The sequence below is a fragment of the Nelumbo nucifera genome, chromosome 4 (assembly GCF_055504915.1).
Source record: "Nelumbo nucifera cultivar China Antique chromosome 4, China Antique-T2T, whole genome shotgun sequence".
Lineage (NCBI taxonomy): Eukaryota > Viridiplantae > Streptophyta > Magnoliopsida > Proteales > Nelumbonaceae > Nelumbo > Nelumbo nucifera.
In genome coordinates this window covers 14,094,794-14,326,843 of record NC_142652.1, presented here as the reverse complement: position 1 = coordinate 14,326,843, position 232,050 = coordinate 14,094,794, and the positions used below count along the sequence as shown (strand labels likewise).

At 38.5% G+C, this 232,050-nt stretch overlaps 7 protein-coding genes and 1 pseudogene across 13 annotated transcripts; 5 read left to right on the top strand and 3 right to left on the bottom strand.

Moving 5' to 3' along the window:
* Positions 1-2,874: 2,874 nt before the first annotated feature.
* On the top strand, positions 2,875-134,298 carry LOC104608019 (phospholipid-transporting ATPase 3-like). 5 transcript variants are annotated; one of them, XM_088904343.1, is made up of 28 exons: positions 4,039-4,161; positions 20,470-20,521; positions 32,368-32,433; positions 32,580-32,636; positions 33,139-33,220; positions 33,440-33,550; positions 83,508-83,585; positions 83,716-83,812; positions 85,142-85,248; positions 85,427-85,492; positions 101,493-101,614; positions 101,741-101,825; positions 101,927-102,004; positions 102,126-102,242; positions 102,415-102,561; positions 102,643-102,747; positions 122,987-123,129; positions 123,365-123,466; positions 123,565-123,628; positions 123,716-123,928; positions 129,741-129,906; positions 130,001-130,080; positions 130,159-130,398; positions 131,503-131,724; positions 131,811-131,978; positions 132,178-132,540; positions 132,651-132,757; positions 133,923-134,298. In XM_088904343.1, the coding sequence occupies exons 2-28, from the start codon at positions 20,484-20,486 to the stop codon at positions 134,227-134,229; spliced, it is 3,531 nt and encodes a 1,176-aa protein (XP_088760469.1). In that variant the 5' UTR covers positions 4,039-4,161; positions 20,470-20,483; the 3' UTR covers positions 134,230-134,298. The 5 variants fall into 5 exon arrangements, 4 of the variants coding, with proteins under 4 accessions (XP_088760471.1, XP_088760470.1, XP_010272160.1 ...); XM_088904345.1 differs by lacking the exons at positions 4,039-4,161; positions 20,470-20,521 and adding an exon at positions 2,875-3,248; XR_016085867.1 differs by lacking the exons at positions 20,470-20,521; positions 133,923-134,298 and having other exon boundaries at positions 3,723-4,161; positions 32,575-32,636; positions 132,178-132,349; positions 132,450-132,540.
* A 2,129-nt stretch (positions 134,299-136,427) lies between these two features.
* Positions 136,428-137,781, top strand: LOC148792033 (uncharacterized). The gene is made up of 3 exons (XM_088903710.1): positions 136,428-136,604; positions 137,175-137,510; positions 137,641-137,781. The coding sequence occupies exons 1-3, from the start codon at positions 136,428-136,430 to the stop codon at positions 137,779-137,781; spliced, it is 654 nt and encodes a 217-aa protein (XP_088759836.1).
* Positions 137,782-139,475: 1,694 nt separating this feature from the next.
* Positions 139,476-144,767, top strand: LOC104608018 (methyltransferase). 2 transcript variants are annotated; one of them, XM_010273855.3, is made up of 10 exons: positions 139,483-139,753; positions 139,840-139,934; positions 140,052-140,147; positions 140,677-140,781; positions 140,962-141,066; positions 141,762-141,900; positions 142,691-142,806; positions 142,906-142,962; positions 144,140-144,378; positions 144,475-144,767. In XM_010273855.3, the coding sequence occupies exons 1-9, from the start codon at positions 139,606-139,608 to the stop codon at positions 144,272-144,274; spliced, it is 996 nt and encodes a 331-aa protein (XP_010272157.1). In that variant the 5' UTR covers positions 139,483-139,605; the 3' UTR covers positions 144,275-144,378; positions 144,475-144,767. The 2 variants fall into 2 exon arrangements, with proteins under 2 accessions (XP_088758565.1, XP_010272157.1); XM_088902439.1 differs by lacking the exons at positions 142,691-142,806; positions 144,475-144,767 and having other exon boundaries at positions 139,476-139,753; positions 144,140-144,282.
* Positions 144,768-146,795: 2,028 nt separating this feature from the next.
* On the bottom strand, positions 146,796-147,800 carry LOC104608017 (germin-like protein subfamily T member 2 pseudogene; annotated as a pseudogene).
* A 3,435-nt stretch (positions 147,801-151,235) lies between these two features.
* LOC104608016 (5-formyltetrahydrofolate cyclo-ligase, mitochondrial-like) lies at positions 151,236-160,525 on the bottom strand. Of its 2 annotated transcripts, none has more exons than XM_010273853.3 (7): positions 159,920-160,525; positions 157,560-157,700; positions 156,363-156,518; positions 152,808-152,849; positions 152,634-152,679; positions 151,756-151,826; positions 151,236-151,625 (listed from the first exon to the last, which is right to left on the bottom strand). In XM_010273853.3, the coding sequence occupies exons 1-7, from the start codon at positions 160,191-160,193 to the stop codon at positions 151,492-151,494; spliced, it is 864 nt and encodes a 287-aa protein (XP_010272155.1). In that variant the 5' UTR covers positions 160,194-160,525; the 3' UTR covers positions 151,236-151,491. The 2 variants fall into 2 exon arrangements, with proteins under 2 accessions (XP_010272155.1, XP_010272154.1); XM_010273852.3 differs by having other exon boundaries at positions 156,354-156,518; positions 159,920-160,510.
* A 9,012-nt stretch (positions 160,526-169,537) lies between these two features.
* LOC104608014 (uncharacterized) lies at positions 169,538-171,527 on the top strand. Its single transcript, XM_010273851.3, has 2 exons — positions 169,538-170,233; positions 170,955-171,527. The coding sequence occupies exons 1-2, from the start codon at positions 169,968-169,970 to the stop codon at positions 170,992-170,994; spliced, it is 306 nt and encodes a 101-aa protein (XP_010272153.1). The 5' UTR covers positions 169,538-169,967; the 3' UTR covers positions 170,995-171,527.
* An 11,033-nt stretch (positions 171,528-182,560) lies between these two features.
* LOC104608013 (serine/threonine-protein phosphatase PP2A catalytic subunit) lies at positions 182,561-203,532 on the top strand. The gene is made up of 7 exons (XM_010273850.3): positions 182,561-182,854; positions 182,944-183,213; positions 195,210-195,324; positions 200,990-201,098; positions 201,182-201,259; positions 202,737-202,928; positions 203,065-203,532. Exons 2-7 carry the CDS (start codon positions 182,961-182,963, stop codon positions 203,236-203,238), a joined length of 921 nt encoding a protein of 306 aa, XP_010272152.1. The 5' UTR covers positions 182,561-182,854; positions 182,944-182,960; the 3' UTR covers positions 203,239-203,532.
* Positions 203,533-217,331: 13,799 nt separating this feature from the next.
* LOC104608071 (myosin-binding protein, putative (Protein of unknown function, DUF593)) lies at positions 217,332-221,250 on the bottom strand. The gene is given in 5 exon segments (XM_010273934.2): positions 217,332-217,695; positions 218,714-218,908; positions 218,910-218,941; positions 219,033-219,920; positions 220,008-221,250. Coding segments are annotated over 4 exon segments (1,848 nt in total). The 5' UTR covers positions 220,768-221,250; the 3' UTR covers positions 217,332-217,695; positions 218,714-218,740.
* Between the last annotated feature and the right edge of the window lie 10,800 nt (positions 221,251-232,050).

The following is a 232,050-nucleotide window of genomic DNA, read 5'->3' as shown; positions in this document are numbered from 1 at the left end:
ACTGTAATCATTTTTATAGTTGATTTGTTGATCTGAATTTGACCAGTTCATAGTTGGATCATATATAGATCCGCCACCCCTCAATCATTTTTATACTAGGGCTGTAATCGGAATGATTCCTTCACCCCTCAATCGTTTCTATGCAAGATGCCAACTGGCTGGTTGGATTTGGAGCTAAATTGTTCCTTCACCTATTAAACTCAAATTTCAATTCAATACAAGTTCTAACATCCAAATCTGGGATAATTGGATTCAAATCGGGTACTCAACTTCTTGAGTCCGTATATGTATATATTGATGCCAAAGGAGTTACCAATATTAAAGTCATTTTAAGTATAGTTTATTAATAACAATATATAATATTTTCATTGTAACAAGAATTTTATTATGGCTTTAGGTGGTATAGGAGGTACATTGAAGGATCTGGTGGTGGCTGAATTTAGAGCAATTTGGAAAGCTATTCTTATTGCAAAGGATAATCAATGGACATTCTAATCTTATGTGATGCAGAGATTGTTAGATTCTCTCAATTCACATCCCCTGAACTTTGGCCTGGTAATGACTTCAACTAGTTGTGTATAAATATATTCTAAGGAATTGTAATATGATTGCTTGTATTGAATAGTTTGTATTTGGGGGGTGGGCAGCCCTTTGCTTGTATTGAGTAGTTTGTAAATTACTTGTTATTGTAATGTTATATCACCTGTAAAAAATTATTAGTCAGGACCCGCGTGACACATGGGCTTTATTTATCAGCAAAATTGAAAGATGGATCTTTATGACATTTCCAATTAAATGGTGTCCATCTAAGTTCAATTAAATGTTTAGTTAATCCGACTGCAATCTAAGTTGTGCTTTGGTGAGAGTGGCCAATTTCCTATTCTCTAGATAAATTTGTATTATTATTATTGTGTCTTAATGTTAATTTTTATTGATTTATTATTATTTTTAGGTAAAATTATAAAAAAAACATCTTCTTATAACAATTCTGTAAACCACCTTTGTGTTTTGACCCTAACAAAGGCCTTTCATATAGTTTTGAGAAAAAAAGTGCAAAAACCTCCTTTTCCTTAGCTCTTCGGTAACAAAGACATTAAAGTTACCAAAATACCCTTACCACTATTAATGCATTATCATACATAATTTAAAGTTTCTACTCTACTTTCCACTAATCTATTTTGCTAGGCAACTTTCAAAGAATAATTCTCCTTACTCTTCTTGGACAAATGTAAGAAGGTTGAAGTGAAGTAAAATTAATGCATTACATCAATATTTTTTATTTGGAATGTTGACTAATGAAAGGTATCTGCACCTTTTTCAAAACAATAGGGGAGGTTTTTGTTAAGGTCAAAACACTAGGGAGTTTCATATGATTGTTAAAAAACCCAAAAAGGTTTTTATAATTTTCCTTATTTTTAAATGAGATTTAAATTGATTTTAAAATAATTAAACTATGTTTAAAACTAATATTTTTATTAATTTTTGAAATTAGTAACAATTGAATTTATTTAGTTATATTAATTTTTTATTAAATTTAAATTCCTTATGAAATTTAATTAACTATATAAATTTTTATTTTTTAGTGGAACTTAAGTTGGTTTTAAATTAATAAAATTTAATTATAAAACCAATAATTGTTAGATAATTTTCTATTAGTTTTTCTATTAATTTTTAATTTATCTTATTCCTTTTATTAATTAAATTATTTTATTATATTAATAAAAATATTTTATCAATAACAATAATTAATAGTTATTTTCATTTTATTTAAGTGACTTACTAAATTATTTTTATTATGGTTAATTAATTTTTAGTGCAATAATATATCCTTGATCTCAATTTTAATATAATTAATCTTTACTCTTAATTACATTTTAATTAGCGCAATAATATATCTAATGTAGGCGCATGTGGCCCACTCCAATAGGGGATTGGCACATGTTAGGCGGCGGCACCCAGAGCGGACCCAATCAGGGCATGCGTAGGGCAGAGCTAGGCAGGCTTTCCGGAACCAATGGCGTTGAGTCACTTGGCAGCCTCGGATGGCCACGCTCCCTGCGTACAGACCGCATCTAGGCTGTCCAAGCTCACCTACCTCTAGGCAGCGTCAAGTATAAATAGGAGGTGACCCCCTCAAGGTAAAGGACTGAAACTTGAACTCAAGAACAAACACTTGAGTGCTTATTCTCCTTTGTGACCTCGCTTGAGTGTTCCCACCTCAGGCCTCGTCCACCTTACACCCCTCCTAGTACTAACTTGAGAGTCAAAGTCTCGGCCTTGGGCACCAACCTGAGGCCCCTAATGTCTTCCTTCATCCCTTGCAGGACCGACCTATTAATCCTTAGCCACCTCAAACCTTGGCCCATTTAGTGACACCTCGGCTTGGGAGCGAATTCATAGTTTTGCCCTCGACCCATTTTGATTGGCAACAATATCCATCTTTGATTTTGAGAATAAATAAAGCTTGTGCATCTCACAGGTCCTAGTATATAGTTAAATTGAAATATATATATAAAGATGAGAAAAAAAGTAGTGCTATTGAAGGAGAGAGTTAATGACATAATAATGAGGAAAGATTATTAACAAAACAATGGAAAAGAAGAGAGAGAAAGAGAGAAATAGTTAATGGTGTTTTAATGAGGAGTGTTAAAACTCTTAGAGTTGATTGATCATTTGAGTTATTTTGTTTGTTTTTAGAATTAAAAAAATAAAAAAATAAGAAAAAAGATAAATAATTTTCATAAGAAACCAGAAAAGAGATAAGTGGTATGAGAATAATTGATAGAGCACTTTTATAATATTTTGGAGGATAAGATTAAATTCGCATCGGATCCTTCTGCATTAAAGGCAGGCCGGAAGGATCCGGTAAACTTACTGGACGTTTCGCCCGAATAGGAGCGTCAGGAGAAAGCGTGCCATCAACGTAAAAGAGCATGAAGCGCGCCATCAACGCTAGCAATAGCTTTTCCGTACGACTACGAGCGTTTCCTTCCGTTCCGATCATCACTCGACAAGAAATACGCTCATCCTGGTCCCCCCTGTTGCAAATTTGCGCCACTTGTATGGTTAATAATCGTTACGTCCTATTGGACACGCTGCACCCTGCGAAAAGGTCGAGAAAACATTGATAAAGATCAGACGGTTGAAGATGATCGATCCGATGGACGATAGATAACAAGATTCCCAAATCTGTGACAGCCGGCATCCCAATTTGTTTCGACGATGAACACTCAACAGTACCCAATCAGGTGGGTTTTCATCTAAATTCCTCGGAGGTTTTGATTGGTCAAAGTCTTTTCCCGATATCATGTATTTTCGCATCATAGATTTTTACTAGGGAGAATGACCAATCAGCCTAGATCAGAATTTTATAGTAGGGGGTTGGAATTCAAAATTCTGCATCGTGTGTATCCGTACTTGTCCGTTTTTCCTATAACGAACGTGTGCAGTTAGTTGGTCATTCGGAGTCCCGGTCCCAAACTCCCAATCTTTAGCGTTGCTTTATTGGGCGGGTAATTTAACCGCCAACAATCCTACGCGCATGTTATGGTGTGGGGACAAGACGACGACATGAATCGCAAAAAACGGCTTCCTCGTTTGTTTTGGTTAGTTACCCGCTACAGGATGGGGAAAAGGACAAGCGAGTGAGCGGCACGCGCATGAAAGATGTTGAACTTGGCACTAGAATAGAATTAATAGAATAAAAAAAGAAAAGATATAAAAGGGGGCAAAATCAAAATGCAGTTAGGGGGTGTGTTGAATGCACCATTACTGGTTATCGTTGGCGCTAGTCCGTACATAGAGAGGAGTTAGTGCACGAGGGAACGACGAGAAAATTTTGATGCGTTAACCGATCCAATCCTGGTTTTCATCCCCCTGCTCGTCGTTCTCTCTCGTTTTCTGAATTCTTTGTTTTTCTTTTCTTTTTCTTTTTATCTCGATACGTGTATCGAGCTATATTCTACAATGAGCGGATGGGAAAGAGTTAGGTCGTCGAGATCACGCATCGCTGGGTCCAGAACCATTTCCAGGACCTCATTTGGGAGCGAGAGTCGGTCTTCTTTGCAAACCGTTCGTCTTGGTCGGGTCCAGCCCCAGGCGCCCTGTTATCGCACGATCTACTGCAATGACAGAGAGGCCAATTTACCTGTTAAATTCAAGGTTGGTTTAGATCCATCCCTGATCTTCTGTGTTTATTCATCTTTGTTTTTTCTTTTTCATTTTATTTTTATCTTTCTTTTTTTTATGGATTTGACGATTCGGAAGCAGTAGCGAGTTTTTTTGTATATTTTGTAAACTTTCTGAATATATCACTATCTCTTTTTTTATTTTAATTCTTCTGGTTGCCTTTAGAATTATCGAGTTTGTTGGTGTTGTGATCGAAAACGGACTTGGCTGTAAAATTGCGTAAGAATTGGATTACTTCTGCCATTTTATCGTATAGTTGGAAGATTTTGATAACTGTAATTGAAATGTTATGCGAGTTTTATGCACTTTGCACCGTGGATTTCGTGAACAACGATGTTAGCAAGGAATTTGATATTAACATGTTGACATCGTTATAATGTTCTGCTGATGCTCCAGCAGTGCTGCAACAGAACTTTAATTTGTAGCTCAAGTTTATTGCAGCCAAGGGTTAAATGACTTACCTCTCTGAGAAAAAGTTTGGTCAAAATGTTTTGTCTGAAGAGCAGGTGCGACTCTTTCTTCTGTTATTCTAATCTATCTTTCCACCATTCCCAATGCCTGAACAACGCTAAAATGTAACAGCAATCTGGATCTCTCTCTCTCTCTCTTTGATACATTGCCTAAGCATTGGTGAAACAAAATATCAACATGCCCTTTTTGTGAGGTTATATGAAATGTTCCTCTGCAAAAAAAAAAAAAAGCCTTTCTCTAGTTTTCTGAGGTTTATGGTGACAATTCTTCCAATTCCATATGTATATGGAATATTTAGGCCCTTTTTATGAGCATGTATGTGGCAGTATGATAATTCTTCAAACTTCCATTTTTTTGAATCGTGCTGCCAATTGTTTCCAGATGGAGCAAATACTATGCACTTTTTGGTTAAGGTAGCATGCATATGGAACACTTAAGTTGAACTGAAGGGGTACACCAATGATTCCTGCTGTATGGAGTAGAGTTTTTTTTTTTTTTTTTAATGAACGCGATTATCTATCATTGTGTTTTTTCAATCATTTTTTGTATGGAGTAGTGTTTGGCAATCAAGAAACAACATGCCCAAAAAATGAGTATGGCAGAAATGCATATGCTGAGGTGAATGAGTGGACAAACTAGAAAGGATAAGATAAAAAATGAAGTCATTTGGATGGACCCAAGAGTATCTCCAATAGGTGAGATAACATGTTAAGCCTAACTCAACTTCAGGTATAGATAAGGCCTCTGCAACACTTTTGGGAATGGAGACACAATCAATGGCAGTCAAAAAGGCACGAAATGAGGGTGCAATCTTTCCATAGGACAAATGTTGCATAAAAACCCAAGAAAACAGATTCGAATGCCACTCAAAATGAAAGTAAAACAAAGATAAAGAGAAACAAGCACAGAGAACACACACAGATTTACGTGGTTTGGCTTATGGCCTACACCCACGGGTGAAAGAGGAACAGAAATCCACTATGAAGTTGGTAATGGAGAAGAAATATAGAGTTGTGCTTTCACATAAAACCCTAAGCCCCAAATACACCCAATGTCTCACTCGTCCCTCACAAGACTCAAACACTGTGTACAAGAGAGAAAACCCCCGAAAATACATAACTCTTCATATTCAGTTCGGACCTATAAGATGAATATGGGTCGGGTCCATACCGCCGCGGAGGCTGCGCCCCCGCACCAAATTTGCCTTCGGGTTTTCAAATTAATTCAGAGTGGATTCTTGAAGCGGGTCACCACAAAGAATTCAAGGCACAAACATAACAATAAGAATTGGGCAATAGGATGCTTAGTAGTACATGATCTAACTCTTTTCCTATGAGCAATTGGGACATCAAGGTCATTAATAGAATCATCAACAACAATAGGTTCGGTAATGTCAAAGGGAAGAAGGGTACCTGGATTTTCCTTCAAGGAGTTAGATGGTGCTGGATGTATAGTCTCAAGCTGCTCCACAGCCTTTGAATTCAGCTGTCCCTTACGGTGCCTCAAGAAGATACGAAATGGAGAGGAGTCAGGAATAAAGGGAAGAGGAATTTGAGGAGCTTGCCTCTCCTCCTTCACACTGTTCTCCCCTTGAGGAAAGGCTTGGAAGAAGGATTCAAATTCATAAAAGGACACATCCATCGATACAAAGTACTAATGTGTGACAGGATTGAAGCATTTGTATCCCTTCTAGGAAAATGGATAACCCAAGGAAACACATGGAACATATTTAGGATCCAATTTACCCTAGTTTGGAGGTAGATCATGAATAAAACACTTACAACCAAACACACGTAGGGGAATAGAGAATAAAGGGGATTGAGGGAAAATAAGTTGATGTGGGGCCTTGTATTGCAAGAGGCGTGATGGCATATGATTGATAACATAAGCTGCGACCATCACAACATCAACCCAAAAACGTTTTGGAACATGCATGTGAAGAATCATACTGCAGGCAACTTCAAGAAGATGTTGGTTCTTCCTTTCGGTAACGCCATTCTGTTGTGGTGTTCTGGCACATGAGCTTCTATGAAGAGATCCATGAGAGGAGAAAAACTCAGCTAAGTCATGATGGAAATATTCCTTCACATTATCTGATTGGAAAATTTGGACTTCAACATGAAATTGAGTAAAAACCATGCAGTGGAAATCTTGCACAATCTTGGGTACTTCTTCTCTGGAATGCATAGAATATATCCAAGTGTATCTCGAATAATCATCAATAAAGCTGATAAAATACTTGTACCCACCCTCAGTAGGTATGTTTACAGGGCCCCAAACATCAAAAAAGACAACATGGAAAGGCAAAGTAGATCTTTTATTATTTGATGGAAAAGTTGTTCTATAATGCCTACTCAATTGACACATTTGACAATGTAAACTAGTGATAGACACAAACTTGAACAACTCAGGGAACATGACTTTCAAAGACTCAAAGGACAAATGACCAAGGCGATTATGCTACAACCATAGTTGACTTTTTTTTAGACTAACTCATAAGACTCACAAAAGCCAATGCCGCAGGACCAGCTTTATTCTCCAAGATGTAGAGGCTATCAACCATATCTCCTTTACCAATCATCCTCCCTGAGGTTAAATCCTAGAAAACACAAGAATGAGGAAAAAATGTTACACAACAGTTCAAGGATTGAGTAATACTGCTTATTGATAACAAATTAATAGGAAGTTTGGGAACATGAAGGGCATGGGCAAAACAAGGCCATCAGGACTAGCAATAGTGGATAGAGACCCATCAGCAAGTCTAACTTTATCTGTTCTAGAGAGAAGAGTGTAGGTCTGAAATAAATTTGACTTACTAGTCATATGGTATGATGCCCCTGAGTCAATGATCCAAGATGACTCAGGAGCAGAGGTACACGCATGAAATGCATAAGCACCTTTACCTGATGTAGAAGCAAATGAAGTAGAAGGGGTAGGAACCTACCTATCCATCTGCCCGAGAATCCTACCATACAAATCCAAATAATCTTTGAAGGAGTTAATGATGTCTTCCTTGGGATCAGAACCACTAGGATGCTCTTGGGAAAATCCAGTAGCCAAATTATCTGGTTGGTAATCTTATGTAGCCAGATTTGCAGAAGTAAATTTCTTCTGAGAAGGCTTCTTTGAAGTGTCTTGATTCTTGGTTGCTCACTTGGGCTTCCCCACTAACTCCCAACAAGTTTCTCGGGTGTGTCTAGGCTTTTGGCAGCGCGTGCACCACAATTTGTTCTTGTCCTCACTTTTCCTTGATTCTCCCTTTTTCATTCCAATGTTACCCCCTCTTGCAGCCAAGGCAATAGGTTGCTCCCCCTCAGAAACATTCATTAGATTCTTTTTTCTCTCTTCAAATTGGACTAGGGCATATACTTCCTGAACTGAAGGAAGTTCCCTGCTTTCTAAAATCTGCACCTGAAGAGGTTCATAAGTAGGATTCAACCCATGCAAGAAAGCAAGTACTCGCTGTTGGGAGACAAGTTTTTTGTATGCTTGTGCATCCTCATCATTCTTCCACTCAATAGTCTGATAATAGTCCAGCTCCTTCCAGACAGATGTAAGGGTTGAACAATATGTAGATAGGCTACGGTCCCCTTGCTTACAAGTAGATGATTCTGCTTGAAGCTGATAAATCTTGGCAAAGTGCCTCTGTTCAGAATAGGTTGCCTTGGCTTGTTCCCAAATTTCACAAGCTGTGCCAGCTCATATGAAAATTTTCTTTACATGAACAGCATGGAACCTAACAACCATGACATAACCATGCTGTTTTCTTGATCCCATCGATCATGTTCAGCAGTACCAGACTTTGGTTCTTTTATTTTTCCACTTATGTAACCAGCCTTCCCCCTACCTGTGATATACAGTTTGATGCCTTTGGACCATTCCAGATAATTTAGGCCATCAAAGGGGGTAATAGACATAGAGAAATTCATGCTGTCCATTCCTCCATTTAGGTTTCCTTGATGGGAAGTAATACCAGAGGTTGCTGAATCCTCAGTAGCCATTTTTCTCAAAAAACTTTACTGCTGATTTTTCAAAAAATAGACTGAGATAGAAGGTTTGTACTTCTATAGTTTAAGAAGGTTTCAAATATAGGTTTATCCGGACTGTAGGTCAATAAACCTTAGCCGAAACACTTCAGCTTATAAGAGGAGACAACCAGCCCCTACAACCTCAAAATTGTGACATTCATAGTGGTCAAACACTTAGATATGAATGTAACAGTACATACCTGCCTTCCACGACCTACAGTCCATAGAAAAAACTTAGGAGAAAACTCCTTACTGCATTTGGCTGCCACCACAAACCGAGGAAAACTCCTTACTGCATTCGGCTGCCACCACAAATCTAGAAAAAGCCTTTACTGCATTTGGTTGCCACCACAAACTTCTTGGTACAGCAACCAAGAGAGAAGAGAGAAAAAAACAAAGACTGAAGGTTGCTCCCAAACGAAGAACACAATGGGGTCTTCACCTCCTCTTCCAATTGAAAAAGATTTTTGTAGAGAAGATGGGTCGAATGGCCCATAGGCTGTTTATCCTTTTTATCTTTTATGTTCTTTGTTGTAATGGGCCTTAATCTGGGCCTATTCTTTCTTATGTTATGTCTTTTTAATTTTCTGCCCAACTAAGGGCTTCTCTGTAAATTACCAAAGTTCAACTTAATAAAATAGAATTAAGGGTGTAAGAGAAGAGATTATGTTCGAAAATCTCTCTCTCTGAACCCAAGTTGCCGCCACCTTCTTCTTCATCTTCTCCCCTCTTGAACTCTGATTTCTGCTACATTCTTTTGATTTTTGCATCTTTCTAAACAGTCCTTTCTTCTCAAAAGGTTTTTCTTCTTGGTATCAGAGCAGGCTCATTTTTCCCCTTTTTTCACTTTTTTTCCCATACACAGTGTATGGAGAACTGAATCGTATGAATAGTCAAAGACACCATTTTCAGCCCAGTTGTTAGTGGTTTCTAGAGAGAAGAGGACTGACTTTGTCGCCCCCTTGACAGATTCAAGTGTGTTGCTCGAAACCCTAATTTTCTAGAGAAATCTGATTGTGGGCCCCACAGGGAGTTTGACCTGGGCGCTCAGTGACTGAAGGCTTTCTCATTCTCCTTCTTGAAGATCGAATCAAGTGGATTGGTGTTCTATGAAGTCTACAAGGAGCGGCTGAATTTTCTCCGTTTCTCCCAGCTTCCGGGTGTGACGCAGATTATTGGTACGACTGAATAGAGGTTGGCTCACAACACAGTTTTGTTCTGTCTTCATTTGGTGTTTTTCGAAGTTGTTTGAAATCATTTTTTAGGTGTTTAAGAAGATGAACTCCTCAGACATTGAAAACAAGCATGTTGCTGAATCCAGACAGGTTCCGGGAGCCTCTGTAGACTCTATACTGGCTGTGACCACAGTCAAGCTGGATGAAACTAATTATCTGGCTTGGTCACAATCAGTAAAAATTCATATTTGTAGTAGAGGCAAGTGGGGTTTTATCTCCGGGAGCAAAAAGGCTCATTCGGAAGATGATCCATCATATGGAAAGTGGATGCAAGAAAATCATATTGTTATTGGGTGGCTTGTGAACTCAATGCAACCACAGATTAGTCAGCACTATTTGTTGATGAATTCAGCAAAGAAAATTTGGGATAGTATTGCTGAAACCTATTCCCAAAAATTAAATGTGACCAGAGCTTACAAGTTGAGAAGTGATGTGAAGAATTTAAGACAGGGGGAGAAACCATTAGCTATATACTTCTCAACACTGAAGTCTTTATGGCAAGAAATAGATTTGATAGAAGTTGTAACCTGGGACACCACTAATGATGCTGAGACCAACAAAAAACTGGTTGAGAGAAACAGGGTGTTTGAGTTCTTGCCAGGACTAAATCCAGAGTATGATATTACAAAACAAAATATTTTATCTAAGGATAGTGTCTCACTGTCTTAGGCATATGCCTTGGTAAGTAGTGAAGAAAGCAGGAGACTTGTCCAGGTTCAAGGGGCTGGTCTAAATGATCACTTTGCTAATATGTGAGTGAAACCCAAGGGGGTTGCCGGGACTCCAAGTAGCTCAGGGAAGAAATAGATTGTCTGTGAGTACTGTAAAAAGCCAAAACACACTAAAGAGAAGTGCTGGAAATTGCATTTTGAGCTCCTACCACTTCGGTTTCAGAAGAAGCATGATAATAAAAGGGCAAGGAGTGCTAATGTTGCTCTTGCTACAGATAGTGACAGATACCAAACTGAAGAGATGACGGCTAGTGTGCAATTAGCAGATATGAAGGCAGAATATGAGAAGTTTGGGAGGATGATCAGTCATCTAGAGGGTGCAACCTCTTCTTCCAACCCTTCAGAAAATTCAACCTCTTCTGCATTTGCTCATTCAGGTATACGGGCTTCTGCCAATCATGCAACCATTTCAGGTAATCGTAGGATCCCTTGGATTATTGATTCTGGTGCTTCTGATCATATGACCAGCCTTTCTACTTTGTTTGTTTCATATGATTTACTTCCTAGACGTAACAAAATCACCCTAGCCGATGGCTCTCTTGCCCCTATCTCCGGCAAGGGAACCATCAAGGCTACAGACTCCTTGGTTCTTCCTTCTGCTCTTTATGTACCTAGACTAAATACAAACTTGTTATCTGTAAGTAGCCTAACTAAGTCATTAAACTGTTGTGTAACCTTCTTCCCTTTCTACTGTGTTTTTCAGGATCTAGAGTCTCAAAAGGTAATTGGGAGTAGCCGTGAGGCGAATGGAATATACCTGCTAGATACTCCTGGACAGTGCCATGAACAACCTGGAAAAGCTGCTTTTGGGTCTACATCTACAGAGTCCATCAGTCGAGTCATGTTATGTCATTTTCGTTTGGGTCATCTTTCATTTTTTGCATTAAGTCATTTATTCCCAGAACTGTTTAAGGGAATTAGTTTGTCCAGTCTTCATTGTGAGTCTTGTGAACTGTCAAAACATTGTAGAAACAATTATCCTTTGAGTAATAAGAGATCTTCTCCTTTTAATATTGTGCACTCTGATGTGTGGGGGCCTAACCACTTACCCTCTACGGGTGACTACAAATATTTTATCTTGTTCATTGATGACTTTTCTCGGTTCACTTGGATATTTTTGATGAAGTCCCGTGATGAAGTTCCCAAACTTGTGAGGCAATTCCATGAATTTGTCCTAACCTAGTTTGATACCAGGATTAAAATTTTCAGATCCGACAATGCAAAAGAATATTTTGAGAAAAACTTGACCTACTATCTCACTGACTTAGGGGTTATTCATCAAAGCTCCTATGTTAGGACCCCAAAACAGAATGGAGTTGTTGAAAGAAAAAATAGACATATTGTTGAAGTTGCAAGAAGTATTCTATTTGCCTCACATGTCCCTACAAAATTTTAGGGTGATGCTGTTCTCACTGCTACCTACCTTATAAACCGTATGCCATCTAGGGTTTTAGGGTTTAAGTCTCCCTTCGGTCTCCTTCATCGGGACAAGGATCTTTTTCCTATTCATCTTCGTGTCTTTGGCTGCACCTGTTATGTACATATCCCAAGTGTCCAAAGACATAAATTTGAACCAAAAGCCCACAAGTGTATCTTCCTTGGTTATTCCCCCACACAGAAGGGTTACTGTTGTTTTGATCCGAAGACTGGCACTCGATATGTCTCAATGGATGTCACCTTTGATGAGCTTTCTTCCTTTTATCGTTCCTCTCTGGAGAGACATTGTCCAAAGGGGGACAATTTTTCATAGGTATTTGCTCTTCCTCTTCCTGTCCCAGTTGAGTCTTTTGCTGAGTCTCTTCCTCCTTCAAATGAATCAAGGAAGGATCAGTCACTTTACTCTCATTCCAGTGGTCCTATTCCTCCCCCTTTACCTCCTCGCCCTCTTTTTAATCCCAGGATGTATCAAAGGAAAATAACCAGAAATGAGTAGGTTGTTTCCCCTACAACACATGAGCCTCATGCACTTCCACTTACAGATGAGACAACAGGTACTGTTACAGCCCCTTGGAGCCATCCTTCCCAAACCTTGATATCCCCATTGCTATTAGGAAAGGAAAAAGGAAGTGTACTGCACATTGCATTTCTAAACACCTTTCTTATAGTTTGCTCTCTCCTTCATATTTTTCCTACCTTTTTTCTATTGCTTCTAACCCAATTCCCAGGTCTGTGTCAAAAGCTCTTAATATTCCAGAATGGAAGGATGCTATGAGAACAGAAATTGATGCCCTACACAAGAATGACACTTGGGAAGTGGTTGATTTGCCTGAAGGGAAGGATCCAGTAGGCTGTAAGTTGGTCTTTACTATCAAATATCATGCTGATGGCACCATTGAAAGGTACAAGGCTAGGATGGTTGCAAAAGGATATACACATACATATGGGATTGATTATCTGGAGACCTTTGCCCCTGTTGCCATGATGACTTCTATGAGAGTTCTTCTATCTTTGGCTGCACACCCAGACTGACCACTTTATCAACTGGATGTAAAGAATGCATTTCTGAATGGAGAATTACATGAGGAGGTTTATATGTCTCTTCCTCTAGGGATGTATGAAACAAATATGAAAGGAAAGGTCTGCAGGCTGAAGAGATCTCTTTATGGACTCAAATAGTCCCCTAGAGCAAGGTTTGAAAGGTTTAGGGCTGCCCTTGTTATCTTTGGCTATGTACAGACACAGTCTGATCATACACTCTTTGTGAAGAGGATAGGATTCTTGGTTGTTTACCTGATTGTGTATGTTGATGATATTGTTGTAACTGGTAATGATGTCTCAGGAATTAATGATCTCAAATCTTTCCTTCATACAGAGTTTGAGATCAAAGATCTAGGGGAATTGAGATACTTTCTTGGCATAGAAGTTGCTAGATCCAAGGATGGGATTCTTATCTCTTAGAGGAAGTATGTTCTTGATTTGCTCTCTGAAACAGGGAAGATGGGTGCTAGACCAATTGCTACTCCTATTGATATGAGCCATAATCTCTCTGCTTCAGATGGAATATTGTTAGAAGACAAGGGAGTCTTCCAGAGACTACTTGGAAAACTTCTTTATCTGTGCATGACTCGGCCAGACATTGCATACGCTGTCAGGTACATCAGTCAGTTCATGCATGCTCCCAGGGATACTCATATGGCAGCAGAGCGGATTCTGTGTTTATTTGAAGGGCTCCCCTGGAAAGGGAATTCTATTTGCCAAGCATGGCCATATGAAACTTGAAGCCTACACAGATGCTGACTGGGCTGGAAACATTGATGATAGAACATCTACCTCTGGGTACTGTAGCTTGGTGGCAGGTAATATTGTCTCTTGGAGAAGCAAGAAACAATCATTTGTTGCTCGATCTTCAGCCAAAGCAGAATACAGAGCCATGGCACATGGAGTTTCTGAACTATTGTGGCTTAAATCATTGATGGAGGAACTGGGTATTGAGCATGATAAGCCAATGATGTTATACTGTGATAATCAAGCCGCCATCAACATTGCTCACAACCCAGTGCAACATGACAGAACTAATCATATTGAAGTTGACAGACACTTCATTCGAGAAGGAGTGGCTTCTGGTGAAGTGTGTCTACCTTTCATCACCTCTGAAGGACAATTAGCAGATTTCCTCACCAAGGGCATTCCCAAGGCTAAACTTCAGCATGATACTGGCAAGCTTGGTATGATTGACATCTATGCTCAGCTTGAGGGGAAGTGTAGAGAAGATGGGCCGAATGGCCCATAGGCTGTTTATCCTTTTTATCTTTTATGTTCTTTGCTGTAATGGGCCTTAATCTGGGCCTATTCTTTCTTATGTTATGTCTTTTTAATTTTCTACCAAACTAAGGGCTTCTCTGTAAATTACCAAAGTTTAACTTAATAAAATAGAATTAAGGGTGTAAGAGAAGAGATTATGTTCGAAAATCTCTCTCTCTGAACCCAAGTTGTCGCCACTTTCTTCTTCATCTTCTCCCCTCTTGAACTCTGATTTCTGCTACATTCTTTTGATTTTTGCATCTTTCTTAACAGTCCTTTCTTCTCAAAAGGCTGTTTTTCTTCTATTTTCAGATGAAGAGCACAATTTGAGAAGGTTGCACCCAGATCAGTGCTCTTGAGTTCACAGAACAGGGGTATTTTGGTCATTTACTTTTATCTATTTGAGAGTGAAATGTCTGTTTTATTCAAGTTTAAGTTGTGTGTCCTCTCACTTATAAGGGACAATATTGTCTTCTTGTAACTAAGTTTATTTGAGATAAATACAAGTGGGTCGACTAGAGAGGACTGATTTTTTTCCTCTACTGGCCGAACCCTTCTTCCTTTTCTTCCTCTTCTTCTCTTCTTCTCTTCTTCATCTTCCTCTTCTTCTTCTCTATTTTAACCTAGAACTGAATAGGGTTGTTTACATGGTATCAAAGCAATAAAACCCAGTTTCCTTTTCTTTCTTTTCTTCTTTCCTCATTGCCCTTTCTTCTTCCTGGGTTCACCGCTAGCCATATCAGATTTCTTCGATTTTTTTCTAGCCTGATTGGAAGCTTGAGAAGAGGCCAAAAAGGAGTGGTCGTTTTCTGGTTTTGGAGGTAAGTATGCCTCCAGTTGCTGTGGTGGTGGTCATTGAAGTGGTGTACTAGATGCCCTCTATTCTGTGATACGAAGAGGGCTGTTTGTGGACAGGTATGAACAGTTTTTTTTCGCCCAAGTAGTGGACTGCAAATGCTATGTTTTGGTCTAGAATATTTATCTGTGGTGGTGTGAAGTGATTAGTATGCATATCAGTATCGTTTTCCTCTCTTTATACCCGGGTATGTGCACTGAAAGTAGGGTTTTCAGTTGCTGAAGTTCACGACAGCAGTGGTGTGGTGGTGTTTGTACTGTGCTGAGTAGAGTGTGGTTGAAAGTAAAAACCTTGTGTCATGTGGTGGTATTCACACTGATTTCTGTGGTGGTGTTCATACTTCCTTGTGAGGTGAGCAGATTTGGTTGAAAATGATGTCATATGGAGATGGTAGTGACAACAAAACTGGAGTTATGATTTTTCCAGATTACCTAAATGTTCAAATGACATCTATTAAGCCGAATGGTGAGAACTATGTGCCATGTGCCAAGTCGGTGGAGGTGTTCTTAAAGGCCAAGAAGAAGGTAAATCATGTGAGAGAGGAAAAACCTTCCTTTGATTTTCTAGGGTTTAGTGATTGGGAGCAGGAGGATGCTCAAATTATGACATGGTTGTGGAATAGCATGGAACCGAAAATCAGTGTGAACTTTATGTTCGTAGATACAGCTAAAGAAATATGGGATCATGCTAAGAAAGTGTATTCCGGGCAAGACAATACAACTAGAGTGTATCAGTTGTACCAAGAGTACTTTAATTTGAAGCAAGGCAGTCAAAGCTTGGAGAAATACTATGCAAGTTTGATTTTGTGCTCTGACACCGGATGTTCAGGTTCAGCAACAACAGCGTGAGCAACTTGATTTTATGAGGTTTTTGGTGGGTTTGAAGGCTGAAAATGAACCTGTCCAAGCACAAATACTGGGGGGGGGGGGGTCTGCTCTTCCCTCACTTGAACAAGTGTTTGCCTGTCTTAGGAGGATATCTATTGAGTCTATAGAGCATTCTTCTCTCTCAGACAAATCTGGTTTAGTGGTGACTGAGGGGGAGGTCGTGGAAATAGAGGTGGTGGCCGTGGACTTCTAGGTAATCGTGGTGGTCCCATTTTTAATCGTGCTGGTGGCCGGAGTGGAGGTCAGGACTCAAGGGAGGTCGTGGTAAAGGAAGAAGTAATGCCCCTAGGAAGTGTGCATACTATGGATTAGAGGGGCACATGGTTAATTTCTGCTATGATTTACATGGTCCACCCAGCACTTAGGCTAACCATGCTGTGATTAGAGGCAGTGGTATAGCTAGTGAAAATCAGCAAACTGACCCGATCCCCTCTACATCTACTAGTGCTTCTGGGAAGGAGATGGTGAGTGTACCCCATGCAGTATATGAGTAGTTCCTTCAGACATCTTCTTAGCAGAACACAGCTACCCTTGCCCATTCAGGTATGGCTTGCTTGGCTTCCAATCCTTCACACTGTATCATTGATTTTGGAGCCTCGGACCATATGTCTGGGACTCCAAATGTATTTTCTTCACTTTCTCGGTCCTCCACATCTCAAACAGTTACTCTTGCTAATGGTTCTACATCTCCCATTTGTGGTGTTGGTGATGTTGATCTTTCCTCCTTATCTTTATCATTTGTTTTATATGTTCCAAAGTTTCCTTTTAACCTTATGTCTGTTAGTAGATTAACCAAGTCACTTAATTGTTCCATAACCTTTTATCCCTCTTCTTGTGTGTTTAGGATCTCAAGACGGGGATGAAGATTGGTGGAGGGCATGAGGCAAGTGGATTGTATTCCTTTGAAGGTGGTGGCCCTCCAGTAGCATTTCAGTCGTCTCTTACTCCTCTTCAATGACACTATAGAATTGGTCATCCTTCTCTCAAGGCCCTGAAGTTGTTGGTTCCTTCCTTAAATCATCTTTCGTCGTTGGATTGTGAGTCGTGTCAGCTTGGGAAATATCATAGAGTCTCTTTTAGCCCGAGAGTTGATAGTCGTGTCTTGAATCATTTTTCTTTAGTTCATTCTGATGTTTAGGGTCCAATTAAAGTAATGTCATACAATCGTTATAAGTATTTTGTAATTTTTGTTGATGACTTTTCAAGGATAATATGGATTTTTCTTATGAAAGATCATAGTGAATTGTTCTCTATTTTTCAAAAATTTTATACTGAAATACGTATCCAATACTTAGAGCTGTTTTCTCATTTCAGCAATATGAAAGATCACAATGCTCCGATAATGCAAAAGAGTACACCTCAACACCATTTCAGCAATTCTTAGAGCACCATGGGATAATTCATCAAACTTCTTGTTCCTACACTCCACAACAAAACAGTGTAGTTGAACGGAAAAATCGACATCTCCTTGAAACTGCTCGGTCTATAATGCTTAATATGAATGTCCCAAAGCGTTTTTGGAGTGATGCTATCCTCACATCCTGTTTTCTCATCAACTGGATGCCCATGTCCATCCTTGGAAGTCAATCCCCCTTCTCAGTGTTGTTTACCACTTTGTCTCCGCTTCCTCTCACTCTGAGAGTCTTTGGGTGTGTTTGTTTTGTTCAAAATTTGGGGCCTGGTTTAGACAAGTTAGATGCACGAGCTACTAAGTGCATCTTCCTTGGATACTCCAGGACTCAGAAAGGGTATAAGTGCTATAACCCTATAAGTCATTTGTGTGCTCTGATGTCACCTTCTTTGAATCGGTTCCTTTTTTCTCGGACACTGTGGTTCCTTCTCCTTCCCCCATAGTTCCATTTCCTATTCCTGTAGAGGATCCCCTTCCCGTGGTTCCTATTCTAGTTGCGGATTCCCCTCCCGTTCTAGTTCCTACTGAGAGGCCACAAATCAGACAAGTGTATACTCACAGAAGAGCACCGGCCCCTCCTCAAATTCAGCCCTCATCGACAGATCCTATGGTTGCATCTTCTCCCTCGGACCTTGATCTTCCTATTGCCCTACGGAAAGGTAAATGTACTTGTACTTCTCATCCTATTTCACAATATGTTTCAACTGCTTACCTTTCTGCTTCCCATCACAACTTTACATCATTACTATCATTTGTTTCCATTCCCAAGACTGTCCAGGAAGCCCTTACCTCCCCGGGGTGGTGGCAAGCAATGGAAGAGGAACTATCTGCTCTACAACACAATCACACGTGGGAACTCGCTACTCTTCCTCCTGGTAAGCATGTTGTTGGGTGTAAGTGGGTTTACATAGTGAAGTATCTTCCAGATGGCAGTGTGAAACGATTGAAGGCCAGATTAGTGGCCAAGGGCTATTCTTAGTTGTATGGTGTGGACTATATGGAGACATTTTCTCCTGTGGCTAAAATTAGTTCAGTTTGGGTGTTGATATCATTAGCTGCTATGTATGAATGGCCTCTATTGCAAGTTGACATAAAAAATGCCTTCCTGCATGGTGATCTCATTGAGGTGGTATATATGGAGCAACCACCAACGTTTGTTGCTCAGGGGGAGGATGGTAAGGTTTGTAGACTCAAAAAGGCAATTTATGGACTGAAACAATCTCCACGCGCATGGTTTGGCAGGTTTTGTGATGTAGTGAAAAACTTTGGGATGAAACGGTGTCAAGTAGACCATTCTGTGTTCAGTCATGACTCAAAAGATGGGAAAATCTTGCTAGTGGTGTATGTGGATGATATTGTCATAACTGGGAGTGACAGTAATGGGATTGATAGGTTGAAGAAATTTCTACAAGACCACTTCAATATGAAGGATTTGGGTAAGCTGAAGTACTTCCTGGGAATTGAAGTTGCAAGGTCAAGACATGGAATTAACTTATGTCAAAGAAAATATGTTCTTGATCTGCTTGAAGAAACGGGGTTGTTAGGTGCTAAACCAGTAAAGACTCCTATGGAACTGAGTGTCAAGTTGAGTGTTGATGCAGGTGAGGAGTTTGATGATCCTAGAAGATACAAGAGGTTGGTGGGAAAGTTGAATTATTTGACTATTACCCGACCAGATATATCATTTTCTGTGAGTATGGTGAGTTAGTTTATGCAACATCCTCGAATTCCTCATTGGGAAGCAGTTCTAAAGATTGTTAGGTACCTGAAAGGTGCTCCAGGTCGTGGTTTGCTATACAAAAGTGGAGGGACTCTTGAAATAGTAAGGTATACAAATGTTGATAGGGTTGGTTCTGTATTAGGCAGGAGATCAACTATAGGGTATTGTACCTTCCTTGGTGGCAATCTTGTAACTTGGAAGAGAAAGAAACAAACAGTTGTGGCAAGAAGTATTGCAGAAGCTGAGTACAGGGCTATGGTTCATATCACATGTGAACTAGTATGGTTGAAGAACTTGTTACAAGAGATGGGGTTCTCAGTTGACAAACCCATGAGACTATACTGTGATAATCAAGCAGCTGTTCACATCTCTTCTAATCCAGTATTCCATGAGAGAACCAAGCATATTGAGGCCAATTGTCACTTTGTAAGAGAGAAAGTGATCAGTGGAGTGATAACCACATCTCATGTGAGCTCAGGAAATTAGTGGGCAGATCTCTTTACAAAGGGATTGTCTCGGGGTAGAATATACTATATTTGTGACAAGCTGGGACTATATGACATATACTCTCCAGCTTGAGGGGGAGTGTTAGAGTTCACAGAACAAGGGGTATTTTGGTCATTTAGGTTTATATATTTGAGAATGAAAGGTCTGTTTTATTCAAGTTTAAGTTGTGTGTTCCATCACTTATAAGGGACAATATTGTCTTTCTTGTAACTAAGTTTATTTGAGATAAATACAAGTGGGTCGACTAGAGAGGACTGATTTTTTTCCTCTACTGGCCGAACCCTTCTTCCTCTTCTTCCTCTTCTTCTCTTCTTCTCTTCTTCTTCTTCCTCTTCTTCTTCTCTACTTTAACCTAGAACTGAATAGGGTTGTTTACAGCTTTGATACCATGTAGTTCGACAGTAATAAAAGAGAGGAAAAAAGGAGAAGGAAGAGAGTTCTATTCTGTGTAAGGCTAGCGGTGCCTAAGTTAATATTTATACTTAGGGCGACAACTTATAACAAATAACATAGGAAAAAAACCAAAAATGCCCTTACTATGCTGCCACATGTTACAACATTAAATATTAGTTTTTTGTTTGTGTAATAGATTAATAGATTATTTTGTTGATCTATTACAACCATTTACATTTTCTGAGTTGAAATTTTTCTTCAACTCATTCTATCATGAAGCTTTGAATCTTAAGGTTTACAGGGCAACTTCAAAACATGTTTAATGATTTGGAACAAGACAATAATTTTAAAAGGTGTGCCTCAGTGCCTATACTTCTTTTATCATTTCATAAAATATCGTTCTATATTTTGCATATTTTACAATGTTTCCACCATGTCTATAATTTTTATAATATTTCCATACAATATTTCCGACATTTCTGACATGTTTCTTATATTTGGATGGCCAACATTTCCATTAACGTTGACATTTTAAACCTTGGTTTGTATTAAAGTGTTTCATTCTAATAACGCAAAAGAGTACTTTCATAGTTCCTTTCAAGCATATTTTGACACATACAGTATTATACATCAGTCATCCTATTCCCACACTCCATAGCAAAATGGTGTAGCTAAATAAAAGAATCGACACATTAATGAGATAGCTTGTGCATTATTACTTCAGATGTTTGTTCCTAAAACCTACTGGGGTGATGTTGTTCTCACTTCATGCTTCTTGATCAATCGCGTGCCTACATCTGTCCTTGCTGGGCATTCTCCCTTCTCTATCATGTTCCCTTTAGGATCCTCCTTTTCTATCCCTCTTTGTGTGTTCCAGTATGCTTGTTTTGTCCATAGGTTGGGCCCTAGACACGATAAACTTGACTCCCAGGCAATCCAATGTGTCTTTCTTGACTTGTCCCGATCTATAATCCCCTGATGATGGACGAAATTTCTTATCTATAATCCCCTTGTTCTTGTCCTGATCCACATGATCACTTAAGTTATCACGTAGGTCAGGTTTTTTCTTACTTCGACCTATTGCTAGACCACCCCTGTTCCCAACCGGTTCGAACAATGTGACTTGGCCTAAAGAATCAACCCCACCCTCTTTCTTGCTTTTTAATTCAAAACATTCTGAATTAATTACCCTAATTAGATTACTTGTCGTTTGGTTTTCCCCAAATGACATTTCCACTTCTTACTTTAACCTCTCTTGCATGCTATTCTGCTCCCCCATTCCCCTACAGCCACATGTTCTCCATCCTGTCCAATCAACATTGTCCTCAGCCTCAGTTCTTCTTCCCCATAGTGATGCTTCAACTCTTGAAACCAGCCATACCCAATACCACACACCTTCTGTGCAGATTTCAAATGAATGAGGCATATTCTCTGGCTTGATTCCTGCAACTCGAAGCTCAACTGCACGCAAGTTTCATTGGTTTATCCCCAAAAGAACACCTCCCAACGTTTGTACAGTATTTCCAAGGACAGGTTCACTCCATAGGTTGAATGGAAGTCCTAGTAGCTTTATTAGGACACTTCCTTCTCCAAGTTCAACCTCATTGCACCAGACCTCAATCCACAATAACTGTGTTGAAGCTCAATTCCACATCTCCAACATCAAGAACTGTTTTTCTCTCTGCAAAAGGTAGCAGAGTTGCATCTACTTTGATTCCCACCTTCTGTGCAACTGCATCCAAGATTTTGTTCTAGTTCTTAACCCCCTTGTCAGCCGCCAAGATCATTCTCCTGTTCCACTTATCATGCCGAACTTCAACCTCTTTACTTTCTTCTGTACAAGATCTCTCTCTATACCTTTTTCCCTCCTTTTTTTATTAGCAAAGAAAATTCATTTAATAAATCATTAAATATTTGATATAGGGGAAATAAGATGGGGTTTTTATAGTTCAGTCCACCCCTAGGGTGGAGCTAAGATTTCTAGGGGTGGACTGAATCCTGCCCATGGATTGATGCCAAATTCATGGTTGGTTTATGGGGGGGGGTACTAGTAGACTTGGAGGGGGCTGCAATTTCAGATTTCTGAGGTGGATTACAGTCCACTTATCCCTAAGATATGTAGCCCAGGACACAATAGGTTACAACAAAGCCCAAAATAAGGAGGGTCTATCAACTTGAGAGACATTGTGAATTTTCCCACCAATTCCTCCACTCTTTACATTACATCCTTCTTCCAAAGCACCACTAATCCTCCGGAGGATCCCTAAGACAGGGACATTGCCTAGCTTATTATCCCTAGACCTTCAAATACTTCTAGCCCATCTATCATAAAGATTGACCATTTAGATCCTTGAAGCAAAACAACATCCAGTTTCTCCTTCTTAAGAGCATCCTTAATTAATGCTCTCTTCCTCGCATTCCCTAACCCTTGAACATTCCAGCTGATCAACTTCATTGCTAAACTTCAAATTTTATATCCCCTACACTAACAACCTTCTTACTTGCTCCCTCTTCTTCTACCCTTCCTCTCACTGAACTCTCTATCTCCCTCCACATCTAATTTTAACCTCTCGGCCTCACTTATCTTCCTTTTTCTCACCTTCCTTTCAGTTTTCTTAAACCTTATATAGGTTTTCAATTCATTAGAATCCTTCACCTTAAACTCCTTCCAGAGCTTTGTGGCTTGCCCCTTCCTAGAAACTCCTCACTAAACCACTGGTATTCCTTGATAACCTCCTTACAGACATCCTATATAGGAGTGGTTCTTCATTGTAGTAGTTGAATAGGACTACAATCTGTCCTAGGTTTAATGAGAAAATAGCAAACAAAGATTGAAAAGAAGAGGATAAGATAAGAGAAGAAGAGAAGAGGAGAAGAAGATCTCGAAGGTGAGAATTCAGAAAAGAGAGAGAGAGAGAGAGAGAGAGAGAGAGAGAGAGACTTACTACAGCCACCCCACTCTTATAATTTATATTAATATTCGAATGAGAGTAAAAGGGCTGAATTACCCTTACTGCTTATGTGGCAAAAAAATAAAAGAAAACTAATAACAATAAGCTGAAATAAACTACCAACTAACTGAAATAACTAACAAAACTAATTGCTAACTACAGTCATATGAACACAGTAGGGACCACATCAGTGTTCTCTACACTCCCCCTCAAGTTGGGAATAGATATTTGTCATTCCCAACTTGCATAGGTCTACCTCTAACTTCTTCCTTGAAACAGCCTTGGTGAGAAGATCTGCAAGCTGCATGTCGGAGATGATATATGGAAGACACACTTTTTGAGATGCAACCCTTTCTCTAATAAAATGCCGGTCCACTTCAATATGCTTAGTTCTGTCATGTTGTACCGGATTATGGGCTGTATTAATAGCAGCCTGATTATCACAGTACAACATTAAGGGCTTCTCATAAGCATTACCCAACTCCTTAAATAGTGATTTCAACCATAGAATTTCAGCCACACCATTTGCCATGGACCTATATTCAGCTTCAGCACTGGAATGAGAAACAATATTTTGTTTCTTACTCCTCCAAGAGACAAGATTACCTCCTACAAAAGCACAATATCCATTTATCTAGAGGTAGATCTTCTATCATCAATGTTAGAATGTTAGAATGAAGTTTCTTTGTATGAGTGTTCGGCTGATAAGAGTTCTTATTAGCCCATACTTAAGTTTAAGTTATCCCGTAACTGGGTCTGTGTTAATGGGCCTAAGCCTGTTTAATGTTTTAAGTTAACTGGGTGTCCCATCACTAATCAGAGGCATTCCAATAATTACTTGTATCATTGTACTACATTCAAATATAAATAATAACATGGTCAACTGGGCAGTTGAGTTCGACATTCACAGCATACCAGTGGTGTCCTTCTCCTCTCCTCTACTTCGAGTACAGCTCTCAAGCTCACATGGAATCAGAGCACTAGCTTCTCTTTGGTTTCAGCCGGCGCACTAGCTTCTACTCTCTCTTCTCTTGCTGTTCTTTCCATCTTCTTTCTTCTTTTCTGGGTTGCTAAAAAAAACTAGGGTTGTAAGAGAACAAAGCAGATTCGAACCTAGGGTTTCCCTTGGTTGTAGGGCTCAAGGGAGGTAAGGCCCAGAAGTGGATGTCCTACTAGGTTCCTTTTTCAGCAAATAGTAGCTATTTGGCTACTAAGAGAGGTCTGTATAAGACAGACCTAGTTGAGGACTGATTTCAGCAGTCCTAGCCCTAGCCGAAAGGGGGAGAGCTTCTCCACAACTGCATCTTCGAAGTACTTTGGGCTTCACGGTTAGTGAGGTAGAGATTCTTAGCCGGGCATTAGCCCGTCTGAAGAACAATTCTTTAGCTTCCACCTCTCTTGCCAGATCAGGTACAGTCTCTGCCTTTAGTGCAACTAGTTCCATTGATTCCACCTCTTGGGTGATTGATTCTGGAGCAACTGACCATATGACACATATGTCCTCCTTATTCTCTTCATATCATTTGTTGTCTGGCCAGGATAAGATGAGAGTGGCTGATGGGTCTCTCTCCACCATCTCTGGAAAGGGGGTGGTTGACCTAAGCAAGGACCTCTCTCTTAAATCAGTCCTACATGTTCCTAGTCTTACCTCAAATCTTTTGTCTGTTTCAAAGCTTACAAATAATTTGAACTGCAGTATAACTTTTTTTCCTACTCATTGTGTCTTCCAGGACAGATTGACGAGGAGAACGATTGGGAGTGGTCATGAGTATGGGGGCCTCTACTATTTTGATGTAGACATTGGCCCAGCCCTACAAGCTTCTGCTACTACTAATCAATAGCTAGGCTGCACCTGTGGCATGATGGGCTAGGTTATGTGTCTTTCTCTTCTTTAGCAATGTTGTTTCCCGAATTGTTTAAGGGAATTCCAAGTCAGAGTTTAATTTGTGATGTGTATCAAATGTCAAAACAATGTAGAACAGTGTATCCAACTTCTAGTAATGAAATTCGAGCTCCTTTTGATTTGGTTCATTCTGATGTTTGGGGACCTTCACCCATTGTTTCCATTGATGGCTTCCGTTACTTTATCAGTTTTATTGACCATTATTCTCGATGCACATGGATTTATCTGTTAAAAGGACGAGATGAAGTACCACGTATAACTATGGCTTTTTGCAAGATGATTGAAACACAATTTGATAAGAAGATTAAGCAATTTCGGTCAGACAATGCGGCTGAATACTTTGAAAGATCCCTGAACTCATTCATGGAAGATGCAGGCATGTTACACCAATCATCCTGTGCTAACACCCCTCAGCAAAATGGGGTTGCTGAGCGCAAGAACAGGCACCTATTGGAGATAGCTCAAGCCCTACTATTCCAGCACAAAGTGCCCAAGCAATATTGGTCTCAAGCTATACTCACTGCATCATACCTAATAAATCGGATGCCATCTAAGGTATTGGGTATGAAGACTCATTTCTCTGTTTTGTGTCCCACTCTTCCAGAATTTCCTCTTTCCCCATGGGTTTTTGGCTGTACATGCTTCATACATGTGAAGGATCCAAAGAAAACCAAGCTGGACCCCAAGGCTACAAAGGGAATATTTTTGGGGTACTCTCCTACACAAAAGGGGTACAAGTGTTATGATCCTGTCTCCAAAAAAAGTATGTCACCAGAGATGTAGTCTTTTTTGAATCTCAACCCTATTTCCAGTCTTCTCAGAATCCTCTTCAGGGGGAGACTAGTTGGTTGGAAGAGGATTCTCATTTTCCCTTCTTTTTTGTTCCCTTTCATCACCTTCCACTACTTCTAGCTGTGACATTCCGAGTCAACCTAGTGAAGCTCCCACTGTGCCAATTACTTCTCCTGATACAACAGATGCTCCTGAAGGTTCCAGTAGGCAAGAGAAAGAGATACTTACAAGAATCAATGGGTGAGGAATATTGTGATAAAGAGAGGTACCAAAAATTGGTAGGAAAGCTGATATACTTATCCCTTAATTGGACAGACATTGCCTATGCAGTGCATGTTGTCAGTCAATTCATGCACTCACCAAAGATCCCTCACATGAGAGCAGTGGATAGAATTCTCAAGTACTTAAAGACTTGCCTAGGGAAAGGAATTCTATTCAAGAAAAACAACAGACTTGAAATTGAAGCCTACACTGATGCAGATTGGGCTGGGTCTATTGGAGACAGAAAATCAACCTCAGGTTACTGTACATTCTTGGGAGGAAACCTGGTCACATGGCGCAGTAAGAAGCGGAATGTAGTGGCTAGATCAAGTGTAGAAGCAGAATACCGAGTTATGGCACACGGGGTTGCTGAACTCTTATGGCTCAGAACTCTTCTTAATGAGCTTGGTATTAAGGTTGAGGGTCCTCTCAGGCTGTATTGTGATAATAAAGCTGCTATCAACATTGCCAACAATCCCGTGCAACATGACAGGACAAAACATATTGAAATTGATCGACACTTTGTTAGAGAGAGAATTGTCTCGGGAGAACTCTGTGTGCCTTATACTCCATCTGAGATGCAAATTACAGATGTATTGACTAAAGGGCTGGCAACAACAAAGTTCAGGGACATACTTGGCAAGCTAAACATGATTGATATCTGTTTCTACTATTGCTGCAGTAGTCCGAACCAGTGAGGAGAAGAAGAAAGAGAAGGAGAAGAAGAAGAAGAGAAGAAGAAGAAGATGAAAGAACTGTCGAACCTGATAGCTAAACCCTATCAGTCGACCTCTTAATAGTGATTAGGCTCTAATTAAATGTACAAGGACTAAACTGCCCCTACTTAAGTATGTGACAGAGAACCTCTAATAAGACTGTCACATAAGCTCATAACTTAACCAAGGTGAGTTGACTAATCTACCCTTATTCGGCTAACTCTAACACTCCCCCTCAAGCTGGAGAATATATGTCATATAATCCCAGCTTGTTACATATATAGTTCACTCTCCCTGAGCTTAAGGCTTTTGTAAACAAATCTGCCCACTGATCACCTGAGCTTACATGTTTTGTGCTTATCTCTCCAGTAAGAACTTTCTCCCTCACAAAGTGGCAATCAATCTCTATGTGCTTTGTTCTCTCATGAAAAACAGGGTTGGATGAGATATGGAGCGCAGCTTGATTGTCACAGTACAACTTCATAAGTTTATCCATGTGGAACCCGATTTCTTGTAGGAGATTCCTCAACCACACTAATTCACATGTAGTGTGTGCCATGGCTCTGTACTCGGCTTCAACACTACTTCTAGCCACAACCGTCTACTTTTTACTCTTCCACGTCACAAAATTTCCTCCAAGAAATGTGCAATAACCTGTAGCAGATCTTCTATCAAACACAGAGCCCGCCCAGTCTACATTCGCGTACCCAACTACTTCAAGTTTTCCTCTTGGTTTATACAATAGCCCACGGCCCGGAGCTCCCTTCAAATATCTTACAATTCTAAGAATTGCATCCCAGTGAGATATACGAGGGTTTTGCATAAATTGGCTCACCACACTAACTGCAAAGGAGATGTCTGGTCTCGTGATAGTCAAATAGTTCAGCTTCCCCACTAGTCGTCTATACCTTCTAGGATCATCAAATATTTCCCCTGTATCACTGCTCAACTTAACATTTGGTTCCATAGGAGTCTCAGCCGGTTTTGCACCTAACAGTCCTGTTTCGTCCAATAGATCGAGAACATATTTTCTTTGGCACAGGTTTACACCTTGTCTTGATCTAACAACTTCTATACCCAAGAAATACTTCAATGTCCCAAGGTCTTTTGTTTGAAAATGATTTTGCAGAAAGACCTTGAGTTTGTCGATCCCCAATTTGTCACTGCCAGTTATGACAATATCATCCACATAGACCACTAATAAAATCTTTCCAGCTTCTGAGTCATAGTTGAACGTGATCAACCTGGCATTGTTTCATTCCAAAATTCTTCATCACTTCACTAAACTTCCCAAACCAAGCACGAGGCGATTGTTTCAACCCATAAATTGCCTTTTTCAGTCTGCACACCTTACCAGCCTCCCCCTGAGCAACAAACCCAGGTGGTTGCTCCATATATACCTCCTCTATAAGGTCACCATACAGCTCTGATACCATGTTTCTACTGTTGCTACAGTAGTCCGAACCAGTGAGGAGAAGAAGAAAGAGAAGGAGAAGAAGAAGAAGAAGAGAAGAAGAAGAAGATGAAAGAACTGTCAAACCTGATAGCTAAACCCTATCAGTCGACCTCTTAATAGTGATTAGGCTCTAATTAAATGTACAAGGACTAAACTGCCCCTACTTAAGTATGGGACAGAGAACCTGTAATAAGATTGCCATATAAGCTCATAACTTAACCAAGGTGAGTTGACTAATCTACCCTTATTCGGCTAACTCTAACAATATCCATGCTTAGCTTGAGGGGGAGTGTTAGAATGTTAGAATGAAGTCTCTTTGTATGAGTGTTCGACTGATAAGAGTTCTTATTAGCCCATACTTAAGTTTAAGTTATCCTGTAACTGGGCCTGTGTTAATGGGCCTAAGCCTGTTTAATGTTTTAAGTTAATTGGGTGTCTCATCACTAATCAGGGGCATTCCAGTAATTACTTGTATCATTGTACTACATTCAAATATAAATAATAACATGGTCGACTGGGCAGTTGAGTTCGACATTCACAGCATACCAGTGGTGTTCTTCTCCTCTCCTCTACTTCGAGTACAACTCTCAAGCTCACAATCAACACACCCAGCCCAATCAACATTTGTGTAAACTTCTATTTTCATGTGATCATTATCCTTGAATAGAACACCTCTGCGTGGACACCTCTTCAGATATGCCAATATCCTCTCAACTACAAGTAGGTGAGTAGTTCTAGGAGAGTGCATATACAGACTAACAACACTGACTACATAACTGATGTCCAGTTGAGTGAGACAAAGATAGAGGAGTTTTTTAACTAACCATTGGAACATAGCTTTATCTTCAAGGAGCTCTCCACCCTCTGCATTGATCTTGTGATTTTTTTCAATAGGTGTGTCAGCAGGCTTAACGCCCAACTTTTTAGTTTCTTCCAACAAATCAAGAACATTCTTTGAGAAACAAAAATCCCATGCTTGGACCTAGCTACCTCAATAAAAAAGAAGTATCATAGCTCTCCCAAATCTTTTACCTCAAACTCTTGATGAAGGAGTTGCTTAAGAGACTCAATCTCACTGTTATCACTCCCTGTCACTACAATATCGTCCACATATACAACAAGCAAGGTTAAGGAAGAATCCACTTTCTTAATAAATAAAGTGTGATCTGACTGGGCCTGCACATAACCGAACTTTTCAAGGGCTTGTCTGAATCTATCAAACCAAGCTCTGGGGGACTGTTTTAGTCCATACAAGGCTTTGTTCATCCGACATACCTTCTTTCCGGTTTCTGCACCATAAAATCTAGGAGGTAACTGCATGTAAGCTTCTTCCTGCAAGTCTCCGTTGAAGAATGCATTTTTAACATCCATCTGAAACAAAGGCCAAGAGTAACTGGCTACAAGAGATAATAAAACTCTGATAGTGGTCATCTTTGCTACTGGTGCAAAAGTCTCCAAGTAGTCGATACCATATGTTTGAGTAAATCCCTTTGCAACTAATTGGGCCTTATACCTTTCAGAGATAATAAAATTCTGATACTAAGTAGTCGAATAGGATTACAATCTGTCCTAGGTTTAATGAGAAAATAGAAAACAAAGATTGAAAAGAAGAGGATAAGAAGAACTCGAAGGTGAGAATTCAGAAGAGAGAGAGAGACTTACTACAGCCGCCCCACTCTTATAATTTATATTAATATTCAAATGAGAGTAAAAGGGCTGAATTACCCTTACTGCTTACATGGCAAAAAAAGAAAAGAAAACTAATAACAATAAGCTGAAATAAACTACCAACTAACTGAAATAACTAACAAACTAACTGCTAACTACAGTCATACGGACACAGTGGGGACTACATCAGTGTTCTCTACAATTGTTATGGATAAGGTTTGCTTGCCGCCCGACCAAACAGTCCTCGACCTCATTCAATCTACTACTGACCAGCGCTAAGCTTTGAATAGGGGTTGTTCCCAAATATTTTGTTTCACCATCGAACAACTTGTTGATATGATAGTCGCCTACCAATTCTTCAGTTTCTGCCTCTGTTCCCACACTACCTATTAAGAATGCTGCCTCAGATTCAGATTCTTCCTCATCTGACAAGTTGTAATCAACCCAGCTTCCGTCCACCAACTCTTTCCTTTGGCATGGTTCTGGTCTATCTTAGATTAGAGTGATCCTCCTTTGTTCTCCCACAGCCCTATTCTTTATCTCTTTGTAAGGGAACCCATTGCATGGAGGTTATCGATCCAGACTTGGCTTCAGAGTTATTGCTAGCCTGTGTTGAAGAAGATTGTAGACCTGAGTTAATGTCCTCCATCGAGTTATCATTCCTACCAGGGGCGGAGCCAGGGGTGGCAGAGGGGAGCAATGTCCTCCCTATGCTTAAAAATCCTCACAATCCCTACCGATGTTTTTCTTATAAAATTATTGCAAAGATACTTGTTTATAGGTTAGTGGTTGTTCTTCATAAGTTGATCTCGCCGCCTCAAGCAGCTTTCATTAAAGATAGAAATATTATAGATAACATTGATCTGGTCCATGAGCTTTTTCAGGAAATTGACCGACTGGTTAGAGGTGGCAATGTAGTCCTAAAGCTGGACATGTTAAAAGAATATGACTGCCTCGACTAGAAGTTTCTATTTATGGTCATTCAAAGGTTTGGTTTCTCAGATGATTGGATTTCTCTAATAGAAAAAAATCATTTGCAACTGTTGGTTCTCAGTTAAACTTGATGGCAGTGTACACGACTATTTCAAGTGTTCCAGAGGCCTAAGATAGGGGGATCCTCTCTCCCCTTATCTCTTCATCAATTTTTTGAAAAGAATGTGATATTTGAATTAGAAAGAATCATTGCTAGCAGGGAAGCTTCTTCAGTGATGGAGAAAATTCATAATGCAATAAGAAGATTTAGAAGACAGAAAAGCAATCAAACAATTCAAGTTTCAAAAGTATTTGCCAGATTAATGTTGGGAGTATTTGGGATGGGGCCAAAGAAGGGGAAGAAGATAAAGAAAGCCTCTCAGATAAGAAGCGAGAGTTCTGTCTTAGACACCGGATGCGCTTAGAAAATGGGTAAAGCTTGAGGTCAGCTTCTCGACGGAATTGGTTTTTTGGGTTTAGGGTGCTTCCATTGTATTAAGGTAGGGGATGGGAGGGTTGAGTGGGATTGCATATTAATGTCTGATTATTTATGTGTTTTGTGGATTTTTTTTTTTTTGTGAGAAGTGATTTGGGTTCATTGAAGTTGTAATTGGGGTGGGGGTTTTCAAGATGTCATTGATGTTCGTAGGGTTGATTATCTTAGGCCTAAGGGGTTAAGCTGAAAGTCTTGGTCTGTTTTTTTTTTTGATTTCTTTCGAAGGGCTACACGACAGGGGATAACCCATCCCCCAACCCAGGTGTAGGCAGGATTTGATCCCAAGTCTCCACTACGACCCGCAGGAGACCTTACCAACCAGCTGGTTGGCACCTTGCTCTTGGTCTGTCCTTTGTTGGATGATTTCTTATCACCCTGATGTATCCTCTTTAATCTGTTTCCTTAATAAATTTTATTTTTTATTTATCTTCAAAAAAAAAATTAAAGCACCCTTTCTCCCATGCATGCATATACAGTTTTTTTATCAATAACAGTAAATTTTATTAATAATTGAGAACTTAGGAAGTTACATAGAAAAGGAGCTAAAGAATCTTAACTCCCTACTATACCAATGTACACCCAAACCATGAAAAACTTACAACACAGCCCAAAAGAGAGAGTTTCTGTTCACCCCTTGTCTAGCTAGTCCATCTGCCAAGGAATTTGCATTTCTTTTTATCCATGTGCAACGAACTTCGATGTCCTTAGTCAGCCACTTAAACTTCCTCTTTTCATTGTTGTAAATCCAGAGCTTAGAGCTGTCCTATATACGAACTTCGATGGCCATGCATGCATATACATGGCCAGAGAGTTGGTTTGTTCTAGAAAGTAATTACTGTTCTAGTTATCATCCTATATTGTTATTTCTACCTGTAGAAGACACATTACTATCTTTATAGACTTTATTATCCAACATTTGATCTTCTTTTTGAATTTGTTTTTATATGGATGCCTTCTAATTGACCTTCGAATCAACATTTTCAGGGAAATTCCATATCAACCACAAAGTACAACATCTTTACCTTTTTACCAAAAGGTTTGTTTGAACAGGTAACATAGTGCTAATCTCTGGACACACATTAAGAATATAACATAATAAATTGATTTGAGTTTTTTATTGTAAATTCCTTCATGTTTTCTAAATTCATGTATCACTTATTTCCCTAAAAAGTTTCTATGTTACATTGACAGTTCAGACGGGTAGCTAATCTTTACTTCCTTATGATCTCTGTTCTATCTACGACACCAATCAGGTACTCCTAGGTCCAAATAATGGTTATATGCATTCTTCTTTAGAGTATAATTTGTTTTACATAGTATACATGTTTGGTTCTAGTGACTAGCTCCGTTGAGGACTATAATTATATTGGTTAAAATTGTAGCATGCACTGTTTAAGTCCATATCCTTTGTATATAGTATATACAACATTTCATGTCTTAAATCCAGTTGCTAGCTGCCAGCTCCACTGAACAAGGACTAAATTTATACTGATTATTTTTGTAGCCTGAATTTCCAAGATTTATATCTTCTGGTGTACATACATTTTCTATGCCTTAGATCTTGATGGTATTTGAACCACTTATGTACAATTCACTGTAATCCTGAGATTTTTTGGTTCATTTTGGATACATATTAAAGTGGATGACAGGGTTCTCTTAGTTTGTTGAGTTCTGGAATTTGGTTTCATGGAACTTGCCTTTGATATGCATGCACATAACATGTTTCTGCATTGAAATATTGCTCCTTTTTTGCAGTCCTGTCCATCCTATAACAAACGTTGTGCCACTGAGTTTGGTACTTTTTGTCTCTCTTGTTAAGGAGGCCTTTGAGGATTGGGTAAGTAATATATATTTTTTACATGCTAGAACACGACAATGATTTACTCTGAGGGCCATGTTGTATCGAGTGAAAGTTACTGTACTTTTTGTGCTGGTAGAGAAGTGCTTGGGTGTCATTCTTGCTAAACTCACATCCATCAGACATTTTTGTGCAGTACAATGTTGACTAGTCGTTTGACCATAATTTTTGCTTTTCTTTGTCTAATTCTATAAACAGAAACGCTTGCATAATGATAGGGTGATAAATCATTCACCTATAGATGTATTGCAAGACCAGAGGTGGGAAACTATCCCTTGGAAGAAGCTTCAAGTTGGGGATATTGTCAGGGTATGCTTTTCTTTTTCTTTTATGGACTTTTTTTCTTTCTACTTTTCTGTTTCATTTTTTAGAACAATAATGGAAACTATTCATTAAAGAACAAGACCATGAACAATATTGACACATCTAAGACAGAAACAATCTGTTCAACCTACCTTAAATTCAAGAGAAGCCCTCTTAATTCTTTGTCTTATCTGAAGGATCTGCTAGAGTGTTAGCCAATCTAGGGTACCTCCTGTACATTATGTTCACTCTAGAACCAAAAGATCTGGGTTTTCTAATGAAATGGAAAAGAAACAAGCATTCAGCCAACAATGGTCTGGGAGTCATCTTAACTTGATGACCCAAAGCAGCCATCAGCTTCAAACCATGAACAAGATAACATATATAGCATGAACCAAGTTTCTGTATCATATTAAATTTGAATATAAAGGAGAGCATTGTCATTGTTGTTTCTGAAGTTCTTCTCTCTCAAACAAGCAGGATGGCTGAATGAGTTATACCCATCAAAATTAAGTTTTACAAAGCCCAAAAGTGGAGGAGTACTTTATTTAGGGGCCATTTCTTGGTGCAATGGTAAAATTTCAGATTAACAAGTTTGAGAACTCTGGTTCGAGTCTAAGAGAGGGCACTTTGTGTTGGAAGGGTTAGGATCCATCATATGGATGGCCAAACCATGCTAGATGGATGGGCGAAATTTCAAAAATTTCCTAATCCTTCTGGTAATTGAATTCCCTATGTTTTGAAAAACTCATTTTTCAGGATTGGTCTTGTACTGAACCGGACCAGATTTGAAACCAATCAAAGAGGGAGATGTATACCTGATACAGATACTACAAATGCAGATCCCAAGGTGGAAGTTCATGCCCAAATCATTCCTAAAACCAGCCTCCATTGAAGATGGCACAGTGTGTAGGTGAAGCTGATTCAACAACACGGTTTTCAGCAAAACTGCAACCTAACTGCTTGGATCGAACTGGGGAAGGTGAGCCTGAAGTTCCTCTAAATTATTCTTGCAAAAATTAGAAGAAAACTGATCTCTATCAGTCCTTGAAAACCTAGACCATGAACTCGTTACAAGGTTTCTTGGAAGACAAAAGAGAACAAGAGAGAACAAGAAAGAGTGGTGTTCTAGTCCAGTTCGCGCTCTTCTTCTTTTATCTCTTTATGGAGCACTTCTCCTAATCAAATTAGGAGATTATCCAAATCTAATTTGGATATGGTCTCTATTAAGAGATAAGCCTTATCCTCTTAAGCAATGTTTTAAAACATGAAGGCGTGATGCGAGGCGTTCCACTACCTAGAGGCGTGAGGCATAGTTCAAAATGCAAGAGGTGTAAGCCTCCCGAACACAAGGAGGCGTTAAGCCTCCTTAAGAGGAGAGGGGTTAGGAGGAGGATGAAGAGGAAGGGGGGATCTCATTTTTCTTTATTTTTAATAAAAATCTTTTATATTAAGAAGAATAAAGATGCATAACATTAGTTGAAAGGGGGGGTCTTGTCGAAGGGGTAGGGGGCAAACCACTTTCTTTCCCCTTATCTTTTCTTCCCTCCCTTTCCTTTCCTTTTCTTTCCTTTTCTCTTTTTTTCTTCTCTTTCTTTTTCTTCTCCTTTCCTTTCCTTTCCTTTTTTTTCTTTATTCTTTTTTTTCTGTCTTTTTATATCAGGTGTGCATGAGGCGTACGCCTCTAGCACGCCTCATGAAAAAAGCTCAAGAGGTGTACGCCTCTTGCACTTGAGGCGTACACCTCAGAGGTGTCAGCGCCTCTGGCATATGCCTCAGGGTGTTTTGGGAGCGCCTCACCTAGAGGCACACCTCCAGGCATACGCCTCCCACGCCTTTTAAAACATTGCTCCTAAGATGATGGGTGCTCCATACCCATTTCCAAACCCAGATTCAATGCAAAGCACATAAGTTGTCATGTGACAGCTTATTTAATCTTATTAATTATGGGTCTTAGGCCCATCAGCTACAAGGCTCACGACCCAAGGTGTTGCGTGGACAACTTAGGCTTGAATTGTATGGTGTGGGACCCCACAATGACCTCACATAAGTCCACATGGGTTTGGCCCAGCCTCTGTGAAAAGGCTTGGCCGGATTCACTATTAAACACAGTAAACCCCTAAGCACATCACTATGGGCTCAATATGAGCCCAACATTTACATTTAAATGATCATTGAATTCAGCCATCCTATGAAGACCCAAGGATAATGGATTTAAGTAAGATAAAGCCCATTAGGTAATCAGCCCTTAATGGTCTCTTACACTTAACCTCTCGGCCCATAATGATCAAACATTGCCTGACAGGGAAGGACCTCTCCCCTGGCTGCAAGGTACAGTGTCATACTCTTTGCTCGGATGGATCCCGGGAATTAAAACCTTTTGCAAACATTTTTTTTATAAAACATAATATATATCATATAAGTATATTTTGCAAAACCAAATCTCAAACACAGTTGAAATCCAGTGCCGATAGTTTGGTTTCCATCAGAGAGAGTGTAAGCCCTATCATTCATTTTGTCCGACAAAGGGGCCAATCCTATCACTATGATCACCCACTTAAATGAATTCTCAAACTGCCCCAACATATCCAGGTTTTGACCCTCAATGGATCTCACTGATTGGCATATCAAAGACAACCCAATCCAACACCTAGTGCAGTACCATAATCAAGTCTGGGGGTTATGTGTAATTTTTCGGTTTTGCCCATCAATCTCCAAGGTCCTGGGCATAGCTGGAAAATGGTTCAAGTTCAGTGTTTCAACCAAACGCACACTGCATGTGCTTTGGGTCTAACCCTAGCAACTGAGACAAGCTGCCCCAACTTCTTTGGCAACACATCAGAGTCAGCCTTGGCAGAATAAACTCCCCAAGTCTATCCAATGGATGAGAACATTCTAAGCTAACATGAGTCTCATAAGTGTCTAGTTTAAGGGTTAATTTTACAAAATCATATCAATATCAACATGAAACAATAATGTACTTTTATTCATTTACAATAAATGTATCTGTACATCAATCAAATTGGAACAAAGGGCATATAGTGTCTAACACTGTGCAAAAAATGACAAAGCTATGTCTGTTTCTAGTCTATTCCCTAGATGTTGGATAGCCAGGGTCCTTATTTGGTAGTGACCCTTCCTAAAAAACTATATCATGTTTGAATAAGCCTTTTCTTGGGTCTATGATATTGATCATTGGTTATCCCTTTGTGGTTATTCTTAATGTAGGTTAATCCTTTGTAGTCATATTTGTCATTTAGGCAGTAGGTTTAAAGTTTTTAGTTTGCTTATATAACTAAAGTATTGAGATGGCCTAAGATTGAAATAAACTAATCTAGAGGTGGAAGGAGACTCAAAAATAATCATGGGATGGAAAAGGGGAAGAGGCATGGATGCTTGGAATATATGCTACCCTATAGATGCTTTCACTTTTTTCTTTTGATAGTCTTAATATATCCGGAACTGTCTTTGTATTTGGGGCTGGATACAAAAACCCTATTTCACCATCCATGTCCAGAACCATATATTCTATTAATGCATAAACCATATGTTCTACTTGGCAGTCTTGGCCAATCTCCATCATCGACCTTCGTTGTATATAGTTAATCCATTTTGATCTGCTCTCCTTTAGATGTGAATCAGTCCAATAAAATAACAGTATGTTCTGAAATTAGGAAGAAAAATAGTGAAGAAATAAAAGAAATCAGAAGAGGACGAAGAAAATGAGAGAAGAAGGGAGAAGGTGAAAAGAGTTCAGCCACTCCTATCTCCTTTCTCCTAATTAATTTTAATTATTTAATCTCAATGGAATAATTACAATGATGCCCTTAATGTGGCGGCCAGCTCATAAGCATAAGTTAAAAGAAACAAAAGATAGTTAACAGGCCCATATGGACAAGGCCCATTAACATAAACATAACAAATAAAAGAAGACAAAAGGTAATGAGACACTAGGGCCCATTCGGCCTAGTCTCTCTACACTCCCCCTCAAGCTAAGCATAGATGTCAGTCATGCCTAGCTTGCTTATATAATCATTATAATGTACTAGGTTAGTAGCTTTCCTTTTGGAACTCCCTTCAGCTGACTATTCTTCAGAAGCAATAAAAAGCAAACTTCCACCGAAGAAGGTTTCTCTCGTACAAAATTTCTATCAACCTTAATGTGCTTTGTTCTATCATGCTGGACATGATTATGTGTGTAGAGAAACTGATGTGGGCCCCACAGCTGTGGGGCCACTCTGTCCGTAGGGTAGAATGTACCTAGTCTATCTGTTATATTATTCTATTATTCTAGTTCTGTTATTTACGTTTCAGTTTTTATATTGTTGTGTTATGATGTAAACACCAAGGGCAGATATGTCCTTTCATGTAACTAGCATAACATATAAATATTAAATTGAAGTGGCGGTGGCAGATCATTGAGAATCTGTCCTTCCTTTCAAACCTGTGTTCTACTGCTCTCTCACTACTCTTTCTCCTCTTTCTTCTTCACTTTCTCTTTTGTTCGAACCTAAATTTTCTTAGTGCCCAAGACTGATAGCAGTCTTGAACATCTTCATGGTATCAGAACCAGGTTAGGGTTTCTCATGTGAGTCTAATACCAGCCGACCACATGAGAATCTCCTAGGACTGGAAGCTAAAAAGGTGGAGTTCGCAGACAAATTCTTGGAGATCGCCAGAAGTGCTAACAGTTGTTAGAAGCTTGTTATGGTTGCAGAGTGTTGGTGGTCAGGAAGGATCAGAGAAGACTAGGGTTTGGGTGACCTTGGAAGGCAGCGAACAACATCCTATTGTAAGTTTTTTTATTTTCTGAGAGAAGTACTATCAGAGAAGATAGGTTGGACCTATCTAGCAAGGGTGGCCGAACCACTCTAGGGTTTTATCTTTCTATTCTCTAGGGTTTTGTCTTAACCCTGCGGCAAACCCTAGTATAGGACTAAACCTTGTGATCTAATATTGCGGCAAACCCTAATAGTTCTCTCCTCAACATTGATCAGTTTTAGGGTTTCATATTAACCCTAATACAAGCCTTATCCGTACGGTACTGTCTGGAGTGTACGACTGAGAATTCACTTTAAGGATTGATTAAAACCCTAATTTTGCCAAGCATATCAGACCTATTTCTAAGTTGTTTTCAGAGTTTTTTGGGGTTTTCGAACTCCCTTAAGGGGTTCGAGTTCTACGGACAGCTACTGTTGTGGTTGCTAGTTGATTTCAGATCAGAGTTATCCCAGTTTTGTGCACATACACTGTGAATACAGATCAGGCCTATACTGTTTTTTTATTGTGATTTGTAGTCCAAGTGCGGTTTTAAGACTTGACCAAGATGGAGTTTAAAAATCAGGCAGAAGGCAGCTTTGGGAACATCAGTTATGGTAGTGTTCCTGAGATGGGTGGTCAGATTACAACCGTAAATTCAGGTACTCTAGCTTCAGCCTACCATGCCTCAGCTCCAGGTACTACTGAACCTTGTTGGGTAATAGATTCAGGTGCATCCGACCACATGACTAGCTTGCCTTCACTGTTTACCACTTACCATTTGTCGTCTGGTAGGGATAAAGTATCTATTGCTGATGGCTCCCTGGTTCCTATTTCTGGGAAGGGGGACATTAAGTTATCAGATACGATCTCCTTGTCTTCTGTCCTACATGTTCCTAAGCTTGATACTAACCTCCTTTCAGTCAGTAGTATTACCAAACACATGAACTGCTCAGTAACTTTCTTCCCTGACCGGTGTGTTTTTCAGGACCTGGAGACGAAGAGGTGATTGGGGCTGGCCATGAGACGAATGGGATCTATCTGCTCAGGGAGAGTTCTCGTCGGGAAGAGTCAGTGGGTAAGAGGTCACTTGTTTCACAGAGTGTACGCTCGGTTATGCTTTGGCATAACCGATTGGGTCATTTGTCTTTTCGGTCCTTAAAGAGTCCATTTCCTAATTTGTTTGAGTCTGTTGAGTTGACCCAGTTGCAATGTAAAAGCTGTGAGTTTGCTAAACATTGTAGAAACTCTTATTCATTGAGTAATAAAAGGAGTAATCGTCCTTTTGATCTTGTGCATACGGATGTTTGGGGGCCATATGACATTCCTTCTATGGGTGGGTACAGATATTTTTTGTTATTTGTTGATGACCATACCCGATTTTCTTGGGTTTATCTTATGCGTTCACTAGATGAGGTTCCCGCCTTAACCCAAAACTTTCACCAAATGATCCTAACCCAGTTTGATGCCAAGATCAAAGTTCTTAAATATGATAATGCAAAAGAATACTTTGCTAAGCCATTGGCATCTTACCTTCTTAATCATGGGGTTATCCATCAGAGCTCTTGCCCTCATACACCTCAGCAGAATGGGGTTGCCGAAAGGAAGAATAGGCACATCTTGGAGGTGGCTAGAAGTCTTATGTTTACCTCCAATGTCCCTATTCGCTTCTGGGGTGATGCTATCCTCACGGCGGTATATCTTTTTAATTGGATTCCGTCCCAGGTTCTTGATTTGAGATCTCCTTTTTCCCTTCTATACCCACATGAGGAGTTGTTTTCTATTCCCCTTAAAACATTCGGTTGTACCTGCTTTGTTCAGCTTCTCGGACCCCATCACTCCAAGTTTGAACCCAAGGCCTCCAAATGCATTTTCCTTGGTTATGCACAAACTCAAAAGGGATATTGCTGCTATGATCCTGTCTCAGGGAGGAAGTTCGTCTCCATGGATGTCACTTTCTTTGAGGAGACACCCTATTATCCTTGGGTTTCTCCTCAGGGGGAGAGCAGTGAGAGTAGGGGTTTAAGTCCTTGTCCTCAGGGGGAGAGCAGTGAGAGTAAGGGTTTAAGTCCTTGTCTTCAGGGGGAGATCAATGAGAGTGGGGTAGTTCCTTTACCTATTCCATTGGGTGATGGGAGTTGCAATGGTGAGGGCGGCCAGAGGGATCAGGAGTTGAGGGGGAGCTGCAATGGTGAGGGTGGTCAGAGGGATCAGGAGTTGAGGGTCTATCACAGGCAGTGCAGGCAGGTTGATCCCAATCATCAGCAGTCCAGGCCAGCTCCAATCTCATCTGCGGCTCCAGGTCCAGCCATTACAGTCCCAGGACCCACAGAGACTTCCTCTATTGTTGCCATTTCACCTCCTACAGATGACCTTGATCTTCCGATTGCAGTCCGTAAAGGGAAACGACATTGTACCACATCTACAGCCCACTGTATTTCCCATTTTTTATCCTATGATCGCTTATCTCCTACCTTCAGGTCCTACCTTAGTTCCATTTCCAATGTCCCTATTCCAAGAACAGTGCAAGAGGCTCTATCCATCCCGGAATGGAAAGATGTAATGCAGGTTGAGATGGATGCTCTGTTGAAAAATAATACCTGGGAGGTAGTTGATCTGCCTAAAGGAAAGAAACCAGTTGGATGCAGATGGGTATTTACTGTGAAGCATAATGCAGATGGATCCATTGAGAGGTATAAAGCTCGATTAGTTGCAAGAGGGTTTACACAGACTTATGGCATAGATTATTTGGAGACCTTTGCCCCGGTAGCCAAGATGACCACCATTCGAGTCCTATTATCCCTTGCAGCAAGTCACACTTGGCCTTTATACCAAATGGATGTGAAAAATGCTTTTTTGAATGGAGATCTGCAGGAAGAGGTTTACATGCATTTGCCTCCTAGATTCTATGATGCAGAAACAGGTAAGAAGGTTTGTCGGCTCAACAAGGCTTTGTATGGTTTGAAACAGTCACCTAGGGCTTGGTTCGATAGGTTCAGACTAGCCCTTGTGAAGTTTGGTTATGTATAGGCCCAGTTAGATCATACTCTATTCATCAAGAGGGTGGAGTCCTCCTTGACACTATTGGCAGTATATGTTGATGATATTGTGGTTATAGGGAATGATAGCCATGAGATTGAGTCCCTTAAACAACTCCTTCATTAAGAATTTGAGGTGAAAGACCTTGGTGTACTCCGGTATTTTTTGGGTATTGAGGTTGCTAGATCCAAACAGGGGATTTTTATCTCTCAGAGGAAATATGTCGTAGATCTGTTGGCAGAAACTTGAAAGTTAGGTGTCAAGCCTGCAGATACACCAATTGAACAGAACCACGGGATTAGTGCAGAGAGTGGGGAGCTTCTTGAAGACAAGGTTATGTTCCAGCGATTGGTAGGAAAGCTCCTATATCTCTGCCTCACTCGGCCGGATATTACTTATGCTATTAGTGTTGTCAGCCAGTACATGCATTCTCCTAGAACCACACATCTTCTTGCGGCAGAAAGAATTTTAGCCTATTTGAAGAGATGCCCGGGTAGGGGTATACTGTTCAAGAACAATAACCACATGAAGGTGGAGGTCTATACAGATGCCGATTGGGCTGGGAGTGTTGATGACAGACGGTCTACCTCAGGATATTGTGCCCTTGTGGGAGGGAACATTGTCTCCTGGAGAAATAAGAAACAAAGTGTTGTCTCCCGATCTAGTGCTGAAGCAGAATACAGGTCCATGGCCAACGGAGTGGCTGAAATCCTATGGCTAAGATCTCTACTTGAGGAGTTGGGTGTTGAGTATGAGAAGCCTCTGATGCTGTATTGTGATAATCAAGCAGCCATTAATATAGCACATAATCCAGTGCAGCATGTCAGAACCAAACACATTGAAGTTGACTGACATTTTGTACGAGAGAGGGTCTCATCTCAAGAAGTATGCCTCCCTTACATCACATCCAGTATGCAACTAGCAGATATCCTCACTAAAGTTGTATCAAGAAAGAAGCTAGAAGCGGATCTATCCAAGTTGGGAATGAAAAACATTTACTCCCAACTTGAGGGGGAGTTTAGAGAAACTGATGTGGGCCCCACAGCTGTAGGGCCACTCTGTCCGTAGGGTAGAATGTACCTAGTCTATCTGTTATGTTATTCTGTTATTTACGTTTCAGTTTTTATATTGTTAAGTGTTATGATGTAAACACCAAGGGCAGATATGTCCTTTCATGTAACTAGCATAACATATAAATATTAAATTGAAGTGGCGGCAGCAGATCATTGAGAATCTGTCCTTCCTTTCAAACTTGTGTTCTACTGCTCTCTCACTACTCTTTCTCCTCTTTCTTCTTCACTTTCTCTTCTGTTCGAACCTAAATTTTCTTAGTGCCCAAGACTGATAGCAGTCTTGAACATCTTCAATGTGTAATGTTGATGGCTACTTGGTTGTCACAATATAACATCGTTGGCTTCTCATAATGATCTATAAGCCACAATAACTTTGAAACTCCATGGGCCATTGCCTTATACTTTGCTTGAATAGAAGATCTAACCATCATAGACTATTTCTTACTCCTCCATTAAACAATATTCCCTACCACCATGGCACAGTAACCCAAGGTAGATCTTCTTCCATCAATACATCCAACCCAGCATGCATTCATATATGCCTCTAGTGTCATATGTCCATGTTTAGCAAAAAGAATGCCTTTCCTTGGAGTACCCTTTAGGTAACACAATACCCTCTCAATGGCTATATGACTCGACTAGATATTTCTCATGCAATGAGTGTCATTAGTCAATTCATGCATTCTCATAGAGACACCCAAGCTCTAAGAGACTATTTGAGACCATGAAGTCCCTGCCCCGCCCCGACCCGATTGTATGTGATATTATTTATATTATCAAAATATATTTAAAATATTATTCATGTTTTAAAAGTTTCCTTTATTTTAAGTAAATTTATTTCTCAAAAAAATGTTAATTAAAAATTTCAGGGATTTAGGTCCCTGCAGGGAACCTGTCTCCGTCGGGGATCGGGGATGGAGGACAACTTTTGCCCTCGGTGGGGATCGAGGTTGGGGATGAGGATTTATTTCGAAATCAGGGTCAGGGATGGGGAGTATGATCCTTGCCCTGTCACCATTCCTAGATGCAAGAGGAAGAGATGTAAAAAAAAGGAGTAGGAGGAGACTCAATCAAGGACTCAATAGGAATGGGAATAGTAATAGCTGGGGACTTGGAAAATAACTCTAGTGAATACTCCCTCTAGGAAGAAGTTCCAAAGAAAGGATTCAAAGGAACGGACTTTGCAAATGAGACATCTCTGGAAATAAAGCAGGTGCGACAAACCGAATTGTAACAACAATATCCCTTTTGTGTGGAGTCATATCATAGAAAAATACACTTACGAGGCTTAGGTTCAAACTTATGCCTTTGGTGGCTATGAATGTGAACATAGCAAGTACACCTAAAAACCCAAAGAGGAAGAGAGAGAAGGTCTTCATCAAGGAAAAGGAAGCTAAAGGGGGTCTTAAGACCCAAAACTCGGGAAGGCATACGGTTTATTACATATGTAGCAGTAAGAATATCATCCCCTTACAATTTCATAAGAACATGAGCTGCAGAAAGAAGGCTTCTGGCAACCTCAACCACATGATGATTCCTCCTTTCTGGCACTCTGTTTTGTTGTGGAGTATAGGAACAAGTACTCTTATGAATAACCCCAAAGGTATTAAGGTAGGATGAAAGATTCTTCTCAAAATATTCCTTAGCATTGTTAGAGCGGAATATTTTGATACAAATTTTTAACTAGGTAAGGATAAATTCATGGAAGTGTTGCATAATGGTTAGTACTTCATCCAAGAATGGAGGGGCTAAAAAATTAAAAAAATGCCAAACAAATTTTAAAAAATGCAAAATATTAAAAATATTAAACACATTATTAATTAAAAATATAAAATTAAGTTTTAGAACAAATGTTTAAAAAGACCTATTATCTCAAATTAAAATACATAAACATAACATGTAAAACATATTTAAAATGAAAATTTAAAAATAAGATTAAGTGTAACATATAGAACATATTCAAGCATGTAAACTCTTAATCTCTTTATTTTTCCCAGTTTCATTACTTCAAATAGTTGATATGATGTTAAACATTATAATTCCTAATTCTATGAGCCACATTTGTACCAAGCCCCTGGAGGCAAGCCCAAACAAGTCCATATCAGGGCCTTAAATTCTTAATCTCTATAAAAGAAGGTTTTATAACTATAAGTGTCTTTTAAAAATATCTTTTATTAGGACAAAAGAATGAGCGGTATTAGCAAATATGAGGTTTTTGGAGAACTGGCAGGCCTAGCTGCTAAGCATAGAAAAAAAAAAACAGAAAATATGCACAAAATTTAAAAAGGCATGCACTTAGGTTGAAGTGCTAGGCACACCAGACACACACCTTGGACCTTAAAATGCACCTCCTCGCCTATGTACCTAGGCATGCCTTTTAAATCACTAAGTCAATCCAAATAATCTCCCAACAACCTTGATAGAACGTCATTGTAAAATCATCAGGCCCCCGGGCTTTAGATTGCTCCATTGAGAAAACTACATTTTTCACCTATTGAACCTCAAACTTCCTTTCTAAAGTGTCCAACAATTCGTTACAGATGTTGAACACACTGCAGAAACGGAGAACTTAGAGTTCAATAGGGATGCTGCATTAGAGCGAGAAGAGCAACAAAGTGAACAAAGGCCGTTTCTCTTTGCTAGCTTGCATAATACGCCAAAGTTGTTGCTGGAGGTGGAAATTGGTAGCTGGGAGAAGAGGTACGTTGTTACTGTAAAGGAGGAAGTGAGAGATTGGAAACAGTTTTGAGATCAGTGGTGGAGGAACTGAAGATGAAAAACAACACTACCTATCTTCCTTTTAGCAACAATAAGGCCATTGTTGGCGTAGGAGACGAAGTTGTGGAAGATCCATCGGTTAAATCTGTTGCAAGGGTGGTTATGGTTGAAAAGTGGAAGATGTCTTGCAATGAGAAAAAGCTCTCAGAAACAAGCACTACTATTAAACTGATAGGATTGCCATTCAACTACTGGAGAAGGGATTCAATTGAAAGAATAGTGTCTACGTTAAGTAGATCTATGGAGGATTACTGTTTCGATGATCTGTTTGCAGTAAAGGCCAAATTGACTGGAGTGAAGCTGGATTTCATCCCTCGTTGCCATGACCTGTGGATTGAAGGAAGATGGAGAAAGGTTTGGATTACTACGGAAGGCAAAGTGGCTCTGTGGAACGGCTACTCCAATGTTGAAGAAGATGATGAGCTGGCTCAGTGGTTCACACGTGGCATAAGGGGAGTGGAAGGAAAGGGGGGCGAAGAGGAAATACCAGCCTTGGAAGGTGAACAGTTTGCTGCTCTAGTGCGAGAAAAGCGACTAACAAAAGAGGTAAAAATGCAGAAGGGACAAGTGTTGAACAGGTGCCTTTTTTGGTGAAAAGCGTGGGTCAGGTGGTCTCTGTTGCTTGAAAAGCCATGATGGGCCGAGAAAACATGATAGCTCAAAAGATGTTGGGCCCAAATCTGTCAATATCTTTGCAAGGCCTTTCACGTCCATCATTGTCTTTCTTAAGTCTTGAACAAGTTCCTATTTCGAACTGTTTGAAGCAGCGAAAAAGCTTTGCGGAAGCCGGTTCATCTATAAGGAGGAGGGGGAAGGTTTGGGAGATTAATCAATTGAAGGCCAAAAACCAGTAGGTTTTAAAAATTGAATTTCAAAACCACCCAGGATCTTATGAAAGAGGAAGAGAGAGATTTGGGAGTGGGTGACCACAAGATTCATCCGTTCTGAAGAGATGAGCTTGCCAAGATGTCTAAGAAATTCAAAGGCTGAAACATGACCAATTTCAGTTGCAGATGATCCTCCTTTACTTTAAACGGATTCATCTGAAGGCATTCTTCAATTTAGAGCTTTGGCAGAGAAGAACCATCAGAGTTTAACGACAATGAACACCACAGATTCAGTGGAGATCAAAAGGAATGGAGCAATTGATTGAGACTTAGTACAGAATAACAAGGTAAGCTTAGGAAAGTATGGAAGCAGGGAATTGGATCTGGATTGTGGGGGCGGGGGGAGCAAACAAAGTGGATTTGTAGTAGGTGTGCGAGGAGGAAGGCTCAAGGAAATTGGTGTTAGAAGGAACATTGGGGGTGGACCTAGGGAGGAGAAGGGTGAAAGAAGCTTCAGAAATTCTTGGTAACGACACCCTTAAAACAAGGGAGATTAGAAAACCCAAAGGGTCAGGAAACAGGCAGTTGGTTCATGTGACTAAAGTCTTTCATAGACTTACGGAAGGGCTAGTCAAGGATGGTCCTTGTTGCAAATTTGAAAAAAAATTACAAAAGGAAAAAAAACAAAATTAAAGGCTAAAGGTTAAACCTTACTGAAAGAAAGAGATAAGGTAATAGCTCTAGATTTTGACCTGACACACGACTTTTGAGTCCTCAAGGGAGAAGAGGGAAAGATTTGGGCTAGAGATTATAGAGGAAAAGGAGGGTGAAGAAAACTTAGTTGAGACTTGAGAAGGAGGTCATCGAAAAGGTGGCAAAGGAGGGAGTAAGGAAGGATGAAAGAACAAGAATGATGGAAAATAAGGCAGCCATTGAATCTCAGTTTAAGAAAGACGAGGAAAGAAGAGAGGGGGGTGGGAAGAAAGGTAGGGGGAATGGAAATGAAGAGTCTTCTAAGGATGGCAATCCTGAGAAGGACAGGGTGGATATAGATAGACTAGTAGACAGATAGGTGGAGATTGGGAAGTCTCTTATTATTCTTTTTTTTTTTGGGGGGGGGGGGGGGGGGGGGGGGGTTGGGGGAAACAACAGATAGAAAAGTAATTGAACAATTTGAAAGAAAAAGAAGGGAAGAGTCTAACAAATCGAGAGTTTTGGGGGAAGGATGGGAGGCTTAGGATGAAGGTGAAGAGGGAGAGGAAGGAATAGTGGATGAAGAATGATAGTGTGATGCATAGCAGCTGTCTAGTTGGGGGGGCTTTTGAGGCTTTGTAGTAGGCTTGAGTCTGACTTGGAAGTTCATTTTCTGTGGCATTCAAGGATGCACTTAAAGATTCTTATTTCTTGGTCTAAGAGGTTAATTTGCATTTTTTCTGTAGTGCATATTGCACAGTCGTTAAAGCTATGGGTCGAAGGTGTTGTTCTGGTATAGCTTTTATTTATCTTTGTTTTTTGTATTGAAGTTTTGGATGCATTCCTAGTTGTTGATTTTGAAGTCTTTGTGGCCTTGTTGTAGAAGTTGTGTGGTGATTTCTTATTGTAGGTTTTCAAGACTGCTATTCAGTCTTGATCACTAAGAGATTTCAGGTTCGATGGGAAGAGAAAGTGAAGAAGATGTAGAAGAAAGAGTGATGGAAGAGCAATAGAACACAGATTTTGAGGAGAAGAACATAATGTCAATATTCTGCCGCCGCCACTTTAAGTTAATATATATAGGTTATGCTAGTTACATGAAAGGACATATCTGCCCTTGGTGTTTACATCATAACTGCTAACAAATAACAAACAATATAAAACTGAAACTAGAAATAACAGAACAGAAAAATAACCACAGCTGTGACTAGATACATTCTACCCTACGGACAGAGTGGGACCATAGCTGTGGGGACCACAGCTGTGATTGTTGTTCTTGAAAAGTATACCCCTACCTGGGCATCTCTTCAAGTAAGCTAAGATTCTTTCTGCCGCAAGAAGATGTGTGTGGTTCTAGGAGAATGCATGTATTGGCTGACAACACTAACAACACAAGTAATATCTGGCCGAGTGAGGCAGAGATATAGGAGCTTTCCTACCAGTTGTTGGAACTAATCCTGTGATTCTGTTCAATTGGTGTATCTGCAGGCTTGACACCTAACTTTCCAGTTTCTACCAACAGGTCTAGGACATATTTCCTCTGAGATATAAAGATCCCCTGTTTGGATCTAGCAACCTCAATACCCAAAAAATACCGGAGTACACCAAGGTCCTTCACCTCAAATTCTTGGTGAAGAAGCTGTTTAAGAGACTCAATCTCATGGCTATCATTCCCTGTGACCACAATATCATCAACATATACTGCCAACAGTGTCAAAGAGGACTCCACCCTCTTGATGAATAGGGTATGATCTGACTGGGCCTGTACATATCCAAACTTCACAAGTGCTAGTATGAATCTATTGAACCAAGCCCTAGGTGACTGTTTCAAATCATACAAAGCCTTGTTGAGCCGGCAGACCTTCTTACCTACTTCTGCATCATAGAATCCAGGAGGCAAACGCATGTAAACTTCTTTCTGCAGATCTCCATTCAGAAAGGCATTTTTCACGTCCATTTGGTATGAAGGCCAGGTGTGACTTGCTGCAAGGGACAAGAGAACTCGAATAGTAGTCATCTTGGCTACCGGTGCAAATGTCTCCAAGTAATCTATAAGTCTGTGTAAACCCTCTTGCAACTAACTGAGCTTTATACCTCTCAATAGATCCATCTGCATTATGCTTCACCGTAAAAACCCATCTGCATCCAACTGGTTTTTTCCTTTTGGCAAATCAACTACCTCCCAGGTGTTGTTCTTCAACAGAGCATCCATCTCAACTTGCATTGCATCTTTCCATTCAGGGATGGATAGGGCTTCTTGCACTGTTCTTGGAATAGGGACATTGGAAATGGAACTAAGGTAGGACCTGTAGGTAGGAGATAGGTGATCATAGGATAAAAAATGGGAAATACAGTGGGCTGTGGATGTGGTACAATGTCGTTTCCCTTTACGGACTGCAATGGGAAGGTCAAGATCATCTATAGGGGAAGTCTCTATGGGCTCTGGGACTGAAGTATCTGGACCTAGAGCTACAGATGAGATTGGAGCTGGTCTGGACTGCTGATGATCAGGATCAACCTGCCTGCACCGCCTATGATAAACCCTCAACTCCTGATCCCTCTGACCACCCTCACCATTGTAGCTTTCCCTCAACTCCTGATCCCTTTGACCACCCTCACCATTGCAGTTCTCATCACCCAATGGAATAGGTAAAGGAACTGCCCCACTCTCACTGCTCTCTCCCTGAAGACAAGAACACAAACCCCCACTCTCACTACTCTCCCTCTGAGGGGCAACCCGAGGATAATAGGGTGTCCCCTCAAAGAAAGTGACATCCATGGAGACAAACTTCCTCCCAGAGACAGGATCATAACAGCAATAACCCTTTTGAGTTTGTGCATAACCAAGGAAGATGCATTTGGAGGCTTTGGGTTCGAACTTGGAGGGATGGGGTCCGAGAAGCTGAACAAAGCAAGTGCAACCGAATGTCTTAAGGGGAATAGAAAACAAGTTCTCACGTGGGTGTAGAAGCGAAAAAGGAGATCGCATATCAAGGACCCTGGAAGGGACCCAATTAATAAGGTATACCGTCGTGAGGATAGCATCCCCCCAGAAGTGAATAGGGACATTGGAAGTAAACATGAGGCTTCTAGACACTTCCAAAATGTGCCTATTCTTCCTCTCGGCAAGTCCATTCTCCTGAGGTGTATGAGGGCAAGAGCTCTAGTGGATAACCCCATGATGAAGAAGATAAGATGTCAATGATTTAGTAAAGTATTTCTTTGCGTTATCAAATCGGAGAACTTTGATCTTGGCATCAAACTGGGTTAGGATCATTTGGTGAAAATTTTGGGTCAGGGAAGGTACCTCATCTCGTGAACGCATGAGATAAACCCAAGAAAAGCGGGTATGGTCATCAAAAAATAACAAAAAATATCTGTACCCACCCATGGAAGGGATATGATAAGGCCCCCAAACGTCAGTATGCACAATATCAAAAGAATTATCACTCTTTTTATTACTCAATAAATAAGGCTTTCTACAATGCTTAGCAAACTCACAACTTTCACACTGTAGCTGAGACAACTCAATAGACTCAAATAAAGTAGGAAACAAACTCTGTAAAGATCGAAAATACAAATGACTTAATCGGTTATGCCAAAGCATAACCGGACTCACACTCTGAGAAACAAAAGACAACTTCTCTACTGACTCTCCCCAACGGAACCGCTCCCCGAGCAGATAGATCCCATTCGTCTCACGGCCAGTCCCAATCACCTTCTGCGTCTCCAAGTCCTGAAAAACACATTGGTCAGGGAAGAAGGTTACTGAGCAGTTCATATGCTTGGTAATACTACTGACTGAAAGAAGGTTAGTATCAAGCTTAGGCACATGCAAAACAGATGATAGGGACATAGTATCTGAAAGCTTGATGTCACCCTTCCCAGAAATAGGAACTAGGGAGCCATCAGCAATAGATACCTTATCTCTACCAGAAGACAAATGGTAAGTAGTAAACAGTGAAGGCAAGCTAGTCATGTGATCAGATGCACCTGAGTCTATTACCCAACAAGGTTCGATAGTATCTGGAGTTGAGGCATGATAGGCTGAAGCTCGAGTACCTGAATGGGCGAAGGCAGATGTGACAGGGGCTGATGGAGGCTGCGGTGGCTGAGCTGAATTTCCAACCTCCTTTTCTAGCTGTATTAGGGCAGCCCGAACTGCAGCTAAGGTCTCCAAAGATGTTTCTTTTGTGCCAGATGAGGATGCTGAATCAGTGTTCATGGCTACATGAGCAGTGCCCTTCTTGTTTCTTAACTTCGCAGGAACCAAGTGGGGATGCAGTTTCCAACATGTCTCTTTTGTATGTTTGGGTTTCTTGCAATGTTCACATACTACATCCTTCTTGTCTTCCTTCCTCCTGTCCTTCTCTGAATCACCCCCTGATTTGGGTGTATACAAAGGCTGATATGGGTTGCATCATAACCTTCCTTTTGGTTTCTTCACTGTGTACAAATGAGTAAGCCTGAGAGAGAGTCACACTGTCTCTAGTCTAAATCTGTTGCCTCACAATATCATATTCTGGGTTCAGTCCCACCAGGAACTCAAACAGTCTGTTTGTCTCGATGTGCTTTCTATGGGTCTAAGCATCTTTGGGACTCTCCCACTCAAGAGTCTCTAAGTGATCAATCTCATGCCACAGGGACTTCAAGGTAGAGAAGTAGACTGATACCGGTTTCTCTCCTTGTTTAAGGGTGTGCACTTCACATTTCAATTCACATGCTCTGGCAACATTAAGGGGTTGGGAGTAAGTTTCTTTCATAACATCCCATATCTCCTTAGCTGTCTTTGCCCACAAATAATTCCGGCTAATATGAGGCTGCATAGAATTACATAGCCATGTCATAACCAAGTAGTTTTCTTGCATCCAATTGGTATATGTCGGGTCTCCCTTGGAAGGTTCTTTCATATCTCCCAGGAGGTACCCTAATTTACCTCTTCCACCAATAGCCATCATGGCTGATTGGGCCCATTCCAAATAGTTTGATCCATCAAACTTTACAGTCGTAATCTGACCACCCATCTCAGAAATACCACCATAACTGATGTTCCCAAGACTGCCTTCTGCCTGAATTTTAGACTCCATTTCTGTCAAGTCTCAAAACAGTACTTGAATCACCAATCACAATCAAAACAGTATAGGCCTGATCTGTATTCTCAGTGTATGTGCACAAAACCGAAGTAATTCTGATCTGAAACCAACTAGCCAACACAGCAGTAGCTGTCCGTAGATCTCTAACCCCCTTAGAACTATGAGAACAGCTTTAAAACAAAACTGATATGCTAGGGAAAATTAGGGTTTTAATCAGTCCTGAAAGGAAGCAATTCAGTCGCACAGTCCAAACTGTATAGATGAGCTTGTAGTAGGGTTAATAAGAAACCCTAGAATCTGATCGGACCTACCAATCAACTTAAGAGTAGTTCTAGGTAGATCACAGGGTTCAGTCAACCACTAGGGCTTGCCGCAGATCACTTTCAAACCCTAGAGTAGAGCGAAACACAGTTCGGTCCAGGGTTTGCTGTAAAACCCTAGGAAATCGAAGAGAGAAAGAGCTAGAATGGTTCGGCCTTCCCCTCCAGATAGATCCAACCTATCTTCTCTGAAAGAACTTCTATTAAAAAAGTAACAACTTACAAGGAAAAAATAGTTCGCTGCCTTCTAGGGTTACCTGAACCCTAGTCTTCTCTGATCCTTCCTGACCACCAACACTCTGCAACCCTAGCAAGTTTCCAACAGCTGCTAGTACCTCTAGTGATCTCCAAGAATCAGTCTGCGAACTCCTCCTTTTCAGCTTTCAGTCCTAGGAGATTCTCATGTGGTCGGCTGGTATTAGACTCACATGAAAAACCCTAACTTGGCTCTGATACCATGTAAGTTTTCAAGACTGCTATTCAGTCTTGATCACTAAGAGATTTCAGGTTCGATGAGAAGAGAAAGTGAAGAAGATGTAGAAGAAAGAGTGATGGAAGAGCAATAGAACACAGATTTTGAGGAGAAGAACAGAATGTCAATATTCTGCCGCCGCCACTTTAAGTTAATATATATAGGTTATGCTAGTTACATGAAAGGACATATCTGCCCTTGGTGTTTACATCATAACTGCTAACAAATAAAAAACAATATAAAACTGAAACTAGAAATAACAGAACAGCAAAATAACCACAGCTGTGACAAGATACATTCTACCCTACGGACAGAGTGGGACCACATCTGTGGGGCCCACATCACTGTTCTCTACACTTATCACCCTCTTGGCTTGATGTATTTCTTTTTCTTTTAATAGAATTTTTATTTTATCTTAAAAAAGTCTTTATTCCCAACCTTCCATTCTAGATCCTCTAAACCTTCTCTTGAACTCCCCGGACACTCATAAAGTGTCTTGAAGTGGTTCACAAAGCTTGTGCTATCTCATCTCTTGTCAAAATTTGACCATTCCACACTAATTTCGAGACTGAATTTTTCCTTTTTATACCAATTGCCAACAGATGGAAGAAGTTGGTGTTGCCATCACCTTCCTTGAGCCACTTACGTCTAAATTTTTGTCTCCAACTAACCTCCTCTTTTCATGGAATCTCTTCCAAATCCCTTTTTAGTCTCCATGAATAATATTTTAAATATATTCTGTGTAAGGATGGCGGCGCCTAAGTTTATATTTATACTTAGGGCGACAACTTATAACAAATAAAAGGGAAAAACCAAAAACACCCCTATGCAAGTATGACACATGTTACAACACTCCCCCTCAAGTTGGAGCATATATGTCAATCATGCCCAACTTGTCACACAATTCATTATGTTGCAAATAGTGAAGACCCTTTGTAAGGACATCAGCTACTTGTTCCTTGGAACTGATGTAAGGAGTACAAACTTCCCCCTTTTCAAGTTTTTCCCTTATGAAATGCTTGTCAACTTCAATATGCTTGGTCCTGTCCTGAAGAACTGGATTGGCTGCAATATTAATGGCTGCCTTTTTGTCACAGTAGAGAGACATTGGACCATCAACAGAGAATACCAACTCTCCAATCAAATTTTTTACCCATAGTACTTCAGCAACTCCATGTGCCATGGCCCTATACTCGGCCTCAACACTAAATCTAGCCACTACACTTTGTTTTTTGCACCTCCAAGTGACCAAATTTCCACCAACAAAGGTACAATATCAACTACTTGATTTCCTATCATCAACTGCTCTGGCCTAATCTGCATCTGTGTAGATTTCCACTTTCATATGACCATGTTTCTTGAATAGTAACCCAGTTCTTGGATATTTCTTTAGATATTTGAGTACTCTCTCAGCTGCCTCTAAGTGGGAGGGTGTTGGTGCATGCATAAATAAGCTATATTTGGCTGAGCCATTGATAGGTAGAGAATTCTTCCTACCAACCTTTGAAACTTCTTGACATCTATCATGGGTTCTCCAGTACAATCACCAAGCCGATGGTGTTCATCAATAGGGGAATCTACAGGCTTTGCTCCTAACTTTCCTGTGTCTTGCAAGAGATCTAGGACATACTTCCTTTGAGAAATGAAGATGCCCTTTTTTGAGCGGGCAACCTCAATACCAAGGAAATAACATTAGCTATCCCAAATCTTTCACCTCAAGCTCCACATCAAGGGATTCTTTAACTTTTTGGATCTCAAAGTCCCAATTCCCTATAATCACAATGTCATCAACATAGACAATCAACACCACAACATTCTTCTTATTTCTTTTGACAAATAGAATATGGTTAGATTGGCACTGCTTGAACCCAATTTGTTGAAGAGACAAGTGAAATCTACTGAACCAGGCCCTTGGGGATTGTTTCAAACCATATAAAGATTTCTTTAGTTTGCAAACTTTCACTTCACACCCTTGTGCTACAAACCTAGGAGGTTGAGTCGTGTAAACATCTTCTTCCAGATCCCCATTCAAGAACGCATTTTTGATGTTCAGTTGGTGGAGTTCCCAATCAAAGTTAACAGTCAAGGATAGTTCCCAATCCCTAAAATTGTTTTTGGGAAATTTCTTTCTTCCCATGTTTTGCCACCAATACCTTTTTTTCCTAGTTTTTTAGCTGTAACTCGTGTCTAACCTTGTGGGAAAGGTGTTTGGGAGTTCAGCTGGTGTTGGAATATTGTGGTGCTGGTGGGAAAAATTTTTTTTGAAGGGCTGTGATCAATGGATTCACACAAGGTTGTCTACGTACCTACCTATGTTCTCCCGGGAAGCAATGACAATGTTGGAGGACAGATTAATACTATAAAACTTGATGGAACAAATTTTCTTGAATGGCCTCAATCAACCAAGCTTACAATCGGTGGAAGAGTAAGCTCGGATTTATTACCGGTAAGGAAGCTAAGCCGAAGCCTGAAGATCCAAACTATTCTAAATGGGAGCAAGATAATCTGCTAGTTATGTCATGGCTTGTATGCTTTATGCAGCCACACATTTCCCATAACTATATGTTCCTTCCAACAGCTAAAGATATTTGGGATAGACTAATTGCAACTTATTCTCAAGTGAAAAGCACTGCTAGAATCTATCAACTGCAAAGAGAAGCATGCAATATGTGACATAGGGAGACATCAGTGGCCATGTATTTCTCCTCCTTACAGTCAATTTGGGAAGAAATTGATCATCTTGAGGCTTTGGAGTGGAAGGATCTTGTTGCTGAACAGTACAGGCAACACATCCTTAGTTCTGATATTTTGTCACTCTCCACAACATACTCTCTTGTGCAGAATGAAGATAGTATGAGGAATGCTATAATGCATGAACCTGTAGGTGAGCACACTGCTCTTGTGTCCACAAAACCTAAGCAGAATTTTGGTAAACCCGAAGAGGTATTTTGTGAATACTGTAAGAAGCCGAAGCATACCAAGGAGAGATGATGGAAACTAAATCCCCACCTAAAACCTAAAAAGTTTAAAACTGGAAAGAAAGTAAATGCTCATGTTGCTACTACAAGTCATGATTCTCAGAATCACATGCTTGAGGGAAATCCTCTTGCTCCAACATCTACTCATGACACCTCTGATGTGATGGAAAAATTGAGAGGCATCTTACTCCCATCTTGAAAAGAGTGGGTTGCCTACATCTACTGGTTCAAATGCTTCTTCTAGTGCCTTAGCAAAATCATGTATTGCACTTGCGTGTCATGCCCCTCCCTCTAGCTCTTAGATAATTGACGCATGAGCCAATGATCATATGACTGGTATGCCTTCCTACTTTACCACTTATAGACTTTTTTTAGGGAAAGGTAAGATCACCATTGCCAATGGATCCCAAACCACAATATCAGGTTTGGGTGAAGTTAAACTTACCAATAACCTTTCTCTAAACTCTATATTCTATGTTCCACAATTGCATAGAATCTTTTATTTGTAGGTTCTCTTACAAAGTCTCATAATTGCTTTGTAACCTTCTTTCCATGTCATTGTGTCTTTCAGGACCTGAGTATGGGGAAGATGATGGGCAGTGGACATGAAGCCGATGGAGTTTATCTTCTTGATCAGTCTCCAATGTTAGGGTCTGAGTCTTTTCATGATGAGAAGCTAAGTCAATTGAAACTGTGGCATCACTGTCTTGGGCATGTGTCTTTTGGTTCCTTAAAGTTTTTGTTTCCTAGTTTGTTTAAGTCCTTGTCTAGTTCTGGTCTACAATGTGAAGTCTGTCAACTATCAAAGCAATGTAGGACCACCTTTTTTTGCAAGTAACAAAAGAAGTAATGTTGCTTTTCATTTAATACATACTGATGATTGGGGACCTTACTCTATTCCATGTATGGGTGGCTATAAATATTTCATTCTCTTTGTTGACAACTATTTGCGGTATACTTGGTTGTATTTGATGAAGAGCTGAGATGAAGTTCCTTCCATTGTGAATGGCTTCTTCAGTATGGTGGAGACACAGTTTGAGAAGAAGATCAAGATTATTAGATCTTACAACGCAAAGGAGTATTTGAGAAGCACTTAAAATCCTTCCTTGAAGAAAAAGGAGTGATTCACCAGAGTTCCTGCCCTCATACTCCCCAACAAAGCGAGGTTTCGGAGAGGAAAAACAAACATGTGATTGAAGTTTCCAGAGGCTCATTATTCCAGATGCATGTTCCAACTTGGTTTTGGGGGGATGCTGCTCAAACAGCTGTATATCTTATTAACCAGACTTCCTTCGTGGACTCTTCACCTCTAGTTCCTCATCAGCTTCTTTTTCCTGATGAGGATACATTCCTTCTTCCTCTCAAGGTTTTTGGGTGTGTCTACTTTGTCCATGACATGAGTCCTTCTAGACTGTAATTTGATCCAAAGTCTATCAAGTGTGTTTTCTTGGGGTATTCTTTAGTCCAAAAGGGGTATCGTTGTTATGACCCTTGTTTTAAAAAACGGTATGTGCCAAAGATGTCACATTCTTTGAGTCTACTCCCTTCTTCTTCGTCTCTCATCCTTCTCTTCAGGGGGAGAATGTTAGTGAAGATCAGACTTCTTTTAGTATGTCGATTCCTGCAATTGATGTTGTCAATCCTTCTTTTCCTCCACCTCCCTGTGGTGGCAGTAGTCCTCCTCCTGTGCCTCCTATTCCTCGGTTTTGGCATTAGTGATTATTAGAGGAAAAAATATGATGACTCCAAAGATCGAATGTCCATTACAATCTAACCTCCCAGACTCAGGTAATTTGGATTCCGAACCTCTTCCTATTTTCAATGCCTGTGTTGAATCTGTTGTTGAGCCTCCTCTTGTAGATTCTGACCTTAACCTTCCTATTACAATTCGTAAAGCAAGATGGACATGTATTAAGTATCCTATTTTAAACTATCTCTTATGATACTTAATCACTCTCTTATTGTGCCTATATCTCTTCTATTGCTTATGTTTTTATCCCTCACATTGTTACTGAGGCAGTGCAATTCCCTCATTGGAAGGATGCTACGAACCAGGAAATGAAGGCACTCGAAAAAAAACCAGACATGGGAAATTGTTTCTCTTCCAGAAGGAAAAGTTCCTGTTGGATGCAAGTGGGTTTACATAGTGAAGCATAAAGCTGATGGATTAATTGAAAGGTATAAAGCTCGACTTGTGGGAAAAGGGTACACAGTCTTACAACATTGATTACCAGGAAACATTTGCTCTTGTAGCCAAGATGAATTCAATCTGACTTATCATGTCTCTTGCTGCCCACTATTCTTGGCCCTTGTATCAAATGGATGTTAAAAACACCTTCCTTAATGGAGACCTTCAAGAAGTTTACATGGAACTTCCTCCAGGAGGGAACATCCTGTTTGAAGAAATCCCTTTATGGCCTTAAACAGTCCCCTAGAGATTGGTTTGACAGATTCAGGAAAGTTGTCTTAAAAATTGGCTTCTCACAATCACAAGTTGACCATACCCTATTTATTAGGAGAGCAAATGGAAAAATAACTATGTTGATAGTATATGTCAATAATATTGTTATCACAGAGGATGATATCTCTGGGATTGCTGAACTGAAGTCTTTCCTTGCTACTGAATTTGAAATTAAGGGTCTCGAAGATCTTCGGTATTTCCTAGGGATTGAGGTCGCAAGTTCAAAGAAGTACATTTATATTTCTCAGAGGAAATATGTCCTTGATTTTCTTTAGGAGGTAGGAAAATTGGAATGTAAATTGACTGAAACTCCAATTGATCACAATCATAAGTTGGGAGTTGATGATGGAGATGTCCTTCCTGACAAACGTGTGTATCAAAGACTTGTCGGTCACCTTCTCTACTTGTGTTTGACTAGACCAGATATATCATATGTTGTAAGTGTGGTCAGTCAATACATGCACAAGCCTAGATCATCTCATATGCAAGCAGTGAATAGAATACTTGCCAATTTGAAGGGATGTCCAGGAAAGGGAATGTTGTATTCTATTCATGGGCATCTAAAGGTAGAGGCCTATTCTGATGCTAACTGGGCAGGCTCTATTGATGATAGGTGGTCTACTTCTGGCTATTGTACCTTGGTGGGTGGTAATGTCATACCTTGGAGAAACAAGAAGCAATCATTTGTGGTTCGATCAAGTGTAGAGGTAGAGTATAAAGCTATGGCACATGGTGTCTCAGAATTGCTGTGGCTAAAGAAATTGTTGACAGAAATGAGAGTGTAGATGGATACTCCAATGATATTATATTGTGACAATCAAGCTGCCATAAATATAGTTCACAATCCTGTACAACATGATCGTACAAAACATATAGAGGTTGATCGACATTTCATTAGAGAAAGAGTTGCCAGTGGAGAGATTTGTCTACCTTATGTGAGGTCTGAAGACTAGTTGGTTGATTGTCTTACTAAAGGTGTTCCCAAATCAAAGCTCGACAACAATTTGAACAAGCTGGGCATGATAAATTTCTATGCTCAGCTTGAGGGGGAGTGTTAAGAGTATGAGGGCATTTCTATCCTCTATGAATATTTGTATTTGGGTGCCTATTCAAGGGCACTTTTGTAATTTTGCTTGTGAAGAAAAATGAAAAGTCTCTTGGTGTGAACAGTAACACACCAAGCATTCTCGACACTTCCTTCTTCTCTTCTCTTTCAACATCTCTAAACCTTCCAACTGTACCCAACAAAGGCACATATAACAAATTGAGCAGTTAGTTTAGTACGTTCATGAGAAGAAAGATGCACAAAGCACACACAACCAAAAGCATGCATATTAGACAAGTCAAGGACAACAAAAGAGCTTCTGAAACGGAGATGCACTAGCAAGGACAAAAGAAGGAAGATGGTTGATTGAATACATAGCTATACTGGCTACCTCCACCCAAAAGGAAGGTGGAGCATGTGATTCTTGTAGAAGTGTTCTCACAACAGTAAGGACATGGCCATTCTTGCGTTCTTCTACACCGTTCTGTTGAGGAGTGTCTGGACAACTATGTTGAGATTGAATGCCATAGCTTCTTAAATAAGCCTGGAAGTCTCCATCAGTATATTCTCCTCTTGATTCTAAGCAAAGAATACAAATATCAGCCTTGAATCGAACTCGTACCATAGCATGAAACAACTTGAATGTTACTAAAGCTTTTGATTTGTGCCGTAAGAAGTAAATCCATGTGTACCTGGTACAATCATCAATAAATAGTACACAAATATTTTTATCCTAATCGTGAGGCAACAAAAGCAGATCAAACATCAAGTTGAAAAACAGCCCTTCGAAGTATGGGATTGTATAGGATTAGATGGAAAAATCAAAAGGAGTCAAACAGCTGAAAAGATTGGTAGAAGATGAAGAGAGAGCTGGCGGCAAAGAGGGTTAGAGAATGAGAGGTTCGAACTAATCTCTCCCTCTAACACTCTAACACTATTTCATTAAGTTAATTTTTGAATAATTACAAGGGAGGCCCTTGGTTGGGCAAGAAATTACAAAAAACATAGCATAGAAGAGGATGGGCCCAGAATAAGGCCCATTACAGAAAAGAACATAAATATAACATAGAATATCAGCCTATGGGCCATTCGGCCCATCTTCTCTACACTCCCCCTCAAGCTGAGCATAGATGTTAATCATGCCCAGCTTGCCAATGTCATGCTGAAGCCTTGCCTTGGGAATGCCCTTGGTGAGAAAATCTACCAACTGTCCTTCAAAAGTGATGAAGGGAAGACACACTTCACCCGAAGAGACTCTTTCTCAAATAAAGTGTCTATCAACCTCAATATGCTTAGTTCTATCATGTTGTACTGGGTTGTGGTCAATGTTGATGGTGGCTTGATTATCACAGTACAACATCATTGGCTTGTCATGCTCAATCCCAAGTTCCTCCATCAATGATTTTAGCCACAACAGTTCAAAGACTCCATGTGCCATGGCCCTGTATTTTGCTTCTACTGAGGATCGATCCACAACTGATTGTTTCTTGCTCCTCCAAGAAACAACATTACCAGCCACCAAACTGCAATACCCTGAAGTAGATCTTTTGTCATCAATGTTTCCAGCCCAGTCAGCATCAGTATAGGCTTCAAGTTTCATATGACCATGCTTGGCAAACAGAATTTCCTTTCCCGGAGAGACTTTCAAATAACACAGAATTCGTTCTGCGGCTGCCATATGAGTATCTCTGGGAGCATGCATGAACTGGCTAATACAACTGACAGCATATGCAATATCTGGCCGAGTCATGCATAGGTACAGGAGTTTCCCAAGAAGTCTCTAAAAGACCCCTTTGTCTTCTAACAACGTCCCTTCTGAAGCGGAAAGTTTGTGACTCATATCAATAGGAGTAGCAGTTGGTCTAACACCCATCTTCCTAGTTTCAGAAAGCAAGTCAAGGACATACTTCCTTTGGGAGATAAGGATCCCATCCTTGGATCTAGCAACTTCTATGCCAAGGAAGTATCTCAACTCCCCCAGGTCCTTAATCTCAAATTCTGTACGGAGGAAAGACTTAAGAGCATGAATTCCTGAAGCATCATTACCAGTCACAACAATATCATCAACATACACAATGAGATATACTGCCAGAGATCCACTTCTCTTCACAAAGAGTATGATCAGACAGTGTCTGAACATAGCCGAAGTTAACAAGTGTTGTTCTAAATCTCTCAAACCATGCTCGAGGAGACTGTTTGAGACCATAAAGGGATTTCTTCAATCTGCATACTTTTCCTTGCATATCACTTCCATACATTCCTGGAGGGAGAGACATATAAACCTCCTCATGTAAGTCACCATTCAGAAATGTATTCTTTGCATCCAATTGATAAAGGGGCCATTCAAAGTGAGCTACCAGAGATAAGAGAACCCTCACAGATGTCATCTTAGCAACAGGTGCAAAGGTCTCCAGATAATCAATCCCATACGTCTGTGTGTAGCCTTTTGCAACTAGCCTGGCCTAGTACCTCTCAATGGTCCCATCAGCCCGGTATTTAATGGTAAACACCCACTTGCAACCAACCAGATCCTTCCCTTCAGGCAAATCCACCACTTCCCAAGTGTCATTCTTGTGTAGGGCATCCATTTCAGATTTCATGGCATCCCTCCATTCTGGAATCTCAAGAGCTTCTGACACAGACCTGGGAATAGGATTAGAAGCAATTGAAGAGAGATAAGAAAAGTATGAAGGAGAAAGCAGACCATAAGAAAGGTGTTTGGAAATGCAGTGTGCAGTGCACTTCCGTTTTCCTTTCCTAACAGCAATGGGAACATCAAGATCCGGGAAAGATGGCTCCAAAGGGGTTGAAATAGTACTTGTTGTTTCATCTATGACTGGAAGTGCATGAGGCTCATTTGTTGTAAGGGAAACAACCTGCTCATTCCTGGATCTTTGCCTTTGATACACCTTGGGATTGTGGGTAGGACGAGGAGGTAAAGAGAGAGGAACACTAGGACAAGGAGAATGGAGTGACTCCTCCCTTGATTCATTTGAAGAGGACGCAGGCTCATCAAGAGACTCAACTAGGACAGGGAGAGGAAAAGCAAACACTTGTGATAAACTCTTCCCCTGTGGACAATGTCCTTCTAGAGAGGAACCATAAAAGGGAGAAAGTTCATCAAAGGTGACATCCATTGAGACACATCGAGTGCCAATCTTTGGATCAAAACAACAGTAACCCTTCTCTGTGGGGGAATAACTAAGGAAGATACACTTGTGGGCTTTTGGTTCAAATTTATGTCTCTGGGCACTTGGAATGTGTACATAATAGATGTAGCCAAACACACGAAGAGGAATAGGAAAAAGGTCCTTGTCCGGATGAAGAAGATTGAAGGGGGGATTTAAACCCTAAAACCCTGGATGGCATACAGTTTATGAGGTAGGTAGCAGTGAGAACAACATCACCCCAAAATCTTGTAGGAACATGTGAGGCAAACAAAAGGCTCCTTGCAACTTCAACAATATGCCTATTTTTCCTTTCAGCAACTCCATTCTGTTCAGGGGTTCTAACACAGGAACTTTGATGAATAACCCCCATGTCAGAGAGATAGGAGGATAAGTTCTTCTCAAAACATTCTTTTGCATTGTCAAATCTGAAAATTTTAATCCTGGTATCAAACTGGGTTAAAACAAATTCATGAAATTGTCTCACAAGTCTTGGAACTTCATCACGAGATTTCATCAGGAATATCCAAGTGAATCGAGAAAAATCATCAATAAACAAGATGAAGTATCTGTAGCCCCCCATAGAGGATAAGTGGTAAGGCCCCCACACATCAGAGTGCACAATATTGAAAGGAAAATATCTTTTATTGCTCAAAGGGTAATTGTTTCTATAATGCTTTGATAACTGACACGATTCACAATGAAGACTAGACACACTAATTCCCTTGAACAATTCAGGGAATAGATGACTTAAAACAGAAAAAGACAAATGACCCAAACGACAATGACACAACATAATTCGACTGGCAGACTCTGAAGAAATAGAACCAAAAGCAGCATTCCTAGGCTGATCATAGCATTGTCCCGGAGTATCAAGCAAGTATATTCCATTCACTTCATGGCCAATCCCAATCACCATCCGAGACTCCAGATCCTGAAAAACACAATGGGAAGGAAAGAAGGTTACACAACAATATAATGACTTGATTAAACTACTTACAGATAACAAATTTGTATTTAATCTAGGTACATGAAGGGTAGAAGGTAGGAGTAAGGAATCTGTAGCCTTGACGGTTCCCTTGCCAGAAATAGAGGCAAGAGAACCATCGTCTAAGGTGATTTTATCATGGCCAGGAAGCAAATCATATGAAACAAACAAAGTAGAAAGGTTGGCCATGTGATCAGAAGCACCTGAGTCGATAATCCAAGGGGTCTTAAGATTACCTGAAGTGGTTGCATGATTAGCAAAAGCTCTTATACCTGAGTGAGCAAATGCAGAAGTGGCTGAACTTCCTGAAGGATTGGAAGATGAAGTAACACCTTCGAGATGACTGATCATCTTTCCAAACTTTTCATACTCAACTTTCATGGCCGCCAACTGTGCACAGGCAGACTCAACTTCAGTATCTGGACCAGTGGCTACATTTGCACTCCCTGTCCTTCTACTATCATGTTTCTTCTGGAACCGAATAGGAACAAGACCGGGATGTAATTTCCAGCACTTGTCTTTTGTGTGCTTTGGCTTCTTGCAGTATTCACATGCAACTTCTTTCTTTCTAGAGCCACTAGGAGGCCCCACAACTCCTTTGGGTTTAACCCCCATATTTGCAAAGTGATCACTAGTGCCAACCCCTTGAACCTGTACCAGCCTTCTGCTTTCTTCACTACTGACCAAAGCATACGCATTCTGGGTTTAGTCCAGTTAGGAACTCAAACACCCTGTTTCTTTCAACTAATTTCCTGTAGGTTTATGCATCATTGGTAGTGTCCCAAGTTACAGCTTCTATTAGATCAATTTCTTGCCACAAAGACTTCAAGGTTGAGAAGTATACCGCAAGGGATTTCTCCCCCTGTCTTAAATTCTTCACATCACTTCTCAATTTATAGGCTCTGGCTACATTTAGTTTCTGGGAATAGGTTTCTGCAACACTGTCCCAGATTTCCTTTGCTGAGTTCATCCATAGATAATGTTGACTAATCTGTGGCTGCATTGACTTCACAAGCCACCCAATAACGGTGTAATTCTCTTGAATCCATTTCTCATAAGAGGGATCATCCTCTGGGGGAGCCTTCTTGCTCCTGGAGATAAACCCCCACTTTCCTCTACTACATATATAAATTTTCACAGATTGTGACCATGCCAGATAGTTGGATCCATCCAGTTTAACCGTGGTCACAGTCAACAAAGAATCAGCTGTGGTTCCCAAAGCATGTCCATATTCAGCAACATTCTTACTCTCAATATCTGAGGAGTCCATCATGTAAATGCTTCAAATAGGGTTTCAGTCAACTTCTACTAGTGTACTGAATGTGGATGAACTCAGATTGGGTTAAACCGGCCTCAAACACAGCAACTCACAAGGCCAACTCACACCCGACAGCCGTGAGAACCAAGCTCGGTAACAGCTATTCCCAACAATAAGTGCCCTAAAGAGAGCAAAACACAGTCCACAATAATTAAAGGGGCCTTTTTACGAACATTGTGTATGCAGCAGAGAATACCCCACTCAGGAGCAGTCCATATAGGTCCAAGAAGCAACTAAACTGAAGTAAGAACTTGCATCACCGAGTCCAAAGAGGTTTTGGCAACTTGATAGTCCAACAGGGTGAGAAAACAACCCAGAAATCTCTGAGTTAAATCAGGTTAACCACAGCCGAACAGCTGGACAAATTTAAAGGGGTTTTGAACACTTCAACAGTCCCCAAAACCAGAAATATAACCCAGGGATAACTGAATGCAACTTACAGTCTTATCAATCTCTGATTTGAGCTCCAAATCAGGCCGAACAGTCCTTCTCTCTGATTCTTCCTGGTCACCGAACCACTCTCCAAGTGATTAGAGTCTTGGGCACCCTCCAATGACCTCCAAGAAACAGGCGAACAAGTTGAAACTTCCAGCCCTAGAACACCCTCATGCAATCGACTGGACTATATCCACATGAGAGCCACACCAAGTTCAGGTCTGCTCTGATACCAAGTTGAAAAACAGCCCTTCGAAGTATGGGACTGTATAGGATTAGATGGAAAAATCAAAAGGAGTAAAACAGCTGAAAAGATTGGTAGAAGATGAAGAGAGAGCTGGCGGCAAAGAGGGTTAGAGAATGAGAGGTTCGAACTAATCTCTCCCTCTAACACTCTAACACTATTTCATTAAGTTAGTTTTTGAATAATTACAAGGGAGGCCCTTGGTTGGGCAATAAATTACAAAAAACATAGCATAGAAGAGGATGGGCCTAGAATAAGGCCCATTACAGAAAAGAACATAAATATAACATAGAATAACAGCCTATGGGTCATTCGGCCCATCTTCTCTACACATCACTGTGTATAATCTCAGAAGGTGAAGTAGCATGCTTAGATGTGTGAAAAAACGTAAAATATGACTTTTCAAAGGCAACAGTACATGAAGCATCAAAAGTATGAATAGGACGAATCTTGTTCATGATTAAACCCGGATCAAACAAAAACTTCAATTTTTCAAAACAAGGATGACCCAAACGTTTATGCTATAAACACTAGACATTGTTTCTTTAATTCAAAATAGAACTAGATTCAAAAGAACTAAAATAAGCTGAGGATGTTGCTGGTGTACATTTCTCAAATTCCAATGCAAATAGACAGCCCAGCCTATGCCCCTACCCTTTCGCCTTCCTAGTGTGCTAGTCCTGGATCAAACAACTATTATGAGAAAAAGTGAGAATATTTCCTTTATCAACAAGTTGGCCAACAGAAATTAAATTAGTAGTAATATTGAGAACAAGAAAGATCTTTGAAAAAGGGAAGGACATTGTGGGTGAAAGTTTCAGAGATAGGTCATTACTACCAATTAAAACTGTCATAATTCTGTACTTTAGTGTCATAGGGGCACATCTGTAATTTTCTCTTTATTTTTTATTAGTTTGGGTTGCCTTAATATAAACACAAAAGCTGGCACCGCCAGCCTAAGTTTTTTTACTCGAAATCTTTTTTCTCTCTTCTCTCTCCCCTCTTCTCTTCTCCAACTTTCTAACATACTTTTATTCCATCTTTACATGTAAGTTCTTCTGACCCTCCACCTGAACCCACTGCACCCACTTTACACCGTTTCCAAAATTTCCCGCCCTCTTGACCACTATGGTTATTCTCCAAACCATAGATCCTTTTTTGTTGTTTTATCCACCAAAGATATTCTCAAGACTTATCAACAGGCCATAGCAATTCCACATTGGAAAGATGCCATAGACTTTGATATCCAAGCCTTTCTTGAAAATGACACTTGAGATTTGGTTAAGACTCCTCCTAAAGCCTCCCTCATTGGGAGCTGTTGGGTTTACTCCGTAATGTTGAAGTCAGATGGAAGTCTAGATAGGTATATGATAAGACCACTTTGAATTTCTGAGAATCTGAGCTGGTCCGAGGGAGCTCACCCTCCCGAACACAGAGTAGAAGAGAGGAAGAAGAGAAAGGAAGGAGTAGAAGAGGAAGGAAGGAGGAGAATAGTAGGGTTTTCTTTTCATCCCATTAGCTGGGGGGGGGTTACAATTATTTATACTCTCCCTTAAGTCTCTCCTGCACATGCATCGACTGTGACTGCTAACTAACTGGAGGGATGTGGCCTCCTCATGTAAACAAACCTCAGTGGAGGTTGCACATGGGTGATTGGGTGTTTCTCTCGTGTCGAGCCTGGTTGCTGCGTGTCTTGGGCCTGGGTTTCCTGTTGTGGGCCTGAATGGTTAGTTGAGGGCCTATCAGTCCCACCCTCTTCAAGAAACACCTTGTCCTCAAGGTTGATGTGGGGATACTGATCTTGTAATTTGTCATAGTCCTCCCAAGTGGCATCTTCTGGTGGCAAATTTTTCCATATGGCTAAGGTCTGCTTGTGTAACTTCTTGCCTATCTTGACCCATCTCACATTTCTGATTTGTTGTGGTTCAATCAGTATGTCCCCGTCTTCTGTGAACTGCAGAAGGGTCGGGCTGACCTTAGTTGTAGGACTTAGGCAAGGCTTCAGCATACTGACATGGAAAATCGGATGTAATTTCGAGGAAGCAGGAAGCTCCAATTTGTAAGCCACCTGTCCAACTCGTTCAATCACCAAGAATGGGCCAAAATACTTAGGGGCTAGCTTCTGCCAAACTTGTCGGGCTACTGAAGCTTTCCGGTAGGGCTGGAGCTTCAAATAGACCCAATCGCCAACTGCAAATTCAAGTTCCCGGTGATTGCGGTCGTAAGCCAATTTCATGCACTGTTGTGCTCTTTGCAAATGAAGTTTAAGGGATCTCAATATCTCATCTCTGCTCAACAACTGATTTTCTACCTCTGCCACTGTAGAAGTCTCCTTTTCATATGGCAGCACTGCTGGAGGTTCTCTCCCATATACTATCTTAAACGGAGTGGTTCCTGCTGAAGCCTGATATGTGGTGTTGTACCAATATTCTGCCCATGGCAACCAGTAGGTCCACTGTTTGGGCTTCACCCCAATGAAGCAACGCAAATAAGTTTCAAGGCACCGGTTGACCACCTCAGACTGCCCATCAGTTTGCGGGTGGTAGCTGGTTGTGTGAAACATGTGTACCCCTTGAGTGGAAAAGTAAGAGTCCCAGAATTTGCTCATGAAGAGGGGGTCCCTGTCGGTCAAGATGGAATTCAGAGTGCCGTGTAATTTGGCTACCTCCTGTACATAGGCCCGAGCCACTGTGGAAGCTGTATATGGTTGTGGTAATGCTAAAAAATGAGCATATTTGCTCAAGCGGTCAACAATCACCAGAATCACAGACTTCCCTGCTGATTTGAGTAACCCGGTAATAAAATCCATTGTTGTGTGTTCCCACACTCGTTTTGGAATTGGTAAGGGCTGAAGTAGACCTGCAGGAGATTGGGTGCTATACTTATGTTGCTGGCATACATCACAACAGGCCACATAACTCTGAGTCATACGTCTCATCCCCCTCCAGTAATAATGACTCGCTATCCTCTTGTACATTCTGAGAAATCCAGAATGCCCCCCAACAACTGATTCGTGAAAGAGTTGGAGCAACTCCTTCTGATAATCTGATTTATTGGCCACCACCACACAACCCTTATAAAAGAGTGTAGTACCTGTTACAGAATAACCGGGAACCAAAGCTGGATCCCTGTTCCATTGGGCTCGGATCCAACTGAGTTCTGGATCGGATTGCACCTCTTTCTGGATGAGCTCATACAAGGGATAACTGGGCTTGGACAGACCCATCAGCTGAAATTCTTCTATCCTGGATAGTGCATCTTCAACAGCGTTTGAAGGCCCAGGTTTGTATTCAATATGGAAATCATAGCTCAAAAGTTTGTAAGCCCATTTCTGTTGTTCAGGACTGAGAATCCTTTGCTCCAATAAGTGCTCAATGCTTCGGTGATCAGTTCGCACCGTGAATCTCCGGCTCAGAAGGTACGCTCTCCACTTGTGTACTGCCAGTGTAATCGCCATTAATTCTTTCTCATATGTGGACTTTGCTTGGGCCTGGGCTGATAGAGCTCGGCTGAAGAAAGCTAGGGGTTGACCATTCTGCATTAGAACTGCCCCAATTCCCTTCCCAGAAGCATCAGTTTCAACTACAAATTCCTTATTGAAATCTGGGGGAGGCAAGGTGGGGGGTGTTGTGACTGCCCTCTTAAGAGATAGGAAGGCCTGTTTAGCAGACTCGTCCCACTCAAAAGCTTGTTTCTTCAACAACTTAGTGAGAGGTGTGGCCAACATGCCATAACCTGCTATGAAACGTCAGTAATACCTGGTCAGCCCAAGGAATCCTTTGAGAGACTTTTGATTCCGGGGTCTAGGCCAGTTCACCATGCTTGAAACATTGTCCGGGTCCGTACAAACCTTACCACCAGCTATTATGTGCCCAAGATAATTAACATAGGTTTTCCCAAATGAACATTTAGTGGGCTTGGAAAACAAGGAGTGTTGCCTAAGTAGGTCCAGAGTGCGACGCAAATGTGTCATGTGTGAGGCCCAGGTAGGACTGTAAATAAGTATATCATAAAAAAAACCAATATATAACACCACAAATAGGGTCTGAAAATTTCATTCATGAGCCACTGAAAGGTGGAGGGAGAGTTGGTTAAACCAAATGGCATAACCACAAACTCATAGTGTCCATCCATTGCCCGAAAGGCAGTCTTAGTTATATCTTCTGGGTTGACCCAGATCTGGTGGTAACCAGACCTAAGATCCAGTTTGGAGAAAAAGAGGGCCTGGCCCAACTCATCAAATAACTCCTCTACCAAGGGAATTGGATATCGGTCCTTCACCATGATGTTGTTGAGGGCTCGGTAGTCAACACAAAATCTCCATGACCCATCCTTTTTCTTTACTAGTAAGACAGGTGAGGAGAATGGGCTGTTACTGGGCTGAATGAACCCTTTATCCAGGAGTTCTTGGATCATCTTATCCACTTCTACCCGCTGATAGTGTGGGTACCTGTACGAGCGGACATTCGCGGGAGGAGCTCCCAGTTGGAGGACAATCCGGTAGTCCAGCTGTTTAGTGGGGGAAAGAGCAGATGGCTCTCGGAACACATCCCTGTATTTGCTCAGGAGCTGTTGGAGTTGGTCCTGCTGTTCTGGGTTCTGGGCTATGGAATCATCAACAGTTAATGTTGGCTCTAGAGGCATGGGGCCTATACTCATTAACAAGGGAGGTGTCTGAGTGTTGGCAGCTTTTGAGAATGAGATGGGGGGGTTCAGCTGTGTCCGAGACAGGTCTGATTCCCCTTAGTAAACAGGTGGTTCCATCATGTTGGAATTGCATTGTCAGTTCAGCCCAATTGCACATTACTGGGCCCAATTGCTGAAGCCATTCGACGCCTAGGACTATATCAGCCCCTGAAAATTCAAAGGGGTGCAGATCTATGGAGAAGATGTACCCCTGAATCTTAAGCCTAACAGATTTGCATCTTCCTTCACATTTGATCCCTTGCCCACTGGTCACGTTTACAGAAAAGGGAGCTATGGGTTCCACATCCAATCCGAGCCTCCGAATCAACCCGGGAGTGATGAAATTTAGGGAACTCCCACTATCAATTAGTATAGCCACCTTTTGGGCCTTAACCCATCCGTCAACCCTCATGGTACATGGGTTCTGGCATCCCGAAAGTGCTTGCAAGGAAATCACATAATATTCAATTTCTGTAGTTGGGCCTGTTTTGATGGGTCCAACTTCTGGTTCCCCTTCACTTGCGGCCTCCTCCTCTTCAACTTGCAATAGGTAGAGGTGTGGGGTCTTGCACCGATGTCCTTGGGTAAATTTTTCGTCACAATTGTAACACACTCGGTCCAGGATAACTTCTTGTAAGGTACAGTCATGGTTCTGGGGTTCTTGGGTGCTAGGATCTCTAGTTTAGTGCCAGGGGTGGGAAGTAATGGTCCTGGAGTGGAGTCCCCCCGATTGGGTGGGTTTTGTAACAAAGGTCCACCCGATCTAGTGGACTTCCTTAATCGGTTCAGCCTGTCTTCTTGGAGTTTAGCTAATCCGATAGCAGCAATAAGGGTTGAAGGTTGCAGTGATTTCACTTCAATCCTTGTGTCTTCCCGTAATCCCCCAATAAAATAGCCAACCAGAGCAGTTTCCGGCCAGATTGCACCCGGGTAGCTAACCTCTCGAACTCAGTATGGTATTCTCGTACGCTACCAGTTTGTTTGACGCGGGACAGGGATTCATAAAAATTTTCATACCTAGATGGTCCAAACCTTACACGTAAAGGGTGAAGTCCATCCAAGTAGTCTGGGGGTGGGTTTTCCGGTACCATTGGTACCACATAATGGCCTCCCCATCCAGGTGGATGGAGGCAATAGGCACTTGTTGATGCGTCGGGGTCTCATGGTATTCAAAATAATGTTCAGCTCGATAAATCCAGGGTACCGGGTCATCACCTGAGTAAACTGGGAATATGATTTTCGTCACCTTTCCTGGGGAAATCCTGCCGCATCTTCCTGCACTGCTACTGGATCCTCCAGCTTCTGGTTCCCTCGCCATGGGTGTTGACAATCGCTCGAAATGTCCCACCAGTGCCGATAGAGTCTCCTTGACGTCTCTCAGTTCTGATGTGGTTCGGTGAACTTCTACTTCAACACGATCGACCCGTTCATCTACAACAGTTGATCTCATGTTAGTCATCAGTGCTAGGCTCTGATACCAGTTGATAAGACCACTTTGAATTTCTGAGAATCTGAGCTGGTTCGAGGGAGCTCACCCTCTTAAAACAGAGTAGAAGAGAGGAATAAGAGGAAGGAAGGAGTAGAAGAGGAAGGAAGGAATAGAAGAGGAAGGAAGGAGGAGAATAGTAGGGTTTTCTTTTCATGCCGATAGCTGGGGGGGGGGGGAGGTTACAATTATTCATACTCTCCCTTCAGTCTCTCCTGCACATGCATCAATTGTGACTGCTAACTAACTGGAGGGACGTGGCCTCCTCACGTAAACAAACCTCAGTGGAGGTTGCACATGGGTGATCGAGTGTTTCTCTCGTGTCGGGCCTGGTTGCTGCATGTCTTGGTCCTGGGTCTCCTGTTGTGGGCCTGAATGGTTGGTTGAGGGCCTATCAGTATAGGACTCGACTTGTTGCCCAAGGCTATAAACAGGATTATGGGATAGACTATGAGGAGAATTTTGCCCATGTGGCAAAAATGACTACTGTTAGACTTCTGTTGTCCATCTCTGCAGCTAAACACTGGACAATTCATCAGATGGATGTGAAAAATGCATTCCTACATGGGGATTAGAAAGAAATTGTCTACATGAAGCCACCTCCTGTATATTGTACAGACTCACAACTTGTCTGTCATCTCAAGAAGTCCCTATATGGCCTAAAGCAAGCACCCATAGCCTGGTTTGACAGATTTAAATCTGTGATCATTGATGCTGGATTTATCCAATGTTCTTCAGATCATTCCCTTTTTACCTTACATTGGAATCAAGGTGTGACACTTCTTCTCCTATATGTTGATGATATAATCAATTACAGGGAATGATGTAGAAGGAATTGCTGATTTGAAACGACTTCTTAGTGATTCCTTTAAGATGAAGGATTTGGGTCCCTTAACTTCTTGGGACTTGAGGTCAGCCGTAATTCTCATGGTTACTTTGTTAATCAGCATATAAGTATGCGATGGACCTTGTCAAAATGGCAAACCTCGGTGATTCCAAGACTGTTGATACTCCCTTGGAGGTTAATCAAAAACTAAGGATGATGGCTGCCCTCTTGAAGATCCTACTCTTTATCGGCAGTTAGTAGGCAATCTAATATATCTCACGATGACTCAACCAGATATATCTTATGCAGTCCAAATAGTGAGCCAGTTTGTGTCATCTCTGCGGCAGCCACATTTGTCTGTAGTACATTGGATTATTAGGTATCTGAAAGGCACTTTATATCATGGCTTATACTTCTCCTCTTCTTCCATCAGTCTTGCTACATATGTAGATGCTGACTGGGCTGGTTGCCCAGACACTCAACATTCTACTACAGGCTGGTGTATCTTCCTTGGTAACTCTCTCATTTCCTGGAAGTACAAGAAACAATCTACAGTTTCAAAATCTTCCACTGAAGCTGAATACAGAGCTATGTCCTCAGTGTGTAGTGAAATTATATGGCTCCGCACTCTTCTACATGGCATACTACATAATCCACCACCATCTGTTCCTCTCTTTTGAACCTAGGTAAGTGGTTTGTGTATGTCTGAATGTCCTGTAACTGCTGTGAAGGTGTTTTTCTTAGTTTTTCTGTATCATGTGATCCTTTTGTACCCAAATAAGTGGGTTGTGTAGGTCTGAATGACCTGTGATTGCTGTATCAGCAGTTTTCTACTTTAATTTTGGAGATTAGAGTGGCCTAAAATATGATGAAGAGTTATTTGTAGGGGCTGTTCAGATGTGAAATTGACCTTTTTTTCTTTGCTTTTGGAATTGGTTAAGTAGTGTGGTAGTGTGTGTTCCTTGTGTGTGGACAAAAGGGAATGATCATATATTTCTGTTTGTGTGAAAACAAGTACCCATGTGGCTGAATTGTGGCTGAACTATGAAATCGGACCTTCTTTATCATGTCTTCTATGGATTCTAGTATATTTGGTGTGTCCTCCAGTCAAGGTGGAGTGAGTGGAGGATTTGACATGAATTTTCCTATGGCTGTGATTCCTTTTGATGGATTTAATTACTTAGAATGGTCAAGGGGAATTAAACTTTACATAACTGCAAGGGGAAAAGTGGGTTATATTAATGGTAAAATCAAATAACTGAAGTTTGGGGGTGTAGAACATGATAAGTGGGACCAAGAAAACAACATGGTAATGTCATGGATGTTACTATCTATGCTGCCACAAGGAACACCTTCATGTAGTTAGAAACAACTTATGAGATTTGGGAGTAAGCTAAATCTACCTATTCAAAACAATGACATTATGAAAAAACCTATCAACTGCAAGCTGCATCCTCAACTTGTAAGCAAGGGGATAGGAGTCTCTCTATATATTATTCAGATTTAACCTTAATTTAGAAAGAGCTGGACCACTACAGAACATGGATTGGAAATGTGATGACATGCTAAGGCCTACAAGTCTTTGGTTCCCAACAACAGGTTTTTGCCTTTCTCTTGGGGCTGAACCCTATACATGAGTCTATTAGGGTTCAGATATTGGGAAGTAAAGATCTCCTATTAGTACAAGAAGTGTATGCCCTAGTACAGTAAGAAGAAAGCAAACGGCATGTGATGAATAATTCTGAGGGGGAGCAAATTACCTTGGCAGCTAAGGGGAGTGTAGTTGCAAGAGATGGGAATTCTTTCAAGAAGGGTGACATCCAGAATGTTGATGACAAGGATAAGTTATGGTGCACTCATTGTCCAAAGTCTAGACATACTCGTAATATATGTTGGGGTCTTCATGGAAAGCCAAAGTGGGCCCAAGAGTTGAGTAAGAATCAGATTAGAAAAAGAAACCAGGACAACAAGGTCAAAAGAAGTTTAATGCAACAAAACAAACATGGCCTCTCAAGGGTCTCAAACATCTATCACTACCTTGAGCCAGGAACGCTCTTCCGTGATTGACCCTAAGGAAGATATCATTAATTCCTTCCATGACTATTTAGAGTTGTATGGTAGGGAAATCCATCAAATGGATTCTGCTCATCCTCCCTCAACTTTCTTTGTGTCTACATCAGGTAATGGTAATTCTACCATAACTTTCCATGTGTCCTATCATCCCTCAAACTCTCTTTGGATAATAGATTCTAAAGCCTCAAACCATATGACCGGTAAGTCAAATTGTTTCCAATCTTATCATCTCTTGTCTAGCTAAGACAAAATAAGACTAGCTAATGGCTCCTTTTCCACCATATCTAGTCAAGGAACCCTCTCCCTTCCCTTTGGACATACCCTTTCTAATGTGTTACATGTTCTGAAATTGCTATAAACTTGTTCTTTGTTAGTAGTATTACAAACTCTTTGAACTGCTCAGTAACCTTTTTTCCTTCTTGTGTGATACATGATTTGGCCTCGGGGAAGATGATTGGTAGAGGTTGTATGGTGTGTAATCTGAAGAGCTATACTCGAAGTAGCAAGGAGGAGAAGAGAACCACAGAACTGAAGAGAATGTCGAATTGTACTAGGCAGTCGACCAGTCTTTTATTTATAGATGAATATAGTACAAGGTACAAGAAATTACTGGGATGCCCCTGATTAGTGATGGGACACCCAAATGAATTAAATCACTAAACAGGATTAGGCCCATTAACACAGGCCCAGTTACAAGATAAGTTAAACATAAGACTGGGCTAATAAGAACTCTTATCAGCCGAACATCACTCTAACATTCTAACACTCCCCCTCAAGCTAACCATGGATATCAATCATGTTTAGCTTGCCAAGTATGTCCCTGAACTTTGTTGATGCCAGCCCTTTTGTTAATACATCTGCAATCTGCATCTCTGATGGAGTATAAGGTACACAGAGTTCTCCTGAAATAATTCTCTCTCTGACAAAGTGTCGATCAATTTCAATATGTTTTGTCCTGTCATGTTGTACGGGATTGTTGGCAATGTTGATAGCAGCTTTATTATCACAATACAGCTTGAGAGGACCCTCAGTCTTGATACCAAGCTCATTAAGGAGAGTTCTGAGCCATAAGAGTTCAGCAACCCCGTGTGCCATAGCCCGGTATTCTGCTTCTACACTTGATCTAGCCACAACATTCTGCTTCTTACTGCGCCATGTGACTAGGTTTCCTCCCAAGAATGTACAGTAACCTGAGGTTGATTTTCTGTCTCCAACAGACCCAGCCCAATCAGCATCAGTGTAGGCTTCAATTTCAAGTCTGTTGTTTTTTCTGAATAGAATTCCTTTCCCTGGGCAAGTCTTCAAGTATCTGAGGATTCTTTCCACTGCTCTCATATGAGAGGCCTTTGGTGAGTGCATGAATTGACTGACAACATGCACTGCATAGGCAATGTCTAGCCGAGTAAGGGATAAGTATATCAGTTTTCCTACCAATTTTTTGTACCTTTCCTTATCACAGTATTCCTCACCCATTGATTCTTGTAATCAATGGTTTGGTTCTATTGGAGTGTCTGCTGGCCTGCACCCCATCATGCCTGTTTCCTCTAGGAGATCTAGCACATACTTTCTTTGACACATGTAGATTCCTTCTCTTGATCTAGCAACTTCAATCCCAAGAAAGTATCTCAGATTTCCCAGGTCTTTGATCTCAAATTCTGAAGCTAAGAACTCCTTCAACCTCTTCATCTCTTTCACATCATTTCCAGTAATCACCATATCATCCACATACACAATGAGTGTTGTAAGTTTGTCATCCTGTCTCCTTGTAAACAATGTATGATCTGCACTGCTCTGAGTGTACCCTACTTTGTTCATGGCCAAACAAAGTCTCTCCAACCATGCCCAGGGAGATTGCTTCAAACCATATAATGCTTTCCTTATTTTACATACCTTCTTTCCAACATCATATCCAGGTGGGAGTTCCATGAATACCTCTTCATGAAGATCACCATTTAGGAAGGCATTCTTCACATCCAGCTGATGAAATCCCCAAGAGAATTTTGTTGCTAGTGACAGTAGAACCCTGATTGTGTTGAGCTTTGCTACTGGGGCAAAGGTTTCCTTGTAGTCAATTCCTTCCTTTTGTGTAAATCCCTTTTGCCACAAGTCTGGCCTTGTACCTCTCAATTGACCCATCTTCCTTGTGCTTTACTGTGAATACCCACTTGCACCCAACAGTGCCTTTCCCCTCTGGCAGTTCCACCAATTCCCACGTCCTTGCTTTCATTAGGGCTTTCATCTCCTCATTCATGGCTTCTTTCCACCTTGGATCAGATGCCGCCTCTGAATACCTAGAAGGGATACATACAGAGGAAAGAGCAGACACAAAGGAGTGATAGGCAGGGGTATAAGTGTTATGATCCTGTCTCCAAGAAAAAATATGTCACCAGAGATGTAGTCTTTTTTGAGTCTCAACCCTATTTCCAGTCTTCTCAGAATCCTCTTCAGGGGGAGAGTAGTGGGATGGAAGAGAATTCTCATTCTCCCTTCCTTTGTGTTCCCATTTCATCACCTTCCACTACTACTAGCTGTAACATTCCGGGTCAACCTAGTGAGACTCCCACTGTGCTAGTTACTTCTCCAGATTCAGTTGATCCTTCTGAAGGTTCCAGTGAACAAGAGAAAGAGATACTTACATACAGTAGAAGGAAGAAGGCCCCTCAACCTCATGATTGCAACCAGTTGAACTCAGATCAATCTGTCTCTGCAATCCAAGGTAATTCCGACTCACTCAATTCAGATTTGGATCCTCCTATTGCTCTCCGTAAGCCTGTTCGCTCTTGTACCACTCGGCATCCCATAGCTGATTATGTTTCTTACTCACACTTGTAATCTGCAAGCTGTGCAGATTAGGGTTTTCCAGGTTTGAGGACCTTGTGACAGGTCTGTTATCTCTAGAGGAAACTTCACCGGATAGTGAGGACGTCCTGACTTCAGTCCAAGAGTTGTTCACAGTACTATAGGTGATTCTGTTAAGGACTGGCCAAAGTGGTCACTGTGTTCACAGTACTGGTAGAAGTGTTCACAGTTCGGGTACAGTAGCAAGTAGAGGTCTGTAACTGAACCAGTTCACAGTGCTGGTAAAAGTTTAAGGCTGCAACTGTGTGGTGCAAAAGTTGCCGCAGTTCTGGTAAAAAGTAAAGGTCTGTAACTGAACCAGTTCAATCCAAGAGTAGGGCTGATAACCGACCTGAAGAAAATCTGTAACTGAAGTTGCCGCAGTTCTGTAAGAGTCTTGCTGATGCACCGAGACTGCAACTGTAGAAGCTGATGCACCGAAACTGCAACTGTAGAAGAAGCTAAGTCTTTACCACTTGTTCTGCACAAGTCTTGCTGGAGCACGAAGCTGCAACTGTAGAGGAAGTTCTCCCCCTCTCGGCTAGTGCTAGGACTTCTTAATCAGCCCTCAACCAGGTCTGTCCTATACAGACCTCTCTTAGTAGCCCAATAGCTACTACTTTCTGGAAATAATCTAGTAGGACATCTACTTCTGGGTCTTACTTCACTTGAGTCCTACAACCAAGAGAAACCCTAGGTTCGAACTTGCTTTACTCTCTTACACTCCTAGGTCTTTACTGCAGCAACCCAGAAAAGGAAGAGAGAAGATGAAAAGACAGCAAGAGAAGAGAGTGCACCTGCTGAAACCAGGAAGGAGCTAATGCTCTGATACCATGTAATCTGAAGAGCTATACTCGAAGTAGCAAGGAGGAGAAGAGAACCACAGAACTGAAGAGAATGTCGAACTATACTAGGCAGTCGACCAGTCTTTTATTTATAGATGAATATAGTACAAGGTACAAGAAATTACTGGGATGCCCCTGATTAGTGATGGGACACCCAAATGACTTAAATCACTAAACAGGATTAGGCCCATTAACACAGGCCCAGTTACCAGATAAGTTAAACATAAGACTGGGCTAATAAGAACTCTTATCAGCCGAACATCACTCTAACATTCTAACATGGTGGACGGTCTCTACATGTTAGAGAATAACGCTACTCTTGCGGTTACTAAGTCTAAGAGTCAATCTAGTAAGAGTTTAAGTCTATTTATGGCATAGTTGTTTGGGTCATTTATCTTTGAGTCGTTAAAGTTTTTGTTTCCAAAATTGTTCAAGTCATTGTCAGTATTTGAATTCACATGTCAAACTTGTCAATTGAGCAAACATTGTAGAAATCATTTTGCTCCAAGAAATAATAAATTTGTTTCCTTTTCATATTGTTTATTCTGATGTTTGGGGCCCCAATACTTTACCCTTTGAGACTGTCTATAAATATTTTATTACACTTATTGATGACTACTCTAGATATACATGGACGTATCTAATGCGATGCAAAGATGAAGTGCTAAAGATTATAAAAGATTTCCAACGCATGGTATTCACCCAATGTCAAACAGGGATCCAAATTTTCCAATCTGACAATATCAAAGAGTATTTCCATAGTGACCTCACGGAATTATTTTGCTTTGTGTGGGTCCATTCATTGTAGTTCTTGTGCTAATACACCCTAACAAAATGGTGTTGTAGAAAGGAAAAACTGCCATGTCCTTGAAGTTGCTCATGGGTTACTTGTACATATGAATGTTCCAAAACATTTTTAGTTGATGTTGTTTTATGTTTTGCCTACCTTATCAACCATATGCCATCTTGCTTGTTAGAGTGCAAGGCCCCTCATCAACTCTTGTTCCCTAAAGCTCCCTTATTTTCTATTCCTATTTGTGTGTTTGGCTGTTGTTTTGATTTGTCTCCTAGTTGTGGTAAACTTGATCCCCATACTATTCCTTATCTATTGTTAGGTTACCCTTCATCTCATAAGAGTTACTGGTGTTTTGACCCCATTTCTAGGAAATATTATGTTTCTATGGATGTGTCTTTCTTTGTGAGTGATCCCTTTTTTCATGTGTTTTGACCCCATTTCTAGGAAATATTATGTTTCTATGGATGTGTCTTTCTTTGTGAATGACCCCTTTTTTCATGTTTCTCCTCAAAGAGTAGGGTAGAGGAGCAATAGGTCCAAGTTCTCCTCCTCTACCTATCCCTCCTTCCTCATCGCAAGGGCTAACCAAGTTCAAGAGTTGTGGAGCAACTAGAAGTTGTACCACCAAAATTATCAAATTCATGGGGGTAGATCCTACCCAGCCCGGTACTCTTATTCTCATTGATGTTTTTGACCCTATTGCTATTGATTCTTCTATTGCTAATGACTTAGACATTCCTAATGAAAAAAGGGAGTTTGGTCTTGTACCACTAAGTATCCTATCTCCCATTTTGTTTCCTATGAGAACATCTCACCCTCTTTTCGCGCATTCTTATCTTCCATTAACAATGTCCTTATCCCTAAGAATGTGGCAAAGGCTCTCTTAGTACCTGAATGGACAGATGCAATGAAAGAAGAAACCAACGCCTTACATAAAAATGGTACGTGGAAGTTAGTAGATGTTCTTGAAGGTAAGGAACTGGTAGGGTGTAAGTGGGTGTTCATAGTGAATCATAGGGCTGAAGGCATAGTGGAAAAGTATAAAGCCCAGCTGGTGGAAAAAGGTTTTACTCAGATGTATGGAGTAGATTATACAAAGACATTTGCTCCAGTAGCTAAGTTGAATTCTATTAGAGCCATTTTCTCTCTAGATGTTAACCTTGATTGGGATCTTCATCATTTGATATCAAAAATGCCTTCTTGAATGGTGATCTTGAAGAAGAGACGTACATGGTACAACCCCTTGGCTTTTGTGCCCAAGGCAAAGAACAGAAAGTGTGCAGATTAAAGAAGTCCTTGTATGGATTAAAATAATCACCAAGAGCTTGGTTCAACAAGTTCCATCTATCTGTACAGAAGATTGGCTACAAATAATGCTATATTGATCATACATTATTCGTAAAAAAAAAAGGAGAAGGAAAGATTGCAGCCTTGATAGTGTATGTTGATGACATAGTAACCACGGGTGATTGGAAAGTTGAAATTCAAAAGCTAAAGGAGTTCTTAACTACTCAATTTGAGGTGAAGGTTCTAGGCCCCTTGCGGTATCTCCTTGGAATTGAAGTGGCCTACTCACAAAAGGGGATCTTCATTTCACAAAGGAAATGCATCCTAGATTTGTTACAGGATTCAGGAAAACTAGGGGTGAAGTCAGCCGACTCTCACATTGATCCAAATCACAGATTGGGTGATTGTTGTAGTGAGACTATTAAAGATGTAAAGCAATTCCAAAATCTTGTAGGAATGCTCTTGTACTTGTCCATGACCCGGCCAAACATTGTTTATGTCGTGGATGTTCTTAGTCAATTCATGCATGCCCTTAAGGTAGAAATATTCACAAAGAAAAGCCTTTAGTAGTTCCAATAGGTCAATTGGAACACCTAAATCACAGTCTTGACAACCAAGAATGAAACCTTGCTTTGATACCATGTCAATTAGATAGTTCGAACAAGAAGAAGATAAACAGTTTCAGGGTGTCAATGTAACAGTCGACTCCACCCCGAAGAGCCTCTATTAGATTAATAAAGTATGTACAATTACAAAAATGCCCATAAAGGGCTAAAAGAGAAAAGGAACGAATACAAAGGCTATAATTCATCATTCTTAGATTCTCCACAATTTGAGTGGTAGGTCTCCAAGAAAATTCTTCTTTCCTCAACAACTCTTCTAGTCCACTTTCAAACTCCATCTTTTTGATATTTCCTTTTGACTACACTCTCTTTGGGCTTCCTTTTGGTCTAACTCCTTAATTATCTTTACAATTTTGTCTTTTGAGTATTCTAATCTCTCAAATTCTTCCTTGTTCTAATCTTCTAACCTCACTTTCAACTTTAGTTTTCTAATGAATCTCACCTGCTTTTTTTCTCGCATTAATTCCACTTCCCCTTGATTTTTTTATCTTTTCCTTGAACTTATGGACTTCCGGCCACATGTTTTTAAATATAAGGGGTGTAGGTCCCCCAAGGATGGTTTCCTAATTATGACACAAAGGGCAAAGATCGGAGGTTACCCTGGGTGCTTTCAGGTCTGAATTTCCCCACAACTCCTCCCGATCTACAAAGAAAAGGAACCTATCAAACTTGGAGCACACTGGAGCTTCCTAAAAATTTGACCTGGTAAAGGATTACTCTGGGGAGTGCTTTTAGGACTAAAGAGAAAAGGAACATATCCAACTTGGAGTACACTGGAACTTCCTAATGGACCCAGGTTGCCTATACTGCAGCCATAAAATGTTGCTGGCAGTTCCTTGAGGCACCTACCAGTTTGTGGGGAATGGTAGTTAAATTTAAACTAAAATTTGTTGTAAGAGAGTTGGATTGGGTGACTTGTCAAGGTGTTCATTCTTATGGAACATCCATCTGGAAAGGTATTGAGAAAAGATATATCCTGCATTCTTTAGGTGATGGGAATAGAATCAAATTTTGAGTGGACAAATGGTGTGGTCGGCAGGCTTTTATCTATCAATTTCCAGCCCTTTATTTGGTGGCTCGGATTAGGGAGGCTTTAGTCTATGATACTCTGTTTCAAATGGTGTAACCAGCTGGAGTCCAATGTTTATGAGAATGCTGAATGACTGAGAAGTTGACCAGTTACTGGATCTTTTGCAATCTCTGCAGCTTCACTTGCCAGTGGGACATCCTGATTTTTAGTCGGTTGTGGGAGAATAATGGTAGGTCCTCTGTAAAAATCTATGCCAAGAAAACCTTGATGATTTCCCAGCAAACAGAATCTGGCATTTTGGGGTTCCGTTCAAAATCAAGTTTTCTTTTTCCAGGACTGCAGCTATGGAGAAATGTTTAACCTAAGACAAATTACTGCATAGGGGAATGACGTTGGACCAGCATGGGTGTGTTTTTTGTTCAGAAGAGTTGGAGACTGCCAATTATCTGTTCTTGCACTGCCCAAATGCTGTCAAAATTTGGATTGTGCTTCTAAATATATTTTTGGCTGGGTTGGCTGCTTTCCACGGTCCATTAAAGCTTTTTTATGGATCTGGCAGATAAGTGGTGTCATTAGTAGGGGTAAAATTGTCTGGAGAATGCTTCCAATGGCTGCTTTTTTGTATATATGGGAGGAAAAGACCTCTCAAATTTTTGGAAACATCTATTCTGATAGTGATGTCTTGCTGAACAGAATTAAAGGAACGCTTCGTTCTTGGTTAACTGTTCATAAAGATTTCAGGGGGTTGGGCTATGACAGATATTTTGAGAGATATTGTTCTTAAGGCCTACAGATGTATGATATTTTGTTTATACTATTAATACAATACCTTACGTTTCCAAAAAAAAAAGTTGGCTTTATATATAGCGGTTGCAGAGGAAACCATTCAGCTTGTGTAGTTAACCTACTTGGGGCAGAATCCGCCACTAGTCTCCAATTTCTCATAATGTTGTTAGTTGTATAAACTGCAAGCAGCTCCATAGTTCTGCTCCAATGTGCCACCTTAATGGATATATTGTCAACGATGTTTTTCTTAGGGCTGGCCTAAATTCTCCAAGTGGTTAGGCATACATTATTTGTACTCATCATTTTTAATAATTTAATAAATAAAAGTACTACGGTTACCTATCAAAAAACAAATTGGATGACAGTCCTGTAACAAATATTCTGCTTTCTTAAATTTGTTTTTTTATTAGTAATAAAAAAATCAATTATATGATAGTGATGTAGAAAAAGACTAATAAATGATGCTTCACTGTGTACTATCATTTACACTTGAAATATCTGATCAACTACATAGAAAGTTGCTCCTTTTAAAGGAGATGAAATCTTTATGGTCCAAAGGCCAGTCCATGAGGAAACTGATCTCTTCTGTGCACAACCCAGGGAATGATCTCTCCTTGCCTTTAAGATGGACTGAAGAAGGTTAAGATCATCTCTTACTTTTGTTTTATTGACTACCCACCTGGAAACATAGAGCAAAATAACAGGATGCCTTGTCTACTTGTCACATTCATTTCATATAATTTTTTACTGTGTTCCTTGTATATCAGTAGTACTTATTTTCTTTTGATCAGCAACAAAGAAATTAAGATTCATTACAAAAAACAGAAAAATGACATCAATTTATACAAAAATAAGAGCATTAGCAAGCTATCCCTCCCCATAAATTGTTACAAATTGCCCAAAATAGTTAGTTTCTATTAACCCCTTAGCTAAATTGTCAGCCTAGTATTGCAGTAGTACTTTATCATACTTCTAAGATTAATGTTGCATGATTGCAGGTTAAACAAGATGGCTTCTTTCCTGCAGATTTACTGTTCCTTGCAAGTACAAATCCTGATGGTGTCTGCTACATTGAGGTTTTTCTTTTCATCTTTTCTTTTCTTACTTTGAACAGTTCTTTTTTGTTTTTAATTAAATGTATTTACCTAATAAAACTCAAGAATATACCTGCCTCCACATCTCATTTCAAGTTTCTCCCCATCACAGACTGCAAATCTTGATGGTGAAACAAATTTGAAGATTAGAAAGGCGCTTGAAAGGACATGGGATTACTTGACTGCTGATAAGGCCTCTGAATTTAAAGGTTTAACCTTTGTTCTTTAGAATTCAACCAATGCTTTAGTTTCTATTGGGCCAAAGGTGTTGGGACTGAGTTCTTTGAATTGGTTTTGAAAGCATAGAGTGAAACTTATTACTCTGGCTGGTTACACTAAAGCAAATTATGGCAATCCACTATCAATTATTCATTTTGATGTTAATAAGGGCTTCGTCTGTCTTTATTGCATCTTTTGTTTGCACCATTACAAAATTGAGGAGTATAATTCTGGTTCATTTTTTTTCGATTTTTTTTGGGGGACAAGGTGCCCTTGGAGGGTAGCCTCTCCCAAGCGCCTACATATTTTTGTATATGGTGCTGCATAGTATTTTTATATTTATATTTTATGATATTATAATATTACACTAAATTATTCATTTTGTGGCTTTATAATTCTTATATTATTTACTTTTTATATATTTCTTATTTGTTTGGGTTCAATGGATACACAAGTTATTGAGATTTCAAAACCTGAACCAACAAGCAAAGAAGAACTTGAAGATTTTATCCAATCAGCACATGAGAGTAACCAAAGAATTGTTGTTGTTGTTGTTGTTACATTAATAATAATATATTATTATTACTGTTCCTCTTCCTCCTATAATAAAAACAAGGGCTCAGCCCCTATGTTTTCTTCTCTTTCTTCTTTTTCTTCTCATAAATATGTTGATTTTTTATGTTTTTGTATAAGTTTTATACTTATTTCATGAGGATTATGGTAATTATTAGTCAAGGATAGGATAATTGCTGATTACCATAAAATCTAGGGAACTACTCTGGGGCTTATATTATCTTATTACAAAAAACTCATTGCCTAGGTGACAAGACACCCTCCCTGTTGCCCTGGTTCTCCTTGGTGTCTTGAAAACTATGATTATATATAGAGACACGCACACAATGATATGCCAAATCTGGTTCAATTTTGCTTCAGATTTTGCTTCGCTTTGTTTGTTTGGAGGGAAGTAAAATAATGTGACACTCTATATGGAAGAGTATGAGGGGGAGGAAGAGGAATAAAATTTCTAATCACTTTCTGGGATGCATATTTTACACCATGGAGGTGCAAATTATGTGGTAAAAATGTAAATTTTACTCAAGCGGTATAAATGTGTTTGCAGAACAATATACTGATCTTTTCCCTCTTAATGATGTTTCATGCTGCCTTACGGTTGACATAAGCAAATGACACACAATGTAAAACTTCATTACTTTCTAGTCTTCTTTATAGTTGGTACTGTATTACTTGCAATTTCATCTATTTATTTTCTTGATTCTTATGTTTTTTTTTTCTTATAAAGATTTGTTTGTTGATTACAGGGGAAGTACAGTGTGAACAACCAAATAACTCATTGTACACTTTCACTGGCAACCTTATGGTCGAAAAACAAACACTGCCTCTTACACCAAATCAATTATTATTAAGAGTATGATTTATTTTTCTATTTGTGCCTCATTAATAACTTTGTTTTTTTAGCCTAATGCACGCATGTTATAAATCTTATGTTAGATGCCTTTCACTTTGACACAATTGTGAATATGATAAGAATCAATTTTAGAAATTCATGCTTATTGTTGATCATTATGCTTCTGCTTTTTTTTCAGGGATGCAGTCTAAGGAACACAGAATATATAGTTGGAGCTGTTATATTTACTGGGCATGAAACAAAGGTATGTGGCATTTGGGTATAGTTTGACTTGCTAACCCCTTGTCCCCTATTCCATGTTGGACCATCTATGTAACCCAGTAAGGGATCAATATGTCTGGCATGAGATCATAGTTAGCATTGGATTGACCAAAGTTCTTGCTATATTTGATTTTCATTGATCTAATGCATTGATCCTGGGAAGGAAGACAGAAAGAACAGTAGTGGGAAGTGTAGAGATAATATGGGCTGACAGGTTGGGAGTACCATTTTATCTTGTATATACCTTATTGTACAATATCTTTTATTCTTTCTTGTAAACTTATCTTATTTCTTATTTATTTTGGTGAAGGACACAATGATCCTTCCACTTTTATGTAAACTTCTGATATATAATGCAAATCCTTTGGGCGTGTAAACTGATTGACACACACCCCTTCAACTTCTACTGTCTCTTTTGAATGGTCTCTGTCATGTATCAGAGCAAGTTCTAACCTCGATCTGCTGAAAACTTCTCTCTTTCTGTTGTTTTGCTACGATTAAAGTACATTGAAGGACTGTTCTGTTGCTCTGTTGCTGAAGTTTTTGGTGGTCTTCTGGCAACTGTTCCGATCAGTCCCTTTTCTTGCTGTTTTCTATAGAAGACAACATAACAGGTTAGGGTTTCTAACCTGTTTTGGTGTTTGGATCATTGCTGGTAGGGTTTCTAATTGAATCTTCTTGGAATCGACTCTCAACTTTCCTTTTTAGGACTGTTACTTGATCTACTGCTTTTTGAGAGCATTTCCTTTAGGAAATCTGATTATTCTCCATTAAATCAAATCAGTTTTGAGTGATTTAAAGCCTGTTATGTCCTTTCTACTTGTTACAACATCTGTTCTTGGTGTTTTTTTAAATGATGTCAATCAAGTTTATTGGAAGAAACTATGCTCTATGGAAGTTTCACTTCAAGTTCTATGTTGAGGGGCAAGGCCTTTGGGGTTATGTGGATGGTTTGATGGCCAAGCCTAATGAATCTGACAGCAAAGGGCTGAAACAGTGAAAGATAGATAATGCAAGAATAGAATCATGGATTCTTGGCTCAGTCGAGACTGACATAGCCATTCTGATGAGGGGTTTTAAGACTATAAAGGAAATGTTTGAATTCATGGAGAAGGTCTATCAGTAGTCCAACCTCTCTCGACAATATCAAATTAAAACAGAGATCTTTTCCTACACTCAAGGGGAGATGATCCAATAGTACTATGCTGGTTTTATCAATTTATGGACTGAGTACGAATTAGTGCACATGGGAGACTCTTTGTTAGCTTGTTGTGTCAAGAGTATGAAGTAGAACTTTGATAGAAGGAAGATTATGCATTTTCTGATGCATTTGAGGCCTGAATATGAAGTTATTAGATCAAATATTTTGAGTAGGGATTCTACTCCAAATCTGGATACTATATTGGAGGAACTTCTTAGGGAAGAAACAAGGCTGGTTACTTAAGTCTACCATCAATGGGAAGCATGATTCTGGGGCTGAAGCTGTTTATTTTGCAAACAAATCAAAACCAATGGACCTTTCCAAGGTACGATGTTATGAGTGAAAAGAATATGGTCATATTGTTTCACATTGCCAAAAGAACACTTGCACCTATTGCAAGAAACATGGGCATATAATATCTGAATGCCCCACTCACCCATCTAAAGGAAACACTTCAGGTTATAAGAAAAATCAGCACGGCATATCAGACAATCATGGATAATTCAGACAGTGGTACTATCCCTTCCCCTCCAACACCTACTTCAGTCAAAGGTGAGTCTTCTGGAGTTATTTTTGAGGAAAAGACGCAATAGCTGGTCTCTTCAGCCATTTTTTTCTGCTTTCTCTGCTATTTGTCTATCTGGTGAGTCTTCACTTTATTGCTCTTCTCCAAATCACCTTTGAGTAATTGACTCTGGTGCCTCCAATCATATAATGAGGGCATACTTTGGTCAGTATCTTAAACCAAAATCCTTGAATAAGCATATCATTACGGCCAATGGTTAATGTTATCAGACCTGTATTTAATCCAATAAACAAAGAAAAACACCTGCAGCAGGCCCGAGAAGAGAGGTAATAGAGAGGAAGAAGAGAAGAAGAATATGAAGAGAATAGGGCAAACAATCTCAGTCGAATGAGACTAAACTGCCGCCCCCTATATGTTTATATTCATAATGAATATGAAAATTACAATATTACCCCTGATACTATGATTTAAGAACAGAGACAAAACAGAATTAAAAAGAAAGGGAAAAATACTAAAATAACCCTAGAAAAAAAACATTGTATTTTAGCACTCCCCCTCAAGTTGGAGCATATATATATCATACAACTCCAACTTGTTACAAATGTATTTCATCCGAGCACCACTCAATCCTTTGGTGAACAGATTAGCTAGTTGATCTTCAGACTTCACATATGGGGTAATGATTTCTCCACTAACCACCTTCTCTCTTACAAAGTGGCAATCCACCTCTATGTGTTTAGTCCTCTCATCATACACTAGATTGGAGGAGATATGAACGGTTGCCCGGTTGTCACAAAATAGCTTCATGGGAGTTGTGATTGATATTCCCATTTCCTGTAACAATTGTTTCAACCACACCAACTTGCATGTAGTGTGGGCCATGGCTCTATACTTGGCCTCAACACTACTCCTTGCCGCAACTTGTTACAAATATATTTCATCCGAGCACCACTCAATCCTTTGGTGAATAGATTAGCTAGTTGATCTTCAGACTTCACATATGGGGTAATGATTTCTCCACTAACCACCTTCTCTCTTACAAAGTGACAATCCACCTCTACGTGTTTAGTCCTCTCATGATACACTAGATTGGAGGAGATATAAATGGTTGCCTGGTTGTCACAAAGTAGCTTCATGGAAGTTGTGATTGATATTCCCATCTCCTGTAACAACTGTTTCAACCACACCAGCTTGCATGTAGTGTGGGCCATGGCTCTATACTCGGTCTCAACACTACTCCTCGCCGCCACATTCTGTTTCTTGCTCTTCCAAGAGATCAAATTGCCTGCCAAAAACATATAGTAACCAGTTGTTGGTTTCTTGTTAGTAATTGATCCTACCCAACCAGCATCTGTACATCCTTCAAATGAGAAGTCTCTCCCTTTCTTATACAACAACCCTTGACCCCGAGCACCCTCTAAATAGCGTAGAACTCTAGCAATACCTTCCAAATGGATTGTCCTTGGGTTTTGCATGAATTGACTCAATAGTCCAACACTGGAGGAAATGTTTGGTCTTGTGATGGTTAAATAAATCAATTTTCCAACTACTCTACTATATCGTCCAAGATCATTTAGGGGCTCCCCCTCACTATCAAACATCTTCACATTCGGTTCTATAAGAGTATCCACTGGTTTTTCCCCTAATAGACCAATCTCTTCCAACAACTCAAGCACATACTTTGCCACTTCTATGCCCAAAAAATATTTCAAGTGTCCCAAGTCCTTAGACTAGAATTGACTTTGTAGGAACTATTTGAGCTCTTCAATGCCATGCTCATCGCTTCCTATGGTAATAATATCAACAACATAGACTGACAATGCAATCTTTCCAAAGGTAGTATTTCTACTGAACACGAAGTGATCAACCCTACATTGTGTCATCCCAAACTGCTGTACTCCACTACTAAATCTCCCAAACCAGGCCCTCGAAGATTGCTTCAACCGACACACCTTTCCTTCCTCCCCCTAAGTAACATACCTTGGAGGTTGCTCTATATACACCTCTTCTGAAACAATGGCCAATCAAAGTGTGTATCCAGAGAGATAAGCACACGGACTAAACCCATTTTAGCTAACTTGAAAGAAGAAGAAAAACTGTTTACTGTATTACAGGTTTGAAGAGAAGAAAAGAGAAAGAGAGAGAGAGAGAGAGAGAGAGAGTAAAGAGAGGAGAAAACAAAGAAGGGGTTCAGTGGTGAATGATCTGCTGCCCCATCAACCCTTTATTTATAGCTTTTAGGATCCTTACAAGAATAGGAAATAAACAAAAAATAGAAACAATAAGGCCAGCCAGCCCAAATTAACAGAAAGTAGAAAATTCTAATAACAGAAACTAGAAACTAAAGAAATTAGAAACTACTAAAAAGAAATTAGAAACTACTAATAAAAGAAATTAGAAACAACTAGGTGTGGGTATGAAACCACACACACTAGAGCCTGAGTGTGTGTATGGAACCCCACACTCGTGTTTAACCAACTATTTCTTCACTCCCCCTCAAGTTGGGAGTAGATATTTGTCATGCCCAACTTGTGTAGATCTGTCTCCAATTTTCCTTTTGTGACTGCTTTGGTGAAGAGATTAGCTAACTGCATGTATAAGGCAATGTAAGGAAGGCATGCTTCTTGAGATGCGACTCGCTCTCGGATAAAATGTCTGTCAACCTCGATATGCTTAGTCCTATCATGCTGTATTGGGTTATGGGCAATATTTACTATAGCTTGATTATCACAATACAGCATCAGAGGCTTCTCATAATCAACCTCCAACTCATTAAGCAAGGATCTCAGCCATAACACTTCTGCAACACCAAATGGCCATGGATCTTATTATTTGTTGATGACTATTACCCGTTTTTCATGGGTCTATCTTATGCACTCTCGAGATGAGGTCCCCAAACAACTGTACCCCCTGTTGGGAGTATGGTAGGGCCCCCAAACATTGGTATGCACAATCTCAAAAGGAAGGTTGCTTCTTTTATTACTTAAAGGATAAGATGATCTACTATGTTTTGCAAGTTCACAACTTTCACATTTTAACCCAGACACTTCTACTGGCTCAAACAAGTTTGGAAAAAGACTCTTTAAAGACCCAAAAGATAAATGACTTAAGCGGTTGTGCCAAAGCATAATCTTACTACAAGACTGAGAAACAAACAATTTCCCTGCTTCACTCTACTCCCCCTGTGAATGTTCCAGCAGGTAGACTCCATTCATCTCATGGCCAATTCCAATCACCTTCTTTGTTTTCAGATCCTCAAAAATACATTGATCAGGGAAAAAAGTTACCAAATAGTTTTGATTTTTATTGATACTACTAATTGAAAGCAAGTTAGCACTAAGCTTGGGAACATGCAAAGCTGAGGATAGGGTGATGGTATCTGATAATCTGATGTCTCCCTTGCCAGAAATTGATACAAGAGAGCCATTAGCAATAGAAACTTTGTCTCTCCCAGAAGATAAACAATAGGTGCTAAATAGAGTATATATGTTAGTCATATGATCTGAAGCACCTGAATCTATTACCCAGGAAGGTCTAGTGTTACTTGGGACAGAAGCATGACAAGCAGTAGCTCTTGTACTTGTATGAGCAAGAGCTGAAGTAGGTTGTTGAGCTGATGTAGGCTGAGCTGAATTACTAAATTCATTTTCTAGCTGAGTCAGAGCAGCTCAGAATGCAACTAGGGTATCTAGAGGAGTGCCTCTTGTGCCTGATGAAGTTGTACTATCAGTGTTGACAGCCATATTAGCATTCCCTTTCTTATTTCTAAGCTTTGTTGGAACTAGATGAGGGTGCAACTTCCAATAGGTGTCCTTAGTATGTTTAGGTTTCTTGCAGTGTTCACATACCAAGTACTTCTTAGCTTCCTTCTTCTCCTTATCCCCCCAGATTTAGGTCTAACTACTACCAAGGCTGATTCGGAAGGCTGTTGTTGCAACATAACCTTTCTCCTAGTTTCTTCACTATGCACTAGGGAATAGGCTTGTGACGTCACACCATCTCTTGTCAACAACTGTTGTCTCACAATGTCATATTCAGAGTTCAGACCAGCTAGGAACTCAAAAAATCAGTTAGTTCAACCTGCTTTCTATATGTTTGTGCATCTTTCCAACTCTCCCACTCAATTGTTTCAAGATGGTCAATTTCATGCCACAGGGATTTTAAGGTTGAAAAGTAAACAGATACCTGCTTCTCTCCTTGCCTCAGATTTTTAACCTCACATTTTAACTCATAAGCCCTAGCAACATTCATTAAGAGGCTAAGAGTAAGTTTCCTTCATAACATCCCATATTTCCTTAGCTGTTTTGGCCCACAAGTAGTTTCTGCTGATGTGTGGCCGCATAGAGTTGCACAGCCATGTTATCACCAAAAAATTTTCTTGGACCCACCTAGCATAAGTAGGGTCCTCCTTGGAGGGTTCCTTCACATCCCCTAGCAAGAAGTTCAATTTTCCTTTACCCCCAATAGCCATCATGGCTGATTGGGCCCATTCCAAGTAGTTTGATCCATCAAACTTAACAGTTGTAATCTGAAAGGTGTTTTCAGTCATGTTACCTGAACCACCAGTCCCAAAAGCACCTTCCCCTTCGTTCTTATATTCCATTCTAAGTTAAGAAGAGGCTTTAAACTACTGTGACAAGAAAAAACTGTATTTCAAGGCTGATAACAGCCAACCTAGGACAATGATTTTGCAGTTAGATAACAATCAACTACTATCCTGGGATTGATATCAGTCCTGGACTGATTGATATCAGTCCTAAGATTTTCTATCTGTACCTCTCTGAATGAATAACAAAGTCCTTTTGAGTATCAATCTCAAGAAAAGGTACTTTATGAAGAAAAAAGCCCAGAAAACTGATTGCTACCTTTAGTCTTCAAACTTGATCAATCAATTACTGTCAGCACCTTGAATCTTGATCAAAGAACCAAGAAAAAAAAAACTGATCGGCACCTCCAATCTTGATCAAGAATCGATCTTGATCACTCAATTCCTGCCTGATTCTTCCTGATTACAAGAAGCTTTCTCCAATCTTAGGACAGCAGCTAAAGCCTTCTTGCAACCTCCAAGAATCAGACGAAATAAGGATCTTTCTGAACTTTCAGCCCTAAACAATTCTCATGTGGTCGGCTGAATTAAATCCACATGAGAAACCCTAGATCTAAGGCTCTGATATCAACTTGAAAGAAGAAGAAGAACTGTTTACTGTATTACAGGTTTGAAGAGAAGAAAAGAGAGGAAGAGAGAGAGAGAGAGAGAGAGAGAGTGAAGAGAGGAGAAAAGAAAGAAGGGGTTCAGTGGTGAATGATCTACTGCCCCATACACTCCTTTATTTATAGCTTTTAGGATCCTTACAAGAATAGGAAATAAACAAAAAATAGAAACAATAAGGTCAGCCAGCCCAACTTAACAGAAATTAGAAACTCTTAATAACAGAAATTAGAAACTACTAATAAAAGAAATTAGAAACAACTAGGTGTGGGTATAAAACCACACACACTAGAGCCTGAGTGTGGGTATGGAACCCCACACTCGTGGCTAACCAACTATTTCTTCAAGCTACAGGTGAAAATGTATTAGTGTAATCAACTCCATAGGTCTATGTGTACCCTTTGCCTACTAAGTGTGCTTTATATCTCTCCACACTACCATCTGCAAGATGCTTAACAGTGTAAACCCACCAACAACCAACTGCTTTCTTCCCTGGAGGAAGAGAAGTGAGGTTCCAAGTATGATTAGATTGAAGAGCATGAAATTCCTCATCCACCGACCTCTTCCATTCCGGAGAAAGGAGGACATTATGAAGAGATCTATGAACAAACATAGACGATAGAAGAGACAAAATTCCGATAGGATGGAGATAAATGTGTAAATGAAACATAACGAGATATAGGATGTTTAGTACAACCACTCTTACCTTTGCAAAAGATGTGATTTAGTTCAATAAAAATCAGTAAAATATTTTTAAATTATAACAAAGAGAAAAAAGGAGAAAATGGAGAAAGGAAGAAGAGTTCAATGGTGTCCTCTTCCACCTCTCTTATCTTTTATTAATCGTACTAAGATTGAACAAATTATAAGTCTACCCTTAAGTGGGCATCTAGCTCATCAACATACTTAAGAAAACATAAAAAAGAATTAAAGGCCCATTAGCAAACAAAACAACTAGGAAGAACTAACAATAAGACAGTAATGGGCTAGGGCCTATTCAGCCCAATCTTTCTACAATGAAGTGCAATGGGAAGATCCAAATGAGACTGATCCGTCGACAAAGAAGCCAATGATGGTTGAGGCAGAGTTGGAGTAGGCTGAAACACGATGCCATAGGGATAGTGAGCATACACTCTATGGATTGGTAATCGCGTTGTCTCTTAAACATCAGGAGTAGTAACAGACACCTCCATTGGTAAGGGAAGAGAGGTGTGGATAAGTTATCAAGAGAAGTAGGCTCCATAGATGAAAAGAAGGGAATTTTCTCAAAGGTCACATCAAGAAGAACAAAGGAGCAACTAAAAGAAGTGTTGTAGCACTTCTACCCTTTTTAGGTCCAAGAGTACCCCAGAAATACAAATTTAAGAGCACGAGCGTCCAACTTATCCAAACTGGGACCCAGACAATGAACATAACAGTTACAACCAAAGACACACAAGGCAAAGGGAATGAAGATTGAGAAGGAAAGACAATCAAGAAATGAGAACCACATAACACTAAAGATGGCATACAATTAATGAGGAAGCAAGAGGTGAGGACAGCATCACTCCAATATTTTTTTGGAACTGAACTTTGAATAAAAAATGCTTGAGAAGTGTCAAGTAGATGTCTGTTCTTCTGCTCAGCCACTCCATTTTGTTGTGGAGTAGAGGAGCAGGGTGATTGATGTATAATGCCATGAGGTTCAAAAAACTTATGGGCATTGAAAATATTCTTTTGCATTGTCTGAAAGAAAATATTTAATGGAGATACCAAATTGATTCTAGATTTCGGCATAAAAAGAGAGAAAAATATCAAACACTTTTGTACGAGATTTCATTAAATAAATCCAAGTCATCCTTGAAAAATCATCAACAAAGGAAACAAAATACTTAAAACCATTGTAAGACTCAACTAGACAAGGACCCCAAAAATCTTAATGAACCAATTCAAAAAGACTTAAGACTCTAGTAAATTCCCTTGGAAAAAAAGAGACATAATGATGTTTACTAAGCTAACGAACTTCACACTGTAACTCACGAACAAACACTACATCGGGAACAAGACTCTTGAGAGCTGAAAGAGAGGGATGACCCATCTGTCGATGCCAATGCAACAGTGTAACAGAAGAATGAAGAGTTGTTTGTGATCCACCACCATCGAGAAAATACAATCCTCCAACTTCATGCCCGCCACCAATCATCTTCCTCGTCTCGAGATCCTAAAAAACACAATAGGACAGAAAGAATGAGATGGAGTGATTCAAAGATTTTGTCAACTTACTAACAAACATAAGACTAAATGGAAATTTGGGAACATAGAGCACCAAAGGCAAAGTTAAATCAGAATATAAAGTTACACCACTGGTACCAGAAACAAGAGAGGTAGTACCATCAGCCAGAGTAACCGACTGGGTAGTGGAGGGAGGGGATAGAGATGTAAATTGATCTGAGGACCCAGTCAAGCGATCTGAAGCCCCAAAATCAATAATCCATGGTTTAGAAGAGGAAAGAAGACATGTTTTATCTGACTTTGCAAGAGTTGCAATATTACCGGGGAAGAAGAGGGCAAACGAAGATTTTCATACTCCTTCCAATTCCTAAAGCAGTAGACTCATCACCTGTAGTATCACTATTTCTTTCTACAGCAGCATGACTGGCCCAAGTAGATGGCAGTCATGCAAATCATAACAGTAGTTCACAATATGTCCTTCTCGTCCACAATAGTTGCATTCTTTGACCATTCCTTGACCACCAACACCGACACCACAACCTCTAATGTTCCCATCTCTACCACCACCACGACCTCCTTTCATGCCATGGTTACCCCCTCTGGGATAGTTGCTTCTACCACATGAGCCACCTTTACCATCTCTGGTTGCAGCTAGAGCCAACTTCTCTAATACTAGAGTACTATCTGTATGTGGGTTCGCAACCCTTCTGGCTCTAGAGAAAACTTCTGATAGTGTGGGTATATCACTACTACCTAAAATCTGGTCATGAACCGGTTCAAATTCACCCCTCGATCTAGAAGGAAACCTTGCTACGTCCAACTGATCTCTTTGTTGTTTTTGTACTTTGAGATCAATTGGACGGGGCTGGTACGAATCCAGCTCATTGCGCAAACTCTTTAAACTAGCATAGTACTCCTCCACACTCTTATCACCTTGTTGTAACTGAAAGTATTCCTGGTATAATTGATATATTCTAGTTACATTATTCTGTCCAGGATACAGTTGTTTGGCATGTTCCCAAATTTCTTTTGCAGTATCAAAGAACATCAAGTTCACACCAATATGAGGTTCCATATTGTTCCAAAGACATGTAATGATCTGTGCATTCTCCTGAGTCCAATCATTATACCCTACAGCCCCTGGGTCTGGTTTATTTTCCTTAATATACTTTAATTGACCATTAAGTTTGACAGGCATCATCTGTACAGCCATGAAATCTAGTTGTACCATAACACTTGTTTTGTTTTCATTACCAGAAGCTGCCATCAGTCACAAGTTATTTCTGAAACACTCTCTCAAGACATACACCTTTTAGAGACAACAAAAACACTCAACAGACTTCACTTTTGGCATGGAAACAACAACCACATAGCCACAACCCCTTATCGAACATCAACACAAGAAACCCTTCTACAAATCAACCAACCTCACCATTCACAAAGACCAACCCACCAAACACAAACAATAATCACCCAACCTACACATTTGCAGTCCCTTATCGAACTGCCAAATAGAGGGAGTCTAATACACCATCAAAACCAACCGACAATGCAACTTGAGGCATGGAAGCCTCCTAACCATAGTTGTCTAGCCGACAAGGCGCCCTTGGAGGCTCACCTCGCCCAGTCACCAAGCAGTTTTTCATATTGTGTAATAAAATACTTTTATATTGTTTTTTTTAGATTATAATTATAAAATAGACATTATTAAAGAAAAATATTCATTTTTTGTGTTTATAAACAAATTTCTTTTTATTATTTTCTTATTTGTTAGGGTTTAATCAACACAAACATTGCTAACTGCTGTATTGAACTGTCAATGACTTCAAAATCTGAACCAATAAGTAAAGGAAGAACTTAAAATTGTCTAATCAACACACTTCTTCTTCTAGTTATTAAAGAAAGTTGATTATGGAACCTAGGGAACTACCCTAGGATACGTGATTTTTACTTAAAAAATCCATTGCCTAGGTGACGCCTAGGCGCCCCTCTGTCGCCTAGCCTCGACTTGGCGCGTTGAAAACTATGCTCCTAACCTTCTGGGCAATCAGTCTCTTTTGGTCTTTCCCTTTCCTTTCACCTTTTATTAGCAGAAAACTTCAGATGATGCAGTCTCAGGCATCCTTTACTGATGCAGGCGAGTAGGTCGATCAACCAGGCTCTGATACCATGTTATCAGACCTGTATTTAATCCAATAAGCCAAGAAAAACACCTGCAGCAGGCCCTAGAAGAGAGGTAATAGAGAGGAAGAAGAAGAGAAGAAGAATATGAGGAGAATAGGGCAAACAGTTTTAGTCGAATGAGACTAAACTGCCACCCCTATATGTTTATATTCATATTGAAATGAAAATTACAATATTACCCCTGATACTATGATTTAAGAACAGAGACAAAACAGAATTAAAAAGAAAGGTAAAAAGACTAAAATAACCCTAGAACAAAACGTTGTATTTAAACAATGAAAAACTTGAAATTCTTGGTTATAATGACTTGACTTTACATACCTCTTCTTCTTCATAGTTTCATCTTCCTAAGACCCTTCTTGTTCCAAAACTTACTACTAATTTAATTTTTGTTGGTCAACTGGGAGAGGATGGTGACGTAGTTTCTTTTTCTCGTGATGGATGCTTGATACAGGGCTAGCCAACTTAGTGATTTAAAAAGCATGCCTAGGCGCACAAGTGAGGCACATTTTAGGGTATGCGCCTCACCTAGGTCTTAAGGGCAACACTTTCAAAAGGCACACGCCTAGTGCACCTAGTGCACCTTGTGCTTCAGCCCAGGTGCATGCCTTTTGAAAATCTGTGCATTTTTTCTGTTTGTTGTGTTTAGCATCTATGCCTACCTATGCTCCGAAACCCCATATTTTTTAATGTTGCTCATTAATCCATCGTAATAAAAGATAATTTCTAGACCCTAACATGGACTTGTTTGGGCTTGCCTCGAGAGGCTTCGTACAAAGGCGGCTCGTAGAATTAGGAATGCATAATGCTTAACATCACATTAACTATTTGGAGTAATGCAATTGGGAAAAAAATAAAGAGATTAAGAGTTTACATGCCTGAATATGTTTTATATGTTGTGCTTGATTTTATTTTTAAATTTTCATTTTAAATATGTTTTACATGTTATGTTTATGTATTTTAATTTGAGATAATAGGTTTCTTTAAAACATTTATTTTAATACTTAAGTTTATATTTTTAATTATAATGTGTTTAATATTTTGCATTTTTGTGACTTGCTTCAAAAAGGTGTGTGCCTCACCTTGTGCAAAAATGTCCCTTGCACTTTTTTGTGCCTTGCACTTTTTAAACGATTGAGTGAACTGGAACGGTGAAGGGGAAGGAGCGAAGACTGGGACAATTATTTGCTTTGGAGTTCAAGAAATTATAAACTTCACCTACTTCTTCATGTTTACTTTCTATTACTCCTAGTACTAAACTTGCCTACAAAAATAATTAATGACATCTTTGGCATAGATGCCTTTGGCCACCTTTATGTTAAGAAACTTGGAATTTTTATTTTGTTTTGCTTGTTTGTCTTTTGTAGCTACTTCTTTTGCTCATATTGATAGGATCTTTCATTTCATGTGGTTTGTTTGATTAAAGGACATGTTTTAGCTTTTCCATCTACTACTACACACGTCTATTCCTTTTAAGTTGATTCACAGTGATGTTTGGTCATCTCCCACCTCAAGGTTGGGATACCAATACTTTACTATTTTTGTTGATGACTATACTCACTACACCTAGATATATGTTTTAAGACAAAAGTCAGAAGTTTTCACTTCATTTAAACATTTCAGGCCCTTATTAGAAACCAATTTGATGCTACTATTGGTGTGTTTCACACAAACTTAGGGGGAAATACCTCGATGGAGACTTTCAAAGCTATCTGAAGGAACAGGGAATTTAACCACAAAGATCATGCCCTAGGACCCCCACAACAAAATGGGGGTGATAGAGCAAAAAAATGGGCACATTTTGAGTCTTATGAGGACTTTATGCAAGACTCTCATGTACCTACTTCCTTTTGGGCAGAGGCAGAAAGTATTGTTGTATGCCTTATAAACTTGCTTCTCTCTCCAGTTCTTCATGATACATCTCTTTGTTAATTCTTATTTCATCTCCCTCCAAAGTAATCTTTGCTTCATGTTTTTTACTGTGCTTGCTTTGTTCATCTCCCTCTTGAACACACAAAACTTACTCCTCAATCGGCTTTGTACCCTTTCATGGGATAGCTTGCATCATAAGGGGTTTCTTTGCTATGACCCTCAAGCTCAATAGATTTGGATTTCTATAAATGTTGTCTTTCTTGAGAATATTTCCTTCTTTGCTCGTATTGTTAAACTCCCTACTCCTATCTCTGTTTTGCCTTCCATTGATTCTATAGGTATTGTGAACTCCACCTCTACCTTCCTAGAGCCTCTTCGCCAGTATGTAAGGAAGCAATTGGTTGCCCCAGCACCTACACCTCTAACCCTTCTCCACCAACTCATGGTTCCACTCCTCCAAACACTATAAGTACTAATTCAAGACCTTCTTCCTTAGCATTCATTTCATCCTCTCCTCTACGTCATTCCTCTTGTATCTCTAGAACCCTTGACCATTATGGTTTTCCCACCAACCATAGCTCCTTCTTTGTTGTCTTATTATCTATAGATATTCCAAAAACTCATTAGTAGGCTATAGCAGTCCCACACTAAAAAGAAGTTGGATGTAGAAATTTAGGACCTTGCAGAGAATGAGACTTGGGACCTCATCTCTACACCCCTAGATGCCTTAATCATTGGCAGTAGTTGCAAAGATGACCACAAAAGTAGGGGATTGACTATGAGGAGACCTTTGCACCAGTTGCAAAGATGACTACAGTCCGCTTGGTGTTAGCTATCTCAGTAGTGAAACAATGGGATATTCATTAAGTGGATGTCAAGAATGCCTTCCTTAATGGTCACTTGAAGGAAACATTGTTATGAAACCCCCTCTTGGATACTATGATGATTCAACTATGGTTTGCCACCTCAAGAGATCTCTTTATGTTCTCAAGCAGGCACCTCGAGCTTGGTTTGAGAGGTTTCATTCTGTCAATACAGAGGTTGGATTTGTGCAAAGCCCCTCTGATTATTCTCTCTTTGTCTTAAAGTGAGCTAAGGGTATCACTCTTCTCCTTCTGTATGTTGATGATATACTAATTACTGGTGATGAAGGATGTTGGCTCTCTAACTTACTTCCTAGGTCTGGAGATAACTCGTTCCCCTCAAGGATACTTTGTAAATCATTTAAAGTATGTTATGGCTTTGCTTCAGCCAAGGTTCAAAATATCAATACAGGCTAATACGCCGGTAGGGGCGTATCGGCCTGTACCGAAGCTTGCTCTCCCTTTTTTTCTTTGAAACTGGTTCAAAGGGGTCAGTCTAAGGCTGGTCTACCCCCTGAACCAGTTCACACCCCGATATGACCCTTGTAGGGGCATATCATTAAGCCAACGATGTGATACAATACACCTGATACGGGGCATATCGTATCACAAATTTGAACCTTAGCTTCAGCTATCTTACCTCACTGATGAGAAACGGGTGGATACTCCTCTTGAGGTAAACCTCAATCTATCTAAGGATGATGGTGAACTCCTTCATGATTTTACATTGTATACAACTTGTTGGCAGCCTCATCTATCTCACCATGACAAGGCCCAGTATTTCCTATGCAGTTCAAGTTGTCAGCCAGTTTGTTTCTTCTCCCAGACAGCCCCATATGACAGCAGTTCCCAAGATCATTAGGTACATCAGGGGCACCGTCTCTTATGGACTATTTTTCTCATCATCAGCGTCTCTGAATCTGCTATCCTATGTAAATGTTGATTGGGCTTGCTTCCCTGACACTAGAAGATCTACCACAGACTGGTGTGTTTTCCTGGGTGATTCCCTTATTTCCTACAAGTGTAAGAAACAACAGACTGTCTCCAAGTCCTCCCACTAAGGCAGAATATCAAGTTATGTCCTCTGTCTGTAGTGAAATTGTGTGGTTTCAGTCTCTTCTCAATGATTCACCTCTAGACTCCTACTCCTATTCCCATCGTGCAGATGTCAGTGCTATTAAGGTTGCCTCTAATCATGTTTTCCACGAGTGCACCAAACACATAGAGGTTGATTTCCATTTCATCAAAGATCAGTTCATTGCTGGTCTCATCACTCTTCCCCATGTTTTGTGTGGCCTTCAACTAGCTAATATCTTCACTAAGGCTATGATGCATCCTTGCCACAAGTTCTTGGCTGACAAACTGATGCTTCTACCTCGACATCAATTTGAGGTGGGGTGTAGAGATACCATGAGCTAACCAATTGGGAGTACCATTTTATCTTGTACCTTATTGTACAATTTCTTTTATTATTTCTTGTAAATTTATCTTATTTCTTATTTATTTTAGTGAAGGGCACAATGGTCCTTTCACTTTTATGTAAACTTTTGATATATAATGCAAATCCTTTGGGCATATAAACTGATTGACACATCCATTGAACTTCTACTATCTCTTTTGAACGGTCTCTGTCAGGAAAGAAGACAGGAAGAAGTGAAATTCCTCTAACTAAGACCTCATTTCCCACCATAAATAAATCCAGACCTAACTACCAATGATGTCAACAACTCTTATGGCTCCTTAGAAGGACAAGGCCATACCTTAGAAATAACTCTGGGAAAGTTGTCCCTTACCACAATGAAGGAGACATCCTCAACATTTCATATAAAATGTTTGATGTATTACAAGCCATTTCTCCCCTTTCTCTTTCATTCTTTTATTTGATCAGTTTTTCTGGATTCATGGAATAATTTTCAGGTTATGATGAATGCCATGAATGTTCCTTCTAAAAGAAGTACTTTGGAGAGGAAACTTGACAAACTTATACTTGCTCTTTTTGGTGCTCTCTTCTGTATGTGTCTTATTGGAGCCATTGGCAGGTATAGATTTGTTCAGTTTGTTCTCAATTTCCTAAATCTTACTCATTGCTAAGTTTTTTCTGTGTACGTTGGCACATGTCTGAATTTCTGTGAAGTAGCTAACCTTTACTTGGTTTAATTCTGCAGTGGTCTGTTCATAAACCGCAAGTACTATTACTTGGGCCTTGGTGAAAGTGTTGAAGATCAATTTAACCCAAGCAACAGATTTGTGGTACAAATTACTCCTTCCACAGATGTTGCTAAAAGCTAGGATCTTGCTATTCATTGTTTTTTACCAAGACCTTTAGTATTAATTCTTTTTTCTCTTAACAGGTTGCCATTCTGACTATGTTTACGTTAATTACATTATACTCAACAATCATACCTATTTCTCTCTATGTTTCCATTGAGGTGGGTTTCATAACTTATTAGGTTGATGGCTTGGTGCAAGTTGGTTCAAGAAAATATGTCCTTCCTCAGATTTTTCTTGTAATTCTTTTTACATTGTATTTATTTGGTTATAACATTTCAGATGATCAAATTTATTCAATCCACTCAATTTATCAACAAGGATTTACATATGTATCATATTGAAACTGACACTCCCGCACTGGCACGTACATCTAATTTGAACGAGGAGCTTGGTCAGGTCAGTTGATACACTGTTTTCTGTTAATTATAAAAGCTAAAATATACTCCAGAAACTGGAGAAAATATTAAACTTTTGATGCTACCTCCCCCCCAGACATCTGTTATTTGTTCTTATATAATTCCAATTTAAGATTCAAGTAATTGTTCTTCGAGCTCACTTCTTTCGACAGGTTGAATACATATTTTCTGACAAAACGGGAACTTTAACAAGAAACCTGATGGAATTCTTCAAGTGCTCAATTGGAGGGGAGGTGTATGGAGCTGGTATAACTGAAATAGAAAGGGGAGGAGCTCAGCGTAATGGCACAAAAGTTGAGGTAGCTTTGGACATTATATGAAAAGTATAATAGTTTCCTTCTCTTCTTTTCTTAATGGTATTACACCTTTATCTTTTATAGGTACAAAAAACAGTTAGTGAAGAGCATGAGAAAGGCTTTAATTTTGATGATGCCAGACTTATGAGAGGTGCTTGGCGGAATGAACGTAATCCTGATTCTTGCAAGGTAGATTATTTATATTTCTGTCACTGTCTTATCAAGTCTTTGATATGTATGGTGTCAAAATGGTTTTGATGGAATGTGTTACCTACAATGTAGACATTAATTATTCCCATGTACTATCCTGATGATAGTTAATTTTATCATTTTCCTTAATTCATGTATGTTTTCTTAGAAATATAGTTTGTTCTCTTCATCTGTGGACCTTGTTGTGCTCATGTTGTAGGGGAGTTTTTCTAACATCTTTAATGGCACACTGATATAGTTAATTTAATGACCTGGATGTCTTCCGAAGGCTTTCTTTGAAGAAAGCCAAGAAACAACGTAACAAATGCTTTTTTTTTTATTGGAAATGGTAACTTCATTAAAACAATATGAAGATACAACTGTCAACCCCTAAAATAGGGTGTTGAGCCTAAAATAATCTTTATTACAACACTGCTCAGAACAAATTCTCCCTCACAGTCCCTTGTTTGGCTGAGGTACCAACTAGTCCATTAGCTGACTTTGTACACTTGAAACAAGCACCAAACAAGAAAAGGGCCGCAGAAAAGTAGACAAAGTAAATTATTATTATTGTTATTATTATTATTATTATTTGATGCTACTAATAAAAAAAAAGTATACAAGGTAAAAGCACTCCTGTCCATCATGAGAGGTGACAAAAAAAATCAGAAGATTGGTACCTAACAAGAAAGGGGCTGCAGCAAAATCAGCATGATTAGTTGACTTATAACTGTTGGTTTCTGCATTATTTTCTTTTCCTTTTTTCAATAGTTTAAATGGAACATCCTCTGCCATGCAAAATATTTCCTGCAAAAACACATTGTTTTCAAGCTGATTTTGCCCCCTAGTAAATCTCCATGGTGGAACTCATTGAATGGCAGGTTTCTATCTTATGAATATTGGACAGAGGAAAAGTTCTGGTCTCTGAACTGCTCTATGGATCCTGCAGCCCTAGACCCCAGTCTTTGCCATATGCAGTTGTCTTAAAGGAAATTTACAAAATTGAACTATAATTTAGCTAGAAATCGTAATGAAGATATAAGATGCAGGAAATGTAATTGTGTATAAACCTCTGAAGCTCTTAATATCTTCTTCTCCTCTCTTCTTTTTTTGATAATACAACACAGACTGCTCAAGGAGAGGCACGATCTGGTACCTCTCCTAAACAACAACATTGTATTACATCAGACTAGAAAACGAAAATTTACAGAGCTGCCCAGAATAAATGTTCCCTTGAGGCCCCTTGCGTAGCTAACCCATCCGCTATGGTATTAGCAGTTCTACCCACCCACTGAGAAGTAAAAGACATGTTCCTTGAAAACCAATTAACTTTCCTCAGAAGGTCCCTGTAGCACCAAATAACTGAATATGGATTTGTTAGCCAACCCGCAACAACTTTGGAATCTCCTTCAATAAGCAGATTCTGAACTCCTAACTGGTCTGCAATCTGAGTACCTTGTACTGCCACTAGAAGCTCAGCTCTAATAGGATCTCCTATACCCACTGGGCCTGAGAATAAGGCTAAAATATTGCTGTCTTTATCTCTCAGCACCCCTCCTATCCCTGAAGGACCTGGGTTGTTGGCTGCTACCATCAAAGTTCAACTTTGTCCAGCCTTCGGAAGGAGGCACCCACACAGATGGTGAAAGAATGGTAGGATCCATCTAATGGACGCCATAAAGGTTGCGGAATGGGTGGGGCGAATTTCAAAAATTTCCTACCTTCTCCCAACTGGGAATCATATTCCCTAAATTTAGAATACAATATTCAAGGATCCTACTTGAACCCTAATCAAACCAGATCTGTACCAAAAGACAAATGGGAGGAATATACCTGATCCGGAGAAGCACTATCTCCCAAAGTTGGTGTTCACGCCCAAAGAACGCTCCAAGATCCGTTCCTGCTGAAGATGACACAGCTGTGGATGGAACAGAACCAGCAGGGTGCGTCCTACACACAGGATCCTTCACAAGAATCCTCAGGAAGTTCTAAACACTGAATCCTTTTCAGTCTTTCTTGCAAGACTGATGTCAAGAACAGATTTCTTGACTTTCTTTTTCTGCAAAGATCTAATCTTGCAATGGTAGATGGCGGCGGCAGGAGGAGATCTCCAAAACGAAAAAGCTGAACTATTTTTTCTCTTTTTCTGGAGAGTATGAAATCTGATCTCTATTCGCAGGAACCTTTCTTGCGAATTTTCTTGGTTCGAAAATCTGTTGTTTTTCTCCTCCTTTCTTCTTGATTAAGAAACCTCCTCAATCAGGAGTTATCCCAATCCAAATCAGTATTTGGATAGGGGATAATCTTAATCCTTTCTACAGATAGAGTTAGCTTACTCCTGATCTTATCAGGAGGTTACCAGATTCAAATCTAATTTGAATTTGGTCTCTAAGAGTGGATAAGGCTAAAGGCCCAATCCTTTTACTAACTTCAATCTCAAATTCGCCCCATGGATGGGTGATCATATCAGCCCACCTCGAAATGGGCTTTTGGCCCATTAAGTGTTCAGTGTCTAATTACTTTCCAATCTGCTGCCCAGTTGGGCTTCTTTGTATGGCGTGGGACCCAAGCATTGATCTACACACCAGCCACATGGGTTCGGCCCAGCCTTTAATACAAGGCCCAGCCGAATTCACTGAAAAACTCAATGAACCCCTTGAGTCCATCGTATGGACCCTATGGGCCCAACACTTACATTAAGTGGTCCCTGGGCCAAGCCATCTTATAAAAACCCAGGGACTGTGGGCAGGTGCAAGATTAGCCCATCAGGTATTATCCTAAATGGTCTTACACTTAACCTCTCAGCCCTTAATGATCAAGCACTGCCCGACAAGAGAGGACCTCTCCCTCGGCTGCAAGGAACAGTGCCGCACTCTCCTCTCACATGGATCCCGGGAATTAAAACCATTTGCAAACATTTTGAAACCGTACATATAATATAAGTATATTAATTTTGCAAAACAAAATTCCAACGATTGAAATCAACTGCCGGCAGTTTGGTTTCCATCAGAGAGAGTGCATTCCCGATCATTACCCTTTGTCCGACAAAGTGGCTGATTCTGTCACTATGACCACCCACTCAAATGAATTCTCAAACTGCCCCAACATACCCAGGTTTTGATTCCCGCTAAGGATCTCACTGATTGGTATATCAAAGACAGCCTGATCCGACACCTAGTGAAGTGTCATAATCGAGTCTAGGGGTCAGGTGTAACTTTCCAGTTTTGCCCATCTATCTCCAAGGTCCAGGGCAAGACTGGAAATCTGGTCCGGTTCAAGGATTCAAGTAATCCCATACTGCATGTGCCTCGGGTCTTACCCTGGTGGCTGAGACAGGCCATCCCAACACTTGGTGGCACACCAGCATCAGCCTTGGTAGGATAAATCTCCCCAGACTTATCCAACGGCTGTGAACATTTAAAACTAACATGAATCTCTATAAATGTCCAGTTTTAGGGTTTTGCACAGAATTAAACCAAACAACATGAATCTAACATGCACTTTATTTATTTCCACTAAATAACAAAAGTACATCAAATCAAATTGAAGCTAAGGGCATACATAAACTGTCTAACAAATGGTACCCTATTCTTCTAGTATTGCTACTAGCCACAGCCATCCAGTTTCTCCAAATGTCATCAAAAGAGAATGTGTGAAAGGAGTTCAAAGATCTCAGCTAGTGGATTTCCCTAGTCAAAATACAATCCTTTACAGTCTGAATATTTCCCTCCTCTTGGAATAGCCTCACATTTCTTTCTTCCCAAATTGTCCACAAAACAGCAGCTCTAATGCACCACATTGTTTTACCAGTTTTTGTGGGCCACACAAAGGAGGGGTCAGAGAGTTGATCTTCTTCTTGTTTTCTTCCCTCTCCAATATTTTTCTAGCCATCTCAGTCCCCAACAGGTGTACTTGGTCTGTTACTTCCAATGGGTTCTTTTCAGTTAAACTTTTTTCCAAAACCTCATGGAGGACTTTCCTCTCTCGGCTTTTCCTGATAGAAAGATATGACTCCACTAGGTCCTTCCTAGAGTTGCATTCTTCATTTAGTGCTTGTGAAAGTACAAATACTTTGTGACAGAATTCAAAAGAAAAGGAAAGGCTAGCTTTGCATCTCTCTGCATGTATGCATGATGTGTTTGAAGGATGGGGAATCGACTGGTCATCTGATCTTCAATTGTGAAGTGACTCAAAGATTATGGCAGCATTTCTTGAACCTCGCCAACTCTGGCAGATACCATTGGGTGCCTTCTAACTTGACTAAAGTCGGTGGTTGGGCGGTAAATGGAGCAATAGAGGAGAGATCTTTGGGAAGGTTGTTATTCATGCACAAATGTAGTGTATTTTGGAGGAGCATAACAGAAGATTATTTGAAAACATTTCTACCTCTCCTGAAGCCCTTAGAGAAAGGACCCTAGCTACAATCAACTCTTGGATGCTTGCTCATAAATTCTTTAGAGGAATTTCTTGAGATGATATGATCAAAAATCTCTTATTTATGTTGAAGTCTTCTAGTTCTAAATATGACCTGTATAAATCCAAAAATAAAGTAGAAAAGAACGGAAGCAGAGAAAGGAAGAAGAGAGTCAATTGAACCTCTGTCCAGTCCCCCATAATAATCTTTTATTGTTCTAATTCTAATGTGAATACAATTATATGAATGCCCTTAGTAGGGCGGGTTAGCACTAAAAGCAATTTATACTACTTTAAAAAGCATGAATGGCCTTAAAAATATTTCTGGAATTTTCTAAAGACAAAATTTACCCCTCTATATTTAAATTTATTGATAAAAATGAGGGCAAATAGGGTAATTGGTTCTTTATATTAAATGAGTTGAAATGAGGTAATTTAAAGATATTCAATTCATTCAATTCTCTCTCATTAAATCCAATATTTAAGTTATTAACTTGCATTCATGTTTATTGAATCATATATTTAAGTCATTTTTGTTTCTTCTCATCATTAAGTTCTATTAATTAAATCCATACTTAATAAACTAATAATTCCAAATTTTCAATAACATAAAAGCTTATACTTTTAAAATCTACCTAGCAAAAATAGTGTTTTCATCTAGGTGGGGGTAAGAAATTAAATCATTTTGGGTCAAATGGGTTAATCCATGTTGCCACGACTAAATAATAAAATTAAAAAATAAATAAAATGAAAAAAAAAATTAAAAAAATGGGAACATTTTTAACATACATATTAAACAATAATAAGTATGATAAATAAGAAATGTTTTTATTAATGGTAGAAATGGAATGTTAAATTTAAAACCAATTGGAAATAAAAATATTTTCCTATTGTCTCTCATTAAATCTTATATTTAAGATATATTTTTCTCATCATTAAATTCTTGTAATTAAATTCACAATATTAATTTAATAGTATAAAAATAAATATTTTGAAAAGTAATTTGAAAACAAAACCATTTTCTTCCCTCCCGGTGGTGGGCAAGCAATTCAACCATTTGGGGTCAAATTAAATAATAAAAAATTTAAATAAATAACTATGAAATATAAGAAGTATTTTTATTAATGATAAAAATGGAATGCCAAATTCAAAATCTACCTAGAAATTAAATGATGTCATAGTCAAATAATAAAATTTTTAATAATAGAAAATACAAAGAATCACAAAAATAAAAAAAAAAAGATAGAGAAAATTTTGGGCACATATCTAATGTTGTATATTTATAAAAAAAATAAAATATTGGGTACATCTCTAATATTGTGCATTCATTATATTAAACAAAAATTAAGTTTTATACATAAGAAATAATTTTATCAATGATGGAAAAGTAATACAAAATTTAAGGTCAACCTAGAAATCAAACAATTTTTATTTTTTGATGGTGGGTTAATGGTTTGAGTCAAATAATACCATAGCCAACATGGGACTTTTAGTCCATGTTGGACACAGCAAAAAAACTATACCGAAAATAGGTTTTCAATTTCTCTCCCACTCCCTTTGTCTCTCGATCTCCCTCCCTTTCTCTCTCACTCTCACAATCTTCTCTCGATCTCCTGCTCCCTCTATCTCTCCCACTCTCTCAGCTTCGGTCTGTAGGCAAATCAAAACCTCTCTCTATCTCTCTCCCTCTCTCTCTATTGTTCTCCCTCAATCTTTCTCATTCTTCACCCTCACTCTCCCCCTCGGTCAATATCTCCTCCCTCAATATCTATCGTTCTCCAGTTGGTGTAAATTTCATAGCCAAGAGTTTCTTGTGATTTTTTATCAAATTGGTATAATAATTTTTGAACCATACCAAGTTGGTCTCATGTTCTTTTATATGATCTGATTAATATCATATAAGTGTGTAAAAAAATAAAACAAACGAGAGAGGGAGCGGGAGAGAAACTAAGGAGAATGATTGAAATAAAGGGAAAAGGAGAGATCAACCAAGAAAGAGAATGAGAGAGATTGAGGGAGAACTATAGGTAGAGAGAGAGTGAAAGAAATTGATATAGAGAATGTAAACACAGAAACCACAAACCATTTTTATTTATTTTCAAATCACATAGTCGTTGAACAGATAAAGATAACTATGAGTGAGATGGTGTGAGGGAGTTTGAGAGAGACAAAGACTAAAAATCTTTTTTTTTTTTTTCCAATCACCCAACATTAAAGGGCAATTTTAGTATAAGCTTTTTGTTGTGTCCAACATGGATTAAGAGCCAGTTATCAGAGTTGTATTGGTTTATGTTCCAACTTGTACCCTAATTTTAAATGTACAGCCGACTCTGACTATAATTTTCCCTTATTTAAAACTAACCCAAAAGCAATGCTATTTTCTTATCTAGATGGTGGGTCAATGATCCAACTTTTCCAAGAAACCCATGATGTCATAATTGAATAACAAATATTTAAGTTTATTTTTAATCATATTGTTACTTTTGTTAATTTTCAATTTCTATCTTAACTATGATATATCTAAAGTTCAAGTAATTAATATGAAGAAAATTTCCTCTCATGCAACGCATGTGCTTAATTACTAGTAAGAATAAAAAGAAAGAATGCCCATAACTAAGGCCAACTAATCACAAATATAAATTACATAATGTTGTAACTTCACCTTATGGACACCTTTAGTCAAGACATCTGCTAGTGGTTATTCTGAGGTAATGAAAGGAAGACAAACTTCACCTGATGCCACTCTCTCTTATAAATTGTTTGTTTACTTCAAAGTGTTTTGTCCATCATGCTAAACTGGATTGTGAGCTATGTTAATTGCAGCTTGGATATCACAGTACAACCTCAAGGGCTTATCATATGCAATGCTCATCTCCTCTAAAAGTGACCCAAGCCATAACAACTTTGAAACTCCAAGGCCCATGTTCCTCTTTTCTGCCTCAACTAAAGATCTGGCTACTACAGATTGCTTCTTGGTTCTCCAAGAGACAATATTCCCTGCTACCAGAGCACAGTAACCAGATGTAGATTTTCAATCATCAATACTACCAACCCAATCAGCATCTATATAAGCCCCTAGATTCATGTGTCCCAGCCTAGAGAAGAGAATACCCTTTCTTGGAGTTCCCTTCAAGTAACAAAAAACTCGTTCTGCATCATCCATATGTGTTTCTAGGGCATGCATAAACTGACTAATCACATTGACAACATATGAAAATTTTGGCCATGTCAAACAAAGGTATAGTAACTTCCCCAAAAGTCTCTAGAACACTCCCATGTCTACCAAGAGCTCACCATCATCGGTTGAAAGCTTATGGTTGGCATCAATAGGTGTAGAGGCAAGTTTGGCACCTAATTTCCCTGTCTCAATAAGAAGATCTAACACATACTTCCACTAGGAAATGAAGATACCATCTTTAGTCCTGGCAACTTCAATTCCCAAGAAATATCTCAACTCCCCCAAATCATTAATTTCAAATTCTGAGTTAAGAAAGTTCTTAAGTGCCTAAACTTCACCTATATCACTGCCTGTAACCACTGTTAGTAAACTCAAGCAGATTCTAGGTTGAAGTAGAGAAGAAGAGAGAAAAGAGAAAGAAGAAGAAGAAGAAAGAAAGGTTCGGCCAGACTAGAAGAGAGTCAAAAATCACTCCCCTAGCTGACCCACTTGTATTTATTCAAAAACATAGAGTTACAGGAAAGACCATTTTGTCCCTCATAGAAGATGGGACACATAACTTAAACTCAGATACAATAGACCTTTCACTCTCAAGCAGATAATCCAGAATGACCAAAATACCCCTGACCCGAGCATTCTAACACTCCCCCTCAAGCTGGAGAGTATATATCATATAGTCCCAGCTTGTTACAAATGTAATCTATTCTTCCCCGAGACAATCCCTTTGTGAGGAGATCTGCCCACTGATTTCCTGAGCTCACATGAGATGTGGTTATCACCCCACTTATTACTTTATCTCTTACAAAGTGACAATCAACCTCGATATGCTTAGTTCTCTCATCAAAGACGGGATTGGAAGAGATGTGAACAGCAGCTTGGTTATCACAGTATAATTTCATGGGTTTGTCAATTGAGAATCCCATCTCTTGAAGCAAGTTCTTCAGCCATAATAGCTCACATGTGGTATGGGCCATAGCCCTGTACTCTGCTTCTGCACTACTTCTTGCCACCACTGTTTGTTTCTTGCTCTTCCAAGTTACAAGATTGCCACCAAGGAAGGTACAATACCCTGTAGTTGATCTCCTATCTGATATAGAACCAGCCCAGTCAGCATCTGTGTACCCTACTATCTCAAGAGTTCCTCCACTTTGGTATAACAAACCACGACCTGGAGCACCTTTTAGGTACCTGACAATTCTTAGAACAGCTTCCCAGTGAGGAACCCGAGGATGTTGCATAAACTGGCTCACCACACTCACAGCAAATGATATATCTGGTCGGGTAATGGTCAGGTAGTTCAATTTGCCCACCAACCTTCTGTATCTTCTAGGATCATCAAACTCTTCACCCGCATCAACACTTAGCTTGGCATTGAGTTCCATAGGAGTCTCTACTGGTTTAGCACCTAACAACCCTATTTCTTCAAGTAGATCAAGAACATATTTTCTCTGACATAGGTTGATCCCATGTTTTGACCTCGCAACCTCTATTCCCAGGAAATATTTCAGCTTCCCCAGATCTTTCGTATTGAAGTGATCCTGTAAGAATTTCTTCAACCTGTTGATTCCATTGCTATCACTCCCAGTTATGACAATATCATCCACGTACACGACTAGCAAGATTTTCCCATCCTTTGAGTTATAGCTGAACACAGAGTGATCAACCTGACATTGTTTCATCCCAAAGGCTTTCATCACTTCACTGAACCTGCCAAACCAAGCACGAGGAGATTGTTTCAGTCCATAAATTGCCTTTTTGAGCCTACACACTTTGCCAGACTCCCCCTGAGCAACAAACCCTGGTGGTTGCTCCATATACACCTCCTCAACTAGATCACCATGCAGGAAGGCATTTTTGATGTCAAGTTGTACAAGAGGCCAATCATACATAGCAACTAAGGAAATCAGCACCCGAACTGAACCAATCTTAGCCACAGGAGAAAATGTCTCCATATAGTCCACACCATACATCTGAGAATAACCCTTGGCCACCAACCTCGCTTTCAATCGCTCCACACTGCCATCAGGAAGATACTTCACTGTGTAGACCCATTTACACCCAACTGTGTGCTTACCGGAAGGAAGAGCGGTGAGTTCCCATGTGTGATTATGTTGTAGAGCAGAGAGTTCTTCTTCCATGGCTTGCCGCCACCCTGGGAAGGCAAGAGCTTCCTGGACAGTCTTGGGAATGGGAACAGATGAGAGTAATGATATAAATTTGCAATGAGAAGCAGAAAGGTGAGCAGTAGAAACATAGTGTGAAATGGGGTGAGAAGTACAAGTACGTTTACACTTTCGCAGAGCAATAGGAAGATCAGGATCTGAAGGAGAAGGAGTAGTAGCAGGATCTGTCGACAGAGGCTGAAGTGGAGGAGGGCCCGATGCACTTCTGCGGGTATACACTTGAGTGATTGGCGGCTTCTCAGTAGTAACAGGCATAGGATGTGCATCTGCAGTAGAAACAGGAGCTACTGGAAGGATGTCCTCAACAAGTACAGGAAGGGGAACCACAGAGGGAGAGGAAGAGACCCTAGCATCTGAGAAGAACGGAACTGACTCAAAGAAGGTGACATCAGAGCACACAAACGATTTATGGGATTTTGGGTTATAACACTTATACCCTTTCTGAGTCCTTGAATAGCCAAGAAAGATACACTTAGTAGCTCGAGCATCTAACTTGTCTAACCCAGGCCCCAAGTGTTGAACAAAACAAACACAGCCAAAGATTCTTGGGGTAAGAGGAAATGGAGATAAAGTGGGAAACAACACGGAGAAAGGGGATTGACTTCCAAGGATTGACATGGGCATCCGATTGATCAGAAAATAGGATGTAAGAACAGCATCACTCCAAAAATGTTTTGGGACATTCATATTAATCATCAAGGATCGAGCAGTTTCAAGAAGATGTCGATTTTTTCGTTTGGCTACACCGTTCTGTTGTGGGGTGTAGGCACAAGAAGTTTGATGAATGATCCCATGATGTTCTAGGTATTGCTGAAATGGTGAGGAGTTGTATTCTTTGGCATTATCGGAGCGAAGAATTTTAATATGAACACCAAATTGAGTGCGTATTTCAGCATAAAATTTTTGAAAAATAGGGAACAACTCACTACGATCTTTCATAAGATAAATCCCTGTCATCCTTGAAAAGTCATCAAAAAAGATTACAAAATACTTATACCCATTGTATGACACCACTTTAATTGGACCCCATACATCGGAATGAACTAAAGAGAAAGGACTTGAGACACGACTATCAACTCTTGGACTAAATGAGACTCTATGATGTTTACCCAATTGACATGACTCACAATCTAATGATGAAAGATGATTCAAGGAAGGAACCAATAACTTCAAGGCCTTGAGAGAAGGATGACCAAGTCTGCAGTGCCATTGAAGAGGAGTAAGAGATGGCTGAAAAGCAACTGGAGGACCACCACCATCAAGGTAATATAATCCACCTGCTTCATGCCCTCCACCAATCTTCCTCCCCGTCTTGAGATCCTGAAACACACAAGAAGAAGGGTAGAAGGTTACAGAACAATTAAGAGACTTGGTTAATCTGCTGACAGACATAAGGTTAAAAGGAAACTTAGGAACATATAAAACAGATGATAAAGGCAAGGAGGAGAGATTAACATCACCAACACCACAGATAGGAGATGTAGAACCATTAGCAAGTGTAACTGTTTGAGGTGTGGAGGAGTGGGAAAGGGAAGAAAATACATCATGAGTCCTAGACATATGGTCCGAGGCCCCGGAGTCAATGATCCAGTGTGAGTCTTTGGAAGCTAAGCAAGCCATACCTGAATGGGCAAGTGTAGCGGTGTTCTGCTGAGATGTTTGAATGAACTGCTCATATACTGCACGTGGTACACTCACCATTTCCTTCTCAGAAGCACAAGTAGATGTGGAGGGGATTGGGTCAGTTTGCTGACTTTCAGTAATTGTGTCACTACCCTTAGTCCTAGCATGGTTAGCCCAAGTGTTGGGTGTACCACGCAAATCATAGCAGAAATTAACTGTGTGCCCCTCTAAACCACAATGTGTACACTTTCTCTGAGTATAACTCCTTCCTCTTCCCCGACCTCCCCCTGAGTCTCGACCTCCAGTCCGACCACTAGCCCTGCTAAACATGTGACCACCACCACGGTTGCTTGGGAGTCCACTCCTGACACCACCACTTCTATTTCCATGACCACCACCTTTAGTCACTACCAAACCAGATCTGTCAGAGAGAGAAGAATGTTCTACCGACTCAATGGATATCCTCTTAAGACGAGCAAAAACTTCTTCAAGTGAGGGAAGAGCAGATCCTCCCAATATTTGTGCTCTGATAGGCTCATACTCAGCCTTCAACCCCACAAGAAACCTTGTCACATCAAGCTGCTCACGTTGCTATTGTTGGATCTAAACATCTGATGTTAGAGGATGATACACATTAAGCTCATTACGAATGTTCCTCAAACTTGCATAGTACTCTTCTATGCTTTGACTCCCTTGCTTCAAATTGAAATACTCTTGGTACAACTGATACACCCTAGCTGTATTGTCTTGTCCAGAGTACAACTTCTTAGCATGATCCCAGATTTCCTTAGCTGTATCTAGGAACATGAAGTTCACACTAATCTTTGGTTCCATACTGTTCCAGTGCCATGTCATTATCTGTGCATCTACTTGTTCCCAGTTACTGAATTCAGGGAAATCAGAGGGAGGTTTCTCCTCTCTTACATGTTTTACCTTTCTCTTGGCCTTCAAGAACACCTCCACAGATTTTGCCCATGGTACATAATTCTCACCATTCAACTTGATGGATGTCATTTGAACACTTAGATAGTCTGGAGAAAGCATGACACCTGTTTTGTTATCATTCCCATTTTCAAATGAAGCCATCTTAATTATTTTACCTTCAAATATACAACACAACCTCACACTCTTTCACAAGACTTATCTCACTTATAACACCACCAATTCCAGCTTCTTTAAATACACATTGCACACCACACACTAAGGCTGAAATCTCTCAGTCTTCACATCAAACACCTGGGCTGCACACTGCAGAACCATTCACCATCAACACATTAAGACTGAAATCACTCAGTCGTCACATCAAACACTTGGGCTGCACACTGCAGAACTGATTACACACAAGGTACAGGAGATCACTTTTAAATATTTTGAAACATAGATACACCAATCACCACGACACAACCACCACCAATCTACTGCTGTTGTGAACTTCAGCAGTCGATAACTCTTCTTTCAACATACATATGAAGAGAAATGCAGAGGAACACGACTGAGATGCATATCAGTCACACTGAGCACCACCACCACAACCAACTTTTGAAACAAAAAAGAAACATTCACAGTCCCTTGGACAAACAATAGTAGTGTCCATACCTGTCTACATTCAGCCCTCTTCGGTACTGAATAGAGGGTTTAGTATACCACTCCAACGACCACCACAGCAACGACCGGAGGCATCCTCACCTCCAAGCCCACAAAACGACAGCTCCTTTTCAGCCCCTTATCGAACCTCCACTCAGGTCAGTCGAAAAGGAAGAAGATGACTGTGAAAGTTGGCGGCGAACCCAGAAAGAGAACAGCAGCAAGAAAGAAATGAGGATACGACCTTACAGCTCTGATACCATGTTAGTAAACTCTAGCAGATTCTAGGTTGAAGTAGAGAAGAAGAGAGAAAAGAGAAAGAAGAAGAAGAAGAAGAAGAAGAAGAAAGAAAGGTTCGGCCAGACTAGAAGAGAGTCAAAAATCACACTCCCCTAGCTGACCCACTTGTATTTATTCAAAAACATAGAATTACAGGAAAGACCATTTTGTCCCTCATAGAAGATGGACACATAACTTAAACTCAGATACAATAGACCTTTCACTCTCAAGCAGATAATCCAGAATGACCAAAATACCCCTGACCCGAGCATTCTAACATATCATCAACATAAGCAATAACGAAGGTAATCTGACTACCTCTCTTCTTAACAAACAATGGTTATATTGTGTCTATGTAGCCAAACTCAACAAGTGCAGCTTGAATCTATCAAACCAGTTGCTTGTGGCCATAAAGGGATTTCTTCAATTTGCACACCTTGTCCTACATTTCTTTACCATATATGCCTAGAGGGAGTGACATATATACCTCTTCAATTAAAGTCCCCATTTAAGAAGGCACTCTTAACATCAAACTGATATAACGACCAGTCATAACTAACTTCCAAGGACAACAGAACTCTCGTTGAGATCATTTTGGCAACTGGAGAGAAAGTCTCCATATAGCCAGCTCCATACACCTATGAGTAGGAATCTGCTGAATTAAAAAAATATGAAAGAAAGTAGTTCCTTGAAGAGAGAAGGAAGAGAGAAGGAGAAGAAGAGAAGTTGAAAAGAAAAGAGAGCAATAATCTGGCCGCCCCCTTCACTTATTATTTATACTAAAATAATAGAACAGTACAAAGACAACTATGCCCCTATAGGGCAGCAAAACATAAAACAGCATATATAACACTCAAAAAAACATAATAAAATTTGGACTCACATAACTACTGTGGTCCCCACCTCCTACCTAACAACTAACATAAAACATCTACTCAAAAAAACATCATAAAACTAATTAATCTTCAACACTCCCCCTCAAGTTGGGAGTAAATGTCACACAATCCCAACTTGTGTAGATCATGTTCAAGCTTGTTCCTTGCCACCCCTTTAGTGAGAACATCAGCCAGCTACAACTCTAAAGAGACATAAGGCAAACAAACTTCTCCAGTTGTTACCCTTTCTCTTATAAAGTGTTTATCAACTTCAATGTGTTTTGTCCTATCATGCTGAATTGGATTGTGGGCAATATTGATTGCAGCTTGATTGTCACAATATAACATCATATGTTCTTCTGCTTTCACCCCAATCTCACTCAAAAGAGATCTAACCCAAAGAAGTTCTGAGACACCATGAGCCATGGATCTATACTCAGCCTCTGCACTTGACCTTGCCACAACCGCTTGCTTCTTACTCTTCCAGGAGATCAAGTTTCCACCTACGGAAGAAGAAACCAACCCTTCAAAAAATAATTTAATACCACACACACAGAAACCAACCCTTATGGAAGAAGAAAACCCTAGCTGGAGGGAAATCTCTCTCCTCCCCACGCCTCCCAACAGAGAGAAAAGTGAATCGATCACTCCGGGAGGCCTAGAAAATTTCAGAAACCAAATCGCCCTCTTCAAAAAATCAAAATAAAACTAACAATACCTGGGTGCCCAAGATCAAATCAAAAACAAAGAGTCCAACTTTTCTGGGACTCTTCCCCATACTCCAGTTCTTCCTGATTTTGATGCCAAACAATAGATCACCTTCCTGATGTCTAGATCCCACCAAAAACTCCAAGAACTGGGCAATCTATAGCAGATCAATCAGCCCTTTACTACTTCATGCAATCGGCTGATCTAGGGCTGCATGAGAATGCTTTAAGAAACCCTAGCCGATGCTCTGATACCAAGGGAATCTGCTGAATTAAAAAAATATGAAAGAAAGTAGTTTCTTGAAGAGAGAAGGAAGAGAGAAGGAGAAGAAGAGAAGTTGAAAAGAAAAGAGAGCAATAATCTGGCCGCCCCCTTCACTTATTATTTATACTAAAATAATAGAACAGTACAAAGACAACTATGCCCTTATAGGGTAGCAAAACATAAAACAGCATATATAACCCTCAAAAAACATAATAAAATTTGGACTAACATAACTATTGTGGTCCCCACCTCCTATCTAACAACTAAGATAAAACTTCTACTCATAAAAACATCATAAAGTTTGGACTCACATAACTACTGTGGTCCCCACCTCCTATCTAACAACTAACATAAAACTTCTACTCAGAAAAACATCATAAAACTAATTAATCTTCTACACTATGTATAACCCTTAGCAACTAGCTAGGCCTTATACCTCTCAATAGTCAACACCCACTTGCATCCCACTGGTTTCTTCCCATGAGGCAAATCTACAACATCTCAAGTATTATTTTTGTAAAGTGCTTCTATTTCAGTTCTCATATCCTTCCTCCATTCTGGCTTGGACAAGGCCTTTGTAACTAACTGGGGTATAGGCTGAGTGGAAATAAAGGATAGGAAAGAATAATATGAGGATGACAACAAGTTGTAAGAGGTGTTTAGAGAGACAATGTGTTGTACATTTTCTCTTGCCTTTTCTAACAATTATAGGTAAGTCTAGGTCTGGGAAGGAAGGTGCTAGAGAAGGTGGTAAAGGACTTGTCCAAATATTTCTAACAAAATATGAAGTAAGGTCCTTCTCCAAATATTCCTTAGCATTGTCTGGTTGGAATATTATGATGTGGGTATCAAACTAGGTAAGCACAAATCCATGGAACTGCTTCACAAACTTAGGCACTCCATCAATAAATAAAATAAAGTTTTTATAACAACCCATGCACGGTAAGTGGTATGGCCCCCACACACCAAAGTGAACAATATGAAAAAGGAATTGTAAGTCTTAGATCTTTTATTACTTGCAGGATAAGAATTTATGCAATGCTTTGAGAACTCACAATGTAGGCTTGACAACTTAGTTTATTTAAAGAAAGCTAGAAATAAAAGACTAAATGAAGAAAAAGAAAGATAACCCAAACGATAATGGCATAAAATAATATGATTGACTAACTCTGATACATTCGCCTCATGGCCACTCCCAATCACCTTTTGAGATTTCATGTCCTAAAAAACACAATAAGAAGAGAAAAAGGTTACACTGCAATTCAAGGATTTTGTTAAATTACTAATTGAAAGCAAGTTAGTGTTAAGCTTAGGAACATGAAGAAGTAAAGATAAGGTCAGGGTATCTGAGGCTCTGATGTTTCCCTTACTAGAGATAAGAGCAAGAGAGTCATTGGCAAGAGAGATCTTGTCTTGGCCAGATAAAATAAGTAGAAAATAAATGAGACACAATAGTCATATGGTTAGAGGCACCAAAGTCAATTATCCAAGGGATCCCATGATTACCTGAGATAGAAAAATGATTCATAGTGGCACAAATACCTGAATGAGAATAGGTAGAAGCAGAACCATTTCCTGAGGAGGTAGTAGCTGCAACGGTAGATTCTAAGTGGCTGATGAGTCAGTTATACTTCACATACTCTGCTCTAGCGACTACAAGCTCCCCCCCCCCCCCCACCCCACTAATTTTTCATCACTAAAACCTTTCTCAACCTCAAAAGAGGGAGCTATATAGGCATTGCCACCTTTCCCACTCCCATTCTTCTTACCATTATTATTGTCTTGAATCTAGGAGGTATAAGTTCTAGATGTAGCTTCTAGCAAGTATCCTTTGTGTACTTAGTTTCTTGCAATACTTATGCAGTACATCTTTGTTCTCAGTGGTAACCCTTGGCTTCATTCCAACATTGGCAAAGTGGTCAGCTGAGACTTCTGCTACTTGCACCTGCCTCTGACTTTCCTCACTACTAACCATCACATAAGCTTGGGATAAGGTCACTTCATCCTTTGCTAGAATGTTATGTCTGATAATATCGTATTCGAGGTTGAGTTCAATGAGAAACTCAAAAACTTGATTCCTCTCCACTAACTTCCTATGAGTTACAACATCCTTAGTACAACATCCCACACAATAGTATCCATCAGGTCAATCTCCTACTAGAGAGATTTCAGCATAGAGAAGTAAACAACTAAAGGCTTCTCCCCTTGTCTTAGATTATTCACATAATTCTTCAGCTTGTAAACCCTAGGCAATATTCAACTTTTGGGAATATAAGTCTCTATGACACTATCCCACACCTCTTTTGCAGTCTCCATGCATAGTTGCATGGAATTTGCTAACCAGCCTACAACTATTTAGTTTTCCTACATCCACCTCTCATAGGTAGGGTCGTCCTCCTTAAGTTGCTTCTTGCTCCCAGTGATGTACCCCAATTTCCCTCTACTATAGACATGGATCTTAATTAACTAAGACCATGCCAGAAAATTAGTCCTATCTAACTTTACTAAGGTTATTGCCCCCAACAGAGTCTCCACAAACCCTCCAAGGCCAAACCCATAGTCTGTAGGTTGTTTCATCTCACCTCTTGTTTGCTTCATTAGCTAAACAGAAACAAACAAAAATAAAAATGAGGTGTTACTAGTCAAGACTTACTACCCTAATGCAAAACTTCTTTTCAATTAGCCAAAATAGGGATTTCACCGGACCTAGCAAAATGGGAGAAAGGGAGAAAGTTTAGCCGCTCCTACCAAAGGCTCCAGAAACCTCTCCAACTTGGATCAATCTAAATGATAGTCAAAAAGGTTCTATTCTATCCCCAAGAGCCACTTCCAAACTCCCTTAATCCAAAAACTCTCCAGTTAGCTAGGGTTTTTAGGAGACTTTCCATGGACATGACTTGGGCCTCAAACAAGTGCTGAAGTCTTCTCCAAAAACCTCCTCTAACTAGGCTGGATCGTTTGTTAATTAGTCAGCCAATCAGCTCTCCATACAACCTGTGTATGGGACTAAAAAGGAAAAAAAGAAAAAAAAAATAGAGAGAGAGAAAGGTGGGAACACTACTCCAATACCAAGTTGTAAATTTGACCTGTATAAATCCAAAAGTAAGTACAAAAGAAGGGAAGATGGAAGAAGATGAAGAAGAGAAAGGAAGAGAAGGGAAGGAAGAAGAGAGTCAATTGAACCTCTCTCCAGTCCCCATGATGATCTTTATTCTAATTCTAATGTCGATACAATTACATGAAGGCTCATAACTAAAAAACAATAAGAATAAAAAGAAAGAAGGCTCATAACTAAGGCCCACTAATCACAAACATAAATATAAACATAACTAAATAAAAAGGAAAGGAACTAAGGCCCATTCTGCCCATCATCTCTACACTTCACTTATATCCTGGTATCCAAGTTGCACCTCCTAGGCCTCAATTATCACTTATCAAAGTTAGGGATGGCAATTTTCCCATCCCCGACGGGGACCCAACTTCCCCGACCCCATCGGGTTAGGGATGGGGATTGTTTTGGCAGGGCAGGGATGGGGATGGGGATTGAGGTCCCCACCCTGCCCCGACCCCAGTTATATATATGTATATATATCAAAACATTATTTATAATTTAAAATTTTTATTTATTTTAAGTAAATTTATTTTTCAAAAAATACTATTACCTAAAAAAATTTTGGGGATTCGGGTCCCCGCAAGGAACCCATCCTCATTGGGGATCGGGGATGGAGGACAAATTTTATCCCCAGTGGGGATCAGGGACGGGAACGGGGAATATGATCCCTGTCGTGCTGCCATTCCTAATCAGAGTTCATCCTCCAACTTGATGGCAGCTGTAGAAGCTGTGATGGTCACCCAAGGGTGGCTGGAATAGGGGAAGTCATTTTTAATGGCAACGGGGATCTGGATTGGTCTTTTAGTGGGCCAGTTGGAGACACCAATGCAGAAGAAGCTGAAGTGAGAGCCTTACTGACTGGGTTGAGAGCTCTTACTTCCCTCAACATTTCTTCAATCATGGTGGAATGAGATTCAAAGATTGTAATCAGCTGGGTGAAAGATTCATATGAAGGGCATGGAGGGTCAGCTTTTTCTTTAATGAAATCAGAGAGATCATAGACTCTATTAGATGCTTTTCAGATGGATGAGTTCTTAACTGTATAGCTGGTGGCTTGGCTAAATCTGGGGTGCAAAGGGATTATTTGTACAGTGGGAATACTCCACCATTGTAACTTCTGGAGGGTTTCTTTTTGGTGCTTTTTGGCTTCATTAATTGCACATCCCCTCGTGTACATCTTCCCCTCTCTTTTTGTTCATTGGAAGTTGCATTTTCTCAACACACGCACAGAGGGAGAGGGAGAGGGAGAGGGAGAGGGAGAGGGAGAGGGAGAGGGAGAGGGAGAGGGAGAGGGAGAGAGAGAGAGAGAGAGAGAGAGAGAGATCCACCCACACTTGCATATTTTAAGGTTAATTGCATTTTGTATTTGTTTAGTTGACTTCCATAACTAGGAGGACAAAATTGTAACACGAATTAGGGGACCTTCTGTAATTGATCTTTAGTTTCATAGGTAGCAAGAAAAATGTAATTTAAGGTATACTATAGGAAAGACAATGAAATTTGCCCAATTAAAAATAAAGTCACTTGTTTTCTACAATTAAGAATTGTTCTGCAATTAAATGAAATTGGTGTTTTATCTAAAGCTTCCTCTTTTGGGAGGATTTTCTAATTTCACATCCATCCAATATGCAGTTATCATGACAACCACATTCTGATTTTCTTTCATGAGATGCTTTGATGGCAGGGTGCAAAGTAGATAAATACAGTCACAAGAACTAGCAATATGAAACAAAACATATATTTTTTTAAGTGTCAATGGAAATACTATTGATTTTGCTAAAATGATATTGAAACGTTTAAACTACTATGGCAATTAAAGCAAAAAGTATTTAAAATTGTTCTCCATTTTCTTTTGCTATTGCCTTTTTATCTGTTTGTCTGATTGCAAGTTATATTGGCAGTAGATTGTTGGGTTTAGAAAATATACCAATATAGTTGTGTGTTTTTGTTTTCCATTTTATGGGTCCTTTTCACATGCTTTATGACATTCTGAGTTGTAAGTTTTTTATTGAATGAGTAGGAATTCTTCAGATGCCTTGCTATATGTCATACTGTGCTTCCAGAAGGCGATGAATCTCCAGAAAAAATTACTTATCAGGCTGCATCCCCAGATGAAGCTGCTTTAGTTATTGCAGCCAAGAACTTTGGTTTCTTCTTTTATAGGTTTCTCCTTCTCTTATGCCATTTTTTATTTCAGTTGGTATTGGAGAATGGTCATGTTTTCAGCTTCTATTATTTGGGATTCTTTAATTGTTTGTTTACTTAACATGAATGGGCAGTATCTCTAGAATAGTATGCAATTTTATATGGGCAGTTTCTCTAGAATGGTATGCAATTTTGTTTGGGTATATATTAAGTCCTTCATTGGTTACTTCCTGACCATTGGCCATTGTTTTAGGCGTACACCCACAATGATCATGGTCCGTGAGTCACACGTAGAGAAGATGGGTAATATTCAAGATGTCTCTTATGAGATTCTAAATGTTTTGGAGTTCAACAGGTGGGTCATATTGTCCTTCTACTCACTTCTTTGCATTTTGACTTGATACTTTCTTTCAGTATTGAAAATGATGTTTTTTTCTTTTGCCATGTAAATAGTGTAAGGAAGCGTCAATCCGTCATCTGCCGTTATCCAGATGGAAGGCTTGTTTTATACTGCAAGGTGGAACTTTGAGGATTTTATTAGGATTAACATGGTCATATTCAAAATTTGACATGAAATTTAAAAATACCAAATAATATATTGCAGGGTGCTGATTCTGTCATATATGAAAGATTGGCAAATGAAAATAATCAGATAAAGAACTTAACTAGGGAGCACTTAGAACAGTTTGGGGCAGCTGGTTTACGCACACTTTGCCTTGCCTATAGGCATTTGAGTAACGACCTGTATGAAAGCTGGAATGAGAAATTCATCCAAGCAAAATCTTCATTACGAGACCGTGAGAAGAAGTTGGATGAGGTATGTTCCCTTTGAAGATACATTACCAAGCTTTAAAAAAAATGTTCTTTGAAGGTATGTACTTGTAGAACTTCTCATCAAAATTATTTCAATTAGAAATTTGTATTAAAATTCTAGTTATTTACTTTTGTGCATTCTTTATCTGAACTTATCATGTTTCTAAACCTGTATGGCTATACTTTTCCCTGACATATTTTCTTTTTCCTTTTAGGAGGAAGGAAAAGTAACAAAATAATTTATTGAACATGAAGTTTATTGTGCAGATAAAAGGAAATACTGCAAAAAGTGTAGCTGGTAGAGTTGCAAACAGGCTTGACTGGCCCAGTGGGATTTAAGGCCTAGCCTGCCATGATATTGAGCTTGTTGACCTGGTCTGGCCCATTTATAGAAGCCTGCTTATTAGTTAGGTCGGACCTGGGATATGAGGATTGCTGCCTGCTGGCCCATTGGGATTACATGAACATCTCTATATTTTTTTGAAAGAGGGTAAAGTATGGTAATTGTATTAAAGAAATAACAAAAGTCATGTACAGCAAGTTTCAGTACCCCAGGCTTTACAAAAGCTGCTCCTGCAGCACTATATCTCCATCCCCTGTTTTACAAAAAGATTTCAATATACAAAAAAGGATTCACAATTCCACAGAAACATCTTCCTCAAAGCCTTGTGAAATGTAGAGTCGGCAGAATTGCTTTGGCCTTTAAAAATCCTTGCATTCCTCTTCTGCCATAGGCACCAAAAGACCACAGCAGGGACCAAGTTCCAGACTAACTTTCCCCTTTTTGACAGCCCTTCTACCCTCCGACTCTTCACAAATTCCACTACTGAACCCGGGAAGCACCCCTTCGCCCAACTAAAGTCATACATAATTAGTATATCATCATCATCCATGCCTTATCCCAACTATTTGGAGTTGGCTACATGAATCCTGTTTCGTCAATCTTTCCTATTTTAAGTGAGCATGGAAAGACAAATCAGGATCCATATCATGAGAGTTTGGCAAAAGTTTTAGTGCTCTCTGCCAACCCGTTACCTGTCACACCCTCCTCCTTTATCCGGGCTTGGGACTGGCAGTGTAAGGCAAGCTCACACTGGTGGAGTTATACATAATTAGTATATGCATTATATATTTATATGTATATAATACATGTAATATTAGTGGTACAGAGAATAACATAAGCATCAATGCTACTTAGACTATCTAGATAAGTTAGGAAACCAAAAGAAAAATGGCAATAGGTTCCTAATTTAGTAAGGAAATAAATCATAATAAAATAAAACTACCCAAATATAATGTTTTACAAGAGAACAGTATGTAAAAGAATTGTAATAAATAAAAAAGAAACAAATCAAATATTTCAATAAAAAATTAAACAGAAAAGAAAAAGAATCAATGTGCCAAAGGACTGAGCTCTACTTGGCCCCCCTATTCTTGGTCTGCCCTCAATTGGTCCTCTATTAATGGGCTGGCCTGCCGCCTGCCATAGGTCCAGGTCCATTTCATTATAAGTGGACTAGGTTGGGCTTGTGCTAAACCTTTAAGGTTGTTGGCCAAAGTGGGCCTGAGCTCTGTCCAGCCTGTTTGCAACCCTAATGACTAGGTACAGAAAGTGTAAGCTATTTAATGACACATACAACAGCTTCACCAAACCCCCTCCCCATGAGGACTAAGATCCAATCTAAACCAACAGATTGATATCCATATAGAACAAATGGGTTGGGTGACAATTCTTCCTTGAAAGGTTCTTCAGTTTCTCTCCTTGCAAATATCCCAACAGACTGCAAATGGGATCACTTTCAGCAAATTCAGGGCCGGTAGTTACCCACCAGCCCAATCCTATTTTCAAACAGATCATTAATGTTGCTTGGGTTAAACCATTCCTTTATGAATAAGGAGAAGAAAAATCCCCAAGTATTGGCACTACCACAAAAAGATTAAGTAGCTTTCTTGTTATGGGGAATTGGCACTTAGGTTACTGATTATTTTCTCCTTTTGGGGATGGGATGGGTAATCAAGTTAATTGAGTGGGTACATATGATAAATCAGAAAATACCAACTCCTGAAAAGTGGGTACATGTGCTAAATCAGAGGGGGACTTCATGTATGAAGGGGGTGAGAAGGTGAATGGTTTCATTTGGTTAACTAGGATATGGTATGCAGACCTAAGATGGGTACAATATTTATGGTAATGCTTTTCTAGTATATTTTCCTTAGGTCAAATGATGTCATGGTGGATTGTATTAGAAATGGATGGTATCTTCTTAGAAGGGTAAGCAGGTGGTGGCTACATCTCAAAATGATAAGCATGTGGTTCCATCTGAGAGTAGGAAGATGAAACACGTGGAGATGGCAAGATGGACAACCAGATTGAATTGATAGCAAAGCAGGTTAAGAAGGGAAACAGGACTACTACCATGTTTAACAAGTCTGGTTGGGTAGAAATCAAGGAGTTTTGTAATAGGACCAAAAATGAATATACAGACCTTCAATTCAAGAACAAGTTCAGCAAGTTGAGGACAATATATAGGGATTTCAAATCGTTACTGAACAAAACAGGATTTGTGTTTGATTATACAACAAGGATTATTCTGTAGATGATGAGTTCTGGGAGGCATACACAAGGGTAAGTTAATTATATACCGAGCGGTATCCATTTAGATATGCATATAAATAGTAAAGTTGTATAATGAAGGTGCCAACACAAAATTTTAATGTCTATAGAAGGTTAATGTAATTGACATGGTTCTATGTATTTCTCATTTGAAGAATTGGTCTAAGAAAATAGGGTGATGCCAAACATGATTCTGATTCTGATTTTCATTCTGATAAATAGGAATCAGACAAATGTGCCAAACACATCTACTCTAGATGAGAATTCTCAAAATCCATTCTTTTCTATGGGCTATCACCCACAGCCTATTCATTTGTTACATCTCTCTCTCCACAATATCTATTCCTAAGTTCATGCAGGAGACCTTATCTAATCCTGGTTGGAGGACATTATGGAAGAAGATATGTTAGCTTTACATCAGAATTGTACTTGGGAATTGGTTCCACTTCCAGGTGGTAAGAAAACTGTCAGTTGTAGGTGGGTCTTTACTATGAAGTTCATGCCTGATGGGACAATTGAGAAGCTCAAGGCCAAGGGTTTCACTCAAACCTATGGCATTGATTTTGATGAAACCTTTTCACCGGTTGCCAAGATTACATCAGTGTAGGTAATTACATCCTTGGTTATTCATCATTGACCATTGTATCAACTTGATTTTAAAAATGCCTTCCATCATGGTGACCTTGTTGAAGAAGTGTATATGGAGCAACCACTTGGGTTTGTTTCTAAAGGGGAGTGTTGGGGAATGGTTTGTAAGCTAATGGATTGAAACAATCACCTCAGGCTTGGTTTGGTAAGTTTAGTGATGTAGTTATTGAATTTGGTTTGCATAAATGTCAAGCTGATTATTCAGTGTTTAGTAAGACTTCAGATGCAAGTTGTATTATTCTTGTGGTTTATGTGGATGATATTGTGATAGAAGGGAATGACTCATAAGGGATTAACAAGTTGAAGATGTTTCTGCAAGAGAGATTCCACACCAAGGATCTGGGCAAACTTCAGTGTTTCCTTGGGACAGAGGTTATGAGAACAGCCACAAAGATCTCATTGTCACAATGTAAGTATACTTAGGATTTTCTTGAGGAGACAGGTATGTTGGAATGCAACATACCTATCAATATAGATCAAGGGGAATTTGTTGATGATCCTAGTCAATATAGAAGGCTAGTTGGGAAACTCAACTATTTGACCATCACACATCCAGATATCTCTTTTGTTGTTGGAATTGTCAATCAATTCATGAGCTCTCCTCGTATTCCTTACCTTGAGGTGGTTTTCAAAATTCTTTGGTAGTCTTGAGGCATCATTGGGCACGAGAGTAGATAGAGAGTAGAGATCAGGGACATTTGAGTATATCGGGTTTTATAGATGCAGATTCGGATGGATCACCTACGTATAGGAGATCTACCACAGGATATTTTACCTTCTTAGGTGGAAATCTGATTTCTTGGATAAGTAAGAAACATAGTGTGGTGGAAAGGTCTAGTGCTGAAGCTGAATACCGAGCTATGAGTCAAGCAACAAGGAAGTTAATGTGGCTCAAGAATCTTCTTAAAAAAATAGGGATTCCTAAAACTTGTCATGCACCTGCATTGTGATAACCAGACAGCCATTCATATTGCCTTGAATCTGGTATTTAATGAGAGGACAGACCACATTGAAGTAGAGTGTCATTTTGTAAGGGAGAAGGTTCAAGTTGGTGATATTGATACTCCATTTGTGAAGATTGGAGACCAACTAGCAGATTTGTGGACTAAAGCTTTACATTGCCCACAAATTGACTTGATCTCAAGCAAGTTGAGTCTATATGGCATATACACTCCAGCTTGAGGGGGAGTCTTGAGAGAGTTGTTTTATGTGAAGTCTTGAGAAGCAAGTTAATCTAGTAATTTCCAGAAGAAAATAAGGGTGATCCAGTCCTAAAATTATTATAAACAGGGGCGCTATTGTACTTCTACTTATTTTTCATTAATATATATATATTATATATATATATATGCTGGGCCGACTTTCTTAGAGAGATTAGACTCTAATCTTCTCTTTTAAGAGAGGTTTGGATGTTTCTCTTAACGCTAATCTATCTTTCTCTTCTCCCTCTCTTCTCTTTCTTCTTCCTAATTTGAATACTAATACAACTCTGTTACAAAATAACTAGACTCTTTAGTGAAGAGCAATGTTCTAAAAATCATAATTGTATCATAAATCGTACAGAAAATTGAATTGAATTGAATCGTGAATCATATTGTAAATCATAAAATTATTTCTATTTTTTACAAACTTATAAAAAAAATAAATATGGATATACTAAAATAATCAATATATTTAGGAAAGTGATTTTACCCTATTTTTAATCCATATCTACCATATATGTACCTAAAACAATAGAATTTTCCACTTGTGCAATAGAAGCCTAAGATGTTATAATTAAGTTTGACTTGTAAGTCAAGTAATTCACATACAATGGTTCTTTAACCTACATATGATAGAAAATAAACTCAATGTCTGGTCTTAAATAACATGAATAAATAATTTTCCAGTAAGGGCTTTAAAACAAGTCTCCTTTGATAAAACTAACTATAAACAATAACTACAAAGTAGAGAACTATTTTTTTTTGGTTAATCACCATTAATAACTTCCCCTTTACCCCTTTGCCCCAAAGTGCTGGTTGCGGGATTTGATTCCGCATCAATTCTGGAACAAACCAGCTAACACACCAAGCCCTCAGTTGGTTAAGTAGAGAACTAATTCTTAATTGAACTTTTTTTAATTGTAGTGAAACATTGGAATCATATAAATTGTAAGATTTATGAATCAAATCATAGGATCCAAACAAAAATTGTACAATTTTTATAGAAAAGGCTTGAGACATAAGATTCAAATCGAAACCCTTGGGATCGTAAATCATAAGATTTTGACAACATTGGCAAAGATACCCCCCATGGAAACTTTGTCATCTAGGTGTCCAACTAGGCGTCACTTTGACAATTATGGTTCATTACATGGTTCAAAATTCTAAATCCTACTTCAACTTTTCATTTCAGTAATACTCATCAAGTCTTTTTCATAAGAACTCTTAATTATAAGATGTCATCAAAGTGCCTTTAGAGTCTGCTAGTTTTGGTCTCATCTTCAGAATTACTCCCCTCCCCCTCCCTCCAGTTAGTAATACCTTAATTTCCATTTAACATAAGTCTGCTGCAGGTGGCTGAACTTATAGAGAAGGAGCTTATTTTGATTGGTTGTACTGCCATAGAAGACAAGCTCCAAGATGGAGTGCCATCTTGTATTGAGACACTTTCTAAAGCTGGAATCAAGATTTGGGTGCTAACAGGGGACAAGATGGAAACAGCAATAAATATAGCCTATGGTGAAATTTGAATACTTTATTTATTTCTTATGTTACTTCCCAATCCACTCTATCAAGTATTTGAAGCCTGGGCTCCATTTCTTTTATGCTGCAGCATGTAGTTTGATCAACAATGACATGAAGCAGTTCATCATCAGTTCAGAGACTGATGCAATTAGAGAAGTTGAAGACAAGGTAAGAAACATTTGTAAGTTGAGACTTGTTCTTGCATATGTTTGAATGAGATCCTTAACCTTTGTAAACTTATGCTAGAATGACCCAGTGGAGACAGCCCGCTTTATCAAAGAGACAGTCAAACAAGAGCTAGGAAAATGTCTTGAGGAAGCACAACAGTATCTACATGCAGTATCTGGACCCAAAATGGCACTTATAATTGACGGGAAGTGTCTAATGTTTGCATTGGATCCAACTTTACGTGGAAGTTTGCTTAACCTGAGCTTGAATTGTAGTTCAGTGGTGTGCTGCCGTGTTTCTCCATTGCAGAAAGCACAGGTATCTTCTTTTGGACTTTGACTCGCCTGAAATATTGTCTTCAAACAATTCCAAGAGCTGTTCATGACATTTAGATCAACTGGTAAGGAAACATTTGTCTATTCATTCCATGTTATATGAAGCCCATAGTTTCTTATTTTTCACAAGTGTGTTATTATAAACTTAATCCTGCTGGACTTCATTTAGGTGTGGAAGCTTTTCCAAGCAAATTCTCATGTGTCTGAAGTTGTACCATGATTTCCTTTAGTCAAATATTTGGAGTGGTTGCTTAATATTTCCACATTTTGTTGCTTTCCACATACACTTGTGTGCACACACAAATACACACAATCAACATAAAGTTAAAGCGTGACAATTTTTCAGCCATGTGGACTCATGGCTGAATCAACCTACCCGGTCTGGGTCTTCATTTTGAGTTACAGGGCCAGGACTGGTTCTACCTGTACCTGTTCTGGTCCAATTAAGACTCGGACCCATTATATAAATATATATTATTAGTACATGACAAGGATCCCAATATTTTATCATCTCACGACTCACCTCTACTAACTTCATATAAGATGTAAAATTATCATATTTAGGGGATATGCAAGACATTTTGAGAAGAGAGAGCAAGAGAGTTAGCAGACTTTATCAAGTATAATCAAGTCTTTTCATGTCTCAGGGGCTGGCTCTTTGTATTTTTTTTTATCAAGTCAGGGCAAAGACTACCCTAACCTGGTCCAGACCCAATCCATTGACAGCCTAATGGAGTGCTGACATGGTAGATCCACGGAACCCATTTGATTAGGGGCCCCTTGGTTTTCTTTACTTGTTATAAATAACTAGGATGAAAGAATGGCTCTTTCATTGGCAACAGCTACTACCCATTTGGGGTGCCACCTCCATTGTCACATGTCAATACCATGTAGAAGCAACAAACAAAATCTGAATCCTAAGATGGAAAAAATTTTGAAATGTTATGATTTCTTTCTTAGGAAATTGTGCCCAACGTCCACTAATTAAACCAACTTTAAAGTATCACTTATGGTTTGAAGAAATGTGTATGCCATTTTATTTTATGCAAGTTGATATAAAGAAGAAAAACTTCTTACTGTTTTCCAGGTGACTAGCATGGTCAGGAAAGGTGCAAACAAAATAACACTTGGCATTGGGGATGGTGCCAATGATGTGAGCATGATTCAAGCTGCTCATGTTGGCATTGGAATAAGTGGGTTAGAGGGAATGCAAGCTGTCATGGCTAGTGATTTTGCAATAGCTCAGTTTCGTTACCTCACAGACTTGCTTCTTGTGCATGGCCGTTGGTCATATCTTAGAATTTGCAAGGTTTAATTTCTTTATGTATTTGTGAGTCAAAAAGTTATCTCATGATACTTCTATTGGCTTAACTACTTCCAATTTTTTGATTTCAGGTTGTGACATACTTTTTCTACAAAAACCTTACATTCACTTTAACTCAGTTTTGGTTCACCTTCCATACTGGGTTTTCTGGTCAGAGATTCTATGATGATTGGTTCCAGTCTTTGTATAATGTTATTTTTACAGCTTTGCCAGTGATCATGGTTGGACTTTTTGACAAGGTACAACAATTACTTTCAATCTTTAAGTGTTTCTGTAAAAACCACTACAGTCTGGTTTGTATTAAGATTGATCCTCAACATGCAGTATAACTGGAAAATTATCACTTCCGCAACATATATTTCCTAATTTAACCATCTATCTTCTCTTAAAAGTTAAATGAAAATTTGCTGGGATTAATTCAAGGTTACACTTTGCCAGGACGTCAGTGCATCACTTTCTAAGAAGTACCCTGAGCTATACAAGGAGGGAATAAGAAATTCCTTCTTCAAATGGAGGATAGTAGGGGTCTGGGCTTTCTTCGCTGTGTACCAGTCATTAGTCTTCTATCACTTTGTGACTACTTCAAGTTGCAATGGCCACAATTCTTCAGGCAAGATATTTGGCCTATGGGATGTCAGCACCATGACCTTTACTTGTATTGTGGTTACTGTTAACTTACGTCTTCTTATGGCCTGTAATTCAATCACAAGGTGGCACTACATGAGTATTGGAGGCAGCATTTTAGCATGGTTTATTTTCATATTTATTTATTCTGGAATTATGACACCATATGATAGGCATGTAAGTCCTCTTCAATATATTTTGCTCCCTTATTTAATTTTTCTCTTTCTCTCCCCAGTTCTAAACTAATGCATGTGCTAACTTGCTTCATTGTTTTTCATTTCATACAGGAGAACGTATTTTTTGTCATTTATGTCTTAATGAGTACATTTTATTTCTTTCTCACACTTCTCCTTGTTCCCGTTGTTGCACTTCTTGGGGACTTCCTGTACCAAGGGTAAGATTTAGAATAAAATCCTTCCTGAATCATTTAGCATTTTATTTCTTTTGTAGTGATGTTAAAAAATTGAAGTAAATGAAAGGAAAATTAATTTAGGTATTGATATGTTTAATGTTTAATACCTATTTTATATTTTGATTTCCTTTATATCTCTCCATAACTTAAGGTGCATGTCCGCGTCTGCTACTAGCTATGATTGATTCTCTGTTTTCCCTGTTTACAAGGCACTTTGATTTGCATATGTAGTGTCTTGGAGAGTTGGAGTTGGGGCTACCCCAAGACCTGTAATTTGGTCTGGAACCTTGGTCATTTGGTGCATGTTTATCATGTAATGATGCACAACTAAGCGAGTCCCATCTTAAGAGATTACCCATGTTGTTGTTCTTTAAAGACATTTTTCCACTCCAGTAACCATACAAATACAGTGAAACTTTGTTGCCTTGGTCTCTTAAGAATGTGTGTGTGTGTTTGGGTGAACATATTTCTTAGGTGAATTATTCCTCTAAAAGTACAGTACATGGTCAGTTGTAGGGGTGGCTCCAAGTCTCCAACCAACCAACTGAAGCTGCTTAAATTAAAAGAAGAAGAAGAAGAATCTCTTAGCCACTTTTCCAGAGAGATCTGAAAAGGATCTACAGCTAGAGAAAGAGATGCTCGTAATCTCATGCATGTAGCAAACTCAATGGGAATGGGTACCTACAACCCAACCCATTTAAATGTTTCAAATGGGTGATCCAATCAGTAAATAAATGGACTAAGTGGATGGATTGGATGGGTCGAATAAGTTGAGCCAGAAATTGCCACTCCTATTTGGCGAGTTATTGGAGCCCTAATCCCCTGTAGGGGCTGTTTAGCCCTTACTAAGATATTACCTATATTATTAGGTCTAATGAGGGCATTTCTGCATAATGTCATTCTTACTTGCCATTACATTTTATGGGACTTCAAATTGATTATCACCTTCATGGATACCAGGCTTTTGAGCTTCATTCTTGTTGGTGGCAACTCACCTCTTTTACTTCTATAAAACTCTGCTCCATAAAGAATATTGTAGACATTTTCATGATTAGAGTTTAGTGTGTTATCATATAAGTGAGGCATCTATTGCTGAATTTTCCAATACCTTGCTGCTCATCTTTTTAACATCTTGATCTGGTTTCAGAGTTCAAAGATGGTTCTTCCCCTATGACTATCAGATTATACAAGAAATGCACCGAGATGACCCTGAAGACACCAGCAGGGAAGTGCTATTAGAAGTTGGAAGCCACTTGACAGCAGACGAGGAAAGGAGCTATGCGATCTCTCAACTCCCAAGAGAGACATCGAAGCACACTGGTTTTGCTTTTGACTCGCCAGGCTATGAGTCGTTCTTTGCTTCACAACAGGGCGTTTATGCCCCACAGAAGCCCTGGGATGTGGCCCGAAGAGCCAGTATGAGATCACAATCGAGGACACCAAGAACAAATTGAATTATGAGAAAGAATTTTGTACATTTTTTGACATTTAACCTCAAAAAATATTGTAAAATAGCTGTGCCATATCCTGGTTTCGATTCTTTACCCATTTTTTTCTTCCTCCACCATACGAGCCGTTGAGGACTTAAAAGTGTTTTTAGGAGTAGTCGTTCACAGTGGTTGTCAGTGTCACATGGTCCGACTAATACAGGGAAAATCTATGCTCTGCTGGAAAGACATGACCGAAAAAACCACCTGAGGTTACCATTTGTGTGATATTGATTCACTTCTTACAAGTGGAATCCTTATTTATGACATCATCCATTGACACATTTGATCCAAATGGATTCAACCACTGACCCACCATCTGGATGAAAAAGTGGTTTCATTTCTAGGATAATTTTAAAATCATATATCCAATAATTCAAACAATGAAATGTCTTGAAAGCCTTAATGTTGGATTTGCCTATTTTGAGTTAAGGAAACAAAAATTAGATTTGATTTGTTATTAAAGGTTATACGATAATTTTCTATCTTAAATTAGAAAACAACACAATGTGGGGGTTATAATGGGGCGTACCACAACCTATATAATTTCTTAAATTAAAATTTGTTTACCTAGAGGCTGGCTGCAAGCTACAAGTTCTAAGGAAAAGCCATCTTATTTGAGGGCTATTTAATGACCATCCTATACCAATGTTGTAAAGCCCGACCTCAACTAACTCTCTCTCTCTCTCAACAGGTCGGTGATTCAACCGTCGAGTTAAGAGAACATATTGGCTATGACTTTCCACAGTGTGTTTCACAGCACATTCAAAAGAAATGCTCCCAATACATGTTGGATGTGTTGTAGGGTGTATTCTTTCGGAGCCAATACGAACATCTAAGTTAATGGGTCAATTTGTAATCTCATCATTATAAATAAAATAATATGACTCAACCATGCAAGTCGATGAGAGCCAACGATTTTTTGCAATATAGCATGTTAAAGGTTAAACCATACCAGGATTATGACCAGGCCACTGGTTCTAATGACGGGGTCACCAATGGGTCGAAACACGCTGACCCATACTGACTAGGGACCAATTATTGATTGGTTAGTGTTATTGTCACTTGAGCCTGGATCTGCTGCTCGCACCATTGTCTATGACTTACTATGGGGATGTTTGGAACCGTGGCTGTTTTTCTGAAAAATGGTGTCGCATTAGATTCACATAGGCGTTTCAACAAATGCCCATATATATGATTGTTTAGTTCACACATTTTTTGAAAAATTGTTTGAACCATGGGCATGCCTCGTAAATTGGAACCCCAGGTAAGCATGAAATGTCAATTTTGGTGTTTCATGCATTGGTGAACCCTTGTCCCAATGGTTGACTGATTGGCGATTACATGTATCCTATGTGATGCTTACCTGTCAGCACATACATGAAAAACAGTGATGAAAACCACCTAACCAAACAGTATAGTATTGTTCACTGCCTACGTGACAAAAACACTCCCAAAAAAATCAAAGCGTTTTTTTTTTTTTTTTGTGAAAAACAGGTCTTAGAAGCATCGACATTTTTTCTCGAAAATCAGTCCCAAAAAATGCCTACACTTCCAAACACACAAATGAACATTACAGGCCAAATGGACCGATCATTGGCATGTTCACTCATGATTGATCATATAGCAAGTGATACACAGCGTGCGAGCAGCAGATCCTGAATGTTTTTCTCGAGTCTCCACTCATCCACTGTACTCTTCTCTTGCACTTGCACATGCATATAGCCATATACAATTGAATCTCAGATACACATGCCATTCAACTAAATCTCATATAGGGGTGTAATTTGGGTGGACTCGTGTTGGGGTTTCAAAAAAATTTGAAATTTTGAATGGGCCCAACTTGGAAATTTGTGGCTGATGTAGTGTAAAATTTTAAAATCAGGTACTTGATTTGCACAACTAAATCTCATTTGTAAGGCAAATCTGGGTACAGAGAAATAGAGAAAAAATGTAAATCAATGATAAAAGAGACGTCACAGTTAATGTACAATCACTCTTCTTGAAATGTGAATCAATAAAAAAAAGACAAATTTTTTAAATTATTTTATAGTTTAGCTAATTAACTAACTCTATCCTTATTATTTACATAATGTCTTGAAGTATTCTTAAGTTTTTTGACAATTGTCTAAAGCTTCTTTGTCATTAACTTAGTTAACAAAAAGATGAAAAAGACTTTCAGAACTATCAGTAAAGATGATGTCATGCTATCTCTTTCATGCTACTTGGAGATTCTGCTACCTCCCCTCTCCTGTCTATTAGGTGAAAAAAAGGATGTTTCAGAGCTGGCAACTGAAGCTCTTATAAATCTTTCACAAATTTCAGAATTATCAGCAAAGATGGTTACAATTAGGGGTCCATATTCAAATATCCAATTTTGAATTTAAGATTTGACATAATCAAATTGAATTTAAATAATTCAAATATCTAATCAGTTGAATCTGAATATCCTATTAATATCAAATAGTTAATCGGATTCGAATTCGGATGTGACCTAATTCAATTTGATAAATATCCAAATTCAACCAATTATTTAATTCTTATATATAATATATAAAATATTTAACCATTTTAAATAATTTATATATTTATATATTTTATATAAATAAAATATTTATTTTATACAGCTATTAATTACCTAAAATAATTAACTGGTCGATCGAATTCGAATAGAATCAAATATTTGAATATTTAATTAAATTCGAATTTAAACATTAATTTTCAATATCTGTCAGATATTAAATCAAATTTAGATATAAAATTTTTTAATCATATTCAAATTCAGATATTACCTAATTCGAATTTAAACATTAATTGCGATGGAAATTATTATAACAGCTATGGATTTGTTATATAAATAAGATTGCAGCATTGCTCAATTGTTGATTGTGATTCTAATTAATCTTACACAGTCGGATGCGGGTATTGCATCTTTGCTTCAAACTGGAGATGACAAAATACAAGGATCATATGTTATGAAGCTGGTGAGATCATTTTGTTCTTCGTCAAGCGAAATGAGAGAAGATCCCTTTGAACATGTTGCTTCCATACTTGTGAACATCTCAGTAGCGAACAGGACACAAAAAATGCCACTTAAGCTTGGAGTGCATGTAGATCCAGAACTCAAGGTCCAAGCACTAGAAGCTATTTATTTGATTGATTTGCATGAGGCAGGTCGACGAAATCTATGGCCTGTGAATGGTCTACGTATACTACAAGTTGGGTATGAAGATGAGGAGGACACTAAAGTAATGGAAGCATATGAGCAAAAAGTGTCTCCTTGTTTGTTCAAGTAGCGAGATTGAGAAAACACCTGCTTAGACGTCGAAGTAATAGCATTATGGTTGTTCAATAAATTAAGATTTTAAGAACTTTTAGAGAATGGATCTTCGCTGGGATTCTTCTTGTAACATGGTGTTTGAAGAAGGGATCTTCGTCAGTGAAGGAGATGGAGGCGATGAGGGGGATGGTGCTCAACCCAACCCCAATCTTAAATTGTTTTGGGATCTACACTGGTAATAGAGATAGAAACAAAGATGGAGATGGTGTGGACTTAGATGAAAGGGTATTTTAGAATTTTTTTGAAAAATATATCAATCATGTGAAGTCATATATGACGGAAAGTTAACTGTAAGGGAGATTTTAGATAATTATTAAAAAACTTAGGGGTATTCTAAGACAATGTATAAATAGAAAGGGTAAATTAGCTAAATCATAATGGTATTTTAAGAAATTTGCCCTAAAAAGATATTTCACAATTACATATTTACTGTGATTAATTATTTTTTTATTTATCATGTAACTCGTATATAATTGGCCTTCATTTGTAAACTAAATTTTATAAATTGTTTAAAAATATTAAAACCATAAAAATTAAAATTATTTGACAATAATAATCTATAGGGTTTTTATTGTTTAGTCCACCCATAGACTTTAGTACAGTTGAAATAGAAACATGTAATGAAATGAATCAAAATTCAACGGGGTAGTGAATGAAAGGTGGATTTGTTGGTAATTAAAACCCAAAAACCTAATAAAAAATTGTTGAGTGTAGAACTCTAAATTTATATCTATTTATCTATAATATTAGGAAAAATTATAGTTAGAGTCGGGTTGTATATTTAAATTTATACATTTCAAATTATAAAAACCCATGCCATATCATCGAAGGTTTATGTGGTTGTTGCCAAACATGGGACTCTTAAGTCATGTTGGACACAACAAAAAATTTATACCAAAATCAAAACATCTCTTGATCCCTCTACCTCCCTATCTCCCGCTCCCTTTGTCTCTCCTACTCCCTTTGCCTTTTGATATCCTACTCCTTTTGTCTCTCCCACTCCCCCTGCCTCTCGATCTCTTGTTCCCTCTGCCTCTCGATCTCCCTCCCACTCTCTCACTCTCACCTCGATCTCCCACTCTCTCAGCTTTGATCTGCAACCAAATCAAAATCTCTCTCTCTCTAGATAGATAGATTGATAGATGGATCTCTCATTCTTCCCCAATCTCTATTGTTTTCCCTCAGTCTTTCTCTTGCTCCCTCCTTCATTTTTTTAATTTTTCATAGAAATTTATAATCAAAGTGTATAAGTTATAAGTTAGTTAAGGGACTAACAACTTGTACAATCAAATTATGAATTTCTAACAAGTTGGTGTAAATATCATAGTCAAGGGTTTCTTGTGAATTTTTATCAAATTAGGCTATGGGAGTTAAAACCATACCAAGTTGGTCTTATGTTCTTTAATACAGTATGGTTAATATCGTATATAAGTGTGTAAGAAAAATAAAAAAATAACAAGAGAGGGAGCAAGAAAGAAGTTGAGAGAGAGAGAGAGATAAGGAGAGATCAACTAAAAAAGAAAATGAGAGAATAAACGGAAAATAGAATTAGAGAAATTGAGGAAGAATAATAGATTGACAAAGATGAAGAGAACAAGAGAGATTGACTAAGAGAATGTAAAACCCTTTTTTCTCAAATCAGAGAGTTGTTGAACAAGGAGAGAGAACTATCAAAGTGAGAGAATGGGAGGGAGATCAAAAAGAGTGGGAGAAAAAGTAAAAACCCTTTTTTTTTAACTTTCAAATAATTAATATTGGACACAACATGGATTAAACAACCACACAAGCCTCTAATGTCAAATTTAAAAGTTATTTTAAATGTTCAGCCCAGTTCGATATTGATGCCGGATACAATGGGGGTATTTGACATTTTGAATGTTTATAGATGTTCAGTGGAATTCAGAAATCTGCAATGGGCCTGTGCATAACATTTGCGAAGCGTTTTTAACTTCTTGATCCCTTCCGGTGTGAAATTGGAGGCTGGAGCTAAGTTCGGTCTGCTAATGATAATGGCGCTATCATCTCCTCTTCCCCCGTTTCTCTCTCCTTTCCTTAACGGCGACAATTGTTCTACTTCTCTTGTTCCACTCATCAAAGTCGCTTCTCCCAAGCCCATTTACCGACGACCGTCCACCATCGTGTCCTCTTACAGTAAAGTCTCCGTTTCTGTTCGCAAAGCTCCTCTAGTTCAGTTAAAGCCGCTGCAATTTACTAATGGAGGAACTTCCTTGTTTCAGATGCGAGGAATGGATTGGTGAGCGACGAGAAGAAAGAGCTACTGGAAAGATACGGTCTCGACCCCGACGAGTACCTACACAAAGAATCTCCAAAGGTTCGATTTGTTATGCCGCTTATTCCCTTTTCTCCTCCTCTTCAGTAATTGTTCTATATTCAATCTAGTTTTTATGGCTAAGATCATCTTTGGATTTCCTTGAAATTGGTTCTGCAGTCTTGGAGAAGAAGGGGAGCTGAGAGGACAGGGAAAGGAAAGCGAGTCCCACCCGAGGAATCTAAGCAACCTAGGACTACACATAAGTTGCTTCAGGTATGTTAATTCACTGTACTTGTGTTTTCTGGTTTCAGTTGTATTTGTTGCTTCTACTCAATCGATGAAATCAAAATGAGAAAGCTGAAAGTTGGGGCCTTGGGGGTTGGCATTTAACTACATTTATCTTTAAGTTTCTGAATTATTTTAGAAGATACCCTGCGGTTCCATATCTTGAGGGATTGATTGGTGTACTATCATGAGATAAATGTTTTGAAGATTCTTTTCACAATAACTATATCTCGTGTTAAAGTTAACTAAAAGCATCTCTGTTCTCCAATTAGGATGGCATGTCCCCTTAATTAGTTCTGCGTGTTTGAATTATGAAATTAATGATCACTTGTGAAATAAAAAAGATAGTCTACCATTCTTCGTCTTTTTCGTTGTTACCTGTTAGTTGTTACTAAATTCATTGATGTTTGTGATGCTTTTCAGTTGAATCTTGCAACATTGCATTAATTGTGAGGAACGTTCTTCCATCATACCCAGCCTAGCTTTAACATAGCTTAACTGCTTAATGTATACATAGGTTCTAGGAGGTAAGGCTCGAAGGAAGAAGTTGCTTTCACCTAAGGGTATGGATGTACGCCCAATGATGGAAGTTGTAAAAGGTGCAGCCTTTGATATTTTGCAGGTAAGGCTGGTATCTTATTCATACAATTGCATAAACATCTCCAAATTGTTAAAGGAATTCATGTTTAATTGATATTCTGGAGATAAAAATGAACAACTATCTACTCCATTCAAATCAGACCAGGGAATCTTCTAACTGGTTATTGTAATGTTATGGATAATTGTTTTGTTTCTTGTTTAGGTAGCTGGTGGTTGTCCCGCTTCTTTAAGGCCAGGTCGTTGGTTAGACTTGTATAGTGGTACTGGATCTGTTGGGATTGAAGCTATAAGCCGGGGATGTTCTGAGGTACCCTCTTCATGCTCATGTAGAATCATAAGTAGTTTTAGATCCTTCTAAATGTGTATTTTCCATACTTGAGTTACTTTAAAAAGTCCAAGGAAGAATTTAGAAGTTTATAAAAGATCTGCATGCTCAATATTACAATCTATGATGTTTTATCAAGTCAAGATCTGGATCAGGTCAACTTGTTAAATTATTTGGCTTCATATGAGATTGCAACTCACAAATAACCTGTGGCACATTTATACAGTGTTGCATGGACTCTCTTAAATGGATAACATGTCTATGTCAGATACACATTGAAGTCTGAAACTCCATAGATTCTTGAAGACATTTCTGCATAACATTTCCTTTTTATCTCTTAGCTTCTTACATGACATAAATGAACAGCTAATGTACAAGATGGAAGCCGTTTCTCTTATCAAATGTAAGGCAACATTTTTTTTACAAGTATATAATCTTGGAATTCAAAGTAGGAACTATTTTAATAGTATTTACTTTTCCATAGACATGTATGTAAGTCCATATTTTCTCATCTTATCCATACCAAGGCAGACTCTTCGACACACATCATATTACGACTCTCTGTCTGTGTCTATGCAACACTGCATTTATGGTAGTATGGTTGCTTTTTCTTGTCTTTTTCATATTCCTTTTATATCCATGATGAATTCTAAGATGCTTATATTATGAACTTTCAGGTGCACTTTGTTGAGATGGACCCTTGGGTTGTCTCCGAAGTCCTGAGACCAAATTTGGAATGGACTGGCTTCCTTGATGTTTCAGTTATACATGCAGTTCGTGTTGAAGATTTCTTGGAACGAGCTGAACAATTTGTAGGTATGCTTGTACTTCTTGAGAGGAAATAAAGATATCCTTTTTATTGCACTGAGAGGGTAGAGAAAGAATCAGTCTGCAATAAAAAGGAGAACCAATTATTAAGAAAATAAAGGGAAGAAGAAATTTATTCACAGTAGCCTACTAGCAGGCAAGTTTTGTTGTGATTTAGATTGTTTGTCAAGTTTTTTTTTTTTTTTTTTCTGAAAAATACTCAACTTGGTTCACGGTAAGTCTGGTCTGTACATCATCCAGAAGGAATAGAAAAGTAAGTTTTGATCCAGAGATTGAATTGCCTATTCTGTATTAGAGGCTTGTATACCTTTGTTCAACCTGAGAAGTTTGAGTCATGTCAGGTATCCCATATTTTCCACTTGCTATGACTATTGAACTTTAACGGTATATCATAACACTGGAACCAACAAACTGAAGGAAGGTTTCCAAGGAAAATGCAGATCATAGATATGTTGCCCCAGTTCTTCCAAAGATCGTTTATCAATTTCTGAGTATGACTCCCTTCAGGATAGACTTGCTGGTTTGAAGGACATATTTCGTGACAACAACCCCAATAATGTTAGGGAGTTCTTTACAGACCAGTAACCTCTATTTGATAGTGCGACCTCTTTTGTGTTGCCAAAGATATGGCATATATGAAGAAAATATCTGTAACTTGGATGCAAAAACAACATTTAATTGTAGAACCTTAGTAATATCTGATCTCTATAATGATTTTCACATAGTGAGGAAATGATCCAGCTTCTCATGCTTGACAGAATATTCATTTTTTCTGCAGGTAAAGATGGATCGTTTGATTATATTAGTGTTACACCTCCATATACTGCAGTAGATTACAGTATATTGATGGGTCAACTGTCAAGTTCAGTTTTAGTTGGGGAAGATTCCTTTGTAGTAAGCTCTGATTTTCATTTTGTTAGTACAACTTTCTAAGTATATACCTTTTTAAAGCTTATGTCACCTTCATTTTTTTCTGAACTTTTTTGGAGTTAGGTAGTGGAGTATCCCCTAAGAACTGTCATGCTGGATTCTTGTGGATGTCTCGTCAAGGTACCATACAAATCACTTTTTCAAAATTCGTATACATAAAATATATACATGCCATGACTGGTTAGGATTGCATCAAGTTGATAGCCGGCACTAAAACTTGCCAAACTCTCATGCTATTTTCATGCTAAGAATGGCAAAACAGGATTCATGTTGCCAACCCCATATAGTTGGGATAAGGCTTGCATGATGATGATGATGATGACCAGGAGGTGCATTTTAACTGTTTCTCTTTATTCAGCTGTATACATCTTGTCTGTCCTGGTCACCCATAATAATGTTTAATGCCATCTCCAAGAGGCACAAGCTATTGGTTATATATATATATATATGAAGATGAAAAACTCATACTCCAGATATCCTAATGCAAAATTTCTAGATTCTATATTCTCTTTATTTTCAAGTTTCATCCTTTCCTTTAAAAAGTAACATTCTTAGATTTCTATATCATTATTATAGTAGCTACTTTTTAATATATATCATTATTATGTTGGTATGAATTCCAATTAATAACATGTCCAAGGATCCTATCTTTCAATGTTTTTAACACTTTACTATTTCAATGCAACAAAATTCTTGTTTATGAGTTCTTTTAGGGTATAGATAGCAAGGTGCAATATTCTTAAATGTATGGTTTTGGATCAAATAGAGTTATGCTTGATGATTCAGCTATGTAAATTGAAGATAAAATGAATGGTACTAGTAAGTGACTTGGTGCAACTTGAAGGTTCTACAAAGAACAAATAAGCCCGGTCCAGTTAATGAGAAAAGGATTTTGCTGCCTAGCCATCTTGGTGAGACAAGGCAGATAATGATGATGTATTTGACAGTTGACGGTGCTCATCACTCTATCCTTACTTTTTTTCTAGATGTATCATGTAATACAGTATTATGCACAGAGACTGGAATTGTTTGTGAATCATGATTTATTAATTTATAAGGTCCAACCAGGCAACCAGGATGAACAAACCATGAAATTTTCTTTTTCTTTTTCCATTGTTAATTTATCAAAGGGTTAAAAATGATGATAGTAAACAAAAGAGAACAAAGATGAAAGGTCATATATCAACAATTTCACCATCTACTTCATAACAAGTCGTTATGGTTTGTAAAATTCCATTATTTAACATTTGAGTGTCCTTGTGTATTCAAAGTAAGTCATTCTATCAAGTTGTTGCAGATAGCTGATCGACGGTTTGGCCGGACACACTTGGCAATATATGGACCCAGGTGGGCACAAAAGAAGAGGAGATCAGAAAAGTCGGTGGGGAGTATAGCAGAAGGGTATTCACTGCATAAGGAAAGCATAATCTGACAGGGAATTAGTTTTCACAATGAATTGAACTCTCCAAATATACAGTTCAATTGTGACATCTACAACCTTGGGTTAAGTTGCAGCACATCAACCTAATCGTCTTGGTAACTTTCTTGTCTCATCATTTACTCAAATGAGTTTTAGTAATCTCAGTTTGTCGTTTCCTAGGTTTGACTGAGAATTGAGTGAATGTACTGCAGATCTCTCTGTTGGCACCTTAACATGGGTGGTTGGTAACTTGGTTTGCAAATATGAAGCTTGGAGTCTTGGGCTGCCACGGAAGTGGATTATGTGGACTGTGGAAGAAAAAAGATCTCAAAACCAGAGTTTAACTGTAAATCTTTCTTAAAACATAGCTTTCCTGTATGTTCTATATTTGGATACGCATTATTTGATGCCTATCAGACAACTTGGATACATACAGCCACATCTATCAGCAAAGATCCATATTAATGCAAATATAAGAAACCGGAAATCCATATTTACCTGAAAATCTATGATAGAGACATGGTTCCCAAATGCCCTATAGGTCCCAGAAATCCTCAGTATTGGACATGTGGTTTCTTTTTGATTAATGGAGATTTCATTCGAAGTTTCGAACCAATGAAAAGCTACAAACATAACAACAATCACAACAAATCCACCTCCCACCCAAAAAAAAAAAAAAAATCATGCAAGCTACGACAGCTATATAAAACAAGGCCTTCAATCAACCACTTTGAGGGGAGGCCAAAATGTCATCGGTGGTCGGTGCATATTGTACGTATCGTTTTTTCAGGATCACCAATGCAGAGTATTAAAATTTGGTAGGTTTTAAATGATAAGATATGATGTGTGACAAACATCAAAACCAAATTGCACTTCCCATTGGCACGAGAAAAAGAAACATTGATCTAATTTTGCAATTTCCTAAAGTCTTGGACAAAAGGTTGGATGTACAGGATTCGGTTTCATTGTTTTAAAAGGCTTTTTTTTTTGTTTTTGTAAAATTGTTTTAAAAGGTTTAAGCCTTGAGACAAGGCGCACAGATTTTGTCTCAGGCTTAAGTTTCATAACACTATGATGTGAGGCTTAAGTTTTTGTAAAAATGAGGTGTAAGCCTTAAAACAATTATTTAGTGATTTAAGGAATATATATATATATATATATATATATATATATGTATATATGTATGTATTTTTATAATTCAAAATATATAGAAGAAACGCTTTAATGATCATAGGCCAAATAAAAAGAGTAAAAATGAAAAAACAATAGATCAAATCAAGGTCTTTAGTTTCTCATGTGTTTTGAGAGTTTCATACCAAAATGGTCAATTAAGTTCTTAGTTTCTTTTGGATAAATCAAGTAAAATTTGTTTTTTTATTATTCTAAACTTAACATCCCAAGTATGCTATTTTTTTTCTTTCTAATGGATTAATTTTCTTTTTATTGATTTGTTTTGCATAAATCAAATTAACTAAGTTGTTTCCTTTTTCTAAACTATTGGATGATCATAAATCTAATATCAACTATATGGATGATTTTTTATATGTTTCTTTCTTATAAATTATTTATTTGAAATAATTTGAAAAATTTGCATTTTGAAATATGTAATGTAAAATGTTTATAATTGTTATTTCATTAGTTATTGTTTTATTTATTACTTAAATGTTTATTGTTTATAAATTTTTATTTTATGGGTATTTATACCTTCTATCATTCTAACTTGGTATATTATATGTTATTTAGGCTTTGTTTGTTTTTGGTGGAAAATTCATCAATGTAAAACTCAATCGATGGTTTTTATCGTTATACATCATTTACATCGATTATCAATGGAAAAGTCAGCAGATGGGAAGGTTTACATGATTTTTTATATAAACTTTACACTGAAAACCAACATATGAAAATGCGGACCAATGTGGAGTTTTACAAAGGGAGGTTGAAATTACATGATTCACACAATTTTACTCCTCAAAGACAAACAAACAAATAAAGTGAAACGTGAAACAAAAGTATATCAGAAATTACACTCAGCCCATTTACACTCAAATGCATTAATAATATTGGTGCAAATTTCGTTTGATTTGTAAAGAAACAAGGCTGAAGCCGATCCAAAATGGTTGAGATTACTAAGGTTTTTAAAATTGAACCGGACAATGAACCGATCAGGGATTCAGTTTCCAGGTCGAACAGTCTGATTGTTTGAACCGAACGAACGGCCCATTCTGACAAAAAATAAAAAATGGTCAAACTATTGAACAACTTGAATGATTCAACCACCCAGATCAGTGATTTACTGACCAAATCAACGGTTTTTGATGAAATAACGGTCTTGGGGTAAAACGGAACCGATCACCTGACCGGTTCCCAGTTTTCCTGCCCGGTTTTGAAAACCATGGAGATTACGGCCAAGGTTTTTTTTGTTTTTTTTTACGCATTAGACATTTATGCTAGGACCTACCATAAATGGCTCCTGTTTAATTTTGATTCCACATAGCAAGAACCATGTTTTATTTAAATTAATCAGTATTACATAAGAAGAAACAACAAATGTGTATAATAGTTGGGTATTGAGTCATAAGATAACCCCTCATCGGAGGGAGAAAGACAGAGCCAACGATCCTTACCTAGTGAGTCAGTCACTGGTAACAATTGTTGACTTTATTCAAGAGTAACATTAAATTACTAACTAAGCTTGGATTTTAATGTATTGATGATATCATCATCTACTTGGAACGCCTTAGTCAACACTTGATTGGGAATGGTGGGCCTTGTAGCAAAAAGAGTGCTGGAGAAGATAACAGCCCCGGGCAGCTGACTGTTGAAGGTTGTGAAAGCCAGGGCTTTTCCGTCGCCGACGTTGATCTGAAAGTGCATGAGCCCTCTGGGAATCACAAACATCTCTCCCTCTGTCAAGACCTTGGAGTAGAAAACATTTGCAGTAGTGACAAACCCAACAAGCAGCTTCCCCTTAATAACCACCCCAGCCTCGGTTGCGCGCGGATGAGAGTGAGGAGGATTGATTCCACCAGGCGCAAAGTCGACGCGGTTCATGGAAAGTCCGAGGGTGTTGAGCGCCGGGAAGGCGAGGACGTTGCCACCCGTCACGTTCACTCCGAAGCGGTTGTTTGTGTCTCCCTCCTGAGTGAAGCCACTAAAGAAGAAGTCGTCCGAACTGACCTCAGATGCAGGTTTGCAGGGGAACCCATTCAGAGATGGCTTTCCGTTCAAGTCTGCAACGCAGAAATCTTGCAGAGGATCAGAGTCGGCAGAAAGGCTAGGTGATGGCAGTAACACCACTACCATGAGGAAGAGAAACAGGTAGACGGGACATGTAGTTCTTGAAACGGCAAGAATAATGGTGGCCATGGTGTTTGTTGTCTTTTGTCAAGACTGATAGAGTTGTCCTGATCTTTGATCTTTGAGGGTGTCTTCACTCTTCACTCTCCAGCGATGGTGGATATGTATAGAGAGAGAATTTATCACCTAAATGGGGTTAGTTGGCTTTTGACAAAAGAAGCAGACTTTTAAAAATCCTTAACACCCACTTCTTGTGGAGTTACAGCCCCCCAAATAAAAAATTGGGGTTTTTTATTGTTCACCCTACTTCAAGACATTGGAAAAAAAAAATTGATCAATTCTAAAGTGGACTGAACCGTAAATATCCCGAAAATAAAATTGTGGAGTTACTTCGATAAGCCAGGAGGAGGCATAACCTTATCATCATCAACCTCAATAAAACCGTTTTCATTTTTTTAAAGGAGCAAAAATTGAGTTAAGAGTTTTTTATTCTTGCGAGCCCCAATCAACTATGAACAGTTCAGCAATGGAAATGACTTCCTATGCTAAGACCTACACTAACCAATGAAAATATCATTAAAATTCGTAAGGAGCGGTTTTGATTGATGAAACTGTTAAATGCAAGAGTGGGTGGATGTGAAACGGGGAGATCTTACCGGATTTGCTCCCCAATGTTGCTTCCCACAGTACATTGCGGCCATGAGTTAGCATTAGCAACATCTCTCCTTAATGACAACATATAAGTATGGGAGATGTTTTGGATTAGATCTATTCACGGACTGGGTTTGGGGCTTGACTTTGCACTGTATTAGGTTCAAGTTTTGGATCGGGCCTATTCAAATTTTGGCAAAAATCAAATTCGAGCCCGGCCCATGAACAAATCTCATCTCAGTGTGCGGTCACAAAATTCAGAAGGGTTGATGATACCCACTTACTTTCACATTTGAGACTTTTACCAATCAAAACCATTTGACATTAAGGCTGCATTTGTCATTCCTTATTTGAAGCTTTCAACAAAACAAGCGGAAATACATACTTCCAGGAAGGAGCAAAATTTTTTTCAGTGTAGGAAATCTCACCTAATTATGAGAGTGACAGGCTAAAGAAGACGAAACCACAGGAAAAGTGGCTGAACAAGTAATTAATACCCAGGTTAGGTAATTCTCTCAAATTGAAGTGGTCATAGCCCGCCAAGGAAGGAATGTTCTTCCCCAGACCAGAAATTCAAAGGATGATTTGCAATCTGATATTATTATATATATATAAGACATTGGGTACCGTGTATTCATGGATAGGAATCATCAACTATGGAATTCCCCACCAAAAGCCACTCGTTGTGATGATACTAATCTATCCAAACAGATCTTTTGTTGTCTACTTATAATCTGCATTTTTGTTTTTCTCTTATCAGGTCATTCCCCATCATTCAAAATTATGTGATTGATCAAATCGTTGCTAATAGCTACTTCATTAATGTTTCGCGTGGGAGATGTTAGAAATGGTTCACAACCATGGCTTTGAATTTGAGCCATTAAATGATAATTATATATATTAGAATGATGATGATGATGATGATTGGATGAATCAGTCAACCATAGGCTTATCTGATGCATTGTTATTTGGAATAACATGTGACAAACTTTCTTTCTCGCTCCCCACAAGATGGGATAGACCAGGCAATCAGGGAGTTATTTATTTGGATTTAAGTGATATTCAGCGAAAATAAATTTTTTGTAAATCTCACATAAATATAAAAAAAGAATATGAATATCTCAACCCCATTGATCAACTTCTCTTAAAATCTAAAAAAAGAATTTCATCCACTGATGAGTGATAAACAATGGGCCTCATCTTTATACACGTGGCAATTGAGTTATTATACATATCACCCAATCGGCCACATCACTCCACCTTCCCTCCCCTACAAGTAGACCTGACAATTGGGTTGGGTGGGTCGGGTTTGGATTGGGTCAAGACTCTTCGGGTTGATTTCGGGTTGGGTTGCCAAATGCTAGATCCTAACTCTAAATGTTCGGATTAGGTTGACCCATGGGTCAATTCGGGTCATCCCAAAAAATAACTGAAATTTAAAAGAATAAAAAAAAAACTACATGAAAAATGCCAAAATTAAAAGAACTAACCTTAAAATTCCAAATATAAAATAAAAAAAAACTTGAACATTTAACAATTTAAAGAGTAAAGACTAAATAGAAAAAATTAAAGAGTGGAAACTTCTAACAATGCATAAATAGTCTCAATTAGACTTGACTGTTGGGTCAGCGGGTTGACCCATGACCCAACCCAGTTTTCCAGGTTGGGTCGGGCCGGGTCATTCTCACATTCAGATAGCTAATATGAGACCCTAACCCTGTTTTTTCGGGTTGGATTGGGTCGGGTTTGCAGGTTGGGTCAACTTTTTGCCAGGTCTACCTACAAGTTAAGTTTTCATCAAAGGAATTCTGCCACATGGTAGACAACACAAACCGCCCAACAATGTTCATAGAGAAGCAGCAAAGTATCTAAAATAGACCCACACTTGTAGGTTTGGCAGCTCAACCGGATTGTTTGCCCGTTGTAATCAAATTGGATTTCCTGCTCACTACTCTCTATCCACACTACCTGCCTTGAATTGCAGCCACACATCGCCATTTTCTATTATGAGATGTGTGACTGCAATATACTGTGGATAGGGAGCGGGTAGAGAAAGTAAAAATCTGGGTTCCATTGTAATGCCCAAAATTTGGGGTGTCAAGGGACTGGATTTGGGTTATACCCCATCCAAATCAAAATCAATTTAAACAGATTGAACGGACCAATAAGACAAATTCAATTGGACCAATAAATATTAGTTCCAAGTATTTGCTGGATTAGATTGGACTTGGTCCATTTGTAATGGGTTTATATTGAATAGGATTAGATTGGACCAATATCCACTCCATTGAAATAAGATAAGAGTGTGGGTGTCTATGGACCAGATTTGGGTTGGACCGGATCTAAATTAAAACCAATTTGAACAGTTTAGGACAGTCTAGACATTGAATTAGACCAATCCAGAATGATCCATATTATTCATTAGATTGGATTGGACCTGGTCCATCTGTAATGGACTCGTACTGGACCAGATTAGATTGGACTAATATCCTGTCAGCTGCCCATACCAGATCAGATTGGACCTGGTCCATCGACAGTGAGTTCACATCTCTGCCCCACAGCACATCCCCGCTGTGTATTGGAAGCACCTCCCGATGATAGTACCAGTTCAGGTGATATCATCATCGGGAGATGTTCCCAATACACGGCGGGAATGTGCTGTGGGGCGTTGTGAGGCGGAGATTGATCTCTATGACAGTGGCTTGTGATTTGTGATACCATACACGCCCTGCCATCTATAAGTCTAAAGTGAAGCTTTTCCTTGCAGTTAAGTTGTATGCAAATTGTAAGCTCCGTCTTGAAGATTGTCCAGTTTTATAGACTAAGTCTAACCACTAGGTCCACTACTAAAGTCTAAAGAGGGTGCAAAACCCTTGGGTGGTGGTGGGGTGGGGGGGGGGAGCAAACTGAAACTGAAGTACGCCCAAAGGCTAAATGTAAAAGGGAAAATGAAGAAAATCATAAAAAATAAGCACAAATTCATCCGTGTTATTTCCATAATTGAGAATATTGGACACAGTCAGTGTAGTATTTAAAGAAAAACGTTGCATTCATAGCACAATTTACATTTTAGACTCATATTTCCTTCCACTAGAACCACAAATAAACAACATTTCTTAAAAAGAAATCAGAAAATTTAGCACAGAATAAGAGCACCCATTCACTTGTGAGGATTGAAGCAACTACTTAGTTAAGCATGTTTAGATACAAATTTCCAACTCTCAAAGAACTCGGGAGGTGAAAAAAATAAAATGACAGGAAATTGATTGATGAATCATTAATCACATCCTCTCCAAAGCTACTGGAGATATGGGAATCACACCATCTGGTGAGACAAGGGCATCCACAGGAATATCATTGGCTGCGACAGGGATGACTCCCTCATCCATGATCTGTAGAGAATATGACAGTGCAACTGCATGAAACCAGAAGAAAGTATCTGAATATGAGTAAGATCATTTGTGATCAATATCAATGCAAAATAATACCCCAATATGTTATTTATGTTAAGTCCTATAGGGTATAGATAGAGTTGGTCTATGTACCTAGGAGCGATTGCTTCCACTTCCGCTCAGCAGCAAGTCCTTGGTATCTCTTCAAGAACATGTCATAGTAGCTTTTGAGCAGTTATGTACAACAACAGGAACCATGTAAAATTGAACCAAGTTAACAATGTAAAAGAAAAACACAAACTATTTATTGAAAGATGGGTTAAAATTAGGAGAAAATTGGAAGCATTCTTGTGATGATCCTATGTTGTGGTACTGCTCAAACACCAGCACATGAAGTGCCACATATAATTCAAAGGCAGGAAGCACACATTTTCAGAAATTGATAATCAGGTATAGTTGGCAAAAGAGAACAAATTGGGAAAACAGGATTCATGTAGCCAACTCCAACATATACAACACCTGAATAATCAGGTATTTGTTGGGGGGCATTGTTTGGTGTAATGGTAAAATCTTAGGCTGACAAGCATGAAACACGGGTTCAAGTCAGAGAGGAGCCACTTTGTGCCAAAAAAAAATGCCCAAGGTTAGGTCTGTAATCCAGTCCACCCCTCCAAAGACACCAGATATCTGAGACCAACATTGGGTAATGAACCTTCTTAATAATCAATTAACAGTTGAAATAAGATTCATGTTGTTTTTCTTTTTATTTATTTTTTTTATAAAGTGGTGAATAAGATTCATGTTGATGGTTCCAAATAATTGGGATAATGCCTTGATGATAGTAGTGATGATCATAATGCTTATGAAAGGTACATATAGACCACAAAGCCAAATAGCTCATTGGGAATAAGACGAAGCAAGTTTAACAATATTTATGGCCAACTCATCTTGATCTGCCTACAAAATTGCCTTCTGGCTTAGTGAGTACAAACTAGAGCAGCAAAACTATAAGCTCAGGTGCAAGAATTTACCCTCCACCACGTCCCAACCGTCTTCCAGATCTATCAAATGCATAGCCTGGCAAGAAAAGAAATAGTCAACACAGTTCTCTCTAATTTCTTTTTTATTAGAATCAAATTATACTTATGATGTGAAGACAAACATAATTCTGTAGATTATCAATAAAATAAGAAGCAAGAATTTACCAGGTAGAAGAAACAAATCAACTGGATTGCTTGCCTGCATAACTGTATAGCAAAAGATCACTTAGATACATACTAGTGACCAACTCTGACAGCCTTGCTAACATGATAGCACCAAGAAGCATATAGAAGAAGGTAGTAATGAAACAGAGCGCCATCTTTTCTAAGAAACCTACCTTGTATTGGGCAAAAAGAGATGCAGAAGCAAAGTAGTCTAAAGAGTTCCAGAGGAGATAGAAAAGTTTTAAGTGACAATAAACAAAGTGTTTTAAAAGCACAAGGTGCAGGGGCCAATTTGCACCCGAGGCGCAAGGCGCAAGGCGAGGTGCGTGCCTTCTTCAAAAAGGCACACAGAATTTTCAGGAAATGTAAAAAAATTGAAAAAATACATAAAAATTTTATAAAAAAAATCAGAAAAAATACAAAAACAATACAATCTAAATTTCCAAGAGTTAAGAGTTAAGATACGAGTATGACAATGCAATCTAAAGTTCTAATTTCTATTCTAAAGCCTAAACTCTAAAGTATAAACTATAAAGTTCTAAACAATTAAATAATTAAAATAACATATTACTAACAGTCTAACATACTAAGCTAGACTGTTAGTAACTAACTTAGTATGTTATAAAGTTCATTGGTGCTTTTTATCAATAGTGCTGATGGAAATAGGTTTAAACAAGCAAAAAAGAACAGAATGATATAGCTGAAGATGAACCAGCATTATGGTCGATGCCCAAACCAACTCTGATTGGTCCTCCTTCACCCCCCCAAACCAAACAAAAAAGAGCTGGAAGTGTCAACACTGTCATTAGCTGACTTCAATGTTTGTTCACCTGAACAAGTTATTTAAAAGAAAAATCAAGTTCTTGTGAGGCCCACAGCGCTTTGTGAAATAGGAAATCAAATACTCCAACTGTGCTGCTTTTGATGAATAATACTGATAAAAAGTTCTATGAAAAGGCTGTCTGCTGTTTATTCTCTTTTAGAAAAATTCAGTGTTACTGATAAAAAAATTCATAATTTTAGTATTTTAGTTCCAAAATATTAGGGCATATTTGTTGCTCATAATGATTGCAAAAACATGCCCTGTTTTTCGTGCAAAACTGCAAACACAGTGAAGAAGATGAAGGGGCATAGCCCCTGTTTTTGGTGCAAACACAGTGAAGAAGATGAAGGGGCGGAGCCCCTCTTTTCGGTTTAAAACAGTGATGGAAAAAAAAAACAATGAACAATAAGGAAGGAGGAGGAGCGGCGGAGCCCTGTTTTTGGTGCAAACACAGTGAAAAAAAAGAAGGGGCGGAGCCCCTGTTTTCGGTGCAAACCAGAGGAAAATAAAAACAGAAACGAACTGGAAGAAGAAGAAGACTAGGGCGGAGCCCCTGTTTCACAATCCAAAACAGTTCTGGAAGAAGAAGAAGAGAATACCTATTTTCAATTGAATATGGCAACATGCTGCTGTTCTTCCTTCCTCTTCCAGCCTTTCGAAGAAAACTGTTCGTCTCCCTCTTTTTTTCTTGTTTTAGGAAGTTTTTTTATACTTTCCCCCCTCTATTTTCTATTATTTTTACTATATAATATGCAATAGGTGTAAAAAAACAAAAGAAAAACACTTTTTATAGATGCTAACAATTATCTATTAAATAAAAATATACAATCAGTCCAATTTTTGAAAACATAAGGCCTGCCTGGCGCCTGGCCTAAGGCGACGGCCTTCCTGAGGTGCATGCGCCTTAGCCTGGGCGAGGCGCATGACCTGGAATGCGCCTCGCCTCTGCGCCTAGGCACGCCTGAGGCGCGACTTTTAAAACACAATTCAAATGTGTATTTATAGATCAGAAACGTGGAAAAATATTTTGATAGGCCTATCTTTTTTACTAATACTTAAAGGAATAGAAAGGCATCATATTCAATAAATGTCTCCTTAGAAACCAAGTACCCATGTATCAGAAAGCACCAAAAGATTGAAAACATTATGTGATAGTTAGAGTAATGGAAAGTCTAAGTGAATTCTTTTTTTGATCAGTAAGTCAAGGTGGAATTATTGTTGCAACGGTTTGGTAGCAAAAACAGAGCAGGTTCAGAAGCAAGAGCTCTTCCAAGATGGCCAAGCAACTATGGAATAAAAGATCGTTGCAATTTAAGAATCTAATCTGGGTAAAACATATTAAACTTTAAATTTACATCATACACCCTGTAGATGCAATAACTGGACAAATTACTTTTAACTAGTGCTTTCTTGTTGTGCTTGATTTATGTTTATCCGTTATAGGAATTTGGTCATCAGCACAAATTTGGTGAATTATGACAAACACAGACACATTCTACTTTGTCAGGCTACATTTAGGCCCAGTGGCTTGGCCCAGGCCAACCCCTGCCTGTTCCAAGCCAGCCAGTCTTACCCCTATTTCAATAACTGGTTCCCAAAATTCTAACTAATTCCAAATTAGCTCCAAGTGGGTAGGTAACTCCAAGATCTGAGCTAATCCACCTTACCAAAATCCATATAGATTCCTAAACTTTAACCACACACATATATCAAAATGATTACAAATTGAAGATTAGGACCTTCAATTCCCCCCTCCCCCCTCCCCCAGCCTTTAGCTTTACAAATTAATTTATTACAAAGCCCTCAAGAGAAATGCAGAGAACCCAATGCACCAATTACATGTCACTGAAAGGGGAAGCATAGGCAACAATGATCAGTAATATGCAATTCAAAAGTTATTTCAATATTTGTAATGGACAAAAGTAAAACAAGTAACATCTTGAAAGAAGAAAACTAAAACACTTATAAATGGTGGTGATAAAAAAAAAATAGCAATTCAATTAACCCAATATATGTGTTATCGCCTCAAAGAGGTGCAGTACCATGGCTCAGTTCAACTAGTCATGTTAGTTTCATGTTTACCAGCAGACTAGAGAACCAACTGCGCTTTTATGATGTGCAAGAGCAACTCAATACAATACCCTGGCCCAGTTCAACCGGTTTTGTTAGTTTCATGTTTACCGGCAGATTAAAGAGCCAACTTTGCTTTTGTTATGTGCAAGAGAAATTCAATGTCTTCCATTTTCAGTTTTATTTCTATGACATTTCAAAGCATCAATTCAACACAACTAAGCCCTGTCCCAATTATGACATCTAAAAGCATACTAGTAAAAATTATTTTAGTACACAAAAAGGTGATTAAACCAGATAATAAGAAGTTTACAATTAGCTCATCCCTATTTTGTTTATGTTAATGAGAAGATAATCAATATCTGACCTCTTTCCTTCTCTTTTTTCATTTATGTTCACATTTATATCAAGTTCCAGGCAAGAATTAAGTAAAAAATCAGACAAATGAAATGCCAAATTACTGGTTAAAAAATATTCCTGAGAGAAAAATGATAGTGCCCATGGTATTAGAGATCTCTCATGAAACATGCATAAATAAAGCATTAAAAAGTTATTGTACATAAACATTTTACATTGCAGAAAATTATTTCAGACAGTCTTAAGTATCAACTATGAACTACAATACTCGAATTAAAAAGGAAAGGAAAAAGTACCATCCTCACGTTGATTTCCAATCCCATTGTCTGCAGCTGGTTCCAAAATGTTCATTGAGTTTGGAATTAGATCATTAAGACTTGAAATATTGAGCATTCGCATATGACTACTCCTATCCTCCACCCGTGGAACATAAAGCTTTTTCCTTGTCTGTACCTTGCCATCTTAATTTGAAAACAAATTGTAAGAACCTTTAGAAAAGAAATAACAAATGCATGCATGCAATGGATAGCATATCAAGACAATCCAGTGTTTTAGGAGCACAACTACAAAGGGTTCCTAGAGCCTAAGGTGCAAGGGGCAAGGTGAGGCATGCCTGAACAAAGTGAGTACCACCTTTGTGGAAGAAAAAATCAAGAGAAAAACTTAATATACAAGAATATGCAAATCTAAATCATAAAAGAAACAAAATTTTTCAAAAAGCTCTATCAGCTTAGTTGGTCAGAGTATCATCTTATTAACATGAGGGTTGTAGCCTGGTTAGCTGCACAACCTACCATATAGTAAAAACAACATTACCTATTCAATATCAAATTAAAGGATAATTCATCAAAATATAGCAATAAGCCTATGAGCCTAGGTGTGCCCTTTAAAGCACTAGGATAATCTAAACTGGTTAGCTGCACGTGTTACATGCAGGAAGTTCATAGTGAAATTTTGCTTGGAAGATTCCCTAGGCAAAAACATACACATTCTCTTGTTATTTGGTCTATCATTTTTCGTTTTTTTTTTTTTTGGGTGGGGGGTGATTCAGTATAATTCTCCTGATCATAATTGGTATGCTTCATAGAACCAAGAGATGAGTGGTTCTTGCCCTACATCCTGAAGCACTGAAGCTGTACTAACTACTGATATGCCATCCATCATAGAACCAAGAGAGTGGTTCTTGTCCTACATCCTGAAGCATTGAAGCTGTACTAATTACTAATATGCCATCCATAAATCATCCATTAAGTATCTGAAAGGAATCTCAGTCAGATATTTCATATTTTCATAAGCAAGAGTTAAATAATTCTGTTAAAAACAGAACACAAAGATAAAATGAGGAAGGACGAAACCGGAACACACACAGGCAGACAAATACATCCAACTATTAATCCTTTGACTGAACACTCAAAATAGAAGCATAAATTGCCAAGATTTCTACTTTAAAAAATAAAAATTAATCATGCATGCTAATAGTCAAGTTGAAATAGAATATGCACCTTCAGCCGGATTACATAAAACACTTGACAAAATTTTTGATGTATCAACTTCCCGTAAGGCATCACAATTTATATAAGCACATAACCTTTCACTAGACTTGAACCACAGAGATTCCAAAATAATGTTCTGAATTGCAATATCTGAAAGAAAGATAATGTTACAGAAAAATGAATTAGAGTAAGCAGTATTTCTAGTAAGGAAACAGAACTTAGAAATGAACAAAAAAAATAGAAAGATTGCCTGAATGAATTGAAAAACAGATGAATTAGAGTAAGCAGTATTTCTAGTAAGGAAACAGAACTTAGAAATGAACAAAAAAAATAGAAAGATTGCCTGAATGAATTGAAAAACAGTGCAATTCAAAAGTAATTTTTCCTTGTATTTACAAGATAAATATGCTTCAACGGTTCAACCATATAACATATTGGGTTAATCCTCAAGTAAATTTCTAGATTATTGATAATTCTCTGGATCAAGAGTGAACTTTGACTACATTACCAAAAAGAGTATCACAAAATACAACCTCAAAACAATAAAAGCTACAAGAACATAGCAAAACTCTACAATATCAGTTAAACAATTATGAGCCAAATCCTACAACATTACTCTTTAGTCATGTGATAACATTTTCAACATGGAAAAAAATATAAATAAAAACAATTACAGAAATAATCTTATAAAATTTATTAAAAAAACATAACAAATATATCTGGTCCTTTAAGAATCTGTTATCTCTTTCCTAATCTCCCCCACCTTTTCTTAGTGCCAAATACTGTGAAAAGTAATCAAGGAACATTGCCCCTCCAGTAGGCTTCCAAATGAGTTCTGAAGCAATAACATCAAAGAGAATGACCAGCCCCTAACACCCTTCTCATCTCAACCAATATTGTCCACAATGACAAATTGGAAAAAACACCTCTATCCATTTCCCCTTTCAACTGCAGATATTGGAAGGGTGCAGAACTCTCCACCAGGATTTAGTAAATACCAGTTCTCTTTAGATATTATCATTCATATCAGCCAAGCACTTCTTTATACAACTTGATGAGATACTCCAAAAACCCTCTTCTCAACTTTGGAACCCTGGATCCCAATCTAATTTATAGCATACATCTCCTAACCTGTTTTCCTAAATCATGCCTTTACCATCAATCACCTTCCATTGTCTAATGAAAGATAACTTTCATCTCCTAAACATGTGCATTGTGTCATTAGCTGCACTGCTTATAATCTAATATTATTTTGGAAATTTGTAATGATTTGATGAGAAAATCAGTTAGCTGAAAATCATTTCTCCAATCTTTCATAAAATTGTAATTTGGATATGCCAGCCACAGTTATCGGATTAGTTCTTGGATGTCTAGAGGTATAACATAAAAGATTAGCAGACCTGATACAGTTTTGACCATTTAAAATTATTTTGTTTGTTGGAAGGAAGTTTATTTCCGAGCGGAAAGCTCCCTAGATCTTTACTGGCTCCAAAAAGCCATTATAAATGAGGTTTCTAAGTGTAGTCAACTGTGTTGACATGTGATCAATCCTTCAGGTCATAAACTTTCTGGTGTGCAACAAAACGATCAAAATGACTTAAGGCTGTGTTTGGTTGCAGTGCAATTTTATTTGCATTAGTACAAATGCATGGCAGTGCAAATGAAAAGAATGCAAACACTGATTTAATTTTGTTTTAAATTTTACTTTGTTCTGCTTCAGGTCTTATTTTACTTCATTTGTACTGCAATTGAACAAAATAAGGTACATTTTGAAACAAAAATAAATCATAATTTACACTAAAATCATTTGCACTACCATTGTTTTGCATCAGTGCAAATAAATTCGCACTGCAACCAAACACAGCCTAAAGTAAGCACATTTGACATGATGCTTAATACTTCATTTTGTATCAAACAAATTATATTAATAATTTACTCAAAAATATAAACCCAATGAGTTAACAACTTACGGTTGCATTCCGATGTTTGGATATGTTCTAAACAGCACAACATGTACAGAGCACCAATCACTAATTCAAGCTTACTTATTTACTTGTAAATCGGAATCAATCTCTTAAAGCTTTATACTAAATTCATCATAGCCAGGTGTTTTTAACTGTACGGCCGTAAGAGATCGGCAAAGATTGCATAAACATCTTTTTTTTTTTTTTTGAGTTCCGAATTAATCAAAGATAAAGATAAATCAAGCGTGTATGAGTAAACAAATAAAGACAGACCTGCCATATATTAAAGGCTTATAGATAAATTCCTTACAAGAGAACCATTTCGTTTGCACAAGCATCTGTTCTGGCTTTTGAATTTGCAAATGATCAAATATGTACAAATAAATAGATAACTGAAGTGAAGACCTTCTTGGGATCTCTGAGCAGGATTCATGCCCTTGAGAAGCTTGCGTATTTCGAATCGGAGTTTTCGCTTTTGCTGACTTATGGCATCGAGTTCAGAGTCTTTGGTCATTGAGACGAAGATGCTGCGAGCGTCGGAAGGTGGGCGCAGGATAAAGGAACGAGAGGAGGAGGGGGAGCAAGAGAATATTTGAGTTTGAGCTGCCGATGATGCTATGGTGCAGGATTGGGTGGTTAGCACCACCTTTGCCCTTTGGATAAGCCCATTTATTCTCATTCTAATGCTGTGAATAAGCACTAAGACATCCTCGATGAATCGAGTAAGAGACGCCCTGCAACTTTGCTTTCTAGCGAGTCTGCGATCGAGATTCGAGAGAATCTCAACTCACTAACCCAGTCAGTTTCCCGAGTTCGGCGGTCGAGGACAACCCATTTTTTGCCTCTCTTGGTGCTAGCGAGTAGCGAGTCGGTGACACCCGATCCAAGTCTTCGTTTGTTTGACAACGATTTTTCAACTACGACGTTTGGAGTCGGGTTTAACTGCCCCACGTCATCCAATGCTCCACAACCACTCCAGTCTAATCCGGTTTCGTCCTAAACAACCTATGGAAGATCACATTGGCATCCCACAGGCACCCCATAGCACATTCCAACTATGTATGAGAAACATCTCCCAATGACAATGTATATGTATATGTACATGTGGGACACTTATGGGAAAATCCACTACAGTGCTCGTAAGACCATGCTCAGACTGTTCTTACAGTCCCTTGCAGCCTTGTATTAAAAATATTTCCCTGTGAAAAATAACATACAAGTTAGGAGATATTACCAATGCACAGTGTAAAAGGCTATGCAAACGGTGTAAATATGGTCTTATAAGCACTGAAGCTAATATCGCCTATGGGGCACAAATGTGAATTCAATGGAGATATGCTTCCCTTCAATCCTTTATAATTCATACGGTTCAGTTTAAAAGGAGCACAAATACAAATATATACAGTATAAATATATATAAAATAATATAAAATACAAGATTTTATACTCTACAAATTTATACTTCTTCCAAACTTAGCCTATTGGACGAAGTCTCTGAGTATAACCATAACACCCCACGGAGGGTTATAATTACCATGAGTTCGGATCTGCTATCAACAATACATTCCCAACATGTCCCAACTGACTATTGCCATGAATGATAAGAGAGATGTTTCCAATATATAACTACAGTAGCGTGTTAGGACACTATTGGAAGTGTTATGTTGATAGCAGATCCCTGTCCAACTACCGTACAATGGATATCACAATCACCATCCTCCAATCCGGACAGGCTGGGCCTAATCGGACTTGCGGATATGTATAGCCCAGCCCAGCCTGGACTTGACCTTTATGGCAGAGGATATGGACTGGCCGGGTACCCAGACTGAGATTCCTGGGCCGGGGTACCCATTGCTACGCGAGTCCAAAATTTGGGAGCTTTTTAGTGGATCAAAAAGAGGAGAAAAAGTGAACTGTATGTTCTATATATAGTCATTTGTATGCATCATCGATCATGTAATCCCATTTATATGATGTCGACTACATGAATCTTGTTTTTCCATTCCAGTCTGTTTAGTATCATTTTATTGTATTTGGATGCATATGCATGGAATATGCAAAAATAGAAAGAAAAGTTTGTTTCTGTCTATTGTCATTGCAAATCTAAATCATATGCAAAATTTGCATTGTTAAATAGTGTAAAATATGCATTTTCACATATTGGTGGTTGATGCAAAATTTGCACGCTACCATTGGCAAGTGGAAAACATCACATGTTGTCATGAAATTAAAGATCCTTTCCTGTCTTGTTATTTCTGGAGCTATACACCCTGGTAGGACTTCAAACGAATTCGATTATTTTAAATCAAATTCGAATTGCAATTGGATATTGAATAATATAAATAAATTAAAACTAAGAATATGAAAATATTATATTACTAATAAAATGACTTTGATATTGTATTCCATGAATAAATTGTAAAATACTTGCATGAAAAAAATACAATCTTCAAAGTTTAATGTGCGATATATTAGGTCTGCAACAATGGTCCAAGATGGTAAATGATTAAAACTTAAATCAACATAAAGTATTATCCTTGCAAGGTGCCAACCAGCTGGTTGGTAAGGTTTCCTGTTGGTTATAGCGGACGAGCCTCATGAGGATGAGCCTTTTTGGAAGCCCTTCTCTTTTTCCCCTTCTTCAAACTTTTGAAGAGCTCGACAATAGGAATATCAGCCATGGCTACTACAAAAGGTAACGAACAGGGTAAATCACAAGATCAAGATAAACCAAAAAGAAGAAACAAGTACAACAATTGTGATGGCGACCTACCAGGAGGACTCAGCCCAGTTTGTATGAGCTTCTCTTCGGTCACGAAGTTTTCAAACTTCAGCCCGAGCTTTGCCCAAGATCAGACTTCTTCTCGTGTCTATTTGTCCAACTTGACACCGAGATCCTGAATGACAGGCCTCCAGTGAGTTGGAAATGGCCACCCTGCAGTGTTATGAACTACGAAGTAGCGCCTCTTCCAGGCCGAGACTTTGTTCAGAAGGTTGTGCAAGAATTTGTACCCAAGATGGGGAGACATGTAATAACTTCGCCTATGCTCGGGGAGAACACAGGCTGAATTCTTTTTTATGGACAAGATCGAAGAAAATGTGTCGAGGTCCAAAGGCCGGTTATAGTCGTGGAAAAGGGAGATGGTACCTACAATATTGCGGATCGAGTTGGGATGGAGCCGGTCTATGGCGACGTCAAAGAATTTGGCAACCTCGACTATGAAAGGGTGAAGTGGAAAACGCAGCCCAACTACGAGCTGCTCCTCGAAGACCATGATCCCATCATGATCGTGATCCCAAGGAAAATTACCTAAGGGAATTCTATATACAAGGCTACCGGGCATTTTGTATCGAGCTACCAGGGATAGAAGCCTGTCAGTAGTCATCGTAGATGGGCCAAAGCTGTCCGGTGCCCAACCCCAACGCGAAGTGGAGGCTAACTTACTAGAGGCCTCACGTCTTGCCAAGGTGAGTCCGCCTCGAACGGGTTGGAGTCCACATCCTGTGCTGAGGTGTCCACCTTGGCAAGACGGGACTCCGCAACCTACGCCGAGGTGCCCACCTCAGCCCCAGCGGACTCGCCACTTTCATTAAGAAAGCTATCTAAACTAACACTAGGCATGCCGAGCTAAAGGAATAGGACAATAGAAATTGGAAACAAGGAGAGGCGAACTCACCAAGAAGACCGAAGAAAGCGGGATGACCTCGGACACGAGGATAGTTGACACCAAGCTGGGAGACATGAACATGATTTCAAAGAACTCAATCACGCGGTTTGTGGCGAGAAAAATGGGCCCTTCGGCCCCTATTTATAGCCACTGTAACCAAGGTTCAACAGCCAAAATCTACATGATCCAACAGCTCCTATGAAAACCAACTGCACACCACCCGAGGTTGAAATCGGTTGAGCGTGCGTTTTGACGTCCGCGCATACCCAGTACGCGATCTGGGTCATTTCCTGGTCGAGCCAAGCAGTCATACAGGTCCAATTGAAGAACCGCCCTCCATACCATCTAGACATCGTGCCAAATCCACCTGGGCTCGTCATGAACTCCTCGTACCGGGTCAGGACCCCTAGCACGAGGAGTGGGGGCAATTGATGAGGGGTGATTTGGCCCGACCTAGTAAGTGAAGGACGCGTGGACACGACCTGCCAGCAAGACGACAACTCAGCAAGGAGAGCCTCGTCAATAGTTCGAGAGCTCGGGTGTTCGGGCACCTCGGTACCAAAGCCACTTCGACACCTAAATACCGAAGTGACACATAATCGACTCTAGAAGTTTCTCAGCGGACTCCGAACCTCCCAGGATCACGCCACGTAATGGAAGGCCTTATCCTCTTCCCACCCGAATCGGAAGGTAATGATAAACTTCATTAACTGATACGTTACTCTCCTTCTAAAGCGGAACAAATCCCAACTACGCGGATCGAAGATCCCAAAGCCGTTTCGTGAGACCCACGGCAGCTCAACTATATAAGGGCATTGACCCCCAAGACCCAAGTACGCGCGATTAAGTGCATTCTAGCTCTCTCATTTCTTAAACTCTCAGCTCACATATTACAGTTACTGACTTAAGCATCGGAGCGACCTCGCCGGATTAGCCACCTCGGATTCTCTAATCCTCATCTTCTTTGCAGTTCGAGCGATCTACTTGGTAATAGACGTCCGAACTGCCTTACAGTTAGGAGCATCCAAATTGCACACCATCAAGTATCATTATTTTAATGGCTTGATACTGAAAAAATCAGTATTGAGCGTATTGATACTTTGAATCATGGTGGATCAAAATTTGATCAATCACATTAAATTCAAATTCAAAATTGGACAAATACCATTTGCAACCCACACCATATACAACCCTGATGAAGGCAAAAAATGACTATCCATGTTTGATAGCCTGTTCATGCCGACCTCACAGCCCATCCCACCTTGTATTGGGAGCATCTTCCCATGAACAATAATATAAAGTATGGAAGATGTTTCTGATGTGCAGCTGAGATGCATTGTGTTGTGAGGTTGGTGTTAGGAGCACTATGTGAAGAGCTGATTAAGACTCTATGGATAGTATAAGCTATCGTGTGTTGAGAGCCAAAAATTTTCGGATAAAGGTGGAACCCAGATTTTCTATTCACTTTTCCTACCCACTCTCTTTATCTGCCATGAATTACAGCCTGCAATTCACGGCGGGAAGAGAGTGGGTAAAAAAATTGAGTAGAAAATCCAGTTTGATAAAGGTGGGGTTTTATCCCAAGCAGCCTCCATATTATCAGCAAGCTAGTTGTACCACTCTTTAAGTTGAAGTTTAAGACCCTTTTAAACATGGGCTGCATGGCTTTGCTGTATCCATCTAACGTTTAAAAGAGCCTTTTTTCCTTGGCCAATTCTTTTAGTTCATCCCACTTTCATTCTCTCCCATAAAAATGGGGACCAGATGATTTTGCTTTCCATTTTGCTATTTTCAAACAAATAAAGCAAACTAAAACGCAAAGCAAAAGCATACCAGAATTTGCACTGTCATGTATCATATAATTGCACTAGTTCCATTTGAACTGCAAATTGCAAATAAATGGAGTCTAAAGGTACAACCCTTAAAAGTGGAGGATGAGCACACCCTCTCTACAAATAAAACATATTTAAGATGAAATGGACCTTTACAGTGATAATGGCAAACAACCATTTGGGTATCAGATCATCCCTTTTAACATTTGTCATAAAGAATATAATAAGCTGCATTTATCCATCCTTTGGAAGCTTAGATCGTACATGTGATTTGATTCCTTCGAGCATGTGCGGGAAGTCTACATTTGTTTGATATGGGACGATAACTTTTATTAGCCAAAAGACTGAAGATAACTAAAAGGAAGTTAGTTGAGAGAGTAAATTAAAACACCATCGTCCAACGATTACGTTACTATTGGCCTTGTGGTGGAGCCCTCCCTCCTTTTCAGTCTCAGTTCTCAGGTCTCATCCACAGGGGGTTAATAGACACGGTTGGCCCATGGGTAATTAGTAATTACGTCTTTAGAGCCCAAAAATGGGCTTATTTAACCCCCTGCTAAACTGGCGGGCCTGAAATAAAGCCTAAGCTGTTAAACAACCTACACGTGACCACAAAAGCAATATGCATTACAACTTTGTGCAAACAACTTTCAGTAAAAAGAGGGATTGGATTAGGATAGACCTGCCTCTTTTTCCATCTCCCATACATGGAACTGGAAGTGTACTCTTGAGTAATAAAATAAGGGAATTTCACCCTAAATTGATAAAGGAAGCCCACCACAATGCAAGATATATTCCTATAAAGAAGCTTGTACGAGAAAAAGGGCTCCAAACGGACCCCATTACGATGCTTCTTTATTAATGTGCTAAAGGAGCGTGGTTATGCATAAAAACAGAAGCTTTTCTCCTTAAATCTATTGGGTTCTGGAGCATAGAGACCTTTATAATATAAGCTACTCTTTTCCTTCCCACATCACTCCTCTTTGCCTTAATACGCCAGCGTTTGCAATAAATTTATCAACTGATTTTTCTTTTTCTTTTTTTTTTATTTCAAAGGTTGGTGTTGTATTCGGATTGTTCTGCAACCACGATTGCAGATGATGTTTTCTCCTGAATGAATCAATCCTATGTGAAGAGAAGATTCTTATCGAATGGAGAAGAAATTAATGGACCCCTCAATCTTCCGAGCCTCGTAGAAAATCCTGCAACACCTATAGGAAATGGGTATCATAACAAGGACCCCTTAGCAGGAAATGGGCCTTAAGGTCCAATGGGACAACCGGACAGTTATGATACCTCTCCAACTTGTTCTTATTGTTTATATCTTCGTTGCCCATCGTGAATAAGTAAGGACGTAAGGTCTAGACCTCTTCAATGGGTTGGGTCTGGTCGGGAGAGGGTGGACTTGTCTCGAACCAATTAGGCAATTAATAATCAGTTCTGTAAAATAGACCCAGAGCCAACCCAATAAATAATTAATTGTTATAATCCGATTAGACCAAATCATACTTGACATCTACAATTAACTTGAAATTTCCTTTTTTAATAATATAAATTTAATAAAAATGGCAGTCAATAGTAAATTGTCCATATATTGATAAAATAAGTGCTTTAAACCAAATATATATATATATAATCAAATTCATCTTTTTAAACATATAATATAACAAAAATTAAAACAAAAACCAGGAGAACTTTATATGACCGGTCCATAATGGTGCCGCGTTGAATTGAGGAGATGCATCCATGGTTCAATGAATTGGATAGATTCTTGGTCTAACGATTCTTACTAGGTAAGATCTATCATATGATAACGTTAACAACCTTCAGACTCGACCCGTAGACCATGAGGCCTTTGATTTCTGGTGGAATTGGCTAGCTGGAAGGGATAGCCACTTGACAGCCTACTGTAGCTATTCTGATATAATGATGGGTTGAAAAAGAAGGTTTACGAAAATATAATACTTACAAATTAAGAGGAAATTCTGCATAAACACCTGCAGTGATTATAGAAAAATAAGAATGTGGTTGTCTTTGCCATCAAATTCATCTCTTTTAAAAATAGTATACGACAATTCAATTTGTTAATTGGACTGCTTAGGATGCTTGGTACGCTCAGTTGACGGATCGATTCGATGGAGCCCTCGCAAAGATGGGTTCTATCAGTGAAGATTGTTTCTTATGTCTTCCATATTGATTATTCCATATCGAGATCAATCATATACGCACAAAATTTCCAAGCTTCTTTGCGAGTTCACAAGTATTGACAAGCATGATCTTCAAAATCGGACCAGATTGGACGGTCAGACCGGAAAAATCGGGACCAGTCAGGTGATTGGTTTCGTTTTTCCTTAAAATTAGGATTTCTCAAAAAATCGTTGATTGTAGTCAGCAAACCGCTGACCCGGGCGGTTGACCGTTCAAATCATTTGAACGGTTTTGACCATTTTTTATTATTTTTTTATTTTTTGTCAGAATGGGCTGATCATCCGGTTCAAACAGTCAGACCATTCAACCCAGTAATCGGACCCCTGACCGATTTGGTCTCCAAGTCGATTTTAAAAACCATGTTGACAAGACTTGACTTGCTAATGTACCATATATATGTTCTACCCATATGGAGTGTCAATTTTCAAGCTCCATAGTCTATGCTTTGCTCAAATATATTATCTTTCACATCTATACATTCCTCAAGATCATATCTTGTTTCAAAGATCCTATTCAAACCTAACAAATAGGTTAAGGGTCTATTTGATTCACCAGAATAGGGGTCTGGAATTGGAATTAGAATGAGTCATTCTGATTCCAATTGTTTGGTTGGATGAAATCAGAATCCCATTTCTCTATTTCCGATGGAATGGTCATTCCCTCCCCTCTCAAATGAGAATGAAATCTCATTCCAGTTGACTTCAAATCCCATTTGGATTGTGTCTAAATCAAAGAGACTATGGGAATAGATCATTTTTGGATTTCTATTCCAACTGTAAATCAAACAAACCCTAAGTACTGGACTAGAGTGGACGTTATTACTCTAGGTCGGCATGAACAAACTGGATCAAAGTCAAACCATTCAAGCGTCTGGTTTGAATTGCTGAAGCGAGAATAAGATCAGAAGTGGAGAATAATGCACATTACAGGGGGTCCTCCCAGTCACCCTGTCCGACCGGATTGGACCACTTCACCCCACTATGCAGTGCTGCCAGCCAGTTTCATGTCTTGCTGTAGACAATACTAGCCATATTAGCCATATGAGCTCGAAGATCTCTCAATTCAAAAAAAAAAAAATCAGTTGAAATGGGATTTCATTCCCAAAAGAGGGAGAGGAAATAGTCATTCGCTCCCATGAGGAAAGGCCATTCTAGAAAAAATGGGAATGGGATTTGATTCAATCCATCCAAATAGTTGGAATTTGAATGAATCATTCAGATTATGATTCCAGACCTCTATTAACACGAGCCAAACGGGCCCTGATTGGAACAAATCTCAATTTAAATGGTACATGTAACTCTGTATAACCTGATATTCTTTTTCTTCTCACTTGGAATCTAGCAGTTCTGTGCTGATGGTAACGGTAACGAAGCTTTTTGGGCTTATTGACTTGGACCACGTGGCAGCGGCAAACCGACAACTAATGCAGCCGGTTTCCTTTCCCTTTTCCTTTTTCTAATTCTTCAAAGGAAGCCTGGCTGCTTGAAAACTACTCTACCCCCGGCTCCTGAGCTTGTTCATGCCGGGCTTTAATTTGTACTTGGGGTTTTAGATTCTCAGAGAAACCAAAATAGATGTCATCACCATGTCAGTGGAAAACCTGATTCTGGTTGTTCGAGATCTTTGTCACTTGGCCCAAGCACACAAGCCTATCCCCCCATTCACTCACACCCCCACGATTGTGATTTGTGAAGCAAAATGGTTGAATTCCAGTCTTATGAAATGGACAAAATAATCCTTCATGTGTAGGCTGTAAATGAACCAAACGCCAGCTATTCCTTTTTCTTTTTTGACGACCCTTTTGACTGTTCTGAATTGTATTTTTATAATTTTAAGGAGACTGCTCTGTGAATGTGGTTTTTTTTTTTCTTTCAGAAACAAATTAAAGATTAATTTATGGCCTTTCCAGGATGCAAATCTTATGTCCAGTAAGCGGTTTCTCTGATATACAGTGGGGATGGTCGTTCAAGGTTTTCTTTTGGTGCCCAAAAAAATGGGAGAAAAAAATGGAAAAGGAAATTGTTTTAATAGCCTCTTTTTCAGTGATGTTTCCTGTTTGATAAGGAAGTTGTCTGGATTGATGTTGCCTCCAGTTACGCAGTCCACTATCTCATGCCTTGGTTTAGGTTACCCTTCTCCAGCAGTCCATATTATGCTTCAAAAATAAAGGGAATCTTGGATGTAACTGAACTGTCCAAAAACTACCAATTGCTAGACCCTGCACAACGCCCAACGTGTTTCTATTTTTTTTTTCTTTTAGTGTGTATATATAAGAATTTAGATTTAAGAGTGAGATTCTATCCAAAGAAAAAAAAAAGGATTTGAGAGAGATAGTGAGGTCCCTTTGTTAGCTGCATGAAAATACACAACCCAAAGCAAATTTGTTGGTATAAAGCAAAGGGGCTCCCCCCATGTCACGTTCGAACCCAGCTAAGCTCTCTCTCTCTTTCTCTCTCTCGGTCCGAGAAAGCGCAACAGGAACACTTCCACCTATAAAGAAAACCAGCCATCCCTTACCCATCAATATTAAACCGCCGCTCAAATTCTTGCTTTAGCCAACTCTACCTTCTCCTTTCATTCTTGCTTTTCTCTCTTCTCATCTTCCCAGTCTTCCTTCTTTTCTTTCTTTTGGAGCATTGATCATAACCCCCAGCACGAGATGGTTGGTCTTTCCTCTTGCCCACCTCTGTTCTTTCTCAAGTACAAGCAGTCCCCCTCCTAGAGAGGAAGGAAGCAACGCAGACGATGAGGAAAAGCATGGGTTACGCTAGCAGGTGTTCGAGGGTTTTGTTTGGAGCTTTTGTATTTGTTTGCTTTGTTGCCATTTTGTGCTGTGTTGAGATAGTAGCCGGCGGTGGAATCACAACAGTAGAAATAGCAACGCCATCAACAAGAAGCTTGAAGCATTTGGAGGTGCTAACAAGTGAAAGACCTTCTGTTCAACCCGATTTAGATCTCAATTACATGAGCAAGAGAAGGGTTCCTAATGGACCTGATCCCATCCACAACAGGTACATGTATTGTCCCCTCTCCCCCCACCCACCTCACACATTACACCACACTGAGGCTCAACACAGAGTTTCACTCTCTCTAATATAATTTATCTAGCCACCTTCAAAAATCAACTCTTTCTTCTCCCTCTTTCCAATTGAGAAGTTTCGCTCACATACTCAAGTTGATCCAGCCTATAAGCTAGAAAAGCTACAACACAGTTGCGTTATTTCACTTCTAGATTCTAGCCATGTCTATATTAGTTGCCTAGATTTGATTTCTATTAGAGCAACTAACAGCTTATCACAAAATCGGATCAGGCTTTCCCAAAATAATTCAAAGAAACATATAATCCACAGTCAATTCTTGCGTTTTTTTCCCCTGTATCTAAAACGATGATATTCTCAGCATCTTGAACACATGATCTAGTGGGCCGTACTTTTGTTGATTCCAATCCCAATGTTAGATTGTCACTGTGGAATATGACCCAAATGTTTTCGTATTAGTTGTTGCACGAGGTGGGTCGTTACGCTGTTGATGGGCCTGGGTCATAGGTTTTTGTGTCAATGACTTTGAATCATGAAAGGAAAGGAAAAGAGAATCCATCTCTTCACTTTATCCATAAGCCCACATCCCTTGATCATTCCAACTCAATGCTAAATTATTATCTCAATTCTGTTCTCTCTCTCTCTAGAATTACACGTGCTAAAGCACTGATTTTCCTTTTTTTTTATTTTTCAGGAGAGCGGGAAAATCCAGACAACCTCCTGGTCGAGCTTAATTAGGCGTCAAGAGTATGGAGAAGAGCTTCACTTTGTGTAGAATATGAGTTAACAAGATTTATCTTGTGTGTCTTTTGAGTGAGGATTGTAGACACTCGGAACATTAGAGAAATCCTAATCTGCATAGTGCTCACCGGTTTACACAATTTGTTGTGTCTATGTGTGGAGAGATGGGCCGGCCGGGAGTAAAGAAAGCCAAGTTTCTCTCGCACAAAAATACACGTACAAGCATTCTCAGAAAGATTAAACCACCTTTGCAGGCTCCTCACTTTAGCATTTCCATGTTCCTTTAATTTTGTGAGATAAAGAGAGGGAGATAGATAAGGAGAAAGGGAAAGAGATTCAAGAATAGGGATTATCTTTTGCATGTAAAGACCCAAAAAAAAAACAAGTAGATACTATAAAAAAAAGAAAAGAAAGAAGATGGAAACACAACCCAAGAAATGTTCTAGTAGACATACATGATATGATCAGAAGGTATGTAGCAATCTCTTTCAATCAATCATCTTTGGCTTTGGCTTGGTTTGGCTGCTTTTTTTAGTGGCATGTGCGTGTTCCCAATCTAAAGCAAATCCCACCAATTAAAGGTGATTTAAAAAAATTTGTTTTTGTTTTATTTATTTTTACTTTAGGGGCTGCTCTGGTGGGGTGTGAGACTGTTCAATCTTGGGTCCATTCAAATCCTCTAAAACTGCATGAGATGGGATTCTTTATAGTATCGTTGTAAGAATGAAAACAATATTAACAAACATATAATGTCCAAAGTGAAAAAATCACAACACACAAAGCAGGGAGGGAGCCTTCTTTGTTGTCATGCTTTTCTTTTCTTTCTCCTGTGTTTTGTTTCCTTCTTTTAGTTTCTTTTCTGATTTATTAAATTTTTATTGAATCGAGAAGCAAAGACTCGGTCTAAAGTTAGGGTGACTTTCAAAATTAGGTCTGCTATTGCATGGAGACAGGAGCCCTTCCCGTGCAATATTTTATTTTTATGTAGGTAGGTGGCAGCAATGGTCCACCAGGCACCAGTACAGTGGGCTGTGGGCTGAGAGGCTCACCGGCCGTGACGGCACGGTATCAAAGAATGCGACCCAATGTTTCTAGTCCCAAAACAGATGGAGACATCAGCCGGCCGGTTCTACTGGTTTTCCATACTTCATCAAACTTGGGCTGCATGGACAGAACCTGTTTTAATTTAAGCATTGGCCAAAGCCACCACCCCACTGGCTGGGCCGGGCTAGGCTAGCCAACCACCCTCTGTGCAATCCAAAGTGAGGACTGAGCGGCTGAGGCCACCGCAGGCCATCCGTCGGCGCCATTGGTAAAATTTACAAAACTGCAAACCCAAAATAGAGGATCTCTACTAAGCTAAACAGGACGCCATCAACAAACTATTCACAGTGGACTGTTCTCGTCAACGAACTGTATATTCTTCATTGGGCTGATATGGACTGAGTTGATCAAACGTTTGGGTAGACGGTTCAAATGTGTGATTTGGTAAGCCGGATCTGCGGTAGACCTACCTACAGCTATTGACTGATTTGTTATTTAATACAGGCAATAATTCAAGTCCCTATCTCCTACCACGAAAACTCTGTCCACATTTATTGCAGTCATACATGGAAAACATCTCATTCTCTGTATAGTATTATACAGAGAAAGATATTTCCAATTTACGGGGTAGTATATTGTGGGTAAGCGCGGGTAGAATTCTCATGGGCAGGAGATCCGGACTCCAATAGTTCGACCTATAATAACTTAAGTGAAAGTGTTTTTAGTACATATTTTAACTAGTACATGTATTTAGGAAAAAGAGTTTCCCAATTCCCAGTTGGGTCAAGAGGGGAATTTGGAATTTGTACACTATTTTTGATATGCAGAGAGGTAATGTGACAGATCAAACCTTCCACAACCATATAGATTGGCCAGGTGTTTTATCCCCCCTGTGGCCCTGTCCATATCAGCCCTATATGCCACTTTATTGATGCTTTCATATGAACTCCTTGAATGTTTGAAGATTCCAGGCCGAGAGAGAAAGAAGGTTTGAGCAGGCTGGTGGCCCCAGCATAGAACCCAGGCCCTTTGTTTCCCTAAGATAAGTGGACCCCCCCCCCCCTACCCACACACAGAAAAAGGGGACCTCAAACAAAAATAAAATAAAATAAAATTCGTCTTCCTTGATATGACATAAAAAAGTTAAGTGTGCGATTTCCTTGGGCCAACCCCGACTTGAATAAATTCAATCTTTTTAAGTCAGTTTTTTTTTCAAGCCAAGAAGGCACAATCCATTCAAGTATTCAACTTTTTAGGTCAGGTTTGAATCGGTATCTAATGACCTTAAATTAATTAATTGTGCTTGGGATAAAAATTATCATCTAACAATGCTTTAGGCACTACAAAACCTACCCAAATAAACCCCGATGGAAATACCATTAAATGGCTAAAAATGCTCTGACATGCTTAATTTGCTTCATGGCTATCCCATATATTCATCTTTGGATTGGAAAAAGAAAACTTTGCATACTGTCAATTCATTTATGGGTAGACCGGGCTGGGCCCATTAGAATTTTGATAAACGTCAAACCCGAACCTGACCCACAAAAAACTATTCATTATCTTCAAAATCATTATTCAAGTCTATGTTTCAATTATATGGAGTAAGCTATGTAAATCTTGTTCTATCATTATTTCTATTTTTTGTATTACATATTACACATTATAGGGATAAAAGGGGAGCAGGGTGAGCAGAGTGCACGCGAGGCCCATAATTACATGAGTTTGATGCAATGCCTCGTATTGGGTCATTGGCAACATTATGTCTATTCAGTACCATATCAATTGACCATCGTTAAACTATAGGTATCTGATCATTTATCACTATGTTATGTATCAAAGACCAACCCCTTGACATGTTTTTTTATTAAAAAACAAGTAATGTGGTTCAAAGTAATGATACACCCCCTAAGTGTATCAGGTAGTATCGATACTTTGAATCTTGATCAAGGCACCCTATGATGCATCCATTTTACTATGCAGAAAATGAGATGATTGGTTGAAATGAAGGTAAGTGAACCTTATTTTATTTTTTGATAAAATGTTAAACGCAAAAATATACTTTGTTAAATTTGAATTAATAAAAAATAAATAAACTTTAACGTGACTAGTAATATGCAGTCAATAAAAAATAAATGCATTAGTAATATGCAGCCAATATTAATATATACTTCATCCCCCAACCCAGGTGCAGGTGCAGGCGGAATTCAATCTCATCGCTACCACCAGCAGGAGATTTTATCAACAGCTGGTTGGCACCTTGCATTAAATGCATTATAGTTGAACTCATATTTCCATATTTCAATCCACATCCTCTTTTTGAATAAACTCACAACCTTGCAGTATCCCAATCCAAACTCTACATCCACCCCATGCCTTGTGTGCTTTAACAACTGTTGAACAATGTATCCACAACTTTCAACAACCTCATGCCAAAGCTAGGAGAGGGTGTTAAAGTACTATTAGCACACATTATTCATTTGCTTATTTGAACACATGGTACACATTTTTATATATCATTTGACATTAAAAAAATAAAGAACAGAGAAAAAATTCATAAGGAAATCCAAAAATCTAGAGAACAAATAGTAATTATTACATTTTTTTTCCTTTTCCTTTAATGAGCTCATTGAGCTTATCCTTTCTCACAATCAACCCAGTCAAAAAGCGTAAATCTTTGCAACAAGAGTCAAAGAAATTGAGCACATTGTTTTGTTTGAATTTTGGATACATAAAACACACTATAACTAAGAACATGTTGTCCATGTTTTCTGTTTTAAGAACCAATTTATTTGTTTCTTCAGAGACATTTGATGAAAAGATCCAATTTTAATTTCAAACTAGCTGGTTTTATCTGTTTTGTTTTTGGAACCAGCAACGATAAAAACAATTCACATAGGAGAATACCCCCTTAATCTACTTTCCCTCATTTTATCACTTAGTGGAGCCTTTCATAGGTTTCTTTGCACAAGATTGTTTTTAATCATGTCATTTCTTTTTCCATACATCCATCTCAGTATTTGCGTTTCTATCACACTCATCATTTTTCAAATATGTTGTTTCTTGACTCTCCAACACTCATACAACATGATTGGCGTTATACCTGTTTTGTAAACTTTTCCATTAGAGTGGTATTCTCCTAAGTCCTATCACAAAAAACTTCTGATGTACCCCTCAATTCTGCCCATTATGCTCTGAATCCTCTGATTTATGGGCAACATCCTTTTCAATCGACCCCTTGTTATGGATCTCAGATCAAGAAATGCCAGCATCACATACCTTGTTTATCACAGAAATGCCAAACTAAAACAAAGCACAAATCAATTTGATAGCTTATTGATTCAAAATCAATTTGGAATAACCTATTAATTTCTCTTATTAAACACTGATGGTGCGCAATCCGGTGCTCCTTGCTTGAGGACAGTTCAGACGTCGAGGTGGTGAGGTTGGTTGACCAAGCTCCAAGAAAACACTAATCAAAGTACTCGAGATGTTTTACTTTTACCCAAGGTAGACACTTCGATACTTAAGTCAGCGAAGAGTGTTAAGAATACTAGAACACAAAATAGCAGGAGGATTCAGAAAGCTAAATTATGCGTACCTTCTTTGATTGATGGGGCGCCTTTATATAGGCGCAAGTAGCTGTGAGCTTTACGTAGCGTGTCCGAGATCTTTGGAGATACGTGGCTTATCTGCCCACCGCACTCAAAGGTGGTTTCATGCTCGAAGACGGTTTTTGCGTAAAGCAATAAGCTTATCCAACTACCTTTTGGACCTCGGCATGTCAGAGACGATAAGCCGCACACAGAAGAGGTCAGTCATCATGTCAAGTAGGTCACCATCTGGACCTTGGCGAGGTCGACGAGGTCTCATAAGGAGGTTACCCCTTATGCCGAGGTGCCTACAAATCAGCCCTGCCAAGGTGGTGTTGGTACTCTTTTACAGTGTGCGTAAGGTGTCCGAAGTGCTTCCAAGGCAGAGTCTGATCTAGTCAAAGATAATTCATTGCCTATGTGGCACTGAGGTATTAAACAACAGTTCAGAAGTGCCATTTGGCATGATGTCACTGGAGAGCCAACCCCCTCAATTTTGCCCATTATGCTCTGATTTTATGGGCAACATCCTTCTCAATCAACCCCTTGTTGAGATGCCAACATCACATACCTTTTTTATCATAGAAATGCCAAACTAGAACAAAACACAAATCAATTTATTTGATACATTATTGATTCGAAATCAGTTTGGAATAACCTATTAATTTCTCTTGTTAAACACCATTCCAACATATACACACACCAAAAAGAAATCCATATTATTGATGGTTCCCCCCACCCCACCCGAAACACCCCACAAATAAATAATTAAATAAAGGGAAATTGTCTAAAAATCACCATGAGTTTTCAGCATTTCTCTTAAACTCACCATAACTTTTCAAAATGTCTAAAACTCACCATGTCACTAACTTGACGTTAAACAGAATAACGAGTGTTAATATATTACCATTTTAACCTTCATAGAAAAATATAAAATATATACAAAATAAATTAATGGGTGTTAATATATTACCATTTTAATATTTAGACATGAAAAAAGGAAAAAGTTCAAAAAAATATTTTCAAATATAAAATACATAAAAACATAGAAATTACAAAAAAAATATAAAAAACTATTTTCAAATTATAGAAACTATAGAAATTGAAAAACAAAAGTAGAAAATAAAAAATGTAGAAAAAAAACAAAAAATTATAGAAAAACATAGAAATTACAAATAAATAACAAAAAATACAGGAAAATTTATAGATTGTAGAAAATAGAAAAATGTAAAAAAAAAACAGAAATTATAAAAAGCATTGGAAATTATAACAAAACACTAAAAAAGCAAACAAAAACAAGAAAAATGAAAACTGAAAAAGACCATTTTTCCTCTAACTCACCATTCAAGGGCAATTTGGTCATGAAAATTGTTATTTATATTGACATGGACACCTCTGTTAAGAAGCATTAACGGTGCACTAACGTTATTGGAAAATAAAAACTTACTGGCATTGTGAGTTTTAGACATTATAAAAAGTTGTGAGTTTAAGAGAAATGTTGAAAACTCATGGTGAGTTTTAGACAATTTCCCTTAAATAAATTCTTCAAATAACTCCTTCAAGTCAAGTAGGTAGCTAGTTTAAATGGCATAGGAATATTTAAACTTTGGATGTAGATTTTCAAGAATATAATTTAAGTTCCCTTTTTTTGAAAAAAAAAGAGTATTTAAACTTTCAAGTTTCAACTAGTCTTAACCCATTCTATCAATTTTGAACTGGGCCTTATCTTTTTACTTTTTATCTGGGCCCATTTCATCAAGTCAAAGAAGTTTGAATCAATGCAGCAGCTTGTGTCTTTTTCTTTTCCTTTTTTATTTTAAATTACAAACTACCACACTATACAATGGGTGTTATTTACAACATAGATTCACCTCTAACTTTTAAAGCATCCAACTGTCTTTGTATCGTTTCATGAGACCATTTTATAAAAAAATGATAAAATGTAACAAAAATGAAAGATAAAAAAGAAGGGTAAATTACAAAGACCCCCTTATACCAAAGTCCCCCTGTAATTTTTTTTGCGACAAAGACCTCTTGAACTTTAGCCGTTAGACAAAGACCCCCTTCTGTTAATATTCTGTCAGTTAATTTCCAAAAAATTTTCATCCGATTGCTTAAAATCTTTTAAATGTCCAAACTACCCTTTTTATACTGTTCGTTGTCTTCTCCATTGAACCTCAAGCACTCTCACACCGTCCCAAACCCAATCATCGCCAGCCAGTAGTGGCAAGACTTGTGCCATTCCGAGCCTCTCAGTTCACTCCCAAAGAACATAACAGTCTTCAACGGTCCCATTCTAGCAAAGACCTATGCAACCCATCTGGTGTTCTCTGGAAGTGAACTGAGAGGCCCTGATATGGATGGATTGGTGGTGGGCCATGACTGGGTCTGAATGTCCTGATGGTTGAAGCAAGTCCTAATGGGTGGGACTGTTAACGATTACAGGTAAATGGAGATTTTACCTTTTGAAGGCAACAAGGCTCTGCTTGTACTTCCACAAAGTCTGCCCAGAGTTTGCTGGTATTTCGGTGAAGACTAAGCAAGGTATGGCTACGTTACATAGATGGGCCTATTCAAGCAATGAAAAGGTCCTAGAAGGCTGGAACCAACAGTAAGTATTAACCTGAGAATCCTGGATTTACCCTTCCATGCCTGGTTGGAAGAAGTTTTCTCTAAGATCACAAAATTCTGTGGAGGAGAAATGGAACTATTGGATGTCTCCAACCTCCATGCCGCAAATGTAAAGTTGGTAAAAGTGAAACCAGAAATGGTACCCCAGCTGGTAGAAGTATTTTCCGATAGGGTTTCCTACAAAGCTTGGATCGCCTCATGCCCTTATTCAAGCTGGCAGACTTTGTGGAAGTACAAGCAAACCCAGGCCAAGCGCGGTTCAGTCCTGGTCACCACTGAACAGGGTAAGTTCTTCTCCAATGGCTTCGATCTCGCTTGGGCCGAGCCCGCCGGGTCCAGTAGCTTCCTCCACCGGCTTCAACACATGGATGACAGCTTAAAGGCCATCATGGTTAACCTGCTCTCCTTCCCTATGCTCACTATAGCAGCGGTATTGGGGCACGCCGCTGCTGCTGGGTTCATGCTCGTGCCTAGCCACGACTACGTCTTGATGAGAGAGGAAGGACAGGGGGGTCCTCTACATGAGCGAGCTCGACATCAGGCTTACCCTTCCCGACTACTTCATGGCGTTGTTGAGAGAAAAGATTCGATCGCCGATGGCTCAGTGCAATGTGGTTCTGCATGCCGTGAAGGTGAAGGCCGAGGAGGCGGTCAAAATGGGTTTTAAGAGAAAAAGGGCAAGAAAAATAAAATAGAAAAAGTCTAGTGGAGTATTTTGATAATTTAACGTTTTATGTCATCTGATTTAACGGCCAAGGGGATTTTTGTCTAATGGATAAAGTTCAGGGGGGTCTTTGTTGCAAAAAAAAGTATGGGGGACTTTGTCACTGACCCCATAGTACAAGGGGGTCTTTGTAATTTACCCTAAAAAGAAATAAACCAAAAAATTTATAAAGAACATAAAAACATAATACAAAGGAATGAAAATGAGAAAATACAACAAAATAAAGAAAAGTAAAAAATGAAAACAAAACAAGAAAACAAGAAAATTGTAGGAAATACTAAAAATTAAAAACAAAAAGCAATAAAAATGAGAACAAAAGACACCGTATTAATATACCTATTTTTGTTATTTTTATATTTTCTTCTTATAGCCTATTAAACTTTATAAAGTTTTTAGTAATTTTACCTCAAGCCGCATTTTGTTTGAAGTGTAAATGAAAATTAAACTAGGGTAAATTTTACACTCTCGTCTGATTTTGCATTGCAAGCATTTGGTAGAAGTGCTAATATATATACCTTATAAATTGGTGTAAAAGTCCATTTATGTCAAAACTTTACCTTCTCCATCCAAGTAAAAACTTGGTAATGTCTTTTCTTCTTCCCAAAGGATAAAGGTAATGTATCCGGTGGTAATATATCTCTTCTCTTATCTTCTTCTCATCTACTTTCATTACCGCTGGTGACAAAGGTAAGAATAATATTCCGGTTCAAGTTTAAATGCTCTCTCTCTCTCACACACACACATTTATGCATAAAACAGACGAGCATAGAGAGACATAGATGTGGCGCTCTTAAGTTATTCATCTTGCAAATGTAGAATTTTAGTTCACAATTAGGGGTGGCAGCGAACCGCTCTTTACGAGTTACTCGAGCTTGGCTTGGTTTGGTTTCAATTAAGCTTCGAGTCGAGCTCGAATATATATATATATATATATATAGAGAGAGAGAGAGAGAGAGAGAAAATTATATATATAATAAAAATATTATAATTCTTAATTTTATAAATATCAAATAAAAAATTATATATAGTTTTTTTTATAAAATATTTTTCCTCAAATTGAGCTTGAGCTTATGAGTTTTTTACTCAAACCGAGTTCGAGCCCGAGCTCAAGCATTATACAACCTTGGCGAACCAAGCTCGAGCCTCATACTATTCAGCTCAGTTCGGCTCAAATTCACCCCGGTTCACAACTTCTCTCTCATCTCTAGAAAAATAGACACGAGCATGGAGAGACTAAGCTGTGGCACTCTAAGTTATTCATCCTACAAATGTACAATTTTAGTTCACAGTTTTAATGGTGGATCTCAGCTCCCTCTCTCTCTCTCTCTCATCTTTAGAGACTGAGTTGTGGCACTCTAAGTTGCTCGTCTTGCAAATGTACCATTTTAATTCACAGCTTTAATGGTGGATTTCAGTTCACATCTTCCGTCCATGCCTTGAACCTCTTGCATCGTTGGTTACCAATCTCCATTTGCATTTACCTAAATCGGATTGGTACGTGATTGATTTGTATCACTACCCACAGAGTGGCAGTATGCAATTTAGCCTTTTTTTAGGGTAGAATACAAAAACCTCATCTCTTGTTTCTGACAATCATAAAAACTTTCCCTATAGTTTCATTTTAGCAAAAACCTTCCATAAACTTAAAAAAAAAGACAAAAACCTCCCTTTCGTTACTAATTCAGACGAAAAAACATTTATCGATGCATTTTTTTCAAAATACCCATTTTACCCCTTTATAAATTAATTTGCATACATTTTTACTAAAATACCCCAATCGACATATTATTATCTTTAAACTCATGTGAGCTTTAATTTTGTGACCGAATTGACTCCTAGCACTGATTTTTTTTTCCACATTGGCAACCTTCTATCGGATTTCTCCTCCTCCTCCTTCACCCCGACCCCAAACTCCTCCACCTCCCTCCGCCAGAAAATTACATAAGGGGGATCCGTTATCTAGTAGATTCAAAACGGATTCACCGATGAATGAACAATGGTGATACTGGGTGGTGTCAAAGCTTTCATAGGAAACCAAATCAGCAGTTGCTCCATTACCAGCTTTGACAACCACCCAAAAGTTCGTATAGAGCTCCTGTTGCTACTTTGTATTGAGAGCTTTGTTTATCGTCACCATCCAAGCGAAGAAGACGGAAAACCAATCGAGGATTCTCATTGGAGGAGTGAGGGAAAGAATGAGGAAGAAAGAAAGAATGAAAAATAAAACAAATAAAGTGACTAGAGGAGAGAGAAGAGATCAGAGAAGGAGAGGTTGCCGTTGAGCTCAGATCCGCCGTTGCAACGACAGTGATGAGACGGGAAAGAGATAGAAGGCGAAAGGGGGATGACAAGTTGCCGTTGAGCTGCAACAACGGTGATGAGATGGGAAAGAGATAGAGAACAAAAGGGGGAGTATAATGGGATTAGAGAGAGAGAGAGAGAGAGAGAGAGAGCATAATGATGAAGTAGATAAACTTGGAGGGAGAGATGGCAAATCACTACTGCTAAGAGTTGCAATAGCGATGATTGGAGGAAGAAACAGGGGCGGTGATAGTGGTGGAGAGTGGGATGAAGAAGAAGAAAGAGAAGAAAAAAAAGTAGAGGGAGAGAGTTGGAGGGGGTCGCCGCTGTTACTTGGTGTTGGAAAGTCTACTTGTTGCCGCTCTCTCAACAAAGAAGATGAATGGTAAACTTTCAAATTGATTAGAGCCCATCTCCTAAATGAATACTTCAGATAAATTTCATAACTACAGGGAGGCTTTTGCAAGGACGGAGCTAGAATTTTTTCTTGAGGGGTGCCAAAACCTAGAAAACATGGATAGGGGGGGGGGGGCGCATGGCTCCCCTTTACCACTTTGGCTCCGCCCCTACACTTTTGTAACGAAGCCGACAAGGATAGGGAAATGCTTTCCAAGTTTTCATAAAAGCAAGAGATTTTCAGGAACTAGAGAAAAAAGCTGCTTCAGAAATCTAAACGAAGTTGGATACTAAAGCGGCAAAATTCACGCACAACTCATGATGGCTAACATGGCAAAATTTTGCGTTTGGATACTTTAAACACGAGCTATTTTACAAAAGAGTAAAATGGGTATTTGGAAAAAAAATTATATATTGGTAAATGTTTTCTGTCGGAGTTAGTAATGGAAGGGAGGTTTTTGTCAAATTTTTAAAAGTTAAGGAGAGATTTTGCTAAAATGAAACTATAGGAAAAGCTTTTATGATTGTGAGAAACTTGAAGGGAGGTTTTTGTATTTTAATACGGATATCGATATGGATGTGTGAAAGTGTAACAGCCTAAGTTGATGGTGGAAATGGCAAAAAATGAATAAAGATTCCTTTTGTAATAAACACGTAGAGGGTAAAGGAGTTCTCCAAAGCCCAAAAGGCAGTATAACCGACACGTGTCCAATGTCTTACGACTGACTCGTGGAGCTACCGAAGAGAGAATTTTCAATTTTGTTCCGAACAAAAACGAGAGCGGAGAGACACCATCATTTCATTTGAGTTTCATTTGAGACTCATCTCACATTCTCATTTGTCGTTGTCTATTATTAATTTTTTAGTAAATATTTATTTTTATTTTTAATTATTACTGGGTTGCCGAGTTTCTCAAAGGAGGGAGAGAGAGAGAGAGAGGATTTCTCTTTTATCTCACATGAAGACGAACCCCAATAAGGTCCAAAACTAAAATTGAAAAAGCAAACAATTCTTGGCTGCGAGGAATGAGCGAAGGAGGACCAGGGCCGATCTTTATTTCCCCTGGCGTTTTCTTCCTCTGTTTTTCTTGATCCGGAACCCTAACCCTAACCTTGTTAGATCGTCGTCGATGATGCTCCGATTCAATTAATTGGCCGTCTATCGGTACGTAGAACTCGATTTCCGGCGCATTTCTGGTGGACTTGGAGCTGATTTCCTTTCGGTCCCCATTTTCTGATCGATTTGCATTGCAGATCGCGGAGAAGAAGCCATGCCGTCTCACGCGGATCTAGACCGGCAGATCGAGCATCTTATGGAATGTAAGCCTCTCTCGGAGGCCGAGGTGAAGGCTTTGTGCGAGCAGGCGAGGGCCATCCTGGTCGAGGAATGGAACGTACAGCCGGTCAAGTGCCCAGTCACCGTTTGTGGCGACATTCACGGGCAGTTCCACGATCTCATTGAGTTGTTCCGAATCGGAGGAAATGCTCCAGATACCAATTATCTTTTCATGGGCGATTATGTAGGTAGGTTGACTTCCTCTCATTATTCGGCAGTTTCCATTTTTCATTTTAGGCTTTTTGGGATAAAAAACTTTTGGCTTTTTGGGAGCTCTGTTTTCTATACCATCTGCAACTCCGAATGGACAGAGAAAGAATTATTTGCGATTTATCCAATAACTGTGAATTAAATGAAGTTTATGGGGTCCGATATAGTTTCTTTTACCATATTTTCGGGGTTTGGGAGAATCCAATATATTTTATGTAGTATTTGGGTATGTATTAATTGTATCATTTTTTTTAAGAACGAAGAGCATGGATACTTAAATCGATCTGGCGATCATGTATGGTTAGTACTATCTATCTATTCTATTAGGCAATTTTTGGGGTGTAATATTTTGGTCTGCATCTGTCAGTTACATTTTTATAATTGCAGATTTTTGCGACATTGTTGGTTACCTTATAGAGTATGCACTATTTATATTTTAGTTTGGAATTTAAGACTAAGGTGGAGTTGTTGTCAGAGGAATGCATGCTCCCATTTTGGCTTATCAGTTAATGCAATTTAAGTCTCTCATTAGATGTTATGAGACCATCTACCATAAGTCTATCTCATTTTTCTACTATATTTAGGGGGTTTGATTGGAACAGTTCAAAAGAGATGGGATTTGAGGAAAACAGTTTGCTATAACTTGGAGAAAAGAAACCATATATCTGTTTGTCTAAGCACAAAAAGGATAGTGTTTGAGGAGTATCGAACATCAAGTGGCGTGTTTTCAATGGATTCCATAAAGTGGGAAGGATTAAGGAGAGATTGAATGCAATTTTCATTTCCTTTATCCCAAGAATTGAGGAATTGCTTCCCAAATAATTTTAGACCAATCAACTTAACCACAAGACTGTACAGGATTATTGCAGAAGTATTATTCACTAGATTGAGGGTGATTCTTCACTTGGTGATATTTTAGGAGCAAGAAGCTTTTGTCATAGCAAACAAGGCTGTTGAAGATAAAGAGGGAAAGATTGAGAAGAGAATGAATGCAATTTTCATTTCCTTTATCCCCAAGGATTGAGGAAATGCTTCCCATTTATACCAATCATCTTAACCACACAACTATACAGGATTATTGCAGAAGTATTATCACTAGATTGAGGGTGATTCTTCACTTGGTGATATTTTAGGAACAAGAAGCTTTTGATAGCAAACAAGACTGTGAAAGATGTGAAAAAATGAGGCAGGAAAGGTTTCATTACAAGCTGAATCTAGGAAAAGTGTATGATTACATGGATTGGGGTTCTTGAGATGGATTACAGAGAAGATAGGTTTTGAGAGGAATTGGATAGGACAGAGCAAGAGGTGTATGATCTCTATACACTATTCTATACCCATTAATGGAACTCCAAGTGCAAGAGGTTTCTTAAAAGCTTTTCAAGGACTGAGACAAGGAAATCCCCGCTCCTCAATGTTAATCATTTTGGTTGCGGGGATCTTTGGTAGATTACTATAAAGGGCTAGGTGATAGATGAATTTGTAGAGGTTCTAGGGTGGGGGGAAATGAAAGGGTTGTACTCTTATCTACATTACCATTCAAACCTTATCCCAACTATGTGAAGTCAGCTACTTGAATCCCGTTTCATCATTCTATTCTGTTTATGTGATATCCATTGTATTAACACATAAATTATTTCTTACTACTTTCATGCCATTTTCTTGATCAATAACAAAAATTTTATTAAATCAAAGAAGCTTAATGAAGGATTACAACCACCATCTCCATAGATCTGGCCCAATCATCAACTATCATTCAAGGTTGCCCAATACAAATTGTCCCTAGAAACCCCTTGTTTGGTCAATGCATCAGCCTTACCATTTTCTAACCTTCTAACCCATTTGAAGGGAGGCCCAACCTCAACTTCAAGTTTTCTGATTTCTCTCAATTCTTGTTTGTACACCCATCTTCCCTGACTGTTGTTTTTTAACCAACCCACCACTAACAAAGAGTCCCTTCAACCTCCGCTTGCCTTAGGTTTAAGCTGATTGGCTAACCTTAACCCTTGTAAATGTTTTTTTTGGAAAAAGGTAAAGTAATATTTATTCAAAGCAACACATACAAGCTGTGATCAGACCCAGATCTGATAAACACAGCAATTACACACTCCACCAGGAGTTAGAACGAAATAAAACAGACAAATTCAAATTTTTAAACTGCTCAGAAACTGACACCCAAGAGATTAACTTGCCCACAGCTTTCTGAATTAAGTCTTCTGGACTCTTAGCCTTATTACAGAAAAACCTACTGTTCCTTTCAGCCCAAATGGACCACAAGACAGCACTAGGAATAGTCCTCCACACTATTTTCCTTTTCTTGCTTAGGCCTTTGATTCTGAAATTCGTAATTGTATCATAAATCATAGAGAAAATTGAATCAAATCAATTTGTGTATCGTATTGTAATCCGTAAATCATAAGACCACTTCTATTTTTAAAAATTTGTTAAAAAATTAAATATAGATATGATGAAAGGAAAAATATATATAGAAACATGATTCTACCCTATTTTTAACCTGTATCTACCTTGTATGTGTACCCAAATCAACAGAATTTTACCACTTATACAATAGAAGGCTAAGATGATATATTCAAGTTTGACTTGAAAGTCAAATAATCGACACACAATGATTCTTTATCCTACACATGATGGAAAATAGACTCAATATATGGTCTTAAATAGTGTAAATAAGTCAATTTCCAGTAGTGTCCTTAAAACAAGTCACCCTTGACCGGTGATTTAAAAGGCGCACCTAGGCGCACAAGCGAGGCACATTTTAGGGTATGCGCCTTGCGTAGGTCCTAGGTCAGTCGTTTCAAAAGGTGCACGCCTGGTGTACCTAGGCGTGCGCCTTTGGAAAATTTGACGCTTTTTTGCTTTTTTTGAACCTAGCGGCATGAACTTGGGCATTTGCTCGCTTTGCTCACTCACCGAAGCTCTGAGACCCCCCCTATTTGCTAATGTTGTTCATTCATCCATCCTAATAAAATATCTTCTTAAAAAGCAATTAAAATTATAAAATCATTATTTTTTGTGTGAGAACTAAGAATTTAAGACTCTAACATGGACTTGTTTGGGCTTGCCTCGAGGGGTGTGGCACAAAGGTGGCTTGTAAAATCTGGAATGTAATATGTTTTACATCACATTAGCTACTTGAAGTAATGCAATTGAGGAAAAAAAGAGATTGTGGGTTTTACATGCTTGAAAATGTTTTATATGTTTGATTTTATTTTTAAATTCTCATTTGAATATGCTTTACATGTTATGTTTATGTATTTTAATTTTAGATAATAGTTATTTTACATTTTTAAAACATTTATTTTAAAATTTAAGTTTATATTTTTTATTAATATTATGTTTAATATTTTTTTGCATTTTTTTGAATTTTCTGACTTTTTTTTATTTTTAGCATTTTTTATTTTTGTGCCTTGCTTCAAAAAGGCGCACACCTCGCCTTGTGCCTCAGGTGCAAATTGACCCCTGCACCTTTTTTTGCACCTTGCACTTTTAAAACACTGCCCTTGACAAAACTAAATATATTTTTTAATCAGCAACTCAAAGAATCTTATTATATCTTAAGATGAGAGTAGTACAACAAGAAGTTATTAGAAATAACACCCAGTACAGCAAAGAATCCCACAACCCAACTAACATTGAGCCCAAAACAAATGATGTCTATTTACTCCTTGTTTAGCTAATCCATCCGCCAAACCATTAGCAGACCTCCTAACCCATCTTAACTGAATTTGCATATGTCTTGACAGCATCTTGAACCGCTTGAATTCATTTCTGAAGTGCCATAACCCAGAATACCAAAACTACTTCCATCAAAGTTAAGTTTCAGCCAACCTTTACTTGGGGGAGACCAAACCTCCAAGATCTTTTGATTCCTAGAAGAAGAAAGGGCAATCGACCCCAAGTTTCGAAAGAAGTCTTCCACTGAGAAGTCAAAGAATAGTTTCAAAGTCTTCATCCAATGAGTAACTCTAACTGTAATGGTCTCCAAGATTACTTCATTGTTTCTTTCTTTATCCTCAAAGATTCATAAGTTCCTTTCCTCCCAAACAGTCCCCACAATAGCTGCTCTAGCACATTTTCATAAAATTGTGTCTATTCTTTTTGTGTTTCTCAAAAGGGATTGACTAAAGAGACTTTCCAAACTAATAGGAGGGTTTCGCCTGCAACCAAAGAGAGAGCAGAACCATTCCCAAATACAACAAACGAAAGGACAGGAAATTAAGAGATGGAAAGAACTCTCACCATTACAATTCGTTATGATATAGGACATTAACACCATTTGTGAATACATCAACTAATTGTTCTTTAGAACTAACATATGGTGTACACACTTCACCCATATCAAGCTTCTTTGATATGAAAGGATTGTTCACTTTGATATGTTTAGTTCTATCATGGAGTACTGGATTTGTTGCTATTTTAATAGCTACCCTATTGTCACAATCTGGATTTGTTCCAGATTTATACTCATGCAATGCGTGTTTTTATGAGATCATTTTGTCCTGCCATTAGCATTCAGACAGTTTGGATAAGTACAGAATTTTCAACACTAGCAGAGTATCGGAATCTGAAAGTATAGGGAAGCTTATATAGATAACTGCCGTGGGAGGCTTCGTGGAGAAAGTGGAGGGAGGTTTCGTGGAGAAAGTAAAATGGAGGTCAGCTCTGAGGATAGAGGCCAAAGAGTTTCTCTTCGAAGAGATATGGATCAAAGGAAGAAAGGGTTTGAAAGTAAGAGAACAGAAGAGAGCCATGATCCTTGTGGAAGGCTCAGAAATGATTGAGTGGGTGAAAGAGTTCGTCTCTGATGCAGCTGCTAAAGTGAGGCAGAAATATCGGAAAGAGAATTTCTCAGGATCGGGTGGGAGGTATGTGCTGGAGAACAAGAAGAGTGCAAAAGGTGCATTTATTTCTTTAACTGAATATTTCTCTAAAGGAAGGAAACAAATGATTTGTCTTCTTCAAGGGAAGAATGATCAAGGGTGGAGAAGGATTGCTGAGACACTAACAAAATTTCTAAATAGAAGGAGAATGGAGAATAAAGAGAATATGAAAGTTGATGAAAAGGTACAACGACCAGAAACCAGAAGCCAGTTTTTGTGTAAAAAAGAGGATACGAACAAAAAGTTTGTTGCCATGGCAAATAGTAGGAGGGACCCTTCATTGGTAGCAGAGGGGACAAAAGGAAAATGGGATAGAATGCTAGTGGTTGAAGCTGGAGGGGTGGTGACAGATTGGTGGAAAGTTGCAGAAATGTTGAAGAGCAAGATGGAGCTAAGAAGCACCTTTATTGTGACCCCGTTCAATCCTACTAAGGCAGTGTTGGACCCTCTTGAAAACCAGGTAAATGTTAGAGCCCCAAGTATCCAAGATGATCTGGGACCTTCTCGGTTTTTAAATGGTCGTTTTCATCAAATTCAAAAGTGTTCTCAGTGGAAGATAATGTAATTGTTCGAGTGCTTGGGTTGCCATTCCATCTCTGGAATCAAAAAACAACAAACTCAATTGCTTTGTTGTGTGGAGCTCACCTTGATGGTGTTTTTTGGGGAGACCTGCGAAGTGCAGCCATTCTACTAGGTGGTGTAAAACCATAAGATATACCGAGGAAGGTGAATGTAGCTGTGAAGGGTTTGTTCTTCCCAGTGTGGTTACTGTCCTCCACTGAAGCTACCCTGTGGAGAGAAGCAAGGTAGGAGGAAGACGAAGTGGTGGAGGAGCTGCAGCTACGTGGCAGTCTGAAAGTGGCTGTAAAAAAGAAACAAGGAGTTTTCACAAGAATGGAAGCACAGCCTTTAGGCAGGCCAAAAGACTCAGATCAGGAAACCATTAGAAGTGTTAGATGTGTTACACAAGGCAACAGTGGGAAAACCAAAGTTTCTTTTGCTCAGGTAGTTGCTTGTGGACCTAAGCAATTTAATCCAGTGGAGAGGAATGGTCCGAGTGCAATACGTGAGGAGGGAGGTGATTCATCGGGTCGGGCAGAGGTATTAGTAGCCTCAGGAATATGCACGGGGGTCCAACCAGCAAGCCCATCTCTAAATTGTAATTTTGGGCCCAGTAGGCCCCAAAAGTTAAGTGGGCTATGCTTAAAAGACCCAAGAGTGAGGGGGGCGCATAACAACTTAAAGGAGCATGTGACAAGGTTGGCTCCTCAGGTAGACAGTAAAATCCATATACCATCGTCTTCCTCAAGCCCTTTCTCTCGTTCGAACAGTTCAGCGAAGGCCTCCAGCTCGTTACAGTGGAGATCCTCGAAGAAGATGCCGCATAAGGAACAGGAACGCCGTAACCCCAGGAGTGTGAAGAGCACTGAGGTTTTTGACTCTGATTCGGAAAGATTGATAGATGATGAAGAACTTTCTAATTTCGATTCAGATTTGGAAGAAACCATTAGCTTGGGAAGTATCGACCTCCAAAAACCAAGAGATATATTGGAAGAGGGTAGCCTAAACACTGAACTGTTATTCCTAGAGGAGGAGATGGATTCGCAAGATTTTGGTAATATCAAAACACAAAGAAGAGTGAGCCTTAGCAGCGGAGAACAGATCTTTCCCAAACTGGGTATGCTATACAAAAGACAGGTGGAGTTGGGAACACTTAAAGAGGTAAGGCAGAGTGCATTTGGTTTTAGATACTAATTTGGGTTCTCTGCCTGTAACAGATGTCCTGGAATCCCAACCAAACCAACCAACTAGTAGCAGGGAAGTGGTGATTGATAATGATGGAGTCCGATCAGAGAAGGGAGTTGGGTTGTTAGAAAGGAAACAAGAGGAGTTAGAATGGATTTGGGAGCAGATTTGTGCCCTGCTGGAGGAATATAAACAGAAGGAGGAAATGATAGAGGTGGCTCCGAAAAACCCTGAATCAGAGGCAAGAACCAATAGATTGGGGCAGGAATTAGAAAATAAAGGGCAGAATAGGAAGTCAGTGGGAAATAAGGATAGGAAAAAGAAGAAAAAGTCTGAAATGGAGAGACTAATAATGGACATTGAAGGGGATATTGAGTTCAGTGGCAGAGGGGAAAGAAAGAAGGGTTCTAAATGAAGGAACACTATATTGGAGGGCTAAATTCTTGAAAGGTAATGAAGATAATAAGCTGGAATGTAAGGGGTTTGGGTAGTGCCAGAAAAAGGAGATCGATTAAGGGGCTATTTAGGAGAAAAAGACCTGATGTTGTGATGTTGCAGGAGACAAAATTAGCTGAATTGGATAGAAGGTGGGTCTGGGAGATCTGGAAAATAAGAGGGGTAAGATGGTGCTCAGCTCCGTCGTGGGGAGCCTCAGGGGGAATAGTAACTTTGTGGAGGGAGGACTTCGTAGAACCAATAGAGGAGCTAATAGGAAACTTCACTGTATCCCTAAAATTCAGAATGGTGGAAGATGGATTTATTTGGGTGCTAACAAATGTGTATGGTCCAAATTATCACAGAGAGAGGAATGAGTTATGGGAGGAGCTTCATGGAATTCAAGGTTTGTGGGAAGGTCCTTGGTGTTTGGGGGGGATTTTAATGCAATAAGATTCACAAATGAGTCAAATAATCCTAGGCAAGCCATTACAACTAGTATGAGGAAGTTAAATGACTTCATAAATTCCTGTGAGTTACGGGAGCTTCCTTTACTACAGGCTACCTACACTTGGTCCAACTTCCAAGAAAACCCAACCTGCTCAAAGCTTGATAGATTCCTATTTAATGAGGGTTGGGAGAGCCGCTGGAGAGGTTTGGTGGCTAAGGCTCTACCTAGGATAACCTCTGATCACTACCCTATAGAAGTAGGACAAGAACCTCTTGGTAATGGACCTAGACCATTCAGGTTTGAAAATATGTGGCTGACACACCCAGACTTCTTGCCTAAGGTTAAGGAATGGTGGAGTGAAGAGATGAGAGAAGTGAAATGGGATGGGGTTAGATTCCACAAAAAATTAAAAAGGTTGAGAGGCAAAATAAAAGAATTGAATAAGGATCAATTTGGAAGAGTGGAGGAAGTAAAAACTAGATTATTGGTTTAGATTGAGGAGTTAGATGCAAAAGAACCCCAAGGGGTGATGGATGAGCAAGACAGAGAAATGAGGAGGAAACTAAAAAAGGAGTTAGAGGAGACTTTGTTGAGGGAGGAGATCTCTTGGAGACAAAAATCCAGACATAAGTGGATCAAGGAAGGGGATGGGAATACCAAATTCTTTCATGCTTTGGCTAATGGGAGAAGGAGGAAAAATTTGATAATAAAGCTTGACGTTGATGGTGTGGAGATAACCTCTCAAGAGGAGATTGCCAGTAGGATTGTGGATCACTTCAAATCCATCTTTCAAAGACCCTTAGAGAATCGGTTAATAGTAGGGGAGGAGAATTGGCCAACTTTGAACCAAACAGATAAGTGATGGCTAGAAAGAATGATTGAGGAAGAGGAAATTAAACAAGCTGTTTTTTCTATGGATAGGGCTAAGGCATCGGGTCTTGACGGATTTACAATGGCATTTTATCAGGACTGTTGGGACATAGTCAAAGAAGACTTAATTGGAGTATTTAGAGAATTTGAGGATAAACATTTTGTGAGTCCTGGAATCAATGCCACCTTTATAGCCTTAATTCCCAAAAAGAATGATGCCAGACACCCCAAAGATTTTCGGCCAATTAGCATGGTGACAAGCATCTATAAGATTATGGCAAAAGTGCTCTCTAGGAGGATCAAAGCAGTTCTCCCCTCTCTCGTTAGCCAAGCACAAGGAGCCTTTATATAGGATAGACAAATTACAGATCAGATCCTTATTGCAAACGAGAGTGTGGAAGAGATAAGGAGATCGGGCAAGAAAGGATATGTTTGCAAACTGGACTTGGAGAAAGCCTATGACTTAGTGGATTAGAGTTTCTTGCTGGAGATGTCAAGAAGACGTGGATTTGGGGATAAATGGTGTAATTGGATAAGAGGATGCTTAAACTCTTGTCGTTATTTTGTGTTGGTGAATGGGGTGGTTAAGGACTTTTTTCCAGCCAATAGAGGCTTAGGACAAGGGGATCCACTCTCCCCTTTCCTCTTTACACTTGTTGCTGATGCCTTTATTAGGATGATCTCCAAAGCAGATGAGGAGGGCCAAATAAAGGGATGGAGAATAGGGAGCAAAGGCATTCCAGTAAGTCACCTTTAGATTGCTGATGATATTGTTATTTTCTGTGAAGGGAATGAGTTGAACAAAGTGGAAAACCTTAAGATTTTAATAAGTACTTTTGAGAGGGTCTCCAACATGAAGGTAAATTTTGATAAAAGTTGTGTGGCTGGAGTAAACTTGGAGAATAGGGAGATTGAATCCATTGCAGAATGCTTAGGTTGCAATATTTCTTCTTGGCTTTTGACATACTTAGGGCTACCCTTAGGGCCAACCCTAAAGAAAGTAGTTTTTGAGCCCCTATTGTGGAGAAATTTGATAAGTGCTTGGCGGCTTGGAAAAAGAATTATATTTCAATAGGGGGTAGGCTGACTTTAATTAAGGCTACACTTGCAAACCTTCCAACCTACTTCCTTTCAATGTTCAGGATTCCTCCAAGGGAGGCTAAGAAACTGGAGAAGACAATGAGGGACTTTCTATGGGAACCAGGAGAGGTGAAAAAAGGATCACTTGATCAGATGGGAGATAGTTAACAAACCTAAGGAAGAAGGGGGTTTTGGGATAGGGAACATAGTGCTGAAGAATGTAGTCCTTCTAGGGAAGTGGCTATGGAGATGGCCCCGAGAGAGAGAGAGATTATGGCATGAGGTGGTGGCAAGAATTCATGGTTGTGTAGGAAATGGTTGGGATTCCGGGATATCTCGCCGAGCTACCCTTACTACACCTTGGAAGGCTATACATGGTATTCTCCCTCGCTTCCTCAGATTCATCAGGTATGATGCTTGTTCTGGTAATGCTATTCTGTTCTAGGAGGATATTTGGGTGGGTACTCAACCCCTCAAAGATTGTTTCCCCTCGCTCTATTCCCTTTCCCTTCACAAACATGAGCCAATTGCAACTTTTCTCCCGAGCCCGTTAAACCCCTTATCTTTAAACTGGGACTTTGGGTTTCGTAGAGGGTTAAGGGATGGTGAGTCGAGTTGTGTTATTGAGCTAATTCGTTTACTAGAATCTGTTTGCTTGGACCCCACTTCTTTTGATCAAAGGGTTTGGATTCCTCTTCCAAAAGGTACTTTTACTTGCTCTTCTTTTCTAAAATCCCTTAGTTCTAACCCCATTTCCCAAGGATTCCTTGTCAAAGAAGTCTGGGCGCGACCTATTCTCCCAAAAATTGTTGTATTCTGCTGGGAAGTCTTCTATGGGAAAATCATTACTTTGGAAAACTTACAGAAAAAGAGACCCTTGCTTTGTCTTTCCCTAAATTGGTGTTCCTTGTGTAAGGCCGAGAATGAGGACTGTTTCCATTTGCTGATCTCCTGTTCCTTTGCTACAGCTATTTGGAGGTAGGTGGTCTATGCCTTCTGATTTAAGCTTGTTATTCAACCCATTTGTCTTTGGCACACTGGAAGAGGTAAGGTCATGTGGAAATGTGTCAGGGCAGCCACTCTGTGGACTCTTTGGGAGGAAAGGAATGCAAGAATTTTCTTAGAGAAGGAAAGAGGGTTAGATGAAATGAAGGATTGTATCCTAGCAAGAGCAATCCATTGGCTGGAAACTGTGGATATCTTTGATGACTTGTGGAGGAATTGGCTAGTAATAGCTAACACTTCAACAAAGAATGATAGAATTCTGTCAGAATGGGTTCCGCCTTTGGAAGGTGTCATCAAGCTGAACTTTGATGGAAGCAGCCAAGGCAACCCCGGGCCTTCAGGTATAGGGGGTATCCTGAGAAATAAGGACAGCAACATAATTTCCCTATTCTTAGGACCGGTGGGAGTGGGGGATTCCACAAGGGCAGAAATCCTTGCTGCAGTACAAGGAATTCAGATCGCCAACCAGCTTGGGGTGGAGCATCTCCTAGTTGAAGGGGACTCTCAGGTGGTAACAAGGTGGCTCCTAAACTTGGATACCACCATTTGGGGCTACAAAGATCCATCAAAAAAGTAAAGTGGTTAACCAGCAATATGAGAGTTGAGGTAAAATGGGTTAGTAGGTCTGCTAATTCTTTGGCTGATGCTTTAACCTAACAGGGGGTTTCTAGGGAAGATCTTTTTTGTGCTTCTTTGTAAGTTGTTATTAATTTGGAAATCTGTACTTAACTAGCCCGGAGAGGATGCAACTCGTGCCTTTCCTTGGGGACTTTGTACTATTGTCTATTGCTGATTAATAAAATTATTTCAATTATTAAAAAAAAAGAGAAAGAACTCTCACCATTTTTTTTTTGATGAATGAAAGAACTCTCACCATTCAACTTACACAAAATGCACCAATTGGGAGACAAGCACCAATTTAGTCTTTTCTTTTGCAACAAATCACCCGTGTTGATGCTCTCATGATAAACTTCCCAAAAGAAAGCACTGATTTTTGGGGAGATAAAGGCACACCAGACTTCTTTTAAAGGGAAGGAATGGGATGGGGTAGAGGCCACTAGTGAAGAGAAGAATGATTTGCAAGTAAACGACCCAGAGGGACTGAGATCCCACACCCATCTGTCTTCCCCATATACATTCTTAATCAATTATACTTTTTGATTACTTGAAGAAATAGGGCTATGGATTGAGTAGAACTATACCAATCTGTTATTTTGTGGCTCAGTATGCTTCTGAATTAGATCATGAACTGAAAATAGATTTTTGTTAGATTTAGAAAACCTAATTATTTGGTAAAAAAGTTAGCTTTCTATCTTATCCAATCTGATCTATTGCAATATTGTTTGCAACTTGACCTTAACATTTAGTTCTTCAGGTCAATGGCTTTCTAAAAAATGTTCTCCCATTTTATTTGATATTTAGTTCTTCAAGTCAATAGCTTTCTAAAATGTTCTCCCATTTTATTTGCTTGGTTCTGTTGATGCAGATCGTGGGTACTACTCTGTGGAGACTGTCACTCTTCTAGTGGCATTAAAAGTTCGTTATAGAGACAGAATTACAATTTTAAGAGGAAATCATGAAAGCCGACAAATAACCCAAGTGTAAGGCGTTTATCCTTTTCCAGTCTGTTCCTAATATTGGTCAGATGAGGTCCTTCTAGTTTTGCAATATAACTTATTGGATGGCCAGAAAACAAGAATTTGTGCATATTTTCTTGCATGAAAGTGAAACAACTAGTAAATAGCTATACTATATGCACAGTATCACATGTTACTCCCATTGCAACTGCAATCTGTATGTAAAGTATTAGATGCTATTCCTATTGCAACTTTAGTTACTTAGGGCATAATGCATAATATTTTCAAATGCAATTTGTTTGGGCATAATTTGGCACGAGTCACAAAAAAAGCCCCTACTTTAGTCACACCTAATCTCCCTACTTGATTGCAATGAAATAATGGTGCCCTAAGAGTATAAATACACAGACAACTTAACTCCATTGAACAAAGCCTTGTCATTACTTGATTGAGCTCAGCTACGTGAAGCTTGTTGTACTGTCTTTGTAATGATGATTCTAGATTCATTTTCTGCTTAATATATAATATTTATGAAACTAATTTAAATGCTTTACTAAATTTTAAAATAATGGCAACTTAGTAGGTGATTTTGTCTCCATAAATTGGAGAATGATGGTGTTTTGGAACTTTTTAAATTAATGTGCATTATCAGACAGATAACAGGGTAGAGAGACACCTAGCCTTCATTAAACCAATGCTGCACATTGGAGAAGACCAGAGGGTTGGAGTTCATGCAATCAACAATGATGTTGGTGGGAAGGTGGAGTGTCGTCCAGAGGTTGAAGACAATGAACAGGAGATGCGGAGGGGTAAAATAGTAATTTCAGGAAGGCTGAGAATGAATTTAATAAAGATGGGCATGTGGTCGAAAAGTCTAAGGAGAGGGCTGAAGTCGAAAAGGTAGAGGGAGAACTTTCAAGAGAGGGAGACAAACAGTTGTTTCTGGCTCCTAGAGGGGATAGAAGGTTGAGTGGCAACCTCTTTATAGAGAGTTTAAAAATTTTAGAAATATAACTGAAAAGTAAGCAACGGGTCATTAATGGGAAGGATTTTGGTGTAAAGGTGTCAAGCCATTTTAAGAAGTGGGGGGCCCCAAGTAGGAGGAAAGGTGCAAGCCAAGACCGAAGGGAGAAGAAAGAAAAGTGGATTGCTGGGTTGAAGGTAGCAGAAGATAGTGGTGACTCTATTAACCAGTCTAACCTATCAGTGATGTTTGGAAATTCAGGGGTGAGCTGAAGAAGATTAAATGGCTCACTACTAACCTATCAGTGATGTTTCAATGGCAGAGAAGATCGGCCAATGGAATGGCTGACTTTCTAGCCAAGCAGGGGGTTAATTCTGGACTCAGATATAACTTATTTTTTCTGTTAATTGTTTGCTACTGTATGAGGTGAATCTCGCACCTCTCCGTGGGCTGATTGTATTGATGACTTTCTGTGTTTAATAAGATCCATTTACCTATCAAAAAAAGATAGTTAAAGTTAAATTTTGATGGCAGCAACATTAGGAATCCAGGACAATCAGGAATTGGAGGGGTTTTCAGAAACGAGGAAGGAAATACCATAGCCCTTTTCTCTGGTCCAATTGGAGAGGATGATTCTCTCAGTGCTGAGATATCAGCAGCCCTGGAAGGGATCCAAAGAGCAAGAGAACTGGATATTAGGAGACTGATTCTTGAAGGAGATTCAGAGATAGTAGTAAGTTGGTTAAAGGTAGACAAGCCTGGTTTGTGGAAATGCAACAATGAGAGGAAAAAATTTAAATGGCTGGCAAAGGATATTGAAGTTAAGTACAGCTGGGTTAAAAGAACTCCAAATGCCTTTGCTGATAGGCTAGCTAAGCAAGGTGTGTATAGGGCTTATTTCTAATTCTGTTTTTTTCTTGTGGGGGAGTTAAGATAGTTTACTTCCCTCTGTTTAATTGTAATACCTCCTAATTAATTCCAATGAAATTCTGTTATTGATAATAAAAAAAAGATAGTGGTGACTCTGATATTGTTTAATGTCCTGAGATATGCGAGGCTGAGGCAAGATTAGAAGGGCATCCCAGAGGTAAATCAGATGTTGTTGGGTCCAAATTTCATGGGCTGCAGTCAATTTCTCTATCGCTCTTGCCCGGCCAATCCTTTGTTCCTGATGAGATGGAACAGAGGACTTGGGCTAAAGTTGCAGGCTTGCTTGTTGTTTGCATAGAAGGGTGGGTTTGAGGATGTTCTGGGAGTTAGAGTGGAGAAGGTGATGAAGAATGTCAAAAAGGACAAGGCAGAATGGGGTGAAGCGAAGGAGGGAGGTGGTGTTAAGGGAGGAGTTCATTGTTGCCACTTTATCATGATGGTCTTGATTTAGCTTCGCCTGCTCCTATAGGCAGCTGTTGTGATCATTTGATGTATGAACTATGAAGTGGTTGTCAGAAACGTGGGTTTTGATCTGCGCCAAAGGAGGAAGGAATCTGTGAAGGTTGAGGGTTCTGCAGCAGTGCTGCTTCAGAGGTTCAGAAGAAAGTCGGTCTCAAATGTATCCAATATTGTGCATGCTACTAAGGTCTTTTCATGATTGAAAGGACTGGTTGGGGCAGGGCATACAAACATAAATGGTTATACAAAAGAAAGGGGTGAAAGTCAGAGCTTCAAATGTTGAAGACCCTACAGTTGAAAGCAAAAGTCTAGACCTGGGTAGGAAGAGGAACATTTTGGTTTCTCCTCGCTGGAGGTAGTTGGAAAACATTGGAGTTTTAGAGGAGAAGCAAAGGGAGGAAGAAAGTGAAATTGAGGGGTTGCTTTGAAGGTGCTGCCAGAAGGGGAAGGGGCGAAGAAAGAAAGTATGGATTTGAAGAAAATTATTGACAGAGAAGTGGAGGCCAGTAAATATTTGGATCATTGTGTGTGTGTGTGTGTGGACTCCAGATCTCCTACCCTCAAGAACTCTACCCACACCTGCCCACAAAACACACCTCCATGCATTGGGAACATCTCCCCATGCATAATAACATGCAAGAGTATGAGATGTTCCCCATATGTGGCTGCAATCTCATGTGGGTAGGTGTGGGTAGAGTCATCGTGGGTAGGAGATCTGGACTCGTGTGTGTGTGTGGAGAGGAGAGTTTTGCTAGAGGAGATTTCAAAGAATATGAGAGAAGGAAAAGAGCCTTAAGAAATCCATAGTAGGGAAAGGAGGAGCAATTTGGAATGAGGAAGGAGGGCAGGAAGAATTTTGTGACAGAGAGCACTGCATTTGATCTTCAGGAGGAGCTATTGGGAATGGCATTATGTGTTTGAAAGAAGGGATCTGTGTTGAGTTTTGTTGTAGTAGTCTGCTTTCAGTTTGGTTGGGTAGGGTTGTTTTCTAGCTTATTTTGTGAGATGTTACTTTAGCCCCTGCTAGTTGGATGTATCCAGTTCTCTTTTTTTCTTTAATGAAAGTTTTATTTTTTAATTAAAAAAACCAACATTTGTATCTGGATGTGCAAATATGGAAGTAATCACACAACATTTTCTAGACTGTAATTAGTACTGCTCAACTATTGGATTTTTTCATCATGGTTTTAGTCTAGACTATGCCCTTACCCCGGGTATTTTAAAAATGAAAGGCACAAGAGCATTTTAGCACCCAAGGTAAAAGGCGGTGCATGGTCCTGGAGGAAGCAAGGTGCAATTTTTTGAGGACTTTTTTTAAGGTCAAGGACTTTTTTAGGGTTTGGGGACTTATTGCTGCCTCCTCATCTACAAGACAGCAATTTTTTTAGGCATACTCTCCCCCAACAGATGGCTGGAAGAAGCTGAACTTTGATGGGAGTTATGTGGATAATCCGGGTCCCTCAGGCATTGAGGGGGCATTAGAGATGAAGATGGAAACATCATTGCTCTGTACTCCTGTCCTGTGGAGCAGGGTGATGTGGCAAGGGCAGAGCTTCTAGCTGCAGCATATGGGGTTGAAAAGGTTAAAGAGTTGGGTATTTATAGACTGGTCATCGAGGGAGACTCAAAAACTGTGATAAAATGGTTGCAGAAGGGGGAAGGGGTGACATGACATTTGAAGAATGAATTCAGAAGATATAAATAGTTGTCAAAGGACATGTCAATCCAGGTGGGATGGGTGAGGAGATCTGCCAACAGTTTGGCATGCACCTTTTGAAAGGCACATTTTAGGGTATGCGCCTTGCCTAGGTCCTAGGCACATGCCTGGTGCGCTTTGCGCCTTAGCCCAGTTATGCACCTTTTGAAAATTTCACGTTTTTTTGCTTTTTTTAAATCTAGCGGCTGGGCCAGCCCCCGGACCCTCGTGCCACACCCCTCTAGGTAAGCCCAAACAAGTCCATTTCAAGGTCTTAAATTCTTAGTTCTCACACAAAAAATAATATTTTTATAATTTTAATTGCTCCTATAACCCCCCTATTTGCTAATGTTGTTCATTCATTCATCCTAATAAAACATCTTCTTAAAAAGCAATTAAAATTATAAAATCATTATTTTTTGTGTGAGAACTAAGAATTTAAGACCCTAAAATGGACTTGTTTGGGCTTGCCTCGAATAGCGTGGCACAAAGGCGACTCGTAGAACCAGGAATGTAATATGTTTTACATCACATTACCTACTTGAAGTAATGCAATTGAGGAAAAAAAGAGATTGTGGATTTTACATGCTTGAAAATGTTTTATATGCTTGATTGTATTTTTAAATTTTAATTTGAATACGCTTTACATGTTATGTGTATGTATTTTAATTTTAGATAATGGGCTTTTTAAAAACATTTATTTTAAAATTTATATTTGTATTTTTTATTAATATTATGTTTATAATTTTTTGCCTTTTATTGAATTTTCTGACATTTTTTATTTTTAGCATTTTTTGTAATTTTGCACCTTGCTTCAAAAAGGCACATGCCTTGCCTTGTGCCTTGCACTTTTAAAACACTGCGCTTAGCAAAGCAAGGGTTTCAAAAAACATCTGTTTTGGGTTCATTTGTAATTCTTTTCTGGGTAAGCTTGCCAAAGCTGGTTTCTTTCACAACTTCTTGTCGTATTCTAATCATTGAAATCATTTCAGAGTTATTGATCCAAAAAAAAGGAAGCAAGGTGCATTTTTTTGGAAAATAATCAAAAAATAAAAACATGTCCATACATAAAATATGAAAATCATAATTAAAAAAAAAGGAATGTTTTTAAAAGCTTATAAGCTCAAATCAAAATACAAACACATAACATATAAAGCAAATCCAAAGTGAGTCAAAATGAAGGAAAACAGATTTGGATCATACCAAAGTACTTCAAAAACTCAGCAATTCATGCATTTGAAACTTTCAGCATGTTTGTCCATCTCCAAGTTGCATAACTTCAAGTAGCGTGTTGTTAGATGTCTTGCATTCTTGAATCCTAGAAGGATTGTCAAACGGGATCTTTATTCCTATGGCCTAACTGGATCATGAATCGTGGAATTCACATATCCTAATTTTGGTAACTATTAATGCAGTTTTTTAGAAAAAAAAAACATTAATACATCATGTACTGTTGATAGGAAAAATGGAAGCAATATGGCCTTTTGCTTGTATTTTGGAAATGATTGCTATGCAGCTGTCTTGCATTGTCCTGTTAAGAAGTGCAAAATGAAGTTTATAGGAGTTTATGATCTTAAAATGCCCCAACAATAATGCAGTCAAATCCTATTGTTAGTTACTAATGTTGGGTTTTATTTCAGATATGGTTTCTATGATGAATGCTTGAGAAAATACGGAAACGCAAATGTCTGGAAGTATTTCACTGACCTTTTTGATTATCTACCCCTCACGGCCCTTATTGAAAGCCAGGTTTGAGTTCTAGATTAATCCAGGTCTTTCTAACTCAGTTTAGCTCATAATCATTTCTGACTTTCATTATTTGTCAAATGTAGATTTTCTGCTTGCATGGTGGACTCTCCCCATCTTTGGATACATTAGATAACATCCGGGCTTTGGACCGTATACAGGAAGTATGCATACAGTTCTGACCTTTCTTATTCATATCACGAACATGTATTTGACAATGTGTGCTTGCAACTTTGGGTTGTGTTTTTCATGTACTTTCTTTCAGAATGGTACATCAATTGTCTGTTTCTCCCCCACCGCTGGAAAGTTGGAAAAAATATCTTTTTTTCCATGGATCACTTTATTGAAATTTTAAATATTTTTTAAGGGATTAAATTCCATTTTTTCAGGTGTATTCTTTTATTCTTGGGGATAATTATTGATTTTTTATACTTGAGATCAATGACCTATATGCGGCTTATCAAAAAGATGTTGCTGCCCCCCTTCCCCTTCCCTCTTTACTTTGCTGCCTGATGGTTGAAAATGACTTCTAACTGCCTGGTTTGATGCCTTTTTGGTGTTACCAAAACACTGTTGCCTTGGCCATTTTAGCATGGAAAGAAGCTATATGACTGAAACAAGCTATATGACTGAAAATGAGTTAGCAATCATTGTCTGATGTATGCAAGTAATGAGTTAGCAATCATTGTTTTCCCATTATACTCTACCAACTGAAACAAGCTATATGACTGAAAATGAAGAGGGGGGAGGCCACAGAATATCTGGAACTATTTATGATATCTCCATCTCAAGGGTTTTACACACAGAAATCCGGGCGTATTTGATTATTTTTTGTCTGATGTATGCAAGTAATGTGTTGAAGATCCTGAAGGTAGATGATAATTTGCATTGCTATTCAGATCTCCTACTCTTAACTGATCTAGACATTCACCAAAAGTCGGCTCACTCCTAAGTCATTTGGTTTTGATTCTATCCTTCAAATTTCTAATAGATTGTTGGTGGGATTTGGGAATGTTATAAGTGATTATTCAAAACAGAATTGTTAGAATAGCTTGTTTTGGGGTAGGAGTAGGAAACAAGCTATTCTGCTAGGTTGTAAGAATTTTTTGTCTAAGACCACATTTACTATTGTTGTTCTTAGTGGCATTTGGTAGGATATGCTATCTCAATTAGGGATACCATTTGAAAGTATCTTTTTCCTGTGCTGAACAAGGAAGCTAGTTTTGAAACAAAATGGTCTTGTCCATAGAATAGGGCATGTATGAGAAGATAAAGATATAAGAAACATGTAAAAGAAAAAAGAAACAGTTGCCACTTTTCAAAATGGCGAAAGAAATACATCTCAGGACAGTTGTCAAAAAAAAGGAATTAATCTCGGGAGGCCTTCAATGTTCTTAGACCTAAAATACCTCCCTTACGTTGTAAGGAATGATTAAATGAAGACTATGAAGTGGCAAAATATGATATTAATGGTTGGTTTTGTTTCCTCCCCCCATGAACAGCTTGTCTGCTTTATGGACGGTTTCATCATTCTTAGAAATTGCATTAGGTTGTCAAGGTTTGCTTTTATTACTTTGGCTTTTGTATTTTCCTCAGTTGATGGCTTTGGCTTTCTGATATCCCTTTTCCACTCTGGAGTAGGTTCCACATGAGGGACCAATGTGTGATCTCTTGTGGTCTGATCCGGATGATCGATGTGGGTGGGGGATCTCTCCCCGGGGAGCTGGATACACGTTCGGACAGGATATTGCTTCTCAGTTCAATCACACGAATGGGCTTACCCTTATTTCAAGAGCCCATCAGCTTGTCATGGAAGGTTACAACTGGTGTCAGGTGGGTTAACCTAGCAGGAAAGCATGGTTTGTTTTTACTATCTACTATGTTTTCAGTTTTTTGTTTCATCATTCATTTTTCATTTACACAGTTGATTCATTTTTTTTAGTTTGATTGTTTTGTTCAATGGTTGCAGGACAAGAATGTAGTTACGGTATTCAGTGCCCCAAACTATTGTTACCGGTGTGGTAACATGGCAGCAATACTTGAGATTGGGGAAAACATGGATCAGAATTTTCTTCAATTTGACCCTGCGCCACGGCAGATTGAGCCCGACACCACACGCAAGACTCCAGACTATTTTTTGTAATCTTTATATCTTGGCCACCAGTTGGTGATACTTCTTGTTTCTTGTTGTGTTTATGTAGATGTGTTTAAGAGGGGAAGAGGTTTGTCGTTAAGTGGAGAGAGAGACAGGGAGATGAGTATCATTCTTTTGTTTGGATTTGTCTTGCTGCTGCCATGTTGTGGTTACGGAACTATTGGAAGGCTTTACTTGGCATTTGTCTTGTATTCTTAGAAAAGGGAAGCGGCAATAACAAAATCTCTTGTTTTATAATTTACGTTCTATGGTGGTCTATGGATTTGGGTTAGGTTTTGTCAATGAAAGCTGTACCTGAAATGATCGCCAATGCATGTTGAATGGTGGGAAGCTGGTGGTATTGAATTGGTTTGCAATGCCCACCAACGGACGATTACCAACTTACCTTGTATGATGTCCAATTTGACTAAGACTATTTTGCAAATGAAATTTGTTCAAATAAAGTGGGAATGTCCCATTAGATGCAAGCACGGAAAGAGCTTGCCTTGCATTGTGAATTGGCGTCCTTTACGATTCTGTCTCTCGTGAAGCCCAATTACGAATCTCTGAAATAATGCGGTGACTTGTTAGACCATAGATGGCTTACCCCTGGGTGATCCAAGGAATAAGCATTGCTTGTTGAAAACCGGCCAAACATTAAAGTGGCATTTGACTAAGGGTGCAAATGGATTGGATCATGAACCCATTCTATTTGGTTTAATTTGGATCACCCTGGTCGGATTCTCCCCCCTCCCAATCCAATCCGATATGTTATATATTTATTTATATATATATATGTTATTTATTTATAAATATATTGTTTATATTATATTTTTGTAAATTATTATATTATTTATTTTGTTATAAAAACATGTATATATGATGAAAATAATTAAAAAATATTTATATTTATATTTTTTATTTAAATTGGTATATTTTATTTTTTTTATAATAATTTGTTAATTTTTAAAGAGAAAATAATATTTATATATTAAAACTGTTCCTACCATGTCAGCATAGCTCTTCTTTAAGAGAAGTTACTTATCTATTTTCTCCTTTTTTTGAATTTTTCATTTTTTAATTTCATGTCATTATTGAAACAACCAATGAGATTCACTTTCCCAATAACCTAAAAAATCTCATCTCCTACAATTTCTCCTAAACTACCTCCCCCACTATCCCTTGCTTTCTCCAAAATTATCTCTAATTCCTATTTATCCTCTAAATTATCTCTAATTTAGTGAAGAGTTTCTCTCCTAAATTATCTCTAATTCCTATTTATCATCTCCCCTACTTCTTATCTATATCTATCTAAAGAAAGTTTGGATTAAAAAAATTAAGAATTATTTCAATATTCTAACAAAATTATATAATAATTTTAAAATATTTATTCAAAACACACAAAAAAATTATATTTTTACAAAATATATCACAAAATTATGTACTAACAATTTAAATTATGTTTTTTCTGGATTATCAATTTAAATGTTTTTCAAATATTTAATAATATGTAATAGCTTTAAATAAATAAAATTAAAATAAAAAAGTTAAATATTTTATAGATCATTTAAATATTTATCATAACTAGATTTTAAATAGTTATAATAACGAAATTATGTAATAAATTTAAAAAACATTCTTCAAAGTAGAAAAATAATTATAACATAATATTTAAATAATTATTAACTAAAAATATAACATAAGATAAAATAACAAAATTAATAATTTATTTTTCTCTAATTCCAATTTATCTTCTAAATCATATCTAATTGCTATTTATCATCTCCCCTACTTCTTATCTTTATCTATCTAAAGAAAGTTTGGATTAAAAAATTTAAGAATTATTTAAATATTCTAACAAAATTATATAATAACTTTAAAATATTTATTCAAAACATAGAAAAAAATTATATTTTAACAAAATATATCACGAAATTATGTACTAACCATTTAAATAAGTTTTTTACAGATTATCAATTTAAATGTTTCTCAAATATTTAATAATATGTAATAGCTTTAAATAAATAAAATTTAAATATTTTATAAATCATTTAAATATTTATCATAACTTGATTTTAAATAGTTAAAATAACGAAATTATGTAATAAATATAAAAACTTTCTTCAAAGTAGAAAAATAATTATAACATAATATTTAAATTAATAATAATTTAATATATTACAAAGTTAATAATGAAATTATGTAATAATAGTATAAATTATGATTTTATGGATAAATAAATTCAATAAATAGTTAATATTTTAAATTTTAAATATTTTACATATTATTTAAATATTTAAATAACTAAATATTTTAAATAAAAATATTTAACATAACTATATTTTAAATAGTTAAAGTAAAGAAATTATGTAATAAATTTAAAATAATTCTAAAAAGTAGAAAAATAATTATAACATAATATTGAAATTAATAATAATTTAATATTTTTACATAATATTGTAAATAATTAATTTCACTTATTAATAATAATTTTAAACTCTTAATTTATATTTATTATATAATTATATATACTAAAATTAATATTACCATCTCTTGTGATAAATGTATTTTCAATGATTATGTATAAATTTATTTTGTTTTGTTATTTAATAGAAAACTTTCAAAAATTATTGGAGATTAAATTACTATTATTGAAAATTTTAAATTTAATTTATTGTATTTTTTTTATAAGTTATTGTTTAATATTTAGTAGAGATTAAACTATTATTTGAGAATATATTATTTATTGGCAAAGTTAATATGTTTTTAGTACTTATTGTATTTTTGTAATTTTTGAAATTATTGTATTTTTCATTATCAATATATTTTCAATAATTGTGTATTTTTGCTATAAATTTTCTATTATTATTGGAGATTAAACTATTGTTATTTATCAGAGATAAAACTATTAATTTAACTGAAATTATGAGTGTTCATGAGTTGGTTCAGTTCAGTCATAGGCTATTTGGCCAACCAAATTGACCTAGTCAGGTTAGGGAGTTAGTAAGCTTGAACCAACTAACATTTTGTGAAAATCAACCCACTCAAGTTGTACCGGTTTGGGTCGGTTTACAAATGGCCAAAGTGAAACTGATCCAACTTGGTCAAATTTGGAAATTTTTTAACCAAAGCCAACCTAAAAGACTAGAAAACTGACCAACATGGGTTGAATTTATCGGGTTGGTCGGTTTCATCGGTTTGATAAATAAACCTAACTAAAATTAATTATTGTTATTTTTGTATTATAAAAAATTTATTAAAAGTAGTATATAAAATATGAATAATTATTAATTATTTAAAAAGTTGAAGATATAAAACAATTGTATACTCTTATATGTTTCTATTAGGGTCATTTATTAGAGCACACTTTTAGGGATGGCAATTTTCCCCATCCTCGACGAGGACCTGACTTCCCCGACCCGATGGGGCTGGGGTGGGGATTGAGGTCCTCGCCCCACCCGACCCTGATTATATATATATAGTATTATTTATAATTTAAATTTTTTATTTATTTTAATAAATTTATTTCAAAAATACTATTATTTGAAAACATTTTGGTGATTTGAGTCCCCACGGGGAACCCATCCCCGTTGGGGATCGGAGGTGGGGGTTAATTTCAGAATCGGGGTCAGGGACGGGGAATATGATCACCACCCCATCGCCATTCCTACACACCTTATAGTTTTACATATTTGCTTAAACCTATCTTATAGTTTTCATTTTACTAAAACATCCCATATATTTTACAACTTATTTACTTAATCAACGTTTCATTAAGGAGTGTTTTTTTTTTTTTGCCATTAGGCCCATATTTTTTATTCCAAAAATACCCCTACTTTTTTTGTATAAAAAACAAAATTAACCAAATATAGCCAATAGAGTGGTTGCCCGTGTCTTATTAAGGGAAAAAATGGTATTATTTTTATTTTTATTTTATTTTGATTAAATTTTTTTAAATGAATATTAGGGTCAACATTGTTATCTAATGGAAGATTGATTAAATCCATTGTAAATTATATGTGGTGTTTTAGTAAAATTCTAACTATAGGGTAGATTTTAGTAAGCCCATAAAACTATAAGGGGTATTTTAGTATATAACCCTTTTCTATTATTTTGATTTCTCTCAATAACTAAAAATCTTAAATAAAAACATTAAAAATAGCTAAATAATATAACAAAATATTTAATATTATGTAATAACATTAAAATAAATAAAATTCAAATAATGAAAAGTTTTAAATATTTTACATATTATTTAAATATTTAAATAACAACATATTTAAAATGACAAAATTTTAAATAGTTAAAATAAGAAATTATGTAATAAATTAAAAAAAATCTTAAAAGTAGAAAAATAATTATAATAGGATTCATAATATTCATATTAATAATAATTTAATATTTTAGAAAACTAATAACGAATTATGTAATAATAGTACAATTTTAATTTTATGGATTATTAAATTCAATAAATAATTACTATTTTTAAGAATTTAAATGAAAATTCTATTTAAATAAGTAAATAATATTGTAAATAACTAATTTCACTTAAATCAATTAATAATTATAGAAAATAACTATCAACAAAAATATATTTATTAGTAATAATTTTACAATAATAGTGTATGTTCATTATATATTTATATTTACTATAATTAATATTTATTTCCTTTTCAGTAATTATTGATTGTTTTTTATAAATATGCTTTCAATAATTATTTATAAATGTATTTTTATTTTTGTTATTTAATATAAAATTATCAATAATTATTGGAGATTAAAAAACTATTATTTAACTATTGAAATTTAATTTGTCGTATTTATTGTATTTTTGTTATAAATTTATTTTTAGTAAATTTTCAGTATTTATTGACTATTTATTGACTAATTTAGTATATTTTCAGTATTTATTATATTTTTGTAATTATTATATTTTTATTATATATCTATTATATTTTCATTATAAACGTATTTTTAATGATTGTGTATGTTTGCTATAAATCTTCAATAATTATTGGAGATTAAACTATTATTAATTATTAGAGATTAGACTATAAATTTAGTTGAAATTAGGAGTGTTCAATGATTGGTTCAATTCACTTCCATGTTGTTTCGCCAACCAAATCGATTTGGTCATGTATGCAGTTTGTCATTCGAAACCGATTGACCATTAGTGAAAACCCACCAACTTAGGTTGTATCGATTTGGGTCTATTTTAGGTTTAGTTTGTTCATTTAAAAGATTTAAACAAACTATAATTTCAAAATTATTAAAGATAAATGACTATGGGAAATGGAAAACTATAATTTGAACAAATAATTACACAAATTATTAAGATAAATTAGTATAATATTGGAAAAAGGAAATTATTGGTTAGTTAATATTAGAAATTTACCATGTGGTTGATACTCAATATATCCTTTTGATCATTTCTATCATCAAATTGAATATTGGGTTAACGGGGACAGTGTTTTCAAAACTGGATCAAATTGGATGGTTAGATCGAAAAAATTGGGAGTCAGACACCGTTTCACCTCAAAACCACTTTTTTGTCCAAAAACCGTTTATTTGGTTAGCAAACCGCTGACCTGGGTAGTTGAATCGTCAACCTGGACAACAGTTTTTGGCCTTTTTTTTGTTTTTCTAACTTTTTATTTTTTTGTTAGAGCGGGCCATCCGTTCAATCCCAGAACGGGTGTCTATCTTGTCCAATTTTAAAAACCTTGGACGGGGAGTGGGTGTCTTGCCTTGAGCTTGGCTTGGTGTGTGGCATGGCCTGTAGGGCTATTCATAAGAATGCCCAACCCGACCAAACCGACCAACCCGGACCGACCCAACCCGAGTCGGTTGGGTTTTCATTCGTACTGGTCGGTTTCGGGTTGGGCACATACAAAAACCGATATCTCGAGTCGGTTTCGGTTTTCAATGACCCGAACCGAACTAGTCTTTCTTCTACTAGTTTGGCAGTTCCTACTTCCTAGTTTGAGTAGTTTCCTAATTCCTACTAGTCTTCTAGACTTCTACTAGAAATAGAAGGCCCATTAGGCAATTACAATTAGAATTCAATTAATTAGGTGTCCTTTTTTAGTTTTTTACCTAGATTAGGCAATTACAATTAGAATTCAATTAATTAGGTGTCATTTTTTAGTTTTTTACCTAGATTAGGCAATTACAATTAGAATTCCTACTAGAACTAGAAGGCCCATTAGGCAATTACAATTAGAATTCCTAGTTTCCTACTAGTCTTCTAATTCCACTTTTGTCTTCTCTTAAAATCTTCTATTCTCTAACTTAACTTGGTTGGTCCGCCCCCCTCAACTCAAGTCCTCAACTAATTCAGAGTTTATTCGGCTTTGTACAGGAGCAAAACCGAAACCGACCCAACCCGACTCAAACCGACCAGGTCGGTTTGGCCTATCAGTGGGTCGGTTTCGATTCCCACCTCTGGTAACCCGACTAGGTCGGGTCGGTTGGGAAAATCCCATCAAATCGACCCAACCCGATCCGTGAACACCCCTAATGGCCTGGCCCATTGACCAGCCCGACCCACAGCACAGCACAGGCCCGTGCGGGCTCGAGCCGTGGGTCGTGCTGAACCGACCCCCCGAATTATCCTAGAGCAAGGAGGCACAACCCGAGATGCCTCGTGAGCCAACACGATATGACTCGCACTTTGTACGAACCACATGTGGGTCGTGTCGTGTCGACCTAGCACGACCCAATTTACACCTTTATTTGAACTCGCCCAATACTGGGGACGGGGCAGGGAAATTTGAGGATTCTCCATCCTTGATGAGGAGTGGGGTGCCTTGCCCCTGAACTTGCCCGACATTGAGGAGTGGTTACCTTGCCTTGAACCCGCGTAACACTAGGGATGGGGCGAGGATGGGGTAGAATGTCTTGACAATGGGGTAGGGAAAGGGATGGGGTACCCTGCCCTGAACCTACCCCGTTGTCATTCCTATATAATTGTTAATTATTAGTGGAGTTAAAAAAATGTTAGCTTTTATAATTATTTTATTTATTTTAAAATTAATCAAAATTTCATTTAAAACTAATAAAAAGATACAAATTATTAATAAAACTAAATTTATTGAAAAATATTTGTTCATATTCAAATAGCAATAATTATTTTTTTACAAATCACCATTAAATGAAAAATAAAATGATTAAATCTTTCATAATTTTCCGTGCATCGCACAGGTCCCTGCTAGTTAAAATTGTAAGATTCCTCTTAAGAGATAAGAATTAAAAAGAAATGAACAAGCCCTTAGAATACAAAGCTGGAGACATCTTTTCCAAGTCGTTGCAAAATATTAGCCTTAAAAAAGTTATATAAATTATAATTATAATATTATAATTTTTAGTCATCGATCTTTCATTCTTGAGTTGAGGTTTGTGTTTCAATGTATTAGTCCCATCCTCACCATCAGAAACTAGGACACTCTCATTATCCTAATTAAGCATCAATATTCATACAACATTTCTTTAATTTTGTAATAGCAGCTCCATCTTATTTATGTTTTAAAAATCCGTTAGTGTAGGCATACTGCTGACCAATGTTAATCCTATGTTTTTTGATAACATCATCCTTTCCCGTTTCTTTCATCATATTGTTCTCAACCCAAGGATAGTGTTCTATTAGAATAAGAATGCTTCTCTTTTTTAGGGTAAAGAAAATCATTTTTAGGGTAGACTCCCTTGTTCTATCAGACTAGTGACAAATACCCCATGAACTTTCATTTGCTACAAAGATCCCTGAATTTTATCTTAGCGACAAAGACCCCCCTCAGTTAGAGTTCGGTCAATTAAATTCAAAAAATATTCTCATTCAACTATTTAAATTTTTTTAAAACCACAACTACCTTTTTATATATATTTTTTTATTTGATTGATTTATGCATGGTTTTCAAAACCGGATCGGACCGGACGGTCAGACCGAAAAACTGGGATTGGTTTCTTTTTCCCCCAAAACCGTTGATTTTGATCAACAAATCGCTGAACCGGCCGGTTAACCGTTCAAACGGTTTTGACCATTTTTTAATTTTTTTTGTCAAAATGGGCCGGTCGTTCGTGTCGAACAATCGGACCGTTCAAACCGATAATCGAACCCTTGACCGGTTCGATCACCAATTCGTTTTTAAAAGCCATGGATTTATGATTGAATTAGTTTTCTAAATATAACATTGAAGCCCTCTCAATTGCTTCATTAGATCTTTCCAAACTTTTGGTTAGATTCAATATTCAAATTAAATAATAAAGGTTTCTTTATGGTAGATATAAATTTATGTTTTTGTGATGAAGAGAGACACCTGTATCAAGTGAAATGAATCAAGAATAATAAAAAAAAAAATCTATACCGATGAAATTATTCTTGTTATCTTAGATGGTTTCATTTGTAGAAAACAAAGGTGTTTTCGGTTTAGGGTTTAAGTGAAAAGGGTGAGAAAAAAGAAAATAAAGAAAGTTTAGGTGAGCATTTTAATAATTTAATGCATTTATCATCCGACTTAATGGTTAGGAGGTATTTGTTATAAAGTGAAAGTTCAAGGGGTCTTTGGAAATGAAAATTTACGGGGTCATTGTCGCAAACGAAAATTTAGGGGATATTTGTCACTAATCTCATAGTTCAAGCGAGTCTTTTTAATTTACCCTTTCATAATTTGCTTTTTACGTGTTTCTCTGTCCAACTTAACAGAGGGCAGTAATGGGTTCCTCAATGATAAAGACTGTCTTAATTCTTAAAGCTAAAACTAAAACCAATTAAGACTCTTTTGAGGGAGTTCACATCTCCGCTCCACAGTATATCCCTGCCGCCGTGTATTGTGAACATCTCCAGATGATAACACAATTAGAAGATGTCATTGGGAGATGATGATGGCATCATTGGGACTGGTACTATCATTGGGAGATGTTTTTGGCGAAAATGTGCGGTGGGGCATTGTGGCAAGTTAGAATAGATGATATCACCTGTCAACAAAGATAGAAGACTCAAAAAGTAACTCACACAGTGGTGACAAGATATATTACCTGTTATGATGCCCCTTTCGTTTTACAACTGTTTTACTTACATTCTTCCTTTGCTAATAACTCATGGGGATAAGTGTAACTCATGTGGGTAATTGACCAATTTTCTCGCATTTTTACTCTACTACAACGGGTTCTATAATAAGTGATTTTTCGAAGAGCCTAGGAAACCAATAATCTCTTAGAGAGTAGATAAGTTGCTTACCCATCCACCAAAAATGTTAATCCTCTTTAATTCTTCTTTTTATCAAAGTAAGTGAAAATACAAAAGAACACTGACACTAAAGTTACTCAGGCATCTTTTGCCCAATAAACATTTGCTTGAGTAAATGCATTATCTATAAACCAAAAAACAAACGAGACTTGGTACTTAGTTTCTTAGATGGAAGTATAAAATAACATTTTAATCCATTCCAAACCCATAAGCCTCCCAACCCCCGACCCTGTAGGCGGATTCAATCCCTAGTCCCCGCTACAACAAGCACCAGACCTTATTACCAACTAGATAGTCAGCATCTTGCGTCATATAGGCTTTTGTATCTACAACGTCACCATTCTTTATGAACTTTGAATGGCTTGCCATCATACCTTATTACGACCAGATTTGCTCCTCAAAGAATGCTAGTCATAGCACATTGCAGCCATATTGGGAACATCACCCACGTATGCTGTTATGGATGGGGAGATGTTCCCAATACATGGAAATTTATAGTAAAGAAAAAATAGCATCTAAAGTCATTTATACATTATGAGCAAATGTGTGTATAATTTAGTTTGAAGTTTATTATTTAGTTATTAAAAATTAAATTAAAAAAAAACTAATACGGGTCTTGCATCTTTTTAATTAACAATCTATTCTGACCTATTTTATTTGAAACCTATTATTAATTTATGTTGTTTTTAATTTAATTTAAGATATTAAATGAGATCTTATTGGTAAACAATAACCCACTTTATTTGGTCTTACTATTTATCTAATAAATCTATTTTGAGTTATTTATTTTTAAAAGTTAAATTAGGTTGCTTCCTAAAAGTTAAATCAAGTTTGTAATTAATAAAGTATTTTTTTTTTGAAAAATAAATATTTAAAAACAAACATGAGTTTATGGTAATCTTTTAATGGGTCCCACCATTTGTATTTAATAGACTATGGATAAAATGTGTTAAGCTAATAAATAACTGCCTATTGAGAATGTTTAAGAGTGAAATTACCCACTTTTTGAATCATATTTATTAAATTAATAGGATGTCATGTGTCTGAATGGTGGCAGTGGATTGTGAGTTTTAGTAACAACTCAAAAAATGCCACATGCCTAGTTTTCCAAAAAATTGAAAATGCCACATGTCTGAATGGTGGGGGCTGTAGCCTGGTAGTGGGTCGTGGGCTTTAGCAGGAATTAATTAAAAATTATCACATGTCTAGCTTTCCAGAAAATAAGAATGCCACTTGTCTGAATGGTGGTAGTGGGTTATGAGCTTTAACAGCAACTTCTTAGAAAACGCCACAAACTCAACAACTTATCACCAATGAATAGACCAGTGTTCAATACTTATGAAGCCTACATGGGATCTACACCTTATGCATATGAAAAACCAGCATGTTCAGTTGTGGTAAATTGCTCAACCCACTGTGATTTTTGTTTGTGATAGGATTGGCTAAATCTAAGCCTTGTAGAAACTGGACAATCTATCCAAATTATTCAAAACTTGTATAGTTTTATAAACCTTACCCCTTAAAAAAAAAAAAAAAACTTTCATAACATATTTCCCAGATTTGCACATGCATCTCAACTTCTATACAGCTATAACAAGAGAGCATGTAAATTATCTATGTGGCATACCCACTTCTACTTTCAGTGTTTTCCTATTCCTAATCGAGTGGCACGTCAGGGAGAGAGATGGGTACAATGAACTAATATTTTAAGGTTGTCATATTGGCATGAGGTCATGGCAAGTATCATCATTGTATAGTAAAGATTAACGAGTCAATTGAGGTGATAGCATATGAAACCATTGTTTGGTTTTATCGTTTATCAAATAAATACAGAAAAACTAAAATGTTTTGATTTTTGTGCATGAGGCATTTAAGGAAACATTAAATTCTCGTTTCCCCCAAAACCCTAGCATTTGAGGTATTAATCTGAGATCAAAAATAAAAGACGTTTAAAGTGAATTGTACAAATAAATTCTAAAACAATAAATGGCCAAATATATACTGAATGTTACACGAAGCAACAATTCAGAAAAAAAAATGATCATTTGAACTGTCATAGCATTTTCGGAGCTTGCAAGTTGATAGAGTTTATCATTTTCAGTCTTTAATCGCCAGATACAAAGTTTTATACTTTTATGCACCCTTGTACCTTCTCCAGAATCTTAACAATCTCCCATGCATCCCAATTAGAACTAAAGTAGTGTTAGCTGAGCATAACCCTTTTTTGAGTTCTTTTCTTATTAGCTTAATGTAAGAATGAGGAATGGAAGGGAATCTCCAAATCCTTCTCCAATTTCCTAGCTACTATCATCACTATACTTATTCCAAGTAAAAAAACTTTTTCTGCTAAACATGAAGTTCTTTCTTGTTTGCTTACTAAAGAATTTCTGCAAAGATTAATTGCTCATAGAATTCATGCTTGCATGCGTGCATTGACAATTTTAGTGTCAACTCAACAACTAGAGATAACAGAGATGTCTCTATGGACTGAAAATGAAGGTACATGTTAGATCAAATATCAAAAGCAAGTAATTGGAAAGCACGTAAGATCAATGTTTGAAAGACTTACAAGGCAATGCCTTGAGATGAGGCTCGGAAAATGCCCTGAGTGTTAACTTGGGGGTTCATTTCTCAAATTAAAAATAGGGCAATTTGCTTAAACTATCTCTACTGTTTAGCTAATTGTTTAACTATAACCATATTGATTAACTGTTGTTTTTTAGTACCCTAAATTTTCTGACAATTGAGTACCTTTACCCTACAATTAGGATCCGTTAATGTAATGTCACAATCCATACACATGTGACCCTGACCCCACATGGCCTATAAATCTTTTTCAAAACCCAATATTACCCTTTTCTTTATGCTTAGAAGGTTATGAATTATCTGGCATACTGCAAAGAACTTGAGCTTCCGATTAACTGAACTTCGGCATCGCGTACACCTTTCCACTGTCTAGGAATAGAGCCGAGGTGGACAGGAGCAGTTCTGCTTGAAGAAGCTGGAAATCTTAGATTTCACCGTTCATTCTCAATGAACGGTGAAGATTTCACTCTGGTGAAGGTTTCACCATTCACCGTTCACCTCAAGGGGTCTTCCAGGGTGCACTTCAGGGGGTCTGATCATAGAGAAAGAGGAAGGAACAAAGGGGGTTGGCCCTCCCTTCTTTTCCTCGGACGAGAAAGAGGAATTGGCCCTCTTCTTTTCCTCTGCCATGAATTTGGAGCTTCGACCCAAGCGAGCCCAGTTCGAACCAGAGGGGGTGAGCCCATGCCAGCAGCAATTATTTTCACTAGCGATGACGACTCTTAACAACCAATGACAATTCTATCAGTGCCAAAACCCATCACCGACCTAATCTATCTCTCTCCTCTTCCCTCTCTCTTTCCCCCTCTTCTTCTTCTTCTTCTTGACGATGAACAGAGAACTGCCGCTGCAACTTCCAGCAGCGAGGGCTCAAATGCATCTCTCTTCTCTCGTTCTTCCCCTCCACCTCCAGCCCCCCCCCCCCTCTCTCTCTCCTTCTTCTCTCTTGTCATAGTCAATCTACCGCTGCTGCAACGAAAATGGGTGCAGCGGCGACGAACCAGCATTGACCCTCTCCACCTCCAGCCAAGTCCCTTTCCCAATCTCTCTCTCTTTCTCCTTTTCCCTCTTTCTTTCCCCCTCCTCTTCTTCTTCCCTTTCACCTTCTTCCTCTTATTCTCCTTCCTACATATTCATCTTTGTCTTGACGATGAACAGAGAACTACCGCTGCAACTTCTAGCAGCGGCAGCTCAGATTCATCTCTCTTCTTTCGTTCTTCCTCTCCCTCTCTCTTGTTCTTCCCCTCCACATCCAGCCTCTCTCTCTCTCTCCCCTTCTTCTCTCTTGTCACAGTCGGTCCGCCGCTACTGCAACGAAAATGGGCGCAATGGCGGCAAACCGGCATTGACCCTCTCCACCTCCGGCCAGGTCCCTTCCCCGATCTCTCTCTCCTCTTCCCTCTCTCTTTCCTCCTCCTCCTCCCCTTCTTCTTCTTCTCTTTCTCCTTCTTCCTCTTTTCTCCTTCCTCCATCTTCATCTTTGTTCATCGTCTTCTTCATCTTTGTTCATCGTCTTCTTGACGGGTGAACAGAGAACTACCACCGACGAAAACCTGTTGGTAGAGCAGAGCATGTTTTGACTAAGGTATCAATCAATTGTTTTCAGTTCTCGGACATTCTCAATGAATGGTGAACGGTGAACCCTTCACTAGAGTGAACGGTGAACGGACAAAGAGTGGCGATCTCTCTCTCTCAATTGTTTTCAATTCTCAAACATTCTCAGTGAACGGTGAACGGACAAAGAGAGAAGACCGGCTTGATGGTCAGGATGGTGCTCGGAAGTTGCAGCAGTCGCCATCACCTACGATGGTGATGGTGCTCAGTCTCTGTTTTCGGGCATTCAAACTCATAAAAGCTCTTGTTTTCGAGAGAGAGAAAATTACCTAAAATGGATACTTTAATCACTGACATCATTTAACAATTAAACAGTAAGGGTATAATTAATCAATTAGCTAAACAGTAGAAATAATTTAACTTTTTTCTCGTGCATCACAGGAAACAGGGGCAAAGCCTGAAATTTTATTGGCAGGTCATAGGTGTAATTACAAGAACAATTATAAAATTCTGCTGATAATGTATTAGATATTTATTTATTATCTTATATTAGTCTAAAGTATATTTAATTTTTAGTTAGGAATTACATTTAATTGACTTAACTCATTCTAATTGAAACAGTATTTATGTATACCATTTTCATCCTATTTCTTTTTTATCGTTATACAAATTGATCTGCTATGCTCTAGACCATAAAGCATTCACATTAAGCAGCAATAAATTTAATAATCACTAAATAGCTTGGAGATTAACTCCTTAATTCCTCATTATGGAATAATCTGATGTATCATTTATGGGCACTATAAGACTTAACTTTTACTGAATAATCCGGTTACCATGCCTCATTGGGACAGTTCCACTATCTTTTACAGAGAGGGGGTAATGAGAATACACTACATGCCAAAAACCAGGAGTATATATACATGAGAAAATGGAATATCGATTCATAAAATATGGACAGACAGGTTAACCCACTACAAAACCTAGATGGGAATAGAGCTGTCACCATACAAAAAAGCCCGCTCTGTCCCAGAATTTGCAAGCCATCTGCAATTGTACTAACTTCTCTGGGGATCCCATCTTATCTGTGTTGAGAAAGTACACATTGGTTGACAGGAAATTAGTGTCCATCACTACAAGAAATTATATTATAACTTTTAATATTTAAGAAAAATACATAATATGAAATAGAAAATTCAGAAAAATACAAGATTTATGTTAAAAAATTAATGTTAAGCAACTGTTGAGAAAACTATAAAGCAACAAAAATTATAAAAACATAACAATAGCATATCCACAAATCATCATTTGACATAGCCCACCTAAGTAGGCCAGCAGCACAAACCTTAAGATCAAAGCTTATGCTAAAGAACAATCTATTATTTTTTTATCGACTATCTGAACCCAAGTGCTTTTTGTCCTGAGCTAGCGGCATGAATCATCTTCTTTTGTTTTTACTCTACATATGGACATCACATGTTTAAGAACTCCTCATTCATGTATTTGTCGGTATGTATTTGACCAAGGCTTCTCATTCATCTTTATTTTGATTTCAATTGGTGCTTCCCTTAAGTTTTCACAAATACATTCATTTTCCATTTTATCCCTCTTTGCCTTCTCATCTTCAGTAGTCACTTACAGATAACTACACTCAACAAATTGTCTTCATCTTTAGTAGTAACTTACAGGTTTCCCTACCTTTTCTTTCAAACCAAACAACAGCCTATAATTCTAAGGACTCTTTCCAAGCCAACCTTTGAATTTATGCCTTCACTAGTACCCTCAATCAAAATTGTGTAGTCTGCAGATAACAAATTGTCATTTTATCATCCAAGGAGAAAAGGAAAGAGTCTTGCCACTCTTCTCAAGTTAGCAAAAATTAACAATATACAATCATGTTTTTTGCATTTCTATATAGAAAGAACCACTCATCCAAAATCTTGTTCGAGTAAATTAGACAACTCTGATAGTTTCTATCAGATAGAAGCAGATATTAACATTTTCTAATGGTTTCTTTGCTATTTTGTGCTTCCCATTCAGTCAAATAATATCATAAAATGCCTAACAACAAAAGTAAAAATAGGTCCCTCATAAAGTATTTACCATAATAATGAATAGAATGAGATAGTCTCATGTACAAACACCCTCCGAGGACTTTTGTCGATGCTCCTGCAGGTGTTGAGCTATTTCCTTTAGAAGTTGCATCCCCTCACCATCTTTCTGAAGTGACCTAAAAGAATGTTTTAAAAACTCTTGTTCTGTCTCAAGGGCCTCTAACCTCTCATTGATCTGAGATATTTTCTCTGGTTAAGATGTTATTATTTTCATTTCCTGCCACCACAGAAAAGCAAAGCATTTGATCCTCAGATTATATTACTACCTAACAAAACAATGTGAGAACTCCAATGAAGTCAAACAGTACCTTTGTCTTCTTCATTAAGATTAATGATGTCGGAGCTAGGTACAAAATGGTGAACCCCATCACTTGACGATGAGTTAATCTTGTTTTCTAATGTTTTGAACTGGTCCGTAGGATAGAATTTCTCACCTTCAAAATTTAGCAAAGGTTCATTAATAAATTTCCTTGCAATCTCTTCTTGTGATAGTCTACTTTGGGCATAGTAATGCTCATTTTTCCCATAATTTCCCGTTTCATTGATAGGTCTAGGGCTACCCCACACTGAACGTGTGCTAACTAATGAATCAGACCGAGTTGCTGGATGACAGTAAGCATCATCCGCTTGTGCCTTGCAGGCAGCAATATCAGGTGCCACTCCATGTTCTGCCTTCTCTCTGTAAAGCTCGAGCTGTGCCTTCAAAGCCCTGATTTCCATTTCTCTCTTGTTAAGTAGATCTTTCATAGCTTGTAGGGCCTTTTGATCATACTCTGCCTGTTCATCCATTATTCTCTGGTATTGAAAAGCCTCCATCCGCACTGCTGCCTTCTCTTCCTGCAATCGGGTGATCATGGCCATTGCCTGGTTTGCAGCAACTGCAGAAGCATTTCTTTCTTCATCCAGTTCCATGTATAAAGCTATTAGAGAATTGCGATCCAGGTGTGCCTCTTTCTTCAGGTAATTAAGGATGGCCTCACTATCTGCGTCATTTATAGTATTTCCCTCCATGGACTCTGCACCTGATTCCAGTTTTTCAATTGGAAGCCTCCTTTGAAGTCTATGAATCCACCTTGGGGTAGCTGCTGCTGAATCTGTCAATGGGACTCCAAATAGCCTATTTCCTCTGATAAAAGCAGGCGTCTTGCATGCATCTTCATTCAGATCCTCAGTGCCAATTTTGACATATTCCCTACCTGTTATACAAAATGCATTGCATTTACAAACATGAATGGCATTATGGAAAATCACATGGACAAAGAATAGTCATCTTCTATACTCACATTGATTATATGGAGTTAATGCACTTGAGCCCTCCTCATGCACTGGAATCTCTAATTCTGTGTTTAGTTTGAAAGAAACTTGTCGCAAGTGATCAGAGCCACGAGTTTCTTCGTTTTTGGTCTTGATTAATAATGGACTTCGGGGAGTAGGATCTGGAGTTTGGGGAAAAGCAGTAGTCACATTGGGCGGGAGACTCTGAACAAGACCCTGTAATGAGGACATGATCCTTAGAGGTTCCCCGCAACAAGAACACCAATGAATGTTGCTTTTATCAACCTGGTGTAAAGCATCCATCTTCTCTCTAGGTGACAATCTCAAATGAATTATATTATCATCTTCAATTGAGCACTCAAGATCTTTACCCAAGATTCCCACCAGAGACCTGTATTTCTCACAGTCGGACTTATTCCCAGTGGCAAAAGAAAAGAGGCAACCCTCACACATTCGCCGGGTATCAGATAGTTTCTGATGAACATGGCAATATGCAAGGGAGGAAACATCTTTCCTGTGAGCTTCACATATTGAGTCATTGTAATAAAAATTAGGATCTCTGGAAACCAAATGACGATCAATCCTCGTACAAAACAAGCAAGGGATTCTCATTTCAAAGAACCGAGCAAATTCATTGGCAGCAAAAGCAATCAAGCCGTCCATAATCAATATTATTATCAATATCAATTCGAGAACAGCATTGATAAAGAAAAGTGGGATTTTTCCGAGATTCTGTTCGATTAATTGCTTGACTGATATTGATGCCATGTCTCAAATTCAAAAAGAAAGAGCAGTTCAACCCAGAAATCACGAAGGAATTCAAGCAATGAATAGAAAAAAATCAGAAACCATGATACCATCAATGGTCATGATTTTCGTAGGAAGAACCTAATAGAGACCATAATCTCTCTTGTGGGAGGAGAGGTGGGTCAAGAAAGAGCAATTCAAACCAGAAATCACGAGAGAAGCCAGAAAATGAATAAAAGAAAAAAAAAATCAGTCACCATGATAGAACAAAAGATGATGAATGGTAGGATAAAAGATCATGATCTCTCTTGTGGAAGGAAAGGTGTGTTAAGAAATAGCAGTTCAAACCAGAAATCACGAGAGAAGCTAAAAAATTAATTAAAGAAAAAAACCAGTCGCCATGATAGAATAGAAGATGATGATATTGTATGATAAAAGATCATGATCTTGGTAGGAAGAACCAAACCGAGATCATGATCTCTCTTGTGGAATGAAAGGTGGGTTGAGAAAGAGCAATTCAAGCCAGAAATTTAAAGAAACCAAGAAATGAATCAAAAAAGAAAAAAAAATCAGAAATCATGGTAGGATAAAAGATCATCGTAAAGAAATTCGTTGGGAGGAAAAGTGAGTTGAGAAGCTCACCTCCGATCCAAGGATTCGATGTTGCTATTATTGTTACTTTGTTTTTAATAGAAATTCCACTTTTAATAAGATTAACTGATTGGCGAACCATTACCAGAAAAAACGGTTTGTAGTGCCCTCTCCAACCACAAAACTGCATTATGTCTACAGTTCTAAACTTGCAACCATGACCGAACCATGTTTGTCCTTTGGTCCATTCGTGCCAAGGAAATCACTCCCTTCCTAGATATGGTTGGTGAAGGTCTCATTCCCCTACTTTGACGAGCACAGTTGTTTGTTTGCTCCTTACTCCAAGGAGAACACGTATGAATGAATATATAAGCATATAAGTTTTTGACCACTGCTTAAACCTTCCGTAATTGTAATCACTTCCGCTCAAGTTTTTGACACAGTTGCAAATAAAATTGGCTAAAATACCTATACAGTTATTATTGAAGAGAAATTAAATAATATACAAACTTTATAAAAAAATATTTAAAGTTGCGGTTTTATTAATATGAAGGCAAATTTGAAAAATAAAACAATATTGGAAGGGTTTGGAATAATGATTGATATAAAGAGAAATTTTGGCAAAATAAACATTCTGATTAAAATTAATTGTATTGGTGTTTTGGACATTTTCATGCCTCTTGTTAGAAGGAGGTTTACTTAGAGGTGTTAATCGGGTCGTGTTGGGCCGGCATGGCATAGCCCGTGTGCAGCCCGTGCAAAGTGCAGGCTGTGTTGTGCCGGCCCGCAGGTCAAGTTGGGCCATGCTTCCCTCCCTTGGGATACTTTAGGGGGTCGGCCCGGCATAGTCCACGGCCCAAGACTGTACAGGGCTGTGCCGTGCTATGGGCCAAGCTGGTCCACGGGCTAAACCTTGGGCCAGGCTGGGCCACAGACCAAGCCAAGCCATACTTTTTAAAAATTAAAAAAAATAACAAAAATTTTAACATAAATTAAAAATAGATAAAAATATAAAAAAGATCTTAAAATTTTATTTTATATGAATTTTATTGTATACAATTGTTTATATATGCAATAATAAAATAATATAATATAATATAATATAATTGAAAATAAAATTACATATATTAATATATTATATAATTATTATATATAATATAATATATATACATATTATATATATTATATATAACATATATAAATATATATTGGGTCGTGTTGGGCTAGGCCACGGGCCGCACAGCTCGCTCGGTCGTACCATGCTGTATCGGTTCAAAATTGTGTTGGGTCAAGCGGCATGGCCTGATTTACACCTCTACGTCTATACGTCTACTTGCAACCGTGTCAAAAAGTACAAGGGAGGTGATTACAATTATCAAACCTCAAAGGAGGTTTTAGCAATGGTCAAAAGCTTTAGGGCAAGGTTTTAAATTCCAACCCGGAAACAGAACCATTCGGGGCATCGTTTTCCAGTTTGGTAGTTCAATCGTTTGGGTCAAACGGTTCGACACATGACGTCAAAAATAAATTAAAAAAAAAAAACAAAATATATATATATAATAAAAATATCGTAAAATTAAATAAAATATAGAAAATACACAGAAAAATATAGGAAAAAGAAATCATAGTATTGCAAGAAATACCAAAAAAATACAGTGGTTCTTGGCTCCAATGGAGTGGTCGCCAATGCAAATGGTTGTTCCTGATGCAAGAAATCGTAGTATTGCAAAAAAAAAGGAAATGAGTTAATGGCTTAATGCACAGAGATTGGTGGTTCCTGGAAAACATAGATCAAATGAGAGAAAAAAAAAAACAATCACATGCAAGTTTTTTACCTTATAGTCACCGTTGTACTCCTTCTTGAGTGGTCACAGGCAGTCGCAGCGAAGATTGGTCACCAAAGGTTGGATGTCCACAGTGATCGCCACCATTCTCTTCAAGAGATATTGTTCCTTTCAAGAGATCAGAGATGTTCGGGAATAGAGTGTTCCACTGTGTTCACCGGCTGCCGTTGCAAATCTTGGTCACCGGTGGGTGGTTGTTCAGACTTCTAGAAGGTAGGTGTCGGTGTGCCACCGTTGTATTCTTCAATGAAGCTGGTGAAGATGTTGTGTTTTCAGTTTTGGCAAAACAAAACCCTATAGAGAGGAACCATCAAATGTTTAGAAGTTGGGATATGTTTGTCATTTTCTTTTTTGTTTTATTTTTATATAAAAAAAATAAATCAAAATAAATACAATTGCCAAACTACAAACTGTTGACCGGGTCGAATGGGTCGATGCCTCGACCATCCGGGTTAACGGCTTTTTGACAATTTCAATGGTTTTGGGATAGATGACGTTTCAAGGTAAAACCAGAACTGTTCGAGTGGCTGGTTTTTGGTCCGAACGGTCTGACCAACTGAGTCAACGATGGTTCAAAAAGGTTGCTTTAGGGGAGGTTTCAACAATTTACCCTACATTGTAATTGATAAAGGATTTGACTGTGATACCAGAAATACATGATACCTAAAAAACTTACAACCAATCTTGACATGTGTATCACAATTTTCATGCCCATCAAAAGAGAACAAACTATTTCCTAAAAAAACAATGTCTAGAACAAAAACAAAAATAAAGACTAGATGCTCAATTTGGAAGGAGTACAAATACAAATATTTAGAGCGCAAATCCATGTATTTTGTATTATTTTGTATGTATTTGCATTTTACATATTTGTATTTGTACTCCTTCCAAACTAAGCCAAAAGGAAATAACTAGATAGGACGCATGGCCATAGGAGAGACAGGCAAAGAAGTATTGATCTTGGTGAGTCGTGGTCCATGGGATCTACTAATGAGGGCGCTTTGGCATCTCCCCAGCCCATTAACACCGCCCGAGATCAAATCAGCCTGCCACAAGATTGCCCCCCACAACGTCCCACAGCACATCCCCGCCATGTATTGAGAACATCTCCCGATAATAATACCATAAATGATGATGTCATCATTGGGAGATGTTCCAAATACACGACGGGGATGTAGAATGGTGTTTGTATAAGTAATTCCGGAGTTCAGATTTTCTGCCAACAAAACATGTTCCAACCCTCTACCAACTTGATCTAACACCATACATCTCACTATGAGACTGGGACCCGCCATGTATAAGATGTGTGGTGCGAGATTATGCTGATAGAGGGTTGGAACGTGTTTTGTGAGTTCACATCTGCGCCCCACAATGCCCCACAACACATCCCCACTTTGTATTGAGAATATCTCCCGATGATGTCTCATCATCTGTCATACTTGTTATCAGAAGATGTTCCCAATACAAGGTGGGGATGTGCTGTGGGGCATAGATGCGAACTCGTGTTTTGTTGGCAAGTGATCTGGACTCTTAATTTCTTCATTCTCTGCCTTGGGAGCCAATTCTTAGAAGTGAAAAAAAAAAAATTAGGTTTTGAGAATTGGGATTCCAGAGCTCAATGATTCTTAGTGTGCTTTTTAGAGTAAAATGAACATGTGTGTTTTATGGCACACATGAAACCAGGGGTGTATTGGACATTTTGTATGAAATTAGGCCAAAACACCCAATCTCATCTAACCCTAGTCCAACCCTAGGTTCTAAACACCCAATCTGACTTTTTCAATTTTAACTAAATTCCTTCAACCATAACCCAACCCAACTCAACTTTGGGTTTGGCTGAACCCAACCTTCTTCCCATCCCCTAAAAATCTCATAGAATTTCTCAATCTCAATTCTTAATTCAATTTTACTACATATATTAATCCTATATATATTTTATCAGTAATTGTTTGTTGATGTTTTTTTTTTTAAGTTGGGGCTATACAACTAGCATGCGTCTAAGCAAATTAATGTATGATATATCATATATAATATATTTATATATGACATGTACTATAGAGTCAGGTTCGAGTTGGCCAAGGGGTCAACCCTAACCTAACACAAAGTAAAGTAGGATTTATGAATATCAACCCTAACCTGAGCATCAACCTAACCTGACTTTTTTGGGTTGGGTTTGAGTTGGTCTTGGGCCAACCCGGCCCAAGTTGCAACCTTATCAAAATCCTTATCTTGTTTATTGCATTATTTCTTATTTATTCATTAACTTTTTAAATTTTCCATATGTTTTACTAGACAATATTGGCAATTGAGCTCACCATTGATTGGGCATTTTTCCTACTTGTTTGTGTTTCCAGTGAAATTTATTTGGTGTTTGAAACCCACAAAACCTATTTTTTAGTTTGACTTTCTTATTTTCTTGTCCATGTTATTTGCAAGTGTTAACACCAATACACCATCTCGTCTCAATAAAAACGCACCACTTGTTTTGAACTCGAGTACATACGAAACATGTGAGAATGAATAAATGTTTTATTTAATAAATTAAAATAAGATTAATTACTTAAAGTACCCCTGAATTATCTAACAATTACTTAAAGTGCCCTTGAGGTTTGAAACCCTACTTAAAATGCCTCTAAAGTTTTGAAGATTTGACTTCCATTAAGTCTTGCCATTAAATTAGATTTAAAAAAAAAAAACCCTTGTACCCTTGAGTCCTTGACTATTCTTTAAATTTTCAAAACATGCATCCTCTCATTTTCTCTTCATGCCCTCTCATTTTTCTCCTTTCACCTTTTCTTCTTTTTCATTAGTTCCCCCTTTCTTTCTTCTTATTTTCGTCAATACTACAACTTAACTTGTACATTGCTTGGGGTTGGTTCCTCCATATTAATCTCTTTTTTTTTATTGAACAAGAAATGAAGCTAAACAACACCGGGGGAGGGGGTAACAGTGCTAAAATCGTGGTGGTTCCAAAGATTACAAGATTCAATCTGGATGTGTTGGAAGAGTCCCTATGAATTTTGATAAATACCACATGGTTGCCAATTTTTATGATACCGGTTGATTGGTTACAGTTTTTGGTATCATAGTCAAACTCTAAGATAAAATCAAGTCATAATGATATTCATCTCACTTTCTTCCCCAATGATAGGACAACAACAAAGCAGAAATGGGTCGTTGGTAACTCCATGCATAGGACTTGACATAGTCCCATAACAAAGAGACTGGATCTGCTCCTCACACAGGGCATCTCACACCGGCCTCACATGCACATCCTATCATGCATTGGGAACATCTCCCATACTTATAAATTATTATTCATGAGAGTTGTTCCTAATGCACGGTGGATGTGCCTGTGAGGCGCCCATTTGTGAGGAGCAGATCCTGATCCCATAATAAAGGCCAAGCATAAGTCCCCAATGCAACCAAAGAAGTTACTGTTTCACCACTCCTTATAAATCTGGGAAAAGTGAGAGAAAAAAATCCCAATGGGAATGATTATAGGACTGAAAGAAAACTCATTTTGGGATTTCCATTCTAAAGAGAAGGGAAGTGAAGCCAGGTCTATTCTTATGCTTGAAAGTCGTCCACCACCTTTCAAATAGAATAGAGAGACGAAATTGTGGACGATTGGGAACTAGATCTGAATGAGAGATAATCAAATTAGTAAAGAAGTAATGGGTTTTCTCAGGTTGAACGGTCCGACCACCCGGTCCGAACAGACAACCTGCTTTTATAGAAAAAATAAAAAAATAATAAAAAACCAAAAAAGGCCAAAAACCATTATTGAGTCGAACGATTCGACGGTCCAACCACTTGGGTCAGTAGTTCGCTGACCAAATTAACAGTTGTTTGCCAAAAAGCGATTTTGGGGTTTAACGGAACAGGTCAGATGACTGATTCCTGGTTTTTCCAATCCAGTCCAGTTTGAAAATATTGTTTTCAACTCCTTGCTGACTTTATTGCTAGCCCAACCAAGAACTGCCTCAAACACAACATTGATAGAGAAAAGATGCACAATGTGGTTTTGCTCTAGATTTCTTCATTGACAAGGTTTTAGGACAAAAATGATAGAGCTATTCTGAATCCAAATAGAACTCAACACTATAAATCTTGTTAGCAGGTGTACAAGTGTACAACTCAACAATGACTGACTCAATCACTCACCAATCCTCTCATTGATTACTTATTTTATCTATCTATAGCTATATATATATATATATATATATATATATATATATATATATATATATATATTTGTTTTCTTCATTTTGACTTAGTATCAGAGCATTTGTATCCTGGCTCTCATGGTGCAAGGAAGCACCTCCTCTATAGCAACCACAGTAGTGTTTGGATCAATGACTGCACTTAGTCCATCAAACTTGGGCAACATTGCACATCTTTTTTCCCATCAAGTTAAGTGGGAACAACTTTAATCTGTGGAAGGCTCAATTCATGCCAATTTTCAGATTTCACAAACTATTGGGATATGTTGATGGTACGAACCCTTGCCCTTTTCAATGTATTAGGAACTTTGTTCAAAATGGTCAAATGATCTTGAGTTGGACCATTCCCTCCTTCATTAAATCCACTATGGCACATGTTGTTAGCTACTCTACATCCTATGATGCATGGCAGATACTTACCCATACCTATTCCTTCTCCTCTCATGTGAGGGCTCAACGGTTGAGACTTCAATTAGCAATCTCACCAAAGGATCTACTAGTTGTACGGAATACCTTCAGAATGTGTGTATCGTTGTTGATAATCTTGCAACAATAGATAAACCAATTTCTAATGAATATCTCATTTTGGCTGCTCTAGTAGACCTTGGCCTTGAGTATGGACCATTTGCTATACATGTCACTACAAGAGCATATCCTCTTTCTTTTGATGATTTATGTTGTGTGCTTCTTAGTCAAGAAAATCGTTTGAATGATCTTCAACCTCACAACTCAAATCTTCAAGCGCCACATTGTTTGAATGATCTTCAACCTCACAGTCTTCATTACTATGTCTTGTTTATGGATGAATGATCTTCAACCTCACAACTAAATCCGATGTTTTTCATGTGTTTATGAGATTCAAACATCTAGTTGAAAATTACTTTGACTATAAAATCAAATATTTTCAATTGGACTAGGCTGGAGAGTATCGATCATTTTTAAGTTCGTTGACTCTCAAAGTATAGTTTATTGGGTTTCTTGTCCTTGTACCTATGAACAAAATGGGTTAGTGAAGCACAAGCGCCGCTATATTATTGAATCTAGCTTGGCCCTACTTCACAATGTTGGTCTTCCATCTACATTTTGGTCGTATGCATTTACAACCGCCATTGATAATTTATCACTATATGAGTGCCTCTTTCATCAAGCTCCTAATTACACATTCTAAAAGTTTTCAGTTTATCCTTGATTGTGGCCATATACCAAAATAAACTTGAGCCCACGTCTAAAGAATGCATTTTAATTTTGTGGGGTATAACCTCCCTCACGAAGGCTATTTGTGTTACTACTATGCTACAAATAAGATTTTTATTGCTCGACATGCAATCTTTGATCCCTTCATAGCAACAAGTACCATTGATCACTAATCCAAAAAAAGCATTCAATTGACAATTATCATTTCTCCTCCTTGTAGCAAATTCAATGCCTTCATATATGCTCCTTGTAGAAATCTGCCACCAATTGTCAACTCTCCAAGACCAACAACAGACAACCTTTATAGCTACCTCCCCATCTATGTTGCTACACCATCCTCTCCAACTTCTTTTGAGTTTTGACAACATATCATCAAATGTTGTAGTGCCTCTAGCACCAACTAGATGTCATCCTATGCTCACTAGAAATCAAAATGGTATCTGATGACCATTTTTTGTTTAGGTCTTTGCAATACAGGTGATCAAATACAACCCACATACCACTCACAAGTAGTTAAAGATGCACAATGGGTCAATGGCATCAATTCATGATTGATGAGTTTATTGCTCTTATCAAGAATGGTACTTGGATATTGGTTCCTCCCAACCCTCATCAGAACTTGGTTGGTTGTAAATGGGTTTTCAAAATTAAACAAAATCCAAATGGTATTATGAAGTGTTATAAAATACGTCTCTTGGTCAAGGTCTTTCATCAATGAGAGGAGGTTGATTACAAAGAAACATTTAGTTTGTTTGTGAAACTAACAACGATTCGTCTCACACAACTGGATAGTGCAACAATTATATGTATCAAATGCCTTTTTACATGGATACCTTAATGAGAAGGTGTATATGTCCTAACCCTCGGGTTTGTAGATCCTCAATACCCAACCCCATGCCTACTTACTACAACACTCACTCAATGGGCTAAAACAATTCCCACGAGCTTGGTTTCAACATTTCAATAGTTTTCTTCAAGCCAAAGGATTTGTTGGATCTAAAATTGATTCTTCACTCTCTATTTACTGCACTAAAGGCATTCTCATCTATTTTTTGGTGTATGTCGATGATCTCCTCATCACACGCAATGACATTTTAGCAATAAACTCTTTATTATAGTCCCTTGGTTCTACCTTTGCTTTACTAGACCTTGGTTTAACTCACTTATTTTTTAGGTGTTGAAGCCACCTACAACTTTATGGGTTTGTTTCTTGATCAACAAAAATACACTAGGGATCTTCTCCAACAGACTAAGTTTGTTGGATATAAGGCTGTCTAAACACCATAACTCATTTTATCACTTTAACCAGTACATTTGGTTCACCTCTCCCTGATCCAACCGAATGTACGAGCATTGTTGATTCGTTGTAGTATTTAACTATTACTTAGCTTGACATAGCCTTTGTGGTCAATCGTGTATCTCACTACACGCACAAGCTAACCACTGAACACTAGAGAGCCATCAAATGTCTTCTTTGTTATCTTAAAGCCACTCTCCACTTTGGTTTGTAATTTACTTGTTCCTCCTCTCCTAATTTGTCAGCTTAAGCCTTTGTAGTGAATTGAGTATTGCTTTATTGCCTCTACAACAATTAAACTCACGTGGTTACAATTTGTGCGTGTCTCTCTCATTACCCGAACATTGTGGCATGACAATGTCAGTGCAACATATCTGATTGGCAACCTGATTTTTCACTCTTGCACCAACCACATGGAGATTGAGTTTCACTTTCTTCATGACAAAGTTGCCTCTTTAGAAGTGCTTTATATTTAAGCAAAGATCAAGTTGCAGAGTGCCCTTTCTAAGGTCCATCTCGTTGATCTTCGTTCTAAATTGGACATCACTGAGAGTCAATTCAATTTGCCAGGGAGTATTAGCATGTGTAAAGCTCGACAATGACTTAATCACTCACCGATTCTCTCATTGATTACTTGCTTATTTTATCACTAACCAAATATACCTTGTATCATTTTTTAATTCAAATTGGTTATTGTAACTTACCATTATATATATATATATATAGAGAGAGAGAGAGAGAGAGAGAGAGAGAGTTGTTTTCAATTACTATCAATATAACAAAGAACGAAAATCCTCTTTGTATTGCCTTCATTACAGTGTTTTCAAAACTGGACTATACCATATGGCTGGACTAGAAAAACTGGGACCTGACCGGTTCTATTTCACCCAAAAATGCTTTTTTGGCCAAAAACCATTAATTTAGTCAACAAACTACTGACTCGAGTGATCAAACCGTTGACCTAGACAACAACTTTTGGCCATTTTTTTTATTTTTATTTTTATCAAAATAAACCATCCATTTGGACCAGATGGTCGAAACATTTGATCCGAAAATCGGTCTCATAACGGTTCCCTATCCGGTTTTTAAAACCTTTCTTCACCATGACTAATCCAAGCCTACAATTCTCCAATGACCAGATGGAACAATTTCCACCAAGTTGTCAGTCAAAAGGTTCTTCATCAGTCTTGGCTCCGTTGTTCCTCAAATTCAGGTGCAAAAAACAAAATGAAAGGAAAAGAAGGATAAAAAGGGGGGAGAGTATAGAGAGAGGCTTACGGTAATAGGTTGGTGAATACCTAATATTGTATCCACTGCGGTGACTGGTGAAGATAAAATTGGATTTAAGCAAAGATACAAGTGTCATGTGATGTTAGCAGAAGGGCAATGTGACGTACAATCAATTAACAAAAGAGTAGTATTTCTAATGCCATGCTTTAGGGATTTTTAAGTATATATGTTTTGTAATTCATAGGGTTGGTCTAAGCAATTACATAGTTGAGAAGTAATTAATCCATTAAAATAATCATGCTTTTGATACCTTAAGGCTCCATTCGTTTTTGGGTAAGTTACTTATCCAGGTAAATGCACTTACTTATGTAAGTGTTTTTCACGAAAGAGTTATCTGGATAAGTACATTTACCCATGTTCTTTTATTTTCCATATAAATAAGGTAATGAGCAAATGAATACATGTTATGGTCCTAAAAGAACATACATCCCTCAAATACATGTTATGGTCCTAAAAGAAGAGAAGATCCATCAATGTGATTAAAATGAGCAAATGAATGCTAAACATGGCGCCTCTGCAACTATGCCTAGAATTTCCTTACATTTGCCTCAACTAACTAAAAATAATTCATAAAATATTAAGCTAAGCGATTGGATGCCACAAAATGACACCTCTGCAACTATGACTAGAATTTCTTTACATTTGCCTTGACTAACCAGAAATAATTCATAAAATCAACAACCAATTTTCTATTTCATACGGTGAATTTCATTCTAGCTTATATAAAGAACATACATCCTTCGAACTTAGGGGGTAATTTTTCCAGTTATTTTTAATTTCAAAAATAAAATCAACCATGTTGTGGAATACTGAATACACCCTTATTGGGTTAATCAATGTTTTCAATAACACTATATCTGGT

Excerpts from the sequence above, each read along its gene's own strand:
- LOC104608018 (XM_010273855.3), top strand. The coding sequence starts at position 139,606 with ATGATAATGGCGCTATCATCTCCTCTTCCCCCGTTTCTCTCTCCTTTC. Across the intron at positions 139,754-139,839 it reads CACCATCGTGTCCTCTTACA|ATGCGAGGAATGGATTGGTG; the intron begins GTAAAGTCTCCG and ends TCCTTGTTTCAG. Across the intron at positions 141,901-142,690 it reads ACGAGCTGAACAATTTGTAG|GTAAAGATGGATCGTTTGAT; the intron begins GTATGCTTGTAC and ends TTTTTTCTGCAG.
- LOC104608016 (XM_010273852.3), bottom strand. The coding sequence starts at position 160,193 with ATGAGAATAAATGGGCTTATCCAAAGGGCAAAGGTGGTGCTAACCACC. Across the intron at positions 157,701-159,919 it reads TGCTCAGAGATCCCAAGAAG|ATATTGCAATTCAGAACATT; the intron begins GTCTTCACTTCA and ends TCTTTCTTTCAG. Across the intron at positions 151,626-151,755 it reads GTGGAAGCAATCGCTCCTAG|TTGCACTGTCATATTCTCTA; the intron begins GTACATAGACCA and ends GGTTTCATGCAG.
- LOC148792033 (XM_088903710.1), top strand. The coding sequence starts at position 136,428 with ATGAAAAAGACTTTCAGAACTATCAGTAAAGATGATGTCATGCTATCT. Across the intron at positions 136,605-137,174 it reads CAGAATTATCAGCAAAGATG|TCGGATGCGGGTATTGCATC; the intron begins GTTACAATTAGG and ends AATCTTACACAG. Across the intron at positions 137,511-137,640 it reads AAGATGAGGAGGACACTAAA|AGAATGGATCTTCGCTGGGA; the intron begins GTAATGGAAGCA and ends AAGAACTTTTAG.
- LOC104608019 (XM_010273858.3), top strand. The coding sequence starts at position 3,967 with ATGAGCGGATGGGAAAGAGTTAGGTCGTCGAGATCACGCATCGCTGGG. Across the intron at positions 4,162-32,367 it reads ATTTACCTGTTAAATTCAAG|GGAAATTCCATATCAACCAC; the intron begins GTTGGTTTAGAT and ends CAACATTTTCAG. Across the intron at positions 102,562-102,642 it reads GTAATGGCACAAAAGTTGAG|GTACAAAAAACAGTTAGTGA; the intron begins GTAGCTTTGGAC and ends TATCTTTTATAG.
- LOC104608014 (XM_010273851.3), top strand. The coding sequence starts at position 169,968 with ATGAGGAAAAGCATGGGTTACGCTAGCAGGTGTTCGAGGGTTTTGTTT. Across the intron at positions 170,234-170,954 it reads CCTGATCCCATCCACAACAG|GAGAGCGGGAAAATCCAGAC; the intron begins GTACATGTATTG and ends TTTATTTTTCAG.
- LOC104608013 (XM_010273850.3), top strand. The coding sequence starts at position 182,961 with ATGCCGTCTCACGCGGATCTAGACCGGCAGATCGAGCATCTTATGGAA. Across the intron at positions 183,214-195,209 it reads TTTCATGGGCGATTATGTAG|ATCGTGGGTACTACTCTGTG; the intron begins GTAGGTTGACTT and ends CTGTTGATGCAG. Across the intron at positions 201,260-202,736 it reads CTTTGGACCGTATACAGGAA|GTTCCACATGAGGGACCAAT; the intron begins GTATGCATACAG and ends ACTCTGGAGTAG.